General features: G+C 37.4%; 1 protein-coding gene across 1 annotated transcript; it reads right to left on the bottom strand.

Annotated features, from left to right (window-relative positions):
* Positions 1-115815: 115815 nt before the first annotated feature.
* TTLL7 (tubulin tyrosine ligase like 7) lies at positions 115816-268652 on the bottom strand. The gene is made up of 21 exons (XM_082834727.1): positions 268592-268652; positions 209502-209703; positions 209166-209297; positions 204514-204635; positions 203817-203884; positions 201518-201676; positions 197003-197219; positions 192127-192291; positions 187105-187263; positions 176287-176381; positions 161252-161399; positions 161093-161166; positions 159622-159757; positions 155512-155598; positions 150972-151170; positions 147263-147468; positions 146174-146308; positions 144288-144368; positions 128365-128525; positions 121855-122028; positions 115816-115937 (listed from the first exon to the last, which is right to left on the bottom strand). Exons 2-21 carry the CDS (start codon positions 209524-209526, stop codon positions 115817-115819), a joined length of 2664 nt encoding a protein of 887 aa, XP_082690853.1. The 5' UTR covers positions 209527-209703; positions 268592-268652; the 3' UTR covers position 115816.
* Between the last annotated feature and the right edge of the window lie 19706 nt (positions 268653-288358).

Raw genomic sequence — 288358 nt, 5'->3', positions numbered from 1 at the left:
ATTAAGCACTGCTGTGTGGGAGGCAGCTTCCTGCTCTGAAGTCAGCCTGAGCTAATTACCATAGTAAAGTTGGAACATCATATGCTGCACCGATAGATGGATGGAGACATTGCGCATCTATTAAATGATCCATTTTGTTATGCTTCCTGGGAAATGTGCCATTGATGCCAATTAAGGAATATATATTCCAAGTGAGTATTTCCAAGTGACAAAACTTCTATCCGGTAAATTGAATTTATTATTTACTGATCATGAAGTACTTAAAGTCACAAAGTCTAGATGGAGAGCAACCTATGAGGAGAATTATATGCTCTGACTCGGTTTACAAACCCTCATTACCCAATTGCCGCGTTAGCATAAATTTCTTCACGATAAGATTTCTAGCCAAGGTACTAGGTTATTTCTGTCGTGAAAACTCTAACTGGAATAATAATATGATATTGCAGATAAAATGTTGGCATTCAGAAATTTCAAAGACCCAAACAAGTTAAATGAAAATTTGATTTTTTATGTGTTTAAAGGAAAGGTAAATGAAATAAGCTTCAGAGAATAACCTTTCTTAAATATCTTTAAATCTCTGCCTATAGCATTGAAAAATGAAATGACCCTCAAATAGCAAAGATGGATAGTAAGTTATTAACATATTTCAACTGAATGCACTGCAGCAAGATTAAATTATGTTAAAATTCTTAGCAATCCTGTTCCTTAAAAGTTAATACTTTAGGGGCTTCCCTGGTGGCGCAGTGGTTGAGAATCTGCCTGCCAATGCAGGGGACACGGGTTCGAGCCCTGGTCTGGGAAGATCCCACATGCCGCAGAGCAACTAGGCCCATGAGCCACAACTGCTGAGCCTGCGTGTCTGGAGCCTGTGCTCCGCAACAAGAGAGGCCGCGATAGTGGGAGGCCCACGCACCGCGATGAAGAGTGGCCCCCACTTGCCGCAACTAGAGAAAGCCCTCACACAGAAACACAGACCCAACACAGCCATAAATAAATAAATAAATAAATTTTTTTTAAAAAATTAATACTTTATTAATATTCCGTCTCCAGTGGCCAAATATTATTTATGCTTTTAAAGTGGTAACTGGTTAAGAATATAGTAAGGAAGCATTTGGTCTGTAATTTAAATCTGCCCCCTATTTATCAAAGTTCACATTCAGTTGCAGCAAACAATAAAAGTTGATTTTCATGTAAATGTTTGTGAAAGAAGAAAAGAACATGTTGCTCTCTGAAAGAAGAGGGTATCTCCAAGTCAGGATCATTTTTTGAGTAAAGAAGAATAGTCACCTCTACGTCTGCAGTGAAGGTTATGTTTGATCTTCTTTACTTTCTGTGGGATTTATTTGCCACCTTTTCCACTAGCTTATTGATACCACAAAGGATGGAGCACTAAAGCAATATCCCTTTAAAATCAGAGGCAAGAACTTTGGGGATCAAAAGTAATATTTCTCTCGTTGACAAAAACGGAGTAGATTTTCAAATACAAAAATCCACCCACATAAAGATTAAACAATCATTAGTTTCCCAAGGAGGTAATCTCAAGAATCAATAGGTTGTCTTCATATCAGATTCTATCCATGTCCTCTGGCAGATCACTTGATGGGGGGTCCCAGAGAGTCAGGCAGTCACCTGAGCTAGGCTGGCATTGCTAAACTCCAGGCTGTTCTGATAGACAGTTTCAGACCTTTGGTTCTATGTATTTCAATAGAAATCCTAAAATGAATGCAATTTTAAATGATCCTGTGTGGGGGTGAAGGAAAAATGAAGTTTTGATAAGGGCTTGTTTTTGTGTCCTGCGATTCAACAAGGAAGTTCACTAACTGACTTACCGTCCTCCTCACATTGCTAGCAACACCATTTCCTTAACTAAAAATGGATAGAAAAACAGAGAAAAGGTAATAATAATGTAAAGGAGGGAAGAGCAAACATTTCCTTTGATTATGTGTATGTATCTATATGTCTAGATAGAGACATAAACACACATGCACAGAGACACGCACACACACGGTAAAACTTTTCTGTTTTAAACCAACAAAGAAAACCATCTGAATAAGTTTAAGATGAAGATGTTTGTTTTATTTCATTAGCAGGAGTTAACATTTCCTGTGAACTATGAAATTTTATTCTAAAATGAAGATCCACGGAGTTGAAAATTTAGATTTCACTTTTAAATTTTTTTTTTAAATTTAGAGAGAAATATTTAGTCAATGTATAATATGTTCTAAAACAAAATGAGGCACACAGGTTTCCAAACAGGGTGAGACTGCTTTGCAGTGGATGGGCCTGATTAGAAAACAGAAGGAAGCATGGGTCTCCTCGTGGCCGTCAGCCCTTCAGTTGGGGGAAGCCAGCCCAGGCCAGTTGAAGAACACTAATAACCCTGATACTGGGGCTTATCTAAGGATGCAAATAAACAAACGGATTTAGAATGCACCAGAGAGTGGGAATTTGGTTTAGCGAAGAGAGAGCGCTGGTCTGAGAGTAAGAAGATATAGCTTTCTATTTCTGACACTGCCACTGAACTACTTTGTAAATCGGGACAGTAGAACTCCATTCTTTCTTTTTTCTCCATCTGTAAATGGAAGCGATAGTATGCCCAGCTTACCCTTAGAAGTGCAGAATTAGGAAATAGTCAGAGACAGACAGTGTGGAGATTCAGAGCATGATTAGCTCTGGGAGAATTTTCGGTTCTTCATTGTGGCTTCTAACATCGTTTTCAGCTGCCAAAATCCAGGTGTTATTTAGAGAATTCAACCTCAAGCAGGGCATTTATTTTCTGCCCTTTAAATGTCCATGGTTTCGAGGTTTTTCTCACCATATTAACTGCAACAGTGAAATTAGATTGTTCAGCTTCAGCTTATAGTCCATTTCATTCTTTAATTTCTGTGTTCAGAGGTGATGAGTTTGGTTTGCATTCACAGTGTTCCAGAAAAATAGCAGATAAAATGGGTTTTCATTTGAAACATTTAAACTTCATGAAAAAAACAAAAAGCTGGCTTACCTATTGCACTGGAGTATTGTGAATATAAATAGAATAATGCATGTGAGAGCAGTCTAAGCTTTCCTAAGAGGAGTGTCCCCAAGTGTCATCTCCACCCCGCCCCCCAACACACATTTTTCTACAGCTCAAGCCGACTGAAAGCTACCTTCCAAAGTCTATTTTGATATATTTTGATTATGTATTGGAAGGTACATTTTTAAGACAGTTCTCCTAACACGCTAAAAAATGAAATAGATTGATTCTATCTCAAACCCCTAAACCAAATAAACAAGACATCAATGCACGTAACCTTTCATTCACACTTCATCCACCACCTCACTCTTTACTCTCTTGCACTTCACCCGTGGTAATCTTCCTTCTCTCAACAAATGTCATATCCAGTAACTCAATCATACATCTTAATCAAAAGCAGTAAGTGCAGCACCCGACATGAAAGAGCACCTACATAAACATAGTCTTTTGTGCCTTCAAGTCTCTCTCATACTGACACTGTTAACACAAGACAGCACTTCTCATCACTAGAAACACACCCCTGAATTCATTAAGTGTTCGACACTTTCTCTAACATCGCGGAGCGACAGCCAGCAGCGGTGTCATCAGATTTCAAAGCAGACTGGCACTAAAGAAGTTTAGAGTTCAGAATTCAGAAGAGATGAGAGTGTTTCTTTTATTACCAAGATAGTTCCCCCAAGTCACTAGAATAATTACCTGACCCTTAAATATTATTTTTACGTGTAATTTGTCCAATCGCTCCTGGCAACTAAAGTGATAAAAGGGAATGCTCTTCTGTCTTCAAATTTCAAACCAAGGCAAAGAAACAAGATTTTTTGATGGGATGTGCTAACGGATTTCCATCAGATAGAGTTTCCTGCAGTTTCATCAATGTCATCACCTTGGAAAGTATGACCATTTTCACTGTGTGCCTGGATAGGGGTAAAAAACATAGGCATTCTCTTTCCTCTCATATTTTTGCAACTTGATTTGCTTCCTAATAGTAGTAATATTATCCTGATTGGATTTTAACACTCAAGAGGATACAGATAGAAGAAAGGAGACTAACATCTCTTGAGCCCCTCATACAAAGTCAAGGCCTTGCTAGATGCCCTCACGTGTCTTATGTCAATTCTCACAACAGCTCTGTTAGGCTAGTGTTGTTTCTCCCAATTTTTACAATGAGGACAATGTGACTCAGCATTAAGCAAGTAGGTCACAAGCTAGAAAGTGGGAGTGCCAGGCCAGTTTACATATGGTGGGCTCTCAGTAAATACTTTTTAGTAAACTTATGAATCCGCATCTAAATATGCCCTATCGCATGCCAAGCAGAGAGTCTCTAAGTATAAGGTTTAAAAATTAAGACTTTAACCCTAAACCTCTCAGGATTTGGCTTTTTTTTTTTTTTTTTGCGGTACACGGGCCTCTCACCATTGTGGCCTCTACTGTTGTGGAGCACAGGCTCCGGATGCGCAGGCTCAGTGGCCATGGCTCACGGGCCCAGCCGCTCCACGGCATGTGAGATCTTCCTGGACCGGGGCAGGAACCCGTGTGCCCTGCATTATCAGGCGGACTCTCAACCACTGTCCCACCAGGGAAGCCCAGGATTTTGCTTTTTAGTTTCAGAGTACAGTGTCCTACCGAGTTACCTTCTGTAATCTACAAATTAGATATTATTTATCCACATTATACATATGAGGAAATTGAGGTTTAGAGAAACAATGTTCATATAGCTAGTAAATATTAGGTTGCCTCTTAGATTATCTCATATTTGAAAATTTATAGGGAAAAATAGGGTACCACCAACGAATAAATTTACCATTGGAGAGAAAAATGATGTTTATAATAAATCTTTATTTTTTTTTTCCAATCTGTGTCTCCTATGGTAATGAGTACTGACTTGAACACACTGAATGTAAGTTCAGAAGATTGAGTTCCAGTCCTGGCTAAGCCACTTATTACAGAGACTCAGTTTTCTCATATAAAAAATGGGAAGTAAAGTATCCATTTCCATTTTGGCTTATCACTGAACCCCTGGCATCAGTACCTAGAACAAATTTTGTTGAATAAATAAATGAAATGATTATGTCACATATAAATAGCGCTTGTTCTAAGCAGATATTAAGAATGATAATCCTAATTCTCTAGGCTTTGGGTTTTTTTTTTGGGGGTTTTTTTTTTTTTCTCCATTGAAAATACAAGTTCCTAAATATTTATTCATAGAAAGAAGCTCCCTTTTTAGTTGCTCAATACTGTACATTTATAATTTATCTGTTAGTAGTTCATTTGGGTTGATTTTTACACTAAGTCTTAAGCCAATATTTGTCTTCTTACTATAGTCAGTGCAAAGATCTGGGTTAAGGATCAGCAAACTTTTTCTGTATAGGGCCAGATAATAAATATTTTAGTCTTGTGGGCAATGTGGTCTCTGTTAAAAGTACTCAACTCAGCCATTGTAGCGCCAAATCAGCTAGATGATATATAAGTGAATGAGCTTAGCTGGATACCAATAAAACTTTATTTATTAAAAAAAAAATAGAAGGTAAGCCAGATTGGCCCATGGGCTGTATACTTTGCCAATCCCTCATCTAGAGTCTAAGTGACCACCAGAGAGTGGCATATTGTCATTATCATGTTACCTCAAGTGCTTTGTATATGGTTAGTACTCAGTACTATTTTACTGAGCTGAAAGAACTTTTTGAGTTGTGCTAGGCATAATATTAGGCATCCTACAGAACATAAAGGAAGAGAAGATAGTGGTCTTAATTGCTTATGTTCAATGACCCACCCACATGAGATAAGAGTTTATCAAGAAACACACCCAGGAGAGCTAATTGGGCCACTGGAGTCCCTTGATGGTACTAACACCAAGCAAGAGGTGTCATAACAGGATGTTCCTTTTGGGTTTGGGGGCACATTCATTAATTTATAAGATATTCAAGTTTCTGCAATAACGAACTATGAGCTATATCACACCAATGACAAAATGAAAAGAAGCACACACAAGCGATCCTTGTCAAGTTGAACACATCAGGATAAGCTTTTAGCAGGAGTCGATTTCAGAGCTGGTTTTTGAGAGCAGGCTACATAGAGGGGAAGAGAGAAGAAAAGGCATTCCAGGTAGGAGGGAAAACAAATGCAAAGCCATAGAACAAAGCAAAGTAAAAGACAAGTTGATTAGCTTACATGAAACGGTTGATTAATAACAAGAAGCAATATCAAAGATTTGCGTAAGACCTTGCTCACTCAAAGTTATTTCTTTTTGGTACACATTATTTAACTTGAGTACTGGATCTATAGTCTGACAAAAAGTTCTAAAAAACTAACCCTGTGGAAACTACAAAACCTTTGACCATCCAAAGTTCCATTAAGTAAAATTCTACGTAAGCAGGGGTATATCCCAAGTATAAGACCCAAGCACAACCAGAATTTCCTAGCCCTGCCAGCGATGCTGAATTACTCTCCTTCTACACACTGACTGGTCACATGGTTGCCCCTGTACTGTCTTGACCTGACAATATTTGCAACAGGCAACATCTATCAAAATGCAGCTACCTTCGGTGGGCAGGTAAAGTTCAGTAGCCAAATCACTTTTCTTATTTTCACTTTTATAGAAAGAGGAGTTAGTGTTAAGGCATGTGGCAAAAAAAGCTAACCCACATTTTATCTAAAAAGTGCTCCCTAATTGGAAAAGCCTCCTGTTTGCCCTGGGTCTAGAGTTTTGGCCTTTCCCCATGGAAAGCTCTTCTCACTGCTGGAAATACTCAAATGTCTCTCAGGTCAAGGCAATACATACAGCTCGGAGATGGGAACTCTCCTTGTCATTCATCCTGTAAAAATCAGCGTTAGGGTAAAAGGTGGGAAGAGGCCTTGGTTCACAGATTCATTTAGGAATTTATTAGTTAAAAGAAAACTATGGTTCCTGGAGATTGCCTTGTGGAATACACATTTCATCTTCCTAGCAACCCAAGTGGGCCAGATTTCTAGTTTTGTGGCGTCTCCAATATTGCATGATTCAAACAATAAAACGAAGAAAGCCTTCAACAGTAGAAATTAACATTTAAAAAACAGAGCAAAGAAACAGAAACAAATGGACAGTAGTAAGCCATATAATTTTATATGACAACAAATTATCTCCAAGATTCTCTGTGGTCCCTTAGTCTACCACACACTGCAGCTTTAAAAACCAAAGTAACTCATTACCTGGGATGCTTGAATGAGGAGATGGAAAACACTTCTGAGATTAACATGAAGTACAATTAGAAATTGCTTCGTTTCTTTTAAAACACAAGCCTTTTACTGGCCTTTTACTGGAAGACTGTGATGGAATTTCTCTTTGATGGGAAACAGAGAAGCAAGTGCTTCAACTGGGCAAAGGTGCCAGGAGGAAGCCTCGAGTCTCTCATCTTTCGCAGAATATCTGCAGCGTGCATTCCTGAAAACAGAGTGACATCTAAAGGGATTTTGAAATAGCCAGGGCTGCTCTATGGCAGCCAAACTGACAAAGTCAAGGGCATGTCATATTTTGGAAAACTGATGAGTTTTCAGGTTTCCTGTGCTTGATTGTCCCAAGTAACCGTGAAAAGAGGATCAAATTCCGATTTTAATGACATGCCTCAGGGTGCCCTCAGGACAACTGCCATTTTTATCTTAGATTCTGCAGGTCCTCAGTGAACAAAAGGGGGGAAAATCAGCTTTGAATAGATTCCTTACGCTCTTGTCAAAAGTAATCCAACTCTGAATATCTATGTCCCCAAATATCATCATGCGGGCAGTTTTTATTAACCTGAAGAATTAATAGAGCAGAATATTTAAAATGGGCTTTCAGTTATTGATTCTCCAATTAGATCTTGTGTTCCCTAGGTGCTGTGTATAATGGTTTTGCTCAGTCTCCTGTTCTCACTAGTTCGCTCTGGCACTTCCTCTCTCTCAATCTCTCTCAGTCTTTCTCTCCCCCTGTCTCTGTGCTTCTCATAAGCATGCATGCTTTGAATACACATGTGGTGCATAATGACCAGATCTGGGAGGCGAGGCTGCATTTGTGGATTCTCATTATGCTTTTGAAAAATATCCTCGATCCCCAAATTTCGCCTTTCCTGAGCTTATAATCCCCGCTCTTCTTCCTTCTGCACAAAGTAATTTTTATTTTGGAGTCGACCATCATAATACGCAGCAGCTTAGCCAGAAAGCAGGGCCCCTGTGCTTGTTAACAGCACCCTGATGTTAACAATGAACTAATTACTTTTACTACTGATGTGCTCTGGGGCATGATTTTCTTTCTGTGTGCTTTCCTACTGCACTATTGTCATTACTCAATCAGAGGACTGAGAAAAGCAAAAAATAAAAATAAAAAAAGTGAACACATTTTCCTCCACAGGACTGAAGCCAGAGTCTATCATCCTAGGTCTTGTTTTTCTCTGTCTTCTTTAATTGTGCATTCCTTGGGAAGTGGGCATGCCTTCTGATGCATTTTTACTTATTTATGAAAAATAGAATAAAATTATGCAGGCTCCCGGGATACTCTATCACAGTTATAACCATGATGCCCTGGTGAACTGCTTAAGCACGGATCAGCTGCAGACCGAGAACTTAACTCTTTCTTCTTTACCGAAGCTGTGTCAAAGTGGTAAAACGGTGTGGGGTATATTCCCTTTTCACTAAAAGTGCCCCTGGAAAGGAGAAGTATGTGCATTTCTCCATTTGCACAATAGTATTTCTGGTTTTACTGGAGTTGGGGGGCATGAAAGGGAGGGGAGCCATGAGAAAGGACCACATTAGCCCAGAGAAAGCGATGATCAGAGAACATTTACAGAGGGAGATCATTTGCAGCAAAAGTGTTATTTTGCCTGAAGATAGAATTTGCTCACACAACTGATTTTCTGTGATTGTTTTTATATAAAACATCCACCCTAGACCCATTTGCACATTTAACCAAACAACAATATTTCACTTTCATGTCAAAAGAAGTTGGCATAGAAAATGCAACAAAACATGGATCCTGAGGCATTGAAACGATACATAATGACAGGACTTTTCAGTTAGTCTTAATAAAGAAGATTAAAGCAACATGTAACATAAGATGTGTGTTAATAAAACAAGTGGTAAAAAATAATCGGTTGACGATCCTAATAATAGATGCATATCTTTACATTTCAATTAGTCTTTTGCCGGTGCTTTTTCTTCAACACTTACAAATATATTGCAACCGTAGAAAAATGATGATTATCAAGCCAGAGTGTTCTTGAAAATATGACTATTTGGGTTGCTGTTTTAAAATAAATAATCTTTCTCATACGGTAACTTTCCATTCAGAGCTATCGCAATTAGAGCAGGAATCAATCATTTTATGTTCAGACGCTGCTCGGTTTTCCAGAGCTGTTAGGGCCCACAACCTTCCTCAGAGGGCTGGAATTCTGATCAGAAATCAGAAATGTAAAGGCTGGAGATGCAAACTGGTATGTATAGAATGGATAAACAACAAGGTCCTACTGTATAGAACAGGGAACTACATTCAGTATGCTGTAATAAACCATAATGGAAAAGCATATGAAAAAGAATGTATGTATATATATGTATAACTGAGTCACTTTGCTGTACAGCAGATAACACAATATTGTAATTCAACCACTTCAATAAAAAATAAATCAAAAAAAAAAAGAAATGTAAAGGCTGGGTTGAGAAATCTTAGAACAGGAGCCAATGATAGAATAGTCTTTATTGGTCCACAGACCAGTGTTTAGGACCAGAAGGAATTCAGCTTCCTATTAATAATGCAGTTTGAACTTTGTTGCTAAAATATTTCTTCAAGTGTGAGTCAGAGATTTTCATTTTGATTCTTTTGTTCTTCCAATAGTTATTTTCACACTAAGATGTCCAACGTTTAGCTGCTTTCCTATAGAAGAGACACTATGCTCACAGGATAGGACTTTGTTCCTGCTTCTTTACCGAGATGAACAATAGCAACGTGAAAAGAAACATTATTACTCTGTATTCTCCTCACCACTCAACGTGTAAGTCTGGTTTAGGTCTCATTCTGATGTAAAACTGTAATTTTATGTTGGAATACCAGAATGTTAGGAAGTGGTTTCTTTTATAAAGGAAACATCTTGAAGGTAGGATTTATAAAAGAGTACAACAGAAAGCCATGAAAACTGTATCAGTATAAAAATATCTCAAAAAGGATTATACTAAGCTATAATACTTAAGCATCATTCAAGGCTTTAGATAGAATCATAAAACTAAAATGTGGGCCAGTGCATAGATCTGATGAAAGAACAAAACCCCTAAAATATCTCAAAATTTAAAATCAGAGCATTACCAAAAGTATGCTGACTTTTGTATTTTTTTAAATGTTAAAATCCTATGAAAACAGATAATTTAAGGATTCATACATAGTATATTTCAATGAGAGGAAAAATAGCACAAGAACAAGAACATTTGGGCGTGAGGCAGCTGAATCTTTCCAAACTGTGATTTTATTATTTAGCCTCTGTGGATTCTTTTCTTCTATCGTCTAGATGATCAACTTGTTTTAGACATACCTTTTTCATCTTGGTAAATTAAATAAGGCTTGAGCAATACAAAAATTCGAATAATGTTGTTTAAAAAAGGTTACCTCAGGAGTTTCTTTACAAGTTTATGTCTGAATTATTCAGCCTCATTCTGGACTTTCTATTATGAAACAGATGCTTTTGCTAGTATTAAAACAATAACCCAAAATATTCCCACATATCATGTATAATAATTTTTTAAATTGTATATGATTCAGGCAAAATTGGTATAGAAGGCAAAACGAAGAAAAGAGCTAAGGGTTTAATTCCACAAGCCTTCCACTGCTGAAAGCAGGGTCTCAAGCACTCTTTTCTCCTTGACAGGATAAGGGCTGTTAATGACTCAGGGAGAGTATGTAAGACGGGTGTTTTGAACACACTGAGATCAGCTGAAGTCCTCACAAAGTGAATGACGCAGACATTGATCAATTCCATACCAGCTGTTCCCACATATTCATCCACATTGTGAATAGAAAATATAAGATATAATGACAATGTTGGCTGAGCTAAGCTGAACTTATTTCTATCCTGAGTTACCAACACCTTCCAATCCTTGCTACACAACCCCCAACCCCCCAAAAGAGTGTATCTTTTCCTAGTTCTAATTTTAACTTGAAAAATCACATCTGAAGAAACCTAATATCCTTTTTAAGAGTAAGAGCAATCAAAAAGATACATAATATATTCAGTTTCTAGCAGAATGAATCATTGAGGCAACTTCCAAGATATGAAAATGTATCTGTTAAAGCTCAGACTTGGTTTTGTCAGAAGTGCAGTATTAAAAATAGCAAGCTGATTATATAACTGTGGGAGGGGAAAGTAAGGCATTAGCAAACAATGAAAGAAGAAAAAAAAATCTGAACACCATCTTTATGAAAGTGTAAAGAAATCAGGTGCACCAGAACAAGAGTATAAGTTTCCAACCAATGACTAATCCACAAAAGAAGATAGATACATTTTCTTTGGAATTAATGAAGGACAAGTTACTGATAAACAGCTGGAATTACCTAGCACCTTCTCTCAAAACATCACCCTAGGCTACTTTATTTCTTATCATGACTGTGGATTTAGAAGAGCTGGTATCCTTAGGACCATTTTGCAGAATGACAAAGCTGAGGCCTTATTTAATTTCCTAATGTTCTTAACAAGTCAGCCCTCTTTTTTCTTTAATACCCAAAACTCCCACCTAAAATATAATACACAGTAGGTGTTTTCTAAGTCGCTTCTGGAAGTTGAAACGATTTAATAACTAACTGTGTAGGCAAGGATATGTTTTAAAAAATAGTTCTCAAAGCCCATTCCGAACGTCTCTGTCAATTATCTTAGTTACGGATACTACTAGCAATCAAAAGACTATCCCAGATTGGCCAAGGTATTTGTTTATTCAACAAATATTAGTTGACCACCATTGTGTGACAGGTATACAGATATAAAGATGAATATAACAGTTTCTACCCTCCAGAAAAATCACAGACCAGTAGACTAAAGACAATGTCCCTATAATTATAAAATGATATGATAAGTGTAATAATAGAGAGAGCCCCAGGATGTCACAGTAGTCCCAAAGAGGTGTACCAAATGCAGAAAAATGATGTAGGAGAGATTCAGAGGCAGCTTCCTGGAAAAGTTTATCCAGGTAAAAAGGGAAGGGGAAGAGCATAGGAAGGGATTCCTGGCAGAGGGGTATATTGGGGGTCCCTAAGACTACCTTCAGGTTTTACGATTCTCTAGGAGGACTCATAATAGGTTTAACATATATTCACAGCTATGAGTTATTAAAGTGAAAAGACATGAAGTGAAATTGGCAAAGAGAAAGGAATGCATGGGGAGAAGTCCAGGGGAAACCACAAATAAGCTTCCAAGAGTTCTCTCCCAACATACTTAATTCTCCCAGCAATGAGTGTGGCTACACATAGGAATTGCTGCCAGTCAGCGAAGCCTGTTAGAGACTCAGAGCCCATGGGTTTTACTGGGGGATAACCATTTAGGCGTCCTTTGCCTAGTATGCCCAAATATTCCAGAATCCCAGAAGGAAAACAAGTGTTCTGCATAAACCGTGTTATTTGCATAAACAGTTTAGTCACTCTTATCAGTTCTAGAAATGATTGGAATCCTCCCCAAATCAAGTTTCCAGACACCAGCCAAGGGACAACTTTGTAAGCAGGCCTTTCAAAAGACAGCCATTAGGCCTACTATGTGAACTAATGTTTACACAAGGCGTTGGCATGAATAACTTCAGATAAGGAAAAAGAAATTAGCTAGAGGTTTTTAACAATGAAAGGAGGATCAATTAAATATTAGACTAGGACAAGAAATGTCCTGAGTATGGACATATATAGAGACAATAGTTCCAAGTTGCTGAAGAGCAGGAGTCAGGCAAGAGCTGGCTGAGGCTAGATCACAGAATGCTTTACATTTTAAGAAATTTAGGCTTTATCCACGGGTGGTGGTGAAGCAGGAGACAGACAAGACCAAGAGCTGTCTGGAAAATCTAATATTTTTAGTTGATGAGAATCTTGAAAGCGAGACTGCTCCTCCCTTCCGTGATCTACCAAGACAATAGAATGTGCAGTAAAGAGCAAAGACTCAAGCCCCAGACGCTTGCATTCTAATCCCAGATCTGCCACCTACTAGTTCTGTGACCTTGGACAGTTAAACTCCCCGGGACTCAATTTTCTCATCTCTGAAAATAGATAATAGCAACTTCAAGGGCATTTATGTGAGAACTAAGTAGGCTACCTCTATTTCATTAAATCAGCGGCACTGTCAACAGAAGATACATCAGGAAAAAAAATTCTGCCAATTAAAGTATGACTCAATGCTATCTCATCACTTACAATTTTTATTTTAGCTATGATTTAGACACAGTTTTACTCCAGTATTACTATGATGCACATGTAAAAAGGAAAATACAATGAAATAAATTGCTTTTTCTTTGCAAGAAAACATTAAATTATGAGCAGTCCTCCTATAATATTCGATTCACTAATGTTACATTTCCTGTCTTTCCTTGCTTTTCTGAACATACCCTATTTTTTGGCTTCAGTGCTGAATCATAATGTAATCATTTTATACTATTTTAACACTGAAACTCAGTATAGGTACCAAACGTGCATAAGACTCAACTGAAATGCTGGTAATACGAACAGCTATAGCCAAGTCTGTGCATACACAGGCAATGATGACTATGCCATGACTTCTTCCTGGCTGATAGCAATTATAAGATGCCGTAGCTTATACAACATATTCCATTTTCAGAGGTGTTAAAATTTGGGGGGGGGAATGTGCATCTTAAAATAAATTAAATGCACTAGTAGACGAGGTGGATTATTTTGAACCAAGTGAAGCTTTAGCTTCAGGGCCTTTCAATTGAATAATACCTTCTGAAGTCCTGTGAGGGCCCCTAGTGAAGTATTCACACAGTCACATAGTTCTGAAAATTTGGCTTATATTAAAAAATAAAAATAGCTTAAAATCAATGATTTAAGCTTCTACTTTAAAAAACTAGACAAAGAAAAGCAAAAAAGAAAATAGTAAAAGTAAATAGAAAAAACAGTACAATAAATAAGAGAGGAAATCAGTGAACTAGAAAATGGAATAATCAGAGAAAAATCAACAAAGTCAAAGATTGTTTCCTTGAAAAGATTTATAAAACTGACAAAGCCCTAATAAGACTGATGAAGAAAAAAGAGAGAGAAGATGCAAATCATTAATATCAAGAACAAAAAATAGAATTTCAACAAATATTTTAAAAGATAATAAGGATACTATGAATAACTCTATGCCAATAAATTTGACAACTTAGATGAAATGGAAAAATTCCTTGAAAAACACAGCTTAACCAAAACTAATATGGGAATAAACACTAAATCTAAAATAGCCCTATATGTAGTAGACAGACACTAAAAATTATCTAACAATTATCCCCACCTCCTAGTATTCATCTTATCTAATTCCCTCCCTTTGGGAGTGGGTGGCATTTGTGACTTGCTTCTAATAATAATATAAGGCAAAGCTGATGGGATGTCACTTCCACGATTATGTTACAGGATTGTAACTCCTGTCGTGCCGGCAGATTCTCTCTATAGACACTCTCCTTTGCTGGCTTTTATGAAGCTGCCAGGTAGAGAGGCTCACATGACAACGAACTCAGGAGAACTTCCAGCCAACAGCCAGCAAGGAAATGCAGCCTATAGTCCCTGAAAACAGCTAAATCCAATCAGTAATCAAATAAGCTTGGAAGCAGATCTTTCCCCAGCTGAGCCACAGATGAGTCCTCAGTCCTGACCAACACCTCAACTTCCCCCATCGTGAGATATTCCAAAGCAGAGAACTCAACTAAGCCATGTCTGAATTCCTAATTTAGAGAAAATGTGAGGTAATAAATATGTAATGTTTTAAGCTGCTAAGTTTATGGTAATTAGTTATACAGCAATAGATAGTAAAACCTGTTTTTTATTGAATGTGCACTAATGTTCTTACAAACAAAACTTCAGTGGCAAATTCTATCAAACAACCAAGAAAAAAATAATCCTAATCTTACAAAAACTTATTTCAGCATATAGAGAAGGAAGAAATACTTTCCAACTGATTTTATGTGGCCAGCAAAACCTTGAAATCAAGATCTGACAAAGATTTTACAAGAGAAGAAAATTTTAGAGCAATATTGTTCCTGAAGATGGATATAAAATTCCTTAACAAAACATTAGCAAATCAAATCCAGAAATATATAAAAAAGAAAATACATCATGACTGAGTGGGTTTATCCCAGGAAAGGAAGGTAGGGTCAACATTTGAAAATCAATCAATGTAAATCACCCCATTAACAGAATAAATGGAAGGGAAAAAAAGATTGTCTCAATAGAAACAAAAAAATTGACAATACTATCTATGATAAAAGAAATCTCAGCAAGTTAAGAATAAAAGGGAATTTCCTCATCCTGCTAAAAGCGTCTAATAACAACCTACAGCTAGCGTCATATTTAACAGTTACAGATTAAGACTGGAGGCAAGGCAAATATGACTGCCCTCATCACTTCTTTTCAACATAACATTGGATGTTCTAACTAGTGCAATAAAGGAAGATAAATGCATAAAAGAGATAAAGATTGAAAAAAAAGTAAAACCGGAATTATTCCCAAGTAATATAATCATACCTAATGAGTAATATGTAATCATACATACCAGCTACAATAAAACACAGCTGAGAAGTTAATACAGACATAAATAGATTGAGAGATACGTCATATTCATGGACTGGAGGCCTCGATAGTGTTTCTGTGCCCATTCTTCCCAAATTTATCTTGATCTTCAATGCAAACCCTTTCAAAGTTCCATCAGAATTTTTTGAAGCAATTGACAAGTTAATTCTAAACCTTATATGGAATACAATAGATCTAGCATAGTATAATATATCTTGAAAAGAAGAATAAGTTGGAGAGCTTAAATTACCTGATTTCCAGACATTATAAACCAAATAATCAAGATAGTGTGGTACTAACATAGGATATCAAATTAAAGGAAAAATGAGTCAAGAAATAGACCCTCAGCATATAAGGTCAATTGATTCTTTACCACAATACCAAGTTACTGGGGAAAAGACATCATTTTAACAAATGTTGCTGGAACAACTAGATAGCTGTATGAAAGAATAATAACAAACATGAATCCCTATTTCTCTCCATACACAAAAATTAATTCTAAACAGATGATAGACCTAAACAAAAAACTCAGAACCATGAAACTTCTATGAGAAAACAGAGACACCAGAGAATGTCTTTGCAGCCTTGAGTTAGGCAAGGATTTCTTGGACAGACACAAAAAGCAATAACATTAAAAGAAAAAATTGGTAAGTTAGACTTCATCAAAATGAAAATGCTCTGCTTATCAAAAGACACCATTAAGAAAATGAAGAGGCAAACCACAAACTGGGAAAAAATATTTGGAACACACATTTGAAAAAGACATGTAGATATATAAAGAATACATAAAGAACTCCTACGAATCAAGAATAAAAAGAAAACTAAATTTTAAAAGGGTTAAAGGCTGGGATACTTTACAAAAAAAAAGATAAACAAATGGTCAATAAACACCCATCAGTGCTCCATATCAGGAAAATGCTAATTAAATCCACAATATGATTCTACTTCATGCCCACTATAATGGATAAAATTTAAAAGATTGGACTTCCCTGGTGGTGCAGTGGTTGAGAGCCCGCCTGGCGTTGCAGGGGACGCGGGTTCTTGCCCCGGTCCGGGAAGATCCCACGTGCCATGGAGCACCTGGGACCGTGAGCCATGGCCTCTGAGCCTGCGCGTCCGGAGCCTGTGCTCCGCAACAGGAGAAGCCACAACAGTGAGAGGCCCGCGTACAGCAAAAAAAAAAAAAAAAAAAAAAAAAAAATTATAAGATTGAAAATGCTAAATGTTGGTGAGGATGAGGAGCAACTGAAACTCTCATACTGGTGGGAATGCGAACTGGCACAATCACTTTGAAGAATTCTTGGCAGTTTCTCGTAATGTTAAATACACATTCATCCCATAACCTGGAATTCCATCCTGGGTATTTACCAGGAAGAAATGAAAATTATCCACAAAAACACTTGTTCTAGACTGTCAATAGGCCAAAACTTGGAAACAACTGAAATGTCTATCAACAAAACAATAGATAAACAAATTGTATTATATTCATAAAATGGAGCACTACTCAGTAATAAAATAATGAAGCACAAATTCAAGCGACAACATAAATGAATTTCAAAAACATTAAGATGACAAAAAGAATCCTGATGGAAAAATACACTGCATGTTTCCATTCACACGAATTCTAGGAATTGGCAAACCAATCTATGGAGATAGGAGTAGGAAGTGGCTGAATTCAGGTATAGGATAGGGATTGACTAAGATGCATGAGAAAACTTTCAGAGTGATGAAAATGTTTTTTGTGTTTATTTTTTTTGGGGGGGTGTAGCACTTACAGGGTTGGAAAGAATTGTCAAAATTCGTCAGACGAATAACTAAAATGTATGCATTTCATTGTATGTTAATTATATGTCAATTAAAATTTTAAATTCCAATTCAACAAGCATAAATTGAAAACCTACTATTTAAAGGTACTATGTACTGTGAAAATGCCACATTTTTGAAATTGAGAGAAAGATAGATAACACACACTTAACCAGGGAGCACTATTTCTGCCAGCATTGGTTAGTTACAGAAGTTTTAACAAACCTGAGTATTCACAACTAATGCACAATTAGGAAATATTTTTGGTCTTAAAACTCAAAAGGAAAAACAACAACTAGCTTTATCTCTACAAAACAAGCGTGAATATCTGCCAACAAATTAGTTTTCTTGAAATGAAAAATCCAGTGCATTCAAGCAGGTGGAAAACATCAGGAGTAAGTAAAAGGCCAACAGGAGAGGGAGGATATGGTTGATCACACAAAGGCCCTTTGATTAGGACACCCTGTGACATCTCCTAGCTTTAAAGTGACTGGCTTTATAATTGTTGTCACTTCTTGCTCCCAGAAAGATTTCCCAACCGAAAGACCTTGGCTTTACCCACTTAGCACTTACTCTGCAAGTAAAAGAGTGAGAGAAGGGCTTCCCTGGTGGCGCAGTGGTTGAGAGTCCGCCTGCCGATGCAGGGGATACGGGTTCGTGCTCCTGTCTGGGAAGATCCCACATGCCGCGGAGCGGCTGGGCCTGTGAGCCATGGTCGCTGAGCCTGCGCGTCCAGAGCCTGTGCTCCACAACGGGAGAAGCCACAACAGTGAGAGGCCCGCGCACAGCAAAAAAAAAAAGTGTAGGAGAAGCTATTCAACATGCTTTCGACACTGCACTAGGTAATCTCATTTGATTTTCACAGATTTAGTTATTGAGATGGGGAGAGGTCGCTTTATGGAAGGATTTGTGCTTAAGTTATCCTGATCTTTTTTTTTTTTAACACCCTTATTGGAGTATAATTGCTTTACAATGGTGTGTTAGTTACTGCTTTATAACAAAGTGAATCAGCTATACATATACATATATCCCCATATCTCCTCCCTCTTGTGTCTCCCTCCCACCCTCCCTATCCCACCCCTCTAGGTGGTCACAAAGCACTGAGCTGATCTCCCTGTACTATGCGGCTGCTTCCCACTAGCTATCTATTTTACGTTTGGTAGTGGATGTATGTCCATGTCACTCTCTCACTTTGTCCCAGCTTACCCTTCCCCCTCCCTGTGTCCTCAAGTCCATTCTCTACTTATGCGTCTTTATTCCTGTCCTGCCCCTAGGTTCATTAGAACCATTTTTTTTAGATTCCATATATATGTGTTAGCATATGGTATTTGTTTTTCTCATTCTGACTTACTTCACTCTGTATGAGAGTCTTTAGGTCCATCCACCTCACTACAAATAACTCAATTTCATTCCTTCTTATGGCTGAGTAATATTCCATTGTATATATGTGCCACATCTTCTTTATCCATTCACCTGTTGATGGACACTTAGGTTGCTTCCATGTCCTGGCTATTGTAAATACAGCTGCAATGAACATTTTGGTACATAACTCTTTTTGAATTATGGTGCTCTCGGGGTATATGCCCAGTAGTGGGATTGCTGGATCATATGGTAATTCTATTTTTAGTTTTTTAAGGAACCTCCATACTGTTTGCCACAGTGGCTGTATCAATTTACATTCCCACCAACAGTGCAAGGGGGTTCCCTTTCCTCCACACCCTCTCCAGCATTTATTGTTTGTAGATTTTTTGATGATGGCCATTCTGACTGATGTTAGGTGATACCTCATTGTTTTTATAAGCATTTCTGAGATTTTTTTTTTTTTTTTTGCTCCTGCTTGCTAACTTAAATATTTTGTTTTAAAATGGAATCAGGTATTTGAATATTTTCTGAGATCAAGCCTAGATTGATCATTGTCAAACTACCTTTGCATTTTGTTTACACATCTTTGCGACCATTTATTCACCCTTCTAGAGTCTTTCTGTGGTTGAGGAAATACCATGCACTATTTTACAACCCACCTGGGAAGCCATGGGGTTGTATCACTTGGTACACAATACACAGATGCTCAATAAACATTTGTTGAATGAAAGAATGAACAAATGTTATGGCCATAAACAGCCAATATTTCATAAAACCTTGTCCCCAATCCAGAACTGAACTATTTTAGTGTTGTAATTTGGTTTTGGGGCCAGCCTCCAAAGTCTTGAGTCTTGGGTCCTAACATTATAAGATTATGAGATAATAGGAAAATTTCATAATTTTTCTAAGTCTAAATTTTATCCTTTGTAAAATGGGGATAAAAAATTCACACCTATGACAATTACAATAAAGACAATGGGCACGAAGCATTTTGTAGCTGGCCTGCAAAAATATCTCAACAAGTACTTGTTGCTATTATTTTTAAGGTGTTTTCCATTACCACTTTTAAAAATATTATTATTCACATAGTATAATAGCTAAGAGCACAAACTCTAGAGCTAGCCCTCTGGTCTTTAGTTTTCATATCTATACAGTTACCAGTAATTATGATAGTACCTACAACTTAGGGTTGTAATGAAGATAAAGTAAGTTAACAGCTGATATGCCTAGAATAGTAAAAACATCAGTAAGGTTAGTTGTTCACATTGTTGGTGGTAGCATTAAGTGATATAGCCAACTGTGTTTTCAGTGTGTTTTCAGTGTTATATGGGTATGACTTCCAGCTCTGCCCATTATTTACTATGTGTTCTTGAGGAAGGTAATTAACACTTTTGTGCCTCAATTTCCTCATCTACAAAGAGAAAATAATAATAGTGCCCATCACATGAAACTATAGTCAGGATCAAATGAGAGAATACATGTAAAGGACTTAGATTAGGGCCCTGCAGAGAGTAAGCAAGTCATGAATGTTAGCTATTATTGTCTTTGTGCGGTAGTCATCATCATCGTCATCATCATCATCTCTGCCAAAAGAATTCGCATTTATGGTCTGAAAATATAAACAAATAAAAGCCTTGTCTAGAATGAATACATAGGCAAGATTATCGTATAGCACTCCTTTATTAGTTCATAAACCTAATAGTTCACTGTTTCAAGGCCTTAATTCTCTGAATTGTTCTTTCATTTTCCTATCCATCCATATAGTTCAAAACCTCTCACCTTCAAAGGCAACCCTTTCTCATTAGCTTTGGAGGCCATTTTCTCACTAATTCAGTTATTCCTTTAAAACTAAAAGTATAATAACTACAAATCCTGCTCCATGAAGATCAAGATATATGAGTTCTATTCCTGAAATTGCTGCTAAATTGAATGTCTTTGGCTAATTCATCAGTTCTCTGAATTGTGCACATTCTTCCTCAAAAAGTATGCCCACGAACTAACTTGCAAACTTTTATACATCCAATGCTGCATATAAAACATAAAACAGGGACTTCCCTGGTGGGCCAGTGGTTAAGGCTCCAAGTTTCCACTGCTGGGGGCACAGGTTCAATTCTTGGTCAGGGGACTAAGATTCCAGATTCTGCATGGTGCAGCCAAAAAATAAACAAATAAATAAATAAATAAAAATTTAAAAATGAAATACTATTCTTAAAAACATAATACATAAAACAACGTTGGGCACCACACAAATACTCTACATTGGTTGTAATTACCATCATTAAAATTCCAAGGATCTGTATCAGAGATATAGTGTAGTTGACCCTCAGCATTACTGTCCAAAGCTGGCCACTGTAAATCCATGCCCCCTTAACTCTCTGTCCAATGGGCAAGCATTATTCAATAGTTGCAAGAAAAAAGTATAATTAAAAGACCCCAGGGCTTCCCTGGTGGCGCAGTGGTTGAGAGTTCGCCTGCCGATGCAGGGGACACGGATTCGTCCCCCGGTCCAGGAAGATTCCACATGCCGTGGAGCGGCTAGGCCCGTGAGCCATGGCCGCTGAGTCTGCGCATCCAGAGTCTGTGCTCCGCAACAGGAGAGGCCATAACAGTGAGAGGCCCGCGTACCGCAAAAAAAAAAAGACCCCAAAGCTGAGCTGGAAGAGATATTAGAGATCATCTGGGTCAAACCCTCATTTTTCTAAGAACAGAAAATGAGAGTAAAAGATATTAAATAACTTGGCCAAGGCCATAAATTTATTTGGGGTAAATTTAGCTGTCAAATAATAGTATTAGTAATAAGGGAATACCTTACATCCAGAAAGCCCTTTACAGTTTAGAGAGCACTTTTAGAAATATTTTCTTATTTGACCCTCATGGCAGAAATAAATGGAGGGTAAGTATTATTATCTACATTTTACAAGTAAGGAAACAGGTTTAGAGATCTGAAATGATTAAACCAAATTAACCCAGCTTGTCTGTAGCAGAGCAGATATCAAAAACCATTTCCCTCTGGATTCCCATTCCCTGCTTTTTCTACTCTCTTAGATTATAAATCATCTAATAGGAGAAAAGTTATGTGCTATGGTCTGAATGTGTCCCCTCAAAATACATATGTTGAAATCCTAATCCCCAAAGGTGATGGTATTAGGAAGTGGAGCCTTTAGGAAATGCTTAGGTCATGAGGGTGGAGACCTCATGAATGGGATTAGTGCCCTTATAAAAGGAGGCTCCAGAGACCTTCCTTGCCCCTTTCACTTGTGAGGACACAGTGAGAAGGCACTGACTGTGAACCAGGTGGAGGACCCTCACCAGAGCACAGCCATGCTGATGCCTTGATCTTAGACTTCCCAGTACTGGGAGAAATAAAATTGCTGTCATTTGTAAACTAGCTGGTCTCTAGCATTTTGTTATAACAGCTTGTATGGTCTGAGACATTATGTTTCAAGTGTGTGGCTTTACTCTTGGTTTTGTGGTAGGAAGAATGAAGAGTATTTCTTATGTATTTTCTTAGTATTGTAGAGACAGAAGGATCTTTGAGCCTTTATCTAGTCCATCCTCCTTTATCAAAGCAGGATTTCACATACATCACATCTGGCTGACCAGGAATCTATTTGAGGATAAAGTATTTTTCAAAATCTTCCAGGTGGTTTCAGCCATCCACAATATATTTTTTACAATTTAATTTAGCCAAATTGGCAAGTCTTTTATGGTTTACCTAGTGCTTCATGGAATTAATAAGAAACTAAGGTTTTTTTTGCATTCTAATTCAGAATAATTTGGCTATACTAAAACTAATAAGTATGATTAAGTATCAACATATATTTTATTTCAAAGTAGCAAAAATAATTGGTGGTTTAAATACCTGTAAAGTGCTCTTGACTTAATCCCATGAGTGAAACCCATCTCATAGGTTACAGTGATTAGTTCAAAGATGATCATGTAACTCAGTTTGGGCCAATGAGACAAGAGGAGATGGTTTCCAGTCCTTATCCACCAGAGGGGGAAGGGTGACGCTCAGAGTGACCGGCTGCCTGGTCCTGCATCTGAGATGAATAGTCAGTCTCAGAGGCTAATGGCAAGTATAGAGACCAAATTCTAGGCCATTTTACCAGCTTTACCCTGTCCTAAGCCCCTTGCTCCTTTCCTGGGATATCAGTAATCCAAGAAACCATTGTCATCTAGATGGGAAGGCAAGAAACTGGTGCTTTCCATTACCTACTGCTCATATGTCCCTTTGTTTCTAGACTTCTGTTAGTCAGAGTCTCCTGACCCAGGTTCTGGAAAACCCAGGCTTTCCTTTGCTCTCAGCTATCTAATGCCAGCACTGTCTACTTCTCCTGTTGAGAACTGAATATCCCCTGCTCTAATGTCAAGCCCCAGAAGCCTCTTGGGTAGGTTTTTTTGGTGAAAAAAATCCCTGAGGAATTGGGCCCATATGTCAACATAATTATACCAATAGTATGGAATTTGTGTTGCATGACCTTGTGTCTCTCCAAAACCAAGAACAAGGTACTGCATAAGTACATGGACACCAACTCAGAGTAGGAGGCCATCAAGCTTTCCATTCACCCTACTGGGATCCTAGATCTTTTCTAAAAAATCTGGAGTTCTACTTCTTCCAGGAAAATCACAGTTATCAATGTGAACATTACCAGCTCCCAATGACCCAGTAGCTTCAAAGGGATAGAGTCTTTACAAAATAAGACACCCAGGACACTTACCACCTCATCTATATCTGGTGATGAGTAAAGGGTGACCATTCAAGTTTACAACCATCCGGTTCTCACCGAACATCTCAAATGCTCACTCAAACCAAGAAGACATGGCCTATCTGATGCTATGTGAACATGCCATGTCTAGCTGATATCCCATGAGCCAGAGTCTTTATCAACTACCTGATGCTACCACCTTTAGGTCAACCCCAAGACATGTGTATTTGAAAACACTGAGGTGGAGTTCTGGAATATAATCTGTTCACCAAAAATTCTGGGGAGGGACTTCCGCCTAAATTGTCTTTAGCTCTGGAGTAAGTGACTTCGGGGCAACCCAAACCACCCAGTCACTCCAGAGTTCATGGGTCTCTGTCCTCTAGCCCCTTACTCTCCACTGTTTTGTACATTTTTCTCCAATAATTTTATGTTAGTTGGTTGGGTCCAAAGGCTATTCCTGAATCCTAGCAGAGGTAGATCTTACTTTTCTCTACTCTGAATGTCATGTACTATCCAGTATGCTTCAGTGGGCCTGGGGAAGCTCAGTACTGGGAACCTCTATTTCCAATTGAGTTGGTATTCTCCTGGGTTTCTGATCCCTGAAAATATCATATTGCCTCTAAGCTCATCCCATTACAGGCTAGTAGACTGTAGCAGGTGAGATTGTCCTGGAACCCTGGGTGGGTGTTGGAGGGGAATTATCAATTTCTGAGCACTTTTCCTTTTTAATTTCACAAGTACCAAGTACCCTCAAAATAACGGATAAGTGCCATGTTTCGGAAATCAGAATATGAGGGAGACTTTACCCCCACAAACCTGCCACTTCCATCCTTGTTTAATGAAGAGATCTTTCTGATTTCATGGACTATTTTGCTACAGAACATAAAACTGCAGCTCCTAGAAGGTCTTCAAGCTCATAAGGGAACTGTTTAAAATTTTCCAAGTTTTTATTCCCCATGTACAGCTCACCATCCTCAAACTAGCAATTTTTATAAATTGAATCCTAGAAGAATAACTCCATTGCTCAACTCCTGCAGACAGCAAACCTGGCCACATCCTTGGCTAATATAACACACTGTACTTCTCAAAACACAATACTCCCGTCAACAACAACTGTAGCCTACAGCCCTATGATCTCTTCCCTTTCCTCCTACATCACATACAGTAGGAAATAACACGTCCCCAGAATGACCTTTAGGAAATTCTTGGATAAACTGAGGAATGAGATCATCATTTAACAGAAGTTCCTGGATTGGACGTTTCATGAGAGATGGTCTGGCTTTCTTCTAAACCCACACATACCACTAAGCCCCAGAAAGAAGGAGGGGAGAGATATATGTGGTTTTTCATCAGTGCTTTTGATCTTCTATGTACAGTTTCTTTTTTTTCTTATGTTCTGCCAAGGAAGGAAGTACTAGTGTCTTAGTCCATTCAGGCTGCTCTAACAAAATACTATATACTAGTGGCTTATAAACAATAGAAATTTATCTCTCACAGTCCTGGAGCCTAGATGTCTGAAACCAGGATGCCAGCCTGGTCAAGTTCTGATGAGATCCCTCCTCTGGGTTGCAGACCGTCAGCTTCTCATTGTGTCCTCACACAGCAGGGAGCAGAGAGGGGAAGCAAGCTCTCTCGTGTTTAAGGGCAATAACCCCGTTCATGAGGGCTCCACCCTCATGACTTCATCTAATCTTAATACTTCCCAAAGGCCCCACCCCTTAATGCCATCATATTGGGGGATAGGGTTTGAACATATAAATTCTGGGAGGACATAAACATTCAGTCCATAAGAGTGAGATTCAGAGAGATGTCATGACCAGCTTTAATACTTGGTCTTTTGGAAAGAGAGCTACACCTAGGAGTTTGACTCCTACATTCACATCATTTCTTATCAGGTCTTATTCTGAGTAAATCAAGGATACCCCCAGCTAATTTATACCTGTGCAATAGCTCAGCATCCTTAACAACTACACTATTTTTCCTACTATTTGCCCTAACTATGTCCTCTCTTATTTCTGTAGTATATGGAAGATAATCACAATTGTTATTCAATGTGTTTCCTAACATTGCCAATGTAGTCCCGACAGACTTAAAAACAAACGTATGGTTACCAAAGGGGAGAGAGAGGGGTATGGGATTAATGGATACACATAGAGTAGATAAGCAACAAAGATTTACTGTATAGCATGGGGAATTATACCCAATATATTTTAATAATCTATAATGGAATATAATCTGTTAGAAAAAACAACAAATCACTATGGTGTACACCTGAAACTAACACAGTATTGTAAATCAACTATACCTCAATTTAAAAAGAAAGAAAATGTAGCTCCAATCTCATTTTAAGTAGATTCACTAGTGTTATGTATTCATAACCCATGGTGTTCAGTTTAAAAGGTAGCTTTCTTTCTATAAGGAATATTTTCTTGTTTGGAGGCTTCAATCAGGCTACCTCTTACCAGTTCTTAAGATCCATGGCTATTTTCCAGTAGAAAGTAGGTGGATACTCACAGGAGCAGAATGGATACCAGACGTGCATACATTTACAATTTAAGACCTTGGCAATGAGAGCATATAAATAATTGTATTAGTATATGAACAACAACTTTGAGTGAATCATAAATTCTATCACTTAAGCCCAGAGAAGCCTAGCTCTAAGAAAAAAATAAAATCGGAGACTCTTCTTTCCCTTCTTCCTGTAATTTTCTTGCAAATAGCATACTCACTGGTATTTTTGGAGGGCTCAGTTATTAGGATGAAATCTTAGGAGGAGAAGTAGGCTATAATATTAAAATGTTAATGGATAGTTGCCATAATATTTCCAGCAAGAAATAATCTCTTTCTCATGTTCAAAAATAAAACTAGAATGTCTTGTTATTTCAGTTAACCAAACTCGGAGAGTTACTGGACAGTTATGTATGGCATTTTGTGGGCCAAGAAAGAGGCAACATACTGTTTCTGCTCTTAGAAGAACTTCAATTCTGATCAGGAAATAGTAAAGGTATATAAATGCTAGAATATGGTAAATTTCTAAAAAGAGAAGATCACATCAATCTGAGACAAACAGAAAAGGCTTTAGGCTTTATGGAGATGGAAACTTCAAATCAGGACTTAAGAAATTAGGTAGGATTTCCAAAAGGAGCAATCTGGGAAAGGTTTAAATAAATCAGTGAGGGAATAAGTAAATTCATCCATTAATTAAGTTGTTTATGTATGAATGACTGAACTAAGAAATTCCTGAATGAGAGAATAATAAATTGCTGCTGAATATGTGAAGCTCTTCAGCTGTTTCATTCAGAAAGATGTTGCCCCCAACTAGAACACTTGATGTTACCCTCTGGCAAGATACAGCTGGAACTCTGAAGCTGAGTACCAGTGGTTTAAATTAAGAAACAGCTTGTGATATTAAAATTAGGATATTTTTGAATAAAGCAACAAGATATATCACATACTTCACAGAGATATAGAGCTTTTCACATGGTTCAGCAAATACAGGAATAAGATTCGATTTATTTATTAATTTGATATTCATTCATTAGTTACCAAGTGTCTACCCCAAATTGCACTAATTACTATGAAAAAATAAAAGAAGGTAAGGAAAGAGTCCTTGCCTGCCAGGTTGCCTAATATCTAAGAGGTGAAATAAGATGTGTAGAAATAAAATAGGAGAAAAGTTCTGGACAAAATATGAGAAACTGAGAAATGCAAATGCTACCTACAGTTTTTCTCTCCCCCAGGGAGCTCAAAACACATCATAATTACCTGGCAGAGAGTACCATTCTCGTAAGCGTTTTACAGTGTGATTGGCAGGGATGCAGGGAGTCTAAGTGATCTGCATAAAAAACATGTGAGTTGAGGGGCAGAACCAGAAATTAGTTTTCTGTATGATACATTGCAAGGGATATTGGTAGGTCCAGATTCAGAAGGCCTCAAGGTTATTTTTCACTCTACCGTTTAGGCACCAGGTGATTCTAGGAAAGTTATTTAACATCTATAAAATAAAGTTTCTTCATCTGGGGATGACATCCTGAGATATCTAGCTTACCTACCTGTGTAAATTGAATGGCTGGAGGGAGGGGGGTGGATTTTAAAGAGCTTTGTAATGGACAAAGCATTTTATAAGTATATGTTAGAATATCATTATTTTTTTGGCGGGGGGCGGGATCTAGACACTATTTAGGTGAAAGGTGAAGGGTGTATTCTGTAAAGAGCCTGAAGATACAGACATATCTCTCATTTCAGTTGATAATGGTTCCAGTAGGCATAGTGCCAAATTCTGAGTGGCAGAAGAAGTGAGAAGAAGAGCTAGAAAATAGATTTAGAAACCTCAGATGCCCAGGCACAGACGCTAGAGAACAGTAGAGGTAGATGTAGGAGCATATGGGTTACAGAGGATCGAGGCCACCCCACTACATCTCTCTCAGCTACAAAACACAGAGAAGTCTTTCTGTTCCCCAAGATGGCTTCATAAATTAACTGAAAAAGAGAGAAAGCCAGCTGGCCCAAAGGGGACTCCCTGGTTGTCACAAAGATGTGCCACAAGAGAAAGCAGCAAAGACCATAAAATCAGGGAGAGGATGGAAACATGGGGATCTGACTGCTTAGTGGACAACTGTATGGAGCAAAGGCCATGCCTGAAGACCCTCTGCAGCATAGACAAACACCACAAATGGTAATGAAATTCCAGATGACACCATAAAACTGTGTAAGTCCCTAGGAATTTTGATGCCAGGGTAAGATGAAAAGTAAAGAGAGGCAAATCATGACTGACGGAGTTTAAATGTGAAGTGACTGACGAAAACATGAAGTGACTGGGGTCTTCTAGAATTGACTAGAAACATTTTCCACCATCAGACCGTATAGAAAACCTGACACAGAAACTATATTCTGGAGACAAAACTACAGTTATATCTTGGGGCTACCTGATATCGTAGACTGAAATATCATCTCTGCTACAGGATGGTATTCTGTAACTAGTGGAGAGGTATGGAACATTTCAAGCAGAATGTGACATAATCACATCTATGTACTGTAGGGAAAGGTGTATGGAAGGCGTTGATAGAGAGGAAATGGATAGCGGAAGGATACTAGGCGGTAGCCCGTAGGAGTCTATTTCAGTGATCCTCAAATTTAACGTGAAGACAGATCACCTGGGCGACATGTTAAAATGCACATTCTGATTTCTCCTGGGGGTGGAGTCAGTGAATTCTGAATTTCTAACAAACTCCCAGGTGAGGATGATGCTCCAGTACGTGGCACGTATTTTGAGTAGCAAAGGTCTAGGTGACAGGTGACCTAAAACTGAACTCGGCAGTGACAGTGGAAAAGCAGGAGATGAGACATGGGCCAAGAAGCAGCCTGGAAGTAAAACTGGCAAGACTCGGTGACTGATTAGGGTAAGAGGAAACATTCATGATGACTCTGAGAGTGGAGATTGCCAGGCTTGGACAATACAGTGGATTATGGCGCCGTTAATTGAGTCCTCGATAAATAAAGTTTTATGCAGAAACACTGCAAGACCCTTTACACATACGTGTTTCTACCAAATTATTGAGAAATACGCCAACTGAGTGAGGCTGCTTTTTTAGATCTTTGCCCACTGAGAGTTCTCTGTAGAGCACTGGCTGCCTGTGTACCCGCCACGCCGTATTACTGCTCTGCCCAACGGACCTCCACAGCACGGGATGCTTAGTGAGTTTTGGCTGCTTTGTTTTCATTGCATGTTGTTAATGGTCTGTCCTTGAACAAACAAAATATGCCATTAGGGAGATTAACACACATGGAACGCCTAAGAACCTAAAAGTACTTTAAAGAAATGTGAGTATTATTAAGTGAGTTCTTGCCTAAGTAAGGGGGAAACCATGGCAAACAGGTGTTTTAAGATTCCCCCAAGTAGTAGTCCAGAGAGGGTTCTGGAACCCAGCAGCCATCTGCAGTCATTGTGTGAGTTTGGCTCTAGGTCTGAGAGGTGATAAAGAGATCAAAGGAGGCCTCTGCTTCCGCTGATGCCCAAGAGTCATTATCACAGGTGAAGCAGCAAGTCGAGTGGTCCACGCGGTTGCCAGAAACCGGCCATGGAGATGAACTATTGGAAATGGCTGTGGAATTTCATGCCTCATTTCCGATTCTTATTGAAGTGAGAACCAGATTAGACTCAAACCCTTGTCTGTGCTCTGTGTGTGCTTTTGGAGATGAGGGAGGGGTGAAGAGAGCAGAGAGGGGGCACCCGATACTGTGCTTCTGTGAACCGGTTTCCTTAAGCCATGGAGGTAGTGCTGAGAGCAGTGTACGGCTTCCCCAGGAAACCATTCTAAGTGGGCCACGTGCCCAATGGTTTCTATTCCAGTTAAGTAATAAATGAAATATGCTAATTAGCACCCTATTAGCTCACAGCAGGGAGTAATCCATTGCATTTTGATTGGAAAGAATTCTGTCATCCAAAAGGCTGGTCTGTAACACAATGCAAACTGGCCCAATTTCCTCCCTCTCTTCCTCGTGGCAGTAGTCCAAATGTCTGAGAAGCAGACCTCACAACTGTGTGCAATTCCGAGGGTGTCACTCCTCTCCATGAAAGCAACTCTCGGCCTCCATGGGACCTGGCACCGTGCCACTCTGAACATGGATTTATACAATCCAGAAATGTGGTACAGAGCCCAAAAACACCGAGCAGGTTTGAAAGGATCTTTAGGGGGCAGCTCTTATTTCTTTCATTATGAGACTCTCCCCACTTTTTTTCCCCTCTGGTCCTCCCAGATGCCAATCCAGGATGCATTTCTTTAACTCAGGAATGCAAGCATGTTCACTGAGTGGCTGGGCTGAAGGAGGCCTCCTTATGAAAATGGTAGAGCTTTGGGGTTTTGTTGGGGAAAGGCAAGCTCATTTAGGTTCACATATTTATATTTTTATTGTTTCAGCTGCAAAGAAACACCATCTAGCTCCTGTTTTCCTATTACTGTTTAAATGCCTAGATTTACATCTTGCTTATCCCTAGTGCTTTGCAGAAGGAAGGACTCCGATCCTGGGGGGCAGTGTGGACAGTGGGGGAAAAAGCTCAATACAAAAACAGCATTCTCTCCAATTTTTCTCTTTTAAAACATCCACTTTCCAAGAGCACTGGGTGTTTAAAGGGATTAGACATTATGACACATCTGTCAGGTTACCTCAGAATTTATCAGGAATCCCCATCAGAGTAGGACTTATGCAATGAAGCTTAGTTATACCATGAATTGGCTTGGAACACATTTTCTGTTCCTTATACCCAAAGTTACAGGGATCACTTGTGTACTGGCTGGCAGCTGTTTAATAAAAGAGGTGGGGGGGCAAGATTTTTAATCATCTGAATGTTACAGAGGTAAGTTTCCAGTGGGTTTACTTTCTCAAGTTTGAGTCTCCCTTTCTATGATGATCTACTAAGGCCAAATAGATATTGAATGCCTATGACAAGGCCATGTAAAACCATGTTTCTCTGCATGCTGTTTTGTTTCTTCCCTAATAAAAACTGATTATACTTTCTTAAAGTTAAAATATATTAATGGAATGTATTGGCTATAAGATTATAAGCAAGTTACTCTTTTTTTCCATACTAGTTGTTCTTTTACCTGTAAAGAAAATCAATTTATCTTGATTCGATACAAATTCAAAACAAATGCTGAATACGAGCTGTTATATCAGCAGCATTTAGAATTCCTCCTTAAATGATATCTTCAAGAAAGCAAGTCCAAGAAAAACTTCATAGTAAAATATGTATCTCACTCCATACCATTACCAAACAAACCACATTGATTGCAGTACCTGAAGACATTGTAAGGCACCATATGACACTGATGTCTGTTTAGAATGTTTTTTTTTATTCTGTATTGGAAAATAAAGCACATTACCTAAATGATTCAAATGGCAAGAAAAAATCATCACTAAAAACCATCTGTGAATTAGCATATGGGCTTCTGGAACCCAACATCTTGGTTCTATATGTGAGTCAGAAAAAAAAAAAAAGAGGAAAAGAAAGGAAGATAATGGGACCCTGTCTTTAAATATAAAACAAGGAATGATTTTTTCCAGTCAAGGGGACTTCAAAGAGGGAAGGTATTTCTGAGAATGAAGCAGTCAGCTGGACCTCACAGCGCCTCGCCCCAGGACTGATCCCAAGAGCTGTCAGAAAACTTTGCAGCCGAGACCCAGGCTCTGCTAATGGAAAAATGTGTTCCTGAACCAGTGCCCTGTATATCTAGGCATGTTGTCTACGCAATATACACTTTGTCATTTTGGCAAATCTATCTATCTTGAACTAAAAAGCAGTTCAGTGAAGAATTAAGAAAGAAAGGTCCACGGGTTGCCAAAAAAGCAAGAAGCCTAATGGTGGTAGCAGCCACTGATATTACTAGTCAAGTGTTAGCATTAAAAGACCCTCATCTGCCTGTCCCCAACCCAGCTAGCAAAGTGGAACTTTGCTTGGTAAGAGGCTTAATGTCTATCTTACATTTCTCAGATACCATGTATCTGCCTTGAATATATAAGCTGATATAACACGACCAGGTCTTGTGGATCGAGGAATGATGCCTAAATGCTTTTACATTTTGGAGGTTGCTGGGGAAATTTTTTCCTTGAAATTCACATGTTCCAAATACCTGTCTTACTTTGAGTCTGGATTCTAAAGGGAAAACTCACAACCTGGCAGTGGAAACAAAAGACAGAAATAAACTTTCTATTGACACTTTAAATCGAACATGGTTGCAAGGCCACTCCAGATGACAGTAATCCCCACAGCAGCCCAGACTGACAGATCACACGCAAACACTGCCTGCTACCTGGTAATTCTACCTGCTAATTACTTGAAAAGATTCAGGTACTCAACAACTGACCTGAATGTTTTTGTGAGTTTGAGGACCAGTTAGGGAGGGGTAGGGGGGACATAAGTCACACGATGAAGTTGACAGTCAGTCAGGCGCTGCTGAAATTCTATCAAAAATGTTCTTACAGCATAATGAAGCTTTTCAGGCAGTCAATCTCCCCAGACATTTGCCTTTGCCAACAGTGACAACAATAAAGACAACTTTATTAGTGGCGTGGCAGTTTTATTTTAGTGCTGACTATAAAAACACCCACTGAGCTGTTTGCAGGCTCTGCCAGGTGGCAAGTGCACAGTGAATTTCAGATCAGAGAAGACTGTGGAGTCCAGCCCTAAAGTGATACTTGGGAGACGCATGTGTGTCTTTCTGGATGGAAGACAGCAGACGTGTGTGTGTGACGTGTGTGTGTGTGTGTGTGTGTGTGTGTGTGTGTGTGTTAGGGAAGCAAGAAAGATGACAAGAAGCAGATGAAGAAACGCTGAGACAAGCGAATGCTACTATTCTTCCTTATTTTTCTCCTGCTTCTTCTCAGTCATCCCAGTGGGACAGCATCTCCCGTGATAATGACAAATGTTCGTGCTGGTGCTGGCTCTGGCTGTGAAAGAACTGACCCCGGAGGAGTTCCTGTTGATGGAGGAATAGCACTAGTGAGAGGCAGAGCAGAGGGATACGATGGTGAAACGCTTGTCAAAGGCCATACAGGTCACCACTCAAGGTAAGAGGAAGTGTTTCTTTCATGCAGTTGACATTTGCTGAGTGTCCATCATGTGCTAGATGCTGGAGATGCATGGTCCCTATCTGGAAGCTGCTATGGAATTCACTCACTAGAAGGAGAAAAAGGCACAGTTCCCTGCCTCCAGGATGCTCAGGATCTAGGAATAACTACTATCTTTATATTGTGACTTTGTACTTGGACTAAAGCTATTTAATTGTATCCTCACTACCCTCCTTATAAGGTGAGAATTATTAGCCCATAAATTTGTAATTGAGGAAAATGAGCCTTGACCCTACTCAAGGTCACACAGCTAGTAAGCTCAGATGCCTTGCTTCCCAGGGGTTTTGGACCACGGTCCCTGCTATCTGGATTTTGGTGCACTTGTGAGTATTGATGCAGCAGAACTCAACTGAAGTTAGTGTCTGAGCTCTTCAAGACCCCACTAGGAGCTGTCTGCACTCAGACTACATGCCAGCCAGTCTCAAGAAGAGACACCAAAAACAAAGACCAGAAAGATCTGAAATCAACAACATAACTTTACAACTCAAGGAACTAGAAAGAGAAGAAAAAACTAACCCCAAAACTAGCACTGGGAAGGAAATAATAAAAATCAGAGCAGAGATAAATGAAATAGAGAATTGAAAAAATAAACCAAGAGGGTATTAATGGCGATTATATAAATTCCTGTTGCTTTGTGACTAAATTACCCCCCAAACTTAGCAGCTTGAAGCAGCAAGTATTTATTATCTCAGAGTTTTTTGCAGGTCAGGAATTTGGGAGTGGCTTCACTGAGTAGTTCTGGCTCAGGGTCTCTCATGAAGTCATGGTCAAGCTGACAGCCAGGGCTGTAGTAACCTGAAAGTTTGACTGAGGCCCAAAGATCTGCTTCCAAGAGGGCTCACTCACATGGCTTGTGGCAGGAGACCTCAGTTTCTTGTTGTCTATTAGCAGGAAGCATCAATTCCTCACCACGTGGGCCTCTCTGAAGGGTTTCCTGAGTGTCCTTACTAAATGGCAGGTGTCTTCCTCCAGAGCAAGTGATCCAAGAGCAGAGAGGAAGCCACGTGTTTTCTATGACCTAGGCTTGGAAATCCCACGTGTTTTTACTGCCACCACATTCTACTTGTTAGAATCAAGTCACTAAATCCAGCCCTCACTTAAGGAGAGGGGAATTAGCTTCCCCCTTTTGAAAGGAGGATTATCAAAGAAATTACAGATGTATTTTATAATCACCACAGTAATCATATTATAATTGCAGGAGTGTGAGTCATTTGTTTCTTTTTTTTTAAGTTTTATTTATTTTTATTTTTTTGGCTGCGTCGGGTCTTAGTTGCAGCACGTGGCATCTTCGTTGAGGCATGCGGGATCTTTTCTTGTGGCGCACAGGCTCTTCATTGCGACACACGGGCTTCTCTCTAGTTGTGGTGCCTGGGCTCCAGAGCGCGTGGGCTATGTAGTTTGCAGCACTCAGGCTCTCTTGTTGAGGCGTGCAAGCTCAGTAGTTGTGGTGCGCGGGCTTAGTTGCCCTGTGGCACATGGGATCTTAGTTCCGTGACCTGGGATCGAACCCACGTCCCCTACATTGTAAGGTGGCTTCTTTACCACTGGACCACCAGGGAGGTACCCCATTTGTTTCTTTCTTTTAATTTTTTTTTATTGGGGTATAGTTTTACAATGTTGTGTTAGTTTCTACTGTACAGCCAGTGAAGTGGAGTTCCCTGTGCTATACAGCAGGTTCTTATTCGTTATCTATTTTATACATATTAGTGTATATATGTCTATCCCAGTCTCCCAGTTCATCCCACCACCTCTTTCCCCCCCTTGGTGTCCATACATTTGTTCTCTACATCTGTGTCTCTATTTCTGCCTTTCAACCCAGTTCATCTGAACCATTTTTCTAGATTCCACAGGTATGCGTTAATATACAATATTTGTTTTTCTCTTTCTGGCTTACTTCACTCTGTATGACAGTCTCTAGGTCCATCCATTTGTAGAAACGTGGGTGGACACATTTGTTCCTTTATTAACCAATTTTATTTGTATATTGTATGTATTTTATTTTTATAATAAAAACTTTAAAAGAGAAAGTTGTATTTAAGTAGTTGTAAACATTATTTCTATATATCAATGCACTCAGCAAACTTTTTTAAAAAGATACCTCCAAAGGTCAAATTCAACTCTCTCAACTACTCCTCTGGTCTTTACCACACCATCTGACAATAGCCACTAGACAGACAATTCATTGTCAGATGTCTACCATACAACTGAGAAGAAGGAATATTTGGGAGAGCTGGCCTAAAGCTCAAGCCTCACCTCTGCATTCTCACGTCTACCCATCAGTCCAGGCAGACCTCCACATCAGCTTAGCTGCTTTTACAATTGTCTTAAGTTGAACAAAAACCCTGAGCCCTTAGCTTTTCTTAGTTCTTACAAGAAATAGCCATATGAAATCTGTAAATCTGTTTTCAAGGACACTGTATTATGTCTCTCAGTGCTTTCTATAATAGATCATTGGGGAAATATCTTTTAGAATGCACTGCCATGAAAAAATTTCTCCCTTGAAGAATGAGCGTACGTAGTTATAAAGCTTGGCATGTTACCTTTCTCTGTCCTGGCTGCAAGGAGACTCACAGTAATGTTCTGTCTTTTGCAATTAACGTTGGACCTCTTCTTTTACATGATCCTGATTTTACAATATTGTAAACTTATTTTACATCAGCCCTTTATTTAAAGCCATGAAAAATATTTTTTTATTAGAAAGAAGCAGGCAGGAACAATAGCTGCTCTTTTAGTGCTTATCATATGTTAAACACTGGCAAGAACTATATATATGTAGTGAGGTCTTCAGTGAAAGAGGAATTTTTCTTTTCTTTCTTTTTAAGCAATAGAAGTGCAATTTGGAAGTGGTTGACAGTTTTCAGTTTCTCCAGATAGAGACCTCTGGGACATTCTTTTATGGGGTAGGAGGTTGGAATTATGATCAGAAAAAACTTGCTATTACTAGTACAACATAAGTTCTATCCATAGATTTTTAGGAAAAGAAAAACTGTGACATCACCATAAACCTTAATGATGATGCTGTAGACTAATATATTGTTTGTTTATTACTACAGTACAAACTAGATCGATCTCTAACTATGCTATATCTTTGCAGATGCAGAGAAATGTGTTTCCAAAATATGGATTTAAACTGGATTTTAGAACTCACACATGGTATTACTTAAGTTGGAAAAAACTTTTTGAGTGATGTAAATACTTTCAACCTTTGTGATTGTCTTGTCAGGACAATGGAATTCAGGCTATACCTCTGGGTAGGGTTAGGAGCGTCCCCTGAAGGAAGTGAAAGTTTCCACTATCAGGTAGGAAGGAGCGTGGCCTTTGAAAGACAGAGGGAAGAAGGGATTAGTGGATCTTTCACCATTAGGAGAGACTTTTGCCATTAGTGGGTCTTTTGTCATTAGGAGGGACTTCCATTAGGAGAATGGAAGCACAGACCAACAGTCTTATAAATGGTATCTTCAAGAAACTATGGCCAGAGTATGTCATAGCCTGTCTGTGCTCACACCCGTTAGAGTGCAAATTTGCGGGAATACATGCACTCTGCACGAAATGGCCTACGTGTATATTATCTCATTTAATATTCATAACAACCCTATTATTTTGAAGATTGTGAAACCAGAAACCCTGAAAGGGTAGGACAAAAGCTGCCCAAGGTCTCACAGCTAAGAAATTATCGCACTGCCAGTGTTTGGACCCAGGCAATCTGACTCTAAAATCAACGTGCTTAACTGCCTTCAGCTCTCTGCAGGATTCTTTTCTTATTCTTCTCTGTATTCAGTTAAACTTTATTAAATTAGTCTTTTGGCGCTTTTGCACTGGGGGGTAGGGCATGGACTAATGATAAAGGAGTGACTCGGCCCATGTTTAGAGCAAAGTAGAACTGGGAGCAAGGAAGGCCTTGTGAGAAATTGCCCACTGCCTACTTCCAACATTCATTCCCCCCCTCCTCAATAATAGAACCCCACATAGCAGTGAGCCCCACTAAAACATTTCTCAGTTTCCATTGCAAACAAGCACGTTCATATGATCAATTTCTGGTCAACAAGATTTATGCCAAAGTATCCTTACACTGCCCATCTTCATCTCTTCCTCCATCCTGGATGGAGGATAAGATAACGTGAGCTCTGTAGTTATCATGGACTACTAGATGACCTTGACAGTGGAAGCCATTTACTTAGGATAGCGGAGAAGAAAAATAGGAACCAAGCAACCTAATGACACTGTGAAGTGGTCAGATCCACCCTGGAAGGCCTACTTTCTTTTACATGAACAGGAAATAAACTTTTATTTTGTTGAAGCCAGTATTGCTTTGGGATTTTCCGTTACATGCAGCCAGGGACTACCCAGGGTTGCACATGCCTCTGTTGTTTTTTTATTGCACAAAAGCATCTGGACGGGTAAGAGAGATGGGGGCTGGAATCAGACTGTACTCCCCTCAACAAACCATGAATCTGATATGGGACTGAGTCTACCTGGATAAAGAGGACCCTATTTTCTAATGCATCCAAAGGCCTAGTCTGTCTGCTCCTGAAGCCCTGACCCTATCTGGAAAGGACATCTTTCGCTGATTCACACAAAGGCACTATATGGCCTTCATTCTAACTGATTCAAGCCCAGGGAAGTGAATTATACAATGGCATGAGGTTACAGGCGATGTCTGGAGCAGAGATCTTTCATAAGAAGAATAATCATCAGGGGTGTTTTGTAGAACTAGTAAATATTTTCTTTGGTATTCCCAGAAATAACTTAGGGAAAGGGGATCCAATGGAAAATTGGACTTTCTATAATCAGTAGGGTGAGGGCTTAGGGTAATTTATGAAAGGGAATATGACTTTACTTTTTAATCACGGACGTTTGTGCATTCATTATCTCATTTAATTCTCAAAACGACTTTATAATTATAATTGTCCCAGATTTGCAGAAGAGAAAACAGACTGAGAGAGAGTAAAAAAATTGTTCAAGGTCACAGCTAATAAAAGGCAAAGCCAGGATTCTGACCTAGATCTGTCTGACTCCTAAACCTGTGCCCTTAAGCATTATTGCATATTTCGGCCTCCTTATCACATGTCCGAATTAGTGAAGTCCTAAATTTGGTTGAGATTGTGGAAACTTAAAAATGCTTCGTAATGGGCCCAGCTGATGTGTTAGAATTCCTTCATTTAGAATCGAGAGGTTGCCTCACTTCTTCAGTTTTTTTCTGTTTCTGAGAAGTCGAGTGTCCCCCACATGTGTGAAGCAGCCAGGATTCCCACTCAGCATGACACAGCCCTCCCAGCTTCAAGAAGTCAGACCCAGAGCTCTCTGTGGGAAAGGGCAAGTCCTCTTTAATGAAATTTCTCCTCTGGAGGTGCAGCTCCCTTCCCTCTGGTGCTCAACTCGGGTTCATCTTGGGATCACCCTACCCTAAGTTATTTTAAGGCAGTATTAATGTTTTATGACTCATTTCCTAGTTTCCTGCTGGGGAAAAAAAAAAAAATCACAGCCCAGGCAGTCAGTCTCAGACACTGCTGATGTGTAATTTGAAAACGTATATTTTACTATGAGTGGGAGGATATGCAAGAAAGAGAAAAGTATTTCTGTTGAAGTAGGCTGTTTCTGTCCTCCCTTTATCCTGGTGCCCCTGGCATGCCCCCAACCTCACACACACATACACCCGGGCTCCTGCAGAACTCTGCACTGACATTTCCTCTAGAACTATACAATTCACCTTAGAGAGACAGGGTTTTGTTATTGAGTTGACTCAAGATCATTTCAGGAATGTGTCCTTGGATTATCTTACTTTTTTTGTTTGTTTGTTTGTTTGGTTGTTTTTTTTTTTTTTGCCGTACGCGGGCCTCTCACTGTTGTGGCCCTCTCCTGTTGCTCAGCGGCCATGGCTCACGGGCCCAGCCACTCCGCGGCATGTGGGATCTTCCCGGACCGGGGCACGAACCCGTGTCCCCTGCATCGGCAGGCGGACTCTCAACCACTGCGCCACCAGGGAAGGCCGGATTATCTTACTTTTATCTGGTCTCTCTGGATCTTCCTCAGCCTCAGATATGCATGTATCAGATGTGTGTGTGTGTGTGTGTGTGTGTGTGTGTGTGTGTGTGTAGCCATTTGAAATAATATAATATTCTTCCTCCAAATAAAAGCTGATGCTAAATAAAAGAAATACAAATGAAATTGCCCTAGTACCTACGTGAGGTCAGTAATGCCTGCTTTTGCACGTGGTTGAAGAGGAGGCCATGAACTCTTAACATCTCCATCTGAGGAACACAAAGGGCCTTAGTCTGAACTCAGCCCCGGTGGAGCTCTCTCACATTTGACCCCACGACAGGCAAACCCGTCATGCCTTCGTCATTCCTGGAACTACTCCTCCCACACCATTCCAGAGGGAGCAAAGAGGTTTTCTGTAAAGCAATTGATGAAAATTGTGCTTTAAAAAAAAAAAAAATGAAAGAAAATGGCTTAAAACAAATCCTGAAGACTCACTCTCCCCACCAAAGGACTGAGACCTGAAAGTTGCACAGTCATGTAGCTGGCCATAGTGAAAGCTATGAGGACAATTACATTTTAAATTCAAAAGGTATTTTATAGAGCAGAGATCTGCCACCATTTTAAATTTGGATATTGTCAGGTTTGTATGAATTTCTGGTATAATTGTGATTATGCATCCTAAAGAAAAGTAATTCTTTATCTCACGTTAGAAAAGAACTGCCTTTCTTAAACCCCATATACTTAGCCCCAACCCTTTTCTAATGTTAACAATTGTTGAGTGATGGCTTTATGCTAATCACATGATGTATTATTTAATTTACATACATCAAATAGTACATACCCATGATGTAGATACTATTATTCTCCCCATTTAAAAGATGAGGAAACTGAGGCACAGAGACTTTAGGTAACTTATCCAAGGCCATATATGTTTGAACCAGATCTGTCTTGTTCTAGTGCTCAAGTTTCAGAATCCCAATCTTATGATCCCTGATGCTTTGTCTGGATTTGTTTGGCAGGAGATGGGGAAAGTGTCAGGGAAAGGACTAAAATTATAGGAGGAGCTCTTGTGACAGAACATTTTGTGTATATCAGTAGATGAGAGTGTAATTTTAATGATGTGCTTAGTATAGTAGCTTTAAAACTGCACGTTTTCTTTGTAATCACCTTCTAATAAACTATTGCACATTTTTACATAGACCAAAGTGATAACATTATAAGCTCACGAATGATCACAAACAACCTGTAGACTTCCACTGAGCAAGGCATCATAATTTTCAATAAATTGAAGCTATTACATCGCTGTTGTTCTTGTCCTTATTATGGAGACATAGCATCTAGATGTTTTAGAGCAAAAGTGGTTGCACAGCCCTTTTGTTACAAATCCTAATACCCTCAGGGCCATTTAAACTAACCCAAACTATCTCTTCATTCAATCATAAAACATCTACCAAGTGCATTCTCCAGGCCAGGCACTATTCTAGGCCCTGGAGATACTGCAGTGAAGGTGATACCACAGTGAAGAAAACAATGTCCCTGCATTCTAGAGATCTCATGTTCTAGAGGGAGAGACTCGCTTTAAACTAATAACAAATGTGCATTTGCGTGTTCAGAAAAATAAAGCTGATTAAGGAACAGAGAGTGGTAGTAAGCAGTGCTAATTTAGACAAGGGTAGGCAGACTTCCCTGAAGAGGTGACATTTGAGCAGAGGCTGGAACGATGTGGCTCTGTGGAGGGATGAGCATCCAGGCATAGGAACAATAGGTGTGAAAGTCCTGAGGTGGGACCTTGACTTCCGAGTGGTGGGGAAACGGCAAAGAGGCCCATGGGGTTGGAACACAGTAAGTAAGAAAGAGAATGAGATGAGGTCGCAGAGTAGGCAAGGCCAGGTCCCTTGGGCTCACCTGGGTCATGGGATGAAAGGCCCTGATCTTACTCTAGGTAAGATGGGAAGCCACTGGATAGCCCCGAGCAGGAGAGTGTCCTTTATTATCTGACATGTTCTAAAGAATCACTCTGGCTGCTGTTTTGAAAATAGGCCATAACACCTAGTGGTACTAATGTTAAGTGACAGCCTCTCAGTGGTTTGGAGGTGACCATGGTATTGGATGTCAACTGCTATGATGGCTGGTGTCTCCATGCTCACTTCGAACAGAAACAGGCAAGGCAATTCGAATCTGACCCAAGGGGAAAGTTTTAAGGTGAAGCTATATAAATTGAGCAAGAGTATGAATTTAAATCATGAATGTGAACTTTAAAATTATGCATGTTTCTACTGAAGCCATGAGGGTTCAAAATAATAGACTTCTGTTCTGGCAGAAGACTACCCAGGGCACCTCCAAGAATCACAAACTCTCACCTTCCCTGTGAGATCAACAAAGAGATGCTGACCAAGTTACAACATCACAGGAATAGTCCAACTATAGGGTGAGCCAATGATTATTTATTCGCCTCAGTTGGAGAAAAGGGAGAACAGAGAAGGGCAGTCATGAAACAAGAAAGCTAAGGTGGGCCCCTAGGAAGTGATCTAAGAGGAAATTAACACTGCAGGCCTACAAGGTACCAGGCCCTGGACAAATGTGATCTTGTTTAACTGGAACAACAATACTGTGAAGAAAATGTGGCTCAAGTATGTTCAATAACCAGCCCAAGGTCATGCATGCAGTTGACAAGTGACAGAGCAGACATTTAAGCTCAGGCTTTTTTCTTTTTCTCCAAAGCTATGTTTTTTTTTTTGTTTTTTTTTTTAATGCAACATCTAGTTGTACTGATGGTGTTGGCGCAGTGACAGTGAGAAGACTGCCCTAAATAAATGTGAAAATAAATCTTGGGCTACTCATTACCCAAGCTTTATAAGCAAGCCATCATCCTTGTGGCAGGATTGAGCTGCACTGGAGAAATATCAATGCACACATAGGGAAAAATCAGTCTATATTATGCTAACTCCACCTGCCAGATTGCAGGGGTCAGGTGTGGAAGAGGCAGTATCCCCCAAAACTGTCTTAACTTGGAGCTGAAAAGACAAAAAGAGAAACAGAATTCCAGCAAACAGAAAAAGATCTCTTAGGCTGAGCTCTCTATTTCATTCAGGAAATATTTATCATTAGTTTTAATCAATTTTTGTTTAATATCTATCTGGTTTGGAATTCCATAGGGAGTCGAAATTGTGAAATGTTTTAAATATATAGTTAGCTGCCTGAATCCATATCCATGAATATCACTATTACAGGTAAATATATTCTTTTATCTCTTTATTCAGTGAATGTTTATTGAACACCAATTATGTGCCAGGCACTAGGGTAATTTAGTAAAGAAATTCCTAAATCCTGCTGGTGTTCTTTCTCAAGCAAGGCCTCCTGATGCATTGCTGATTCTCAATTACAAACACCTGATGGAAAGATCCTCAGTTAAATTATATATAAAATCTGCTGCCTTTGGAATTTGGAAATTTACTCTATATGAAAAAATATGACATACAGATTATTGCCCTTCATTTTTCAGTAGTCTTGCATCTTGTTCTCATTCTCTTAAGTCTGGTTATTATTAAGTAGAGAGCATTCCCAGCACACTACAGCATATTAATTTCCATTGGCAAAATGTCAACTGCTATGACTGATTTTTTGTGTGTGGTTGGCGTGTACACATGTGGATGTTGCTAAAGTTTCCTTGCATGTTCTAAAACTCTGACGGGCCTGGGTGTGGGGAGATGATATTCTCATCATGGACCAGCGTTGCCCATCTGACTCGTCACCTCTGGCGCCACCATCATGTCCAGAATTCACATTTGGAGGCCCTCCAAGGAAACATTCTCTGTGGCCAGTGTGCAATAGAGCCTCAAGTCATGCTGCTGAAATTATACAGGCCAGAAGAGAGCATGGATTTATCTTAAAGCCATCACTGTACTGTTAGACCAGGGTGTGCTCCCTTCCCGGAACCCTGCATGTCAGAGACACTAATTCTCCTGCCTGAGGAGAATTAAATCCAGCCAAGGTGACCAAACTGCTAAACGAGGCAGCACCACATCAGTCAGAGACTTCCTCGGGGCAGCGAGATACAGAGAACTGAGAACTTCGCAGCGAAGGCCGCCACAGAGCTAGTGGTGGGCTGTCATATATTAGAAGGTGAAGTCACAGAGTTGAATTTTAGAGCTGGAAGGGAGCTACAGCAACCCCTCATTGTACAGATGAGGAAATAGCCATCCAGAGAAAGTAGGTGTTCTCTCTAAAGACATTCTGCTGTTAAATTGCAAAGTCAGGCCTGAGCTCCATGCCCCTAGAAACCCAGCCCCGGCTGTGCATTTAGCACCATCATAGGCAAGTTCCCCTGGTGCTGTATTTTCCAGAGCTGTATTTTTAATGACTACAAAAGAAGCCCCCATGAATGTGTTAGCTGGTAACATGTCCAGACCTCTCCATAGAAGCTTCTCTCTGCCTCCCCCAACTTTTAAAAAAATAATCTCAAACTTGTAGAAAATTGTGCGTACAGTACAAAGAACTATTTTTCCTAAACCATTTGAGAGTAATTTGCTCACATGATATCCTGAATCCCTAAATACTTTAGTTTATATGTCCTATAAACAAAGACAATTCTCCTATATTATTTTTAAAAAACCACAATATATTTCTCCTATGTTTTCAAATACACAATATATTTCTCCTATGTTTTCAAATACAGTCATCAAAATTCGGAAATTAATGCTGATATATTACTACCAACTAATCGTCAGATTCCACTTAAGTTTCCTGTTTCCCAAAAAGTCCTTTATAGCAGAAGAGTCCAGTCAGAATGACACAAAAGATTTAGAATTGTTCAGGAGGGAAACTTCTGTACGATACTATGATGGTGGGTACATGTCGTTATACATTTGTCCAAAGCCATAGAATGTACAACTTCCAGAGTTAACCCTAATGTAAACTGTGGACTTTGGGTGATAAGTGATGTGCCAATGTAGGTTCATCTATTAATTGTGAGAAACATACCTGCTCTGGTACAGGATGTTTATAGTGAAGGAGGTTGTGCATGTGTGGGGTTTATGGAGCTCTCTGTACTTTCCACTCAATTTTTCTGTAAAACAAAAACTGTTCTAAAAACCAAAATCTATTAATTAAGCCAAAGAGATTGTATGAAAGTCATTTAGAAACAGAATACTGAAGGAGCACTTTCCTTTGGAAATCCAGAAAGAAAAAATAGTGACAATTATGAAGCCATAATGCAATGAAAAGAAGTAAGATGATGGGTGATGGAACTTCATTATTATTAAAAGGCAATTTATTTTTTTTTATTTTTTTTTATTTTTTTAACATCTTTATTGGGGTATAATTGCTTTACAATGGTGTGTTAGTTTCTGCTTTATAACAAAGTGAATCAGTTATACATATACATATGTTCCCATCTCTCTTCCCTCTTGCGTCTCCCTCCCTCCCACCCTCCCTATCCCACCCCTCCAGGCTGTCACAAAGCACCGAGCCAATATCCCTGTGCCATGCGGCTGCTTCCCACTAGCTATCTACCTTACTACGTTTGTTAGTGTGTATATGTCCATGACTCTCTCTCGCCCCGTCACAGCTCACCCCTCCCCCTCCCCATAACCTCAAGTCCGTTCTCTAGGAGGTCTGCGTCTTTATTCCTGCCTTACCCCTAGGTTCTTCATGACATTTTTTTTTCTTAAATTCCATATATATGTGTTAGCATACGGTATTTGTCTTTTTCTTTCTGACTTACTTCACTGTGTATGACAGACTCTAGGTCTATCCACCTTATTACAAATAGTTCAATTTCATTTCTTTTTATGGCTGAGTAATATTCCATTGTATATATGTGCCACATCTTCTTTATCCATTCATCCGATGATGGGCACTTAGGTTGTTTCCATCTCCGGGCTATTGTAAATAGAGCTGCAATGAACATTTTGGTACATGACTCTTTTTGAATTTCGGTTTTCTCAGGGTATATGCCCAGTAGTGGGATTGCTGGGTCATATGGTAGTTCTATTTGTAGTTTTTTAAGGAACCTCCATACTGTTCTCCATAGTGGCTGAACCAATTCACATTCCCACCAGCAGTGCAAGAGTGTTCCCTTTTCTCCACACCCTTTCCAGCATTTATTGTTTCTAGATTTTTTGATGATGGCCATTCTGACTGGTGTGAGATGATATCTCATTGTAGTTTTGATTTGCATTTCTCTAATGATTAATGATGTTGAGCATTCTTTCATGTGTTTGTTGGCAGTCTGCATATCTTCTTTGGAGAAATGTCTATTTAGGTCTTCTGCCCATTTTTGGATTGGGTTGTTTGTTTTTTTGTTATTGAGCTGCATGAGCTGCTTGTAAATTTTGGAGATTAATCCTTTGTCGGTTGCTTCATTTGCAAATATTTTCTCCCATTCTGAGGGTTGTCTTTTGGTCTTGTTTATGGTTTCCTTAAAAGGCAATTTAGAAAACAAAGTTAGATTCATAGAATGTTTACTGAAGGCAAGTTGCACGCCAGCCAAGAAGTGTTCAAATAATGAGACATTATCTCATGTAATTTCATTTAATCCTTATCTATTCCTCATGAAAATGTGTCTTTAGCCCATTTTAAGATGAGGAAACTAGGGCTCAAAGTTTAGGGGTGGCTTGGCCAATTAGATTGATTCAAGTAAGCAGGTTGTCTACTGTGGGCCAAAAAGTGTGCTAAACTCTGAAAAGATTCCATGGTAAGTGAGAACAATCTTCTGTAGAGAAAGAACTGACAATTTCAAGAGAAAGCTATCTAATCCACTAACCATATAGCATTCAGGGCCAAGGAAATGGGGAAGTGCATGGATCTGTTAACTTCACTTGGAAAGCACAGAAAGGCTCCACAAAGGAGACGGCATTGGATCTGGGACCTGAAAGATGAGTACAACTTCTAATAGGCATAAAATGTGGGAAAGAGTATTTCTGATGGGAATGATGGCAAAGGCAAAGATCAGGAACTCCAGAGTGGCTGAATTATGGCCCCAAAAAGGGATATGGCAGAAGAGGAGGTTGGAGGAGCATTCCAGGGAATTATGGTCCTGCCAAGGAGCATGAACCTGACTCTGAAAACAATAGAGAACGACTGGATCCTTTGAGGAGGAAGGCTACACAATTTAACCTATAGTTTTAGAATATCATTTTGCAGCAATGTGGGATTGTTAATAACAGAGAACCAGGGCTGGGCAAAGGGAGACCACAAGGAGGCAACGGTAATGCCACGACATCCAGATAAGACAAAGGCAAGGCAGTGTTCTTGGAAGGATGAAGTAATCAAGTCAGAATTACTGAGGCTTTATTGAGTTAGAAAAAGGGTAGGATACTGTTCAAATTGTTTCCAAGTTACTTTTCGAAAATGTTTGTCTAAATGTCACCTTCTCGGTGAGGTTACTTCTAACCACCCTATTTAAAACTGTGACTCGGGCTTCCCTGGTGGCGCAGTGGTTGAGAGTCCGCCTGCCGATGCAGGGGACACGGGTTCGTGCCCCGGTTCGGGAAGATCCCACAGGCCGCAGAGCGGCTGGGCCCGTGAGCCATGACCGCTGAGCCTGCACGTCTGGAACCTGTGCTCCACAACGGGAGAGAGGCCACAACAGTGAGAGGCCCACGTACCGCAAAAAAAAAAAAAAAAAGATATATGTTTGTTTGGCTTGTTTATTGATCATCTCAAACACCTAGAGCACTGCCTAGGACATAGTAGATGTACAGCAAATATTGTTGAGTGAGTGAACGAGCGCAAGCATGTACCGGCATGCTCCCAGAGGTACTTCAACATAGGCAAAAGATATGGCATGAACTAGAGACAATTTCAAGTGTACTTAGAGATAAAATATTTTCTATTAAAACATTTATACCTGTACCTAAGGAGAAATAATTAGAAAAGGATATCATGATTAGTAAACCGTATGTAACACCAGTCAAGGAGACCAGATTTTTTTACATGTGCTAAAGCCCTCTTGATACTGAGTATACTTGTAGATTCGGCAAGAGATTGATTTTAAGGAGGGATGCTTTAGGTGTGGGGATTGAGTCATGGCAGAAATCCTTGACAAGATTTGATAAGCAGTGTTTATCTCTTTAACATATCCGGCACCATGACGATTTATTTTTTATCTATGTTGTCTCAGTATTTGAAATAGCATATCAATGCTCGAAGACATTGATATTTCCATTTAACAGATGAGGAAACTGAGATTCAGAAAGGCAACTGGCTTGCCCAGTGACATAGTTCAAACAAGTCCATCTGATTTTAATGCTTCCCACTATAGCAAGAAAATTATAATAAGAAAGAAAAGATTTTATTAAGCATTTATTCTGAACCAGACACAGTGGTATTCACTTTGCAATAACCCTACAAGATGGATCACATTAATTTACCCATTTTACAGTTGGAAAACCTAGCACAGAGAGTTGAAGTCAATTGCTCAAGATCTCATGTCTAGAAAGTTCTAGAACCGGGACTCAAACCCAGGCCTGATGGACTCTAAATCCTGTGCTCATAACCACTACACTATATTGCCAAGTGGCAAATGAGGATATCGCCAGATGGAGCAGGCTGAGGTTTTGCTGATTTAGGGGAAAGAGAACCAGTAAAAGATCAGCTTCCACAAGTGCAAAGGCAAGTGCAAAGAGATAAACATTTAGCAAATTAATGCAGTAGTTTCAAGGGTAGTTTGAGCAGATGCCATGTGGAAGTTATCAGAGAAAACATCAGTTCTTTAAGCCAAATGGTATTTTGAGAGTATGAAGAGAATATGATTATAAGAGTTTTAACCATAAGAACAAATCTATATGCGTAAACACTTAGCTAAGAGAATAGGGCATATTGCTAAGACTATTACATTAAACATGTCTTTTACAAATTAATGAGATATTGGTCATTAAGAAATTACAAGCGCTCAAATGCAGTGATTATGTTGGGATTTGACGTATGATTACCGGGGTTAATATTTATGTAGAAATATGCATCTTCCTCCTCAGTTCTCCCAGTAGAGGATCCCAAGAGGCCAAGACAGAAGCAGAGAATACCTCATCCGTGATAATTTAGTGCCCTCCAACTCAGAGAACAGAGCCAGGAACTGCGAGAAATGGAAGTCTGAAGGGGGCTGGAGTCAGTCACCAAAACAAGGCTGCCACGGCAGAGCTCAACAACGGCCTGCCACAGATGTGGTGTTTTTCATGTGAGCCACCTGGCCCTCCTGCTTTTACCTGCATATTGGAATGCCTGTGATCTAAAGGGCCAGGTGGTAAAGAGAAAGAACTTAAGAGTTTATGAAGAATTCTCACATATATGAATTATCTTGCTAGACTATGAATAATTCGAAGGCCGTTAAGTAAAGCTAACCCATCTTTGTTACCCCTACCTATATGTAGCCCAGTTCTTTCCTGATTTCTTGGGAGATGATGAAAAGAAGCAAAATTCACTAGTCTGACATGAGAACGACCTCAGCTGAGTTTCAGCATCCCACGTCAGGTACCGAGCAGGTGTTAAGGGTACGTTTGCACATAACAATGTGGAAAGAATATGACACATTTACACTGACCATTATGGGAACTAGAAGCACAGGGAGAGAGAGGAAAACTCTAATGAAGAGCAATCTTTGCCCTTCAACAGTGAGGAACTCTCAGTCTCTCCCGACATGGTCCAGCCTGCTTACTCTGAGGAATGGAAAGAACAAATGTTTTCCTCATCCTATAGCATTTATTTCACCAGCAGTCAACATCTCTGCCATTGCCCTTCTGCATGCCAGGCTCAGATGGAAGTCTCTTCCTTTTTTGTACTGTATAAATAAAATCTTAAAGTTAGAAGTGGAAATAAACTGAAAACAATGATGGGACCAAAACAAAAGAGCAGATAAATACTTGCCGGAGTGAAATCCAACAAACCTATTTTGTAGCTTGCATTAGGCTAATCATCTGCAAGTTGATCTCAGGAAAATTATAAATGAAAAATACTATAAACCGTCATGTACATGATACGTAGTTGGGACCCGGTAAATATTTGTTGAATGGATTAATTAATGCTAGCTTTTGCAGTACAGTTCCAGATGTAACGATTCAGCATTCTTGTTAAAATATCTCCAGCTCTGCTCACCTGGCTTCTGTCACAGCACACTCTGCTGATTCTCATTTTTCCTCTGTACCCAGTCTCCTTCACTGACATTCTTTTCCTCTGTCCACTCAAAAAGGTTGTATCCATGAGAGGATCGAGCTTAGTCTCTTGTTCTTACTGTGCACACTGCACAAGAACATGCTAATCACCATTAACCCCAGCCTACATGGTGGTGATTCCCACATCCCATCTCCAGCCTCGACCCTCTCTGAGCTTCAACCCCAGAACGTTTTCCACGTCCATCCTGCTGTCCTCCCCAACGTCCTCATCCATTCCCTCCTGGACTACCGCAATGTCCCTTGTCCTCAACACCAGAATTGCCTTTCTCAAATCTATTCTACCCAGGTTGCTAAACCCAAATTAAAGCATGCTGTCCTTCATTTTATGACTTTTAGTACTCCATCCCCCACCACTACCTATAGGACCAAGCTTCACCTCTTCAGGAGATGTACAAGCATCTCCAGGATCTGTCTCTGCCTACTTTTCTACCGTCGTCTCCTCCACTCGTTGTCTTGCTCTTTACTCACTAGAAATTCAAACTGCTTGTTGTTACCCACACGCTCCATGCTGTTTCATGCCTCCCTGCCTTTGCCCTCATTGTTCCCCTAGTTCCTACTCCCTTTCAAAAATTCAGTTCCAGCTGCCCCCCCTTTAACCTTCCTGTCCTCCTCCTCTACTCCCTGTAGACTGGGTCAGGTGCCCTTTATCCTGTGCAACCCTGCATAATACACATTGCTACCACTGAGTTTCCCACGCTGCATTAAAACAGGCTATGAACAATTCTTCCTCTATCAAAACCTGCACTGAAAGAGGGGAATAAGACAGGTTTGGCTTCTCAGCACATAACATGGTATCTGGTATAGAGGGCAAAATATATATATATATATATATATTATTTATATATCATATATATATTCTTATATATATATATATATCTGAATCACTTTTGTGTACACCTGAAACTAACACAATATTGTAAATCAACTATATTTCAACAAAAATTTAAAAATTAAAATTAACATTAAAAAACTAAATAAATATTTGTGGATAAAACTGAGCTGAGAGTTGCAGACATATAAATTAATTAGCATATCAACCATCTCTGAGTGCACAACTACTCAGAGCACAATCAATTATTCCATTTCCTAAATCCCCCTGAGGAAGATGCTCACCCCACTTAATGCCGTTCAGAGCCACAGTTGCTAAACTGATATTGCCAAAACAGGCCTCAAGTAATGAGAAAGGTTCCATTTCCCTCTACCGTGAAATTTTTGAGATAGACAAAGTGATGCTAGGACCCTAGCCACTTGTCCTGCCACATTTAGGATCCTGGCATCTACTGTTATGAATGTACTGCCTAATTGAGCACTCTTTGACCAATACTGTCACGGGCCAGGAGAACAAGCCAGCCACGGGTAGATTTCTCATTAACCTCACTAGAATAATCCATTTCTCTGTCTTGACACTGTGTGCAGAAATAAATTGCCCATTTTGTTGAGGCAAGCACATTTTCAAACAACTTGAAACTACTCCAAACACCAATAGCCACGTGTGAGGGAAAAAGATGAAATGTAGTTTGTAGAAAATAAATTCTTGATTATGTTAGACTTACAGGGTATACGTGTTGTTGCTCTGTCAGAGTTAGAGGTAAGAGGCCCAGCAGTGTTTTGCTCCTACGTCAAACACAGAGCTGGCAACTTACTGTGCAAAATAAACTGCGGAGAAAAATAGAAAGGTGGCATCTCTGCTTTTTAACTATATTCCTCAAAGGTCATCATGAAGAGAGAAGTCATCATTATAGCAACCACGTGAGTGTTCTCTTGCTTCTTGGAAAGCTTTATAGGCCAGTTGTTTACGGCTAACTTTCGGTGAAAGACTAGTTCAAGTATATCAAAGCTTTATAGGCTGCGTGGGAGCCATTACACGTGGAAGCTGACCCGACTGTTACTTATAAGGAGGCCAGAGACTGGTATTCAAGAAATAATAATGTTACCATTGCAAATAGAGACCAAGATTGTCCTAGGAGATCATTCTGAGTAATCAAAGCCTAGTTTTCTGCCACCTTGATGTGCAGGGACAATATGTGTGGTGACCACATTGAAAGAAAGAAAGAACCTCTAGCCTGAGAATTGGTGAGCAGGCATATGTGTATAGGGTTTGAACAAGTCATTTATGGCTCACTTGGAGGTCAATGAATGGATAAGAAATAAAACTCAAGACAGCAGGATCTATACTTAAATAGTGACTGACTTTTGTTGAAGTGTTGAATCGTAATGGATATACTAATAGCAGTGAGTGCTGTAAGGTACAAGTTTCCTTAACCCCTTCTTCATAACAGTACTCATGGCTGGTCCTTCATTTACTTTCCCACAGTCATCAGCCTTGTCCAAAACATTAGCTCTTCAGACCCGGGCTACAGTCTCACATCTGGGCCTTCAGCCTAAAGACTCTCCCTTCTCCAGTTTTTTCTTTACACCCTTACCATGTTTGTCTCCTTAAATACTCTTTGAGTAGCACAAACTTCCATCCACTTCCATTCTTTTAGGGAACTGTTGCTTCCCTATTCTAACCATGTGTTTTGGGATGACAGAAAGGTTCTCATCACAGATATCCCCTCCTAGACACAGGGGGAAGCACCTGATCTAGAGGGGACTAATCATGGTACCTATTACCCTTGCCATAGTCCGGATTCACGCTCAAACTTTTTACCAAGGAATCAGCAAAAGTTGGAGACTTCTGCACAGGTGGATTTACTGTGACATGAAAGAGGTTTAACTGTCAAGGCCCCTTATCAGAACAGGCTCCTGGGAGTGGTGGATATTCTGGGACGTACAGAGTGTCCACCTGGGGAGGGAGTGAAGCCAGGTTGCAGTCATGAGCATTTCTATGTAGGCCGTTCTGGTAAATTGCTTAAAGAGATCTCAGAGGGTAGAGACCTGATCTTCAAGGCTCCACTAATATGATAAATTATTTTCTCATTGTAAATATTCTTTCACTCACACATGTAGTTTTACATTAATAATTTCCTTTTTTTTTTTCTTAGAGGAGGTCCCTCAAATTCTATAAGCTGCAGGTTATTGTTTCAGGGCAGAGATCTCTAGGTGTCACTCTTAGAAGTTCTCCAGGATATGCCCCATATTCAGTCCAATCCCTCACAGCCTTCCATACCACATGCATCCTGGGTTCCATACTCCTCACCTCCTCATCACTCCTTCAATAGCCTGTGTCCAGCTTAGCAGCCTTTCCCTGCCCTTTCCATCTTGGAATGCCCATCTGAATCAGCCAAAGACCCATCCTTCAGGCCCTGCTAAAACCCCATGCAAATAAATTTGCCAGACTTTTTTTTTTTTTTTTTACTTTTACTGGCTTTCCATTATCCTTGTAAGAATCGAATGAATATTTGTTTAATGAAATTGAATTGGATTAGGATACTCATCACAATATGCCCTGCATTAGTTACCTGTATGTCAATCTTTCCATCTTTTTTTTTCCACATCTTTATTGGAGTATAAATGCTTTAAAATGTTGTGTTAGTTTCTGCTACATAACAAAGTGGATCAGTTATACGTATACATATATCCCCATATCCCCTCCCTCTTGTGTCTCCCTCCCACCCTCCCTATCCCATCCCTCTAGGTTGTCACAAAGCACAGAGCTGATCTCCCTGTGCTATGCAGCAGCTTCCCACCAGCCACCCATTTTACATTTGGTAGTGTACATACATCAATGCTACTCTCTCACTTCATCCCAACTTCCCCTTCCCGGCTGTGCCTTCAAGTCCCTTCTCTATGTCTGCATCTTTATTCCTGCCCTGCCACTATGTTCATCAATACCGCTTTCATAAATTCCATATATATGCATTAGCATATGGTATTTGTTTTTGTCTTTCTGACTTACTTCACTCTGTATGACAGACTCTAGGTCCATCCACCTCATTAGAAATAACTCAATTTCGTTCCTTTTTATGGTTGAGTAATATTCCATTGTATATATGTGCCACATCTTCTTTATTCAATGATCTGTTGATGGACATTTAGGTTGCTTCCATATCCTGGCTATCGTAAATAAAGCTGCAATGAACATTGTGGTACAAGTATCACTTTGTTTTTTTTTTGAATTTTATTTTATTTATTTTTTGTACAGCAGGTTCTTATTAGCTATCTACTTTATACATATTAGTGTTTATATGTCAACCCCAATCTCCCAATTCATCCCACCACCACCATCACCCTTGCCATTTTCCCACCTTGGTGTCCATACGTTGGTTCTCTACATCTGTGTCTCTAACTCTGCCATGCAAACAGGTTCATCTATACCATTTTTCTAGGTTTGTGGTACATGTATCTTTTTGAATTATGGTTTTCTCATGGTACCCAGTAGTGGGATTGCTGGGTCGTATGGTAGTTCTATTTTTAGTTTTTTAAGGAACCTCCATACTGTTCTCCATAGTAGCTATATCAGTTTACATTCCTACCAACAGTGCAAGATGGTTCCCTTTTCTCCACACTCTCTCCAGCATTTATTGTTTGTAGATTTTTTGATGATGACCATTCTGACTGGAGTGAGGTGATACCTCATTGTGGTTTTGATTTCATTTCTCTAATGATTAGTGATGTTGAGCACCTTTTCATGCATTTGTTGGCCATCTAGACGTCTTCTTTGGAGAAATGTCTATTTAGGTCTTCCACTCATTTTGGATTGGGTTGTTTGTTTTTGTGGTATTGAGCTGCATGAGCTGCTTCTATATTTTGGAGATTGCTTTGTTTGCAAATAGTTTCTCCCATTCTGAGTGTTGACTTTTTGTCTTGTTTCTGGTTTCCTTTGCTGTGCAAAAGGTTTTAAGTTTCATTAGGTCTCATTTGTTTAGTTTTGTTTTTATTTCCCTTACTCTAGGAGGTGGGTCAAAAAGGACCTTGCTGTGATTTATGTCATAGAGTGTTCTGCCTACGTTTTCCTCAAAAAGTTTTATAGTGTCTGGCCTTACATTTAGGTCTTTAATCAATTTTGAGTTTATTGTTGTGTATGGTATTAGGGTGTGTTCTAATTTCATTCTTTTACATGGAGCTGTCCATTTTTCCCAGCACCACTTGTCAAAGAGGCAGTCTTTCCTCCATTGTATATTCTTGCTTCCTTTGTCAAAGATAAGGTGAGTATATGTGCGTGGGTTTATCTCTGGGCTTTCTATCTTGTTCCATTCATCTATATTTCTATTTTTGTGCCAGTACCATACTGTATTGATTATTGTACCTTTATATTATAGTCTGAAGTCAGGGAGCATGATTCCTCCAGCTCCGTTTTTCTTTCTCAGGATTGCTTTTGCTGTTCGGGGTCCTTTGCGTTTCCATACAAATTGTAAAATTTCTTGTTCTAGTTCTGTGAAAAATTCCATTGGTAGTTTGATGGGGATTGCATTGAACCTGTAGATTGCTTTGGGTAGTATAGTCATTTTCACAATATTGATTCTTCCAATCCAGAAGCATGGTACAGCTCTCCACCTGTTTATGTTATCTTTGATTTCTTTCATCAGTGTTTTATAATTTTCTGAGTACAGGTCTTTTGCCTCCTTACATAGGTTTATTTCTAGGTATTTTATTCTTTTTGTTGCGATGGTAAATGGGATTGTTTCCTTAATTTCTCTTTCTGATCTTACATTGTTAGTGTATAGGAATGCCGGAGATATCTGTGCATTAATTTTGTATCCTGCAACCTTACCAAATTCATTGATTTGTTCTAATTGTCTTCTCATGGCATCTTTAGGATTTTCTACGTATAATATGTCATTGGCAAACAGTGACATTTTTACTTCTTCTTTTCCAATTTGTATTCCTTTTATTTCTTTTTCTTCTCTGATTGCTGTGGCTAGGACCTCCAATACTATGTTAAATAGTAGTGGCAAGACAGGACATCCTTGTCTTGTTCCTGATCTTAGAGGAAATGCTTTCAGTTTTTCACCATTGAGAATGATGTTGGCTGTGGGTTTGTCATATATAACTTTTATTATCTTGAAATATGTTCCCTCCATGCCCACTTTCTGGAGAATTTTATTATAAATCGATGTTGAATTTTGTCAAAAGCATTCTCTGCATCTATTGAGATGATCATATGGTTTTTATTCTTTAATTTGTTAATATGGTGTATCACATTGATTGTTTTGCTTATATTGAAGAATCCTTGCATCCCTGGGATAAATCTCACTTGATCATGGTGTATGATCTTTTTAATGTGTTGTTGGATTCTGTTTCCTAGTATTTTGTTGAGTATTTTTGTGTCTATGTTCATCAGTGATATTGGCCTGTAGTTTTATTTTTTTGTGACATCTTTTTCTGGTTTTGGTATCAGGGTGATGGTGGCCTCATAGAACAAGTGTGGGAGTGTTCCTCCCTCTGCTATTTTTTGGAAGAGTTTGAGAAGGATAGGTGTTAACTCTTATCTAAATGTTTGATAGAATTTGCCTGTGAAGCCATCTGGTCCTGGACTTTTGTTTGTTGGAAGATTGTTAATTACAGTTTCAATTTCATTACGTGTGATTGGTCTGTTTATATTTTCTAATTCTTCCTGGTTCAATCATGGAAGGTTTTACTTTTCTGAGAATTTGTCCAGTTCTTCCAGGTTGTCCATTGTATTAGCATATAGTTGCTTGTAGTAGTCTCTTATGATCTTTTGTATTTCTGCAGTGTCAGTTGTAATCTCTCCTTTTTCATTTCTAATTTTATTAATTTGAGTCCTCTCCTGTTTTTTCTTGATGAGTCTGGCTAAAGGTTTATCAATTTTATCTTCCCAGAGAACAAACTCTTAGTTTTACTGATCTTTGCTACTGTTTTCTTTGTTTCTATTTCATTTATTTCTGCTCTGATCTTTATGATTTCTTTCCTTCTACTAATTTTGTGTTTTCTTTGTTCTTCTTTTTTCTAGTTGCTTTAGGTGTAAGGTTAGATTGTTTATTTGAGATTTTTCTTCTTTCTTGTAGTGAGCTTGAATTGTGATGAACTTCCCTCTTAGAACTGCTTTTGCTGCGTCCCATGGGTTTTGGATCATTGTGTTTTCATTGACATTTGCTTCTAGGTATTTTTTTTTAATTTCCTCTTTGATTTCTTCAATGATCTCTTGGTTATTTAGCAGTGCACTGTTTAGTCTCCATGTATTTGTGTTTTTTACTGTTTTGGGTTTTTTTTCAGTAATTGATTCCTAATCTCATAGCATTGTGGTCAGAAAAGATGCTTGATGTGACTTCAATTTTCTTAAATTTTCCAAGGTTTGATTTGTGACCCAAAAAGTGATCTACTCTGGAGAATATTCCATCTGCACTTGAGAAGAAAGTGTATTCTTCTGCTTTCAGGTGGAATGTTCTAAAAATATCAATTAAGTCTATCTGGTGTATTGTGTCATTTAAAGCTTGTGTTTCCTTATTTATTTTCTGTCTGGATGATATGTCTATTTGTGTAAGTGGGGTGTTAAAGTCCCCCACTATTATTGTGTTACTGTCGATTTCTCCTTTTATGGCTCTTAGCAGTTACCTTACATACTGAGGTGCTTCTATGTTGGGTGCATAAATATTTCTAATTGTTATGTTTTCTTCTTAGATTGATCCCTTGATCATTATGTAGTGTCCTTCTTTATCTCTTATAACAATCTTTATTTTAAAGTCCATTTTATCTGATATGAGTATTGCTACTCCAGCTTTCTTGTGATTTCTCTTTGCATGTAATATCTTTTTCAATCCCCTCACTTTCAGTCTGTATGTGTCCCCAGGTCTGAAGTGGGTTTCTTGGAGACAGCATATATAAGGGTCTTGTTTTTCAGCCAGTTTGTGTCTTTTGGTTGGAGCATTTAATCCATTTACATTCAAGGTGATTATTGATATGTATGTTCCTGTTACCATTTTCTTAATTGTTTTGGGTTTGTTTTTGTGGGTCTTTTTCTTCTCTTGTGTTTCCCACTTAGAGAAGTTCCTTTAGCATTTGTTGTAAAGCTGTTTTCGTTGTGCTGAATTCTCATAGCTTTTGCTTGTCTGTAAAGGTTTTAATTTCTCCATAGCATCTGAATGAGATACTTGCTGAGTAGAGTAATCTTGGTTGTAGGTGCTTCCCTTTCATCACTTTAAATTTGTCCTGCCACTCCCTTATTGCTTGCAGAGTTTCTTCTGAAAGATCAGCTGTTAACCTTTTGGGGATTCCTTTGTATGTTATCTGTTGCTTTTCCCTTGCTGCTTTTAATATTTTTCTTTGTATTTAATTTTTGCTAGTTTGATTAATATGTCTTGGCATGTTTCTCTTTGGGTTTATCCTGTATGGTACTCTCTGTGCTTCCTGGACTTGATCAATTATTTCCTTTCCAATATTAGGGAAATTTTTGACTGTAACTCTTCAATTATTTTCTCAGAACTTTTTTTTTCTCTTCTTCTTCTGGGACCCCTATAATTCGAATGTTGGTGCATTTAATGTTGTCCCAGAAGTCTCTGAGACTGTCCTCAATTCTTTTCATTCCTTATCTTTATTCTGCCCCATGGTAGTTATTTCCACCATTTCATCTTCCAGCTCACTTATCTGTTCCTCTGCCTGTTATTCTGCTATTGAATCCTTCTAGAGTGTTTTTAATTTCAGTTATTGTGTTGTTCATCACTGTTTATTTGCTCTTTAGTCCTTGTAGATCCTTGTTAAATGTTTCTTGTATTTTTTCCATTCTATTTCTGAAATTTTTGGATCATCTTTACTATCATTAGTCTGAATTCTTTTTCAGGTAAGTTGCCTATTTCATCTTCATTTATTTAGTTTTTACTTTGCTCCTTCGTTTGTAACAATTTTTTTTTGTTTCATTTTTTTTTAATGGGTGGGGCTGTATTCCTGTCTTACTGGTTGTTTGGCCTGAGTCTTCCAGCACTGGAGTTTGCAGTTAGGTAGAACCAGTTCTTGGTGCTGAGATTAGGACCTCCAGGAGGTCTCACTCCAATGAATATTCCCTGGGGTCTGAGGTTCTCTATTAGTCCAGCAGTTTGGACTTGGAGCTCCCACCTCAGGAGCTTGGGCCTGGCCTCCAGCCTGGGAACCAAGATCTTGCAAGCCATATGGTGCAGCAAAAAAAAAGAAAGAAAAAAAGAAAGAAAGAAAGAAAAAGAAAGCAGTACAATAACAAAAAAATAATAATAACAAAATTAGAAAGATAAAAAATATATTAAGAAAAATTAAAATATGACTGAAACAACTGCAACAAGGTAAAATAAAACCATAACAGAAAAAAGAAAAAAAAAGGGAGTGTGTATGTGCCACATCTTCTTTATCCATTCATCCGATGATAGACACTTAGGTTGTTTCCATCTCCGGGCTATTGTAAATAGAGCTGCAATGAACATTTTGGTACATGACTCTTTTTGAATTATGGTTTTCTCAGGGTATATGCCCAGTAGTGGGAATGATGGGTCATATGGTAGTTCTATTTGTAGTTTTTTAAGGAACCTCCATACTGTTTGCCACAGTGGCTGTATCAATTTACATTCCCACCAACAGTGTAAGAGGGTTCCCTTTTCTCCACATCCTCTCCAGCATTTATTTTTTTTTTCTTTTTTTTTTTGCGGTACTCGGGCCTCTCACTGTTGTGGCCTCTCCCGCTGCGGAGCACAGGCTCCGGACGCGCTGACTCAGCGGCCATGGCTCACGGGCCCAGCCGCTCCGCGGCATGTGGGATCTTCCCGGACCGGGGCACGAACCCGTGTCCCCTGCATTGGCAGGCGGACTCTCAACCACTGTGCCATCAGGGAAGCCCTCCAGCATTTATTGTTTCTAGATTTTTTGATGATGATTATTCTGACTGGTATGAGATGATATCTCATTGTAGTTTTGATTTGCATTTCTCTAGTGATTAGTGATGTTGAGCATTCTTTCATGTGTTTGTTGGCAGTCTGTATATTTTCTTTGGAGAAATGTCTATTTAGGTCTTCTGCCCATTTTTGGATTGGGTTGTTTGTTTTTTTGTTATTAAGCAGCATGAGCTGCTTATAAATTTTGGAGATTAATTCTTTGTCAGTTGCTTCATTTGCAAATATTTTCTCCCATTCTAAGGGTTGTCTTTTGGTCTTGTTTAATGTTTCCTTTGCTGTGCAAAAGCTTTGAAGTTTCATTAGGTCCCATTTGTTTATTTTTGTTTTTATTTCCATTTCTCTAGGAGGTGGGTCAAAAAGGATCTTGCTGTGATTTATGTCATAGAGTGTCCTGCCTATATTTTCCTCTAAGAGTTTGATAGTTTCTGGCCTTACATTTAGGTCTTTAATCCTGCCACATCTTCTTTATCCATTCATCCAATGATGAATGGATAAAGAAGATGTGGCACATATATACAATGGGATATTAATCAGCCATAAAAAGAAACGAAATTGAGCTATTTGTAATGAGGGGGATAGACCTAGAGTCTGTCATACAGAGTGAAGTAAGTCAGAAAGAGAGAGACAAATACCATATGCTAACACATATATATGGAATTTAAGAAAAATAAAATGTCATGAAGAACCTAGGGGTAAGACAGGAATAAAGACACAGACCTACTAGAGAATGGACTTGAGGATATGGGGAGGGGGAAGGGTAAGCTGTGACAAAGCGAGAGAGAGTCATGGACATATACACACTACCAAACGTAAGGTAGATAGCTGGTGGGAAGCAGCCGCATAGCACAGGGAGATCAGCTGGGTGCTTTGTGACCGCCTGGGGGGGTGGGATAGGGAGAGTTGGAGGGAGGGAGACGGAAGAGGGAAGAGATATGGGAACATATGTATATACATATAACTGATTCATTTTGTTGTAAAGCAGAAGCTAAAACACCATTGTAAAACAATTATACTCCAATAAGGATGTTAAAAAAAAAAAAAAAGGGAGTGTGGGAACAATCCAAAAGGAAAGAGCAATAACAAAGTATAAAGAATAAAATAAAATTAGAAAAATAAAAGATTCATTAGAAAAAAAATAAAAATATAAATGAATCAATAACAATGAATCAATAAGGTAAAACAGAACCCAAATCTAAAAGAGGAAAAATGAAAAAAAAAAAAAAGCCTTGGCTATGGGGACAGAGTGTAGGTGGGGACAGAAATTAGGCAGGGGCAGGATCTAGGCTGTTGGAGGGGGTGACGTTTGAGCATGGGGCAGGGCCTAGGCTCAGGACCCACAGCAGCAGCTGGAAAAGGCCTTAGGGGTGGGGCCTAGGCAGGACGACATTCAAAAGCATGGGACGGAGTCTCTGCTTAGGACCTGCGTGGAAGGGGAGAGGCAGCACATGGAAAGGAGGACCTCTGTAGTGTGGAGTTCTGGAGTTTGGAGGTAGGGCCCTAGATGAGTCTGTGCAGGTGGGGTTTAGGCCCAGCCTATTGGAGGGGGTCTCAGAGAGGTCTCAGAGTGTAGGGGCGGGGCTTGGGCTTTGCACAGCAGGAGGGAGGCTCTGAAGGCAGAGGATTAGGCCCAGGAGCTCAACAGGCTCCGCAGTGCGTAAGTAGACAAAGTGCTGGTGGCATTCCCTTCCGTTCCTCTGTGCACGCCCCCTCCCTGTCTCCCCCAGTGTCTCCCCCATCCCTGCTGGACCCCTAACTGTGGGTGGGTTCCACTGGGTGTAGGAAATCCTCCCCTCCCCCCAGGCGCCCCTCAGGGGTGCGTAGGTCCAGCCTTTACTTTCTCTCCCCCTTCCCTCCCTCCCACTCCCTCAGGACCTGCACTGCTGGATGGGGACAGAGCATCAGGCCCAGGATCTCAGCTGGCTCCCAGGCACCCAAGTGGGCAGGGAAACCTGGCCACACTCCCTTTTGATCCTCTGCCCTCCCAGTGATCCCCCAATTTCCCCTTTCAGGCGTGGGATCCCTTCACCTCCCCCAGGTGCCCCTCAGGGGTACCGGTCCCATCCCACCTCCACTTCTCCTCCCCCTTCACTCCCCCCAAGCCCAAGTCCTGCCCGGTTGCTGGGGATTCCTCCTGTCCCCTAGGTGTCCGTGGTCCCCCACTGGTGCCTGGTAGTGCCCTAGTTGCGTGGAGCCGTGAATTCCACGTCCCCGTAGTCCGCCGTCTTGACTCCACCCCTCCTCCATCTTCTTTATGAACCTCCCGAGGTCAGGACTCTATTTGCTTCAGGTGTGTATCTCTACAGCTCCTATAACTGCCTTGCACATAGTTAGAGCTCAACAAATAACTGAATTGAATTAAACACATTCTCATTAAGTGCTTGTTGATTGACTGAAGGGTAAGGATTTTTACCTTGGCAGGTATTTCCTGAGCTCAGAGACCTGGTATACTGACATAGAGGCAACTGTTTCCATTTCTCAGATTTTCTCCCCTTGGCACAAGGAAGCACACAGTGCAGAAACAGGCAAGGAACCTTTTACTACCTGGAGCAGGAACCACAGTCCTGTTCAAACGATTTCCCTTCCTCTTAGATCCCAGCCAACAATTATAGCTCATTATGCTCCCTGCGAGACCCTGCCACGACTAGCTAGCTCTTGGTTGGTAACATCCCTCTGGCAATCAATACCTTACTTACTTACAACTTTCATTAAGCAAACCTTGCTGGAGGGTATACGAAGAAAGGCATAGCCAAGGAATCTAAGTGGTAGCTGGTAAAGCAGAGCCATTTTTCCAACCTCTCTGTTTAGAGAATAAAAACCACCTAAAGTAAATAAATAGTAGGACCAACCATGATTCATTGCAGTGAAGCTATTTCTACTCAAGATATGTGAGGAGAAAATAATAAATATTATAAATTGCTCATGGGGCTGGATTGCTCAGTTCAGATTCAAGGCATATCGTTTGGGGTTATCTGGGGTGATTTATTAACCATCTTTCTAGTTTTTGTTAAGAGAAAAAAATATTCTTCAGGCAAGTTTTAGGCCCAGATCTATATGGCAGGGCTTTTCCTGAATTAGATGGACCTCTCGAAAAGGATGCTGTTCCACGAGAATAGTTACTTTCTGAGGCTGGAATGTGAGAAGGTTTGTTCCTTTTTCCAGCGCAACTTGCTAACACGAGGGCACCCAGCCTCAGGTATCCCACTTATGATGCAGAGAGTAGCTCAGACAGGCAGGGGAATTGCCAGGATCCACAGGCTGAAAGAAAAAAGGGATTCCATTTGGAGCTCGACCTCTGCCTGGCTCAGGAAGATTGAGTTTGCTATCGGTGTCTGAACAAGCTCCCAAAGGTTAGCGAGCTCTCCCTTTCAAGACTCCCCTTTGTCACGGGGTAAAATGTTTATTAGTGAGGAATTTCAATTTCAGACCTTAAAATTGTCTTGCTTGGCCTCACGCTCTGTCCATGCCATGTATTTATAATACATGTCCTATCACTGTTTGAACATTTTTTTTTCACCCTATGATCCTTTCCATGTTTGTTTTTAAAGAGATTTTCTTTTAAAACAAAGACTTATTACTTCATCTGGGCCATTTTATCCAGCATCCCAAAGGATTCTTAACAGGCTTGTGGTAGTTCTTAATGGAGTTTAGTGGAGAATCACAGCTGCAAGTGTGCCATGTCCACATGCTGGTTGGTCTGCCCAGGTCTGAATGCATCACAACTGCCATTCCACTGAGATGCAGCGTACGGGGATCACTGTGTTAGTTTGTGAGGATTGCCATAAAAAAGTATCATAGACTGTGTGGTTTAAAACACTAGAAATTTATTGTCTCACATTTCTGGAGGGTAGAAGTCTAAAATCAAAGTGTCCACAGGGTTCTTTCCTCCTGGGATGGTGAGAAGGAATTTGTTTAGTGCCTCTCCCCTAGCTTCTGGTGGTTGGCTGGCAACCTATGGCACTCCTTGGCTCTTAGATCTATACCTTCATTTTCACATGATATACTTCTGGTGTGAGTGCCTCTCTGTCCAGACTTTTTTCCTTTTTATAAGGACACGAGTCCTCTTGGATCAGAGCTCATGCTAATGACCCCTTTTTAACTAATTATATCTGTAACAACCCTATTTCCAAATAAGGTCACATTCAGAGGTACTTGGGGTTAGTACTTCAATATATGAATTTGGGAGGAAGACACAATTCAACCCTTAACAATCCCTAAGGAGACACCAAAAGACCCTTAGAAAAAGCCTGTTTCTTGGGTCCAGACTTTATGTCATTTATCATATGACAATCCTGAGTTAGCAGAGGAGAGAAGGATGTGCTTTGGTCACAAACTAATGCATGGCTTAATACAACAAAGGTTTATTTCTCACTCATGTCAAAGTTTGTAGTGGATCTGGTAGCTATTTTTTGAGGGCAGGGTGGCGGGTACAACTTGCCTCTAACAGTGACTCAGGGATCCAGACTGTTTTCATCTTGCATCTATCACCATCTCAAAGTTCTTCCTTTCCAGCCTTGAAGATGAGTGAGAAAGAGCATGAAAAACTCACCCTTGCTCTTAACTGCCTTGGGCTGGAAGTGACACAAATCACTTCTACTCCCAATTAATAGACCACAGTTAGTAACGTGACCTCAACTCAGCTGCAAAGACAGCTGGGAAATATAGAGAAGCACATGGATATTTAATGAGCATAAACTACCTTTGCCACATCTTTCTTCACCTAGAACATGATAGGTTTGATAAACTGATTCTGGGATAGTTTAAAAGCCTGGACTTTAGAGTGAGATTGGGTTTGACTACCAGCTCCACCACTACATAGCTAAGTATACTTGACCAATTCACTTCATCTCTCTGTCCCTCAATCTTCTCCCTATCAAATGAAGATAATAATACTGCCTCTCTTGTAAGCTTGTTCTGAGCTTGTAAGTTTTTATTATGAGTGTTTCTAGAGCAAGATACCACAAGAATTGAGCCATTTCATTTGCAAAAGATAATTTACAGATGTTAAAACCAAAAAAGGGTGGAGGGTGTGTCATGTACGAAATAGTCTGAAAATTTTATTCATCTCTGTCCTGAGTAATTATATCTTAGTGCTTAGCAAAAATTTTATTAAATAGAGGAATTTGCCTTGTTGGTGACCCCATAGAGAAAGAAAAGTCATAATTGATGTCATCATTGTCAATCATCTCTTTATAAGAGGGAGTCAGAAAACTTTTCTCCTGTATAGCTTGGAGCATATTGTTTTCATGGAACATTGTTCACCCCTTATGTAGCAAACCTCCATCTTGGTGCCAGATTTTCACCAGTAAAGTTATGAGAAAGAATGTTGGTAATAATCTGATTCTTAATATCATCCTTAGTGGAGAAAAAAAAACCAGGACTTTGTTGAAAAAAATCTTTTCATTTTTAAATTGAGGTAAAATTAACACAACATAGAATTAATCATTTTACTGTGTACAATTCAGTGGCATTTGACACATTCAGAACGTTGTGCAACCATCACCTCTACCTCCTGCCAAAATATTTTCACAGCCCAAAGAAACCTCATAACCATTAAGCAGTCATTTCCCATCCCCCACTCCCTCTGAGCTCTTGAAAACCAACCACATGTTTTCTGTCCCTATGGATTTACCTATTCTGGACACTTCATATAAATAGAATTATATCATATGTGACCTCTTGCGTCTGGTTTCAGTCATTTGGCATATATTCAAGGTTCATCCCTTTTGTAGCACAGATCAGTACTTCATTTATTTTTACGAGTGAATAATATTCCATTGTATGGATTTACCACATTTTGTTTATCCATTCATCAGTAGGTGGATATTTGGATTGTTTCCATCTTTTGGCTATTGATAATAGTGCTGCTATGAACATTCATGTACAAGTTTTTGTTTGAATATCAGTTTTCAATTATTTTAGATATATATCTAGGAGTAGGATTGCTAGGTCATACAGTAATTCTAAATTTTATTTTGGGGGGAATTTCCAAACTGTTTTCCACAGTGACTATATCATTTTACATTCCCACTAGCAATATATAAGTGTTCCAATTTCTCCACATCTTTGTCAGCACTTGTTATTTTCTGTATTTTTTTAGCCATTCTAGTGGGTGTGCTTCTCTAATGATTTGCATTTCCCTAATTCTAATTATGTGGAATGTCTATTCATGTGCTTGTTGGACACTTGTATATCATCTTTAGAGAAATGTCTGTTCAAGTCCTTTGCCCATTTTTAAGTGGATTTTTTCCTTTTTCTTGTGGAATTATAAGAGTTCTTTACATATTCTGGGTTCTAGGCCCTTATCAGATGTATGATATGCAAGTATTTTCTTCCATTCTATAAGGTTGTATCTTTACTTCCTTGATAGTGTCCTCTGATGCACAAAAGTTTTTAATTTTGATGAAGTATAATTTATCTACTTTTTCTTATTGCTTTTGCTATATCTGAAAAAGCCTCTTAGAAAATATCTTTCTTAAAGTCTGACTTACAAACTCATTGAAAAGAAAAACTAATTTGTCAATCTGACATAAAGAGTAAGGAGTATTCTATGATCTTCTACACTCATCTATTAGCAAGAATTTACTAAAACTAATTTCCAATTTGTAATATATTTCCCCAAAAATGTATCTGTTATTAGTATGTCTTTATGGCTATTTGTAGAATCAGATGTGTAAATGAGAAATATGCAGAATCCAATAAGATGTCATTAAAATATCCATAACTATTGTGGCCCAAAGAGGCAGAAAGGATCCAAAATTTAATCAGAAAATTTAGAAAATAAAGGGTAGTTAGTTATATCCTGGTTGAAGGTACAATATTATAGGCTGGCAACTAAACTAATCAGCTGAAGCAATTAGATAAAGCGTACCTTGAACCCAGAAGATAGGGATTGTAAAACAAACCTCATCTGAAGAAAGTAGCTTGAAGTCCTTGTTTTCATAGCAACTACTAAAAAGGGGTCCAGGTGTCCATATCTGAGATAAAAAGAATAACCCTGAACATGCAAAGCCTTGGATTCCACATCTGAGATGAAAAAACTATTCCTTTAGTGAGTGCCTTTCCAAATCCAGGATGGTTTAGAATTAATTATAAAGATGATGAAGTATTAATACTTTCGTGTTAAGTTCAAGAATAGGTTTTTCATCATTGGGACAACCTGTGTATATTTAGTATTTAAAGTGTTCGTAATAATTTAGAATTGGCATATTAGAGAGTCTGACAGATTAGCCTTGTGATTCCAATTTAAAATATGTAATTGACTTGTGATTTCAAGTTGAGGTATAAGATTTTTGACTAAGTTTGTAAACAGAATTAGAACGTTTAAGAGAATTAGATTTACTATATTTATAAGTTTAATAATTTATTAGACTGAAATGACTTATTTGAATTCTCAAGGCAGTTTTGCTCATTAGAGACATAAACTTGTCTGGACAAGTATCTAAAGTGCTTAAAAAGAAAACTGAATGCATTACATTTATAGCTGCAGTTTAAAATGCCCAAGTTTGTAAACGAGCTTGACTATTTAAAGAGAAACTAGTTTGTTAAGTTGATCAAACACTTAGTCAATTCCCCCTCAAAGTTATGCTCCATAGTTGTTTAAAAATTTAAATTTGTAACAAGAACTATTTATAAATTGAACTTCAAAGATTTAGAAAAAAAGTAGGGAGTTTTAATTCTGAGAATTCAACATTAATTTAAATTATAGGTAACCTTAATCATACAATATATTGGATTTTAAAATTTCAAAATTTTATAAGTGATGAAGGTAGTTTCTAATACACATAGTAACTAGTAATAGGACTATGGGTATTATAACTTTTAACTTATCTATTTTTGTTTTGATTACGTTATTTAAGGAGAGACAGAACTTTCTGGATAGCAAACCATAGATATGATAAGCTGAATATGGTTCTAGTCCAAAGTTACATTTGGTATGAATCATAGGAGATAAGTGCTTTGTGGTCACACACACAATACATCACACAGGAAAAAAAGAGGGAAATGCCTTAGACAGGCAATATATTTGAAGCACCCCTATCCTCAAGTCATCTTCTAATAGACTGGAGTTATGTGAGGTGCCCATAGTTCATCATGACCATTCAAGTTGTTCAATCAAGGAGCAGTCCTTCTGGGATAAGAGAAATGAAATTCATAAGCAAATGTCAACATGAGATAGACTCAGTAGGGGCAATTCTGCATATATTAGGTAAAGGCTTAGCATTTTTTTTTAATAAGTGGAAAAGTCAGTTTCCTTACAAACAATTAAAAAAGAAAAAACAGCTTTATAATTAGGTATTATTCTCTGAGTTCTGTTAATGGAGAAATATAATTGCTGCAACTAATATGTGTCACTGAAACACTAGCGACAAGACTAAAATTCCCAGGAAAGACACGGTCTTGACATTAAGGATGGCTGAGCTCAACATCCTTTTAAACTGCCTGCATATAACTTTGTGGTTTTAAAATGGAAAAAATTGGAGGTTTTTAACAATCTCAAGGAGTGACTATCTGATACAGTTCTCTAGTGGGAAATGAAGTGCCATCAGATGGCTAAAAGGCATTACTTTGGAATCAGATAGCTTGGGTTCAAATCTTAGCTCAGGGGCTTCCCTGGTGGCGCAGTGGTTGAGAGTCCGCCTGCCGATGCAGGGGACACGGGTTCATGCCCCGGTCCGGGAAGATCCTACATGCCGTGAAGTGGCTGGGCCCATGAGCCATGGCCTCTGAGCCTGCGCGTCCGGAGCCTGTTTTCCGCAACGGGAGAGGCCACAACAGTGAGAGGCCCACGTACCGCAAACAAAAAAAAAAACTTAGCTCAGTCACTTATTAAAGGAATGACCTTGGACAAGTCACTTATCCTCTGGAAGTTTAGTGATTTAATAGAGCTGTAAGTAGAAAAGGCAATAGCTATCTCCTAGGGTTGTGAAATACTGTAAAGACTTAGTACCATGATCACCACGTAAGAACCACTCAATAAGTTATACTGCTGCTTTCACTGCATTGTTAGATATAAGAAATTTCTGTTAAAAGGACACGAGTTCACCATTAACATGGCTGCATTTTTTTTTTTTCTGTCTTCAGCCTCTGGCCAAGAAATATGCGTTACTGTTTTACATTAAGTTCATGTTTTTCATATGCTTGAAGCAAGTTGTCTCTTTAAGAATCAAGAATGATACACTGTCATCTGTTAAACATTTGAAGAAAGGACATGAAAGCTGAAGGCTTTTATTAAAATGTCTCTAGATATGAAATAACATTCTTCTCATTGAATGGTCATAAACTGAGAAAGATGAGAAAAGCCAGTTTGCACAGCTGTGAACGTGTAGTTATTTTAAACCAAAATTTGACTTCTAAAACCTTCACCCATACATGAAGAAACTACAAAATTATTAAAATTTGTGAGAGTTTGGGGGTGTTAGATATGATTTTACTGTTATCCTAATTGGTCTTTCAGTATTTCACTGTTACTTAAATTAATTCTCACACATGGGGATTGACCAGTACAAAGCATTAAGTAAATGACCATGGTCATACCTTGTATTTTTTGGTAAATTTGGGAGGCTGGGTATACAGTATGGATGAATGTCATCTAAGATCTCTGAGCCCACCCTGGGAAAATACAGCTTCTAGAAAACTGCCACATGGCTCACATTTACCTACGTCTCCACGAAGACAGTCCTCTTGTAAGCAAACTGCTCTGTTCAATAACTGTTTATTACAAAGAGACTTGAAACTTTATTTAGCGGAAAATACCATTTTTTCAAAACAATGTGTTCCCTATGGGTTCAATAAATAGCAAGTTTTACTAAATGTATAAGGAGCTGGAATTTCATTTTTTAATTAATTAAGGAGTATTTTAGATAGAGAAATTAGGATTTCATTTTTTAATAAAGCAAGGAAGGAATAAGATGATCATAAATTTTAAAATGTTATACAAATATGGACCATCTGTACCTTATCTTCACTAGAAGAAAAAAAATTAAGAAAGGAAACCTTCAAGTGCACATCAACCTTTAGATGGTGAAGAAAATTGAAGAAGGTTTTGGAACCTCTATGCCTGAAGGTCTTCCAGAGGACAATCCATACTTACCTGGGGTGACTAAGTCCTCCTAAGCCAGATGCCATCACAAAGCCCCAATTAATCAAAATATTCCGTTTTTGACAGATACACTCGTGCATATTCTACGACAGGAAAGTCAGATTTATAGTTGGGAAGTGCATCTTTGATTGCTAAGCACTGAAATATCTGCCCAAATTAGCCTGACCCTGGATGTGGACTTTGATCTCAAAATGGTTGAATCCTGAAAATACTGTCATTGTCTTTAAAAGCGCCAAGAACTGGAGACAACTTTTTAAGTAGCATCATTAGTGTAGAAGCATCTTTCACAGATTTCATGGCATAACCTTCCATGAACCTGAGAGAGAAGACTTCATCACACCCAGACTCTGGGAGGGTCTTTACACTCCCATTTACCTGATTAAAAACAATTTGTAAAACTAACTAAGGCACAGTTAGGGCTCAAAAGTTGGAGTACTTAAGAGGATTTATTTAAATCTCCCAAAAAACAGCTTGAAAACAAATCCTGTCAAATGTTCAATTTCCCTATTCTTCTCAAAATTTTTGCTTGGCTCTTTCCCTTTTATTAAGCTCTGTAACTACTCATTATATTGCAAAATAATGTATATATGGTTGTTAGCAATCACTTGTACCTAGAAACATTTCTCAAAGTTGTTTGAAAGCAAAGCCTTGAGATTTGCCAACATGGTAAAGCTTGATTATGAGCATATGATTCATCAGAGAAAATAAACTGAGAGAATATTTTTGTAATGCTATGAACACACGCCCTTTTCTTCAGATCATTTTCCCCATTAGCATCACCTGCATGAATTTTCTTCTCTCTGAGGGGGTACCAAAACAAAGTTTTAAACTAAATATATACAGCAAAACTCAGTGAGCTTTACTTGCCCCAGGGGCTGGCAAGGAAGGCCAACCAGATCTCATCTGCAAGAAGATTCAAGGTTTCAAAATGCCTTAGTAATACTGAGACTGACACGTGACTGCTAGGGCTAAGATCCTAAACTCTCCAGCAATAAGCCTTCCCAGGGGCCCCAAGCAGTGCACCTGGATAGACACAGTAAAGAAATGAAGGTAATGATGCTGGTGGTCAGATGGGGAAACAAGCCATCCTAAGAAGAGAAGTTGGAGGTTCAACACTGGACCCAGGGACGAGGTTGGGGGACGGGAAGTCACAGAGGATAAATGACTTTAAGCATCTCTCAGTTTGGTGGCACTCATATTACCTTCAAAGGAAAATGATTATAGATGCGGAGTCACTTGGTAGATCAAGCCACCAGACATGAGAAAGGAGCAAAGCAAGAGAGAGAAGAGAGCATTTCCCCACTTCCATGTGCAAGACTGAAGGACAACTAAGCCATCTGAAAACAGCAGAAGAAGATGGGATTAACACATACACACTACTGTATATAAAAGAGATAATCAACAAGGACCTACTGTGTAGCACAGGGAACTCTACTCAATATTCTATAATAACCTAGATGGGAAAAGAATCTGAAAAATAATGGATATATGTGTATGTATAACTGAATTACTGTGCTGTACACCTGAAACTAACATGACATTGTAAATAAACTATACTACAATTTTTTAAAGGATTTTAAAAAAAGAAAGAAAATAGCAGAAGATACTACAGATACCTGAGAGCATTGTGGCCATTGTTGAGAGTGTCAGAACAGAAATAACAAGGAGAAATACATGGAGATCAGCAGGATCAAAGGACTTGATAACACAGATACTTCTTTCATTGATAGGAAGGATTTGGGGGAACTAGGGTGCCAGTGATTTCACTGGGGGTGTTAAGCTGGAGATTATTGTTTTTCCCCATTATTGTGATCCTATTGTGGCTGCAGATAAGAATCTCATGGAAAGCAAATGTAAGTGGTGTATTGAACAATCTGGACACTGCAAGGCTCAGTCCCTGCTACATACTTTCTTGTAGGGCAGATGCTCTCTGCCATGATTTCTTCAAACTTTCTCTTTTTATTGGCCCCTTGTACAATTCACTACAGCCCCCTTGCTACTGGTATCACTTCTTTCAGCTCTTGGTCGGCATCCTGGCCAGACGGTTCAAGCCCAGCTAGCTCCCATGGAGTCCAAGAGGTCAAAAAGAATCTCATAGAACCCTCCTAGGCCAGACAGTGGTGTAGCTGTAAGCAATATTTCCATTCTCATCTCTTGCCAATTCCTTTTTTCTTTATTCACATCAGCAAGTCCTCTTCATACAGAGATCCACCTGGAGAGAAGAAGCCAGACTCTCTCCCTTTTTTCCAGTCCCCCTTTCAAACTTAAGTGGCTCTCCCCTCACTTGTTCTGGTGGCTGCAGTGTATAGGTGCTCCAAGAATGCATTGTCCTCTAAGCTGACAACTTCTCTGGTTATTCTTCTTGACTTCCTTATATAAATGGAGGGGCTAGTTTGGCCACCTCTTAAGTATGTCTTGCAAGGATTTTTGGAGACAGTTTTTAGAAGGGGAGGCCTACTGTTCTCATTTCAGGGGATTGCCTGCATATCTGAGGCATAGAGAGAGTTCAATTCAAAGTCTTGTCCAGTAAACACCTTAGTAAAGAGATGTTAAATGGGTCAGCAAGAACACTGTTACTCAAAGGAACAATCTCCACATCTTTCTTAAAGCAATGTCACTGCCATTCTATTGGTACAAAATATTATAGAAATATTATTTTTTATTCCCAATCTATAGGCAATGACAATGAAACTTAAGCATCTTATCCAAGATCATCCAACTAATAGATAGGGTGAAGATAAGATTCTAACTCAGTTCTCTCTTGAACTGAGCTTCATGATTTGACATGTTATTTGACATACTCTCACTGCTATCATATTTTGTTTCCTCTTTATAGTGAATCTCTTATATGGTTAAATCAGTATCCATGCATTAACATACCTGAATATTTTATGTTGCTAAAGGCTAAAATTCATTGTTTTAGTATTTCAAGTAGATGTTATTTGGACATTAACCTAAACATATAGCTAAATCCTCTATACCTAAGAGACTAAGCATTTGTAAATTGATGTTTCATATTCCAACTCTTTAATTGATTTGGTAAAATTGAGAATCTATTCTCTAATTATATGAGGAGAACCCAGAGTCAGTATGTTAGTTCTTATGTAAAAATTCAAGGCTGTCTCATATTGTACATCCTCTAATAAACAGCAGGCCAATTATAGGTCAATCAGGTAATGGAAAAAAGTCGTTAACAAAACTAGATCTAGAATATCTGGCTTTCCAGACAAACACCCTGCAAGAGAAAAACAAAATCAATCTGACCCAGCTTGACCCTCAAGAAATTGCAAATCTATTTAGTCATTGTACCATGTCCAGTACAACACATCTCCTAAATACTGGGGAATTTTAACATTTTGTCTAGGAATATTCCTGAAAAATGACACATCAATTTGATAAACTTTTTATAAGGTAGCCAACTTCTAATATTTTTTTCAGATTTTTAAAGACTAGTTTTTTAGAGAGGTTTTTAGGTTCACAGTAAAAATCAGAGGAATGTAGAGAGATCTCCCATATACCCTCTGCTCCTACACACACATAGCCTCCCCCGTTATCAGCATCACTTATCAGAGTAGTACATTTGTTACAATTGATGGACCTACATTAACTCATCATAATCACCAAAACTTCATAGTTTACATTAGGGTTCACTGTTGGTGGTGTACATCCTATGGGTTTGGATAGATGTGTAGTAATGTGTATCCATTATTATAATATCACATGGAGTAGTTTCACTGCCCTAAAAATCCTCTGTGCTCCACCTATTCATCTTTCCCCCAATTCCAATCCCTGAAAATCACTGATCTCTACTCTCTCCATAATTTTGCCTTTTCCAAAATATCATATAGTTGGAATCATAGAGTATGTAGCCTTTCAGGTTAGTTTCTTTCACTTACTATTATGCATTTAAGGTTCCTCCATGTCTTTTGATGGCTTGGTAGATCATTTCTATTTTTTTTTAAATAAAGTGTTCAGGTATCCTAGGATACTTTTATTTATTTGCTTGTTTATTTATTTATTTATAGATCTTTATTGGAGTATAATTGCTTCACAATACTGTGTTAGTTTCTGTTGTACAACAAAGTGAATCAGCCATATGCACACATATATCCCCATATCCCCTCCCTCTTGAGCCTCCCTCCCATCCTCCCTACCCACCCCTCTAGGTGGTCTCAAAGCACTGAGCCGATTTCCCTGTGCTATGCGGCTGCTTCCCACTAGCTAACTATTTTACATTCGGTAGTGTGTGTATATCGATGCTACTCTCACTTCGACCTAGCTTCCCCCTCCCACCCCGTGTCCTCAAGTCCATCCTCTATGTATACATCTTTATTCCTGCTCTGCAACTAGTTCATCAGTACCATTTTTTTTTTTTTAGATTCCATGTATATGTGTTAGCATACAGTATTTGTTTTTCTCTTTCTGACTTACTTCACTCTGTATGACAGACTCTAGGTCCATCCACCTCAGTATAAAAAACTAAATTTTGTTTCTTTTTATAGCTGAGTAATATTCAGTTGTATATATGTGCCACATCTTCTTTATCCATTCATCTGTCAATAGACATTTAGGTTGCTATGGTTTTCTTAGGGTATATGTCCAGTAGTGGGATTGCTGGGTCATATGGTAGTTCTATCCTTAGTTTTTTAAGGAATCTCCATACTGTTTTCCATAGTGGTTGTATCAATTTACATTCCCACCAACAATTCAGGAGGGTTCCCTTTTTACCACACCCTTTCCAGTACTTATTGTTTCTAGATTTTTTGATAGTGGCCATTCTGACTGTGTGAGGTGATATCTCATTGTAGGTTTGATTTGCATTTCTCTAATAATTAGTGATGTTGAGCAGCTTTTCATGTTCCTCTTGGCCATCTGTATGTCTTCCTTGGTGAAATGTCTATTTAGGTCTTCTGCCCATTTTTTAACTGGACTGTTTGTCTTTTTGATATTGAGCTGCATGAGCTGCTTGTATATTTTGGAGATTAATCCTTTGTCTGTTGTTTCATTTGCAAATATTTTCTCCTATTCTGAGGGTTGTCGTTTTGTCTTGTTTATGGTTTCCTTTGCTGTGCAAAAGTTTTTAAGTTTAATTAAGTCCCATTTGTTTATTTTTGTTTTTATTTCCGTTACTCTAGGAGGTGAGTCAAAAAAGATCTTGCTGTGGTTTATGTCAAAGTGTGTTTTTCCTATGTTTTCCTCTAAGACTTTTATAGGCTGGTCTTAGGATACAATGCCCAAAGATAAACCCACGCACATATGGGCACCTAACTTATGACAAAAGAGACAAGAACATACAATGGAAAAAAGACAGCCTCTTCAATAAGTGGTGCTGGGAAGACTGGACAGGTACATGTAAAAGAATGAAGTTAGAACACTACCTAACACCATACACAAAAATAAACTCCAAATGGATTAAAGATCATTTCTTTTTAGTGCTGAGTAAAATTTCATTATCTGGATATACCACAGTTTATTCATAAACCTACTGAAGGGCATATTGGCTACTTCCAAGTTTTGGCAGTTATGAATAAAGCTGCTATAATCATCTGTGTACAGGTTTTTGTGTGAACATAAGTTTTCACATTTTGGGGGTAAATATTAAGGACAGCAATTGCTAGATCATATGGTAAGAGTATGTTTAGTTTCATAATTAACCACCAAACTGTTCTAAAGTAGCTGTACCATTCTGCATTCCCACTAAGAATGAATGAGTTCTTATTGCCCCACATCCTCATCAGCATTTGATGATGTCAGTGTTCCAGATTTTGGCCATCCTAATAGGTGTGTAGCGGTATCTCATGGTTGTTTTAACTTGTATTTCCCTGATGACACAGGATGTGGAGCATTTTTTATATGCTTATTTGTGATTTGAATATCTTCTTTGGTGAGGTGTCTCAGGTGTCTCTGACTGACAAAATCATTTTTTTAACAGAAATTGTTGGCAAGTTAAGTCCCCTTTTCATTTCCCTGATTCTATATCATTGTCATTTATTTAATTTTTATTTGAACACACATACATAATCTTACAGTTAACTCATAAAATCTTGTCTTCTTAGATTCTGCTTACCCCTTCAGCTTGTCAGTATCTTCAGTCATACTAGTAATTTTGCCTTCCAAATCAAAGTGGCTGCAGAATTTCTACACAGGAGTGTCTCTAAGGGTGCGGGAGTATGAATCTACATGGAGGTGAGTTCTTAAAGGAGTATTCACTGAACATGTTAGTCAAGACTAAGAAAACTTCTAATGGAGGCCAATGTGGAGAACAGGTTTTCCAATTCAACACTTGTTGTATTCATTTAACAAATATTTGATATTCTTCAGCCTCATCTTATCAGCAAATTTGAATATCACCCTTTCATATTTTCAAGCAAACTATTAACAGAACATTATACAGAACAGGTTTGAAGACAGAAATGTTACAAACTTGCTATCGGATTAATATATTATTATTAATATATTGAATTCATCAGAAATATTTTGCCATAGTTGCTTAATTTGTTATGACACCACCTAATTTTACTTCCAAGCAGTCTTTTTGTCCCCTCAATTTAAGCTTATCATGACACAGAGGAAAATGTCAATATAAAATAATACATCTCCAAGATCTTCTAGTAAAATAGCTCTGGCAAAGAAAGAATTAGATTAACATGTCTTATTTTTAGTAAATCCAGCCATCCATTCAATAGCTTGCCTATAATTTTGCCTGTAGTTGACATTAATTTCTAGAATTAACCTTTGGGTTTAATAAAGGTAAATGGAAAGCCCCATGACAGCAGGGTACCATAACTGCCTTGTGTCCTGAGAGCCCTGCACAATGCCTAGCATCCAGTAGGCACTCAATAAATGTTGGTTAGTTGGTTAGTTGATGGTTGGTTGGTTGGTTGGTTGAATGAATGGATCTGTAGTTCAGTGAATTCATTCTTGTCCCATTTTTTTAAAATCCAAATGGCATGTGTTTCTAGTCTTCTGATCCTCACACAATTTCTCAAGAAGTTCTCTGCTCCAGATGTGCCAGAAGTAATATGAAATTACAGACAGAATCAGCCTTAAATTGATACTGAGGTGATAATGGCAAAGTACTATCCTTCCCAACCAGTGAATATGTCTGTAGTTCTCACACCCTATGATTCTGTAATAAATTTTGTGCCCTGAGTATCTAAAAGAGCTTTGACCTCTAGCCCTTTGTTCTAACATTGAGCACATATGTTGGACTATTTGTTAGTATATGCCTGACTACCCATGTACAGGTTTTAACTGCAGCTGGGGCCTGGCACTAATTCCTAAGGTTGGGGTACTGAACTCTTCTCTTTATTGCCAGCCAGAGACTGGATCTTGCTTCTGATACTCCTGTTATTGACTTTATACAGCAATATGACCTGCCAATTACACACTATTGCCATGCCCTGTCTACCATCTCGAAGGGCCTCTTAACATCACTAGAGTCCTGGCTAGAATTATAATTTGTTATCTTCTCTTATATTTAGGGACCTTGGATGTCTGTCTGGCTTCACCGTGGATAGGAGTAACTCTTCTGTAAGTTCTTAGGTATTCTGGTTTGTTTCCTCAACTCCCATTCAGCCAGTCTCTGGGTTCCTAACATGTTCCATGACCAAAGAAACAATGACATTTAGAGTATAACCAGCTGTGTTAAGGACTCAATATCATTTAGATATCTAGGTTTTCTTGTCTCCTTGGATCTATTTTCCCTGTATAATTTCAGTTCTATCATATTTAGTTTGAATATTGAGAAGTTCTGAAGGTTTTCTTTTCCTTCAATATTATACGATCAGTCTTTAACAATTACATTAAACCTCAGTATTTTGTGTTTTAATCTGGTCGACACTGTTATTATAGGTCTGGTCCACTGTCTTTTAATCACCATAATTAAATGTCCTCCTTTAAATCTTTTGTACATATCCTTTTAATTCATTTATTCCAAAAATATTTCTGGGAGCCTTCTATTTGCCAAATCTTTTGTAAGTGCTGATGATACTTCATAAACAAAACAAAGGGCAAACAAAGATCTGGTTTTTGGAACCTATATTCTGATATGAGGAGAAATAAATTCAGCAAACGAGTGTAAATATAATGTCAGGTCGTGAAAATGCTATAATGAAAAATAAGGCAGTGCAAGAGAGTTAATGAATAGGGTGATGAAGGAAGTCCTCTCAAGGTCACATTTGAGCAGAGTGGAAGGGAAGGACCAAGCTGTAAGATACCTGTGTGGAGCACTTAATAGGCAGATGGAATAATTAGGGCAAAGCCTTGAGGAGGAACTGTGTTTGTCTTTGTTCACCACAATGGATGAAAGTGAGCTGGCAGGTAAAATAAAATGTGACACTATAAAACAGAAAAGGAATACAGGAAAAAATAAAATGAAAAGTAGACAGATGGGACAAATTGAAAACAAATAGCAAGATGGAAGATGTAAATCAACCACATCAATAATTACATTAAATACGTATGGTCTAACCCAATTAAAAATCAGAGATTGTCAGTCTGGTTAAAAAAGCAAGACTCAACTATATGCTATGTATAAAAAACAGATGTCTACAAGAATCTTTAAATAAAGATTCAGAAAGATCAAAAGCAATCAAATAGCAAAAGATATGTCATATAATCACTAACCATAAGACACCTGGTATGGCTTTACTAGTGTCAGACAAAAGAGACTTCAAGACAAGAAGTATTACCAGGTATAAAGAGGGACATTTTATAACATTACAAATGTAAACTCACCTGAAAGACATAACAATCATTTTTTTGTGGTAGAATATATATAACATAAGATTTACAGTTTAACTACTTTCAGGTGCACAGTTCAGTGGCATTAAGTACATTCACATTGTTGACCAACCATGGCCACCATTCATCTAGAGAACTTTCTCATCTTCCCAAACTAAACCTCTATACCCGTTAAACAATAACTTCCCATTTCCTGCTTACCCTAACCCCCTGGATACCACCATTCTATTTTCTATCTCTATGAAGTTGACTACTTTAGGTACCTCATATAAGTGGAATCATACGATATTTGTCCTTTTGTTTCTGGCTTATTTCATTTAGCACATCTTCAGGGTCCATTTATGTTGTGAAATGTGTCAGGATTTCTTTCCTTTTTAAGGCTAAATATTATTTCATTGCATGTATATACCACATTTTTATTATCCATTCATCTGTCAATGGATGTCTGGATTGTTTCCACTTTTTGGCTATTGTGAATAATGTTGCTATGAACATGGTTGTATTGATACAAATATCTGTTCAATTCTCTTCTTTCTATTCTTTTGGGTATATACCCAGAAGTGAAATTGCTGGATCATATAGAAATTCTATGTTTAATTTTTTGAGGACCAGCCATACTGTTTTCCACAGTAGCTGCACCATTTTACATTTCCACCAGCAATACACAAGAGTTCCAGTTTCTCCACATCCTCATCAATACTTGTTATTTTCTGGGTTTTTTAAATATATAATGACTATCCTAAAAGATATAAAGTAGTATCTTATTGTGGCTTTCAATTACATTTCTGTAAAGATTAGCGATATTGAGTAGCTTTTAATGTGCTTATTGGCCATCTGTATATCTTCTTTTGAGAAATCTCTACTTAGTTCCTTTGTCCATTTTTAATTTGGGTTGTTTGTTTTTTGTTGTTAAGTTGTGGGAGTCCTTTATATACTCTATATTAATCCCTTATTAGATACATGATTTGCAAATATTTTCTCTTATTCCATTGGTTTTCACTCTGTTCATCATGTCCTTCAATGCACATATAATAATCTTAATGAACTTCAAAATACAGGAATCAAAAACTGACTGAATTAAAAGGATAAACAGACAAATCCACAATCACAGTTGATTCCTTTAACATTCCTCTATCAGAAACTGATGGAACAACTAGACAAAAATATCTATCAAGATAAAGATTTGAATAACAAAGTTGACTTAATTGACATTTATTTTAAAAATAACTGACTGCAGGCCAAAATTTTATAGAATATGTTATCTGAGCACAACAGAAGTAAACCAGAAATCAACAATGGAAAGAGATCTATGAAATGCCAAAATATTTTTAACTTAAGTAACACATTTCTAAATAACCCATGGGCCAAGAATAAATCACTGTTTTAATTCAATTAAAACAATTTTAATTGAATAATTGAATAGCAATAAAAATACAACATATTAAAATTTGTGTGATTCAACTAAAGCAGTGCTTAGAGGGAAATTTATAGGTTTAAACACATATATTAGGAAGGAAAGATGGTATAAAAATAGTGATATAAATTTCTACATTAAGAATCTGAAAAAAGAAGAACAAATAAAAACCAAGGTAAGTAGAGGGAAGGAAATAAAAATATTGGAGCAGAAAAAAAAAGGAAATAGAAAAAAAAATCAGGGAAAGTTAACAAAATCAAAAGATGGCTGTTTGAAAAGAATAAAAATAACTGATAAACTTCTAGTGAACTGAGCAAGAGATTAAGACATAAAATATAACTTAGTGAGAGGGGATATCACTCCAGATCCTACAGACATTGAAACAATAGTAAGGGCCATTCCACCACTGGCTTAGATATAGAAAGTTGCAAGAGACCATCACTCTCATCCTAGCAACCAAGACAAGGCAGATCAGATAAACTACAAAATAATAGGATTATAAAACCAATCAAAATACAGAGCACAAAAAGAACTGCAAATAACCCAAACATCAGAAATAGAGGAGCCATATTATGTTGGAAAAGTAAAACCTCCAGATGTTCTCATCCCAGGCAGAAACGTGAAGAATCTACCACTGGTGGGATTAGGATACAAAGTATTGGGTTGTAGGCCAAAAAGTGCCTTCGGTTCTTAAGTAAAAATAAAAGACACATTTTTCATCTTTACAAAGAACTTTATTGAACTACATATTCACCCTTTTGTTCCACTGCCTTCTGCCATTTTTCAGGCAACTTCATAATTCCATCTTCCCAAAACTTTTTATCTTTCTGAGCAAAGAACTGTTCCACGTGCCTTTGACAGTCTTCCAGGGAATTGAAATTTTTTCCATTAAGAGAATTTTGTAAAGACCAAAATAAATGGAAATCCGAAGGTGCAATGTCTGGTGAATATGGCGGATGAATCAGAGCTTCCCAGCCAAGCTGTAATAGTTTTTGTCTAGTCATCAAAGAAACATGTGGCCTTGCAGTATCCTGATGGAAGATTATGCGTTCTCTGTTAACTAATTCCAGATGCTTTTCATTGAGTGCTGCTTTCATTTGGTCTAATTGGGAGCAGTACTTATTGGAATTAATCATTTGGTTTTCCAGAAAGAGCTCATAATAGAGGACTCCCTTCTAATCCCACCATATACACAACATCATCTTCTCTGTATGCAGTCCGGCCTTTGGGGTGGTTGGTGGTGGCTCATTTCGCTTGCCCCACAATCTCTTCCATCTCACATTATTGTACAGTATCCACTTCTCATTGTCCATCACAATTTGTTTTAAAAATGGAATGTTTTCATTACCTTTAAGTAGAGAATTGCATATGGAAATATGGTCAAGAAGGTCTTTTTGCTTAACTCATGTGGAACCCAAACGTCCAAGCCATTCACATAACCAAGCTGGTGCAAATTATTTTCAACACTTGATTTGGATATTTTGAGTATGTCAGCTATCTCCCATGTGCTATAATGTTGACTTTTCTCAATTAATGTCTCAATTTGATCGGTATCAACTTCAACTGGTCTACCTGACTATGAAGCATCTTCCAGTGAGAAATCTCCAGCACAAAACTTCACAAACCACTTTTGACACATTTGATCAGTCACAGCACCTTCTCCATACACTACACAAATCTGTTTTTGCATTTCGGTTGCATTTTTACCTTTCTTGAAATAATAAAGCATAATATGCCAGAAATGTTGCTGTTTTTCTTCCACCTTCAATATTAAAATGGCTACACAAAAATTCACCAATTTTGATAAGTCTTTTTTTTAAATGTGCGCTGATAAGACAGCTGTTACATACAGTCTAACCAATTTGTTCTGAATGAAGTTAAAGATGACTAAGTGCTGCTAGAGCCATCTTACGGAAAAAAAACCGATTGAACCTTTTGGCCAACCCAATAATAAATAAAGCAATTATATTTCTGTATCCTATCAGCAAAAACTTAGAAAATAAAAATTTTCCATTTAAAAAGCACCCAAAATACATACTTATGAATATATCTAACAAAAAAAATCAAGACATATATATTGAAAATTCAAATCATTCTGTGAAACACTAAAGAATTCCTAAATAAATGGACAGAGATAAACCATATTCAGAGATTAGAAGACTCAATAATGTTAAGATGTTAATTTTACCCAAATTGGCGTAGAGTCAATGTAATCCCAATCAAAACCCTAGAAGAATTTTGTAAAAATTGACATATATATCATAAAATTATATTATGCTATAAAGGACTTAAAAAAGCCAAACAACCTTTTTTTTACAAAAAGCAAAATAAAGTTGTATTGATGCCACTATTTGATTTCAAGACTATAATATAAAGTCCATAAATATGGACTTTAATATACCATAATTATGTGGTATACATGTAGTGCTAGTGTAACGATAGACAAAAATCTCTGTGTAAAAATACGTTAGGGTGTATATATGGTCAAGATAGTTTTGACCAAAGTACCAAGATTATTCAATGAGGAAAGGAAAATCTTTTCAACAAGTAGCACTGAAATAAAAGGATATCCTTATGGAAAAACAAACAAACTTCACCCCCTATCTCACTCAATATACAAGAACTAATTTGAGATGAATTACAGACCTAAATGTAAAAGCTAAATCTATAAAACTTGGAGAAGAAAATATAAAAGAACATTTTCATCACCCTGTGGTATGCAAAGATTTCTTAAATAGGACACCAAAAAAGCATTAACCTTAAAAGAAAATATTGAGTAGACATCATCAATATTAAAGACTTGTTCTTAACAAAATATACCATTTATGCATATAAAAAAGCGGGCAATGGACTGCAAGGAACTCCTATAATGCATACACCTAACAAAGGATTTGTATACAGAGTATAAAAGGAACTACTACAATCAGTAATAAAAAGAAAAACAACCCAATTTTTTCAAATGGGCAAAAGATTGAACAATTTACAAAAAAGATGCACAAATGGTCAATAAGCTCACAAAAAGTGCTCATTGGAGAAATGCAAATTTAAACCAGAATGTGGTACTATTTCACAAACACCTTTTTAAATGGCTAAAATTAAAATACTGACAAAATCATATGTTGGTGAGAATATGTAGCAACTGGAGCTCTCATATACTTCTGGCAAGAGTATAAAAATGCTACAACCACTTTCAAAACCAGCAGTTTCTTATATAGTCAAACATACATTTACCCTCATTACCTAGCAGTTCCTCTCCTAGATATTTACCCAAGAGAAATAGAGACATATGCCAAGACAAAGACAAATATAATACTTGTACAAGAATGTTTGTAGAGACCTTATTCATAATAGCCAAAAAAAAATGGAAGCAATGCAAAATCTCAACAAGAGAATACAGTAAAAACAAAAAAACCATCCGTGGCATATTCATAACATCAGTTACTATTCAGCAAGAGCAAAAAGAATGGATTGATACAAGCAGCAACTGGATGAATCTCAAATGGATTGTGTTGAGCAAAGAAACACAAACACATACTTTATTATTCTATTATTCCATGAAATCCAGAACAGGCAGAACAAATCTAGGTACGAAAAATCAGAATGGTGATTGCCTATGGGGTTGAAGAATATTTATATATATATATATATATATAGAGAGAGAGAGAGAGAGAGAGAGATATTTCTCAATGAGAGAAAGACTGAGAGTTAGAAAGAGAGAGAGAGAGAAATAGAGAATGAGAGAGAATAGGAAAAGAGAAAGTTGAGATAGCAAGTAGGGATAACTCTTTGGGGAATTTCTGCTACAAAGAGATTCAGAAAAACAGAGCAGGAAGAGAATGTGGGGTCAAGGTAACGTTGTTTGTATAAAGTCGGGTGATATTTCAGCCTTTTTGCACAATGATTCAGAAAAGAAAGAGTACGTGAAGATACAGGGAAAGAAGACCCAAATATAGAAGTGACGTTCTTAAGAAGGTAAGATGGGATGGATCCAGAATATAAATGGAGGGACTCTTCAGAAAGGTTTTTGAACAACCATCGTGGTCTCTTTAAACACACCAAATTAAAAGAGATAGTGCATTTAAAATGTTTAATGCAGTGCTGGCCTATACTCAGTTGCCAAACAAGAAACACACACACACACACACACACACACACACACACACACACACACTACTATTGCTCCTCCTTTTCTTTTCTTTGTTTATACAGATTACATACCATGGGTGATTTCACAATTAACACTTCTCACAGCATGCAAAGAAAGCAAGTTTGTCACTAAGGAAGGATGATGAATTTGGGTTAAGGGATTTTCACAGAAGGCTTTAGAAACTGATAACTTTTAATGGCTATTCTCAAAAGACAAGCACAACATAAAGAGGAAATGTAAACTTCTTGGTCCAATGCAGGTTCAAGAGCTGAATTAAGGTTACAGTAGAATAACTGGTAATCATCCTTTCCTCATTTTGAAAAGATTGAAAGCTCCAGCTCTTCCATAAATGTTACAAATATCCTAAACTGCCAGTGATTTCCATAAGCCTCACTGGTTTAGAATTAATACCACTAAAGCTCCATTCTCACCACTTACAGGACTGTCACACACACACACAAACACACACACACACACAGCCTGTGTTCAACATCGACAAATACCCACAGCTTGAGACTAATAGTCAGGAATTAGGAAGGCAGGAACCTTTGATAAAAGCCACATATAAAGGCCAAAGTGGATTTTAATATTGGGGACAACAAGAATTTACTAATTTTTTCTACTGTAGGGCACTGTCCTTCAATCTCTATTTCTGCTCCTAATTGTTCCTGCAGGTAGTAGGTTAACATGCATCGTACTTAGAGAAGGAAGCAATTGAATATGGCATAGATACCGAAAGAAAGGGCTCAATAAAAGAGCAGCATGCACTTTAATCTGGCCTTTTACAACATCCACTATCAAAGAGCTTTGGGGGTTTAAGGGGATTAGATACCATAACCCATCTGTCAGGTCATTATGTAAAGAAACGCTCCTGCTGTTTTCAAGGGAAGATACCCTACTGTATATTATTATCATTAAGCGTTTACAGAGTACCGTAGGCTCACAAAGTACTTTCAAGGCATTTTTATCTGTTTTTCCTCAAAAAACACTGTCAACTCTGAGAATTATTTACAAATGAAGAAACTGAGGTTCAGGAAGATGATGGCAAACATCTCAGTCACCCAGGGAGTAGCAGGAGGTATGAGGTGAATTCAGAGCCTTAAGAAAATGGAATACTTCCTGTCTCCCTTTACCTAAAAATATTCCAAAGGGTTTATTTTCTTGTTTGTTAGTTTCCTTTTTTCAGCCAAGACCATTTCTCCTGTGTTTTCCTGCAATCTTATGCATTATTTTATAGCAAATACTTATGGGTTATTTTCTGTAGACATAGGATGCATCTTAACAACAGCTGTACATCAATGATTGACATTGTTCCATATGGGAGGAGAAGCAAGATGCATTCAAGCATAAGCATGTGTAAAGATGGCCCGAAATATCATAGCTATCATTTACAAAACTGGAGATCCCAAATCTAAGGCATAATGAGGCAAAAGTGAAATACTACATGTCCATTCATCCATATTGCTCATAATTTACTAGAAATAATTTAGCATTCCAGTAAACCCTAAGCAAGCCACTTAGGATACAGGGGAAAAAAATAAAGATGCCCGCTGGAAAATAGCAAAGCTATCTAATATGGGCTCCCTGGAGAGATGTAACATGTCACAATAACATGGGTGCAGTTACCTGATTATGTTTGCTTTCCTGAGATTTTCCTCTGTTTTTGATTTTTTTCTTTTTTGTCTGAGACATTCTTTATTTCTCCTTTATTTCTTTTTCTTTTTTACATCTTTATTGGAGTATAATTGCTTTACAATATTGTTACTTTCTGCTATATAATAAAGTGAATCATCTATGTGTATACATATATCCCTATATCCCCTCCCTCTTGCACCTCCTTCCCACCCTCTCTATCCAACCCCTCTAGGCAGTCACAAAGCACCAAGCTGATCCCTCTGTGCTATGCAGCTACTTCCGACTAGCTACCTATTTTACATTTGGTAGTGTATATATGTCCATGCCACTCTCTCGCTTCATTCCAGCTTCCCCTTCCCCCACCCCCATGTCCTCAAGTCCACTCTCTACATCTGCATCTTTATTCCTGTCATGCCCCTAGGCTCACCAGAACGATTTTTTTTTTTAGATTCCATATATGTGTTAGCATACGGTATTTGTTTTTCTCTTTCTGACTTACTTCACTCTGTATGACAGATTCTAGGTCCATCCACCTCACTACAAATAATTTAATTTCGTTTCTTTTTATGGTTGAGTAATATTCCATTGTATATATGTTCCACATCTTCCTTATCCATTCATCTGTTGATGGACACTTAGGTTGCTTCCATGTCCTGACTATTGTAAATGGTGTTGCAATGAACATTGTGGTACTTGTCTCCTTTTGAATTATGGTCTTCTGGGTATATGGCCAGTAGTGGGATTGCTAGGTCATATGGTAGTTCTATTTTTTGTTTTTTAAGGAACCTCATACCATTCTCCAGAGGGGCTATATCAATTTACATTCCTACCAACAGTGCAAGAGTGTTCCCTTTTCTCCACACCCTCTCCAGCATTTATTGTTTGTGGGTGTTTTGATGATGGCCATTGTGACCAGTGTGAGGTGACACCTAATTGTGGTTTTGATTTACATTTCTCTAATGATTAGTGATGTTGAGCAACCTTTCATGTGCTTGTTGGCAATCTGTATATCTTCTTTGGAGAAATGTCTATTTAGGTCTTCTGTCCATTTTTGGATTGGGTTTGTTTCTTTGATATTGAGCTGCATGAGCTGCTTGTATATTTTGGAGATTAATCCGTTGTCAGTTTTTTCATTTGCAAATGTTTTCTCCCATTCTGAGGGTTGTCTTTTTGTCTTGCTTATAGTGTCCTTTGCTGTGCAAAAGCTTTTGTTTCATTAGGTCCCATTTGTTTATTTTTGTTTTTATTTCCATTATTCTAGGAGGTGGGTCGAAAAGGATCTTGCTGTGACTTAGGTCAAAGAATTTTCTTCCTATGTTTTCCTCTAAGAGTTTTATAGTAAACAGTCTTACATTTAGGTGTTTAATCAATTTTGAGTTTATTTTTGTGTATGGTGTTAGGAAGCATTCTAATTTCATTCTTTCACATGTAGCTGTGCAGTTTTCCCAGGACCACTTATTGAACAGGCTCTCTTTTCTCCATTGTATATTCTTGTCTCCTTTATCAAAGATAAGGTGACCATAGGTGTGTGGGTTTACCCCTGGGCTTTCTATCCTGTTGATCTATATTTCTGTATCTATGTCAGTACCATACTGTCTTGATTATTGTAGCTTTGTAGTATAGTCTGAAGTCAGGGAGACTGACTCCTCCAGCTCTGTTTTTCTTCCTCAAGATTGCTTTGGCTATTCAGGGTCTTTTGTGTTTCCATACAAATTGTGAAATTCTTTGTTCTACCTTTGTGAAAAATGCCATTGGTAGTTGGATAAGGATTGCATTGAATCTGTATATTGCTTTGGGTAGTAGAGTCATTTTCACAATGTTGATTCTTCCAATCCAAGAACATGGTATATCTCTCCATCTGTTTATATTATCTTTAATTTTTTCATCAGTTTCTTACAGTTTTCTGCACACAGGACTTTTGTCTCCTTACATAGGTTTATTCCTAGGTATTTTACGCTTTGTGTTGCAATAGTAAATGGGAATGTTTCTTTAAATTCTCTTTCAGATTTTTTATCACTACTGTACAGGAATGCAACAAGTTTCTGTGCATTAATTTTGTATCCTGATACTTTACCAAATTTGTTGATTAGCTCTAGCAGTTCTCTGGTAGCTTCTTTAGGATTCTCTATGTATAGTATCATGTCATCTGCAAACAGTGAGAGTTTTACTTCTTCTTTTCCAATTTGGATTCCTTTTATTTATTTTTCTTCTCTGATTGACATGGCTAAAACTTCCAAAACTATGTTGAACAAGGTGAGAGTGGCCCTTTTGACTTGTTCCTGATCTTAGAAGAAATGGTTTCAGTTTTTCACCATTGAAAATGACGTTGGCTGTGGGTTTGTCATATATAGCCTGTATTATGTTGAGGTAGGTTCCCTCTATGCCCACTTTCTGGATAGTTTTTTGCATATATGGGTGTTGAATTTTGTCAAAAGCTTTTTCCTCATCTATTGAGATTATTATGTGGTTTTTGTCCTTCAATTTGTTAATATGGTGTATTGCATTGATTGATTTGTGTATATTGAAGAATCCTTAAATTCCTGGGACAAACTTCACTTGATCATGGTGCATGATCCTTTTAACATGCTGTTGGATTCTGTTTGCTAGTATTTTGTTGAGGAGTTTTGCATCTATGTTCATCAGTGATATTGGTCTGTAGTTTTCTTTATTTGTGACATCTTTGCCTGGTTTTGTTATCAGCGTGATGGTGGCCTTGTAGAATGAGTTCGGGAGTGTTCCTCTCTCTGCTATATTTTGGAAAAGTTTGAGAAATATAAGTATTAGCTCTTCTCTAAATTTTTGACAGAATTAGCCTGTTAAGCCATCTGGTCCTGGGCTTTTTGTTCGTTGGAAGATTTTTAATCACAGTTTCAATTTCAGTGCTTGTGACTGGTCTGTTTGTATTTTCTATTTCTTCGTGGTTCAGTCTCAGAAGGTTGTGCTTTTCTAAGAATTTGTCCATTTCTTCCAGGTTGTCCATCTTATTGGCATAGTGTTGCTTGTAGTAATCTCTCATGATTCTTTGTATTTCTGCAGTGTCAGATGCTACTTCTCCTTTTTCATTTCTGTTTCTGTTGATTTGCATCTTCTCCCTTTTTCTCTTGATGAGTCTGGCTAATGGTTTATCAATTTTGTTTATCTTCTCCAAGAACCAGCTTTTAGTTTTATTAATCTTTGCTCTCATTTCCTTCATTTCTTTTTCATTTATTTCTGATCTGATCTTTATGATTTCTTTCCTTCTCCTAACTTTGGAGGGTTTTTTTTGTTCTTCTTTCTCTAATTGCTTTAGGTATAAGATTAGGTTGTTTATTTGAGATTTTTCTTGTTTCTTCATGAAGGATTGTATTGCTATAAACTTCCCTCTTAGAACTGCTTTTGCTGTGTCATAAAGGTTTTGGGTCATCGTGTTTTCATCATCATTTGTTTCTAGGTATTTTTTATTTCCTCTTTGATTTCTTCAGTGATCTCTTGGTTATTTAGTAGCGTATTGTTTAGCCTCCATGTATTTATTTTTTTTTACATTTTTTTTCCCTGTAATTTATATCTAGTCTCATAGTGTTGTGGTCAGAAAAGGTGCTTGATATAATTTCAATATTCTTAAATTTACCAAGGCTTGGTTTGTGACCCAAGATATGATCAATCCTGGAGAATGTTTCATGTGCACTTAAGAAAGCACATTCTGTTGTTTTTGGATGGAATGTCCTAGAAGTATCAATTAAGTCCATTTGGTCTAATTTGTCATATAAAGCTTGTGTTTACTTATTTATTTTCATTTTGGATGATCTGTCCATTGGTGAAAGTGGGGTGTTGAAGTCCACTACGGTTATTGTGTTACTGTCGATTTCCCCTTTTATGGCTGTTAGCATTTGCCTTATGTATTGAGGTGCTCCTATGTTGGGTGCATATATATTTACAATTGTTATATCTTCTTCTTGGATCGATCCCTTGATCACTATGTAGTGTCCTTCTTTGTCTCTTGTAATAGTCTTTATTTTAAAATCTATTTTGTCTGATATGAGTATTGCTACCCCAGCTTTCGATTTCCATTTACAGGGAATATCTTTATTCATCCCCTCACTTTCAGTCTGTATGTGTCCCTAGGTCTGACGTGGGTCTCTTGTAGACAGCATATATACAGGTCTTGTTTTTGCATCCATTCAGCCAGTCTGTGTCTTTTGGTTGGAGCATTTAATCCATTTACATGTAACGTAATTATCAATATGTATATTCATATTACCATTTTCTTAATTGTTTTGGGTTTGTTTTTGTAGGTCTCTTGTGTTTCTTGCCTGGAGAGTCTCCTTTAGCATTTGTTGTAAAGCTGGTTTGGTTGTGCTGAATTCTTTTAACTTTTGCTTGTCTGTAAAGGTTTTAATTTCTCCATCGAATCTGAATGAGATCCTTGCTGGGTATAGTAATGTTGGTTGTAGGTCTTTCCCTTTCATCACTTTAAATATGTCCTGCCACTCCATTCTTGCTTGCAGAGTTTCTGCTGAAAGATCAGTTGTTAACCTTATGGGAATTCCCTTATATGTTATTTGTTGTTTTTCCCTTGCTGCTTTTAATATTTTTTCTTTGTATTTAGTTTTTGGTAGTTTGATTAATATTTGTCTGGGCATGTTTCTCCTTGGATTTATCCTGTATGGGACTCTCTGCACTTCCTGGACTTGATTGACTACTTCCTTTCCCATGTTAGGGAAGTTTTCGACTATAATCTCTCCAAATATTTTCTCAGTCCCTTTCTTTTTCTCTTCTTCTTCTGGGACCCCTATAGTTCGAATATTGGTGTGTTTAATGTTGTCCAGAGGTCCCTGAGACTGTCCTCAATTCTTTTCATTCTTTTTTCTTTATTCTGCTCCCTGGCAGTTATTTCTACTATTCTATCTTCCAGATCACTTACCCTTTCTTCTGCCTCAGTTATTCTGCTATTGACTCCTTCTAAAGTGTTTTTAATTTCATTTATTGTGTTGTTCATCACTGTTTGTTTGCTCTTTAGTTCTCCTAGGTGCTTGTTAAACGTTTCTTGTATTTTCCCCATTCTATTTCCGAGATTTTGGATCATCTTTACTCTCATTACTCTGAATTCTTTTTCAAGTAGACTGCCTATTTCCTCTTCATTTGTTTGGTCTGGTGGGTTTTTACCTTGCTCCTTCATCTGCTGCATATTTCTCTGTCTTCTTATTTTTTTTAACATACTGTGTTTGGTGTCTCCTTTTTGCAGGCTGCAGGTTCATAGTTCCTGTTATTTTTGGTGTCTGCCCCCAGTGGGTGAGGTTGGTTCAGTGGTTGTTGTGTAGGCTTCCTGGTTGAGGGGACTGGTTCCTGTGTTCTGGTGCGTGGGGCTGGATCTTGTCCTTCTGGTGGGCAGGGCTGCTTCTGGTGGTGTGTTTCGGAGTGTCTGTGAACTTAGTAAGACTTTAGGCAGCCTCTCTGCTAATTGGTGGGGTTGTGTTCCTGTCTTGCTAGTTGTTTGGCATGGGGCATCAAGCACTGGTGCTTGCTGGCTGTTGGGTGGAGCTGGGTTTTAGGGTCAAGATGGAGATCTCTGTGAGAGCTCTCAACAATTAATATTATGTGGGGCCAGAAGATCTCTGGTGGTCCAATGTCCTGGACTCAGCTCTCCCACCTCCTCAGCTCAGGCCCAACACCCAGCCGGAGCACCAAGACCCTGCCAGCTGCATGGCTCAGAAGTTAAGGAAGAAAAAAAAAAGAACAGATATAATCCCAAAACAAATGGTAAAAGCAAAACTAAACAGACAAAATCACACAAAGAGACATACACACAAACCCTCATAAAAAGAAAACAAACAAACAAAACAAACAAAAATGAACAGGCAGAACCATAGGACAAATGGTAGAAGTAAACCTAAACATACAAAATCACACAAAGAAACACACACACATGCACAGAAAGATCAAAAGGAAAAAATAAAGGGAGAGAGCAACCAAACCAATAAACAAATCCACCAATGATAACAAGCACTACAAACTAAACTAAGATAAACATAAAACCAAAAACCAATCAGATGCAGAAAGCAAACTCCAAGTCTACATTTGCTCCCAATGTCCACTGCCTCAATTTTGGGAATTTTTATTGTCTATTCAAGTTCTCCACAGATGCAGGGTTTATTAAGTTGATTGTGGAGATTTAATCTGCTGCTTTTGGGGCTGCACGGAGAAATTTCTCTTTCTCTTCTTTGATCGCACAGCTCCTGGGGTTCAGCTTTGGTTTTGGCCCCCCCTCTGCATGTAGGCCACCCTCAGGCATCTGTTCCCTGCCCAGACAGGAGGGGGTTAAAGCAGTGGCTGATTAGGGCTCTCTTGCTCACTCAGGCCAGGGAGAGGGAGGGGTATGGGAGCCATAATTGGAATGCGGGACGAGCCTGTGGCTGCAGAGGCCAGTGTGACATTGCAACAGCCTGAGGCACACTGTGTGTTCTCCTGGGGAAGTTGTCCCTGGATCACAGGACCCTGGCAGTGGCAGGCTGCACAGGTTCCCATGGGGAGTGTGGGTAGTGACCTGTGCTTGCACACAGGATTCTTGGAGGCAGCAGCATCAGTGTTAGTGGTCCATACCTGCCTGTGGGGTTTGAGATGATAGCTTCAGCTTGCACCCATCTCTGGAGCTCACTTAAGCCAGCTGTGGGCACACAGAGCAGAAAGCCCCTCTCCACGTGCACCCCAAAACAACGGTCTCTTGCGTCTTAGGCAGATCCAGACTTTTTCTCGGACTCCCTCCTGGCTAGCTGTGGCACACTAGCACCCTTCTGGCTGTCTTCACGCAGCCAACCCCAGTCCTCTCCCTGGGATCTGACCTCCAAAGCCCGATCCTCAGCTCCCAGCCCCGGCGGGTGAGCAGACAAGCCTCTCGGGCTGGTGAGTGCTGGTCGGCACTGATCCTCTGTGCGGGAATCTCTCCGCTTTGCCCTCTGCACCCCTGTTGCTGTGTTCTCCTCTTTGGCTCTGAAGCTTCCCTCCTCCGCCACCCGCAGTCTCCGCCCACGAAGGGGCTTCCTAGTGTGTGGAAACTTTGCCTCCTTCACAGCTCCCTCCCAGAGGTACAGGTCCCATCCCTATTCTTTTGTCTCTGTTTTTTCTTTTTTCTTTTGCCCTACCCAGGTACGTGAGGATTTCTTGCCTTTTGGGAAGTCTGAGGTCTTCTGCCAACATTCAGTAGGTGTTTGGTAGGAGTTGTTCCACATGTAGATGTATTTTTGATGTATTTGTCGGGAGGAGGGTGATCTCCATGTCTTACTCCTCCACCATCTTGAAGGTCTCTCCTCCTCTGCTTTTTAAAACAGAATTATGGGAGTCATTTTTGTGAGTTTTACTATTGAAGGATTGCAGTTTTCCTTTGAAAAAGAATTAATCCCTATTTAAAATAAAGGAATGAGTAGCATTTATATATTTAGATCTTAATGTCGGAAAATGGAATCCTCAAGTGTGCAAAATTTTATGAAGATTACGATCAAACTGAAAGACTTAATTAAAACTATGTTTTGTATCTTTTAAAGTTGTTGTGTCTCCCCCACATTGAAAAGAGGAAAATATACTATTCTTTTAATCACGAGTTGGTAAACATGATTACCAATATTCACTTACTTATTATCTACTGAGTACCTATCTTATGCCAGACACGATCCCTTTCCTAAGGAGTTCACAGCCTGATAGAAGAGATAAGATATATTCATATATAACCTTATTGCATGGTAAAAGGTGATGGTCCATCCACGAATTATAGGTAAATTATTCTGGAGCTTGAGGCAGGATTATCATCTCAGTCTCATTCACTTGGATGAGTCTGGGTTTGGACATGTGAAGAAGGAAGAGGGATGTGAGAAAGCTTTACATAACAGATTTTAATTGAGGTGGTCCTCCAAGGATGTCTAGGAATTGGCCATGCAGGGAAGTAGGATACTGGACATTTCAAAAAGAAGGTAGTGGCACATGTAAAGGCACAGGGGCAGAGAAGGGACTTATGGGGAGCACTAACATTAGCTGGTAGACATTCAGATTTACTAGGTGGTTAGACTGGATTGTAACTACTAGTAAAAGGAAGTAGGAGAGAAGTCAAAAGCAGACCAATCAGTGCCACTATTTGCAAATTTGGTTAATCATCAGTTTTAAGAAATTCCGACTGAGGTGGCCTGGGGTACAGCCTTTGAATCTATAGCTATAATGATCCACAAGTGATCCGATACTCAACCAAGTTGGGAGCAACCAGCTACTTTCAATTTCCTCTCATTCAATATGTCTCTTCCTTTCACACCCACCCCCACTGCCCACCTCAGGTCCTCACTATTTCTCACCTGGATGACTGTAATAGCCTCCTGCCTCACTTTCTCATTACTGCTAGAATCATATTCCTAAATTGTATGTATATTCCTCACCACGCTACTTCAACACTGCTGATGGCTCCATATTGCCTATTAAACAAAGGACATGGTATGTACTTGGTTAGCCAAAAGCAGACCCATAATCTACCTTTTATCTGCTTCCAACACAAATGTGCACACACACACACACATACACCCTCCCAACATTTCCTAAAGCCCATTCAGCCTCTGTTGCAATGTCCTGTGCTCCCCTTCTCTCCCAGCAGAAATACTAATGACATTTATCATTTTGTTCCAGGGAATCTATTCTAAAGGAAGAGTCTAAAATATTAAACTGTCTCTCTTTAGCCCTATCTCTGTCACTTCCCACAGCACTCTCTAGCTCCAGCTGTAAGGAACTACTGGCAATTCTCATTGTCTTTTGTTAACAGTCTCCCTCTACTTAATGGCTTCCGGCTGGCTGATTCCCCCCCTTGCTTTTCACTTCTCTGTATTTCATCCTTAAAGAACAGTTCCAATGCCCCTCCCCTGACGAGTCTTCTCCATTCCGCTAAGCAGTTAGCTCTTCCCCAGACTCCATAGCAGCTTGACTGTGTCTCCACTGTCACACTCATCCCATTGCATTGCAGTGATTTACTGATGAGTCCATTGCTCTCTAAACCACAAGGGCCCAGAGAACTAGTAGCATTTCTTATCTAGCTGGGTAGGCTTTATCATAGGCCTTTCTACATTTGTGAATAAATCAATAAATGGTTCAACTCAGAAGTAATAAAGTCTTAAACTAGGGGTGTTTTGGAGGCTGTTGCATAGGTTTGTTGCCTGTTAAACGTGAATGATAAAGCTATGAAGGGTGTCAAATACAAGGTCAAGCCTAGGTGATGGTGAGGATGATCTTGCAAAAGAAATCAGAAAACACAGGTTAGGATGAGTAAGAAAGTAAAAGATAAATGTTAACAATTTCAGGCTGGGGCTTGAAGAAGACAAGGAGAAAGAGAGTTCAGGGTTCCAGGCATAGACACAATAGACATGCATGTCAGCCCATGCGTACCTCTCTGTGAGCTGGGGAATCTAAGCCCCTCCATGTTCTGCTTGGGAACCTCCATCTTCTGGCTTTCATGCTTGGGATTCAGTGTGGGTTGCTATTAGTCATTGTATGACTACATGAGAATCAATAGATGTGTAACCAGTCTATTGAAAGGACTGAACATACTGAGTACAAACAGGAAGCAGCTGTATCTTCCTCCTACCACTGCCTTTCAACATGTCAGATTCCCTTCTCCCATACCTGAATGACATTTTAGGCAGCTTCATTACTTTCTAGTCATTTTCAATAACAACAACAACAAAAATTAGTCCCATTTCAGTAATTATGGCACACTTCCAGATAGTAAAAGGTTCTCTTAAATTTGAAACTTGAGGCCTTTCTCACCTTCTGAGATGGCCCACACTCTGTCTGTGGAGTGTGTTTCTCTCTAAATAAATCCACTTCTTACCTATCACTTTGTCTCTCACTGAATTCTTTCTGCGATGAGACATCAAGAACCTGAGCTTCATTAAGTCCTGAAACCAGATACTGAAACCCCCACCATGTGGGAGAGGTTAACTGTGTACTACCCACAGGCACATAGACCCCAGACCGGTAGGAACCGGAAGGCTGATGATGCTGACTCCTGCTTGCCTCCCCACCAGCCAATCAGAAGAATGTCCACCAGCTGATCATGCCCTCCTCTTTGTACGATTACTATGAAACTCCTGACTACCCCCTCCAGGTTGGGACACACAGTTTTGAGGGCATGAGCCCACTATGGCCCCCATTGCCTGGCAAAGCAATAAAGCTATGCTTTTCTACTTCACCCCAAGAAAAAAGAAAAAAAAAATTGAAACTTTAATCTCACATCTCATTCAAAGCTTCTCTTCTCCCCCAAGCACGGTTCAGGCCCAACCTGAGTCCAGGATCCTGTAGCAGAAAAGCTGGGCATTGTCTGTTCCTCTCTCTCTCTCTCTCCTCCACCAGCTACTCTGGCTTTTCTAGAGTCAGGACAGGGAGAAGGAGTGTCCAGAGAAAGGGACAAAATATTGTTACTTAGGCAATGATGCTTATAGTTCTATACTGGCTGCTCCTGATACTTCACATGCCATCTGTGTATTCACATGTTAGCTTTTCTGTGGGGGCCATTTGCGGGTATATCATAGCCCCCTATTTAGTAGATGTGGGCATGCCCCACCTAACTTCTTATCACACACACACACACACACACACACCAGGGTCTCATCAAAGCAGTTGGAGCCCAGTTACATTGAGAACTTGTTCTATGGAAAATACATATTTGTGTGACACCAGCTGATGGGAGCAGAGACCTGCCTTAATGCTGCCACTTCTCCCTGCACAGGTGCCTCCATAAGCCCCACAAAATCTTGATGAACCCATCACTCAATAATGAATAGCCTTCTTTGTCTCTGGGAGATCGGCCTTGTTATAACAGGAATGAAAAGAGAGAGAGAAGAGAAACGGTCAGTGCTCAGTTTTTAGTTTTTTATTTTTTAACATCTTTATTGGAGTATAATTGCTTTACAGTGGTGTGTTACTTTCTGCCTTATAACAAAGTGAATCTGCTATACGTATACATATATCCCCATATCTCTTCCCTCTTGTGTCTCCCTCCCACCCTCCTTATCCCACCCCTCTAGGTGGTCACAAAGCACCCAGCTGATCTCCCTGCGCTATGCGGCTGCTTCCCACTATCTATCTAGAGTCTGTCATACAGAGTGAAGTAAGTCAGAAAGAGGAAAACAAATACTGTATGCTAACGCATATATATGGAATCTTTAAAAAAAAAAAAGGGTTATGAAGAACCTAGGGGCAGGATAGGAATAAAGACACAGACGTAGAGAATGGACTTGAGGACATGGGGAGGGGGAAGGGTAAGCTGGGACAAAGTGAGAGAGTGCTCAGTTTTTAAATTTTAAAGTAGATTTGCGAAACTGATAGCAGAGAGCAAAGTGTGAACACTGAAGTTTTTCCTTGCAAGAACCAGGTTATTTTGCAAGAAAGATTTTTTTTTTTAATTCGAAAGCATGGTTTGGGGAATTGGGTAAGAAATAAAAAGGCAAAGCACTGAAAGAACTTGGGACATAAACTTTATGCCATAAACACTAATTGGAAAGACCAAAAGAGAGCCAGGTTACTGCACTCCAGAGGAGATAAAGATTCACGGGGCTGGAAGAGGAAAGACAATAATGAAAGAGGATGTGACTAGGGGAAGAGGTCCCTGAGGCCCAAGACGGGTGCCTGAGCCTGAAGGAAAAACAAAATGCACCCCGAAACTGCCCAGCCTTTGCCAGAGCAAAAGGTACATGTTACGAGCATCAGAGAGGCATAGAAAACCCTCTCATTGTCCCGTGTCCATTCTAAGAGCATCCAATGGACCAGTACACGTCATTGATGCTAAGAAATTCCATCGGCTTTTCTTTTCATTACCATTCAGGAATTTACTATTCACTGCAGTCTACTTATCACCTGGTGATCATGCCTATCTGTTTCAGCCCTATTTGAATCATTCTTTATGGACAATCTACTTCCTCCTACTGACCCTCTGGAAGCTCAGGACACTTGAAAGTCTCCAACAGAGTGCGCTGGAGTCTTAGTGTGGTGGTATCACAGTAGAAGGAGAGGCCACCAGCCCCCAGCTTCTGTACATGGGTTATGTTGAGTGATTACTCCCACCCAATGCCCCTAGCAGCCCCCATGCCAAAACACCACGGTTATCATTGTTTCAAACATACCAAGGTTTACCTAGGAGAAAAGCATAACAACAACAATAAAACCTGACAATCTGAAAAAAGCAGAATACAGCAAAGTAAGTTTCCATCTTACTACAAGTTATCACACCAGCTATTCTAACTACTTTCTCAACTAGAGTATGTGGGGAAAATGGGCTTTCCTGGATAGCAGGGCTTCAAACCACTTTCTCCCATAGTCTCATATATTAAGAGCAATATAACAAGAATATTTTATTCTTTTCTAAAAACTCTAAGTTATGTCAAATAAGTTTCTTATTAAAAGAAAACAGAGAGGAAGGAACATATGCAGAGGTGGTATGGCTATGAGGAATTCTAAAGTCAAATCAACACAGGCATTTAAAGACACTCTATACTGAATTCACTAATACTCAGTTTTCAAAATTAAATACCTAAAATTTATTGGGTCGTAAAAAATGTTCGTGGTGCATTCCACACTTCTCTAGATATTCACAAGCAAATATTTATTTCAACTTCTTAGAAATTTTTTCGATGTCTTTTGAAATGTATTTGTATTGACCATTTCAGAACATATCAGTGTTGACCTCAGCAATTATAAGTCATGACTCCTTCTTCCATTGCTTTCCATATCAGTAGGCTAAAGCATAATGGAAAACCTTCAATATTCAGCGAATCTCTTACAGTCCTTGGATGAGTGACTACAGTTTATATATTCTGTTCATGCCTGTAGTTGCAAAGTACCTTTGTAGGCTACAGGATGAGCTATTACTCAACAAGAAATTGTTTTCTGTTTTTTCAACATTTTAACAAACATTTACTAAGAACCTACTTTGGTGTACTAGGAGCTGAAGACACAAAGATAAATGAGAAACAAGCTTTGCCTTTAGGGAGTTCATAATCTCTTTTATTTAGTGTATTTATATGGTGCTCTTTTCTTCTATTCAATTTATCTAGATAAATGGGGTGTGCCTGTTAAACTTTGTTTTCATACTTGTGTTGCTGTGTTTGAGGGGAAATCTGATTCTCCTTCCCTCTCTTGGTAGCTGTCCACATGAATGTCAGAAGTCTATTTCTTTTTCTGGTCCTCTCCCTCCTTCCACCTCAAACTTCCTTATATTTCTTCTCCCTTCCTTAGGGAGTTAAGTGACAGTATACTTTATTTTATATTTGTTAGATTTGTTAGATTTTTGTGTTCCCTGATCTCAAATCTTAATTTTTACACTTAAAATGTCTCTTTACTGCGTAAGTAGCCTATATTTCTCCCTATATATGTCAGTAGAACTCAACAGAAAAACAAGTTCTTTACCTTCTGAGCTGACAACTTTGAGGTTCTTTTCATATTTAGATGCTTCAATTATATCCCAAAACAGTTCCTCATGAAATATAATGATAATAATAAAAACCCGTAAATAATAGAAGGTGATTACATTAATTTCTCATTTCTACTCATTGTCTGATAGCAAGTGTCTCACTCTATGATTTTCATTAGACTTGACCTCGTTTCTTTTATGTTCTTAGTATGTGGGCCAAAATAAAGCTATTTAATTTGAGAGCAATAAGAAATGCCCTTAAAAGAAATCAGAAAATGAACAGATTATGAGCAAGAAAAAAAAATTCCATCACACCTAGAAAATAACATATGAACAAACCTGGCTCAATCATCATTTTACTTTATTTCATGCCCTTATATAATCAACTCCCCCGTGCAAAGCAAGATCAAGTTTACATGTATATTAAGTAAACAATATTTTGTGAAACTCCAACATTCTAAAGTCAGATTATTCACCTTATTTATTCTTATTTGGGGACTCTTTTACTATTAAGACTTACCCTTAATCTTAGCTCAAAGTACTGAGTGAATATATTATCAACTGTTTTCTCCTGAAAACTTTGCCTCCGCCAGTCCGCTTTATGAACTCCTGGCCATGGCTGTAGACTGCTGCAGCTCCCTGTCTCTCTACCACTGCACAGCTCCCTGTCTCTCTAACACTGCACAACAAACATGTCTGAGTTCTCTCTGTAGGGACCTTGGATCCTTTGTTCTGACAGCTGCCTTCTCTCTATGTTGTGTGATGGGAGAAGTTTTAAATCTCTTTGGTCACATGTCTGCATTTGGCGTTTAAACTGAAAACGGATTGCACCACTGCACTGCTGCCTAAAGCATCTGTGTAGCTCCAGTGTTCCCTGCCCTCTCCTTACCCCCACAGCAGTCCTTACTGGCTTCATGCTCCACTCACACCGTGAGACTAAAGTAATTCAACTCGGTCAAAATGTTTGGGATATGTACTCTATGCTGCACAATCTGATCGGTGTTTAGAGATAAAAAATGAAAAGACACGTTAGGGGCAGGTGGAGATTTCAACCGATTTCACGTAAAGGGAATAGCATTTTAGAAAAGGAAAAGCAAGGAGGTAACCAGCAGAACCTCTTCCAAGAATTGCATGAAACAAATGTTACAGATAAACAAAGAGCCTCAGAGAAGCTTAAGATAAAAGAGGCTTAAAAGCTCTTGTAAAAGTCTTAAGATGACAGAACTAGTATCAGATTTAGAATTAATACTCAGGTCTGACTCCAGAGCCCATGCTCTCCACATTATTGACCCAAACAGAATGCAATTCACTGTCCATATTACACATATGTCACATATGTAGCAACATGAGATACCTTCTTAATTCCTAATTCCTTGTCGGTATTGTGCTTCCCATAATATGGTCAACCTAATTTAAACTGGCTTCCTTCCCTACCGCTCTATTGAAACAGCTCTTGTGAAGGTCACAAACTGTCCCATGTTGACCAATTCACCTCCTTTCTCATCTCACTCAATGTCCATGCAGCTTTCATCTGCTTGAAACAATTTCTCCTCTTGGCTCCTATGACCCTTCCTACCCCTGGTTTTCCTTCGACCTCAGTTGTGGCTCTTTTTCTGTCTCCCTTGCTAGCTTCTCCTTCAACACCTCTAATGCAGGAGTGTACAGGCATGGCTGGGAGTCTTTCTACTCCCTATCTACCTTCTCTTCCAGAGGGAGCTCCTTCCAACACCATGATTTTAAAAATCTCCAACCCTGAATGCCAAAATGACAGAGAAGTGGCTTAAAGAGTAGACTCTGGAGCCAGACTTCCTGGATGGTAATCCTAGCTCCACTGACTAAACTAAACTGGATGATCTTGGGTTAGTTGCTTAACCTCTCTGTGCCTCAGTACTCTCATTTGAAAATGGATATGAGAATAGTAGCTATTTTTATATACAACTATCTTCCTAATAATTCCACTTGGATATCAAATTTAACACATCAAAAGTGAATTCTATATTCCCCAGCCCCTCACAAACCTTTCCTCCTCATGTCAATAAATGTCAATAAACCATACACTCAGGTGTTCACGTCAAAAACTCTAAAAACATCCTTGATTCTTTCCCTTTACTGACCCCCAATACCAGCAAGTCTTATCCTCTACCTCCCCAATATTTTAATTTCTCCTTTCTTCATCTTCATCGTCTCTTTCACCCTCTTCAAATCTACTAACATTAGTAGCCTCCCAAATGACGTTATATTCACCCCTTCCACCCTACAATCTGTCTTATGCATAGGAGTAAGAAAGGTCTTTCTTCAAAGGTATAGCAGCGCCTCACTCTTCTGCTTAAGAGTGTGCAGTGGCTTTCCACAGAACTTAAAAAATCCAGCCTCCACACTATGACCTAGCAAGCCCGTGTGAGTAGCTCCTTCGTCTCCATCCTCATCTGTGCCACCCTCCCTGACCTACCACAGGCCACCCCTCCCTCTTGTCACAGCCTTTCTCTGTTCCCTAAACTTGCCATCTTGTACTTTTCAAGGACTTTGAGCTTTGGTGGGATGTCCTTCCACTGGCAGAGATATTTTACCTCTGGATCTCTACTACTCATCAGACTGCCTGGAACATAGTGTGTGTTCTATAAATATCAATAGCTTTTTGATTGATTGATGGCCCTCTAAAGTCTACAAGTCAAAATTTTATTCATTTAATTTGTATTTTAAATGCTTTAGGGGAATTTTCTATATAAAGAAACCAGAAGTAAAATATTATTAAATGTGCAAAATAATTCCTAAGTTACAACTTTAAAATTGGGATCTTGCAGTTATAAGTGTGTGTTATACGAGTTATACGAGTGTGTGTGTGTGTGTGTGTGTGTGTGCGCGCACATATACATGATCTGAAGATTTTTTTGCAAAGTAGGTGGTTCACTGAATACATAAAATTTGTTATATTCTGAGGTAACCATGTCTAGTATAGAGTTAGGCCCAGGATGTTAAATATAATTACTGTTTTTTCAAAACTAAGTACAATATGAAAGGACAAGAGCAGGACCAGACCTCAAGGGTACAGGGCAACGCCTCCTTGTGGCATTAACATTCCTAGCACACGCCTGTCAACATTCCCAGCAGCAAGCTACAGAAACCAGGCAAATATTTACACAGAAGTTTTTAAAGCCACAAGCTTCTTCCTATAAAGAATTCTAAAAGTAAATCTTTTAAAAATAAATGCTTTAGATGTATTTTTTCTGAATTTTCCTGAATTAAAGTAACATGAAAGTAACTTTCCTAAAAGCATAGATCTGATGAATTTATTTGCAGCCATGACCTTTTTTTTTCTTTTTCTGCCCTCACCTGGTAAATGCACTCCCAGAGGTTGACAAGTATCTAAAGATCCATAAAACTTGAATTTAAAAGTATAATAAATCATTTGTCACTGACATTTTTAAGATTTGGCCTTATCGAGTTTTAACTGATATGTTTTGCAGGTAGTCCTGCTGTTATATGGAAGCAATATAAGTTTAATATTTAGTTACTGCAACCTAAAGACACTGTCTTACTAAAGTATGAAAACCTTAAGAGGAAATTTTGTCCCTAAAGTAATTAAGGCAAGACTTTGAGACACAAAATCCAGCAAAATGTCCAATTAAAGTTAATCACAATTAATTCTTTGAAAGCTCAAAATTTATTGGTGACATCTTCACACTTCCACTTTATGGTCAAGTGTCAGTTGTTTGTATTCAGAGTTGCCATTCCATTTAATAGAACTAAAATCTCCCTAAAGAAAAGTTCCAGACATACCAGTTCTCTTAAAGTTGGATATTATACACCTTAATTATTTTCAAACAATATAAAAATTAAAAATCCACCACTCACACATTTAAAACTCCTGCAGTTTCACTTAACTTCATTATATCAGATGGAGAAAATATATCTTGTTGAAAAACATTTCTGACAGGACAGTGTCAATATTCAGAAACTTAAACATGGACGATAAATGAAATCGTAATGAAGAAACATATTGTGCATAGAAAAATATCTGAAGGCAAAAATATGATCTTTATAGAGATCGTCAACTGCCATAACCCTAACTAATCACTGCACCTCATCCATCATGTTCAGAGGCAGGTAAAGTAATAGATTCCTAAGTAAAGCTCGGACACGATTCTACCACTTACAGTGTAAAATGGCCACTTAATGTATTTTTGTAAAGCGTGCTTATGTTGCTCTCTCTTGGTGAAAAAGTAGTACTGTTCAAATTGATTGCCACCGATTTTTTAAAACTTTGTTTAAAGGTTTTCTTGTTAAGAGAAACAGTCTGTTTCAAAACAGCATTTTCAGTGCCATTTGCACAAATTGAAGTGCTAATTGCTAACCTTAGAACAGCTAGAACTGCTTCAAATAATTCCGAGTTTCTAAATTGACATGAATTAAAAGCCAGTTGGAGCACACACTTAAACGTTTTCATTTATGGCCTGCCAGGAAATTTCATTTTGTAATAAACAAAGTACCAAAGAAAATGAACAGGAGGGTACTAACTACTTAAAAAATTCAGCTTTGAGAAACTGATTTACTGAAAAGTGAAAGTCTTTGCAGTTTCCTAAGTGCTCTATCCATTTACATATTTGCAGAAACAAATTATGAACCATTTGAAAAGAAAACTTACTGTATAAACGTAAGTAGTAGCAAAAGTCCAAATGAGTAATAAAAAAAAAACTTGTGTGATTACCAATTTTAAAATCAGAGCCAGTGGTTTGCTGGAGCCAACTCTTACCAACTTGCAAAAGCTGACTCTGAAAATAATGTCCCAACTCCACGTTCACTGACATAATTTTGATATTAGAAATCTGTCATGTGGGAGTATTAACACTACAGAAATTGGCAAACACTGTAAATCAGCGTTTTGTTTTTCTGTATGTGTGTGTATTTACCAGTACACCACCAGAAATGTCAAAAAACATGCCAAAAAGGTCTTTCCCACTGGTTAATGACAATTGATCTATAATTAACAAATTAACAAAATTTTTCCTAATTACGATGAATATAAACACTGAATAAAGAACCAGGGGAAGCCATTACCTACTAAACATTGTATAAATGAAAATACAACTAAACTGAGTATAGACTCTTGGAATAAACAGGCATCTTTTCCTTTCTCTTTAATTCACTTATAATTCAAGCAACATATAGCATTTTATTGTCAGAATAGAAACTTCACAATTACCATTTCCTCTCCTCCAAATCAAGAGTCTTTTCAGAGAGTCACTCCAGTCATACTTTAACCAGTTCTCTGCATTAGTCAAATAGACCTGACTAACCTTTGGGAAATTTAGCTTACCAAAATACCACACTCAACCAACAAAGTGAAAGAACATTTTGTATGCTTTTGTATTTTAAATACGAGACTGAATAAAGTGGATGTTCTATCACGTGAACGAAGATATGAAAGATGTAAGCAAAAGTTTCTTTGACAAAGACTTGAAAATGGTATTCCGTAAGCCAAGCCCCTCTTGTGCTCACTGGGTCACCTTTGGAAGGCAAGACTCAGGGACTTCAGAGTTTTCCTTTCCCTTGGAAGACTTACCCATAAGTTTAGAGAAATAACCTCAGGAAACAAGTGTTATGTTGTTTAAAACCTTAGAGCAGGACCTTCTATCTACAAGGTACGAAAACTTAACTTCTGAAGTATCATAGTCTTCTGCAGCTCACAGATGTCAAAGGCAATGCAAGGAACTCACAGCGCACGATCTGGTAGCTTGCATCTGCATTAAGTACAGCTCACTGTGCAGGGAGGATTATCGAATAGAGGTTTGATTATTATTATTTCAGTTCTGCCTCTTCCCACAGGATCTGCTTGAAGATGTTATACCACAAGGTGACTATTTTATTGAAAGTAATATAATATTAATTAATTAATGATTACATATAAATAATGGAAAGAGACTGACTGAGCAATAGTTCAGTTAAGTAGCTTAACAATGTCACTAAGAGTGACAGCAGAGCTGAGCAACGGATAAGCAGTACCAGATACTGAGGGCAGAAACAGTGTCTTTTAAATTAATCTTTCCATGTATTTCCTCCTAATGAAAACCAATAACAGAAGCACATTTTAGATGAAAAGATGTTAGAGAATATATAATCATTAAAGCAGCAAGAGTTGTCTCTCTATCATTTAAACCTCAGAATAGAATATCTAGTGATATAAGGTTGTTGCTAATATTATTGACAAACAGGAAGATCATCATATCAGTAACGTAGAAAGAAAGAATTATCACACTGCAAAGATCAATGGGAATGCAATTTGCACTGTTACAAGTCATTAAGTTGAAGATATGTGAGAATCAAGTTTTAAATACAACATATAATCAGAATCTATTGTGAAACCATATAATAAAAATAACTTTAAAAACTGCATCAAATCAATAAGGTATTTCCTTACTAAAATAAAAGCCTGACCTCTGGTACAGCTATTTTGAAGGTTATCTAGCATAAGGAATGAAATGCATCTCTCTCATTGATGACTTCAGAAATGCACAAAAAATCTTCATAACCACCCTATCAACACTGTCATTATTCTCCCCATTTTACAGATAAGGAAAATGAGAAACAGGGTATTAAGGTCAGACTCTTAGGAGGTGGTAGGACTGGGATTCAAATCCTGACAGTTTCACTTCTGAGTCCTGCCTCCGAGCAGCTGCATTACACACCTCTCATCATTTGAACTAAAGCTGAAACTGTAGAAAATCCAGGAGTCCTTTCTGAAGAGAAAGTTTAACTTTTTTGGTTTTTTTTTTAACCTCTTCCTATTATGTGCTCCTATTTTTAATCTAAATATTAAGCCTCAATTCCGCTTTCTGTTAAGCAAATTACTCATGGTACCTGGATGCCTATAAGGGCAATTCCATCTGGCAACCAGAGCTAAGCCCTCACATTATAGAGGTCCTCCATGTCACCAAGAATAGAACATTTTACAGAGTTCCTTACATATCTCTCTGTTAGTTATCCTTAGTATATTTTATTATAACGATCTATTTAGCTGACTTTTTCATCTGCTGGAATTGCAGCTCATGGAAAGTGAGCATGTTGTCTTATTAATCATTTGTTTCTCTGGTATCTAGCACAGCTCCTGACATACAGCTGATACTTGATACATGTTTGTCAAAACGAAATTACATGCCTCAGCCAACAAAAGCAGGCTTGAAAGGAACAACTTCAGCCTGAATATTAAACACAAGTTTTTTACACTAAATTTTTCACAATAATTTTTTAAAAAGTAGACAATCCCTTGATCTCTCTCCTTCATTCCTCATATAAAATTGGTCCAAAGGTCTGAAGGATTCTTCCTCAGAAATGTCTCTTGAATCTGGATCCACCCACCTAAGTTGAGGCCCTGGTCCTAACTCCAGTCCTAACTAGTTTCCTGCCGCCCAGCCCAGTCTTCCTCCTTCTCCCACCAGGCCAGCGTAGCCAACTCCATAAGTCGCAGACCCCATCTCCTTACTACTTGATTTTTTTTAATGCCCATCGATTCCAGTGTGTAAAGGGTATAATCCAAACTCTTAACTGTAGCATCTAAGGATTTTGCAGTTTGGGCTCAACCTACATCTCTTCATCCACTCCATACCCCAACCCACGCTGAGCCACACGGAGCTTCTCGGCTCTGTGAGTGAGTCGGGCCCTCTCATCTCTGATATTCCCTGTATCTGGAACCCTCTTCTTTTCTTTTGAAATCCTGCTCATATATCAAGACCTAACACCACTGCTGTCTTGTGACACTGTTCCCAGTTCTCCCACGCAGGATGCTCGTGGTTTCTGCTGTTCTCGCACAAAACCCTCATATCTCCATTGTGCCACCTGCCTGCGTTACCGCTACCTAGCAGTGCCTATGTATCTCCCCACCCAGAATGTGAGGTCTGTATACCCGAGCTCCGTTCAGCAGTGCTTGACAGGTAGGAGGCCTAGTGCTGTTTGTGGTGCTGACAGCATACATCAAGCCCTGGTGAGCAAAACCAAGAGCAGCCCATAAAAATTTTCACTTATTATGATTTTTCTTTACATCTTCTTGTTTCAGAAAAGGCATGTGCACGGTAATTCTGTGATGTTTATACTTAGCATTTCCTAAGAACAAATACGTAAGTCTGTTCCTTACAGAACACTCTATTTTCCCTTCTATTCAGTGTATTCAGAGATCTTGATGGTTAGAGGAACTTTTGGGGAATTGAACAGACACATTGTTCCCTTGACCAAAACTGACCTGCTTCAAGAGGAGGAATGGAAATATGTGATGGGAGGACCTGGAGCATGGCCCAGAGTGTTGTGACGGTTCAGGGAGCTCTCAATCCTAAAATATCACCACAGAATTGTGTTTCTCTGGGATGGTGGAGAAAGGCATCACGTGGAAGTAAAATGACAGCAACGAACATTTATTGGGAGGTATGAACCAGGCTCAGAACCCTGCATAGAATAGTCCAGTTAGTTCCCTTACAACACTATAGGGAATGCCCTATTCTACCATGAAGAAACTGAGGCTCAGAGTCATTGAAACCCAGGTCATCTGGCATCTGAGGCCAGTCTTTCAACCAGCATCTTACTTTACTGAGAATAACAAAATCTACAGATTTTGGGTTTGTTTTGTCTAAAATCCCTGGCTGTGTAAATAACTTTTTTTTTTTTTTTGCGGTACGCGGGCCTCTGACTGTTGTGGCCTCTCCCGTTGCGGAGCACAGGCTCCGGACACGCAGGCTCAGCGGCCACGGCTCACGGACCCAGCCGCTCCGCTGCATGTGGGATCCTCCCGGACCGGGGCACGAACCCGTGTCCCCTGCATCGGCAGGCGCACTCTCAACCACTGCGCCACCAGGGAAGCCCTGTGTAAATAACTTTTAACTTACTTGTGATCTTGAGACTGAATTTAGTGGGTATATGTACGGTGTTTTTATAGAATGGGTGAAGATGATCACCACCTGGTAACAAGTTTCCTTCGTCTCATTCTTACAGACCCTGACATCCTGATGATACCCGACAGACTCAGAATCACAAAGAAGAGTCTTCTGATCGTCGGTGAGATTTTTTTTATATACAATGGGGAAATGACACTACTTTACTACAGAGACTAGTGCTTCCTATTTTCCTCACAACACAATTCTCATATAGACAAAGTTGGTTTTTATTTTTAAGAAACAAAGACCCTGTCCCACTCAGGTAGATCATAGCAGAACCAGGATTGGAACACACATCATCTGCTTCCTATTCCATTGGATGTTCTATTACATAAGAAAAGTAAAAAAGACAGTAGATGAGAAATAATAAGCTAAGGAAGGTAATAAAGCAGACTCCAACCTTTATAAAGAACTTCCTTTTATTTTCCCAAAGCCTTGGGATTACTTAGCAAGGTGTTATGGTGCCATGGAGTTCTCTAGAAATCTGTAATCCCCTATTTAATAATTAAGTACCTAGGTCAGGTGTGCAAACTGGTGTGGAAATTTCTAGCATGTATAAGAAGCAAGATCGATATTAGAACATTTCAGCTCTAGAAGTCAGCTTCTCCTGGTTTATTAGGATGTACATTCTCAGGAGATTCTAAACCACACAACTTAAGAGAAGTGAAACCATTTACCTGTTGCTCAGAAAAAAATGGATACTATGTGGACCAAAATGCTGAAAAAAGTATTAATCCAAAAGTGTAGACAGTAATGCAGAAGTGGAATCTGCCTTTGCACTTTGTATACATTTATAAGAACTCAATGTTTTAGTTAAAACAACCAAAATAGGCAATGATCATTTAGTATTTTTAGAGTGAGAATAATGTGGTAATGCTTCACATGGTAATAAGTGGAACCAGAGGAGATGAAATGCAGAAAATTAGAAATGATCAGGAAAAAAATTCAAAAACACAAATATAAGTAATCTGTGGCTGAGAAACCTGAGGCTAAAATACAAAATGAAGCTAACTTCTGAGGAATGTACTTATTCTTTATTTGCAGTAAATGTTTCATGACAACAAGACTGTTGCTTCAGTTTGGAAGTCAAAAACATAATGGGATTAGCTAAAGTTGCTTTTTGAAAAAATAATCCCTTCATTTTCTTCCACAAATGTGAGATTTCCTTTCTACATCACATTATGATGTAGAACATTTACTGAACAAATACCAACTTGAGTTTAAATGATATTAGGTTTTGATGATCTACCTATTTTTAGACTAAGGACTATGTGCTTTTCTGAATTCACATTTTCATCATTTTAATGAAAATGAGGTAATATGTTGAAATTATATTTTCTTAGATTGTATTAAGGTTTATATACTTTGTATTTTTCACACACACTGTCATATATTTTCCACAAAATCAGATATATTATAACCATGGCAATATATTAACGTTTTTACTGCTAACAGCATACTGTATTGCCATTTAAAAAAATAAATTTTATTATGTTTCTTGACCTTTAAAAAGTTATCTTATTCTATCACTAGCAACAGCAGCATCTGTAATAGAACAGAGCTCGGCTAAATTTACATAGTTTTGTTATTATCCTTGAAGGTTTTTGTTACAACAGTGCCAATTTATATGGTTTATGTCCGCTTGCACCTGTTCTTAGGACAAAATTTGGAATTTGCTTACCTTCACTGTACATTTCTACTTCTATATAAAATATTGAAGCCTGCCTTGCTATAAAGTTATAAAAATGGTCATTTCTGTACAAAAGTCTAGACACTACTTTCCAAGCCAAAATTTTAGTATTTTTGATAACTATATAAAATAGTTCAGTTTAGGTCATTATAGTGCCATTCAGTGTATAACTCCCTAAATATACTGAATAGCAGTATTTTTCCTATATTTTTAAAGAGGGAGACTAATTTGGCAATATTTCATAAGGACAAATAGAAATGAAAGATGAAACTTCTGAAGGCTCCCAAAGTGTCTAACGTACTGCTTAAGGAACACTTAACCACAGAAAATAAATTGGTTCAGTAGATTTTGTCTCTCACAAATACAACAAATTTTTAATGAATTCCAGCTCTGAAGGAAACTTATCAGCCACAAACAGGCCTTTTTGTTTATATAAGAAGAGTCTTTCAGATGGCCAGCAAGGGCATCTAGATATATTGTCTGTTATACAAAGCTCTTATCATCTGCTGATGGGTGACATTAGACTCTCATTAAAGACAAACTTTAATCATGTTAGACCCAATACATCATTAATAGTTTTTCATAAGGGCTTAAACCACATTCTGACCACATCTTAAGCATTTTATATTACTTTGCATATCATGATTATGTTTCAAGTATCTAATATAACTCATGTTTACCATTAAGACTACTTATCTGCAGTCATCCTTCTTGGGTCAAGACATTCCTGCTGAAACACTTGTTAAAATATTCCTCTGGAAATGACCAAATTCTCAAGCAACAAGTGCAAGTAAATTCTTGCACTAGATTTGTCAGTGTTCATAATTATATCACCGTTTATATTAAATAAATAAATTAATAAATACCTTGATTCCTTTATTAGTGAATGACTTGGTGTAGTTAAGTGTTTTCCAAACCTTAGTCAATAGAAGACTAGTCCTGGGAGATGCATTTTAAATAAGATACCATAGTGAAATTAGTTTAGGAACTAGTGTATGTCCCAGTCCCTCACTGGGGACTCTCAAAGCATCTTAGAATACTAAAGACTCTTGATAGGTCCTGAAAGTAGAAGGAAACACATTCCAATTTATACATCTAATGTTTTCCACATTTACTTGACTGTGGTGATGGACATTTTCGTCACTATATTCTATATGTACATGAATAATCACTAAGAGACTACTCTGCAAATTAAAGATCTATTATCTTACTTTCTACAAAAGAGTGAAATGTTAATCTTATTTTAAGGCACTACAAGAAGTTTTCTAACACTTGAGATTATTTCAGAATGATTTATTTATAGTTTTAAAAGATTTTCAATCATTTACTATATGTATATTTATCTTACAAATTATTTGATATAATAGGGAGATACTAAACTACCCACATTGGTCTCATCTTTATCTGTCACTGAAAAAAATTCAAAGTTTAAAGCTTTTATAGAATATTTTTACTTTATAAAATAACAAATCTTTAAAAATACATTTAAAAAGTCAATATCTATATCACTTGTTGCTGAGGTATACATGCATTAAAGTTCCTATCATGATAGATTTTTATCCAAAGAGCTTCCTTTCTTTAAAGGAAAAATATTCAATTTCTTTATATACAATCGTCTTATAGACAATGGTAATAGTGGCAATAAGACTAGGATATGCTACTTATTGAGGTTTAGTATATTTTAATAGTGATAAAATTATAAATTCCTGAAAAAAATGTCATAGCTGAGATGCTGACATATTTCTATTCAGATTAGTAATACTATTGTTATAATGATGCTAGAAAGATATAAAAATGTCATTTCTAAATTTTAGACCAGTCTACCTTCCAGCTAACTGAGAGAGGAATTGACACCAATTCTGTTTACTCAACCTGACTTTAATAGCAGGTAAAGTTATCCCCACAGTTCTACTGCTGACTCTACAGCAGAAGAAAATTACTGTGAAAATATATTTCATTACCCTGAAAGCTTAATTGAGAGCCAGTCTCTTCTACTACTAAAAACAGTGTGTGTGTGTGGGGGGGGGGGGGGGGAACAGAAATAACCATCTGATGACATATGTAGCTTTCTTATATTAAATATTTTTTATTATAGTAACATATCTGAGTAATTGAAATAACTTCACCATACAGATATCACATGCTGAAGCATGACAATGCAATACTAATTGCACATTGTGTTGACATTTCAAGCATATTTTCTGTAACAACATTTGCATTCATATACAGGTAGTAAAACACATGGGGATAATTTGCGTCATGATTCATGGTAGCAAATGTATTGCTTTCAAGCTAACCCTCAAACCCAGAATCTTCAGCAAATCTATTAATATTCAATGTAGTAGCATGTACATTAGTTATTGTATGAACCAACCAGCTCAGGACCAAGAACTGTCATTGTTAGCCTTTGAAAGAGAAATATCAGCATTATCTGATTATTTTTGTAAGGTAAATCTTACTAATTTAGAAAATATTAGTGTACTGAATGATGACTTTACCAATAGTTTTCAAATTAGCAGGTGGGGATAAAATAAAAACTTTACGTAGCTCTTTTTAGGTAATACAGCCCAGTTAATGCAGAATGTTTCACCTGAATAGTTTTCCTTCAATACCCATAACAAGGCAAAAAAGCACCAAAAAAGGGCAAGAATCTCAAAATGTGCAATTAGTTTTAATTTAACAATTTTTGGTCGCAAGACTGTTATTTGTGGCCATTATCTTGGTTCATATGGATCCAGACAATTAATGCTTTTTAGACATTGAAAGTTCAACCTTGTTCTTAAAAATCTCATCAGAAAAACTGAACTTGATCCAATAACACATCTTATAAGTTTTATTGTTGCTGAAGCAAAAATACACCACCATAAACCAATGTTTAAAAGGCAGGATTTCTCTTTTCTTGAATTTGTCCATGCAAAGGTCAAAACTTCAAATGGAACTTAAGTTTAAAAAAGAAGAAGAAAGAAAAAACAGTGTAAGGAGTAAAATTTTGATTATCAAAATACTTTCAAAATTTTCATTTATTGGTAAGTAGCATTAGTGCGAAATATTTAGATAACTAATTCAGTTCTTGAAAGCTTTATTAAATTTCTCAATTTAAAGAGAAAAGAAATTTTCAAAAACCATCAGGTCACAGGAACACAACTAATTGTACTTACACTTTTTATTGTTTAACCCTTAGAACCAAGTAAACTAAGACTCAAAATGTAAAACAGCATTACAGAATAGAAAAGGAAAGTATTTATTGTCACTCTTCTCAAGGTATTTGGTATTATATTTTCAAGAATATACGTTTAAGAATGAAGCAATGCTTTATATAGAGTTTATGCAACTATCAATTTTTTGGTACTTTTGAAAATAAGTAATGTGGAAGTTTAGATTTAAAGAGAAGTTTTAAATGGAATGACTTTGTCATGCTAAAGAAGAAAGCATTTGGATTAATTTATATTAAAATGTGAAATTTAGAGTTAGGTAACAAAATTCTATAATCATATACTTTCCAAATTAAAAAAAGAATTAGAATGAAATCTTTTTCTTGATGTCTAGAAGCCACTATCATCTAGCTGTGTGTAAATATTAGATGAGAAGAAGATCGGGGTTTTTTGCTTGAGTTTGGTTCATTTTAGTTCTGGGGGGAGGAATTAGTAGAAAAATTTTGTGTATTTAGACCTAATTCAGATATATGAAAAAATTTGTATAGATCTTTGCATCTGATAGAGGTTACCATTGGCATTTCCATATTTGATCCTGTTATAATTTCATTTTTACACATGCAACATGAAATAAAATTTGTTGCTAATAATCATAATATGAATCACAAATAGTTCCTTCAACAGAATACATAAAGCAAATGGTAATTATTACAATGCTGGATTATTACAGTGAAAACTAATCTTCAATCTCATACAATGTTCATAGATGATAATTTAACATTAAAAGGTTACTTCTTATACAATTCTGCAATCATTCCAAACATATACAGTTCTGGAAAGCATTAGTCACAGAATGAGCAGGGATATATTTTTTAATAACAGAATGAAAATATGCTTTCATCATAAGTAAACCAAATTCCCTATCAAAATCTCTTGGTAAGATTGAATAGCTTCTGAGTTTTTCAGATAAAGTTATTTTCTCTCCTAGAAGAGAGAGAGTCAGACCCATACTATCACTTATACTGCTACGTTTTAACTCTATGAATAAAAAATTTATAATTAAAAACTAAGGAATAGTTTATATCACTAAAATATTTCTATGGCCTCTAAAGACTTCCACGGTTTATTACTGTATCTTCTTTTCTTAGTTTCTCATTAGGGAATAAGCATTAACACAACCGTAGTCCACAGCATACCAGGTAGTATACATAAATAATGAGCACATGGCTTTTATTCACAACTTCATCATATCAGACTAGATCAGTATAAAGAGGCAAATGTGGGCAATAAAATTCTAGCACTCAAACAATGCCAGACTTAGGTAACTAGAGGAATGAAAATGAAATTTGCTCATCAGTAACTAACTGGGTAGTTACATACATTTAAATTTACTTTTTTTTGTATTTATTTTTCCCCAGGGGGAGACATGTTAGACATTCTTTTCTCATTTTAAATAAAAATTTCACTTTTATACAACTAAGAAAAGAACTTCCAAAGTACCCACTCTAGCAAATTAAGTCACCGTTGTGATTTAAGCTAATGCAAGTGAGTGGCCAACAAACTGGGTTGATATCATATATCAGACACTTGAAATTGTGTCTCATTCATGAACAAAATCATGAATTTCAATGAAAAATGACTAAAACTGCTCCATGAAAAGGCCTACTTGATGATCATTCTTATAATAATTTTGTTAATCTCCCAATTTTTGCATTATTTATTCCAAAAAATTCTAAACATATTTAAGAATTCACAAAATGGCGTCATAAACACTCAGAGCTACACTGCAATTTCCTTCATCCTGACATCCTTATCCTCTTTTCCCACAAAGACAATAACAAACTCTTCTTTGGGATGCAATTAGCAAGGAAAAGTATCCACTGGAATACGGATGATAGGTAGTCATAAAGAATCAAGTAGCCAGCAATAATTTAGGGAAGAACCTATTTTATCCTAATACAGCCTCAGAACATGGCTTTAAAAGCACAATATATCAACTTACAACTTTGGGTTGCCAGTTATCCAGCTTGTGAATTAAAGCAGGCCAGTTTGCCCCTCTCAATTCTCCTTCTGCTTTGGGACCATTTCTCCATTTACTGGAAATAGCTTTCAGGATAGTAAAAGGAGGTAAAACACTCATGAATGTTGCAAATAATTACCATCTGTGAGAGAATAAAACTACTGGGAGAAGTTTAAATAAAATTCTAAAAGGTGAATATTGCAATCTCTAAGGATATCCATGGTACTATTTATATTTGTATAGAAAACTGAAAGCTCACTCATTGTTTTTGAAACTGTAAGCAAAACAAAAAGGAAGTAAACTGCTATGAAACTTACACATAATAACTTTGGACAAGAAGAAAACTTCAAACTCTATTTTGACTTTTTTTTAAATTCTCAAGGGCACATCGATAACTAATAATATTTAGTAATCAGAATCTCCTATTTGCAATAATTTAGCTTATTTTCTATGGTGCAATATGAAACTCTGTATTAGTCTTTGCAATGTAATTTGGTCTCAGCATTGAGAGACTTATAAAATAAGTGTGACACTTCTGTAACACTGAAATAAGTTTAAAATACCAGCTCTTTGAACAGAAGAAATTGTATTTGACCATATATACTCATCAGAGATATACTTTCTCAAAAAAAGTGAGTGGTAACAGCGGTAAGAGATACCAAAATCATACGGAACGATTTTGTCATTACCACCATTTTCTGTTCCCTTTATGTGACTCCCAATAAACAGTAAAAATACAAGCTAGTAAGTTTTGTTTATTTTTAACCCACTGGATTGTCTTCCATTTTAGATCATAGTATGACCTTACTAGATCCTTACTGAAAATTTACATTATCACTTTCACAAGTAGCTAAATTTCCACACTGAGGGATAAAAATCTTGGAGAATCTGGTTGGGATTTTTATAGTACTTTACAGTGTGCTATAGTAATGACAAACCTGTTTCATACTTAATCCTATCATCAAGCAACACCAGGCTTCTAATTTTTGTTTTCATTTTAAATAGCCACTATATATGAGAATTAATAAGGTAATTTACTATTAATGCTTCTTCAAGTCAAAAGACATATTACCTAGAAAATAATTTAACACTGTAATGGGATCTTCAAGATCAATTCTGTTTTATATACTCTGCAGCAAAAATAACATTTCTAGTAGGAAGGTATTAATTATAAACCTAGCAAATTCTAGACATTCACATATTTGTGTAAACAATTTTAACATGGTTTATTACATTTCCAGAAAGGTTAAATCTTATATCCAGTTTCCTGCTAATTCTTCCTTCATATATTATAATAAATATATATGTTATTTGAGTGCATGTGTGTATATAGTTTCACACACATATATGTCATATATACATAAAACAGCACTTAATGGTCACTGTCTTTGCAATGTTAAGTTGGGAAAAATATGAATTGCTATTGTGCATAACCCATGGCGATCTTCCCTCTGTTTCACAAGTGGCCATACCGGGATGTAAACAAAACATTGGAGCGAGCCATTCCAAGTGAACTGTATTTCAAGTTGTAGGTTGGTGTTCTCATGAAGAATTGTGTACTTCCTGGTAGTAAATACCTAAAAATGATAGTTAAAAAATTAGACTTTACAAACTAATATTAACATCTCTCACTAAAATATTATGTGGTTAATAATTTGTACATCTTACATGAGAAATGATACTATAACAATGCAACCCACATAAAAAGATTTCCTCTCCTGAGTTGAGGAGGAGAGGCAGGGAGAAGGTCATAAAGCCTCACCCAAAGAGTTGAATATAGATGTAACATGTGATCTTAGTGTCCCGAGACATCCCATAAATAGCCATGAACTCACATGCTAGGAGACTGTTTATATGACTCATGTTAATTCGGAATTCATCATTCACCTCTGTAAATAATGTGTGTAACCAGTCAAATATTTCTTAAAAACATGTGACATGAGAATTTGGCTAACCAATTAAAATAATGTTTCAAGGATGTTGAAACCATTGATTATTATTTAATAAATATATCATTGATGTGTTATGACTATAGGTAATCTAAAAGAAAAAGTTAAAGATTAACATTCACAACTAGATTGTAAATTTTATATTCTTGGACTACTGGGTGCTTGTGATTACAGAAAACCAAAAACAATCATAATTACAGGTTGCATGCAACCGTTTCAGCCAAATATATTTCAGAATACATAAATTTTCCAGATTTTAGGACACTATAGTATATATATTATATATAATGTAACATCATCAGGGTCTTGGGGCAGCATCCTGTAAACAAATCATTAATATTTCTGTAGTGAAACAGAGAAATATTCACAATAAATTGGATATAGACTATAAACAACTTCGTGTCAATTCAGATGTGCCAATAAATGGGTTACTTTTATTTTACTTTTATTCGTTTGAGTTTTCAGAGCTTTGGGATTCAGTAATTACAAGTAGGAGTGTGTGCCTGTATAATCTGTTTTCTCTGGAAAACCTCTGATTAGCATTAGGCCAGTCCAATCTATATGTCGAGAGAGAAATGATCAAGGAAATCCACATGAGCAAATGCAAATAAGCATCACTGTTAAAAGCGTTAAATCCTGGTAATGATGAGAAGGACATGCTAGAAAGTCAGGACAAATATATCTATAAAAAATTCCAAGAGCAGAAGTAGCAACAGAAGGAGATTTATAATTAGTCTTGAAAAAAGAAACGAAGGTAGAGCATCAAATCACTTATTTTCTTCACTTGACTTTAGCATCTACCAGCCACAGTATCATACTTCCAAAGACATGTGAAGAAATTGAAGGCCAAGGATTAGCTACCTATTCTATATGAAATAATGTTGGTAACTACTAACCTCTGTGTCAATGGGAAATTACATTTATAGTTGTGTTATATGAATTTTGTAGAAGAATATGAATTCACTATGATCAAACTGCATATAGTATTCAGATTAAGATGGCAGAATTCTCCATAATATTCATAAATATCATTTGATCATGAATTATCTGATAATATCCCCTTAATCTATTACTTAATATCACAAACTATAAATAATTGCTCAAATCATTAAGTTAATAGAGCAGTTAAATAATATACAACAATATAAATTAAATCAAAATTGCACAATGGGTGATGAGTAATGAAACAATTGATTTCTCACATCACAGATTATATAAATTATTTTCTTAATACCACTTGGGTAATTTATATGGATTAATTATTATGTCAAGAGCTAGTGGAGTCATGATGATTGATCTGATATCTTCTGCCAGGAAAAGGCTACCCTTCCTATCTAGGGCAAAGGTGCAAAAGAAACTAAAGTGTCTGATCAAAAACCACTATTCCATATTAGTTGAGAGTTATTCTGTCTTCTACCGAAAATACATTCTGATTTCATTGATAATTATTATAGTAAACAGTAACTTTTGCTGACTTTCTTTTGAAGAATTTCCAAGCAGTAGTTACTACTGACATTACGATAACATTCACATAGCCTTCTGAGCTAAAGATCTCCATTTTCACAGATGAAAAAATAAAAGTAAAAAGTCCAGGGTTAGAGCTAACTTACACTATTTTCTTTAACACTATTTTGTATTTTAAAAGTGTTTTTGTGTGCCAGGGCCATTATAATTGATTTAAAAATATTAGTTATTTCTAATGATTCTCTATGATACGTATTATTATCAGCTCCATTTTAAAGATGAAAACACCAGAGTGCACAGGAGTTAAATGCCTTGCCCACAGGCACGTAGCTAGTAAGTGGCAGAGCCAGGATTCAAATCCATTTGGTCTCACTCCAGAACCAGTGCTCCCAGCAACTATACTATACTGTCATTTCTGTGTGAATCCCAATTTTAAAACTAAAGGATATAATGATTATACTCATTTTTTTCAGAAATATAAAGTATAAAAAACCTAAAAAGTAGAAAAATATTATATATCTGCAAACCTAAACTTTTTAATAGAAGCAGAAAAGGCTAAAATAAAACTTTTTTAAAGACTTAGAAAGGAAAAGAAATTCAGTGTGAACTAGAAAAAGCATATAAAATCACATTGGAAGAAACATTTTGCTTCCCTAAAGCAAGTGCTGTGGGATATTTTAAAGCATTACAGGGAAACACAATGGATTATTTGCCTTAATATCTCCATTAGTATCTCTTGGGAGATCCCACACTAGCTGAACATCAAAGATTATTTTTGAAATGTTCTTTGCAATGAAGTTAAATAATACAATTTGATTTTTTTAGCAGGAAGAATCTCTAGAAAGTGGTTCTATAGACTGTATCTAAAGAGTTTGTGCTAAAGCACCAAAAAATGTGAAGTTTCCAGCTTTATTTTTATTGTAGCTTACTCTCGAAGTACAAAACTAGCTAACTTGTAGCTAACTCATCCCAAGGAGAAACACCTTAGACTTACACATTTTTGTTACATTTATTCCTAAGAATTATTCTTTGATGCTATTGAAAAATGATATTGTATCTAAAATGTCATATATTCTAGCTGTTTGTTATTAATATAGAAAAAATACAATTGATTTTATCCCAACTTTGATTTCATCAAAATTGTTAAATTTACTTAATAATTTATCTGTAGATTTACTTAGATTCTGTGAACACAATCATATCCATCAGTAATGAGTTTTAGTTCTTTCTCTCAAATCCAATGCCTTTTACTTCTTTGGCATGCTTCCTTGAATGAGCTAGGTCCAACACAATGGTAAATAGAAGCGGTAATAACAGTCAATCTTGTCTTGTTTCTCACCTCAGAAGGAAAGCCTTCAACATTTCACCATTAAGTATATGATTGTAGGGTTTTTGTACTTATCTTTTATTAGATTAAGGAATTTCCCTTTGATTTCTAACTTGCTAAGCATTTTTTAAGCATGAATGTAATATACTGAATTCTAACAAGTGACTTACCCTTTTTTTTTTTTTTTTTTTTTTTGCGGTATGCGGTCCTCTCACTGTTGTGGCCTCTCCCGTTGCGGAGCACAGGCTCCGGACACGCAGGCTCAGCAGCCATGGCTCACGGGCCCAGCCGCTCCACGGCATGTGGGATCTTCCCGGACCGGGGCACGAACCCGTGTCCCCTGCATCGGCAGGCGGACTCTCAACCACTGCGCCACCAGGGAAGCCCATCCATATATTTTTAAATGATTTTTTATTCTATTAAAATTACATTGATCACTTTTTAATGTTATTGTACAATTAAGCTGATGCAATAAACAAAAGTTAGTCATGATACATTATCCTATTTAAGGTTTCTGGGTTTGTTTTGCTAATATTTTATGTAAGATTTTTCCATCTATGTACAGGAGTGAGATTAGACTGTCAATGTCCTGGTCAGGTATCAAAGGTATGGTAGCCTCATAAAACAAGTTAGAGAACATTCCTTCCTTTTCTCTCTTCTCTGGGTGGGTTTAATTAGATAGAATTAGATAGTACTTCTCTCTTCTCTGGGTGGGTAGAATTAGTAATTTTCTCTTCTCTGGGTGGGTAGAACTAGATAGTAAAGACCTATGAATCTGGACTTATCTTTGTGGGAGGGTTTTAAATTACTGATTCAATTTTTTCAATAATTAAGAGTATATCTTCTTCTCACTTTTGGTAGTATGTGTTTTTCAAGGAATTTGTTAACAATCTAAATTACCGAATTTATCAGCATGAAATTATTCATATTTCTTATAAAATTTTCAATATTTGTAATATCTGCAGTAACATCTCTATTTCTATTCTTGACGTTAACTATTTTTGTCTTTTACATTTTGATCAGTCTCACCAGTTGTTTATCAATTTTATTAGCCTTTTAAAAAACCCACTTTTGCCATTTTGATCTTCTTTATTCCATTTGCATCATTATATTAATTTCTGCTCTCATTTTTATTATTTCCTTCTTCTGTATTCTTTGGGTTTAGTTTAATATCATTCTGTCATCATTCAGGACGGTTGCTTAGATCATTTAATTTTTGCCTTACTCCTCCCTAATATGTTCATTTAAGCCTATAAGTATTCCTATAATAATGATTTATGTACATACTGTGTTTTTATTTGTAATATTTTTGTTATCATTCAGTTAAAAATATTTTCTTACATTCATTATGATTTCTTCTTTGATTCATGGGTTATTTAAAGTATACTTTTTATCTTTCCAAAGTATGGATTTTCTGGATATTTTGTTATTTTTAATAGCATGTGATGAGAAACAATACTCTGTGTGATTTCAATTTTTCGAACTATGTTTTATTATTCCACTATATAGTTGATTTTTATAAAAGATTCAGATATGCTTGGTGTATTGTATTCTGAGGTCACTGAATTCACTATTATATGACAGTTAAATTTGTTAATCATATTGTTAAAATGTTCTTTGTCTCTAATTTTTTGAGAAGTATATATTAAAATCTCCCTCGATGGTTGTAGATTTGTCTATTTTTCCCTGTAATTCTGTCAGCTTTTGCTTTGCAAAACATCTGGGACATTGTCACTTGAAGGAATCTATGGTGTTTATGAAGGCCCCAATCTTTGACAGGCCCTGAACTCCTACTTTTTTCCCTTAGGCCCATGAGTCTGTCAAAAGCATTGTTCAGTACTAACAAGTACTCACTAACAAGTACCTGGTTTTAACTCTCTGATGTCTTCAAGCAAATGTTTTGGTATTTTGTCCAGCTTTTCTTGTTGTCATCAGAGGGAGGATTTGTCCAAATACCCAGTGCTTGCTCTATTACCAAAGGCAGAAGCCCTAACTCAGTGGTTTTTAAAAAATGTTTTTAGCCACATAAACGAGCTTATATATATGGAAGCTCAGTACATGAAAGATAGAAATACAGAGATGCTGAGACTGAAAATTGTCTCTGAGAGTACTACAACTTATACATACTAAAAGTCACATATTCGTCTTTAATTCTAAATGGAACTACGACTGTCTTGAGAAGTGCTAAAATGTACTTCCTGTTTATTCGTGTATCTTTGCAGCTTAAAAACAATATTTTCATACTTTTGGAAAACTACCTATTTTAACTGGACAATATTTATAAAAATCCAGTTTTTAAATGGAACTTAAAATCCACCTCCCATAGATCTTTTTGGTGATGAAGGGAATAGTAGAGGCATACTGAACAATAAAAATTAAACTAAAGGCATCTTCTCAACTATATTAGGATAAAGGACAAATGTTGAAATATCCCTACTGGGGGAAAAATTAAATTTATTACCCTTTTGTATGCTCTTACTTGGCTTTTGAAAGCAAAAGTATCTAAGTTAAATAATACCATCTCCATGTAGGTTATTTCTGTCACCTCCGGGTTTGCAATTGCTGTCCTTGTTCAGTCCTTTAAAGGTAAAGATTGTTCAAATTAAAAGAATCTTATAGATAATAGCATGTATGAATTTTTAGTCTTTAGCTTTTTCTCTAACCATATAGACAAAAAGAGACTTTCAATTTCAAACTGCATTATGGCATTACTTTATATAAAACTCACAGGGTCTAGGAAATGTAAACCAGTACCTGGAATTACCCCAATTGGTACCAATGCCTGAGAGTGATCCTCTTGAGTCAGTTGCATATTTGTAAACCACTAGCAGGCACTGTTTACAAAGCTCGACCAGGCGCTGGCAACATTGGAGCTGCAAAGGAGTCACCACCTCCCGGCTTTTACTGAAAATACTCTCCCAAGAGGATCTGTTGGCATGGAAACAGACATGACCTCATGTGGCTGTTAAAAATGGCAACCAACTATATCACTTACCTAGCAACAAACCCATTAAAAAAACGTAGAAATGGCCTCATACATTTGAAGTGACTACAGATGGTTGAGAGGTATAAAGTAAATATACAAATTTGGAAATTAATCTTTACATGAAAAAAAACACAACATAGAATTCATATCTTTAAAGACTTCACTGCTGCTAGCTCTAAGTAACAGGATGGTTTCCCAACACCTCCTAAAAATTGAGTTACTCTACATTAAAGTAACTGTAAAATACTGAGCTAATTTCTCACAAGTTAGGTATTCTAAGAATTTACATTTTCTAGGAAGCTACATTTATTTTTATATTAATAATGATCCCACAAATTAAAAAGTTGCTGCAACTTAATTTGTGATCTCTTAATTGTTATCTCTCAGATTCTCTCTGAGAATTTTGGTTAATCCTTTGCTTATGACCACTCCTTTCAAAACACTTTCATATGTAATTATGTCCATGATATTCCTAGAGCACAGGTTCTATACTGTAGATGTAATGTAATCTCCACAAGTCCTGCCCTACTGCAGTTCCAAAGGTAGTGTCTTCCCTCCTTCAGTGCACTCAGCTTAGTGCACAGCAGGCAGTAGTACATACTGTCTTGGTAAATTTAAATGTGTGCATGCATGCATGCGTGCGTGTGTGTGTGTACACATATATATGTATTCACAATTCCTAAGCTGATTGTCATGGCCCAAATCAGGAAACATCTTATCACCCTACCACCATCGAGAAAGGGAGAGAGAGACAGAGAGAGAGAGAGAGAGAGAGAGACTGACTTATTTCCTTAGTGTAACTGAAACTCCTTTCAAGCCTCAAGGGGAAGGTTTGCTTTAAGACTTGGTAATGGTTCAAGTCTCATTTTACATAAACCAATTCGCTTAACCCGCAGAGAGAGAAAAGACTAGAAAGAAAAAAATATTAAGGAAAATATTTTTCTGAAGAAATGTACTTCCCAGTGGGAAATTCAGAGATTCCATTTTCAATCTCCTGTGGATATTTGATATCTTTGGAATTTTTAAAAAATGCTTTAGAAACTCAGAAAGGTATTTTTTAGTAGAAAGGCTACTGTTTATTTTTTCAGGAGAAAAGACAGCATGTCATCAGTGAATGACAGATTTTCTTAAAGGGAATAAGATTCAAATAAGTAGATTGAAAGGAATAAATTTTCCTCCATTTTCTAAGATGTTCAGGGCTAAATATAATACTGTTTTTATTATTTAAAAAGAATTAAAAGTTACTTTCATTCAAGAAATAGTAATATGTTAGTTAAATTAACTCTAAAAATTTAAATTATTACTAAATATAAGAAAAACTAGATATGATATGCATATTTGTGTGTATATAGATATATCTCCAATTTACTTGATGTAATCAAGAAAAACAGGAGAACACCAATTAATAAGGGAATATGTTTATAACTGATAAGTCTTGATCTAGCAAGGCTTACATGCCTGGGTCCAGAGAAATCAAAATTTCATACAAACGTAAATACACAAAGAAAACATTCTGACTGTCTGACTCTCAGCTGAGCACTTTTACTTTCTCTCCCCTGGGATTCTGCGTATTTCTGTAAAAGCCTACCTCCATCACCACCCTCCCCCCTGAATTTGAATATATTTATAGTTTGATACTTTGGAGACATCTGATTAGATTCACTATCAGGTTCCTCACATCACGGTAATTTTTCTTTTGCTGACTTGGAGTACAGACGTAAGAAAAGAACACATAAAATGGAGGAAAGGCAAAGGACCTTCTTCAAATAGCACCTTAATTTGATGTAACACTCTGAGTAATATGTGAGTTATAATATAAGCAGCTTTGGCTTCTCATTCTCTCATTGTTCCTTAAATATTTAAAATAAACATACGAATCAAGGTTCTCTACCTAATTTTGGTGTGTATGTTCACCACCACTGACCAAAGACCACATTCTACTCTATTAATCCATATTTAAGTGTCAGCACTCCAGAATCACTCATAAAGAAAAAAGAAAATGACCAGGACTTGCTTTGTTTGGTACTAGGCTAATGGCACCCCCTCTGCACAAAAGAAACCTATTCTTCAACCTGAATGTTTTTGAACCGTGTCCCCTCCCTCCTACCCACTACCTGGCACAGCTGAGTAATATGAAATGCCTCTAGAACACGACAGTGTTCTCAATTTTCAATACTAACACACAAAATTTTAAGAAGGTGAAAGGATGGAGAAATAATTTAAAATACCAGTGCCTTTATCAAAGAACCCAGAGTCTTATCTGCCTGCTTTCTAAATCTAAATTCCAAGGAAATGGGAGGGCCAAAATCTATGAATTCAAAAAGAAAAATTAAATGGTTAAAAAGTTCTCTCCAGAACTCCCTAATCCTCAGAGAAATATGAAAAGAAATGACTTCAAATGACATTTTTAATAATATAACAATAAGATACAGAATACTGAATAACCTCCCGGTAACAAAGGGGAATGATTAATGAAATCCAGAGACTTGAAAAGCCTCATATTATCCAGTAATCCAATAATCTTTACCAGCTTTTTCATCAAAATATTTAATAAAGCAGCTATCTAAAAAGTGAAACATTCATTTCTTTCTCCTCTGGTAGAAGCCCAAATGAATGACTGAGTAGCCCAAAGAAGAAAGGAAAGTAAAAAAAAAAAAAAAAAAAAAAATCTGGACTACACCAACCGGACAATCAGCAACAGAAAGATTAATGAGCTGAAAAGTATGAACAACGCAACATCCAGTTGAAAGTGATATGAGAACAGAAAGATTCACATCATTTTAAGTAGTCTATATGATACGCATACATTTTCAGGTAGGCATATAATTCAGCCTAGAAGCAGACTGCTGCCTTAGAATATTCCTTACAATTTCTTCCTTCCCTGAGATTGTAAAAGAAAATCTTTTCTACGACAGACTTCCATAGGAAAATGTCTTTGGCTAAAGGGTCTAAACTAGATTCTTTTCTTTGGGGTTTACATATCAGGAGTTTGAGTGGAAAGAGGGCTTTTCCAAATAATACATTCCTTCTCCCATAGTCCCCCTGCCTCCTCCTCTTTGCTTTACCTGGCAAATTCCTCTTCTTCCTCATCCTGCAAGTCTAAGCTGAAATATTGCTTCCCTTGGCCACCCTTCCTGAGCTCTGTGGCCTGAGTTTGAGTCCCATAGCACCTAGGCTTCCCCTAGCTCAGTAAAACATGGTGGATAATTTTATGCATGAAAATTCCAAGAGCTGTTCCCCTGGAGAGGACACATTCAGAACGTGGAGCATCATTCTGAATAGCACTCCCAGGAGGCTGCATGTGATAGAAAACGGTCACTGAGCATGGGCTTCAGCAGCCTGGAAGAGCAAGAGAGGGGGATGAGGGTGTTTTCTCTTTGATGCATCAGCCAAACCCCTGGGCCAATTCTAGGAAAACCTATGACAAACATCTACAATATTCTTTCAAGTTTCTGGACGTGGACAGGGAATGGTTTATTCATTTTGTTTTATTATTGAGATGTTGACAGGCAGAGGCAGGAACCAAGGTGGCCCAGAGTTATTTGGAATATTTTTTCTAAGAGTTTTACACCTAACTGTGAAAGACAGCTACACCTTTTATTAAAATCATTCCTTTAGAAATGAGCTAAGAGTAGATTTTTACCTAGACCGCTAGGCTGTTAGATCAAAGGTTAAAGGAGTATACATTGACTAGATACAATTCAAAGAATAAGCAGAACTAGTCTGGGTCCAAAGTGACAATCAAACACACACAACACTACGTGACTTCACTAAGTTGAAGAAGCCTAGGAATGCCATTTGTAAAGGTACAAAAAAAAAAAAAATCGGATGTAAAACTCATCTCTACAAGCCTCCAAGTTTTTAAAGAAATGGATGGAGAGTGGAGCTCAAATAGGACTCAAAGCTACTCCTGCTCCAGCCGCTCCAGTGCAGTGGGCTGGGGATTGGGCTAATGCTATGGGCTTGCAGTATAGCAAGCTTGGCAACCATGGGCAATGCTGCTTTGAGAGGACTGAATAAAGCATAGAGTTAAGAGCTTGGGCTCTTGACTCAGACAACCTGGGTTTAAATCCAGGCTCACTATGAGAACTTGGGCAAGTTATATACTTTATGCTTCCATTTCCTTATCTATACAATGAAAATAATAATAATAGTTTACTCAAAATATTGTAGTGGTAATTATAAAAATGTTTACTATGAAAAACAGTATCAGGCACTTAGTAATCTTTCCATAAATGTTATTTACATTCTTTATGATTACTAGTAGTAATAGATACCACCAGAGACATCTGGGGGCGGGGGGAGTAGTGTGCTAGGTACAAGAGAAAAGGATTCTGAATGGAGTCAGAGTAAATTACCAAAATAGTGTCATCAGCACCAATTTCAGTAGCAGACTATCTCAGTGCCTTCCATTTGTGAAGAGTAGCTGAAATCCATGTTCAACATTCCAACCAATGGATCAACAAACAGAAAAAAATTCTAATTATGACTTTAGATTAATTGAACTTCTACAGACAGCCATCAACTAAGGGCCATGGAGTACAGTTCAAATGTTTCACTTAAGTCTCTGTAGAAATAATTTATGGCCAAGATTATTCTCAGATTTCATCACAACCCAGAGCACCTTGTGAATTCTCCCTGTTGGTGAATGGTAGCTGAGGAAAATTATGGTGGTGAGAATAAGTCTGCAAATGGTATAAATGATTCAGTACTAGATGACTAGAATATTTAAATGGAAGACATTCAGAGATCATGTCAGACTAGAATAGTCTGTTAAGGTTTTACCAAAAAAAGGGCATGGTCTGGGTCTTTACATAGGATTTAAATAATGCAGAGGGGATTGGAGAAATGGGGTTGTAGAAGGCAGCCCAATCAGCTACTCACTGACACTAACAGTTCGGAGGCAGAAAAGGACGAATTTTTAAGATATTTGAAAAATAATGAATTTGTTTTTGGGGAGCAAAGTTTAAGTAGGAGAGTAATGAGAGAGAAGACTGGAGAAATAAGAAAGAATCAGCATATTAGAGAGTCTTATATCTCTAGATAAAAAGTCTAGACTTTAATGATAAATGAGGGAAATCATTACAGATTTTAGGAAATGACTCTGACAGTAGGATGGATAAGGGAAACAAAAAACTGGAGGCAAAAATGCCTGGGAATCTATTAATTTCATTTAGCCTTTCTACCAAAAAGGCTCCTCTTCTCTGAAATCCTACAATAACGTATCTGTCATCTCCTTCATGATCATGACTTTTGCATGTATCTTATTTTGTCTATTAGAGACAGCAGAGTTTTACTGGTTAAGAGCATGAAATCTGGGACCAGGCTGCTTAAGTTCAAATCCCAGTTGCACTAGGTCCTTAGCACCTATCTGTGCCTTGGTTTCCTTATCTATAAAATGGAAATTATCATAAAACCTGCTTCAAAGTGATGTTGTGTGGATTAAATTACTTAATACATGTACAGTGCTTAGAACAATGCCTGGCACATAGTATAAGTGGTATAGTGTTAGCTATTATCATTTTTAAGTTTCTTCAGGGCAGGATCTATGTCAGATTCAGCTTTGTATCTCCAAAAGTATTTAAATTATCAAGTAAATACTCGATAATTGTGAAGAACAGTGAAAAACAACCTACAATTAAATAATTGATAATTGTTAAGAATAATGAAAAACAATCTAGAATAGCCACAGTGGGGATGTGACAGAAAAACTAACAAGATTTAGCACATGACTGAATAAAGAAAATGAAGGAGAACAAGGATGCGGATGCCCCTGAGATATCAAACCCATGTGATTGGGAGAATAACAATGGGGTTTTGGGAAGTCCAGAAGGGAAGCCATTTCTGAATAAAAGGGAGGTATGGAACGTTTGGTTTTAGATATCTTGAAGACAAAATGACAGTGAGTCACAACAGCTTTGACAGGACTGAAAGTCTACAGAGGAGCAGGAGTGTAGCCATGATTTTGGAAGTCTGCTACATAAAGGCAACAGCAGAAGAGCTGTAAGGATACAGATGTCTAACTGAGATTTTTTATTAATTAAGACTACTTTCTCTCCACTGAATTCAAATTTGTTGGGTGGTGTTGTGTTCATACCCAACATCTCATCTACATCAGCTTAAATGCTATAAATTATAGTTGAGTACTGAAACTTACATGCAGTTACAAATCCACATTTTAAGAGATTAAAGAAATTCAGCCATTTTATTGGGCTAACTTTATAACTAAATAGTAAATTATTAAAAATGACAATAATAAAAGGTAACTTAACACTTACCCTGAATCACAGAAACAGTTCCACAGTCCTTGGCCATGACTCCAGAGTAAGCGATTAAAAACTCGGTTGAAAATCCGATATAAATTTACTTCCTCAACATCAGGTACCTTCCAGATGCGTGGAAGAACTGTACGGACACTTGTTTTTACTATGTCCAAAACCTAGTGGAAAACCCAAAATATTTCAAAATCTAGGTGTATACGTGTGTGCCTAAAATTCAAAGATGAATATATATAATTCAAAAATGAATACACACACACACACATACTCACTCGCTCACTCACTCACTAAATGACAGCACAGAATGAAAAGTCCAGAAATAGATCCAGTATTTATGAAACTCTGGTATATGACATAGGTGGCAAGTCTGACTCATTGGAGTAAGAAGAGATTAAATTTAAAAATTAAAGTTAAGTGAAATTTAAATTAAATCAATAAATGGAGAATTTTTAAATAGTAATCTTCATGGAAAAAATAAAGTTGAATCATTCCCTCAATTCACAAAAATCGACTCTAGAGTGATTAAGGTTTTAAGTTTGAAAAATAAGCCATTAAATATCTTAGTGAAAAGTATTAGTGAATATCTTTTAGACCCTGGTTTAGAAAAAGGTTACTTAAGTAGCAAAAAAGTATAGAACGTAAAAGATTAATAGGTTTCCCTTATATTAAAATTAAGAACTTCTGGCCATCAAAAGATAGCTTAAAAGAAATAAAGATCAAGTTACAAACTGGGAAAATACATTCAAAACATATACATCTAACAAAAGATTAGTATCAGGAATATATAATGAATGCCTAACCAATTGTTAAATACACACCAACAAATTAACAGAAAAAAATGGACAAAAATACATGAACAGGAATTTCACAAAAGAGGAAATAAATATGTCTGATAAACATAAAGAATAAAAATTAAGACTTATATAAGACATCATTTTCTATCCATTTAATTGACAAAAATTAAAAGTCTGACAACACCAAGTGCTGGAGAAATATGGATCTACAGCATCTCTTAGACTTGTTGGCAGGAGTACAAATTGGAAAATAGCTGGGCATTATCTCCTAAAGTTGAAAATGCATATACCCCAAGACCCAGCAAGTTTATTCCTAAGAGAAACTCTCTCACAGGTTAAAAACAAAAGCCATGTACAAAAATGTTCAAACAGCTGTTCACAATTACAGACAACTTGAAAAATTCTAACTCTCCATCAATGGGAGAGTGAATAAAAGTCGTATACTCATTCCCTTGGACTTTTATACAACAGTCAAAATGAATGAAATTAAAGGGCACACAACAATCCGGAGCATCTTAATTATCAATGGTTAAGTTTTTAAAAAATACATACCAGTCATTACATACAGTATGAAACTCTTTTAATAGAAGTAAAGACAATTAAATTTTAAAAATACTTACGAGGAATACACATAGATATAATAAGAACATATAAAGAAAGAAAGCAAGGGACTGGGGAATACTGAATTTAAGAAAATGGCTACCTGAGACATAAAGGGCCAGGGGGATGGAAGGTAGTCATTTGATAAGAAAATAGATTATTGCCAAGATACTTGATTTGGGTGTTGGGTTCACAAATGGTACAATAACTTAAAAACACTAACTAAATAAAAGCAGACCACATATGGACCAATAATGAGGAAGTATCATGAAACAGGCCTAGGATTAATCTAATTCTGGGAAACTAAAATCCTAGAGGTTCTGAAAAATTTAAAAATCCCAAAAAACTACTTTGACTAATTCAATGTATTTAATACTTCTGCAATTCAGGTATTTGCAAGGAAACACTTTTTTTAAAAAGTAAATATGAACAAATACATTTATCCTAATTTCAGTTCACCAAAGTAGATTTTTCACTTCTTATTTTATCTAATTAAAGGGACTCCTTGTAAAGATGACAGTGAGAGATGAAAAGAGAAAGATTTTCAAACATACAGACTGAATGAAGATACGATTTTTCTCCATAGGTACAAACGTATAGAAAATTGGGAGCATATAAAAGAAGAATTTAATTTGTTCCTCTTTAAAACAGCCATATTTAAAGAAGTGATATTAGTTTTCTCTGAAAAAGGCAACTTTAGAATAAATATCTGTTTAAAAACTCATTCTACGAGGCCACCATCACCTTGATACCAAAACCAGAAAAGGATGTCACAAAGAAAGAAAACTACAGGCCAGTATCACTGATGAACATAGATGCAAAAATCCTCAACAAAATACTAGCAAACAGAATCCAACAGCACATTCAAAGGATCATACACCATGATCAAGTGGGGTTTATTCCAGGAATGCAAGGATTCTTCAATATACGCAAATCAATCAATGTGATCTACCATATTAACAAATTGAAGGAGAAAAACCATATGATCATCTCAATAGATGCAGAGAAAGCTTTCGACAAAATTCAACACCCATTTATGATAAAAACCCTGCAGAAAGTAGACATAGAGGGAACTTTCCTCAACATAATAAAGGCCATATATGACAAACCCATAGCCAACATCATCCTCAATGGTGAAAAACTGAAAGCATTTCCACTAAGATCAGGAAAAGACAAGGTTGCTCACTCTCACCACTCTTATTCAACATAGTTTTGGAAGTTTTAGCCACAGCAATCAGAGAAGAAAAGGAAATAAAAGGAATACAAACTGGAAAAGAAGAAGTAAAGCTGTCACTGTTTGCAGATGACATGATACTATACATAGAGAATCCTAAAGATGCTACCAGAAAACTACTAGAGCTAATCAATGAATCTGGTAAAGTAGCAGGATACAAAATTAATGCACAGAAATCTCTGGCATTCCTATACACTAGTGATGAAAAATCTGAAAGTGAAATCAAGAAAACACTCCCATTTACCATTGCAACAAAAAAGAATAAAATATCTAGGAATAAACCTACCTAAGGAGACAAAAGACCTGTATGCAGAAAATTATAAGACACTGATGAAAGATATCAAAGATGATACAAATAGATGGAGAGATATACCATGTTCTTGGATTGGAAGAATCAACATTGTGAAAATGACTCTACTACCCAACGCAATGTACAGATTCAATGTAATCCCTATCAAACTACCACTGGTACTTTTCACAGAACTAGAACAAAAAATTTCACAATTTGTATAGAAACACAAAAGACCCTGAATAGCCAAAGCAATCTTGAGAACGAAAAACGGAGCTGGAGGAATCAGGCTCCCTGAGTTCAGACTATACTACAAAGCTACAGTAATCAAGACAGTATGGTACTGGCACAAAAACAGAAAGATAGATCAATGGAACAGGATAGAAAGGCCAGAGATAAACCCATGCACATATGGTCACCTTATCTTTGATAAAGGAGGCAGGAATGTATAGTGGAGAAAGGACAGCCTCTTCAATAAGTGGTGCTGGGAAAATTGGACAGGTACATGTAAAAGTATGAGATTAGATCACTCCCTAACACCACACACAAAAATAATCTCAAAATGGATTAAAGACCTAAATGTAAGGCCAGAAACTATCAAACTCTTAGAGGAAAACATAGGCAGAACACTCTATGACATAAATCACAGCAAGATCCTTTTTGACCCACCTCCTAGAGAAATGGAAATAAAAGCAAAAATAAACAAATGGGACCTAATGAAACTTCAAAGCTTTTGCACAGCAAAGGAAACCATAAACAAGACCAAAAGACAACCCTCAGAATGGGAGAAAAATATTTGCAAATGAAGCAACTGACAAAGGATTAATCTTCAAGATTTATAAGCAGCTCATGCAGCTCAATAACAAAAACAAACAACCCAATCCAACAATGGGCAGAAGACCTAAATCGACATTTCTCCAAAGAAGATATACAGACTGCCAACAAACACATTCTTTCATGTGTTTCAACATCATTAATCATTAGAAAAATGCAAATCAAAACTACTTTCATGTGTTTCAACATCATTAATCATTAGAGAAATGCAAATCAAAACTACAATGAGATATCATCTCACACCAGTCAGAATGGCCATCATCAAAAAATCTACAAACAGTTAATGCTGGAGAGGGTGTGGAGAAAAGGGAACACTCTTGCACTGCTGGTGGGAATGTGAATTGGTACAGCCACTATGGAAAACAGTAAGGAGGTTCCTTAAAAAACTAAAAATAGAACTACCATATGACCCAGCAATCCCACTAATGGGCATATATCCTGAGAAAACCATAATTCAAAAATAGTCTTGTACCAAAATGTTCATTGCAGCTCTATTTACAATAGTCCAGAGATGGAAACAACCTAAGTGTCCATCATCGGATGAATGGATAAAGAAGATGTGGCAGATATATACAATGGAATATTACTCAGCCATAAAAAGAAACGAAATTGAGCTATTTGTAATGAAGTGGATAGACCTGGAGTCTGTCATACAGAGTGAAGTAAGTCAGAAAGAGAAAGACAAATACCGTATGCTAACACATACATATGGAATTTAAGAAAAAAAAAAAAGTCATGAAGAATCTAGGGGTAAGACAGGAATAAATACACAGACCTACTAGAGAATTGACTTGAGGATATGGGGAGGGGGAAGGGTAAGCTGTGACAAAGTGAGAGAGTGGCATGGACATATATACACTACCAAAGGTAAAATAGCTAGCTAGTGGGAAGTAGCCGCATAGCACAGGGAGATCAGCTGGGTGCTTTGTGACCGCCTGGAGGGGTGGGATAGGGAGGGTGGGAGGGAGGGAGACGCAAGAGGGAAGAGATATGGGAATATATGTATATGTATAACTGATTCACTTTGTTATAAAGCAGAAACTAACACACCATTGTAAAGCAATTATACTCCAATAAAGATGAAAAATAAATAAATAAAGCAAAAAAAATCAATTTAGGGAAAAAATTTCAAAATAACATTTTATTTATAGAAGAATATCAACTACAGCTTCTCACAGTGAATTGTGTAAGCAGCATGATTCCTTCCTTTCCTGCTCCAGCTTCTTTCACTGTGAAGTGGGAACAGTATGTAAACCCTACAGGCGTCAGGGGTGTGTGGGCTGAAGGGGAGGAGAATGAGGAGAGATAATGCAATCTGTAATAAAGTAGCTTGTGAAAAAAAATTGTCCTGGAAAAGCTTGTTATTAGATAATGAAATCTTAATTATGAAAAGGGATTTAAAAATTTTTGATATGAGTTGTTCACAATAATACTGATATAATTTGGACATCAGACATTAATTCATACCTTTTATCTTTTTACGATTTTCAGTTAAGCTAATAGTTTAATCTTTTGTATTTTGAATGTAGAAAACAGGACTCATAATTGATGTGATACAAGAATCAACACTAGCAGTAAACAGCAAATTTTAATCAATTCTCTTCTCAACTTCCCTTCCTCCTTTCTATGTATTAGTGAGTAATAACAGGCCAAAAGTCATAACGCAGGAAGAATTTAAAAAGCAGCAAAGATAACCCATAAATTGGTTTCAAGAATAAATAAGAGTTCTACATAATAAATGTAATTAAAATGTTAACAATACTGGAAATTTTAACATTACCTTCGTTTCATATTCTATTATTAAATAATTATTCAGCTTTAAAGTGACACAGCATTTGAGATGACGAGTTATTCATTATTCCTTCTGAATATGTGCGCAGTGAAATCCATAGGATGCGACAGAACCAAAGAGGAGGGCAGCTCACATGAACTGGCTGCCTGCTCCGCGCCAAGCACTGCTCTCCGTACATCACTTAGAGGAGGCTCTCTTGGCCGCTACTCTGTATATGCTTTGTTCTTAATTTCGAGGGAATTTTAAAGCATGATGGTCTAATATACTAGCCTACACATGGCTAAAAGCAGCAACTTCGGAAAACGGCCCAGGAGTTAGGGATAGGGAATGCAGCTGTGCCACTCCTCATGTTTCCTCCAACATGGAGATGGATAAATCTTCAGGCCTCTTGCAACCCAGCAAACAACTCTGCCTGAGGAGTGATCTCCCAGATTGTGAGACCAGCATGGTCTGGGCAACCCAGAAACTTGCTCGTTCTTTGCCAGAGCACCTTCTGGGAAGATACATTCTCCTTTGCTTCCCTTCATCTTTCAATTTCAAGCTCTGGTCCTGGAGAAAGGAGTGGGTTAGAGAGACCTGTAATTTGGAGGATATGAGGGCATATAAACCAAGGAAGCAAGAGCCCAAACCCTTCATCTCTCCTCTGAGTCTTCACATAGCCTCTCTCCTCTGCCTGGAACAGTCTTGCCCCATCTGTTCACCTGGTGAACTTCTATGTTTTACCTCAAACATCACTTCTCCAGGGAGACCTTTACCTGCCACTAAACTATTGTATGATCCCTGAATGCCCAACTCTTCCCCTATTAATAATTATATCTCATTTTATTTTAATTTCCTGTTTAGTTAATGGAGACTGTTAGGTACATAAAAAGAGGAATTATACCAGTATACCTACCATGTCCCCAAGGCTCAAAAGAGGCCTAGCACTTAGTAGGTGTTTGTCTTAGTGAAAATGCTTCTTGCAAGAAAGTGAAACCTATGCAAACAAGGTAAAAATCAGAGCTAACACTTATTGAAGGCTTACAATGGACCAAACACTGTTCTAATCACTTTTACATATAGCAATTCATTTAATCCTCAAAATAAAAACATTGAGATAGATAACACTGGTCCACAATCCCTTTCCAAAAATCTTGAGGCTAGATTTCATAATCATACACATTACTATTTCCACAGGAAAACATGTGACTATTCAAACCAAGAGACAGACAAAAATAACAAATAACTTCCTGTAGGGTCATTGTCTCCAAAGGAGTTCCGGCGGGTTAGGTTTTGCTGCCTAATGGTTATGAAAAATGTTTGGTTCTGAAAACATTTTGGATCTCATTTTATGGATGAGAAAACCCAGGCATAGAGCAGATAAGTAACTTACCAGGATTGCACAGTTAGGTAATGGATAGCTATGTAGCCAGACCCATGATCTTAACCACTACCTGACAATGCCTCATAATTAATTTGATCTGTCCTGGTGCCAACAGCAAAATCCTAGAAGAGACTGTCTCTTCTTAGATTCAGATTCACCTCTAGTCAAGTAATACTTGGGAAAATGGGTGGAGTCACTGTGTACAAACAAGGTTGCCCAGGCACCCCCTCCAATAAGGCCATGCAGTCCATCAGGAACCAGTTTGCTTAAAAGGCCACACAGATGGGGAGACAATGCCTGTACCTCTAGCAAAACACTGGCTGAGTAATTTTAGGAAGGCAGAAAACAGGCAAGAAATCAGACTGAGATGAGGAAAATTAGTGTCAGTTCTATCTGCAATGCTATTTGGATTTCTGGGTGTTTTGCAGTTAGAAGTAAATGGATGGGAGATGAATAACTTGTGAAACACAAAAACAAATAGTCAGCAAGGTGCCCTTTGTGTTTACCTGTGGACTCATGTGAGGCTAACTTATAGAATATGTTAGGTAATGGATCCATTTCCTGACACTGTGACTTTTAAAAGCATCCCGATCCAACAACAAGCTCTCCAAGGGAAAAAATAAATGGGATATTCAGTCAATGAAAGCATTAATAAAATGAAAAGATTTATCTTTTCCATATGAAATATAGCACATTTGAAGGCATAAAGCCCACAGACAAATTCATATTTTGCAAGAACATACAGATGCTGAATGACAAACTGCTCCATATGACTGAACAGTTGGTCCTAAATTAAAATAATGGCATGAGGTGAGGGAGGTTTAGAAATAACATTAAAAACGCTACATGCTGTACTAATGATGCATGCAGCAGCCATGACATAGAGTAAAGGCATCTCTGCTGATGGAAAATGAACAGCCCTGTACAGCATCTATGTCAGCCCAAATGAAAAAGAGATGGAAAACAATAACGTCAAAATTCATGCAGAAGCAGCTACAGTAGGTATTTAAAAAATTGCTATTTAGAGAAGAAATACTTGATAAACAAGGGTTTCTTAGAACCCCAAAATAAATGCAAATATTGTACAACCTTATTATCACTACTTATTTCTCTTCCTTCTCCGATCTTAGTTTATGCCTAGATATCAGAGAATACGCTTTTCAGAAAATTTGGCATTCTTCACAGCCCACCATTGCTGTGATATTTTCATACTTCAAGTATATTCCTTACAAACCATATAAAGCAACTGCATTCTTAGCAGAAAGCTGAATTATGCTAGTGCGGAGTTACCACAACATGACATTAAGTAAGATCAGCTGATTCCATTTTCACCTGGTGAGGATTCCTTTCAGTAGTTTAGTCCTACATCACTGACCTTTAAATTTTACTCCCATTAAGAAAAATTTGAAATAAGACATGTGGAAGAGTTTGTGTGTGTGGCATTCTAATCTTAAGAGTTTTGCAATATTCAAATGAGAAACTAGCAAAAGCTTCCAATACTGGAGCAGAAAAAGTGAGATACATATGGCAACAATGGTTTCTAAATGGAATTAAGAGATTTAAATGAGAGTCTTGTGCATTCCACATCTAGAATTCTCCTTGGGACATGGTCGTCTCTCAATCACTATTGTTGAGTGCATGTTTTAATGAGCAAATAAATAAATGAATGAATAAACAACTCTCAAAATCCCCAATAGTGCCTAGTATAGCTCTTGAACAAAATTGGCAACCAATAAATGTTTGTCAAATTAAATTGTATCACACACAACCTTTGTGGTGGTCATGGAGACATGCCATTTGAATCAACCAGCTTCTAAGAGTGCAGTTAGCTGACAGCATCCCCATTCAGGATCCGTTACAACAGTCAAGCCAAGCTTATACTCTCCCCAGGCTGCTCCCGACCAAGGATTGAGCACGGTTGGGATACCAGAGGGGCAATATTTCTGCCCAGTGTGATCCTTCTAACAGGCAATCTGTGTTCCGGGCTCCCCATCAGCCTGACAGGCCTTTCTCATAACTTCACTAAAGTCTGAAGATCTTCCTCCCCAATCCTCCTGTCTTCCATTCACTGGTGTTAGACCAATATTGCAGGTGGAAGGCTCTTCTACCTGCTCAAACTTTCTCTCCCCTTTATCCTTCTTGGGTGTCTTCTCTCATAAATGTCTTTCACTTCTAATTCTGTCTTATGTCTGCTTCCCAGGGAACTGAACTGACATAGCCATCCAATGATTATTGACTATCATCATAGTCCAAAGGATAGATCTGATTAATCCACATCCAGATATTAAATTAGTTAAGTTCTTGGCCTTCTAAATGGGTAACTTTTAATAATACCTAATGCTACATTCTAAAGCTGACCCACATTTCTAGGTTTCTTTTTTGTCTTGGATGCAGTTTCTAGCTTTATAAAGCAATAGCACAGGTTTCAAACAGGTAAGTCAAATGAAGAGTCAACATGTTACAACCCAACAGACAAATTTTTATACTTCATTTATACATATTCTACATAAAATAATTCTACACATGAAGAGTTCTTAGTAATAAAATACATCAGAGAAACAGCCTGGCATGAAGATCCTTAGAAGGAAAAAAAGTCACCTGCATTTTATACCTTCTAAGCCTAGAGCACCTTTGCCATACGATGGCCTACTTCCTCACAAGAACTCTCCAATACTTAATGCTACGAACCTCAGAGAAGTTGTGAGAAGTTACCTGCCCCCGCAAAAAGGGCAGGGGCAGTACTGAACCCAAGTCCATATGACTACAAGTCCAGTTCCTCTTTCCACTACCTATTATTGCCCCTTTAGTTTAATATCAACATATAAAAGCTTTAAAAAAATTTTTCAATACACTTTGCAGCTAATTATTATATTGGCTCTCTTGTTGTCAAGAAAAAAAATATTCCAGTCAGTCAGTCATTCTCTGATCCCACTTTACCTCTGATTTCATCTGAAATAAACAAGGTAGGGAATAATGTATAATATATACATTATTATAAATATATAAGGAAGTCTCATCCATCGCTATATATCCAGGAAATTAGAGTCTGTTTTGGGGGAAAAAAAGCCTTTTAAAGAACAAAATGGTTGATGAAAGAACAGGAAACAGAGTAATCGTAACAACTGGAAGAAAAGTTGCTACAGATAAGTTGCATACTGTGTAAATACTGGGCTTCCTCTTCTTATCATAACCTACACCTAGCATCCCTCAACCACCTTTCCGGACCCTCCATGAACCTGGGCAACTTTGCAAGATAAACTTATTCTTGTTAAGATCAGCCCTTACTCTTCTCTAAGAGTCAAAATTCAAGCTATGAAATAATGCCATTTGCAGCAACATGGATTGCCATACTGAGTGAAGTAAGTCAGACAGAGAAAGACAAATATTGGGTTGGCCAAAAAGTTCATTCGGGTTTTTCCATACAGTGTAATGGAAAAAAACACAAACGGACTTTTTGGCCAACCCAATATCATATGATATCGCTTATATATGGAATCAAAAAAAAATAAGGTACAAATGAACTTATCTAAAAACAGAAATAGAGGCACAGATGCAGAAAACAAACTTATGGTTACCAGGGTGTGAGGGAAGAGGAGGGATAAACTGGGAGATAGAGATTGACATATACACACTACTATATATAAAATAGATAACTAATCAGGACGTACTATATAGCCCAGGGAACTCTACTCAATACTCTGTAATGACCTATATGGGAAAAGAATCTAATAGAGTGTATATATGTATAACTGATTCACTTTGCTGTACAGCAGAAACTAACACAACGTTGTAAATCAACTGTACTCCAATAATTTTTTTTTTAAATTCAAGCTATGAATTCTTCTGCCCCAAATAGAACTGTCTATTAAATTACCTTGTAGAAGAATGACTGTAACTGCTTGGGTAGCTTTGTGTTGGAGATGGGACATCTTATCACTGATAACAAGCACAAAGGAAATATAGTAGCTTTGATTAATGCCAAAATGGAAGATGCAACAAAGGAGTTCAAAGAAAAAGGTGTTTAAGTTGTAATAAAAAACATGCCCTCTCTCATCAGTGCTCTCACTCCCTTAACATAACAGGGTATGATGAATACAGGGATGCAGATGCACATCTGAGAACTGGAGGGAAGGATTACACAAAGATAACTTACTCCAAATATTCTTAGAGTAAATCAGTATAGCAGAAGTCACTATACTGACACAAGTACTTGCTAGTAAATTTATAAGCAAGTATTTACTTTTACTCGAAATTTATAAACACAATTGAGCATAACAACCCTAAAACATGAAATAGATTGTTTCTTCTAATTGATAAACATTATTACTATTCATGCACATCATTTGATCACCTCATACAATGTTTTATCAGACCTTCTCATATAACATGTTAAAAAAACATAACAGCATTATCTTAATTTGTTGATGTTCAGATAAATACATAGCACTAGTAAAGAACAAGGGTAAAGAAAGAAGAAGCTAACTTGCTATTGACAGAATCCACAAAAGAGTCTAGATTTGAATCAACTGAACAAATGTTTATAGAAAGAACTACAGCTGACTACAAAGTAAGACACACCTCCCCCCCTCACCCCTGGCTTTTAGAAAGGTGGAAAAATTAATACAGAAACCTCTCAAGTCAGATCATAAGTACAACTGAGTATGAAGTACTGTGAGGATTTATAATAGGGAAAGATAATATCTGGTTATGGGGGAATACAGACAGGCCTCACAGAAATGCCTGTGTCTCCCTGTCATTCTTTCATTTCTAAAAAGATTATGTTCACTTGAAAAAAAACAGAAATATACAAAAACAAAAGGAAACATGACACCAAATATTACTACTTTCCTTCCTCTGGCTCAGTAAGTCTATCCTCCAGAAATAAAATATCTTAATTTTTGAAATTTTTTAACACTAGATATATATTTTTAAAACAGTGAAACTCAGAGTGGTGATTTAAAGTAGGACAACACATATTACTGTATAACTTGTTTGTTTAATTTACTATCTTGGTATAAGATGGCATATGAAAAGGAAAAAGGCACTCTCTCTTTGAGATGCCCAAGGCAATGGTGACCTTAATGGACATCCTTGCAAACCCTCTGATAGAATTTCTCAGCAGGAAAATAACTGAGAAGGTTCTCATGTAAGAACTTAGAAGGCTACACGTGGTCTGTCTAGATCCACGCTCTTAAATGCAGTAGTCACTAGACACATTTGGCTATTTACATTTAAGTTAATTAAAAGTTCAGTTCCTTAGTCACAATAGCCACATTTCAAGATCTCACTCAATGGCCACATGTAGCTAGTGACCACCGTATTGGACATCACAGATACAGAACATATCCATCATTGCAGAAAGTTCTATGGGACAACACTCACAGTAAATAAACCTGATATTTTTATTTCACCTGGCTAGAGAATGGATTGGTCACAAAGACTGCATGGGTAACTAATGAAGAATAAAGATGAAAGCCACCCAAATCTGGAAGGCTCCCTCAGTGCCAACGTGAACCACACTTAGTTGGCACTCATCACTCTGAACCAGAATGCTTCCCATATGTGAAAAGAGATGCCTGACGGCTGATGGACTCATGGCCTCCCAGAAACCATGCACTTGGTGGCTGCTTATCGCTTATATTCTTCACTCATGATTAGTAAAATCTGGCTAATTTTACCAATGTACATATGTTGCATATGTCACAAGTCATAATCTTGTGCTGTATCTCAAGTTAAGATCTATGATTCCAGAATAGCACTCAATTTAACACAACTGAATAGTATGGATGTACTATAATTTATTTAACCATAAATCTACTGATAGATATTTAGGCTGCTTCAAGTGTTTTGCTTGTACAAATACCACTGCAGTGAATGCTCATGTGCATAAATCTTTTACACATACATTTTATACAGGTTATTATTCTGTAGGACAGAATGCTGGAAGTGGTTTTGCTGAGTCATAAGGTTGTGAACATTTGTAACTTTAATAGATACAGCAAACTACCTTTCTAAAGAGCTGTACCAATGTGTTCTCTCTCTAATAGTATAATAAAGCCCCTTTTATCCAGACTATTTCCATCATTGCATATTATGTCTTATTAATTTTTGCCGATATGTTTTTTACTTGCTTTTCCTTCAGCATTAGTGAGGACAAGATCTAGTTCCATGTTAACTGGCTCTTTGAAGATCCATAAATTGTCTTTTCATGGCTTTTTTATATGCTTTTCCATTTTATTTATTAACTTTACAAGATAGTATGTCTTCTGCTGATTGATCGGTAGGAAGTATTGGTTTACTTGTGCTACTTTGTGTTTTATGTGCTGCAAACATCTGTCCTCTTCAACATCCACCCCTTTCCCCTGCCACCCAATTCTCCTCACCACTTCTGCCTTTTAACCTGGTTTAAGACACCTTTTGCCATCCATTAAGTTTTTATGTCATCAAATATGTCGTTCTTCTCATTTATGATTTCTGGGTTCTAAAACCTAAGTCTTCCTTATGAAGTTGTTTCTTCATTCTAAGATTATAAACATAGCTTTCTGTATTTTCTTTTAAACTTTTAATATTTTTTTACATATAAAACTATCATCTATCTGGAATTTATTTCTGCATATGGTGAGAGGTAATGCTCCAACTTAATTTTCTTACAAATAGGTAGTCAATTGTTTCAGTATCATTTAGGGGAAAAAATTATCTTTACTCCACTGATTTGAAATGTCACATTTATCAAGTATTAATATCTTATAAGTATTTTAATCTGTTTCTGGGTTATCTATTTTGCTTTAATTACCAATTTAGCTAAACTCTTCTATCTTCTAGGTTACAAAAAGTACAAGGACTTGAAAAGATTCAGGGTTCCAATTCCACGAAGAAGTCCTTATTTTAATGAATAAGGCCACAGTTAGTGACTTGACAAACAGGAGTTCTGGGCTTACAGTATGTTTTCAATCTACTTCTGTTACCAGCTTTGTTACACCCTCCTCAACAGCAGCACAGTGTTTGGCACATGACAGGACACTAAGTTGTCCTTTGTTGAATGAGTTAATGCTTAATAATGAGTTCAGTTTACTCAGAGGAAAGTACATAACTTCAAAGTCATTATTTGATCGCTGTCAACTTTCAGCTTACTAGCAATAAATCCTAGAAAGGGGAAGTAATAATTTGCACTATTTAGGAATACAACAGTTTCACTAAAGCTACTAAAATAGTACATCTCCCCCCAGATAATGTTGCAATGCATCTATGGGCCCCTCGGGCTGCTGGCCACTCGCCTCTCCTACTCTCTGAGATGTTGTACTGTCTCTGAAAATCTCCAAAGCCCCTCCCCATTGGAGGAGAACCTTCACATCTTCCCACCACAATGCCACAGACTCTACCTTCCCTCCTATTAGAATAAGTGCTCCTGGTAGGACAAACCTTCCCAGCTTACTTACTTCGAGGATTTTCTATCACCTCTCTTTTCTGTACCATTCCTCTCTTCTAGATCATTCTCATCAGCAACTAACAAGTGTAAATAGCTTCATCTTAAAAAAAAATAAAAAACACCTTGTCCTCAACCCACATACCTCTCCAGCTAATACCACATTTAACTTTCCCCTCTATAGCAAAATTCCTTGAAAAAGTGCTTGGACTAGCTGTGCTTTTTCCCATTTCTTGAACCTACTCCATTCAAGTTTTACTCCCCACCATTCCCCTGAATTTGTTATGATCAGGTAACCATTAACCTCCAAGTTGTCAAAAACAACAGTCAGGTCTTGGTGTTCATCTTATAACTCCTATCAGCAACATCTGACTCAGTTGATCACTCCAACCCTGAAATAATTTCTTTACTTGGTCTCAAGGACCCCAAGTTCCCATGGTTTTTCATACTTTACTGGCTGCTCCTTCTTAGTCCCCTTAGATTAATCCCTCCACCCCATCTCTCTGATTTCTATACATAGAAGTGGCCCAGGGCTCAGTCCTCAAAACTCTTCTCTTTTCTAACCACACTTACTCTCTAGGTAACCTCATCTAGTCCCAAGGCTTAAATATCCTAGTGACCCTTAAATTTTGTATCTCCCTATGCAACCTTAGCTCTGAACTAAAAAACTCATATATACACCTACACACTCAATATCTTCAGTTGGATGTCTAACCAATATATCAACCTTAGCAGGTCCAAAACCAAAATCAAAGTAAAACAAAACAACAGGAACAACAAAGCCCTGCTCTTTCTCCAGCATCCCCCCAATTCAGTTACCACCCTAGCTAAGCAACCATTAGCTGTTGCCTCAGTTACTCGAAAAACCTACCTGGTCTCTACTTCTGTTCTGCCACATTCCCTCTCCCCTAGTTCTATTCTTCACAAGTAGCTCTCATGAACCTTCTATATTATAAACCAGACTATGTAACTCCTCTGCTCAAAATTTTCCAGTGGTTTTTCATTACTTGGAATAAAACCCAAAGACTGTCCATGGCCTGTAAAGTTGTGATCTGACCCCTGATTATCTATCCAACTGTCACCTCCACATCACTCACTCTTAACCAGCACAAACCAACTATCCTGTACATAAGGAAATAAATGGTGTCTCCTGTCTCATGGATACATCAAGCTGACTTCTACCCCAGGGCCTCTGTATCTGCTCTTCCCTCTGTCTGATGCATTGTACCTACAGATGTCTGCATAGTAATTTTCTCATTTCATTTAGGTCACCTTCTCTCAATTTTTTAATCCTGATTTATTTTTCTTCATAGTACTTAATACTACCTTACATTCCAGTATATATTGGTTTATTGTCAAACACCTTAACTGGAATATAAGCTCTATGAGACCATGGAATCTTTTTTTAATCTACTTGTTTATCCTCAGAAGCTAGAACAGTGCCTGAAACATAGTAGATACACAATAAATATTTGTTGAGGAAATGAGTAAGCAGATGAGCATTTATATAGTTTAATTATGAATGTGGCTTAATGATCCTAGCTTAACACATAATCCAAAAGAGCAAACCTGTTTTGGGGTATTCATTACTCACTTTTCGTTGTTTTACAGAGTCCAATTTTATGAGCCAATATGAAGCCACTTTTGTTTTATGATACTTCCAGTTATCAATCATCTGTTTTGGAGGAGAAACATTAAGAAATTTAATCTAATTAATTTGTGAAATGAAAGCACTATAATACTATTTGCAATAAAGAATGTCTACTTTCATAAAAAGACATGCGAAAAGACTTTTAATGTAAGATAAAGAAGCCATCTGAATTTAAAGCTTTTCTCTTTTTGCTGTAAAAAAAGCACACAATCTCTAATGGTTGAAAGTCAAATGTCTTCAGGAATATAAGGTTTGGGAAGAAGCCCAAAACATAGATTTTTCATTTTAATTCCAAGAACTGTATTTACAACATCATTCACAGTAACAAAATATTGAATAACACATTAGAAGATAGCCTATATTTAATTAGGATTCCATTATGCCCCTGTTTTGTTTTTTGTGCAAATCTGCAAAATTTCTGAATATATATTCTAGTTATATATATTATAATAAATAGATTAAAATAGTTGCTGCATAAGTAAACATATAGTAAATAATCTAATGTCTTGTATAATTATTAATATCTTTTATCAATTATATAAGCCTATATCCACATTCTTTATAGAACAATCACAGTAGCCACAAATATTAGTTGTACTCTCAGATTATCTAATTTTTCATCTAGCTGATTCAGAAAGGTATTACATAACTTATATCTCTAAGATACAGAAATAAAATGTCTAGTACAAAGTCGTCCTACTTTATTGAATAAAATAACATATGTAAATAAAAATATACCTAGCATAATGCTTTATAACTAATGTTCATTTTTCTTCCTTTTCCCCTGATGTAACAAATAGCACCTCATTTGCAAACAAGATACCATTTCACTTTTTAAAAAATATATAACAAATGCAACGCATAATATTTGGGGATTTTGGTTATAACTATGTTATGACTACAAAATACAAATTGCCATTATTGATTTGTTAACTAAGAAAGTCTTTTTTATTATTGTTTTTTGTTTGTTTTGTTTCTAGACAGCGCTTTTAGACAGGCCTAAAGTAAAGCTAAAAAGTGAAAAAAGCCAAATGTATGGCTGTAGTTTTTATCCTACAACTGGCCACTAGATGGTGCCTTCTCCTCTGGATTAAAAAAAAAAAAACAAAAAAAAACAAAAAACAGGGAAACCAGAAAACAACGTTCTATTCTGAGGAATTATCTAAGAAGGACAATTTGAGAAGAATTCTTGAATGAAGAAATAGAACTCTGAGTGAAGAAATGCTCTTTCACCAAAAATATTCGAATACCTTGGACCTTCTTTCTAAATTAGGAGTAAGTCATTGACTTTAATGTGAATTTTAGGACTCTGACATTTTAGAACGTTCCACTGGGTGGTGCAAATGCTTGTGTAACAAGAAAACACACACAACATAAGCCATTTCAAAATCTGACTAACACCATGCAAGGTGTCACATTCAAATATTCTGGACACTTTATGCCCATGGCCCCACTTTTTTCCTTATTATCTCATTCCATAATAGATCTTTCTAAATCGTTACAGAAGCAGGCTTAACTTGATGTGTCTTTAATCATTATGAACAATAATTATTTAACACTAATTATTTTCACTTGATGAAGCATCATTAAAATAGGACTATACACTAAAAGATATTTTGCATTGCTGATTATAAATGTGATTTCATTGCTCGTGAATCATAACGATTAAAATAACCCCTGCATCTTCTAAAGCTTGTGGAGGTTGAAAAGAACATCAATTAAGTTTACTATGTCATTGAGGATAATGCCATCAAGCAATAAATTTTAATATTTTAAGAAGAATAAAAAGGCATGAGCTCCTTGGTATTTTATATACATCAAATACTCACATCTTCTATCAGAAGTAATGATTCTGCATCTGATTTTCCTGGAAACCGAATCTTCATGTCCTTGAGAACAAATAAGGTCTGACTTGTTAGATCGTCTTCTTGTTCTTTTGGTCTCAGTTGCCGCAAAGACTCACTCTTAAATTTGAAAGAATACAGATATTTGGAGGGGGTCTTATTTCATTGTGCCACTATAATCTGAAAGATATTTCTAGGTAAAAATGATGCACTTTTAATTGACAAAATAACAATAAAAAAGGAAGAAAATAATGTTTTTACATTTATTCTTAGCATTAAAATCTTAGCATTAAAAGGGTATGATTTCCCAAGAGTATCTTTCACACTTCCACACAGTTGTATTTTATGTAGCTCAAAATACTAAAACAAAAATACAAGTGTTTAAAAAAGACTTCCTGGTCAGTTTCATTTTCTACATATACCTTAGGCAATTCTTGATTAGAAAAAAAAGCATTCATTGTTACCCAGTGAAATTCATTCATTTATATTCTTCAGACTCTTCCCTTTGGAAGCAACTTCCACATTAAATAAACAAATTAAATAAGTCCCTGGTCTATGTGAAGGTACATGGAGATATCTATTTGAGTATTTATAAAACTAATACTATATGTTAACAACACACAGGAAACATTATAAACAATGCCGTACTTCAGTGCTCTAAGGCTAATTTACCAATAGTTTATTTTTTAAAACTATTAATCAATAGTCCTATTAAGGAAAATTTTCCATACAACAAATTTCCCCAAATTTACAGATATACTGTACAGTACACTGGAAAATCACATATTTACTCAGATGATTTTCAACAAAATTATCCTACTCCATCAGCAAATGGAAAATAAAATACTATTCTCAGTGTTCATCCTCAAGTTCTGTGATACAGTGAAGTCTGCCTTTTAAGAGTCCATACTCAGTTATAGGTGAAGAAAGATGAATAAATGCAAATTCCAGGAGGCCATGAGTTGAATTATAGAAAGGATCTGAAGTTCAATCTGTCCTCCTTCCAGCTAATCTCTTTGCCACTTAAATCCTAAATACAGCGCTAATCTCAGGGGAGCAAAACAGAAGACTTACCATCGGAGAGTCGGTAGAGCTGGAATCATTTCTTTGAGGCGGATGCCCCATGTAGGAGGAAGCACGGTTTAAAGAATGTGACCGAGACCCTGAAGCTGACCGGGATGATGATATCACTTGTTGAGCAGAAAAGGGGCGGTTGTCTGCACTGGATGGTGATTGAGAAGAGATGGACCGAGGGCAACTGACTGAACGCCTTATGGAGCCTATGGATGATGGAGAGGAGGGATCACACAGTAGCAGAGTTAGTAGAAGTTTTCCACTGTATTGGATCTATACAAAGTAATAATTAGCAGGGTGGCAGTAAATGTCAAAGCATAGGCATCATCATGAGAATATGAGTTTGGAGTTAATTCTTCAATTTAAGCAGTGAACTTGGTGCAGAACCCCTGTCATGTGTAAAGAATGGCTATCATGAGAATAATACTTATACAGTACTTTAATGTTCTATTCTCAAAACATGACATAAAAGGAACAAAAGAAAGGAACGCTAACATGTATGGAGCTCCTTCTATAAACCAGGCATCATGCTAGGTGCTTCACTTTTATTTTTGTTCTCACAGAAACCCTCTGAAGTACAAATCTCCATCACCTGGAGACTCAGAGAAAGAAATTTCTCAAGGTCACATGACAAGAAAGTTACCAAGTTCAGATTTAAATCCTGACTTAATGGCAGCAGCCTCCCTCTTTCTATGACGTCATGATGCCACCTACTATCTTCGGGCTAGACTGGTCACTCATCAGAATCTGTGTAGAGGTTAGAAATAGAATATTTTACAACAGGATTCATAGGGGGAAATGGATAGGAGTCTATATAATGGCCAGGATAAGTGGATGTTATAAAATTTAGGGCCCATGAGAATAAAATAATGATAATAAAACAGAAGAAAAACAAAGATTATCCTAATGAAGTTTAAATATGTAACTGGTTATTATAAGAGTAGTACTAGACAGATAAGTCTTCTTATTCACAGGACAGAAGAATTTTAAAAATTAGATTTACATTCCTATAGTAAAAGATTTAAGTGAAGAAAAATGTCTGGATCAAAAGGGTTGTTATCAGAACAACTAGGGAAAACCACAGAACATCTTCCTCAGGGCATATTGAGAACATTTAAAAAAGAGAACCAACTATTCCAGGTAAATTTTAATTCCTGACACAGAGAAATAGAATATCACTCAATATTATCAACATTTATATCTTTTTTAATACATATATTCTATATACCCTCTGTTGTATATTCTCTCTCGGCTTGGGAAATATATCAATCACTCTTCATTAATTAAATAATTTAATAAAACTCACATGAAGGCAGGATGAATACCCAAATATTTCTCTTCATTAGCTGTTGAAAAAAATTTAAACCTTTATAAAGGCAATGGACATGAACCTTATGTTTAGGGAAGTATTTCTAAAGAATATTTTGAACTGATGATAAGTCTAATAGTCCTCTTTTGGTTCTGGAGAGGACCAAAAATGTATACTCATTCAAGCTATAAAAGATGTTAAAAAAAAAAACAAAACCTTCCATTTGTTCCAACCTCCTTCTGAACCTGAAAGTCACACTATTTTTTTAAAGAACGGTGCTTCTAAAAAGGGCTGTGTGGGGTACATAACACTCGTCAATCTTCTACTAAGAAATACCCATAAGCATGTACTAATACCTACACCTTGGCCCTGCTCTCTTCAAGGGCTTACAGTGATGGGTTTGGACATATATAATCTGATCATAGCTGCAGAAAGAAATATCCTTTCTCTTGAGTCACCAGAGATTTCCATTTTTTCTTCTGCATACACTAGAATTCAGACAGAATAACTAAATAGCTAGACATGCCAATGATACTTAGGTAGATTGACAATAAACGGTTGAAACTTGCATACACAAATTATCTGAGAAAAAAATACTTCATATAGTTTTGTGTAGGACTACCATATATCAAATCTAAATATATCCTTTGGTACTGTAACAATTTTAAATTGCCTAAATTAACTATCTACAACAGAAAGCATTGTACATAATCTGGATTTTTGTCCTCGGTTATCAACATCCCTTTGTAGAGAAAACTCAAGGAGTGTTTGTGGCTAAAATATTCCTTAGTGTAAGATTAAAGAGGGAATATAAAACAAATTGAAACCCTTGCTGCAATTCTTAATGACTATAAAAACAAATAACCAATAAGGAAAAAGATATTAATTGAAATAGACTAGCTATAAAGTGTGAATTTATGCTTAAAAACATTTCTAGTACACTCTTTGTCTGATCTCAATTTATTAACCTATTGGTCTGAGAAGAAAGAAGAATCTCAGAGCTATAGGAGCCCTAGCAATTTTTTCTCACCACTACCCTTATCCTCTGTCAGTTCCTGCTGTTAAGGATACACATATTAGCCAATAGAAAAGGGGCTCCAAAACTGACAAGATCTGGGCAGAACAATGTCAGCTTCCAAAAGAGAAACAGAGTCATATTTACACAGAGATGCACTGAAAGTACTTAAGGAGCTTTTAAGAAAAAGGGAAATAATAGATAAAATAGCTTACAAACTCTGGAACAGGTGCTCAATAAACATATATTAAAGGAGTAAATAAACAAATGAAATGGAACATAATACGTTATTTCCCCTCCAAACACATAAGCCCTCAAAGACAGGAACTTTAGCACGTATCTTTATGGAATAATTTGGAAGTAAAAGAAAGACCATTGAAAACCTTCAACTATTAGGTCTGCATTCCTTATGCATTTTCTCATAAGTCTGGAAGGCCAGGTTTAAAACATACATATTATCAGGTAACTATTAAACCATTTCTGGAGATAGAGCAACAAAGGCTCAGAAATGTGTTTATTGCGTGATTGGACCGGTCCCTTTGTGGAGCCCTAGGATGAGGGAGGACAAGGCAAACAGCGAGATGAGAAACAGAGGTTAAGAAAACTCCTGCTTTGGAGGCAGCATCAGGAAGGGGTATCCAACTGAGCCTGGGCAACAGCAGTACCACACTGGATATCTGGGGATGAAAGACGAATAACAGACACAATAGTGAACATTTGGGATCGAAGAAGGAATGAAAGACAGGAGAATGGAAGAGAGAGAAAATGGGAAAAGGAATAAAAGAGGAAAGAGGAAAAAGGCAGCAGGAAAGGAAGGAGACAGAGAAGCTGGTTGGTTCCTTTCCTGAATACTTCCTTCCTATACACCAAAGCCCTGACTGAAGTGCTTACCCGTGACGAAAATGGGAGGGAACAAAACTTCTAACTATTTCACAATTGTGTGGCTCACAGATACAGTCAAGTCAAATGCCTAGGGAGATACACACATTTTTAAAAACAGGCGAGAATATGAAACAAAATGAGTGCCAGAGTGGGGAATGTAATGAGAGAATATTTGGGCTTAAAAGAGAATGCAGTCATCAGATCAACCATGAGGCACATTTTACACAATTCATGCAGAAATCTAGGACTTAACAAAAACTTTGAAATATAGAAGAATGGACTGTAGAGATCCTTAAGTCAACTCTTTTGTTTTCTATTTGCAGACCCCAAAAAGGGTTGTGGGATCCAGACCTAATCAAGGTCTGGTTGGAGAAGGAAGTGGGATAGAATCCAGGTCTCCTCACACACAAGGGTTCGTTTGGCCGAAGGTCTTTTTATTGAGTTCAGTAATTTCAGTTCCATAATTTGTCACATAACAACTAAATTAGAAGAAATTAACTTACTGGATGGTTGGATTAATCTGTAGTGGTTGGACTGTTTAAGATTATATGTAACTTGCTTTTCTCTTTTCTTATTTTGGTACTCTTCTTTTTCATTTTCTTCTGATTCTGAAGAGCTGCTGCTACTACCATAGCTGCTGTCACTGCTGTAGTACTTCTGTCTTTTTGTTATCTCGGTACTCTCGGGCATGGAAGACAGAGGCTAAAATGGAAGGAAATGTGATATTTTGTTAGAATTCAGAAAGGCTCATTCACATGATTACTTACTATTTTTAATTTCTCACTTACGATTACTGCTTTTCACTTAAGTCTGAAAAATCCCCCCGAAGTACTACTGCTTAATGCTATCCACTAATTGTTCTGTTTCTATGAAATATTCTTTCTTAAGTAATACAGTTCAGTCATGATGAGGAAAATGCCGTTTATGCACGATTCAAATAAAGGACCAAAATATCCACAAAGAATAACAAAATAAAGAAAAAACATTTGAGCTAAAAACATAAAAATCAAACATAGCTTTTCTTCATTCCATGCAGAATGATTACTCATTACTCATCAAGACTCAGAGGTATACCTCTGTTGTATCCCTAATGTTCAAAATCACTCAACAAATGTGTATTTGTGTGTGTGTGTATGTGCACTTGTGTGTGTGTGAAAGAGAGAGAGAGAGAGAGAGAGGAGAGAAGAAGGGGAAGGAGGGGCAAGAGAGGCAAAAGTAAAATAAAATAAGGAAGCAGAAGCCAGATAAACCACTATAAGTAAAATAATCCACTATCAATAAAGTAGGTCATATCTTAAAACAGAGCCTATGAGCCTATGATATACTCAGATAATATGCAACAAGAAGCAAGGCATTCCTCACATGTCTAATTTCTCTTTGGACATTTTTAGAAATAAAAATTTTTAGTTAATTATCCACTTTCCAAATTGGCCATGCATAAACTCACAGCTTTGCTTGGAGGATTTCTACCTCTGTTACATAGGATCTGGACATAATGGAGTAACATTACTTTTCATTGCCCACACTACATTTTTAAAAAGGGATATAATGTAAAAATCAGTATGGCATAAATTTTTTAGAGGATAAGTGCCATGTAGAAGGGTAAATCTGTAAAGATTTTAAATGCCAGGCTATCATGTTCCAATAATATCTCCATCAGAATCACTTGTCTCTGAATCTCCCAATCAATGTGTTTCCAATGATGCCAGCTGAAGGAATAAAAGATAAGTGGGACATCTTCACTTCAGAAAGAATGTGCACAACCAAGAGCACAACAGTTTTGTAACTTAGTCATTTTAAGAGACAATTACACATGCCACATGCCTCTTATTTCCTGGGGAAGGTTCCTGCAGTTGTATACTAGTTTCTTGTTCTCTGTTAAATGAAACAAAAATGCTTTGATGTTAGCATATACCATAATGAAATCCTGGGTTACCCTGAGATTTCACTGAAATAAGGTATATCCTCTCATGTAACAGTGTAGGATGAAAGATAAAGAAAGAAATAACATTTCACGAAGTGCCTGGAATACATAGTAAGCCAAAGCATGATGTTCTTAAAGTTACTGTCTTAGCAGAGGATGAAAAATAACCAAAGCGGGGAAGTAGTTTAATACACTAAGGTACCAACTTGTGTTTAAAAATATGTTCTCTTTTGATAGTCTTAATATTTACTGAGCACTAACAATGTTCAAAGAGATATGCATAAAAACATTTACCAGTAACACAATCATCAAACATTTTGATAGTCTTAGGGAATATGAATTCTAGAGGAAGGATGTTTCTTCAGAAGTCTAGCGTACCCAGAAGAAACAGTGGCACAATCAGGCTTGCTAGTAGTGCCTTCCTTCAAGTAGGCAAACAGCTTTAAAGTTTCTTAAGGAGCTTGACTACATAATGAGTTACTCGATCCTATAAAGAATCACAAAGGGAAACGGATAGTTGAACCTTTGTGTCATATATGCATTTGGGATTTGTTAACCAATACACTGTTAAAGCAATAAGTAATAAGTCACAGCAACATAAACTCCAAACAGTGCCGTAACTACAAATTGGAATTTGTAAACCGGCGTTGAGTTCTGACACAAACCATACCATTTATTTTTATGTCCAATTGTATTATGAACTGGCTCATATATTAAAATATATATAAATGGCATAAAGAATAATAAATACTAAGTACCTAGCACTTGGCTGAAGAACAATGCTAATACTTTACGTGATATTATTTACATAGCTAATTAATACTTCTTAGATTCTCAAATAAGTGAAAAGTTATTTCTCCCAAGTTCAATTTAACCTTGATAACCTTCAATTATTCTACCAGTAAAGACACTGGAAATCAGTGTTTTTTTTTTGTTTGTTTTGTTTTTGCGGTACGCGGGCCTCTTACTGTTGTGGCCTCTCCCGTTGCAGAGCACAGGCTCCGGACGCGCAGGCTCAGCGGCCATGGCTCATGGGCCTAGCCGCTCCGCGGCATGTGGGATCTTCCCAGACCGGGGCACGAACCCGTGTCCCCTGCATTGGCAGGCGGATTCTCAACCACTGCGCCACCAGGGAAGCCCTGGAAATCAGTGTTTGACATGTGATAACAACCCTCTAAAAAGGAAAGGCTGCTTTGAAGTTTGGCTCACTCCAGACCCTCAGTATACCTAAGGTTACAAGTTATAAAAATAATTTTACTTTTTTTTACTTTTTACCTTTTTACTGATTATGCAGTTTTCAACACTTCAAAACATTTCTGGTGTTAATAACTATAGGAACTAACCAATTCATTTCATTTAAACGAATACATTGTTAGTTCCTACTATTTGCCTGGAATAAGAGGGGTTGAAATATACACAGTGTGAATTCTGCCCTCTAGGAGGTTATATTTTTATTTGGATGATAAGCCTTATTTGATGAAGCAAAGGAAAATATAAGACAGTAGAAGACTGACTTAGAGCCTTTGCATTTGCCAATCTTCCATGAATATTGTGCCCCCAGGTTGCCTCATATCTGGTTTGCCAAATTGCTAAATAATTAATATACAAAGTTTAGAGACTTTCCGATGTTTTCCAAAATGAAGCAATAACTCACGAAGGTATTGACTTTTACAGATACCCTAAAAAATATTTGTTCCAAAGGAATTATCAACATCTTCTACAGTTCTTTGATATAGAATACATAATTCAGAAGAACAGTGCCTGACATTCAAGGTCTCTGGTCTTCATCAGATATGTATCTTTTACCAGGTTCATCTTGCACCAATTTACTCTCCAAGAATCTTCCACCTGAGTCATACCAAATTCCTTGTCATTTCTCCAACATCCTAAGCAGCATCATACCTCCATGTCTTTGCCTTTAATGTTCAATTCAAATGGCACTGCCTTTATGAAGCCATCCATAATCTACCAATCCCTTTCTTCTCTATGTTGCTGTAGCACTTCCCACTCCCTTAATTACAGTACTTGCCACAATATACCCTGGTTTTTGGTTCACCTATCTGCCCTTCCACTAGTCAGTGAGGTCCTTGTGGACACATTCAACAAATTTAACTAATGGTTTTGAGAACCTACTAAGTGCCAGATGCTATGCTAGGTGCTAGAGATGTAAAGATGGAATACACCTCCTATCCTCAAGGAACTTACAAGCTCATACTAAGGCAAGCATGCAAACAATTATTTGTCACATCTGCTCTATAAAAGTGTCACTTGTGGTACAGCAATAGAAGGAGGGAACAGAAGATCTAAGTCCAGCTAGGAGAAAGAGGGAAGATTTCACAAAAGCAGCTGGATTAGGAGGGGGGTCTCTAATCAATCAAGCAATTAATCAATTATTCTTTTAATAGGCAAGCATTCCAGGCGTATAGAAAAAGCATGACAGAGCATGATGTATGTAAGGATATAGTAATAGTTCAGTATTGCTGAAATGTAAAGTGAAAAACAGCAGAATGAAAAAACTTTCCAAGACTTTACAAATTCAACTCTTTCCTACTCTACTAGCAAGGACTTTGACATATAACAAAAGAACATGTGGATGTCATCACCACAGAGCAGATGAAGGTAAAGCAAACACCTGCCTATTTTTGCCAGCATGACAGCTTTCTATGTCTTCCTAGAAACTGTAACTATTTTTCCTTACAAAATTTCAATATTGCCGTGCCAGCAAAAGATGGGGCTCCCCATTAGGATCTCTGGAGTCATGATTTGCCTGATCTATAATGCTACACGTCTCTGATAATTATATGTTTGGAGATAGGAAAACATAATACTGAGTATAGAATGAGGGTACCAGTTCTAGGTCCTGCTTGGCCCTGACTCACAGGGCTTTCACTAGATGAGGGAAAGAGTCAGAAAATGAGGAAAACTATCAAAACAAAACAAAGCTTCTCCTGAGTATAAGAAAGCATGATCTTCCTAATTCTATCTTCACTGGAAACACAGTCCACAGAGTTCCTTGAAAGTAGCATCAGTCATTCTTACAGTGAGAAATACAAAGGGAAAATAACTGTCCTTAGTAGAGTCTATCTACTCTGATATTAAGGAAGATAAAGATACTGCACCTTTGGTCCTCGAGACTTGGCAGTTTTGCCCATCAACTTTTCGTCATCAATTTCACATTGTTCCAGAAGATCCAAAATATCTTCCTCCTTAAAAAATATTTAATTAAAATTGTTATGACTAATGGACTCCAGAATTAATTAAAAGATTATTAATCTTGTGTACAACAAGGATTCCGAAAAGTATTTAACAAAGATTGCTCAGATCAAATGAGAAATAAAGGGTCATGGCAAACCCTCTTAAAGAAACTTTCACTAAAACCTGGCAATAAAAATAATACTTAGCTGAAATCTATTATGTATTGATTATCATAAACAAATATATCCTTATGTTCTAGTATACTATTAAAATCTTAGAATACAATACTTCAATAAATTAGCCTATTGGACACTTTAAAATTTCTAAAAGTTCACTCTAATTTTTCCAGACCGCAATTTCATCAATCATTGCTATATCAATTAGTGCAAAATAATATTACGACTGCAGACAGAACACTGATGATTGGCCTAATAGTTTCATTTAGAACAATCTAATGTTAGTATTTAGGTAATAGGCACAATTTAATGAAACTTTAAAATTTTTACCTATTGCACACGAGTATCTTTAGAACTTTATGAAAGGTTTTCACCCTATAGGCCTAACACCTTTTCTCATGCTCTTCTAGAGTCACTTTGAAGTCAAAGGGTAAAGTTATAAAAACATACACCCAAGTGGATGTTGAGCAAACCAGAGCAATAGGAGTACAACAGCTTTACTAAACGAGGTAGAGTTAACTGCTTTCATTGAGTTATTTATTCAACCTATACAAATATCACAACTTCATTTATATATTTATGATTTATATCTGTGCTTCTTTTTTTTAAAAAAGGGTTTTAGAGAAACTAGAAATCTCACTGTGCAATGGAAATCTGTAAAATAGGTTACTCTTCATCGCAATCTAAGATTTAGCTATTAAAATATCAAAAGACTCTTAATATAAAGTTTGATTAAACAATAACCCTACAAAGGATTCCAAAGACAGCAGCACAAGACAGTTAAAAAGTAAGGAGTTCTGCTTCTGTTCAGGAGAAGGAAGGTCATATAGACAGCATTTTCATCATAAGAGCTAAAAAAAGATGATAAACTAAATAATCATATATTTTAAGACATTAGAAAGCTGTGGATAAAAGTAGTGTAAAAGGAATTATACCAGAGAGGGAAAAGTTCTCCCTAGGTGAGCAGAGATAAGTGGCCACTTTCTACTTTACGTTCATTTGCCAGGTCTGGACACAGATGAGCAGAGATTAGGTCTATAATAGAGAGATTCTGTGGGGGTAAAGAGAATCCAGTGGAGTTTTCAAAGGTCACGTGGGCTACTGACACATCTAGAAGAGCCCCACAGAGCTGGTTCTCTTCGCCTGCTGGGTCTTTCCAATAGCAATTTTAGTTGAGTATGTAGTAGAATAGGAGGATAGAGGCATGGATGGAAAACCAGAACTAGAGAGAAGCTCACGCACTGCAACAAAGAGCCCGCGCTGCAACGAAAGATCCCGCATACCTCAATGAAGACCCACGAGCTGCAACTAAGACCCACCGCAGCCAAAAAAATTAATTAATTAATTAAATATAAATAAATTAAATAAATAAATAAATAAATAAAACTCTATAACCATCGCCTGTAGTGTACACATTATTTTCAAGTAGACTTGGACATTCACTAATATAAGTACCATATTGAGTTAAAGCAAGTCTCAATTTATTTTACAAGACTGAAATCAGAATATGTTTTCTAACACCAATGGAACTAAGCTAGAAACTTTACCAAAACTAAAACTAGAACATTTTAAATGTATGGAAATTAAGCAACAAACTTCTAAGTAACCAAAATAAAAATAAAAAAATAATTTAAAAGGCAGTTAGTAAAAATACAATATATAAAAATGCTAGATATAAGGGTAATATACAAAAATAATCAGGTGTTCACATCCTGGCAACAAGTTAAAAATTAAAAAAAATTACAAACAATATTATCAGCAACAGCAGCAAAAACATCAAATACTTAAAAATAAATTTAATGAAAGATGTGCAAAAACTATAAACTGAAAACTACGAATATAGCAGAGTTATTAAAGATCCAAGTAGATGGAGAGATATGTCATATTAATGGATCGGAAGACTCAGTATTGTTAATTCCCCAGAAATTGTTTTGTAGATTCCTCAGTCCAAATTAAAATCCCAGCAGCCTTTTTTCGTAATTAAAAAATTAATCAAAATCTAGAATCAAACTGATTCTAAAATGTGTATGAAAGCATAAAAGGACCTAGAAAAGCCAAAAGAGTTTTAAATAGAATAAATTTAAGGACTCACACTACCTAGTTTTGACACTCATTATAAAACAACAGTAGTAAAGACTGTGTAAGTGTTATATAAGAAGAGGCTCCCAGATCAATGGAAGGGGGCAGGCAAAGTGGTGACATTTAACTAGATTTTGAAGAATCAAATTGAGACTTGAAGCCTATTTATTATGTGCCAAGGTACTTAAAACAGACTATTTTAATTAACCTCAATTTTAGTTTCATAACCTGTCAAGTATACTTTTAATACTACTATTTTAGTGATCTGATTGATCAAATAGTTTAATGTAAGTTTACAAAATTAACATGTGGGGGAGCTGGAATTTGAATGTAGGTCTATCTGGCTCCAGAATCCTTAGGATTTCTAGGAGCAGAGTGATGGGAAGATGGAACAGAGGCTGCATCCAGAGGAGAGAGAAATGACATTATAAAACAGGTAGAGGAAAATGAAAAGGTCTCTCACTGTCTGGGTCAGGAAAAACAAAAAGACCACAGAACATAATTCTAATGGTGAAAATACTTGCATATGTCAAAAGAGGGATATTTAAAGGAAAAGAGCATTGGGGTATACAATATTCCTTCTGCTTCTGTCCCTTAGGCCTAGTCAGCTTGAAAATGGCTTTATATCCTCCTGTTGCAGAATTTTAGTGAAAAGACCATAGCAAAATCTATCTATAATAAACTTTATCATGATTTTTGAATCACTCAATATAACAGGGTATCCAAGATACTGGAGGTATCACTCTAGGGAGATTTCCAGTAATGTAAAATATAAACAATTTTAATAGGTCTGTGTGACGGAATGAAGAACACAAGGAAGAGTAAGTACGTGAGTAAATATGAATACTTAGAAAACTATTAAAGACCACTGACTGTTTAGACAACAAATAAAAACTTGTTTGTCCAATGGAACATTAGCAAGCATGATGCTAGCAGAGGCTTGATTAGTCGCTGCACTCTGGGCTTGTCCTCTTGAAATGCTCCATTTTGGAACCCTGAGCTATCGTATTAAGAGATCCAGTTACCCTCCTTACATGGTCATGTAGAGAGAAAGAGACACCCAGCCTGCTCCCCAGATGTTCCAGCTATCTCATCTGATGCACCAGACACAGAAGTGAAGCCTTCTTGGATTTCCTTCCCCAGTTGAGTTGATAAATGCAAATATATGATTCACTCCAAGCTAGCTCAGCAGAAGAACCACTCAACTAAGCCCAGCCAAGACTGTGGAATAATGAGCAAATAAATGCAATGGCTTATTATACTGCAAAAGATAACTAACAGACCTTTTAGTAAGGCAAATAGATTACTCTGTGTGTGTGTTTCAATTACTTCTCATATGCCAGGTCTATGCAGTATCAGGAAAAAATTATTGTATAACGTTAGTTACAATCTAACTATGTAGCAATATAGTTACATAGTTAACTATATTGTTAACTATGTAACTCATATCTCATTCTCAAACAATGAGAACATCACAAACCACTAGGTTATTTCAATCTATTTTTTTATTCAGTTATGTATAAATAACTGTAAAAAAAATTTATTAAAATAGATTACAACATAATATCAACATTTTCTACTGCTTAACTTGTCTTGTTAAAAAACATCTTATTTATGAAATCATTTGGTTGGTTATGAAACATTACCAACTGTTAAAATGGAAGGAAAGTGCATCTTAAAAGTAAAATGTTTTTATATGTGGAATTAAGATGGGTTGTTTATAAAGACATATTGTGTGGCTTCATTCTTTTTTTTCTTTATAAACATTCATTCCTTTACCTTCATCTTTTTCAAAGGATTATTCATCTCTCGCTGGAATGAAGCTGCTCTTCCTGAAAGGAAGGTCTGAAAGGCAACAGCCAACAAATTTTCATACTTTTCAAGTAGTGTTTTATCTTCAGGAGGATAAATTCGCCTACAATAAAATCAGATAAACCAGCTTGTTTAAAAAAAGCTATCATAGCACAAGAGTTAAGGTCAACTACATAGGTAATTCTTGACCATCTACTCTGTCAGTCACTTTACTAGGTGCTAGAAATAAAGGTGAATATAGTTACAAGAAATCCATAAATTTTCATTTGTTACCAATACAAATTGAAGTTTATCTAGAGAATTATCATTAAACAATGCAGTTCCAGAAGGCACAATATAAAGGTTTGGTCAAGGGGAGGTGGTTGAAGAAGAATCACAATTGGGCATATTGAGAAATATAGAACTTTACTGGAGAGAATTTAGGTGATGAGGGATAATTTGAGAAGTTTTAGACTCAGTGTGATTATTGATGTATACAAGAATGTAGGGATTAATCCTAATGATCTTTTGAGGGGTGGTGGAATTTGTCTCTCTGGTGGAGAGAATTAGGTAGACGTAGGGTGAGAGGAATGTGTTCTCATCATCACTGTTGATAGTGTTAAGGCCGGAAAGAACATCTTACCAGGAGTGCGGGAAGCTCTATGATGTCAAATCCTCCTAATTCTGCTGAGTCAGTATCAAAGCTTGGGAGGAGGGGCTGTCTTTCCAAGAACACAAAGAGCTTAGGGGATCCCCTTTTCTCCTGTCAAAGGTGATACTGTGGAGGAGGTCCAGTTCTGTACAGTCCAAACCCCTTTCTATTGTCTCATACCTGCCTCCTCCAAACATTTTCATTATTTGCCTGGTTCCTGATATATTTGAACTTAAAACAACGTACAGGGGCTTCCCTGGTGGGGCAGTGGTTTAGCGTCCACCTGCCGACACAGGGGACGTGGGTTCGTGCCCCGGTCCGGGAAGATCCCACATGCCGCGGAGCACCTGGGCCCGTGAGCCATGGCCGCTGAGCCTGCATGTCTGGAGCCTGTGCTCCGCAACGGGAGAGGCCACAATAGTGAGAGGCCTGTGTACCGCAAAAAAAAAAAAAAATAGTAATAAATAAATAAAAGTAAAACAAAGTACAGCAACCACTCTGAACTGACAGAAAGAATACTAAGAGACCTGAAACCTGACTTTTTCAAAATAGTGTATTATAATTAAATAAGGTCATATGATTACATCAGCCTGAAAAGACTTCACACAAACCACCCCAGGAGCTCTCTCCAAGTCTGAACCATCTACTTGCTAACTATCTTTTCTTTCTGGAAATAAATTAAACAAAAAGCACTTTCTCAGAATGAAATAAACAGCGCTTAAGATAAGCTTAAAAGTTAAAAAATGCAGGCACTTCTGTTTTGACACTTCACTTCTTCAATCTATTAAAAAACAAAAGCACAGTTACCTGTAATTCCCCATGTGTCGATTTTCATGTTCTTCTTTCGAGATCTGCTTCCGTACCTGAGCAAGTCTCTCCTTCTAGAAATGAAGAAATTTTACAAATAAAACCTGACAAATGAATTATGCAATTCAAATTGCAGGTACATTGTTAAATTTTTCATACCAACTCTTCTTTCCGCCTCTCCAACTGATGTCTCTGCTGTTCTGAGTCTGAGGAACCCGGTAAAAGCCTTTTGATTGAATTTTGACCATAAAGCCTCCTTTGAGCCTCAGCTTTTTGTTTAGCCAAGTTTCTCCTTTTATCACTGGTCCTAAAATATAGAACACAAGACCATATTCAAGAATTCAAATAAGCTCTAACCTTATCCCTGTGAGAATCAGCAGAAGAGGGGACCCAGTGGAGATAAGAATCAGTTTTTATTAAATTTATATATTCACATATGTTATATTCACCTAGTCATTCATCAAATATGGATCTCCATACAGTAAATAGACGTTCTGAAGGTAACAAGATAAAATGGAGACAGTATAGCAACTTACTAGCAATACAACCTTAGGTCAATTAACTGCGGGGTCTGTTTTCCCATACATTAAATGCTAACAATATCATTTCCCTCCTAGAGTTCTTATAAAGATTAACTTGGGGTAACATTAATAGGTTCTTAATAAATGTTGTTTCCTTACTCTTCCTTCAACCAATGCCCTTTATATTTAAGCATTCTTACTTATACTGACCACCCTTCAGCATATTTTCAATTCAGATTGAAATCTCAGCCTAACAATCATTACTGAATTGAAAGCATCTGCATAGTCCTTCTCATTTTTGCCCAGTGATGCAAATTTAATCATAGCTGTCTGATTTTTATTGGAAAATTCCTGTTGTAAGAGTGCTTTCCTCTGAACTTGTTTTCTCTCTCTTCCCTCCCATGTAGCTGGTACGATCAGATAAGCCTGAGGTCTCTTCTCTCTCCCTCTGACTTACACTATTATATACCAATCTTAAAGATCTAGCAGGAACAGGGTGAAAAAAGAAAAAGGCAAAAAAGAAAAGGCAAAGCCAATTTTTCCCTCAGCCATAGGAAAAAATAGAGTTCTTATTCTTGAGCTTATATTTCCATGCCTTGCAATGTCATTAGTCTGGTAGGGCCCAGATGAAGGTGTAAAGCAAAGGAAAGGGTACAAGGAGGCCATCTGGCCAGCTTCTAGTGTGGAGAGGTAAAAGACACACCTAAGTTTACAGGAGGTCCCATTCTATTCAATAAGGGATTGCACTGAAAAAACTGGGCCAAGGCCCTAGATAATAGAGAGTGTTCTTTTGCCTCAAGTATGCACCACCTCACAACTTGAACTTGCAAGGGTGTTAGGAAACTGATCTATTATCTTTCATAACAACATTACGGTTTGAGTGGCAGGAGTTCAACAAGTGAACAGGATAGAAGGAATAATTTGAGAAAAGGAATAAACACATCAGGAAAATTGTAAGTCATTTAGTATGTCTGGAGCTATCAGTGAATGCAGGAAACTCAGCTAATTAAAGCCTTCTAGCTTAAAACTAGGTTACTGACTCTCAAATTGAACTTTAGGCAATGGGGGAGAGGAGAGAGTGAGTTTTAAAAGGAGAAGGGAATAATTATATTTGCAGGTTTTAAACGTTATGCCTTGGCAGCAGAAGCAAGAAGAACCACAATCCTGCAGGCTGTGGAACGAAAACCACATTCACAGAAAGATAGACAAAAAGAAAAGGCAGAGGACTATGTACCAGATGAAGGAACAAGATAAAACCCCAGAAAAATAACCATATGAAGTGGAGATAGGCAATCTTCCAGGAAAAGAATTCAGAATAATGATAGTGAAGATGATCCAGGACCTTGGAAAAAGAATGGAGGCAAAGATCGAGAAGAGGAAAGAAATGTTCAACAAAGACCTAGAAGAAGTAAAGAACAAACACCTAGAAGAATTAAAGAACAAACAAACAGAGATGAACAATACAATAAATGAAATGAAAAATACACTACAAGGAATCAATAGCAGAATAACTGAGGCAGAAGAATAGATAAGTGACCTGGAAGACAGAATGGTGGAATTCACTGCCACAGAACAGAATAAAGAAAAACGAATGAAAAGAAATGAAGACAGCCTAAGAGACCTCTGGGACAACATTAAACACACCAACATTCGCTTTATAGTGGTCCCAGAAAGAGAAGAGAGAGAGAGAAAGGACCTGAGAAAATATTTGAAGAGATTATAGTCGAAAACTTCCCTAACAGGTGAAAAGAAATAGCCACCCAAGTCCAAGAAGTACAGAGAGTCCCAGACAGGATAAACCCAAGGAGAAACACACCGAGACACATAGTAATCAAATTGACAAAAATTAAAGACAAAGTTTTAAAAGCAACAAGGGAAAAATTACAAATAACATACAAGGGAACTCCCATAAGGATAAAAACTGATTTCTCTACAAGCCAGAAGGGAGTGGCACGATATACTTAAAGTGATGAAAGGGAAGAACCTACAACCAAGATTACTCTACCCAGCAAGGATTTCATTCAGATTTGATGGAGAAATCAAAAGCTTTACAGACAAGCAAAAGCTAAAAGAATTCAGCACCACTAAACCAGCTCTACAACAAATGCTAAAGGAACTTCTCTAGGCAGAAAACACAAGAGAAGGAAAGTACTTACAATAACAAACCCGGAACAATTAAGAAAATGGTCAGAGGAACGTACAAATTGATAACTACCTTAAAAGTTAAAGGATTAAATGCTCCAACCAAAACACACAAGCTCACTGAATGGATACAAAAACAAGACCCATATATATGCTGTCTACAAGAGACCCACTTCAGACCTAGGGACACATACAGACTGAAAATGAGGGGATAGAAAAAGATACTCCATGCAAATGGAAATCAAAAGAAAGCTGGAGCAGCAATACTCATATCAGATAAAATAGATTTTAAAACAAAGAATGTTACAAGAGACAAGGAAGGATACTACATAAGGATCAAGGGATCAGTCCAAGAAGAAAATATAATAATTATAAATATATATGCACCCAACGTAGGAGCACCTCGATACATAAGGCAACTGCTAATAGCTATAAAAGAGGAAATCGACAGTAAAACAGTAATAGTGGGGGACTTGAACACCTCACCTTATCATACAGACAGAAAATTAATAAGGAAACACAAGTTTTAAATGAAACAATAGACCAGATAGATTTGATATTTATAGGACATTCCATCCAAAAACAGCAGACTACACTTTTGTCCCAAGTGCACACAGAATATTGTCCAAGATAGATCATATATTGGGTCACAAATCAAGCCTCAGTAAATTTAAGAAAAATTGAAATCATACCAAGCGTCTTTTCTGACCACAATGCTATGAGATTAGAAATAAATTACAGGGGAAAAAAAACGTAAAAAACACAAACACATGGAGGCTACACAATATGTTACTTAATAACCAAGAGATCACTGAAGAAATCAAAGAGGAAATCAAAAAATACTTAGAAACAAATGACAATGGAGACACGACAACCCAAACCTATGGGATGCAGGAAAAGCAGTCCTAAGAGGGAAGTTTATAGCAATACAATTTTACCTCAGGAAACAAGAAAAATCTCAAATAAACTATCTAATCTTACACCTAAAGGAATGAGAGAAAGAAGAACAAATAAAACCCAAAGTTAGTAGAAGGAAAGAAATCATAAAGATCAGAGAAGAAAACACTGAAATAGAAACAAAGAAAACAATAGCAAAGATCAATAAAACTAAAAGCTGGTTCTTTGAGAAGATAAACAAATTGATAAACCTTTAGCCAGACTTATCAAGAAAAAGAGGGAGAGGACTCAAATCAATAGGATTAGAAATGAAAAAAGAGAAGTTACAACAGACACCATGGAAAAACAAAGCATCATAAGAGACTACTACAAGCAACTCTTCGCCAATAAAATGGACAACCTGGAAGAAATGGACAAATTCTTAGAAAAGCACAACCTTTGAAAATGAACCAGGAAGAAAGCGAAAATATGAACAGACCAATCACAAGCACTGAAATTGAAACTGTGATTAAAAATCTTCCAACAAACAAAAGTCCAGGACCAGATGGCTTCACAGGTGAATTCTATCAAACATTTAGAGAAGAGCTGACACCCATCCCTCTCAAATTCTTCCAAAAAACTGCAGAGGATGGAACACTCCCAAACTCATTCTATGAGGCCACCATCACCCTGATACCAAAACCAGACAAAGATACTACAAAAAAAGAAAATTACAGAGCAATATCACTGATGAAAATAGATGCAAAAATCCTCAACAAAATACTAGCAATCAGAATCCAACAGCACATTAAAAGGACCATACACCATAAGCAAGTGGGATTTATCCCAGGGATGCAAGGATTCTTCAATATATGCAAATCAGTCAATGTGATACACCACATTAAAAAACGGAAGAATAAAAACCCTATGATAATCTCAACAGATGCAGAAAAAGCTTTTGACAAAAATTCATCACCCATTTATGGTAAAAACTCTCCAGAAAGTGGGTATAGAGGGAAACTACCTCAACATTATAAAGGCCATATTCTTGGATTGGAAGAATCATTATTGTGAAACTGACTATGCTACACAAAGCAATCTACAGATTCAATACAATCCCTATCAAATTACCCATGGCACTTTTTACAGGACTAGAACAAAAATGTCTTACAATTCGTATGGAGATGCAACAGACCCTGAAAAGCCAAAGCAACCTTGAGGGAAAAAAACAGAGCTGGAGGAATCAGACTCCCTGACTTCAGACTATACTACAAAACTACAGTAATCAAGACAATATGGTACTGACACAAAAACAGAAATATAGATCAACGGAACAGGATAGAAAGCCCAGAGATAAACCCACGCACCTATGGTCAACTAATCTATGACAAAGGAGCCAAAGATATACAATGGAGAAAAGACAGTCTCTTTAATAAATCATGCTGAGAAAACAGGACAGCTACATGTAAAAGAATGATATCAGAACACTCCCTGACACCATCCACAAAAATAAACTCAAAATGGATTAAAGACCTAACTGTAAGACCGGACACTACAAAACTCTTAGAGGAAAACATAGGCAGAACACTATGACATAAATCACAGGAAGATCTTTTTTGACCCACCTCCTAAAGAAATGGAAATAAACCCAAAAATAAACAAATGGGACCTAATGAAACTTAAAAGCTTTTGCACAGCAAAGGAAACCATAAACAAGACAAAAAGACAACCTTCAGAATGGGAGAAAATATTTGCAAATGAATCAGCGGACAAAGGATTAATCTCCAAAATATATAAAGAGCTCATGCAGCTCATTATTAAAAAAACAAACAACCCAATCCAAAAATGGGCAGAAGACCTAAACAGACATTTCTGCAGAGGACACATACAGATGGCCAAGAGCCACATGAAAAGCTGCTCAACATCACTAATTATTAGAGAAATGTAATTGCAAAACTACAATGAGGTATCACCTCACACCAGTTAGAATGGGCATCGTCAGAAAATCTATAAACAACAAATGCTGGATAGGGTGTGGAGAAAAGGGAACCCTCTTGCACTGTTGGTGGGAATGTAAATTGAGACAGCCACTATGAATAACAGCATGGAGGTTCCTTAAACAGCTAAAAAAAGAATTACCATATGACCCAGCAACCCCACTACTGGGCATATAACCAGAGGAACCCATAATTCAAAAAGAGTCATATATCACAATGTTCATTGCAGCGCTATTTACAATAGCCAGGTCATGGAAGCAACTTAAATGCCCATTGACAGACGAATGGATAAAGAAGATGTGGTACATTTATACAATGGAATATTACTCAGCCATAAAAAGGAATGAAATTGGGTCATTTGTAGAGATGTGGATGGACCTAGAGACTAAGTCAGAAAGAGAAAAACAAATATCATATATTAACACATATATGTGGAATGTAGAAAAATGGTACAGATGAACCAGTTTGCAAGGCAGAAATAAAGACACAGATGTAGAGAGAGAACAAACGTATGGACACCAAGCGGGGAAAGTGGGTGTGGATGGTGGTGGGATGAATTGGGCGATTGGGATTGACATATATACACTAATATGTGTAAAACTGATAACTAATAAGAACCTGCTGTATAAAAATAAGTAAATAAAAATCAAAAAAAAAAAAGTATCCCTTGGCAATATGTACAGTGGCTTAGAAGTGGATGAGAAAAGAAGCAGGCTGTTAAGATAGTCTATGGTCTGAATGTTTGTGCCCCCCCCCCAAAACCCATATGTTGAAATATTAACTCCCAAAGGTGATGATATTAGTACATGGGGCCTCTGGGAGGTGATTAGGCCATGAGGGTGGAACCTCCTTGAAAGGGATTAGTGTCCTTATAAAAGAGACTCCAGAGGGCTCCCTAGACCCTTCTGCCATGTGATGATACAATAAGAAGTATGTGACCCAGAAGCAGGCCTCACTCAACCATGCTGGCACCCTAATCTTGGACCACCAGCCTACAGAACCATGAGAAATAAATCTCTGTTTTTTATAACCTATTAAGTCTATGGTATTTTGTTATAGCAGCCCAAACAAATTTAAACAAATGGAATGCTATTTCATTAGCAAATATAAAATATGACAGCCTGGACCAGGGAAGCAGCAGTCAGATTAGAAAATAAGGAAAGAGGGCTTCCCTGGTGGCGCAGTGGTTGACAGTCCGCCTGCCGATGCAGGGGACATGGGTTCGTGCCCCAGTCCGGGAAGATCCCACATGCCGCGGAGCGGCTGGGCCCGTGAGCCATGGCCGATGAGCCTGTGCATCTGGAGCCTGTGCTCCACAACGGGAGAGGCCACAACAGTGAGAGGCCCGCGTACAGCAAAAAAAAAAAACAGAAAATAAGGAAAGATTCAAAGGGTTATTTTAGAGGAAGAATGAATGACTTTGGTGATTAATTATTATTGTTAGTTAGATGTGAGGAGTAACAAAAAGGGCGGAACTTGAGATGGCAACAAGATTGATTTTAGTGACTGGATGATTGAGAATATCATTTTTCCAATGGTAAATACTAAATCTGTATGAGTTTCCTTTGTTTAGGGAAAGAGGAAATGTGGTTTAGGTAGCTCTTAACTTTTAATTTTTTTGATATTCCATTTTACGTAGAACAATCATTTCTATTTACCATACAATTTAAAGGAAGGAGAGGAGAGAAAAGAAGAACAAAGACCCAACAGTTGGTAAGAAAAAAAGAAATGTAAGAGAAGAAGGAAAAATGAAATGACAGAAAAGAGGAAGGGAGAATAAAAAAAAAATGATTGAGAATATTATGAGAATGCTGTGGAAGAAATGAACATAGAGCTATATGCACCTTCACAGCAAACACGGCACTCACAGACAAGGACACTGACACACACACAGCTCAAGAACATACCTATAAAGAAGAGTAACAGAAATAAGCTCACAAAGTCCTTTGGACACACTGAGAAACAAAGAAAAGCCAGTCACACCCAGACATTTTCTCTAGACGACTGCTCCCATATTCTGGCCTTGAGAAATACTGCCATTCTAAAAACTGTGTTTGGATTCCTATAAATATAGGTATAAATCAGCACTAATGACTCTTAGTCCACAATAAAAATTTAACCAGAGACCAAAGGATCTCCATTCACTTAGCATTGTAATCAGCATTTTTCCATTCAGCTGTATCCACACACTGTCCTAAGGAGTTTTGTTTATAGTTTCTGGAGCTCTTTCCACTACTCATTACTCTGTGATTCCATACAAGGGATTTCTCTTTCTAATCAGCTGGGTTCGCACACTCAAGCTCCTGTAATATGGAATCCCTGGAAGTTCTATGAACATCCTGTGCTTGCCTCACTTCCTTATCTTACCACAAGGAGTTACCTTGGAATGAAATGTCCTTCCCCTACCCTTGTCTTCCAACCTAATTTTTTTTTAGTACTCACTATACGCTAGTCCTAGATATGGCCCTGGAAATACAAAGATGAATAGACAGAGACATTGCCCTCAAGTGTCAGCAATGGCATGTGAATAAATACATAGAGTACAATGGATGCTATTTTAAAAAGTGATAGTAGGTAGGGTGATGGCACAAGGGAGGAAGTAAACCACTTTGCCTCAGCAAAAGCTTCAAATAGGAAGTCAGGCCTGTGCTAGGTATTTAAGGATGAGTTGACAAAAATGTGGTATATGCATGCAATGGAATATTATTTGGCCTTAAAAGGGAAGGAAATTATGACACATGCTACAACATGGATGAACCCTGAAGACATTATGCTAAGTGAAATAAGACAGTCACAAAAGAGCAAATACTGTATGATTATACTTATATGAGGTACCTAGGCAAATTCATAAAGACAGAAAGTGTAATGGTGGCTGCCAGGGGCTTGTGGCAGGTGGAAATGGGGAGTTGTTTAATGGGTACAGAATTTCAGTTTTGCACAATGAAGAAAGGTTCAGAGAAGGATGGTGGTAATGGTTGCATAATAATGTGAATGTACCTATCGCCACTGAGTTGCAGACTTAAAAATGGTTACAATAGTAAAGTTTAAGTATATTTTACCACGATTTTTAAAAATGAATCAACATTCACCAGAGGAACAAAGCTAAGAGAAAATTTAAATAAGAATACACGCAAAACCATGAACATGTGAAACAGCATCGCACGAGAGTTCTTAGAAAAATTAATTCTAAGTCAGGGAAAAGAGAAGAACAAAAAGTGATCAGACTGGCGAGATATACAAGGGCCAGATCAAAAAAAGTCTTGTGTCTAAAGATCAGAAACACTTTGTAGGCAATGTTTAAACTTTATCTGATTGTGTGAAACAATCTGAGCAGAATATTAGAGTTTATAAATATCTCTTTAAATGTTGGCATCACTCAGGCTCTGCCCTTACCCCACTTTACTTCTCAATATATACACTCCAACTGTATGTTCTCATCCACTGGATTCAACAGCAATCTATACACAGATTTCAATCACATAGATGTCTCTATCCCCTGGAGCCCTGTATATCAAATCTCCCACTTAACAATTCTGCCTGGGTGTCTGAAAGCACTTCAAAATCAACATGTTTAAGACTGAATTATCTCTCATTTCTACCTTCTCCCATCACTTCTAAGCCTGTTTCTCGCCTTAAAGCTCTATCTAAATAAATGGTATACTGTCAAATAAGTCATCCAAGCCAGAAACCGACTTTGAACTCCCAGCACCTACCCCTATAGTAGTGGGCACTCAATAAACACTTGTTAAGTGATTTGCAGAGCAACAGAGTGGACACTGCAAAACGGGGTGAAGGTTAGTGCTGAAGGAAGGAAGGAATCCAATAAAATAGCCAAGGAGAGAAATGAGAAGTCCCTAAACTTGAAAAGGAGTCTAAGAAATTAAGCGGAAGTCATACATTTGACAGAACTACTTAAACAATATATATGCCAAAAAAATGTATAGGCATGTTGCTTAAATAATCTAAAATACTTGATACACTTATATAAGCTAAATAAAATTTTCCCATTCTACATTTCTTTCCTTTCTCCTCATTTCCTTTAGAATAATTGAAATACCAGTAGAGTTTAGGCAAATCATAATTTGATCATACAAGAGAAGGGGCCATATGAAAATTTCTGAACAAGTTTACATGTCAATCTTTTTTTAATAATGCCTTCCACATAAATCTACTTCTCAATCAGGCATCTGCTAAATGCTTGAAATCATTTCAAATAAATAAATTGCTTGGAAGTATCCCACAACTCTTTTAGAGTTCCTGAAATGACAATTAGAACCAAGTGAGATCATAAAATTCCTGAGCTTAAATGACCTCAGAGGTCCTTTAATCTAATACCTTAAATGCTATTTGTTTTTTGTTTTTTTTTTTCGCACACACACACTGTATTTTATTTTTACAAGAGATAAATAAACTGACACCAAGCATTGTAAATGGATGACCACAACGAAAGCAACAATGATTGCAATTGCCAAACATGAAACACACTCATACTCTGTCACAATATTGACATTCAGTCCAGTAATCCTCCACTGTAACAGCTCCTTTACTTTGCAGTGAAAATTCATTTGTATATTTTTTGCCTCTGAGTTCTTGAGGGATTTTTTTTTTATTCAAACAGAAAGTCACAAAAATTATAATCATCCTCATCAGTTCACTCAGTCCTATGTAATTATTTTTTTTTATCTTGATCTTTTGTTAGCACTTTTATGAATTCATCAGTTTTCCATTAGAGTTCTGAAAATGCTTATTCATTCAGTTCAGCAGTATAGTCAGTTACCAGAAACCTGTACTTGTCAGAGTCTTTTCCATGAATTCCTTGAAAATGAAACCCTTTTATAAGAACATTTTTGCAAAAGCATCAGAATACACCCAGACTGTCTGTAAATGACAAAAGACTTAAAAATGACCACGGTTAAAGATTTGATGAAAGTTCATAATAATGCAATTGACAAGGAAATTTAGTTATTTCTGAGATATACATTTTAAAGTAATAACTAGAATTATGACTTATAACATTATACTAGAATGTATAAGATTTTTAGAAATTTCATGTAATGTATGAAACATTTATATTAACATATTTCCATACAAATAACCCAAAGAAAGTTTAGTATTAGTTGTTTCTTTTTGTTTGTTTGGTTTGTTTTTTATACTGCAGGTTATTATTAGGCATCAATTTTATACACATCAGTGTACACATATCAATCCCAATTGCCCAATTCAGCACACCACCATCCCCACCCCACCGCGGTTTTCCCCCCTTGGTGTCCATACATTTGTTCTCTACATCTGTGTCTCAACTTCTGCCCTACAAACCGGTTCATCTGTACCATTTTTCTAGGTTCCACATACATGCATTAATATACGATATTTGTTTTTCTCTTTCTGACTTACTTCACTCTGTATGACAGTCTTTAGATGCATCCACGTCTCAAGAAAAGACTAAATTTCATTCCTTTTATGGCTGAGTAATATTCCATTGTATATATGTACCACATCTTCTTTATCCAATCGTCTGTCGATGGGCATTTAGGTTGCTTCCATGACGTGGCTATTGTAAATAGTGCTGCAATAAACACTGGGGTGCATGTGTCTTTTTGAATTATGGTTTTCTCTGGGTATATGCTCAGTAGTGGGAATGCTGGATCATATGGTAATTCTATTTTTAGCTTTTTAAGGAACCTCCATACTGTTCTCCATAGTGGCCGTATCAATTTACATTCCCACCAACAGTGCAAGAGGGTTCCCTTTTCTCCACACCCTCTCCAGCATTTGTTGTTCGTAGATTTTCTGATGATGCCCATTCTAACTGGTGTGAGGTGATACCTCATCGTAGTTTTGATTTGCATTTCTCTAATAATTAGTGATGTTGACCAGCTTTTCATGTGCTTCTTGGCCATCTGTATGTCTTCTTGGCAGAAATGTCCATTTAGGTCTTCTGTCCATTTTTGGATTGGGTTGTTTGTTTCTTTAATATTAAGCTGCATGAGCTGTTTATATGTTTTGGAGATTAATCCTTTGTCTGTTGCTTCATTTGCAAATATTTTCTCCCATTCTGAGGGTTGTCTTTTCATCTTGTTTATGGTTTCCTTTGCTGTGCAAAAGCTTTTAAGTTTCATTAGGTCCCATTTGTTTATTTTTGTTTTTATTTCCATTACTCTAGGAGGTGGATCAAAAGAGATCTTGCTGTGATTTATGTCAAAGAGTGTTCTTCCAAAGTTTTCCTCTAAGGGTTTTATAGTGTCCGGTCTTACATTTAGGTCTCTAATCCATTTTGAGTTTATTTTTGTGTATGGTGTTAGGGAGTGTTCTAATTACAGTCTTTTACATGTAGCTGCCCAGTTTTCCCAGCACCACTTATTGAAGAGTCTGTCTTTTCTCCATTGTATATCTTTGCCTCCTTTGACATAGATTAGTTGACCACAGGTGTGTGGGTTTACCTCTGGGCTTTCTATCTTGTTCCATTGATCTATGTTTCTGCTTTTGTGCCAGTACCATATTGTCTTGATTACTATAGCTTTGTAGTATAGTCTGAAGTCAGGGAGTCTGATTCCGCCTGCTCTTTTTTTTCCTTCAATACTGCTTTGGCTATTTGGGGTCTTTTGTTTTTCCATACAAATTTTAAGATGCTTTGTTCTAGTTCCGTAAAAAATGCCATTCGTAATTTGATAGGGATTGCATTGAATCTGTAGATTGCTTTGGGTAGTAGAGTCATTTTCACAATATTGATTCTTCCAATCCAAGAACATGGTATATCTCTCCATCTGTTGGCATCATCTTTAATTTCTTTCATCAGTGTCTTATAGTGTTCTGCATACAGGTCTTTTGTCTCCCTAGGTAGGTTTATTCCTAGGTATTTTATTCTTTTTGTTGCAGTGGTAAATGGGAGTCTTTCCATAATTTCTCTTTCAGATTTTTATCATTAGTGTATAGGAATACAAGAGATTTCTGTGCATTAGTTTTGTATCCTGCAACTTTACCAAATTCATTGATTAGCTCTAGTAGCTTTCTGGTGGCATCTTTAGGATTCTCTATGTATAGTATCATGTCATCTGCAAACAGTAACAGTTTTACGTCTTCTTTTCCAATTTGGATTCCTTTTATTTCTTTTTCTTCTCTGATTGCCGTGGCTAGGACTTCCAAAACTATGTTGAATAATAGTGGTAACAGTGGACATCCTTGTCTTGTTCCTGATCTTAGAGGAAATGCTTTCAGTGTTTCACCACTGAGAACGATGTTTTCTGTGGGTTTGTCGTATATGGCCTTTATTATGTTGAGGTAGGTTCCCTCTATGCCCACTTTCTGGAGAGTTTTTATCATAAATGGGTGTTGAATTTTGTCAAAAGCTTTTTCTGCATCTATTGAGATGATCATATGGTTTTTATTCTTCAGTTTGTTAATATGGTGTATCACATTGATTGATTTGCATATATTGAAGAATCCTCGCGTCCCTGGGATAAATCTCACTTGATCATGGTGCATGATCCTTTTAATGTGTTGTTGGATTCTGTTTGCTAGTATTTTTTTTTTTTTTTTGCGGTACGCGGGCCTCTCACTGTTGTGGCCTCTCCCGTTGCGGAGCACAGGCTCCGGACGCGCAGGCTCAGCAGCCACGGCTCACGGGCCCAGCCGCTCCGCGGCATGTGGGATCCTCCCAGACCGGGGCACGAACCCGCATCCCCTGCATCGGCAGGCGGACTCAACCACCCGCCACCAGGGAAGCCCCTGTTTGCTAGTATTTTGTTAAGGATTTTTGCATCTAAATTCATCAGTGATATTGGTCTGTAATTTTCTTTTTTTGTAGTATCTTTGGTTTTGGTACCAGGGTGATGGTGGCCTCAGAGAATGAGTTTGGGAGTGTTCCTTCCTCCCCAGTTTTTTGGAAGAGTTTGAGAAGGATGGGTTTTAGCTCTTCTCTAAATGTTTGGTAGAATTCACCTGTGAAGCCATCTGGTCCTGGACTTTTGTTTGTTGGAAGATTTTTAATCACAGTTTCAATTTCATTACTTGTGATTGGTCTGTTCATATTTTCTGTTTCTTCCTGGTTCAGCCTTGGAAGGTTATACCTTTCTAAGAATTTGTCCATTTCTTCCACGTTGTCCATTTTATTGGCAAAGAGTTGCTCGTAGTAGTCTCTTAGGATGCTTTTATTTCTGCAGTGTCTGTTGTAACTTCTTTTCATTTCTAATTTTATTGATTTGAGTCCTCTCCTTCTTTTTCTTCATGAGTCTGGCTAATGGTTTATCAGTTTTGTTTATCTTCTCAAAGAACCAGATTTTAGTTTTATTGATCTTTGCTATTGTTTTCTTTGTTCCTATTTCATTTATTTCTGCTCTGGTCTTTATGATTTCTTTCCCTCTGCTAATTTTGGGTTTTGTTTGTTCTTCTTTCTCTAGTTCCTTTAGGTGTAAGGTTAGATTGTTTACTTGGGATTTTTCTTATTTCTTAAGGTAGGCTTGTATAGCTATAAATTTCACTCTTAGAACTGCTTTTGCTGCATCCCATAGGTTTTGGATCATCGTGTTTTCATTGTCATTTGTCTCTAGGTATTTTTTTGATTTCCTTTTTGATTTCTTATGTGATCTCTTGGTTATTTAGTAACGTATTGTTTAGCCTCCATGTGTTTGTGTTTTTTACTGTTTTTCCCCTGTAATTCATTTCTAATATCATATGTTGTGGTCAGAAAAGATGCTTGATATGATTTCAATTTTCTTAAATTTACTGAGGCTTGATTTGTGACCCAAGATGTGATCCTAAATGCTATTTGAACACTTATAATAGCAGACAACTCACTACCTCATTAAGCAGTTCAGTTAAACTTCTAACAATTTTTTTCATAATGAGCCAAAGCTTACCACATAATAAGATTTCAAACATTTGACATTCATGATTATGTATGCTTCAACCAAACTAATAATATTCTATTGATGCAGCAATCCCAGTTCTGGGTATATATTTAAAGAAGTTGAAATCAGGATTTGACTGATCCTGTTGAACCAGGATTCAACAGATACCCTGCGGGTATATGATCTAAAGATACCCACATTCCCATGTTCACTGCAGCATTATGCACAACATCTAAGACATGGAAACAACCTAAATGTTCTGCAATGGATGGATTAAAAATGTGGTATATATAAGATGGAATATTATTCAGCCTTAAAAACGAAGGAAATCCTGTTAATGCTGTTCAATGGGAAGGTTAACTCTCACTTAACTGCTTCTCTTTTCTTCTCTGTTTACCCAGGCAGCATGATACAGTGGAAAGACCTTTGGACAGAAAGGTTGGAAATGCATTTTTGAGGTTTTTTAACTCACCGAGTGACCTTTGTGCTTTAGTTTTTTCTTGTGAGGTGAGGAAAACAGTCCAGAAGGTTGCCTAAGGTATTCTCCAATTCCACCCCATAGTCTGTATTATACCAACAATGCAATTTAAGCATATTTACTGTAGGTTCAAATAATATGGGGAGAAGGAGAAGCTGAGTTCAGGAGAAGAGGAAAAGATATTTAAAAAGAAGAAAACTAAATGGGTTTGAAGAATGGAATCAAGAAATTCACAATACAAAATACTAAAATTACAAGACAATTCCACTTACAAATGATTGTTCTATGCCAAATATGGTGACAAAAATTCCAGAAGATGGAGGAAACACTTTACCTGATATTTAGTAGCTTCAGTGCATTTAGCAGCACTCCCCTTTTTACATCATAGTCTATTTTCTGATCAGTTCCAAAGCTTGGAGCTCGATTGATCTGAAATTTACAAAGAAAACAATAAGTAAACAAATGTTGGTAGGTCAATCAATATGCAGTACAAATTTGTTAATTTAATGTGGGATCCCCAACCAGTAGAAGGACTCTACAATAAATCTCAAAGCACTATATGGTAGATGGCCCAGTCACCATTGCCACTCCTCCCTTCCCCAACACCTTAAGTCAAAGAGTTGCAAGGAATTGACTGTCATCACTGCCCCTTCCCCCTGCTGCCTTAGCTTCAGATGTTCAGTCAGCATATCTGCCTTCTCCCTCCTCTCCACTCTCTCCAATCTATTACTCCATGAACTCTAGGTCTTAACTTTAGGAAGTTAAAGTGACTCATCCAGACAAAAAGGTTGGAGGACCAGTAATAACAATAACAATAATAAAAATGGAACAAAAAATAATAGGGATATTACCAATATAGTAATAATTATATTCATGTATGTATTTCCCATATTGAAATTATCAGTGCCCTCTTTTCACTGCTTTCAGATCTTCTGGATGAATATGTCTATTGTTGCCTGAAAAATAAATTGTATTTCTTTCTTCCTGGGTCAGACAATAATTCATCTATTTTCATTTCATTTCATTGAAATTACTCAGAGGATATCATTAAAGGTAGCTGCAAACTAACCTCTATGAGCTTTTCTAACTGTCTAAGGAGTCATGGGAATAACTGAGCCATTTGTGGTTGTTCTTTCCCACATCATTTCTAAGATTTCACTAAGAAGAAAAATAAGAAGTAACTACATATACCCTGAAATCTAGTATACAATATATTACCACTTCAAGAGCTGGAGTGTTTGTTTTTGTCTTTGTTGTTTTGGATTTTATTGTTGTTGTTGTTGTTGTTATGAAAATGTAATTGGGATAGCAGATGTTTAAGAAAATTACTTACTCAATTAATTCAGTTGGTGAGAACACTGCTGAGTTCAAAACTACAGCTTTGCTTCATGACCACCAACTAACTCCACAGGCTATCTCAAAAAACATGCATGCTACTCCTCATAGAGGAGGGTCATCTTATACAAAACCATCAGCACAAAAGACAAGATAACTGACAACACGCATTTTACAACTGGCAGCTGAAGGAAATGCCACATTACACTTAAGAAATCATCCAGGAATACAAATGCCTCTAATTATAAATGTGGCACAAGATCACTGCAGAAAAATTAGAAACAGAAGCCAAACAAACAACAGAAAGATCACCTGCAATTCCACTACCTTGTGTCTTGTTAACCATTTGATAAATGGTGCTCCAGATATTTGCTATGTATACATTTTATAATATTCATTTGCCTTCCAATATATCTCTATACTAAATATACTACTTTATAATCCAAGGTTTTCTCTTAATAATGTATTGTGAAAATCTTTGATGTCATCATTTTGATAGTTACCTGGTATTCCTTGTATAGAATTATGGCAAACTGTATTTTTTTCAATAGAGAAATGCCTTACTATATTATGCCTTTGCTGATTTCTGATATAGAAGGTGATGAACATATTCTTGTCTGTGTGATGTGGTCTCAACGGGAATAGAATAGCTTGGTAATTGCAAGAACATCCATTTATTCCAGGTAAATTTGAAAAAGGAAGTTTATTAATCTACTACTTTAAAGCTCCAAGTATTTCCTCTTACAAGTACAGAGAAAGGGTAAAGTAATATTTTTATATGAAAAAAGTTTCAACCATTCAATACTGATTCAAATCTCTGGAATTTGAAAAACAAAGATAGTTCTGCTACTACATGTAACAGGATTATTAAAAAAAAAATTTTTGAACTGATGATTAAGTGGTTTACTGAAATGTTATCTATCTTTATAGAATTCCTCAGTGCTTCATTCTAAAACTGCAGTCTGGAATTCTGCCAAGCATATCCCTCCTCCAGGATGGTAGACAGTCTTGGTACAACATAATCTCAGACCCTCTCTCTTTTCTATTTCAGATTCTTCACTCTACTCTCATGCAAGAGAAATTGGTCTATCAAGAAATGTACCTACACATCAAATAAACTAATACATGGAGAGGTAGAAAAACTTAATTCAATTAACATTTTGGATTTTTTCTTTAAGTTTTATGAGAAAGGTAAAGAAAAAAATAAAAGAAAAACCACAAATGGCTGACAGAAGAAACGCTGAAAATTAGGGTTCCAGCCCAAGTTCTATTCTATAATGTGGACGGCTTCTTTTGGTTCTCATTTCCTAACCCAACTGTAAAACAAACAAAACCCACAAGTGTTAGAGTCTTAAAGCTCAGCAGCTTGTAAATGCGTGCAAAAACGAAAATTATTAGAAAAGCAAATTAAATTAATAAATACTATTTATTAACCAACCAAATCACAGTTTTATTATCAAGATAAGCACAATCATTTCATGCACACATAAAAGTTTCCATAATAGATTCTGTGCTCCTAAATTAGTGCTGTTTCCTCCGACCAGTAACTTCTCCCAGCCCCAGCCCCTACCCCACTTTCTACCACCTTAAATACTCCTCAGGTGTTCCCTCTTCTGCAAAGACATTTTTTTAACTCTCAAATTTACACATGTACACAGAGAGATTAATCACTCTGCTTGTGCTGGCTCCTTATTCCCTACTTATACTTGTAAATACTAGCATAAACACATATCTGAGTCCCCACTAGACCAGGACAACCTTATTTTTCTTCTATCTCCACCATCTGGCCCAATGATTTGTTGAAATTAATTCAAGGATACTTAAAATATTAGCATTATATTTATACTCCACTCAATTTCCATGTTTTTCCCTAAAAATGTTTTCTATGATTGAAAATTTCTGCAATTTGCCACTACGAATCATTGCCTGCAATTATTCCAGTCAACTAAAAGTTAACCTGTTCAGAGGCACTCTCCACCTAATTCCACTTGATGGCGCCAAAAGGTTTTTAACCAATGTATATTAGAAGTACTATGATTGCAGCCGGGAGAAAATACAAAGGAAGATCTAAATAAGATTCTTTAAACTGTTTTGATATAATAAATGTTCATTACCCACAGCTGTTGGTTATTGCGGAGTTTTTAAATGGTTATGATTGATCTGAAAATGATGAAAGAATGAATAGAAAATGAAAAGAAGTTATTGTGGAGTTTTTTAATGGTTCTTATTGATCTGGAAATGATGGAGAAAATAAAGTATAAAGAAACATGAATGTAAACAATAGTATTTCTGAGCCTTTAAAAAATACAGAACCATTTAGTCAATTCGGATCTACCAAGCTAATGGTAAGCTCCAGTTAGGCAAGTGCTTTTAAAAACAGGTAAATAAAATATATATAAAATCATTATTCCTTGCTATCCTTTCAGTTCTACTTCATGCATACTGCCTTCACTTCTTTCCCACTCCATCAAGGCTAAAAGACAAGCAACAGGGGCAGGAAAAAAAAAATACAGGTAAAAACAGGAAAGGAAAGTAAGAAGAGGAAAACAGCAAAATAAAAGGAAGAAAATGTTAGGCCTTAGGTGAAGGGCCATAGTCCAGAGTCAAGTGCTTTCATATCCAAGGAACGGAGGAAGCAAAATGATAATCAAAATTCTTCACATTTATCATATTTCTAGGACCCAGGTAGGAGCAAAATTTGAATACCTGACAGAACTGTATTTGATTGGAAATATAATACACATTATTTGCTCATAGTAGATTCAACACACACACAAATGCAACCAGTAGCCCTCAAACTGGAAAAGTGTTCTTTCCTAAAAATATATTTTGAGTGTCTTGATCTCACCTATCACTCATTCAATTTGCTTTTGCAAACCTTGATATTACAGATATAACTTCTAACTTCTAAATCATTAACAAAAAAAGAGATAACCAGCTTAAAATGACAGGTAGTTGTTGATGATATCTTCTATAGTAATATTTTCCTTAAAATGTAACTAATCTAGTAAACACTGTTTAGGTAGGTGTTATTTTCCTGACAAAGTTTCCTAAACACAGTATTCTGTGGCCATGTGATCTATGAACATGGAGCTCGATGATCAGAGCCACATACTCTATGATCAGGGAGCTTAGGGGAATTGCTGGATGTGGTACTGTGTGACTTCCAAGGTTTCTTCTGTATACAATATAAATACAAACATGACTGAAAAGGTACAGAAATCTTAGACATTATTTTTATTTTGCCTTTATATTATTCTATATTTTCCAAATGATCTTTTACAATGGAAGAAAAATAATGATGACTCTGACCAAACCAGGGTCTGGGAGCAAGCCCAAAGGCACAGTTCACAGGCTAGACATGAGGGGAGCCCCAGGCACGTAATATGGCCTTAAAGGAGAATTCATGTCACCTGGGGTGTGAAGTATTAACTACTGATTAATGAACTAATTGGAGCCTCTCTCCTCCTAGAGAGTTTGAAGGGGAGATACACTGAAGGCAGGGAGCTACAGTCCTGCAGCCTAGGCACCCACGGAGAGGAAAGACAACAACCAGAAGTCATGAAGTGGTAGAGCTGTGAGGCTGAGAAAATAGTGGAGAGAGTAGACAACAAATCAGTAAAAGCAGATCCATGTGTATATGCAAAATGCCTAACCTAGAAATTCACCCAGTGCTAATTTGGGAAAAGTAGGATTAAATACACTGACCCACTATCGGAACTGTTCTATTCCCCGAATGCTCATTCTCTTCCTCCCACATACTCTATTCAGTCTTCTGTCTGCTCAGTTAATGAAACAACTGTGCCAAGTACACATGTAAGAAACATTTGTTTTAGTACACAAGAATAGGGATCACAGGGGCCCTGAACCAATATGGCAGAGTAGAAGGATGTGCTCTCACTCCCTCTTGCGAGAACACCAGAATCACAACTAGCTGCTGGACAATCATCAACAGGAAGACACTGCAACTCACCAAAAAAGATACCCCACATCCAAAGACAAAGGAGAAGCCACAATGAGATGGCAGGAGGAGCGCAATCACAAAAAAATCAAATCCCATAACTGCTGGTGGGTGACTCACAGACTGGCGAACACTTATGCCACAGAAGTCCACCCACTGGAGTGAAGGTTCTGACCCCATGTCAGGCTGCCCAACCTGCGGATCCACCAATGGGAGGAGGAATTCCTAGAGAATCAGACTTTGAAGGCTAGCAGGATTTGATTGCAGGACTTCGACAGGACTGGGGGAAACAGAGACTCCACTCTTGGAGGGCACACACAAAGTAGTGCGCATATCGGGACCCAGGAGAAGGAGCAGTGACCCCAGGGGAGACTGAACCAGACCTACCTGCTAGTGTTGGAGGGTCTCCTGCAGAGGTGGGTGGTGGCTGTGGCTCACCATGGGAACAAGGACACTGGCAGCAGAAGGTTGGGAAGTACTCCTTGGCATGAGCCCTCCCAGAGTCTGCCATTAGCCCCACCAAAGAGCCCAGGTAGGCTGCAGTGTTGGGTTGCCTCAGGCCAAACAACAAACAGGGAGGGAACCCAGCCACGCCCATCAGCAGTCAGGCAGATTAAAGTTTTGCTGAGCTCTGCCCACCAGAGCAACAGTCAGCTCTACCCACCACCAGTCCCTCCCATCAGGAAACTTGCACAAGCCTCATCAACCAGAGGGCAGACAGCAGAAGCAAGAAGAACTACAATCCTGCAGCCTGTGGAACAAAAACCACATTCACAGAAAGACAGAAAAGATGAAAAGGCAGAGGGCTATGTCCCAGATGAAGGAACAAGATAAAACCCCAGAAAAAGAACTAAATAAAGTGGAGATAGACAACATTCCAGAAAAAGAACTCAGAATAATGATAGTGAAGATGATCCAGGACCTCGGAAAAAGAATGGAGGCAAAGATCGAGAAGAGGCAAGAAATGTTCAACAAAGATCTAGAAGAATTAAAGAACAAACAAACAAAGATGAAAATACAATAACTTTAGTGAAAAATACACTAGAAGGAATCAATAGCAGAATAACTGAGGCAGAAGAATGGATAAGTGACCTGGAAGACAGAATGGAGGGATTCACTGCTGCGGAACAGAATAAAGAACTAAGAATGAAAAGAAATGAAGACAGCCTAAGAGACCAATGGGACAACATTAAACACAACAACATTTGCATTGTAGGGGTCCCAGAAGGAGAAGAGAGACAGAAAGGACCAGAGAAAATATTTGAAGAGATTATAGTCGAAAACTTCCCTAACAAGGGAAAGGAAATAGCCACCCAAGTCCACGAAGCACAGAGAATCCCATAGAGGATAAACCCAAGGAGAAACATGCAGAGACACATAAAATCAAATTAGCCAAAGTTAAAAACAAAGAAAAATTATTGAAAGCAGCAAGGGAGGAACAACAAACAACATACAAAGGAACTCCCATAAGGTTAACAGCTGATTTCTAAGCAGGAACTCTACAAGCCAGAAGGGATTAGCATGGTATACTTAAAGTGATGGAAGGTAAAAACCTACAACCAAGATTAGTCTACCCAGCAAGGATCTCATTAGGATTCGATGGAGATATCAAAAGCTTTACAGACAAGCAAAATCTAAGAGAATTCAAAACCACCAAACCAGCTCTACAACAAATGCTAAAGAAACTTCTCTAACTGGGAAACACAAGAGAAGAAAAGGACCTACAAAAACAAACCCAAAACAATTAAGAAAATGTTCACAGGAACATACATATCGATAATTACCTTAAACATGAATGGATTAAATGCTCCAACCAAAAGACACAGGCTCACTGAATGGTTACAAAAACAAGACCCATATATATGCTGTCTACAAGAGACCCACTTCAGACCTAGGGATACATACAGACTGAAAGTGATGGGATGGAAAAAGATACTCCATGCAAATAGAAATCAAAAGAAAGCTGGAGTAGCAACAATCATATCAGATAAAATAGACTTTAAAATAAAGAATATTACAAGAGACAAGGAAGGACATTACATAATGATCAAGGGATCAATCCAAGAAGAAGATATAAGAATTATAAATATATATGCACCCAACATAGGAGCACCTCGATACATAAGGCAGCTGCTAACAGCTATAAAAGAAGAAATCGACCGTAACACAGTAATAGTGGGGAACTTGAACACTTCACTTACACCAATGGACAGATCATCCAAAATGAAAGTAAATAAGAAAACACAAGCTATAAATGACACAATAGACCAGATAGATTTAATTGATATTTATAGGACATTCCATCTAACAACAGGAGATTACACTTTCTTCTCAAGTGCGCATGGAACATTTTCCAGGATAGATCACATCTTGGGTCACAAATCAAGCCTCGGTAAATTTAAGAAAATTGAAATCATATCAAGCATCTTTTCTGACCACAATGCTATAAGATTAAAAATAAATTACAGGGAAAAAACCGTAAAAAACACAAACACATGGAGGCTAAACAATACGTTACTAAATAACCAATAGATCACGTAAGAAATCAAATAGGAAATCAAAAAATACGTAGAGACAAAAGACAATGAAACACGATGATCCAAAACCTAGAACTGCAAAAGCAGTTCTAGTGGGAAGTTTATAACAAGCCTACCTCAAGAAACAAGAAAAATTTCAAATAAACAATCTAACCTTACACCTAAAGAAACCAGAGAAAGAAGAACAAACAAAACCCAAAGTTAGCAGAAGGAAAGAACTCATCAAGATGAGAGCAGAAATAAATGAAATAGAAACAAAGAAAACAAAGCAAAGATCAGTAAAATTAAAAGCTGGTTCTTTGAGAAGATAAACAAAATTGATAAACCATTAGCCACACTCATCAAGAAAAGAAGGGAGAGGACTCAAATCAATAAAACCAGAAATGAAAAAGGAGAAGTTATAACAGACACCACAGAAATACAAAGCATCCTAAGAGACTACTACAAGCAACTCTTTGCCAATAAAATGGACAACCTGGAAGAAATGGACAAATTCTTAGAAAGGTATAATCTTCCAAGACTGAACGAGGAAGAAACAGAATATATGAACAGACCAATCACAAGTAATGAAATTGAAACTGTGATTAAAAGTCTTCCAACAAACAAAAGTCCAGGACCAGAAGGCTTCACAGGTGAATTCTATCAAACATTTAGAGAAGAGCAAACACCCATCCTTCTCAAACTCTTCCAAAAAATTTTAGTGTAAGGAACAGTCCCAAACTCATTCTATTAGGCCACCATCACACTGATACCAAAACCAGACAAAGATACTACAAAAAAAGAAAATTACAGACCAATATCACTGATGAATATAGATACAAAAATCCTCAACAAAATACTAGCAATCAGAATCCAACAAAACATTAAAAGGATCATACAACATGATCAAGTGGGATTTATCCCAGGGATGTGAGGATTCTTCAATATAAGCAAATCAATCAATGTGATACACCATATTAACAAATTGAATAATAAATAACAAATTGAATAATAAAAACAATATGATCATCTCAATAGATGCAGAAAAAGCTTTTGACAAAATTCAACACCAATTTATGATAAAAACTCTCCAGAAAGTGGGCATAGAGGGAACCTACCTCAACATAATAAAGGCCATATACGACAAACCCACAGAAAACATCGTTCTCAATGGTGAAACACTGAAAGCATTTCCTCTAAGATCAGGAACAAGACAAGGATGTCCACTCTCACCACTATTATTCAACATAGTTTTGGAAGTCCTAGCCATGGCAATCAAAGAAGAAAAAGAAATAAAAGGAATCCAAATTGGAAAAGAAGAAGTAAAACTGTCACTGTTTGCAGATGACATGATACTATACATAGAGAATCCTAAAGATGCCACCAGAAAACTACTAGAGCTAATCAATGAATTTGGTAAAGTTGCAGGATACAAAACTAATGCACAGAAATGTCTTGCATTCCTATACACTAATGATAAAAAATCTGAAAGAGAAATTATAGTAACACTCCCATTTACCAAAACAACAAAAACAATAAAATACCTAGGAATAAACCTACCTAGGGAGACAAAAGACCTGTATGCAGAAAACTATAAGACACTGATGAAAGAAATTAAAGATGATACCAACAGATGGAGAGATGTACCATGTTCTTGGATTGGAAGAATCAAAATTGTGAAAATGACTATACTACCCAAAGCAATGTACAGATTCAATGCAATCCCTATCAAATTACGAATGGCATTTTTTACAGAACTAGAAGAAAAAATGTTAAAATTTGTATGGAGACACAAAAGACCCCAAATAGCCAAAGCATTCTTGAGGGAAAAAAAACAGAGCTGGAGGAACCAGACTCACTGACTTCAGACTATACTACAAAGCTATAGTAATCAAGACAATATGGTACTGGCACAAAAACAGAAACACAGATCAATGGAACAAGACAAGAAAGCACAGAGATAAACCCACACACCTATGGTCAACTAATCTATGAAAAAGGAGGCAAGGATATATAATGGAGAAAATACAGTCTCTTGAATAAATGGTGCTGGGAAAACTGGACAGCTACATGCAAAAGAATGAAATTAGAACACTCCCTAACACCATACATAATAATAAACTCAAAATGGATTAAAGACCTAAATGTAAGACTGGACACTATAAAACTCTTAGAGGAAAACATAGGCAGAACACTCTATGACATCAATCACACCAAGATCCTTTTTGACCCACCTCCCAAAGAAATGGAAGTGAACCCAAAAATAAACAAATGGGACCTAATGAAACTTAAAAGCTTTTGCACAGCAAAGGAAACCATAAACAAGACAAAAACACAGCCTTCAGAATGGGAGAAAATATTTGCAAATGAATCAATGGACAAAGGATTAATCTCCAAAATATATAAAGAGCTCATGCAGCTCAATATTAAAAAAACAAACAACCCAATCCAAAAATGGCAGAAGACCTAAATAGACATTTCTGCAAAGAAGACATACAGATGGCCAAGAGGCACATGAAAAGCTGCTCAACATCACTAATTATTAGAGAAATGTAATTGCAAAACTACAATGAGGTATCACCTCACACCAGTTAGAATGGGCATCATCAGAAAATCTACGAACAACAAATGCTGGAGAGGGTGTGGAGAAAAGGGAACCCTCTTGCACTGTTGGTGGGAATGTAAATTGATACGGCCACTATGGAGAACAGTATGGAGGTTCCTTAAAAAACTAAAAATAGAATTACCATATGATCCAGCATTCCCACTATTGGGCATACACCCAGAGAAAACCATAATTCAAAAAGACACATGCACCCAATGTTCATTGCAGCACTATTTACAATAGCCAGGTCATGGAAGCAACCTAAATGCCCACCAACAGACGAATGGATAAAGAAGATGTGGTGCATATATACAATGGAATATTACTCAGCCATAAAAAGGAACGAAATTGGGTCATTTGTTGAGACGTGGATGGATCTAGAAACTGTCATACAGAGTAAAGTAAGTCAGAAAGAGAAAAACAAATATCGTACATTAACGCATATATGTGGAAACTAGAAAAATGGTACAGATTAACTGGTTTGCAGGGCAGAAATTGAGACACAGATATAGAAAACAAACGTATGGAAACCAAGGGGGGAAAGCCACAGGGGGGTGGGCGTGGTGGTGTGCTGAATTGGGCGATTGGGATTGACATGTATACACTGATGTGTATAAAATGGATGACTAATAAGAATCTGCTGTTTAAAAAAAATAAAATAAAATTCAAAAGAAAAAAGAAGAAAAAAAAAAAGAATAGAGATCAGTTCTCTTTCTTCTTAAAGAAATGCCTTACCTCCAAAAGCCATGGCTTTAGTTTTCTATCCAACAAAATATCAAATCCCAGGACTTCGAAGCAGACACTTTCACTTCCTGGAGGTTGACCAGGTCTGCACATTCGATATGCATGCAGGACATGAGGTTCTGCTACAATCAGAGTCTTTACCACCAATTCCTGTAAAGATTGTCATTTAAAAAAAAAGATGAAAAGCCTTATTTCTTTGTATCTCATTTACATACTTGGAAATCAGGCCTGGACTTACCAACTAGCATCCTGGCCAGGTTCACAAAGCTCTGTGGCATCTAACCCCTGCCACTGCTCTGACCTCATCTCACCCAACTCTCCCCCTGCCCACTGTACTCCAGCCATGCTCCTCTTCTCTAGGCCTCTCACACTAGCTGATCCCTCTTCCTGGAACACTCTTCCCCCAATATTCCCATGTCTGGCCCCTTGATACTCAGAGAGTCCGTCCCTGACCCCTGAGTCAAAAGTAGGCACCCATACATCATTCATTACTGTGTCACTACACAGCATAGGACAAGCTGATCTTTTTCTTTTTTTTGTTAAAACAGAGTCCTTGTCTGTATTATTTACAACCCCATTCCCAGTGCTTAACAATAGTGCCTGGCATTTAGTAAATGCTCAAGATCACCTGTGAACAAATAAAAATTTATGAACGCGGCTTGTATTTGTTAAATAAGTAAGGTAGGATCACATGCTTGCCTTCTCAGAAACCATACAGAAGGCAAGGGGATGGGAGGGAAGACAAGGAGAGTAAACTTCCAAGGAGAGAAAACTATTTCACAAACAACATTATAGAACCTCCACTTAGACAAAGCCTGAAAGGTCAAGAGGACAGAATCTAGGAGAGCTGGGTTTCTCTGTGCAGTGATGATTCTGTTGTTCATAAGGTTTATCTGAAATCAGAGTACTGCCAATTAACAAACTAGCTGTCAACATTTTCTGTGAGAACACATAATACTACTAGGGTGAGTTACTAATGCTAATGAAAGAAAAAGTTGGTTTACCGAAGTTTGAGAACAAGCTATGGATTGTGGAAAAGCTGTCTTGCTGGTTTTTGCTTAGAATATACTGTCTTTTTAACTCCCATTCTACAGGTACAGGCAATATAGCATGGCAGTTAAGAAAATGGCTCCAAAGTTGACTTTCTGGCTTTATCCCAGGCTTTGCTACTTGTTAAATGTGCATCCTCAGTCATGTTGCTTAAACTTTGTCTCATTTTTCTAAAATGTAAACTGGCAATAGCAATAATACCTGCTGCAAAAGACTGATGGAAGGACAAAATGAGACTCCATATATAACTCTTAGCATAGTGCCTAGAACAGAGTAAACCATCAAGAGGGGTTAGCAACTTAACTACTATAGTTATATTTATTCTATTATTCTCCTGGAATTCCACCTCATATATCTGGTCAGACACAAACATTCAGCTGCCTGGTGGGAGCAGTATTTATTGTGAGAGAAAGAAATGGAAGATGAAGTTAACCTCGCTGTTACCAAGTATCCCAACCCAGAACGTATTTGGGGATATCAGAGATGCCACAAGAGGCTGTTCTTAGAAAATTCTATTCAAAATAACAAATGTGTGGTAGCACCACAGTATATGAGGATAAAAAAGAAAAGTCCACATTATATAAATCTTGAGATATTACTGAAATCACCTGAGTAGGAAAAAGAAGTTAAAACCTTGACTAGTAAGTGTCTATGTGAAACAAGATAGGTGGGGAGATGGGGGGGCAGAGTGAGGGGGAATGAATATTTAGACTCTGGATTACAAATCTGTGTTTTTACTACATAAAAACAGCACAATTTTAGGAATCCAGAGGCAAGATTGCAGGTATATGTGAAATCAGTAATGATACAACCAAATACAAATTCCACTAATCAAATCAAATTCCACTAATGCTTCTGAGAATTTCCAACATTGCTTTGAAAGATGATTTTGTAGATTTGTACCCAAAGTATATAAAAAGCATTCATTAAGGATGATCTTATGAGTGATTAAAGCCATTTTCAACCTCCATGGCCTGCTTTTCTATTGATTTCTTATTTATTCTTGACCAGCACAAAAGCACATATATCTGTTCTTCATAGAAGGTATTGCTGAATGTTAGTTTTCATATGCAGACAGCTACTTTTTAGAGAAATTACCATCAATAAAGTAGTCACCGAAAAAAAGTTCTAAGTTAAATTCATGAAATTAGTAAACTATTAAGATAAAAATTTATTGCACAGTTGCCTTCTTCATCTCCTCTTATTCTCTTTTTATACTATCCTATTGATTCACCTTCAACAGACATCTGTAAGTACATGCAATTCTTAACAAGAAAAAGTACTACTTATCTATTAAGGTCCATGACAAATTTCAATTCTTAAAAGAATTACATAAGTGCAGATAGTTTGACAAGATAATTGTAAGAAGGTACTTGGAAAAGTTAATGTTATTTATTAATTGGTTACTTATAGATTTATTAATATACATTTTAACAAATGTAGGCAAGAATGATGCAAAATTTACCCATTTATAGAAATGATCATGCAGTGTATCAGAGCTTAATAGGCCGGCAATTGCTATGTTCAAGTAATATCTGAAAATTATATTTTAAGCTCTGAGGAGTTAATTTCCATACTCTTATTAGTATTAGTCTTAGTTGTATACCTTGTCCTAATTCAATTATGTGGGGAAAGTACCACTTAAAACCAATGTCTGTAAAGCTAATGATATCCATTTTTCTCTCTGACTGATTCTCTCCATACATTCCTCACCAAGGTAACACAACAGATTGCACCTTTTCACAAAGACTTCCCTGAACAATCAAACTCATAAGAAGTGAAGAATCTGGTAAAGAAAAAGAATACCAGAGGGCATCTAAAACTTTCTTGGTCTCTCTGAGCTAGTCACCAAATGACCCATTCATTAAATCATCCAGGTATCACCAAGTAGATCTTCCATCATTGAGCTACTGTATCAAAATTGCAAATTTTACCACTTTGATGTTTCTGACCCACATGATAGTAAACTATCATTATTAGAATATTTTTTGGAATTTCCAAAAAACTGGCCTTGATAAAGTAAATAGATAAATAAACGGCATTGTTGGAATCAAATTTCTTGTTTGGATGTATCAATATTTAGTCTCTCAGGAAGACATAAAAGAAAGTTAACAAGTTGGTGAGAATCTGACCAAATCCAAATGACAAACTTTAAAATTTGATGGGACCCCTAAATTTTTAAAAATTTTGAATTTGTTGCCAACATTTATAAATCAGGAGACTTAGGGCATCTATTGACCAATTAGAGAATGAGGCACACTGGGCCCAAAATACCACATGGCACCAATAGGCTGGTGCTGAGTGATATCTATCCCCTTTAGACTGCTTACGCTCCTCAAATGACCACCGTTCTCAGCTTGCCCTATTTTCTTCTATCCAGACTACTTAACTCCTTTTTACTTGTCTGACACCTAAGTATCTTCCGGTTTACATTCTGTGAGACAGAAAATAAGATTTTTAAAAAGATTCAAACTAACAAAACACTAAGAAAAGGAATAAATATAATGATGCTGATTTTTTCTCTGATTTTCTCAAGAGAACCAAGTTCAACCAACAATGAACTTTCACATCCATTTTCCACGATATTTTTATTTAAATATATATTACTTGTCCCAGAAGTCAAATTGTATAGCCCTAATCATGTTAAGTATTTTCAACATACTCTTAACTATGAATACCATTTTAATATTTCTGCTAGGATTAATAAAAGGGTCTGTTTCACCAAGGTTATCTTCTCATACATGTTTCCTTTTCTCTCTTTACCCTTACCATTTGGAATTTCATCTACTGCCATGGCTTTAATTATCCATTACACCTCATACATACACTTTTAACTGCCTGCTCGACTTTTCTACCTGAGAGAGCATTTCAAGTTTAACATATCGAAAGTAGAATTCATCATAGCCTCATGGCCTTTTAGAAAACTGAGTTCAGGTGTCAATGCCTCCAGGAAGTCCTGCTATGCCCATCCACTCAAAGCTACTACATGTGGTCTTCCTCTACAACCCCACAGAAGCCAATGTATGCCTCTGTTTTTGTACTTGCTACATTGCATTTCATTAACAATTTATGTGCAAGTGTTTCCTACCAAACTCTTGAGTTTTTTGAGGCTTGGAGCTGTATCTTATAAATCCTCAAATTATCAGCCAGGGACAGGCTTATATTATGGGTTCAATAAATGTTTACTGAATAAATGAATAAATGAACTAGCAAATAAGTGAATAGAACTCTTTTCTCTCATCTGCAAAACTAAGCTCTACATCTTCTCAAAATAAACTCCTTCCTATTCTATTTCAAATAAGGCCACACCCATTCTCCTTATAATTATTCCTCAAAACTGCAGAAGAATATCTGAATACTTCTTCCCCCCTCCCCATTCTAAACACTCAGTTAATCTCAAGGTCTACTTCATTGTCACCTCTTTTATTGTGGTTCAATTCAGGCCATTCTTTTCCCTGAAACTACTCCCAAATGCCCTCCTCTACCTACTTCTGGTCTTCACTCTAACCCATCCTATACCCATTGTCAGATTTATCTTTCAAATGCATGCATGGTCTTTGGCCTTATTAATCTCCTCCCTTAAAAACTGAATGAATCCTTACTGCCTACCAAGTGAAGCCTTGATTTCCAGACATAAAACTTGGCTCCACATATCTTTCCAGCCATTAAGTCTTCATGTATCTCCCACAAATACGATATGCACCAACCTGGGCCACTTTGAACAATTTTCATACCTCCATGCCTTTACTCATGCTTTTGCCTCCGCTTAGCATTCCCTCTTTCCGATCCTAGCAGTAAAAGTACTACTTATCTATTAAGGTCCATGACAAATTTCACTTTCTTCATAAAAGCACACTTTATCTGCCCAATCTAATGTAATCCGTTTTTTATTTAAAATGGTTGATGATCCTTTCAATTAATATGAGGAAAGACAGTTAAAATTGTGAAATGGTATAATCTTACTGAAATATCACTCCAAAACTTAGCAACATCATGTTGATTTGCTTGTAGAAATTCTGTAAACCATCTGATGGAACGTTTGCTGCCTTTGTTTTCAGTTTCATCCCTTTCAAAATGCTCATTGTGCTTGTTCACAGAGTAGTTTGTCAGATGCATGTATAACTGGGTCTGTAACAAGTCAGAACCAAAGTTGTTATCACCTATGAGACTCTAGAACCATGACGTTTCACAGAAAAGAAAGCATCCAAAGAGGAAAGCCAATTTTAAAGTTTAAAATATACATATTCATAATTTAATGATTATAAAGGTAATTTTCAAAATGCAATGGCACATTTTTCTAAAAAAGGTTGTGAAAGTAGTCACCTTCAAAGTTACTTTGTATATTATTGAAAAGATATCTACCATAGAAAGTATGAAAATAATAAAGATATATAGAGTAATTAAATGAAAATGTGAAACTACATATTGCTAAGCAAGAAAAATGCTGTAACTTTGAAGTTTGTTTTTCTTAGTTGGTTTGTTTTTAATGTTTTTCTAAAATTTTCATCCTAACTTGTTTTGGGAAAGGAATTTTCTGAGAGAGTATTCTATATCTTCTCAAACAAAGATTTAAAAGTAAAAGCTCAAGTAAGTAGCAGAAACCTAGAGGCAGGATACCAACCTCAACCTCTGCCCTCCCATCCTGACTGGAAGATCACTGTAACTTGTTAACAAGACAGAGTGCACTCAGAGTCAGGAGACAGAAGCACCACACGATGCTGTACAAATGTCTAAATGATTAACAGCAAATTTATAGCGCTCCATACTCGAGTTCTTAGGTCTTAGTCTCTCTATATTCTTTTGTTGTTGTTGTTGTTGTTTTGTTTTTTGTTTTTGTGATATGCGGGCCTCTCACTGTTGTGGCCTTTCCTGTTGCGGAGCACAGGCTCCGGACGCGCAAGCTCAGCGGCCATGGCTCACGGGCCCAGCCGCTCCGCGGCATGTGGGATCTTCCCGGACCGGGGCACGAACCCTTGTCCCCTGCATCGGCAGGCGGACTCTCAACCACTGCGCCACCAGGGAAGCCCTGTCTCTCTATATTCTTATGTTTGTTGACAGTGTTATCCTCAAATAAACTTGAAAAAGAATACAAAATTTAAAATTTCTCATAATTGTCAATTAATATACATTAATAGCTCCTTATCAATCTATCATAAACATCCATAAGGTCTGTAAATCCCACCCTCATGATCCTATTCCCAGAAACCACTTTAGATAGCAATGTTGCATCACAATGAATACATACTTTGAGCACATCATTACTATTCTGATTTGTTAATAACCAATGATATTTATATCATATTTTATTTTCACTGCAGTTACTTAAGTCTACAGTATTGAAATCTTTGAAGCAAATATGCAGAACTGATCATATGAGCTACATGTTGTTTATTAATCCATATGCCCACCAGTAATTAAGAATTTTTTTTGTTCATTGAACAATATTTAAGGAGCACCCACCACTGGCAGGAATGTGTGCTGTGCACTGTGGACACAAAGATTAATAAGGCAGACATAGTCCCTACCTTCATGAAAATTATCACTTTAAGTGATATTTAAAAGAAAGAGCATAACCTCATACTTGTCTAATTTTAAGTGCTTGATTTAAAGAAAAAAGGAAATTAATCAAACTATAACATTTCTTAGTTTCCAAAATAGAAATTATTTTTGTTTGGAAAATAATTTTTTGAGGAGCTCTCCATTTGGCAGGAATTTCTTAAAATAAATACTAACAGCAGTAATAAAAACTCTAGCTATCCTAGTGGAAAAGTGAATAAGAAATGGAACTTTGCATTTTTCTTAAAACATTATTTTTATATGTAGCATTGGAAATTCCACAATTTCACATCTACCATGACAAAAACCCCCTTCTAAACAGTTCACTGTCAGTTGGACATTTGCCATAAGGAGAAGTAATGGCAGCTCTGAATCAAATAGCAACCTGCAATGCATAAAAAGTATATAACTATTCTCTATCCTATTTTATAGTGTATAGGCTCAAAATAATGAATTGGAATATACAGAACCTTTCAAGGATTGACTGACTGCTACACGGGGTGGCAAAAAAATTTATGTTTATTATATTTCAATTTCTGAAATTCTCTCATGATTTCCTTACATGTAGCTTATCAATATACAGCTCATGACAAAATGCACGCTATTTTAAAAATTGGAAATACGAAGAAGGAAAAAAATATGAAGCAGTCTGCTGTCCAAAAACAACCAATGGGAGCATTTTGGTTTATTTTTTCCACCTTTTTTCTTAAACTTATCTTTTACATAAGAGAGATCTCACTTTAGATAAAGTTTTGCACTTCACTTTTTAAATTTTTAATATCTTCATGTAGGAACTCAACCGTGAAATTTTAGAGATATATGAGGAACACCGATGTTTATACAGGAGAACATCATTTTTCATATATGTGAAAACCAAAGCCAGGAGATTATGTGACTCAAGAGCACTTGGCAAAGCGAAACCTAGAGGCCACATTTCCTGACTCCCAATCTTTCAATATGATTTCCTAACCCAGTGTACTTAAGCAAATCACATACATCCAACTTAAGAAATTAGAATAAATCACTTTATCACCTAAATGAGCTTTCAAGTCTTACCCTTTCCTATCTCTTCCTTTACTCTTTCCTCTCAAAACATGACTATCTGCCTTACATATATATAATCCAGTCTTACCCACTCCAACTATTTTAATTATAATCTATAAACTGATAAGCCCCAAATTACGCCTGTAGCTCAGTTCTCTCATCTGCGCTTTAGACCTATACTGTATATCCAAATGCCAATAGTATAGATCCATTTGGAAGTCAGTCACACAGGCATCTCAAATCAAACACATCAGCTTTCTGCAAAACTTTAAAAGCTCCTATACTCCCTATCACAGTGAATGTCACCATCCACCCAACTGCTGTGCCAAAACTCTTTTGAGTTTTATCCTTAATTTCTCTCTCTCTTTCCCTTATTCTACAAATCAACCTGTTGGTATATCAGTGTTACCCATGGTATCGTAAATATATCTGAAATCTGTGTTCTTATTCGTAGTCCTGCCCTACTATCACTTCAAATTAAGTCAACTTGTCTCTCACATGTGGTTAGACTAGAATACAGCTTCTTGTCTCCCTTACTCTAGTCTCCCCTATCCATCTACAGCCCCATCTCACATTCCCCACACCATAGACCAGGTGACCTTTTTAAGACAACAATCTCATTCCTTCTTTCCCTTGTTTAAAATCTTTCAATGCTTCCCTTCTTCTTAGGTTAAGTTCCAAAATCCTAGCCATGATCTACCAAGATCTGGCCTCTGGGACTCTCCATCCTGATGTCTTAGTCTGTACTTTAGCCATATTGAACATGTGTGCTCTCTCCAGATGTATCACTCTCCCTCCTACCTCTGGGCCATTCTTCTACCTGGAGTCTTAACCCATCCCACCCCACCTTTAACTTAGCTAACCCCTCACTCTTCAGATTTCACTTTACAAACTCCCTCTCTAACTGTATCTCCAACTGAGTTAGATGTTCCTGCTATGCACTGCCACAGCATTCTCAGTTTCTTAAACCATTACACTTACCACTAGGTATTATAATTGCTTATTTTATTTTCTGCCTCCCCACTAGATTGTTGCTTTTGTGAGATCAAGTACTGTATCTGTCTTGGTCACCGTTTTTCCAAAACCAGCACAATGTCTAGAATGCAGTAGAGTTCAAATATTTCTTGGAGCTTGGATGTATCCACACCTTATGAGCTTTGAAGAGATGATTCTTTCTTTTATCTTCCTTCCCTGTAAAAACTTTGACAGTTCCCTTATTCTTCCTTTGCCAGGTTTACAACATTTTTTAGTTAATTGAACGTAGCAACATTTATGATTAGTCATTTAATTTTGGAAAATGACCACTCAATGTAGTAATTTATGTGCATAATATTATAGAAGAACAATAACCAGGCCTTTGACAAAAATGGGAAACAATCCTTAATTAGGTATTTTTTTTACTGTAATTAGTAGATCCAAAAATAGAGGTAGAGGTTAACTAAACTTTGAAGTATGGATAATAAACTACGGTTTGTCTCTCATAAACTATATATTACATTTATGACTTTCATGATAAATTATGATAATAAATTTCAGTTTGACCTTCATAAACTACAGTTATGACTTTCATCAATATGTTATGGTTACACAAAGATAATCTTAATGGAAAAATACTTACAAAAATCTCCACTTAACAGAATTAAAAACGTACTATGAAACTGCCAATTTATGTCTCTACTTCACAATTGATCAACATAAATTTAAAATCTTCTCTTTTGTTCCAACAAAAAATAACTCTACTTTCTGATAACTTTTGCTTTCTCTGTTTCATATACTTTCTCCCACATTCTACATGTTTAAACCATACCTTTCATACAAAGACTGCTCAAATACTACCTCTCCCATGAGAAGCTGAACAAAACCTATTCCTACACTCAATTCTATAACACTTTATCTGTATTTCTCAATGGCATATTATTTTAATTTGTATTTCTGTATCAATCATTTCTATCCAGTACCACTACACACACATATATACTTCGAAATCCATCCTCATGCTCACAGCACCCAGATGGGGTATACTTTCCTAATTAGCCTACCTGGAGAAGCAGGCACTTTTTTTTCTAATTTCCACAAAGCTGTCTTAAATTAGAGGCAGTCTTATTTATGTATATAATTATTCTAGACTATAAAAGCCTGAGAGGAGGAACTTTGTTCATTTAACATTTATAAACAATAGGTGTTTTAAAAAATAGATGTTGAATAAATTAATAAAATCATAGTGTCTGGTATCACTTACCAAATTGGTTTCATTAGGTGGAATGTACTTCTCTGTCCCCATTCGCACAAGTCCATCGTGGTAGAGAAATATTTTTAGTGGATCACACGATGTTACCAGAATATAAATTCGTAAATCAAACTTGTAACCTTCCATTAGGAAAGGCTTTTCAATGTATTCTTGAACAATCAAATGATCCTGAGATGGAAGTTTGTCACCATTTCTTATCAAAGAAATCCTAAATTTAAAGAAAAGGTTAAAAGAATAATTTGTTATGGAGTCAGGATTTTAACAAAGTTATAGGTAATACTCAAGAGGAAAGTGGTCCCATCACACACACACAAAAAAAATACAGCATAAAAATACTGTCAGAAGCAACTTTTTTAGAACCATGGATACTAACCAAGAAACATGTAATAAAAAACAAACAAACAACAACAACAAAAAAAAAACAGCTGAATCTGTGTAAAAGAGATTCCTAGCATTTTAATTTACTCTGGTACCACCCCCAGCCCCCAGCTCAGCAGTGGCCTTGAGCAGTAACCTGTGTTCCCAGTACAGGTACTGGTTCTAGAGGCAGTAGAACAGACCTATTCTTGTGGTTGTTTTGTTTGTTTGTTTGTTTGTCTATTTGTTTAATTCAGTTCTGTGGTTCCCTGGACAATCTCAAAGGTTTTCTTTTATCTTGTCTAACTGCGAACTCTCCCAGTGCTGAGGCAGCTACTTGTGGGGGGGCGGGGGGTGGTCGGCAGAGACAATATTGAAAACATTTAAAGACAAATGTAGTAGTCCCTGCAACAAATAGCAGTTGGGAAAACCATCAGACTAACTGCAAAGATTGGGGGGAAAGATAGGAATGACAATCTTTGGGGAATAAGGACTTTGAAAAGCTCTCATATATTTCTGGGATTCTAGAAGACCACATGAATGCCCAGGGCTAAGTGCATGCTCAGGAAAGACCTGAGATGGCCCTAAGCTCTTACCTCCAGCTAACCATCAAGTAGGAAGTGAAGGCTAAGGCAGAGTTATAAACTACCTAGCTAAGTGTTGAGGGCATGTTCTAACACACACACACACACACCATCTGCAAGGATTGGGGGATATATATGTATATCTATACCTATATCCATATACACACACACACATATATATATGTATGTGTGTATATGGATATAGGTATAGATACAGATATTTGGTTCCCAGTGTTTAAGGAAATTTCTGTTCAATTACTAACGGATTGGACAATTACACTGACTACTGATCTAACAGAATAGGAACTTCAGAGGTCACACACAATTAAAAAATACAAACTTTACAAAATTATTTCAGAAAGGTCACTAAACAAATACATCAACTAGAACAAATGGTAACAAAAAACCCTGTAGAGGAGGGAGAATCTAATTGTCAGAGTTGCTATATTACAATACACAAAATGTCCAATTTTCAACAAAATATCATGAGTCATTCAAAAAAAAAAAGTATGACCCATACACAAAAAAAATTCTCAATTAATAGAAACTATACCTGAGGAAACCCAGACATTTGGCTTACTAGACAATAAATTATTTAAATCAACTATTTTAAATTTGTTCAAAGAGCTAAAGGAAATCATGTACAAAGAACTGAAGGAAACCATGGGAATAATATCTCACCAATGCAGAATATCAGTAGAGATAGAAATTACTTTTAAAGGTGGCGGGGTAGGTGGGGGTAACCAAACAAAAATTCTGAAGTTGAAAAGTACAATAACTGAAACAAAAATACATTAGAGGGGCTAAACAGAAGACGTGGGAAGGCAGGGAAAGACTCAGTAAACCTGAAGATAAATCAATTGAGATTAGTCTGAGGAACAGAAAGGAAAAAGAATGAAGAAAAATGAACAGAGCTTAAGAGTCCTGCAAGACAACATCAATAATATCAACACACTAATAATGGGTGTCTCAAAAGAAGAAAAGAGAGAGGGGCAAAAAGACTCTTTGAAGAATTAATGGCTGAGAATCTCCCAATCTGATGAAAAATATTAACCTACAAATCAAGAAGCCTAATAAACTTCAAGTAAGATAAACTCAAAGAGAGCCACACTAAGACATGTTCTAATCAAACTGTCAAAAGCCTAGAGAAAGAGAAAAAAGTAGCAAGACAGGCCACTCATCCCACCCAAGGGATCCTCATTAAGATAAAGAGCTAATTTCTCATCAGAAACAATGGAGGGCAGAACACAGTAAGATGACATATTCAAAGTGCTGATAGAAAAAGAAAAAAAAAAAAAACTGTTAACCAAGAAATCTATACCTGACAAAGTATTCAAAATTGAAAGAGAAATTAAGACATTACCAGATAAACAAAAACTGAGAGATTTTGTTGCTACTATACCTGGCCTATAAGAAATGCTAAAGACAATCCTTCAGGCTGAAGCAAAGGGACACTAGGCAGTAATTCAAATCTACACAAAGAAATAAAAAGCACCTGTAAAGATTACTACATAGGTAAAAATAAAAGTCACTACTAGTGTAGTTTAGGTTTGTAACTGCTTATTTTTCCTGTATTATTTAAAACACAACTGCATAAAACAATTATTATAAATCTATTTTGATGAGTACACAATATATACAGGTGTAATTTGTGACAAAAACGTCATAAAGGGGGCAGAGGCAAATAGAAGCAAGTTTTGTTGTTGTTGTTGTTGTTTTTACTGTTAAAAGTAATGATATTAATCCAAACTAGGTTGTTATAAATGGAGATGCTAATTGTAACCCCAAAGCAACCATTTAAAAAATAACTCAAAAAATATATAGTAAAATAAATGACAATGAAATTAAAATGGTACACTAGAAAATACCCATGTAATACACAAGAGGGCAGAAATGGAGAAATTGAGGTATGAAAACTATATAAGACATAAAGAAAACAAATAGCAAAATGCCAAAAGTAAATCTTTCCTTATCAATAATTACATAATAAATAAGAATGGATTAACTCTCCAGTTGAAAGACAAGATTTGGCAGAATGTATAAAAAATATGGCCCAACTACATGCTGTCAACAAGAGCCACACTTTATATTCAAAGACTTAAATAGGCTGAAAGTGAACAAATGGAAAAGATATTCCATGCAAACAGTAACCAAGAGAGAACTGAAGTGGCTATACTAGTATCAGACAAAATAGACTTTAAGACAAAAAGTACTGCAACAGACGAAGAAGAACAGTAATATAATAATTTTTAAAAGTCAATGCATCAAGAAGATATAATAATTATAAACATATGCACCTCACAACAGAGCTCCAAAATATATGAAGCAAAAACTGATAGAATTGAAGGCACAGATAGACAGTTCAACAATAGCAGCTGAAGTGTTCAATGCCCCCCACTCTCAATAATGAACAGGACAATTAAACAGAAAACCAGCAAGGAAATAGATATATTCTACAGATGAGAGAGGTGTACTTTACCTATGTACTTCTGCATTGCATGAGATAAACCATGGCAGCACAGTATGTATAGTATACTTTTTCAGCTATTTTATTACTGTAGTCAATTCATATTATTAACTATTATACTAACATTAAATATATATAAAAATGAATTTTTAACATAATTTTTAACATTAAAATTGAGAAAATGTGAACTTCAATTATCTTCCCCAAAATGTTTACCTTGATACTAACATATAGTGAACCAAATTTACATTAAACAATTAATATACAATTTCCACTAACACTACATGTCGTTTGTCTTTTAAGTCACTAAACCACAGTTTAAAATAATGTCTGATTAAATTATTAAATTATGATTAAAAGTTAAAAGGAAATGTGTTGAACAGTAATTTACCTGGCAGCTATATTTCCAAATATCTTTTTTCCCCACAGCACTCTAAATCAAAGATAAAAATTACTTGTGTTTTTATTAAAAGTAGCTTCAGCCACATTTTCTTTGAAAAAGTAAACAGCAGAAAACTAACATAAGAAAGCAAAAGTAAACAGGAATATTAAGTTGTATAATCTATCCCCAGCTAACAGGTCTAGTTCTCAGCACTTTAACTTAAAATGTGTTCTACTCATCTTCAATCCAATTACCATGGCTACATAAAGAAAAAAATCATTTGTAAAGCAAAGAAAATAGATATTTTGTGCTTAAGATTTTTTTTTTAAGATGAAAACAGTAACACCCTTTCCATTTCATTCACCAACTCAATTTAGCTCTATTGTATCAACTGATTTTCCTCTCCAAGCTTACTCTAAAATTATGATGAATGCAAATTTTATGTTTAAGAAAAAAATTAGAAAATATTTACTTTCTCTATTTTGTAGTCTCCTATCAAAGTCTCACAACCTGTTGATTAAATTTTTAGATTGAATTATTGAAGTCTCCAGGACAGGGTAAAAGGGCTCATTAAATATTTAGTTCCAAAAAAGCAAAAGTTAGAAAGCTATTTTATTTTTTTTTCATATTAGTACTCAACCATGAGCAAATGGTCACACTTATTCTTTCCCCCAATTTTTTAAAATTTTTATGTATTCCATATGAAAAATACCTACCCATGACCCATTGCACCATTAGCTGGTTTTACTATAAAAGTCTTCTGCTTTCTTTTTTTCTTTAATTCTTTCATATAATTCTGAAATTGTGTATATTCAGCAGGGAAGATCCATGTTCGAGGAACAAAGGTATAATCCAGAGGCCGGGACTTGATCATTCTGTAAGTTAGAGATAATATGAAAAGTAATTTCTATTCAAACTTATCTAAACTTTCTTTCTCTGTGCTACTGACATTTACTACAAGGATTTAAATTCCCTCCATTTCTTCATTTATTGATCAATTCATTAATTTTTTAAAATGCCTATTAATCACCTACTATATGTTAGGCACTATTCTAGATACTAGGGATACATTAGTGGAAAAAATAGACAAGAATTTCTGCCCCATGTATTAATTTACATATTAGTAGATCAAACATTTGAGTATATACTACGTGTTGGGCACTGAGGATTAACATGGTCTCTGTTCTAAGGAATTTATATATAGGCTATTAATTAAATACAGTGTGATAGGTGCAATAAAGCTACATAAGGCAAGGTAACATGTGGAAGGCGGCATTAACTCTGCCTCTGGGATGCGGGTGGTTAGTACGGTTCACAGCCAGGTGCCATTCATATTGCTTCTTAAAAGATGATTTGGAGTTTGCTGGGTCATCCATAGGGAAAAATTTTAGATTGCCTTTTACCCCGGTGTTTTCTGGAGTTTTACTACTTTTGTGAGAAAACCATTGAAGCCTCTGAGTCAGGTTTTGTTTACATCAACTACATCTACCTATACATGTAGTTTTATGGCTACAATGTATGGCCTGACATTTTTGTATTTGCTATAAATCAGGCTGCCTATTTGGTACATAACTTAGGGATACTGATACAATACTAGGTATAAAATGTTTGCTTTTGATTAATCCAAATGCTAAGTATTTGGTACATACTGATTCCCAATAACAATTTTAAAATCCTTAGAAATATTTTAAAATATTACCTATGTAAGAAAATCTGATTGTTTCAAAAAGTCTTCTTTATAAATGTATGCAAGTCTTTTATAGATGAGTAGTTACTGTTTCCAAACGAGATCAGTTAAAACTAAAATGGGACCATAGTATATAATATGCACAGAAGCAGGGCCTATACTGTAAGACTAGGGTGTGGAATATATAAGCTACCTGGCTTCCACAAAAACTGGAAGGTCATACAGTTACATATTTCAAGTGCTCTTTCAAGAGAACCCGATAAAAAAAGTTACGTTTCCTCTATGAGAAGGAAAATAATCACCAACTACATCTGTCAAATCCAAAATAAGCCAACCAGGTAAATAATCTCAGTACCAAATAGGCTAACACTGATTGCTTTGAAACACACACACACATACACACACACACACACACACACACACATCTAAAGGAAGCACAATAACAGTGCTAATGTACTTGTTTTTATTTCCAACACCTTTGCATGTATTTATTATATTTTAACAATAATGTGAAATTAGATCAAGTTAAAGCTTTAATAGAACAATACATTTTAAAACTAACCATGAGCTGTTTATGAATGATACCATTCTTTGTTATATTTAGAAAAAAATCCAAGCATACAATTTATCAACTTTCTTAAAATAAAAAAAAATCTAATCAACAGAAATATAAACTGCACAAAAATTCCGCAGTATATTCAGTATAACACTTTACCTGTTAACAGTTTTTCCCATGAAAGCAGATTATTACTCTAAATAATGGTCTCTGAGATAAATATGTGTGCATGTATCCCCAGGTAGGAACATATACATGTGTGTATGCATATATGTGTGCACACAGGCACCTATTACAGTGCCTGGCTCATATTAGATGCTCAATAACCAGTATTCTGAACACATACATACCCACAGGCGGGATATAATGCAACAAATTAGTTCCTGCAAGGTTTAACTGAAAATAATTAAGTATATATTGAATGCCATGTACAGAAAACTTTTTACATTTAAAAGAAAAACTTATGCTGCTAGAGAGACAGCAAGTTGCAGTGAAAAGAACCTTGAAATTCTGGAGACCAGGTTTCTACTCCAGCTCTGCTGTTAGCTATTTGACTTTGTGCAAGATATTCATGTCTCTGACCCTCAATTACCTCCTCTGCAAAGTCAAAGAATAGAACCAGGAAAATTTTAAAACACTCCTAGCTCTAAAATTCTATCTCTTCCAACAAAATATCATTTCAAATCAATATAAATTTGTGAAAGATAGCACTATGACATTCAAAATGTAATTTTTGAACAGGTCTTCTCTACTACAAGAAAATGAAGATTACTTGGTCATATTTCTTGCTAGGAAATCCTTCCTACAGATCTCCCCCATTCCTGGAAAATGGTTGATCCTCTGGAAAATAAAAAGGTCAACATTAATATTTTCATTAACTTAATGAATATATTCATTTATACTATAATAAAGTTACATTCATTCTTTGAGTTTAATCTTTTTTAGTAGAAAACAAAAAACCTGATGAAAATGGACTAATTTGTTGCCTACAGTCAATTTTGTATAACCCTCTACACTAACAGGAAGAACTATTCAAAATCTCAATTGTCTAAAATTCCATGTATTTGGCTTTTTTATTTTTTAATATGTTTGTATTACATTCCAGAAATAAAATAATGAAGCCAAATTACACATAGCTGACATTACAAGGGATATCTGTGTTCAGATCTCTTTATGCAATCTACTCCACATTGTTCATCTTTAAGCATAATGCAAAGCACCAGCGTAGGAAGAGTTTTCCTCTATCAATTCTTCCTTAAAGATGGAAAGAGGTTAAAAGTTAAATTTGAGAGGATGCAGTCTTCAGGCAAAGAGTCAGTATAACTGGACAGCAACAAAACAGGCTATTCAGGTAAATTAGAACTGAAATTTAATATGTCAACTTATTAAGAGCCTTATCTAAAGAAAATTATAATGGAATTCATATAACTTTCCTACTGACCAAAAATTGGTCATGATTAATTTCCCACCTGGTAATTTCGCAGCTCTGCAATCTTCTCCTGCTGAACAGCTGAATCACACCATATAAGGTTACTTGTTTCATCCTCATCTGGCGTTTTCATAAATCCCATTTCATCTATTACTAAACGAACTGCAAGTAAACAGTTAAGTTAAACCAAAATTAAAATACTTCTGAAATACATTCATTATGAAAATATTTTTTGATATATATCAATTTTAGCTCACAGTATTTCACTTGTAAAATTTCCATTAGTTATAGCATAACCTTATCTTTAGCTACAACAATTTAATGCCAAATTATACTCAATAGCAACAGAGAACTGTTTTTAAGTGGCACCCAAAATCCTTAGTTTCAATTTTCTGAGATTTAACAGGTACAAACACTATTAAAGAGTTTAGTGATTATTCATAGCATAGTGAAAATACACACACAGCTGACAACACCTCTACTCAGGAAAATGTACTTATGGCTTTTTCATGACCTTGGGTAAGGTACAAAAAGGAAAAGATAAAAATAGCCCCGATCATTAGACCTATCCTATATTTTCCACCTCCCTAGTTCAAATTATTTTTAGCAGTTAAAACCAAGTCAGCTATATTGACACAGGATACAAAATAATGAAGCAGAATTACAGAGAGATTTGGAAACTCTGGCCCTCCTATCTGCTCCCAACCCTCTAATCCTATGGAAAAAATTTATGCTCAGAGAAAATCTTGTTTTTTAGATTTCACAATCAACACATTGATATCACAATGACACAATTAACATATTGACATTTTTCTTCCAATGAAGTTCAAATTTAGAATAAAGATCAGCAAATACTTAGGATAAATTTAGGTTCCAACAGAATTTGGAGTCTTAATAGAATGGCGTAACAAATTAGCAGCACTTCGATGTTTATTTTTAAACATTTTCTTTTTACTGCCCTATATATGGGGAGATATGGTAAAAAGGGATTAATTGTCTGAATGTACTTGGCTCAAGTATGCAACTGATGACCAGACACCTGCTGGTCAAGTCCTAGGGACTCTTGATTTCTTTTTGGCTGAGGAGAAAGAATGGGCCTTTTATGCACTAATGCCTAGAACACAGGCATAATAAAAGAAGAGGACAGTGACTGGAGACGGATGAGGTCAGGGAAGGGATTGTTGAGGTGAAGTTGCTTTTATCCATGAGAAGCTTGATAAAACGTGGGATTGTTCTGAAGACCTACGTGACAACATACAGTACAAGAATTTGGGGAAAGGGCTGTTCCTCTCTCTGCTGCAGACCACCATGCAGCGCTGGCGTCCTGAGGGCCCAAGAGCTTCTGTGTCATCTAGAGCTCGTGGGGAGGGCAAGGACCGTAGTGACACAGCCTAGGAGAGTTCTTTCACTGGTTCACAAGTAGAAAACAATGACAAGGCCAGAACCGCAGCTCAGGGGCAGACCCATTTCTGAGTGCATGGAAGTCATTGGCCTGGGCCTCTCAAATAACTGGGAAACCCCTGAGGAGAGAGATGGAACTGGTGGCAGTTATGGACGGAGGGAGTATAATGAGCTACTAAAATGTGGGTATTAATGTACACATGAGCTGGTGAGGCTGGGAACATTCAGGGTACATAATGGTGGAAAAGATCCATTCTTTTTTTAGATTCTCAAAGTCAAATTTGTAAGGTCGGTCATATATAAATCTCTCTTATTATGAAATTCAAAGCTTGGAGAGCTGACAAAGTTGAACTTCAAAGAAAAATACAATGTAGGGTATTAAACTGTCACTTTTTTTTTCACCTAAGCTATTTAATCATATTTTTGTTTGAATTGAAGGTTTAGAAATCAATTGGCATCTTTTTAAGTATACCATCCTCCACTGCATAGAAAAGAACTTCCTTTAACATGTCAGTTTCAAATAGAAGGCTGTTGGCAGCCAAAGCCTAAATCCGTGCTTTTAAATGTTGGTCTTTTAGGAGCTCTCTGTACAAAAAGAAGTGAAGTAATTGCCTCAATATTGAATTTCTACCAAACCAAACTCCCCACTGATAAAATAGAGATAACCACACCAACCATTTTTCTCACATTTCCCCTTGCATAATTAAGTACCCCCTTCTCCAATCTGTCTTGTCCCCATTTAATGAAAATTACCAAAAATACATTCCTCACAAATTTGTCCTACTTTTTTTTTACCTTGACCCATAGAGCTTTCAGAGGCTGTTCAGGAGTTTTAAAAATAGGAATCCATGCAACAACTCTCTGAATTTTAGATACAGAGGACACCTTCATGTTCCTCAATTTAAATTTCAATTCATATTTTATTTAGGCAGTATGATAGAGTAAAAAGAACACTAAATTTGGAAGCAAATTAATTCAGATTCAAGTTCTACTTTTGCCATCTGTACGATCTTGAGTAAGTTGCTAACTCTCAGTGAGCTTCAGTTTCTTCAACTGTGCTAAGGGGCATTTTAAAAAGTAATAATTAAAATTTCATAATGTATTAATTATAGGACTAGTGTGAGAATGTAGTTCCCCATTCCACAACGTGTCTCCAAGAGGAATTATGGGAGAAATTTCTCTCAAGACTCGGAATTAGAAAAAAATTGCATTTCTCTTGAATAACCAGTATGGTTTTATCTTCTGGGCACTGTGTATTCTATATAGCTGATTATGTTTCGATTATTTGCTTTGCTTACTAGGAAGCTCAGAGTCAAACCCATGCACATCTCTATACAGGATTTCATGGAATGCAGTTTGTATTCTGATCAGCCACAAGATTCATCCTATTTTACTGTTTTTATTTTTCCTTATTTATTTTCTTATGGCTGTTAGCCACTTCAAATTCACTATTAGAGTGAGGAAAGTCAGGGAAAAGGACAACAAGGGAGTAATGCAGCCTATTTGACAGGGTTACTGGAAGATTATATGAGGTAATTCATGTGAAAATATTTGGTCCAGGGTTATAAAAGAATTAATATTAAGACTAGTAGTGATCAAAGTATTCTACATGAGGAAACAGGCAACACCAGGAACAAAACACAAGTGTCCTGACTATGGATTAATTATCTTTCTATTATATAATTCAACCTGTCAAAGGAGCAGTAATTAAATTACAAGAAGTAATCTGTTGCATATCACAAGGTTAAATAAGGGAAAGCAAGGTAACACTTTCTCCTGGACACACAGCCAATTGTCTCTTTCCCTCCCCTATACTTAGCTTTGTATTCTCCCAGCAGTCCCTTGTCCAAGTCTCCAAGCCTGATCTAGCCAGGGCTTTTGCTAAGCACAACTGAGCAGGCTCAGCAAAGAGGTCTGGAATCAGTGTGAAGAAGGCTAATGCAACTTCAGCCCTTAGAAGTGAGAGGGAACTACAGTCAAAAACACTCTCCTTTAGATCAAGTTGCTTATAAACCCCACCAAGACCTTAAAAGCAAACAGGAGGATAAGCTGACACCGCCCATTAGTCACCTTGACAACAGTTACTCTTGTTTTTTCACTCTAGAAAATACGCTACACATAATTCACATCTCACCCTTCCACACTAACTCGCCCAAAGTTTTTTCCTCTGAGGAACACTTGTTGAAATAGAGTATTAGGGGACCTCGATTCCTATGAAATATTCCATTGACCCCTGATGAACTTTGGTGAATTACTGTAAGTGGAAACACGACCCTCAAAGGTTAATAAGAGTAAGAATAACTAACATTCTTGAGATTCACATGGTTTCCTCAACTCTTTTAATGCAAAATTATGTTTTAAAAAGAGGAAGATTTTTTGAGTATTTGTAGTAGTAATGAGTTTCTCAGTGCCGGGCAAAAGTATCTTAATTTAAGGTAATTAATTCTTACCTATTCTCTCCACTGCAGATACTGCTTACATATAAAAACTAAAATTCTATTAATAAAAGGCAACAGTATCATCAAAATAATTTTTAAAGCATAGAGAGAAATATGTTCTTACTCTATTGTCAGGTTCTCATTGTTTAATATAAATCTCAAATTCTGCACTTTTCATTTTACATTTTTAATCTGTTTTAAAAATGATTTACAGGGCTTCCCTGGTGGCGCAGTGGTTGAGAGTCTGCCTGCCAATGCAGGGGACACGGGTTCGTGCCCCAGTCCGGGAGGATCCCACATGCCACGGAGCGGTTGGGCCCGTGAGCCATGGCTGCTGAGCCTGTGCATCCGGAGCCTGTGCTCCGCAACAGGAGAGGCCACAACAATGAGAGGCCCGTGTACAGCAAAAAAAAAAAAAAAAAAAAAAAAAGATTTACAAAATAATGAATGTTAAAGATTAAACATAATTTTAGCCCCAAGTGAAAAATGCATTACAACAATACAATTTTCCTAAGCACTTCTGTATTTAAAGATTAAAGCTAGAACCATTGGTTTTACTGCTCATATTACTTTACACTTGATTTAAAAACTAAGTATTAATCAAAATCATATATATTTAATCCAATCCCATCAATCACTAAAGCCTTTTAGTTTACAGTGATGTTCTATTTGATTACTGACATGTTAAATATCTCATAAAAAAAGAAAATTTTATAGAAGCCATTCAAAAATCCATTACATAGAAGATAATTATCTCTGAGAAGATAATTATCTCTGAATTTCTATGTTGTTTTCAACATCAAATTAGTTTTTCCAACAATTATGAAAATCTCATGATTCTGAGGAGACCTACCAATTTCAAACTTTGTCCCAGCAACATTTGCTGTAATGGTTCCCTTCTTTTTCTTCTTTCTGACTTTCCTTTTCATCGTGCTTTGATAAGGCAATTCTGTATTCAGATCCAGGGGAGAGGGTCCCTGAATAACTTTAAAAGAAATGTAAACCAACCAAACATCACTGAAATAACAAAAAACTCCATACCAGAGAACATAAATGCCCCCCACAAGGTAAAATTATAAATGCTGATTCTTCGAGTCCCCAATTAATTTTTAATTCTTAAAAAAATTAGCAGTGTTGATCTATAATGCAGCCACATAATAGGTACACATGATTAAATCAAGCTGCTTACCTCTTTCTTGAGGCAAAGATGGCATTCTTGCCTGTGCCGATTAACAACAGCAGTGTGTGCTGCTGTACAAGCTCTTAGGAAACCTGGAAGGCCCGCATTAGTCTAAGTAGGATACGGCTCCAAATCACTGAAAGTTCCTATCATATTATCTTGGTGGAATCCTCAGATTTCAGGACATTGACATTATGAGATAAGAAGGGACCTGCAGTGATTTTAAAACAAAGGCATTAGAAAACAACTTTTATGACATTTTTTTGATATATGCCAATATTCTTCTTTTTAAAAGTCAAGGAGAGATGAAAGTTAATGTAGTTAATCAACAAATATTAATTTATTAAACCTTATGTAAAAATGCCAAGCAATAGTCCCCCGTTTTTAAAAGTGCACAATCTAAAGGAGGAGGTTTTAAGTCATGTATCATATTTGCATACAATAAATAACATGCTTTACACAAACAAGAACAACAATAACAATATTCACTACCATTTGTTGAACATTTACTATCTCAGGTCACTTATACCACTTAAACTTTCAACAAAACTATAAGGTAGAAGCTTTTATCCCCATCTAACAGATAAGTAAATTGAGCTCAGAAAGGACAAATCTTCACAAAGAAAGTAAGTGACAAAGTAGAGATTAAAATAACATCTCTCTGATGTTAAAACCAGTGCCCTTAACCAGGACCCCATACAACCTTCAAACCCAATGCCTGTAACTTAGTTGCAGCCCCGCTTTTAATATGAAACAGTGAAATAAGTGCCAGTGCCAGGGTAGAGATCACATGCTGACAGAATGGAGGAAAAAGAAATTCCTTTTAAGTTGTGTGAGGGGGAGGGGTGACTTCATCAAACAGACCACATTTGAATTACGCCTTTAAAAATGAGAACAATTTTGAAAGGCAGAAAATAGGAGTCCTTACCATGATGATCTTATTTGGGCACACGGAGGAACACAATAAACATTTTGTAATGAATGAACTAATTAGTTTGGCTATGCCTCAACATGGCCTATTACACTTCACTTATATTTTCATTGTGTATGTATGAACCTAGGGGTTGTGCCCTGACTATACTATACTGCCCAGTCTATACTATCAACTTTCTAACTTCTCCCTTCATACTTCAAGAATCTTCAAGTTCTTGTAAAATGTCTCTAAACATAATGAAAGTTATAAAACCTATCACAATAAACACAGGTATGGTATCAACACCTTTATCAGGATATTATCAGGTTTATGAGAAGTTCACAAGTATTTAAAAATTCAGCTACATAAAATGTGACTCATATACACCACTCCCAACAGACATTATTAATAATAAGATTCATAATAGATTCAATAAGAAAATATAGAGCTTGATTTGTTCTCAAGTATCATTTCACTAGAATAATTCTCTAGAATAATTCAATATCAAAACCAGGGCACTATTATTTATTACAGACCAACTGTGGGCAGGCACTATGTTAAGAATCTAAACTATTTTACCTCATTAACAAATTTGGAACTTAGGTATCATTTCCCCCAGTTTTCCAGACTTGGAAACTAAGGTTAAATAAGTTATGTAAATCAAGGTAATACAGTTTATAAATAAAAAATCTGGGCTTTGAACCCAATTTTGTCTGATTATCTGTTCTATTCACTGAGCCCCACTAGTTTCAGACAGCGTGCTAATATGCTACATAGATGTACAAGAAGTTTGTGACCCTACTGCAGTCCATACTGCAAGATATGGGTGTATCTGGGAATTCACGATACTTCAAACCCAACAGTGAAATCACAGTAAACATCCCTAACCTGACGACAGTTCCCAATTCCAAGCTGGAAATAGACTAGATCATTTTTCAGAATAAAAGAAAGGAGTAGTCTATGGTTCAGTTTGGTTTCCTTCTGGAAGGTCTGATACCTCAGGGAGGTAACTATTTGAGTTTACAAGTCCTTGTGCAACACCTTGTTACTGGAATAAACAAAGATCCTCTTACGGTAATGGAGTACTTATTACATTGAAAGTAGGTGACAAAGTAAACAAGAGCTTGAGAACAATGTTTGCCTAACTATACTAACAATAAATTAATAATTGTTATAGGCTGTAAAAACAGATTTATTAATTTCTGACTTACATAATGAGCCTAATAACTTTGATTTGTATAGAGATCAAAACAAGAACTGTTATCCCTTCCCCCACCCACACAGAATTTAAAGGCCTTAAAATTATTCTCTCCATAGATTATGCTTAATTCCATTTATGGTTTGGTGATTAACAATAAAAGTGCTCTAACAAACTCCAGGACCTCATTCTGCCATCCAGTTCTAACCATTTCACTTTATTCTAAACAAGAGATTTGAGATGACAGATTGATCACACCACTCAGATGAACCATGGTTACCTACTTTCCAAAAGCAGAAAGCATGTTTTGGTTACCTCCCAAATAAGCCAAGTTTCGCTGCAAAGTAAAATCACCTGAGGCACTTTTGAAAATCCTGGTACCCAGGCCACATCCCAGACCCAGGTGGGGTTTAAGCATCAGCATTTTTAAAGCTCTCCAAATGATCCTAGTGTACAGCCAAGGTTGACAACCTCTGCTGTAAGCACATAACTGCACTAAAGCAAATAATAGTTAATTACAACATACACATATCAAATTATAAGAAAAAAGTAAAACAAAGATGAAAACTCTTATAACTGAATGAAAAGGGTCAAATAGGTAGAAGTCATCTATAAAAATCCTCATATCTAGTTCAAGTAAACAAATTAGAAGAAAAAAGAATTAGATCAGCAGAAATTGATGTCTAAGACAATTTTATTTTGCAAGTAAAGAAGCCATCTCCAAAAGGAATCAATTTACTAAAATGTCAAGCAAATAGTATCCTTAAATGTAGAACTTCAAGTGCTACCACGCAAAACAACAGCTGCATAAGACTGAAACAACAAAAATTCTAATATATTCGTGATGGAGTACCCTTTCTTCCCAGTTCTTCCTGCTGAATTTCTACCCATCACTTAAAATCCAAATAAATTTCCACTTTTTCCTTAAAGCTTCCTCTGATCATGTCTGAAGAAATTCATTTCTCCCTCTTCTGGCCTATCCTAGAGACCATTATTTGTACCCCTATCATATCACCAATCACAAACCAAGAAACTAAGCTCTGTGAAAACAGTGGTTTTCTTCTATCTTGTTTACTCGTCCACTCCCAGAGCCTAGAATAGTACCTAACTCAGGGCTCAATAAGTGCTTGTTCATGAATTTTAAAAAATCAATCCACTAACGACACCTGGGAGTAAGAAGAGGTGGTTATGGAGCTCTGAGAAGCAAAACACATGTATATAGTACTTTCACATTTTTAAGTGAAAACAGCAAAGTACATAAAAGTTTACATTTGTGTAAAATGATAGGTGAATACATGGATATATGCACAGAGCAGTGGTGGTCTTTTGTAGCTGGGGGCAGAGCTAAGGGAGGCTAACTTTCATGTATACCCTTCAGTGACCCAAGCATGTATCACCTATTCAAAAAGTTAAATATATGTGATAAAAGTTTGTGTCAACATTATCATGTGGACAACAAAACCCATCAAATTGTGTATTTCATTTAGATGAAAATAATTTAATCTAGATGAAAGTATAATATGGTAGAAAGAGAACTGAACAAGAAGTCCATTAGAACTCTTACCCTTTACTCTGCCATCTACCAAATAGATGACTTAATTTCTTAATATGCAAAAGGAAGGAATTGATTCTTTCCAGCCCTAAAGTCTAAAATGTCAACCAATGAGGATAGCATTGTTATTTCGGATGACAACAAGATGAAGGCAAAACTACTTTTGTGTAAAAAAACTAGGAAACTCAGACCTTCTCCAACAATTCCCCCAAACCCATGCCCTGGTGAATGGTATATGGGCTCTTCGTACGTACTGAAATTTTAGCTTACCAAAGATTACTAAAATAATCTAACAAAAGGTCATGGGAACCAAAATTAGAGCTAAATTGAAAATATGTGTAATAACATTAAATAGAAATGTAATAAAAGCTGGTTTTCTGGTAATGAGAGAAAGGAGAAGGGACCCAAATAAACCAGTACCTACTGTATACTAAGCACTTTCACATAACTTTATGTGTATTTAGTCCATACAAAGCATTTTTTATTCTAATTTTACATATGGTAAAATTTAGATTCCGTGGATAAGTAACTTGCCCAAAGCCACACCTTAATAGGTGACAATGAAGTGATTTCTCTCTAAAGCCCATATTCTTTCCCACTTTTTGTGCTACCTTCAAAACTCAGTCTTTAAACATGACATATTAACAATTTCACAAAGAAGGTTAATTCTGCTTGACTGGAACTATTTTAAAAGCTAGGGAATGAAAGCAAGAGAATCAAAGTGTAGTTTAAAATGTGGTTGAGATCACAAAGTTGCATCAGCTTTAGTTTTCCTTCTTGGAACACCTAGGCAGCTAGCAGGATCCAGATCATCTTCCCGGGTTTCTCCTTCATGAATGTACTGCAATTCAACAAGTACTGTTATATATCAGGTACTGTTCTCAGTAAACAAAATAGATAAAAATTTTCTTTCTCTGTGGTGCTTGCATTCTAGTTGTGGAGAGACAAACAATAACAGTAAACTGCAGAAATTTTCTTAGGTCACTCTTCCAAGGCAATAGATATAAAAGCAAAAATAAACAAATGGGACCTAATGAAACTTACAAGCTTTTGCACAGCAAAGGAAGCCATAAACAAAATGAAAAGACAACCTACAGACTGGGAGAAAATATTTGCAAATGATGTGACTGACAAGGGCCTAACTTCAAAAATATACAAACAGCTCCTACAATTTAATAACAAAAAACCCAGTTGAAAAATGGGCAGAAGACCTAAATAGACATTTCTCCAAAGAAGACACATGGATGGCCAATAGGCACACAAAAAAGATGCTCATCGTTGCTAATTATTAAAGAAATGCAAATCAAAACAACAAGGTACCACATCACACCAGTCAAAATGGCCATCATTAAAAAGTCTACAAATAATAAATGCTGGAGAGGGTGTGAAGGGAACCCCCCTATGCTGTTGGTGGGAATGTACATTTGTGCAGCCACTATGGAAAACAGTACAGAGGTTCCTCAAAAAAGTAAAAATAGAATTGCCATATGATCCAGTAATCCACTCCTGGGCATATACCCAGACAAACTATAATTAGAAAAGATACATGCACCCCTATGTTCATAGCAGCACTATTTACAATAGCCAAGACATGGAAGCAACCTAAATGTCCATCAACAGATGAATGGCTAAAGAAGATGTGGTATATATTCAATGTAATATTACTCAGCCATTAAAATGAATGAAATAATGCCATTTGCAGCAACATGAATGGACCTAGAGATTATCATACTAAGCAACGTAAGTCAGAAAGAGAAAGACAAATACCATATGATATCACATACGTGGAATCTAAAATACGACACAAATGAACATGTGTACAAAAACAAGAACAGACTCACAGACATAGAGAACAGATTTGTGGTTGCCAGGGTGATGGGAGGGGGCAAAGAATTGGGAGTTTGGGATTAGCAGATGCAAATTATTATATATAGGATGGATAAACAACAATGTCCTACTTCATAGCATAGGGAACTATATTCAATATCCTGTGATAAACCATAATGGAAAAGAATATGAAAAAGAATATGTATGTATAACTGAGTCATTTTGTTTTACAGTAGAAATTAAAACAACACTGTAAATCAACTATATATGTCAATAAAATTATTGACATAAATTTTAAAAATAAGTAAATAAACTAAAGAATATGCTAAGTTTTATGAGAAAAAAAAAACAGAGCTACTAGTTAGGATGTCAGTAGTGGGGGGGGGAAAGGGTGAAAGTTTGCAATTTTAAGTACAGTATCCAGACAGGCCTCACTGGGGATGATATACTAAGGAGGACAATGATTTGTAATCACAAGTGGAGTTGATAAAAATATTATGCAGGGGCTTCCCTGGGCGTAGTGGTTAAGAATCTGCCTGCCAATGCAGGGGACATGGGTTCGAGCCCTGGTCCAGGAAGATCCCACATGCACCACAACTGCTGAGCCTGCGCTCTAGAGCCCGCAAGCCACAACTACTGAATTCTGAGCGCCTAGAGCCCATGCTCTGCAACAAGAGAAGCCACCACAATGAGAAGCCCGCACACCACAACGAAGAGTAGCCCCTGCTCGACACAACTAGAGAGAGCCCGCGAGCAGCAACAAAGACACAACTCAGCCATAAATAAATAAATAAATATTTTTTAAAAATATTATGCATATGTGAGCATACGGGCATGTAAGCATGTGTGGATGTGAACATGTACAATAGGGAGGAAATGGGGAAACCTACTACCTTCTGGGTACTGAACAATCTTTCAGCCCTTCAACATGATTCTTCCTAAATCCTAGTTTTCCTACATCATTTTCTACATTGATTTTCATATTTCTATTTTCACACTGGCAAGGAGTAGAACAGATATGTTTCACAATGTATGTAGATTTGTATACTTTTGATAGTGTATCACTTTTCTGAAGGAGGGAGGCACTAGAAAGATCCCAACCACTCCCTCCACCTTGTGTCCCGTATACCGACACTAGATTGTGACACACTCCTGAGGACTCTCTTTGGTTCTTGGGCTCCTAGCAAGAACTGTGTAGTTTTTGGCATCTAGCTCACCCTCACCCCACTTCCATACTTTCGGTTTTCAAAACCCATCAAAAAATCTATATTAGTCAGTACAAGCTATATAATGCTGCAATAATAAACAACCCCCAAATCTTAGCAGCTTGAAACAACTAAGGTCTATTTCTTGATCATGTTACATCTCAACCATGGCAGGGGTGCTCCACATATCACAGTCACACAGAAACCCAAGCTGTCAGAACAGCCATCATCCTAACAATAACCAGTCACTGTGCCAGAGGGAAAGAAAGTTTTGGAGGATCTTTTCCCAGCAGCTAATGACACACACAATTTCTGCTCACAATTCAATGGCCTCAAGCAGTCACATGACCCTGGCCAACAAGAGTTAGGAAGTGCAATCATATCAAATGACTAGCCGGAAAAAAAGCCAGTAAATAACACTAAGAACCACCACAGACTCAGACCTTGATTACTGCTTACATGAACCTAGTTTCTAGTTCTCCGTGACTCCACTTTATAGTGTTCTCCCTTGCCTGGAAGAAAAATTGCTGAGATCTGTATTGGGTCCACTCTACCTCTCAGCTTTACGCAGTAGATAGTTAAATTTCTCTATCCTGAGCTGCTATGGAATGAAATAAAGATGGTGAAGAAGAGGAAGAAGACAAGGAGGAAGAGGAGGATGGGGTTGACACAGTCATTTATGTAAAACATACTATGTGCCAGGCACTCTTTTAGGTTTCTACATATAAAACTCTGATCTTCCCAACCCTAAATGGTATCCTGTTATTATTATCCCCACAGACGGTTGTTTAAAGAAAAGAGGTATAATGAACAATGATATTAAAACACAAATAAAATTTTTAAGTGATAACAATTTTGCAAATTTGCCCCAAGATAATTCTCTCTGGATGTCAAACTGTTATCAACTGATGAAAGATGTTTCGACTACTACTTCAAGAAAAATGAAAAATAATAAATATAACAAAAATTATATCCATTTAACTTGGTGGGGAAAACACTCGCCTTACACATAATGTATTATTTGCAGAGAGGTTATTGCAAGTAGCAGTCAGGAATCTATTATTTCATGAAAATCATCAAAATAAGGCAGTTGGTTTTTTAGGTAAAATAGTAATATTTCCAAACATCAGGTCATAAATACAATTTTGTCCATTGTTGTGTTTTAAAACATCATTAAATGTCAGCAGTTGGTCCTCAAACCAAATTTTATGTTATTTTTATTTTCCAAGAAATGATGCATTTTCTTACATGAAAATAAGATAATGAAAGTAAATGAATCATGTGCTACTTTTTAAACGTTAAAATTTGAAGTGTTTCTTATTTGTTTTACATATGATTAGGATCATATTTAATGTGAGCCTTAGACCACCAACTTCAATTTTAATGTGCATACTAATCACCTGGGTATGTTGTTAAAGTTCAGATTCTGATTCATTAGGTCTGGGGTGAGGCCTGAGAGTCTGCATTTCTAACAAGTTCCCAGCTCTGTTGGTCTATAGACCACACTTAGAGTAGCAAGGCTCTAGACAACCACAATGCTTAATACTATGCTGATAGAATTTTTTTAACTTAAAGCCTTTCTTTATAATATGTAAAAATTATGAAATTATAAACTGATTTTTTAATTTTTTTAAATTTATTTATTCTATTTATTTATTTTTGGCTGCATTGGGTCTTTGTTGCTGCGCGTGGGCTTTCTCTAGTTGCAGCAAGAGGCGGCTACTCTTGGTTGCGGTGCGTATGCTTCTTATTGCAGTGGCTTCTCTTGTTGCAGAGCACGGGGTCTAGGCACCTGGGCTCAGTAGTTGTGGCTCACAGGCTCTAGAGCGCAGGCTCAGTAGTTGTGGTGCATGGGCTTAATTGCTCCACAGCATGTGGGATCTGCCCGGACCAGCGATCGAACCCATGTCCCCTGCATTGGCAGGTGGATTCTTAACCACTGTGCCACCGGGGAAGGCCTAAAATTATTTTTAAATTCATGTAGTTATGTGAATTTATGTATTAATATTAAATGGGTCCATGAGTCAAAAAAATTAAAATAAAATTTAAAAGGTTGGGAAATGTTGACCTAGAACAGTGATTTTCAAAAGTACGGTCCTAGGAACAGCAGTATCACCTGCAAACGTATGAGAAATGCATATTCTCAGACCCAACCTGAGATCTTCTGAATCAGAAATCTGGGGGTGAGGCCCACCAGTTGACAAGCTCTCCAGGTGATTCTGATGTAGGCTAAAGTTTGATAACCACTGTACTAGAGGGCCAAGCACCAGTGACATGCAAACCCCAAGAAAGTAAGGGACACCACTACTGGAGCCTATTCTCTCCTCACGGGTCTTTTGAAGCAAAGCCATATGACTTAGAAATCACCTGGCCAAGCAACAAGTAGTGGAGAAAGCACGTGCCACGCAGGGCTTTGAGCAGCTGCAAAGGAAGGCATTTGCTACAAAGGATCTCATTTACTACTGCAGACAGCCCTGCTAAGTGAGGTGAGGTTTTGCTAATTTAGAAAGACAATTTATACCCCTTGCTTGAGCCCAAGGCAGTTGCCAGTGCTGACCAACAAAGACATTCATTTTAAAGATAAGCAATCTACCAAAAATAATTATTTGAAGATTAACAGCAACCACAAAGATCAATTATATACCCTCTACTCCCAAGTATTGGTCCAGGAGCGTGGGAGCTTGATCTGAAAAGGTCATGGATAGCAGTAAAATGGTGGGGGAGGGGATAAAATGATCAACAGGACAGTGCACACATTGTGGTACACTCATACAGTGAAAGTACTATACACAAGTGAAACTAAATGAACTAGAACTACATGATGAATCTCACAAGCAATGCATATCAAAAAAGTTGAGGAATATACACGGCAGTACATTATTTACATGAAGTTTAAAATTATTAAAACAATAATATATGATAAACATTGAGATATACATATAGATCTCTTAGAAATTAATGCATATGAAATAAAAGTGTAAAGAACTACATGGGGATGATAAATACCCCATGATACCTCTTGAGAGGAAGGGAGAGCATGTAATAGCCAGTCCTGTTTTACAGAAAGTGAGCAGCTATGCTCCTATACATGCCAAAGATGTAACCCTTAATGTAAAGAATGAATATACCCTTATCATTCTAGCCTTTTGAAAGAATAGGTAGAAATGAAATAGCCAAAATACTTTTGTTTGAACCACTATATGTCTCCTTGGAAGTATTCTGTTTTAAGTCACACTGTTGAAAATGTAGGTCCAATTCTGACTCACTAGCAATATGGTGGAGTCACTGAAGGATTTAAAGAGGAGTAACATAATCCAAATTTCTTTTTTATAGATTACACCAGCAGTTATTGTGGGGGCTGGATGGGAGAGGGGCAGGAGTGAACAGAGAGTCTCAAGAGTTGCACAAGTCCAAGAGAGAGATGGTAAGAGTTCGATCATGGATACAAGCAACAGACACAGGGAGAAAGAACACGTTAACTACGGAAGAACAGCAGAACTTGGTGATCAAGAAGGAAAAAGTAATCTTGGATGACTTATAGATCTCTGCCTTAGGAGAACTGGGTAGAAGACAGCACCATTCAACAAGAGAAAGGAGAAAGAAAAGGCATTTTGAGGGATAAGATGATTTCAGTTTTATATTTGCAGAAAAGGATAGATGGAAAAAAAAGACAATAAGACAATGGAATTAGTGATGACTGAAGATAAGGAAAACCTCCACTTTTAAAAATAAAATGCTTTTGGTTAAACACAGAAAGGTCCTTTCCAAAGCATAAATGCTCTTATCTCTCTGCTCTCTGCCAAGAAATGGCAACAGATTTTCAAAATGCCCAGCTGCCTGACTGGTGAACAAATGACATCACCCAAACAACTGTCACAGTGATACTGCTTTGCCACCACTCATTGTGTGTACAAATTAAAAGGGTTTTTAGAGAAGCTACTTACTCCCTGAACACAGAAACTTTTGTCTCCCTATCCCAGACTGGGTATATTCTCAAAAGCTAGATCCGTAGTGTTTTCCAGACCTTAAAAAAAACCATTTGATCAACCACTTTTAAAGACCCAATAGGAAGCCAAGTGTGACATTACATAAGAATAAACAGAAGAATTATTTATTCATTCTAGCAACAATTAATATTTACCTTGAGCAACAGTAGCTCCCATGAATGTACTGCTTATTTATATTTCAAATTGCCTTAGACTGTTTAGCATTTGTTCAATGTTTATAATTAAATTACAGCACCCATACAAAATTCCACTAAGCTCTGTGGAATTCCTTGTCTTTGGAATTTAGTGTAGTATGACATGAAAAAATAGGGATTGATAAATAAGTAATGATAACAAAGCATAGCTTGAAGGCATTTTTTTCCTTATTAATAGCTGTATTTCCCGTACTTAGGATAATGAAAAATACGCAACCCATGCTTGACTCCACAAAGACCTCTCTCTTGTTCTAAGCTATAGAATTGGAGTTAAAGGTTCCTTGGACCCAACTTTCCATGATTTTCAGGAACCTAGATCACAAGTTGAAAGAGAGGGACTGAGGGAAGCGGAAAATTTCTAAAGTATCTAGTTCTCTGTACTCTGCCAGAAAATGCACAATAGATATCAAAATGCGCAGCTGGTGAACAAATGACATCACCCGAAAGGTCATCTGATGCCAGCATTTATAGTGTTCAATGTCCAAAACTTAACTCTTTAACTTCTGCTGAAAACCTGGCACTCCTCTTATGTTCCTTATCTTAGGCAAAGGCATCACTACAGCCAAGCATTCAAGAGACAGATAAGTCAGAATCATCTTTAACTCTTTTTTTGACTTCCTTGTTTGATACTCATTCAATGAACACCCTGTTACTAATTTTAGGGTATATATTAGTTCCATTATTCATCTTACCATCTACCTCTAAAATGTGTTTTAAGTCGTAAATGTATAAAATGCATTGGGTTGTTAAACCTCAGATGGCATCCATATCAGTTAATGAGTTAACACATGTAGAAAGACCACTAGCTATCTACCTAATAGCCTTTCACTAGTTCTTCCTTACTAACAAAACACCTATTGAGTTATTATTAGAGGTGGCATTGTACTGATCTAAATAAGCACATTTCCCAGACATCCTTACAGGTATACATGGCCATGTGACCAAGTTCTGGCCAGTGAGGTGCAAGTAGAAGTTGTTGAGCAGGACTTTCCAGTAAAAGAGAGGTAGACAATTGATGGACACTCATTTATTTGCTTTCTTCCTTCCATCCTGGAATGCAAATGTGATTGCAGGAGCTGCAGCAATTCAAAGGGGAGTTGGTTTTGTCATGGAAATGCTAATTCAGTCTTGGACTGCCTACCTGGGGTGGGGGGGCCTCCATCTTGTTAAGCCATGGTTATTTTAAGTTTCTGTCATCATCAGCTAGATGTGCCTTCTAATGGACATGCTACTCCAATAGAAATTATGAGTTTTGTTTCTGAAAAAGATAAACCAAATGCAAAGTCACTGGCACAAGTGACTTTAGGCATTTATCGTTTTTGCCACAGCTTACATTTACCCATTTTCTGTGAACAGTGATCTGAATCTCCTGTGAAGAACTACTCCACCTGCTTTCATTCCATGTGCCTTCATGGGGTTGATGCCAATCCCAGCCCCAAGGCTAGACAAATGACTCAGATCTAAAGTGATTGTGGAAGTCCATTCCCTTGACCATGGAACTGGTTCAGAGAGGAACATTGGATCCAACTAAGACCAGCAAGAATCAAGTCTAGAACTCGTCTTCAGACTCTTAAAGAATATAGGTTCTCTTCTGAGCTGGATTTGAACCTGAGAGGATCTGCATTGCTGGTCGTGATCTTGCCTCTACACAGAGTCTGAGGATAAAGTCAACGTGAAGGAGGCAGAGACAAAGACAGATAACATATTCCTTAACTTTTCAGTAACATAACCTAAAAAATTCATTTTTTGCTTAAAACAGATTCCTAACCAATGGAACTTAACCAACATAGGTTCCATTTTTAATTTTGATTTTAAATAAAGAAAGTTACTTCAAAATGTCCTTGCATAAAATTCCACAACTCAAGTGAAATAAGAACAGGCTTCCTTGCACGTTTTCTCCATGAGACAATTGGCTCCAAGGCAGCAGCTTTAGAAAAAAGTATTTTAATTTACATATTCTTCAATCTCAAACACACAGTCTGGAACATAGAAACTAAACTGCTGAGCTTCCATATCAGAGGGATACAGTTCTGTAGGAGGTTTTTGAACTTAAAATAAGAAAGCAGACTCACAGATATAGAGAACAAACTAGTGGTTACCAGTGGGGAGGGAGGGGTGGGACAATATAGGGGTGAGGAAGTGGGAGGTATAAACTACTGGGTGTGAGATAGGCTACAAGGATGTATTGTACAACACGGGGAAGATAACCAGTATTTTGTGATAACTGTAAATGGAGTGTAACATTTAAAACTATATAAAAACTTTTTAAATTTCCATTGTATTAATTTCTATCAATAGAATCAGGTAAATTTGTCACAGTTTTCAAATCCCTCTAAATTAAATTAAATCCCAGTAAAATTAATCCATGGTCTTAGAGTCAGTCTAAGTGTAGAAAATCCATATGGAAAAAGGAAAATGCACAGGCCTAGTTCATATAATGCTCTGCATGCCCCCATCAGCTAAATTAAGCTGAGTATGTCACCATAGGATCCTAAGGAGGGAAGGAATAATAAGACTACTTTGTTTCTAGATCGTTAAACTAGGTGTAAAGAGAATTTACAAGATCAGCTCTTGGAAAGAAGTAAAATACTAATAGCTTTTATCTAACAGGCCCAGTATTAAGAAAACTAATTAAACTTAACTATATTTTAATAAGTTTAGCTCATTTTAAAATAAGAATCTTTCCCCAAAGTCATTCCATACCTTTAAAAACAGTGTATCTATCTGGCACCACAATCTTTGCTGTGAAACCAGTCCTTTTATAGAAATGCATAGAAAAAGAACTATTTTTGTCCTTCATTCTAAAAACAATAATGGAATGCATAATAGAATTAGTGCCCGAAGTTAACCAGTGCTCAATAATATAATATCCACAGATACTAAACGCTCAAGCAATACAAATTTCTCTTTTAATAGTTCTTTCTTCTCTTGACCTCTACCTTCCCTACTCACACAGAGTAAATAAATACTATTAGGATGTATCACCGATCTGTTTGAAGTTTAGTTACCCTCCATTATTTCATTACATTCCTAATTAAGGCAATACACATTTTTAATGCTCATCATTTTATTAGGTGCTCTACTGAGAAAAAAATACGCATCTTGCCTTCGACATACACATTTATCTTTGAGAGAAGTAGCTAAGCATATCCAAAATTACCCAAAAGATAAGAATTCATCTAAAACAGACTGACATACTGATTATATCAATAGAAATATACTTAAGAATGAAAGTAGACCCTAAGTATCTATAAAATTATACACGCAACCATATATCCACAACATGTATCTCAGTGTTATAAATTAACTACTATATAAAATCAACAAAGCTGATTTTCAGTTGTGCCTCATGGGATTTACATTTACTATTTTCTACTCTTACCTAGTATTCAAAGTTATCCATATACAGGAGATCAAGATGGCAATGTAAGACAATGTGGAGCTCACCTCCCCCACAAACACATCAAAAAAACAACTACAAGTGGAATAACTCTCATGGGAAACTAACTGGAAACCTGCAGCAGGACTCCTATATAACCAAGGCTGCAGAAAAGATTTACACGGAATTGGGTAGGGTGGGAAGAAAAGCATGAGGTCGGGACCTCTGCCCCTAGGAGGGGATTAGGAGGAAAAGGGACATCACACAGGCAGACATTCCTCCTGGGGAATGAGTGGGTGTCCCAGTCCTGGGGTCCAACGCATAAGAGACAAGCCACCTTGACTACTTGGAGAACTGCTGGGACAGATAGAAAGACTGGGGAAGCCTAGTCTCCACTGGTGAGAGAGCACCGGTGCTGGTTTGCCCCCAGGCCAGGCGGAAAGAGGCCTGCCCTAGCAGCTACCGCCTCTCCACTACCTAATCTGAGCCAGGTGAACACCCCAGCCCCCCTCACTCCACGCCACAGCTTGATGCTGGGTCTATAGCAGCCAGGACCTGGGAAAAGACTCGATCTAGGGATGCACAGGTGACCCAGGGGCCTAGGGTGTGGTCCAGGTGGGGCAGCAACAGCAGCACTGTTAGCGCTTACACAAAGAGCACCCCAGAAGCAGCCCAAACTCCTGGCACCATGGCCACCAGAATTCCTGAGACCACCTTGCCCTACCCAGTTCTAGCTGAGCAAATGCTCCTACCCCACCCACTCCATGCTATAGACTAGCACTAGACCTGGGGCAGCCACAACAGGGGAAAAGACACGACTGGGGGCTGCATCTGAACAGAGCCACAGATGCCTACACAAGCAGCCGATCAAATCTCTGTAAGTACACAAACTCAAACTGCTTCAGCACCTCCCTCTATTGGGGCAAAGGCCCCAGTGCAGAGAGAAGGAAAAACACACACTTAAACGGAACAGAGTCAGCTCAAACCTGACACTCAGGGATTCCACTCCAGCAACTTGGAAGCAGATAGGCCCTTAAGCAGGCAGTGATAGCCACTGAGCAAAGAGAAAGTAGTGCCTCACACCCTGCACAGGCTCTAGCTGCTCTATCACCAGCCACACCACCTATTAAGGAGATAGTGGTCAGCACACCCTGAGGAAAGTCAGCTGGGGTCCACATCAAATCCAGCCCTCCCACCAAACGCACTGGGCAAACACAGTCTACATAAGGATACATAAGAATACCCCTTCAAGACCACAACAGGTAACTATTTCACCTAAATTCACAGAGACAGATAAAGTTAAGTAAAATAAAAAGGAACTACTCTCAATTGAAAAAGCAAGAGAAAACCCCTGAAAAAACTAAATAATGAAACAGAAATAGTCAATCTACCACACAAATAATTCAAAACCTTTGCAATAAATACACTAACTGAATTAGAGGAGAGAATTGATCTAAACACAAATCATTTTAACAAGGAAGTAGAAAATATAAAAAGCCAATCAAAAATAGATAATTCGATATCTGAGATAAAAAGCACACTAGAAGCAATGAATAGCAGACTAAATGACACAGAAGAATGCATAAGTGATCTGGAAGAGAGAATAATGGAAGTCACTCATTCAGATCAGCAGACAGAAAGACAAATAAAAAAAAAATGAAAGCAACATATGAGATCTATGGGATAACATTAAACATGCCAGCATTCATATTATAGGGGTTCCAGAAGGAGACGAGAGAGCAAGATAAGTAATGAGAATGTATTTGAAGAAATTATGGCTGAAAAAATAAACTAAAAAATTCCTTTTTTGCTTAAACCAGATTCTTAACCAATACAAATAATTATAAGCTTACGTTCCATTTTTTTTATTTTGTTCTTAAACAAAGAAAATTACTTCCCAATGTCCTTACATAAAATGCCACAACTCAGGTGAAATAAGAACAGGCTTCCTTACATGTTTCTTCCATGAGAAAATTAGCTCTGAGGCAGCAGCTTTAAAATTGTCTTTTAATTTACATATTCTTCAATCTCAAATACACAGCCTAGAACAAGGAGCTAAACTGCTGACTACCAAGACTGAAACAGGAAGAAATAGAAAATACGAACAGACAAATTACCAGTAATGAATTTGAATCAGTAATTTAGAAACTCGCAACAAGCAAAATTCCAGGACCACATAGATTCACTGGGTTATTCTACCAAACATATAAAGAACTAATACCTATCCTTCTCAAACGATTCCAAAAGATTGAAGAGGAAGGAACACCCCCCAATATAATAAAAACCCTTTATGACAAACTCACAGCCAATAGAATACTCAACGGTGAAAAGCTAAAAGCGAGAGGGCAGACAGCAGCAGCAAGAAGAATTACAATCCTGCAGCCTGTGGAACAAAAACCACATTCACAGAAAGATAGACAAGATGAAAAGGCAGAGGACTATGTACCAGATGAAGGAACAAGATAAAACCCCAGAAAAACAACTAAATGAAGTGGAGATAGGCAACCTTCCAGAAAAAGAATTCAGAATAGTGACAGTGAAGATGATCCAGGACCTCAGAAAAAGAATGGAAGCAAAGATTGAGAAGATGCAAGAAATGTTTAACAAAGGCCTAGAAGAATTAACAAACAAACAAACAGAGATGAACAATACAATAACTGAAATAAAAAATACAGTAGAAAGAATCAATAGCAGAATCACTGAGGCAGAAGAACGGATAAGTGACCTGGAAGACAGAATGGTGGAATTCACTGCTGTGGAACAGAATAAAGAAAAAAGAATGAAAAGAAACGAAGACAGCCTAGGAGACCTCTGGGACAACGTTAAATGCAACAACATTTGCATTGTGGGGGTCCCAGAAGGAGAAGAAAGAGAGAAAGGACCTGAGAAAATATTTGAAGAGATTATAGTCAAAAACTTCCTTAACATGGGAAAGGAAATGGCCACACAAGTCCAGGAAGCACAGAGAATCCCATACAGGATAAACCCAAGGAGAAACACGCCGAGACACATAGTAATCAAATTGGCCAAAATGAAAGACAAAGAAAAATTATTAAAAGCAGCAAGGGAAAAATGACAAGTAACATACAAGGGAACTCCCATAGGGTTAACAGCTGATTTCTCAGCAGACACTCTACAAGCCAGAAGGGAGTGGCATGATATACTCAAAGTGATGAAAGGGAGGAGCCTACAAACAAGATTTCTCTACCCAGCAAGGATCTCATTTGGATTCGATGGAGAAATCAAAAGCTTTACAGACATAGCAAAAGCTAAGAGAATTCAGCACCACCAAACCAGCTCTACAACAAATGCTAAAGGAACTTCTCTAAGTAGGAAACACAAGAGAAGAAAAGGACCTACAAAAACAAACTGAAAACAATTAAGAAAACGGTCATAGAACATACATATCGATAATTACCTTAAACGTGAATAGATTAAATGCTCCAACCAAAAGACACAGGCTTGCTGAATGTATACAAAACCAAGACCCATATATATGCTGTCTACAAGAGACCCACTTCATACTTAGGGACATATTCAGACTGAAAGTGAGGGGATGGAAATAGATATTCCATGCAAATGGAAATCAAAAGAAAGCTGGAGGGCTTCCCTGGTGGCGCAGTGGTTGAGAGTCCGCCTGCCAATGCAGGGGACACAGGTTCGTGCCCCGGTCTGGGAAGATCCCACATGCCGCAGAGCGGCTGGGCCCATGAGCCATGGCCGCGGAGCCTGCGTGTCCGGAGCCTGTGCTCTGCAACAGGACAGGCCACAACAGTGAGAGGCCCACGTACCAAAAAAAAAAAAAAGAAAGAAAGCTGGAGTAGCAATACTCATATCAGATAAAATAGACTTTAAAAACAAGAATGTTACAAGAGACAAGGAAGGACACTACCTAATGATCAGGGGATCAATCCAAGAAGAAGATATAACAATTATAAACATATATGCACCCAACATAGGAGCAACTCAATACATAAGGCAACTGCTAACAGCTATAAAAGAGGAAATAGACAGTAACACAATAATAGTGGGGGACTTAAACACCTCAATTACAACCAATGGACAGATCATCCAAAATGAAAATAAATAAGGAAACACAAGCTTTAAATGACACAATAGACCAGATAGATTTAATTGATATTTATAGGACATTCCATCCAAAAACAGTAGATTACACTTTCTTCTCAAGTGCACACGGAACATTCTCCAAGATAGATCACATCTTGGTTCACAAATCAAGCCTCAGTAAATTTAAGAAAACTGAAATCATACCAAGCATCTTTTCTGACCACAACGCTATGAGATTAGAAATCAATTATAGGGGGAAAAAGGGAAAAAACCAAACACATGAAGGCTAAACAATATGTTACTAAATAACCAAGATATCACTGAAGAAATCAAAAAGGAAATCAAAAAATACCTAGAGACGAATGACAATGAAAACACGATGATCCAAAATCTATGGGATGCAGCAAAAGCAGTGCTAAGAGGGAAGTTTATAGCTATACAAACCTACCTCAAGAAACAAGAAAAACCTCAAATAAACAATCAAACCTTACAACTGAAGGAACTAGAGAAGAAGAACAGACAAAACCAAAACTTAGCAGAAGGAAAGAAATCATAAAGATCAGAGCAGAAATAAATGAAACACAAACAAAGAAAACAATACTAAAGATCAATAAAACTAAAAGCTGGTTCTTTGAGAAGATAAACAAACTTGATAAACCATTAGCCAGACTCATCAAGAAAAAGAGGGAGGGCTTCCCTGGTGGCGCAGTGGTTGACAGTCTGCCTGCCAATGCAGGGGACATGGGTTCGTGCCCTGGTCCGGGAAGATCCCACATGCCGCAGAGCAGCTAGGCCCGTGAGCCATGGCTGCTGAGCCTGCGCGTCCGGAGCCTGTGCTCCGCAACGGGAGAGGCCACGACAGTGAGAGGCCCGTGTACTGCAAAAAAAAAAAAAAACAAGAAAAAGAGGGAGAGGACTCAAATCAATAAAGTTATAAATAAAAAAGAAGTTACAACAGACACCGCAGAAATACAAAGCATCCTAAGAGACTACTACAAGCAACACTACGCCAATAAAATGGACAACCTGGAAGAAATGTACAAATTCTTAGAAAGGTATAACCTTCCAAGACTGAACGAGGAAGAAATAGAAAATATGAACAGACCAATCACAAGTAATGAAATTCAAACTGTGATTAAAAATCTTCCAACAAACAGAAGTCCAGGACCAGATGGCTTCACAGGTGAATTCTATCAAACATTTAGAGAAGAGATAACACCCATCCTTCTCAAAGTCTTCCCAAAAATTGCAGAGGAAGAAACACTCCCAAACTCATTCTATGAGGCCACCATCACCCTGATATCAAAACCAGACAAAGATACTACAAAAAAACGAAAATTACAGACCAATATCACTAATGAAAATAGATTCAAAAATTCTCAACAAAATACTAGCAAACAGACTCCAACAACACATTAAAAAGATCATACACCATGATCAAGTGGGATTTATCCAAGGGATGCAAGGATTCTTCAATATAAGCAAATCAATCAATGTGATACACCATATTAACAAACTGAAGAATAAAAACCATATGCTCATTTTCAACAGATGCAGAAAAAGCTTTTGACAAAATTCAACACCCATTTATAAGAAAAACTCTCCAGAAAGGGGGCATAGAGGGAACCTCCCTCAACATAATAAAGGACATATACGACAAACCCACAGTAAACATCATTCTCAATGGTGAAACACTGAAAGCATTTCCTCTAAGATCAGGAACAAGACAAGGATGTCCACTCTCGCCACTATTATTCAACATAGTTTTACAAGTCCTAGCCACAGGAATCAGAGAAGAAAAAGAAATAAAAGGAACACAAATTGGAAAAGAAGAAATAAAACTGTCACTGTTTGCAGATGACATTATACTATACATAGAGAATCCTAAAGATGCCACCAGAAAACTACTAGAGCTGATCAATGAATTTGGTAAAGTTGCAGTATACAAAATTAATGCACAGAAATCTCTTGCATTCCTATACACTAATGATGAAAAATCTGAAAGAGAAATTAAGTAAACACTCCCATTTACCATTGCAACAAAAAGAATAAGATACCTAGGAATAAACCTACCTAGGGAGACAAAAGACCTGTATGCAGAAAACTATAAGACACTGATGAAAGAAATTAAAGACGATACCAACAGATGCAGGGATATACCATGTTCTTGGATTGGAAGAATCAATATTGTGAAGATGACTATACTACCCAAAGCAATCTACAGATTCAATGCAACCCCTATCAAATTACCAATGGCATTTTTTACAAAACTAGAACAAAAATTCTTAAATTTTGTATGGAGACACAGAAGACCCCCAATTGCCAAAACAGTCATGAGGGAAAAAAATGGAGCAGGAGGAACCAGACTCCCTGACTTCAGACTATACTATAAAGCTACAGTAATCAAGACAATATGGTACTGGCACAAAAAGAGAAACACAGATCAATGGAACAAGATAGAAAGCCCTGAGGTATACCCACACACCTATGGTCAACTAATCTATGACAAAGGAGGCAAGGATATACAATGGAGAAAAGACAGTCTCTTCAATAAGTGGTGCTGGGAAAACTGGAAAGCTACATGTAAAAGAAGGAAATTAGGGCTTCCCTGGTGGCGCAGTGGTTGAGAGTCCGCCTGCCGATGCAGGGGACATGGGTTCGTGTCCTGGTCTGGGAAGATCCCACATGCCGCGGAACGGCTGGGCCCGTGAGCCATGGCCACTGAGCTTGTGCATTCGGAGCCTGTGCTCTGCAACGGGAGAGGCCACAACAGGGAGAGGACCGCGTACCACAAAAAAAAAAATAATAAAAAGAATGAAATTAGAAAGCTTCGTAACACAATGCACAAAAATACCCTCAAAATGGATTACAGACCTAAATGTAAGACCGGACAGTATAAAACTCTTAGAGGAAAACATAAGAAGAACACTCTTTGACATAAATCACAGCAAGATCTTTTTTGATCCACCTCCTACAGTAATGGAAATAAAAACAAAAATAAACAGATGGGACCTAATGAAACTTAAAAGTTTTTTCACAGCAAAGGTAACCATAAACAAGACAAAAAGACAACCCTCAGAATGGGAGACAATATTTGCAAACGAATCAATGGGCAAAGGATTAATCTGCAAAATATATAAACAGCTCATGCAGCTCAATATTAAAGAAACAAACAACCCAATCCAAAATGGGCAGAAGACCTAAATAGACATTTCTTCAAAGAAAACATACAGATGGCCAAGAAGCACATGAAAAGCTGCTCAGCATCACTAATTATTAGAGAAATGCAAATCAAAACTACAATGAGGCATCATCTCAGACCAGTTAGAATGGGCATCATTAGAAAATCTACAAACAGCAAATGCTGCAGAGGGTGTGGAGAAAAGGGAACCCTCTTGCACTGTTGGTGGGAATGTAAATTGATACAGCCACTATGGAAAACAGTATGGAGGTTCCTGAAAAAAGTAAAAATAGAATTACCAGACGATCCAACAATCCCACGACTGGGCACATACCCAGAGAAAAGCATAATTCAAAAAGACACATGCACCCCAGTGTCCACTGCAGCACTATTTACAATAGCCGGGTCATGGAAGCAACCTAAATGCCCATCGACAGACGAATGGATAAAGAAGATGTAGTACATATATACAATGGAATATTACTCAGCCATAAAAAGGAACGAAATTGGGTCATCTGTTGAGCCATGAATGGGTCTAGAGACTGTCATACAGAGTGAAGTAAGTCAGAAAGAGGAAAACAAATATCATATATTAATGTATATATGTGGAACCCAGAAAAGTGGTACAGATGATCCGGTTTGCAGGGCAGAAATTGAGACACAGATGTAGAGAACAAACGTATAGATACCAAGGGGGGAAAGCGGCAGGGGGTGGGGGTGGTGGAGTGATGAATTGGGCGATTGGGATTGACTTGTATACACTGATGTGTATAAAATTGATGACTAATAAGAACCTACTGTATAAAAAAATAAATTAAATTAAATTAAATTTTAAAATTTAAATTAAAAAAATGTGACACAGACAGTAAGTAAGCAAATGCTGTTGGAAAAATGGCGCCAATAGTCTAGCTCCATGCAGGTTGTCACAAACCTTCAATTTAAAAAAAAAAAAAAAAAAATACAGTATCTGTGAAGTGCAATAAAGTGAAACAATAAAAAAAAAAGGAATAAGAAAAGCTAAAAGCCTTCACTATATTCAAGAACAAGACAGGAATGCCCACTCTCACCACTTCTAGTCATATAGTATTAGAAGTCCTAGCAACAGCAATCAGACAAGAGAAAGAAGTAAAAGATATCCAAATTCGAAGGGAAGAGGTAAAATTATCACTATTTGCAGATGACATGACACTCTATAGAGAACCTCAAAGTCTCTACCCAAAAAAGTATTAGAACTAATAAATGAATTCAGCTAGGTTGCAGGATACAAGATTAATATACAGAAATCTGTTGCATTTCTCTACACTAATAATGAAATATGAGAAAGTTTTTTGAAAAAAAAAAACTAGGAATAAACTTAACCAAGGAGGTGAAAGACCTATACTCTAAAAACTATAAAACATTGATGGAGGAATTTAAAGATGATACAAAGAAACAGAAAGATATCCCATGCTCTTGGATTGGAAGAATTAATATTGTTAAAATGGCTGTACTACCAAAAGAAATCTAGAGATTTAACATGACACCTATCAAAATACCCATAACATTTTTCAAAGAACTAGAACAAATAATCCTAAAATTCATAGAGCACCACAAAAGACCCTGAATTGCCAAAGCAGTCTTGAGAAAAAAGAACAAAGCTGGAGGTATAAACCTCCTAGACTTCAGACAATACTACACAGCTACAGTAATCAAAACAGCATGGTACTGGCACAAAAACAGACACAAAGATCAATGAAGCAGAATAGAGAACCCAGAAATAAACCTATGAAATTGATCTACAACAAAGGAGGCAAGAGTATACAATGAAGAAAAGACAGTCTCTTCAACAAGTGGTGCTGAGAAAACTGGACAGCCACATGTAAAGCAATGAGATTAGAACATTCTCTCACACTATATACAGAAATAAACTCAACATGGTTTAAAGACTTAAATGTAAGAGCGGTTTGAAACCATAAAACTCCTAGAAGAGAATGTAGGTGGAACACTCTTTGACATAAATTGTAGCAATATTTCCTTGGATCAGTATCGTAAGGCAAAATAAATAAAAGCATAAATAAACAAATGGGATCTAATTAAACTTAAAAAGCTTTTGCATAGCAAAGGAGACTATCAACAAAATAAAAAGACAACCTATGGAATGAGAGAAAATATTTGCAAATGATGTGACTGACAAGGGGTTAATATCCAAATTATACAAACAGCTCTTATAACTCAATATCAAAAAACAAACAACCCAATCAAAAAATAAGCAGAAGACCTAAATAGACACTTTTCCAAAGAAGACATGCAGATGGTTAACAGGCACATGAAAAGTTGCTGAATATCACTAATTGTTAGAGAAATGCAAATCAAAACAATGAGATATCACCTCACACCTGTCAGAATGGCTATCATCAAAAAGTCTACAAATAATAAATGCTGGAGAGGGTGTGGAGAAAAAGGAACCCTCATACACTGTTGGTGGGAATGTAAGTTGGTACAAACACTATGGAGAACAGTATGCAGGTTCCTCAAAACACTAAAACTAAAGCTACCATATGATCCACCCAACCCACTCCTGGGCATATATCCAGAAAAGATGAAAACTCTTAATTCAAAAAGACACATGCACCCCAATGCTCATAGCAGCACTATCTACAATAGCCAAGACATGGAAGCAACCCAAGTGCCCATCAACAGATGATTGGATTAGAAGATGTGGTATATATACATATATATATATATATGTAATATATGCATAATATGGAGTATAATAAAATGGAATATTACTCAGCCATAAAAAAGAATGAAATACGGCCATTTGCAGCAATGTGGATGCACTAAATATTATGCTTAGTGAAATGAGTCAGACAAAGAAAGACAAATACTCTATGATATCACATGTGAAATCTAAAAAATAACACGAATGTATATGCAAAGCAGAAACAGATTCACAGATATAGAAAACTAATTTGTTACCAAAGGAGAGAGTGACAAATTAGGGGTATGGGATTGAGAGACACAAACTGCTATATATAAAATAGATAAACAACAAGGATATACTGTATAGCACAGGGAATTATACCTATTACCTTGTAATAACCTATAATGGAGTATAATCTGCAAAAATACTGAATCACTATGCTGTACACCTGAAACTAACATAATATTATAAATTAACTATACTTCAATAAGAAGGAGAAATTTTAAAAAGCTATCCATATATTATACAAGTCTGACTATAAAAATATGCTTTCTTTAAAACAATTTTAAACAAGGTACTGAAAAACTGTCATCTATCTCTGTCTTGGGCTGACTTTGGTGATCATGCCACATTGCTAGAACTTATACTAACAGAATTTTTTTAAAGCTTCATTTATATCTTCCCAATCAATCTATTAAAGAAAAAAGATTTGTTTTCTTTAAGAACATGAAAAAGATGAATCTTAAAACAGCAATATACATTTGGTGTGCAATTTTAAATATTGTCTCTACCTATATTATTTTCTGCTATTATTTAGTTATTTAAATATTCACTTTAATGTCTTCTTTAACTAGAATATAAGCTTCTGTACAGTATATATATTCTGCATTCTCCACAGCACTCCGCATGTTCAAAATGTGGGTGGGCCTCATTCAATTAGTTGAAGGCCTTAAGAGAAAACACACTGAAACCCCAAAGAAAGAGGGAACTCAGCCTCAGACTGTCTTGGACTTGAGTTGCAACATCAGCTCTTCCCTGGGTCTCCAGATTGCCAACCCTGCAGATTTTGGATTTCCCAGTGGCCACAGTCACATAAACCAATTCATATTCATTCTCTCCTCCTCCCTCTCCCACTCCCTCTCCCCCTCGTCCTTTCCACTCTATATATACTATTGGTTCTCTTTCTTGAGAGAACCCTGAGTAATACATTCATTATTCCACAGGGTCAGCTACATTTCATGAGACTAAAACCATGATTTAACATACTCTTTAAGGCAAAAAGTTTCTGGAGAAAAAGATATACCAACCTAAATATAACCAAGGCCTAAACTAAGGATGTTAGATTATTATAAAAAGGATGGATGAGGACAGTTGTATAAAGAACAATCTACAGGATTTATCTTAATAGAAGAGAGAAAAAGAGTAGATTATATGGACTATTTCATAATTACCATCATATTTCTTTGATTCTAAACCATACTGTTTTGGTTTTTTTGTTTGTTTGTTTTTTGTTTTTTGGGTTTTTTTGTGGTAAGCGGGTCTCTCACTGTTGTGGCCTCTCCCGTTGCGGAGCACAGGCTCCAGACGCACAGGCCCAGCGGCCATGGCTCACGGGCCCAGCCGCTCCGCGGAATGTGGGATCCTCCCGGACCGGAGCACGAACCCGTGTCCCCTGCTTCGGCAGGCGGACTCTCAACCACTGCACCACCAGGGAAGCCCCTGTTTTGTTTCTTAACATTCAAAAACATATAAAATTGTGATGCATCTTACAGTCACTGACAGCTGGGTGGCAGTCCTGACATAGTGATCACTGCCTGTGCATTTACATCAAAATTCGCAGAACCAGTGTCAGAGACTGAGAGAAAAACGCAGATATGATAATGGAACACTCTTTTAAGAAATGTCGCATCACCAACTCTTGATGACAGAGAGGATGATGTTGTACAGAAAAACATGGACAATGAGGACTCTAAAGAATAAGAGATTCAAAAGTGTCTGCCTTTGAATGTGAAGAAGTTTAAGGAATGCCTTGATCAATTTATTTGACTTATATTTTTCCTTTTCTTGTTTGCATGAAAGTGATGTGACTTTTTAAAATTATCTTTAAGAGCATTTAAAATAAATGCTCTTCCAGTGTGTATAAAATAAAATTGTAGTACTAAGAAAGTGTCGCTTCATAGTTGAAATTGCAGAGGGTTTTTTTTTCCCCAAACTGATAAAACAACAGTGTGTCTTACAATGAATGTGATCTTAACTGCAATGAAAAATAGCAGCATACTGGCTATCAGAATATAGAGTGTATAGAACTAATGACAACTCCAACCATCTTCTGAACCTTCACTCTATGCCAACAGTTCTCAAACTTGAATATGCATCAAAATCTCCTGGAGGGCTTGAATAAGATTGCTAGGCCCCTTCCCCAAGCTTTTCGCTCAAGGCAGCACAACTCATGTCAGACCTACTACAGCAAGGCTGCGAAACCTCAAATACTCTTGACCTGGGCAGGATTAGCTCAGGGCAAAGGGTTGAGCCTGCAGAGAAAGGGTATCAGTACCTGCAGCTGCACAGAGGGAGGGGAAACAGTGACTGACACATGTGTGATCCATTTCCAAATCCAATTCTGACACCAACAATCTGTGTGGTAACTGCACAACGTACTAACATTTCCAATTATTAACCTGAAAAAAAGGGAAGAACTAAGACCCCTTCTAGCTCTCAAATTCTAAAATCTTTGTCCCAAGCAAAGAAAAACAAATTATAATCTAGGTCACTCATGATCTGGATAGGCTTTCTACTCAGGCCTCACTCAAAATATAAATTTTAACATTCCAGTTAAAACTGGACTCCAAATGAAGAACTTCTAAAGTAGTGAAGTGAAAAGTTCAGCAATTCTTCTCCTCAAAACAATGTTTATCACTGCACAAAACTGTCACAAACAACCATTCCAGGCCTCTGGAATATAAGAAATTGAAAGGCTTTCACTCAAGAAAAAGTACTGAACTTGGAGGAAGAACAGTGGGAGTGGCATTTTAGCCTGGAGCCGTCCTCATACCCCAGTACCCTCTAGCTCCATCAGTACCAGGGCTGGGCAGGGCATGAAATGCAGCAGCTTTGCTGCTAAATAGACCTGACTTGATTTGAAGCAAAGTGTGGAAAAGCACCATGCCCATAGGCATTATGAAAAAGAATAGCAAACTTGGTGGCCAATAATCAGGGAAGGCCAACATCACAGTTGCCTGTGGCTGTGATCCTCTCTATACCATTACTGGACCAGAAAAATACTGGAGTCATAAGTACCCACCCTCCATCACACCTAATCCCAAAATGAAGAGTGGCCTGCCATTTTCTCTGCCTTCTTTACTCATCACCTCCACTCCTTACCCACCCCTAAAAAGAATAAGAACTTAAGCATGGAATCCAAAGACACACAGATTATATCTAAATTCATGTTTTCAATGAAGACATTACTCCCCTCTGGCTAGTGAGAAGTCAATTATATCTGCTTCTTGACTCTCAGTTGGGTTCTAGTTAGATGAGATATATTACAATTGAGTTCCAAGGAGAAGAGGTTTTATTACAAACACTAATAAAAGTCACCTAAGATATTGGCCTGGAAAAGTATCTTTTCTTTTGCCCTCTTGTAACACTAAGGTTAAGGAATTGAGATAACTTTCTCAACTTATGAGTCCCTAATGTTTATCCCCACAACAGAGTTTCCATCTTACGCTGTCAAAGAAAAATGGAAATGCTAACTTTATAATCTCAATCTATATAACTGTCAAATGGAATTTTCCTTCACCCAAGGAGGTGGTAAGTTGTGGTGAAGATATTAATAATAAATGTAGAAGTTCTTTATAGGAAGTCTCTCTGTCTACCCTTTATTTAAATATGTATTTTATTTATTATTATTATTATTTTATACAGCAGGTTCTTATTAGTCATCAATTTTATACACATCAGTGTATACATGTCAATCCCAATCTCCCAATTCATCACACCACCACCTCCACCCGCCACTGCTTTCCCTGCTTGGTGTCCATACATTTGTTCTCCACATCAATTTCTGCCCTGCAAACCGGTTCCTCTGTGCCATTTTTCTAGGTTCCACATATATGCGTTAATATATGATATTTGTTCTTATCTTTCTGACTTAATTCACTCTGTATGACAGTCTCTAAATTCATCCACATCTCTACAAATGACCCAATTTCGTTCCTTTTTATGGCTGAGTAATATTCCACTGTATATATGTACCACATCTTCTTTATCCACTCATCTGTCTATGGGCATTTAGGTTGCTTTCATAACCTGGCTATTGTAAATAGTGCTGCAATGAACATTGGAGTGCATGTGTCTTTTTGAATTATGGTTTTCTCTGGGTATATGCCCACCAGTAGTGGGATTGCTGGGTCACATGGTAATTCTATTTTTAGTTTTCTCAGGAACCTCCATAGTGGCTGTATCAATTTACATTCCCACCAATGGGGCAAGAGGGTTCCCTCTTCTCCACACGCTCTTGAGCATTTGTTGTTTGTAGATTTTCTGTGATGCCCATTCTAACTGGTCTGAGGTGATACCTCATTGTAGTTTTGATTTGCATTTCTCTAATAATTAGTGATGTTGAACAGATTTTCACGTGCTTTATTGCCATCGGTATGTCTTCTTTGGAGAAATGTCTATTTAGGTCTTCTGCCCATTTTTGGATTGGGTTGTTTTTTCTTTAATATTGAGCTGCATGAGCTGTGTATATATTTTGCAGATTAATCCTTTGGCCATTGATTCATTTGCAAATACTGTCTCTCATTCTGAGGGTTGTCTTTTCGTCTTGTTTGTAGTTTCCTTTGATTTGCAAAAGCTTTGAAGTTTCATTAGGTCCCATCTGTTTATTTTTGTTTTAATTTTCATTACTCTAGGAGGTGGATCAAAAAAGATATTGCTGTGATTTATGTCAAAGAGTGTTCTTCCTGGGCTTCCCTGGTGGCGCAGTGGTTGAGAGTCCACCTGTCGATGCAGCGGACACGGGTTCATGCCCCGGTCCAGAAAGACCCCATATACCGTGGAGCGGCAAGGCCCGTGAGACATGGCCACTGAGCCTGCACGTCCGGAGCCTGTGCTCTGCAACGGGAGAGGCCACAACAGTGAGAGGCCTGCATACCACAAAAAAAAAAAAAAAAAAAGAGTGTTCTTCCTATGTTTTCTTCTAAGAGTTTTATAGTGTCTGGTCTTACATTAAGGTCTCTAATCCATTTTGAGGGTATTTTCGTGCATTGTGTCAGGAAGCTTTCTAATTTCATTCTTTTACATGTAGCTGTCTAGTTTTCCCAGCACCACTTATTGAAGAGACTGTATTTTCTCCATTGTATATCCTTGCCTCCTTTGTCATAGATTAGTTGACCATAGGTGTGTGGGTTTACCTCTGGGCTTTCTATCTTGTTCCATTGATCTGTGTTTCTCTTCTTGTGCCAGTACCATATTGTCTTGATTACTGTAGCTTTATAGTATAGTCTGAAGTCAGGGAGTCTGATTCCTCCTGCTCCATTTTTTTCCCTCAAGACTGCTTTGGCTATTGGGGGTCTTCTGTGTCTCCATACAAAATTTAAGATTTTTTGTTCTAGTTCTGTAAAACATGCCATTGGTAATTTGATAGGGATTGCATTCAATCTGTACATTGATTCTTCCAATCCAAGAACATGGTATATCTCTCCATCTCTTGGTATCATCTTTAATTTCTTTCATCAGTGTCCTACAGTTTTCTGCATACAGGTCTTTTGTTCCCTAGGGAGGTTTATTCCTAGGTATTTTATTCTTTCTGCTGCAAGAGTAAATGGGAGTGTTTCCTTAATTTCTCTTTCAGATTTTTCATCATTAGTGTATAGGAATGCAAGAGATTTCTGTACATTAACTTTGTATCCTGCTACTCCACCAAATTCATTGATTAGCTCTAGTAGTTTTCTGGTAGCATCTTTAGGATCCTCTAGGTATAGTACCAGGTCATCTGCAAACAGTGGCAGTTTTACTTCTTTTCTGATTTGGATTTCTTTTATTTCTTTTTCTTCTCTGATTGCCGTGGCTAAAACTTCCAAAACTATGTTGAATAATAGTAGTAAGAGTGTGCAGCCTTTTCCTTTTCCTATGTTAGAGAAATGGTTTCAGTTTTTCACCATTGAGAACGATGTTGGCTGTGGGTTTGCCATATATGGCCTTTATTATGTTGAGGTAGGTTCCCTCTATGCCCACTTTCTGGAGAGTTTTTATCATAAATGAGTTTTGAATTTTGTCAAATGCTTTTTCTGCATCTATTGAGATGAGCATACGGTTTTTATCCTTCAATTCGTTAATATGGTGTATCACATTGATTGATTTGTATATACTGAAGAATCCTTGCATTCCTGGGATAAACCCCACTTGATCATGGTATATGATTCTTTTAATGTGCTGTTGGATTCTGCTTGCTAGTATTTTGTTGAGGATTTTTGAATCTATGTTCATCAGTGATATTGGCCTGTAGTTTTCTTTCTTTGTGACATCTTTGTCTGGTTTTGGTATCAGGGTGATGGTGGCCTTGTAGAATGTGCTTGGGAGTGTTCCTCCCTCTGCTATATTTTGGAAGAGTTTGAGAAGGATAGGTGTTAGCTCTTCTCTAAATTTTTGATAGAATTTACCTGTGAAGCCATCTGGTCCTGGGCTTTTGTTTGTTGGAAGATTTTTTAATCACAGTTTCATTTCAGTGCTTGTGATTGGTCGGTTCACACTGAGATCTTATATTCACCACTTACCTGCTTTACATGCCACATTCCATTTGTTTTTGTTTGCTTGTTTGTTTTTAACATCTTTATTGGAGTATAATTGCTTTACAATGGTGTGTTAGTTTCTGCTTTATAACAAAGTGAATCAGTTATACATATACATATATCCCCACATCCCCTCCCTCTTGCGTCTCCCTCCCACCCTCCCTATCTCACCTCTCTAGGTGGTCACAAAGCTGAGCTGATCTCCCTGTGCTATGTGGCTGCTTCCCACTAGCTATCTATTTTACATTTGGTAGTGTGTATATGTCAGTGCTACTCTCTCACTTCGTCCCAGATTACACTTCCCCCACCCCATGGCTTCAACTCCATTCTCTACATCTGCATCTTTATTCCTGTCTTGCCCCTAGGTTCATCAGAACCTTTTTTTTTTTTTTTGGTTCCATATATATGTGTTAGCATACGGTATTTGTTTTTCTTTTTCTGATTTACTTCACTCTGTATGACAGGCTCTAGGTCCATCCGCCTCACTACAAATAACTCAGTTTTGTTTCTTTTTATGGCTGAGTAATATTCCATTGTATATATGTGCCACATCCTCTTTATCCATTCATCTGTCAATGGACACTTAGGTTGCTTCCATGTCCCGGCTATTGTAAATAGAGCCACAATGAACATTGTGGTACATGACTCTTTTGGAATTATGGTTTTCTCAGGGTATATGGCCAGTAGTGGGATTGCTGGGTCATATGGTAGTTCTATTTTTAGTTTTCTGAAATTTCAAAATACTTTAAAGCAAAGATACAAAAATCATCAATTATGAATTATATGCCAGGATGAACTTTAGTATACAGTATTAATAAAAACCACTTAAAATAAATCTATATAAATTGGCTACTTCTAAAAAAAGACTGATTCCTAAGTAGTACACAAGGATTATGATTGTGAATTACAACATTGTGTTTATTTTGGTACTTGAAATGTTTTCTAAACTACCTCAGAGGTTAACATTTCTAGAGTAAATCAAAATGTAAACTAAGTGATCCCAGATTCCAGGAATTCAAGCCAAGACTTAGATCATCAAGTAAAAGTATCTAGCAAGTTAGATACAGTACAAGTTATACTTGTTTGAGGTTTTATTCACATTGCAACTCAGAGAAAATTAAGAACACATAGTAATACTGAACTCACTTAAAAATGTTTCCCTTTAGGGCTTCCCTGGTGGCGCAGTGGTTGAGAGTCCGCCTGCCGATGCAGGGGACACGGGTTCGTGCCCCGGTCCGGGAAGATCCCACATGCCGCGGAGCGGCTGGGCCCGTGAGACATGGCCGCTGAGCCTGCGCGTCCAGAGCCTGTGCTCCGCAACGGGAGAGGCCACAACAGTGAGAGGCTCACGTACCGCAAAAAAATAAAAATAAATAAGATGTAGTTATTCACTTGTCTACCTTTCAGCTGGGAATATTATGAAAGAGATCTCCCTTAGTTTGAGATCCCCATAAACAAACCCTAATAATAGGATTCAGATACAAGTAGCTTATTTCAGGAAGTACAGGAAATCCTGTTCGGGGAACTGGGAAGTGAGACAGGTAAGGGAAGGAAGCCAATCAAGCCAGTCAAAGCCAGCTACACTATAGGTGGCTGAAGCTTAATCCCTGAGGAAATTCTGAGAACCAGTGTAAAACACCACGCTTCAGAGTTAACCTAGCCATGGATCAACCACTGGTTGACGGCTGCTGTAGGGGGCAGATGAGTATTATTTCCCTAGCACTTTTAGCCCTCCTGAGGGGTGAGAGTGGGTGTGGGGAGATGAGGTCTGGAAAGGCAAGGGTCCTGTGGTTCCATGGCTTCCAGAAAGGTTGCCAAAAGCCCTAAGGGAAAGTAATGCAGATGTTGGCAAGCAGGTGGAAGTAGGGAGAGCATAATGAAGTGGTAAAGTACCAAAGATATGGTCAGGACACTGAGGGCTTTTAATCAACAGCTATCCCTAAATTACATTATTTGTGTCCAAGACTTAATTATCACTTACCTGATGATGGATCCATTCTACACTATCGTTTAAATTCAACGAACAGACCATCTATCGTGGCCCAGCTATCATATAAAAACAAGTTAAAATATCAGCACCAGTTCTTAGCAAGGTCTAGGATACAGTTTCTATATGGAGGACTTAGGAATAACAATCTGGTTTAGATGGGTGTGCTAGGAGATTTGATATTGCACATCAAGTACACTACAGTTGCTTATATTGTTTACTTGCTGTATTTGCATAGTAGGTATTCTATATTAATTAGATTGGGTTTTGTGTGTGTGTGTGTGTGTATGTGTGATTTTGATGAAGTTGATGTAGAGGTTCTACATATGTGGTTCACATCCACAGGATACACCTCAGTGGCCCACTGCTGGAACCTTTCATTCTGTCAACTCCACTGCATGCACTGGAGTTTGCTACACTCCTGGTTCTGTACCCCATCCTTGAATGTTTCTTCTGGACCCTACAGTTTTACTGCCTATTCAGATTTATCTTCCAGTTCTTGGCATGTAGTCCTTGGTTCTCTTTGCTGTTAAGGTTTTAATGCCTCTGTTATCTCTAATAATAAACTTCCCACTCCAGTCCCCCTGCCCTGTAAAAACCAATCCTAAAAATATAAGGTAAGAGGAAGAAAAGGAAGAGATGGGAAGAAAGGATTTACACCATTTAAACCTCTAGTTCCTAACTCTCCTTTAAACTCCAGATTCTATAACCAAAGCTTTTCCCTCTGACATTTCCAACTTAGTAGCATTTTCTATCTTAAAACTTCAACAATCCCAGTAAGTAACACATCCCATATGTCTACCAAGAGACTTGTATGAGAATATTCATAGCAGCTTTAGTAATAATAGGATGAAACCAGAAACAACACAAATAACAACTAAGAGCAAAATGAAGAAATAAATTGTGACATATCAATACAATGGAAAACTACATATTAAAAAAGAATGAACTACATCTAGTCACAACAACATGGATTACTATCACAGTATAATGATGAGTGAAAGAAGCTGGATATGAAATAGTATGTCCATATATTCTGTATGATTTCATTTATATGAGGTTCAAGAACAGGAAAAACTAAATCTATACAATAATCAAAACAGCATGGTACTGGCACAAAAACAGACACGTAGATCAATGAAACAGAATAGACAGCCCAGAAATAAACTCATGCACTTATGATCAATTATTCCACAACAAAGGAGGCAAGAATATACAATGGAAAAAGAAAATCTCTCCAATAAGTGGTGATGGAAAACTGGACAGCTACATATAAAAGAATGAAATTATAACATATTTTCATACAATGTACAAAAATAAACTCAAAATGGATTAAAGACCTAAATATAAGACCTGAAACCATAAAACCCCTAGAAGAGAACATAGGCAGAACACTCTTTGACTTAAATAGTAGCAATATTGTTTTTTATCTGTCTCCTAAGGCAAAAGAAATAGAAGCAAAAATAAACAAATGGGACCTAAAAACTTAAAAGCTTTTGCACAGCAAAAGAAACCACCGACAAAAAGAAAAGACAACATACTGAATGGGAGAAAATATTTGCAAATGATATGACTGATAAGAGGTTAATATCCAAAGTATATAAAATGTTCAAACAAATCAGTATCAAAAAAACATAAACAACCTGATTAACACATGGGCAGAAGACATGAATAGACATTTTTCCAAAGAAGATATACAGATGGCCAACAGGCACATTAAAAATGCTCAACATGGGGGCTTCCCTGGTGGCGCAGTGGTTGAGGGTCTGCCTGCCGATGCAGGGGACACAGGTTCATGCCCCAGTCCGGGAAGATCCCACATGCCGCGGAGCGACTGGGCCCGTGAGCCATGGCCGCTGAGCCTGCGCGTCCTGAGCCTGTGCTCCACAACCGGAGAGGCCACAGCAGTGAGAGGCCCGTGTACCCCAAAAAAAAAAAAAAAAAAAAAAGCTCAACATCACTAATCATCAAAGAAACTGCAAAGAAACTGCAAATCAGAACCACAATGAGATATCACCTCATGCCTGTCAAAATGGCTATTATCAAAAAGTCTATAAATAACAAATGGTGAGGATGTAGAGAAAAGTGAACCTTAGTACACTGTTGGTGGGAATGTAAATTGGTGCAGCCACTATAGAAAGCAGTATGGAGGTTCCTCAAAAAACTAAAAATAGAAATACCATATGCTCTAGCTATTCTACTCCTGGGTATATATCCAAAGAAAATGAAAACACTAATTCAAAAAGATACATGCACCCCAATGTTCATAGCAGCATTATGTACAGTAGCTAAGATATGGAAGCAACCTAAGTGTCCATCAACAGATGAATGGATAAAGAAGATGTACACACACATACACACACACCCACACAGACAGGGGTATTACTCAGCCATAAAAAAGGATGAAATAATGCCACTTGCAAAAATGTGGATGTACCTAGAGGGTGTTATGCTTAGTGTAATAAGTCAGACAGGGAAAGACAAATACTCTATGTTATCACTTACATGTGGAATCTAAAACAATAAAACAAATGTGTATAACAAAACAGAAACAAACTCACAGATATAGAGAACAAACTATTGGTTACCAGTGAGGAGGGGAAACAGGGGAGGCGCAAGATAGAGATATGGTATTAAGAGATACAAACTACTATGTATAAAATAAATAAGCAACAAGGATATATTTTATAGTACAGAGAAATAAAGCCATTAGTTTGTAATAGCTGTGAATGGAGTAGAATCTATAAAAATATTGAATTACTATGTTGTACAACTGAAACTAATATAATATTGTAAATCAACTATGATTCAATTTTTTAAAAAAACATAAACCTAAAATGATAGAATTCAGAATAAAGGCCACCTCTGGGTAGAATCAGAGGTCATTCACTGTGATTAGTCATGAGGGAAACCTGGGATGCTGGAAATGTTCTATATCTCTACCTGGGTGATGCTTACACAAGTTTAAACATACTTAAAAATCCATCAAGCCATATCCTTAATATATGTTTCGTTTACTCTATATATGTTACATATATTTGTGTGTGTGTATGTGTGTGTGCATGTGTGTGAGACCTCAATTTTTAAAAAGGTAGTGATACAGAACCATCAGAGATAGGAGGAGAATAAGGAGACTTCAGGGTCACAGAAGTCAAAAGGAGAACAGGGTTTCCAAAAAGGTAAGGTATGATCAACCACATGAGTACTACAGAAAGAAAAATCAAAAAGAAAAACGACCAAGAAGTAGTCACCTTATTTAGAAAAGTGGAAGTTATGACTGTTTGGGGGACAGCAACAGGAAAAGTCAGATTACTGAGGGTTTACTAGATAAAAGAAGGAAGAGATGACCTTCAAAAGGGAATGGGAAAAGAAAGATGGCATGTAGTTTAGGGGAAAGAAGGTCTAAAGGAAAGTTGGGTCTTTTTGGAGGTGTGTATTAAGAGAGGGATATGAGAGAAAAAACTTGAATATGTTGAGCCAGTGAGTTAAAAATAATTAAAAATAAAAAAGGAATGAAATGCCTAATGGGCTAGACACAAGGATCTAACTACAGCCCACAGGCCAAATCCAGGCTACTGCCTATTTTATAAATAAATATTTAGTGTAACACAGTGACACCCCATTTGCATATCATTGTCTAAGGCTGTTTTTGCCCTAAAACAGTAGGACTGAATAGTTGCAATAGAAACCATCTGACCTCATACAGAAAAGTTTACTGACCCCAGAATGAGGGTACTCTAAGAGCTAAAAGGAGAATTAACAGACATAGAGAGGTTAACTCTCTACAAGAGTAGAAAATGTGAGATTTTGTCAACAAATAGTGGTCGAGAGAGGGAGGGATATAAAAAAATTAGTCCTATTCTATGCCAGGGAATGAGCAGTGCACTGAGTGTCCATATATAAATTAGAAATGGTTTCAGGCCCCCAGAAAATAAGTCAACTATAAAAATGTTAACAACTACTACTGATACTTCTACTACTACAGCAATGACTACTATTAATATCATACTGCTTACTGAACATTTCCATCTGGATATTTTCAATGTCACCACAAACTCAAAACCAAACTCATAATCTTGGAATCTTCCTCTCCCTACCCACTAGCAATTCCATGCTCAAGTCCTGCTTTGTTTATCCCCGATTATTTTTGGAACCCATCTACTTGTTTCTGCCCCCTTCACCTCCACATCTAGTCCTAGCCACCATCACTCTTTCACTTGAACCACTACACTAGCTTCCTAATAGAACTACTCATACTTATATTCTTAGTCCAATCCATTTCCTACAATGCAGATTCCAAAATACAAATCTGATCACAATCTTGTCATGTTATTCTCGCACTTCCCTTCCCCCCGCCTCGTCATCCTAGCTGGCTTAAACCCCTTTGACAGCTTTTCAGTGCTCATCTGATAAAATCCAAAAGCCCACTCATGGCCCAAAAAGACCTTTCCAAAAAAGACCTGTGATACTAGTCAATTCAGCTAAGCTAATAATATTTCCTAGATATCCCTTCCTTACATAGTTTCAGGTTAGAGTTAGCCACAAGAAGAAATCTGCATGTAATTTTGAAGGCAGAAGTAAAGAAGTAGCCTTTATGCTCCAAAGGTCAGTACAGGGGCGCCATGCACTGTTGTGCATGTTGACACTAATCTGCTGGCTCCCCCTGTTGGTACAGAGCAGCATCTGAGCCTGCAGCTGCTCCAGATCCTGCCAGATCTTCTTCAGCTTCTCCAAATCCTGGCACATCAAGCCTTTCTGGACCAGGCACACGTGCAGTTCCATGGCAAAGAACAGCACCTCTTCCTGGAGGTCACCCACATTGTCAAGACTAAAGAAGGCAAGAGTCAGATATAGGTTCCAGTTTGTTCTTATGGGTTCCAATCTGTTCTAGTAGATTCTAGTTCATATTAGTTCTTTCCGATTTTCAGCCCTGCTGACCCAGCACCAGATGCAAAATTATAAGCCCTCTGTAGACTGCTTTTCATCTTTATAACAAATATTTTATTCCATATCACTCTTAGTGGTTCTGCTTCGCTGATGGAACCCTGAACAGATGCAAGTGCCGATTAGCCTGCCTGTCTTTCCAGCCTCTGAGCCACCTTCCCTTTCACTCTCTGTGCGGTAACCCCCCACTGCATGTTCCCACTACACAGGCTTTATACATGATACTCTTTCTGACTGAAATCCACCTCCATCGGTCCCTGGCCTTTGCCTAGTTAGAGCCCACCTTCCCTGACATTACTCTCAGAGCATTGGGTACTTTTCCTTCATAGCACTTATAGTAATAATTATACATTTATTTTTAATCAATTCCATCTCTGTCACTGGCCTATAAACTTGCAAAGAAATGCGACTATGTTTGGTTCTGCTCACAGGTGTTTTCCAAGCACCTAGAAAAGCACCTGGGACATGACAGGCGCTCAATAATGAGTGAATAAATGAATGAATATTTGCTTTGTACCAAGCACTATGTAAAATGCTTTATGTAGATTATCTCATGTAATACTTACAAAAACGCTATGAGTCTGGAACTATTATCATTCCCATTTTACAGATGAATAGATGAAGTTACATTGCTATAAGTGGTAAGACTGGTACCTTACCACTTATGCACAAAGAACAGCTTTACTCCAGCATTCACACTATCAATCCCTTTGCCCTTCACAACACTATAAGGCCAATTTAATAAGATTTTTCTTTTTCATTTGACAAATGAATAAGCTGAGAGTTAATAAGTTAGTTGACTTGCCTAAGGCCATGCTAGGTACCAGCTAAGGCTAGAACCCAGTTTGTTGCTTTTTTAAAAAAAAACCTTAAAAGCAACACCAAGTTTGTTGCTTTTTTTAAAAAAAAACCTTAATCCCGCTACCTCTCTGCAGCCAGGCACAAAATTCATCCCTATACTGTATCCACATTCAGATTCACCAAATCTCTCCTGTGACTAACCTCCACAGTAAACCCTCTATGAGCACACTCTTCTTTTCAGAAATTAATAAAGTTAATGGGAAGACATAGCACAGCACTTTATAAACAACACAGTTGTATGCCAATGTCATACAATGCCATGGCTTAGTTTCCATTAGCATCATTTTAACACATCTTAAGACCTTTAATCAAAGGGAATATAGAACGGGGGGAAATGTATATCATAGCATATTTATATGGAAAAGTTCTTCAAAAGGATGAAGTTAACTTTTCATAAGGAAAAGGAAGTAAGGAACAAGGAAGAAATAAGAGTAAGGGAGGGCTTCCCTGGTGGCACAGTGGTTAAGAATCTGCCTGTCAATGCAGGGGACACAGGTTTGAGCCCTGGTCCAGGAAGATCCCACATGCCGCAGAGCAACTAAGCCCGTGCACCATAACTACTGAGCCTGCACTCTAGAGCCTGCAAGCCACAACTACTGTGCCCATGTGCTGCAACTACTGAAGCCCACGCGCCTACAGCCCGTGCTCCGCAACAAGAGAAGACACCGCAATGAGAAGCCCGCGTACCGCAACAAAGAGCAGCCCCTGCTCGCCACAACTAGAGAAAGCCTGAGCAGCAACGAAGACCCAACACAGCCAAAAATAAAAAAATAGAATAAAAGAGTAAGGGAGGAAAGCCAAGGGAAGAGGGTGGAAAGGATGGGTTGAGAGTTAAATTTTTCTTCCTAACAAAAGTAAGCCATTTTTTCAGTCACATAGGAGTGTATGATTTCATTTGCCTCTACAAAATATGCTTAGTCATTAATTCTAAGTAAATCACACGGCCTCTGACAACGGCTGTCCTGTGTGACAAATTCTAGATTTCAACTGTCAATCACAAGAGACTCTAATAGTTCCACAGTGTCAAAGGTAATAATTTGAGAATGAGGACAGCAGAGTGAGAGCACATGGCAGATAATCATACCGACAACACATGTCAATCTTTATAAGACTCAACTCAATGGTTTAGATACTTCTCACAAATTCTAAAGTCCAATCCAAGTGGATTATTCCTAGCTTGGGTTTTATCATATTGGAATGCTCTGGAAACAAATAATCCTTCATTCAAATCCAACATTCAGAAAATGTTCTTCCTTTCTCTACTAATACCTCACCTCAAAACTGTTCTACTGCTATCAAATGAATTTAATTTTGTGCCTACAAAGGCTAACAAAGTAAAGGATTAAGCCCTTCTTTAGGCTTAAAATTCTTTAATTTTCTTGATAACCTCAATAGCAAAGCTTTTTAAACTAAATCATCTGTAAAACCTTAAAAAGCTAATTTTCCTTCCTGAAATCTGACACTTCAATTTTAAATACCTAATTTCAGCTTTGAATACATGATGCCTGTTGGTATATCAAGCATTTCATTTTCAGGTGCACTGACAAGCAGAAATACCAACTTTTATTCTCAGTCACAAAGCATAAAGTTCTTCAACTTCTTTTGCAAATATCTGACTCTACCATGATACACTTTTGCATTACACATTTTTGTAAGTCACTGTCAATAAACAATAACTAACATATAGTAAATGCTTACTAAGTACCAGATACTATTCTAAGAACTTTACATCTATTAACTCATTTAAATTTAAGAGCATATGTACCCTACAAATGCTTTAATACTTGAATAGGTTGAAAGAAAATGCACAAAGAAAAAGGTAAGACAAGAATGCACTTTATCTAAACAAAGTTGATGTAGCAACTTACAAATCCATTTCCTGGACACAAAAAAATGTTTGTTTTGTTATTTGAACATTATTAAGTATAAGGAACACACACATCCATGAAAAATGAATGCTTTCTCAGTCACCATTATGGAAGCTGTTATTGAAAACTAAGAAGCAAACTAAAGATTATGACAAGAACTAGTAAATTGTTATTTAAATGCAAAGGCAACTAATAAATTATATATTTGAAATAAATCATTCAGATATTCTTTTTGAAGCAATTATATTACAGAAAAATCATACTGAAAAATAATTATAATAAATAAATAAGCTTCCTAAGACCAAAATCAAAACAAACAACAACAGGAAAAAGCATACCAGAAGACTACTAAGTATATCAACTTAATACAATGGAAAATATAGACGTTGTTAATAAGCACACAAAAAATATTCCAGTCATCATAATATTAAGCGTAACAGATTCTGACGTCAAGTGGCAAAAGCATTTGTAGGTTAATACTCACTTTTTTGTACTTTCTAGAAAATATACACCAGACACAATCCACTATATAATATCAATACATTTCTAATAAAATTAGAATACTCACGTTTGAGATATTTATCTGAATCAAACTGATCTGCTATACCTGCCCTGTAAGTCACTCTGTAAGGTTTAAACTTGAATCTAAAATATTTTTTTAAGGTATTCAATCTATATTCTTGAGGCTGTTCAGTGAAAGACAATTCTATAATTCATTGAAATAACTGCATGGGTAACTCAGCTCCTGATGATAAAAGTAGCCATTTTCCTCTCTAGTAAGCAGTGTTCTCCCTTTTTTTCTCAGTCATATGCTATTCTATTGTTTGACAGAACAAAAACAAAACATGGTGTTTTCTACATGATATGAAAAGTGTTTATTTAGCACAGTGCCTAAAACATAGTAAGCACCACAAAAGGGTAAGCTATACATTATTGTTGATGTTGTTAATCAAGGAAACCAGACATGTATCAAACGCCTACCATATTCCACACATTGCACTATAGGCTTCACAATCAGGCATTTCAACATACACTGCACCAGAGGAGGTTTAAAAAAATACTTATGCCTATACAATACTTAGGAATAAGCTTAACTAAGGACGTGAAACTTGTACTCTAAAAACTACAGAACAGTGACAAAAGAAATCCTAAAAGGGCCAAGTAAATGGAAAGACACCCCACGTTCATGAATTAGAAGACAATACTGTTAAAATAGCCACATTTCCCAAAATGACTTACAGATTCAATGCAATCCCTACCAAAATCCCAATGACATTTCTTACAGAAATAGAGAAAACAATCTTAAAATTCATATGGAACTACAAAGGACATCAAAAAGCCAAAACTATTTTGAGCAAGAACAAAGCTGAAGGTAACATACTTCCTAATTTCAAAATATATTACAAACTTATAGTAATTATAATAGCATGATACTGGCATAAGGCTAGACACATAGACCAGTGGAACAAAAGAGAGTCCAGAAATAAACCCACGTAAATATGGTCAACTTATCTTCGACAAGGATTCCAAGCATAAACAATAGGGAAAGGATAGTCCCTTCAACAAATGGTGTTGGGAAAACTGTACATCCACATGCAACAGGATGAAATTGGACCCTATCTTAACACTATATGCAAAAAATCAAAATGGATTAAACACTTAAGTGTAAGACCTGAAACTGTAGACTCCTAGAAGAAAACAAGGGAAATGCTTCATGACAGTGGTCTTGGGAATGATTTCTTGGATATGACACCAAAAGTACAGGCAACAAAAGCAAAGGTAGACAAGTGGGACTACATCAAACTAAAGTTTCTGCACAGCAAATGAAACTGTCAAAAGAGTGAAAGGGGGCTTCCCTGGTGGCGCAATGGTTGGGAGTCCGCCTGCCGATGCAGGGGACACGGGTTCGTGCCCCGGTCCGGGAGGATCCCGCATGCCGCGGAGCGGCTGGGCCCGTGAGCCATGGCCGCTGGGCCTGCGCGTCCAGAGCCTGTGCTCCGCAACGGGAGAGGCCACAGCAGTGAGAGGCCCGCGTACTGCAAAAAAAAAAAAAAAAAAAAAAAAAAGAGTGAAAGGACAATCTACAGAATGGGAGAAAATATTTGCAAACCATATATCTGATAAGGGGCTAATAGTCATAATATATGAGAAACTCCTTCAACTCAATAGCAAAACAATAAACCAATTAAAAAATGGGCAAAGGAGTTGAATAGACATTTCTCCATAGAAGACCTGCAAATGGTCAACAGGTATATGAAAAGATTCTCAATATCACTAATTATCAGAGAAATGCAAATCAAAACCACAATGAGATATCACCTCACACAATTAGACTGGCTATTATTCAAAAAAAAAAAAGATAACAAGTGTTGGTGAGGATGAGGTGAAACTGGAACCCTCTCACATTGTTGGTGGGAATGTAAAATGGTGCAGGCACTGTGAAAAACAGTATGAAGTTTCCTCAAAAAATTAAAAATAGAACTACCATATGATCCAGCAATCCCACTTCTGAGTATTTATCCAAAATAATTGAAATCATGATTATGAAGAGACATCTGCACTCCCAGGTTCATTCCAAGACATGGAAACAACCTAAATGTCCATCAGTAGATGAATGGATAAATAAAATGTGGTGTATGCACACAATGGAATATTATTATGCTTTAAAAAAGAAAGAAATCCTGCCATATGTGACAATATGGGTGAACCTTGAGGATATTATGTTAAGTGGAAAAAACCAGTCACAGAATGACAGATACTGCATAATAACATTTTTATGAGGTGTCTATAATAGTCAAACAAGGAGAAACAGAAAGAAGAATGGCAGTTGCCAGGAGTTGAAGGGAGGGGAATATGAAGAGCTGCTATTCAAAAAATATAAAGTTTCAAAAAAGAAAAAAAAAATACTGATGACTGGGTCCCAGCCCCAAACATTCCAATTTAATTGGTCTGAGATACAGGCTGGGCATTGAAATTTGTTAAAGCTCCCCATATGATTTAGACATACAGAAAAGTTTGAGAACCACTATTTAAATAGATGTGTTGTTTCATTTGATCCTCATAGATTGCTTTATTAGTTCCATTTTACAGATGGGAAAACTGAGATTCAGACAGATTCACTAACTTGTCAAAGACTTGGACAGGTCTCCTCAACTCTCAAAACCTTTGAACTATACCATGTTGCCTTCTGAACTGCAAATATGCTAAAGCCATCCGTCTGTTTCTCACAATCTTGAAACCCTGATGAGAAAAAGCCAAATAGTTCCTTTGTAAACCTGCATATTGGGTATGAAAGGGTCCTCCCTATGAATTCTGAACTCTAGTACAGGGTTTTGCTTATTTGTTTTTTAAATACAGACCATGACCTATAGAGGGTCATGAAATCAATTTAGTGAGATTCAATCAGCATTTTTAAATGAAAGAATAGAATAGATGAAAATATAAGAGAGACAGACTGCATTGCATGTAGGAGGAAAAGTGAGTACTGAGTCTTGACATTTTTCTTTCTGGTGGGGGGCAGGGGGGAACGCATGGGTGTGTTTGGGTGTATGTATACTATGGCAAGAAATAAATTGTTATTTCTTCTTACCATGAGTTGCAGCCAAATATGTTTGAAAAATATTCTAGCTAGAGATAAAAGCATGAGATAAAAAGACGATCCTGAAAATGGCATTCATTTTCTAATTTGCATGCACTTAACCTGTGTTTTTCTCTAATCCTGGAATGTTCTCTTTCACCACCCAACATTCAAGCACAGCTTAGATGCCCTTTCTTTTCCTTCTATCTCTTAGGCAGAATGGTCTGTCCTTCCCATGAACACTGTTACATAATCTACCACATTGTATCATATTTTTAAAGTATTTGATTTAAAGTTCTTTACTGGAAAAGGCAGTGTCTCTCATTCTGAGCAATATGAACAAAACACAGAGCCTGATACATAGTAGAGCTTAATGTGTTTATCTGGGTTTTTTTTAATTAGGTTACAGCAACTCTGCATTATTTTACTCATGAAATTTTGGTGATACAAAATAAAAGTTAAGAATGAATCACATCTTCCATCTTTCTAAATAATCACAAATATAGTTACTTTAATATCTGGCTTATCGACACCTAGTCTACATGATACCCTTTCTCTGCCAAGGATTACATCAAAGAAGCAGGAAGACAAACTTTGAAGGTATCTCTATTGCATTAGCCTACATTGTTTATACCAGACTACTCTCTTATCTATTTTAATATTAAATAGACTTTTCCAATTTCTGTTTTCATACTTGGTTTTAATTAAACAGATTTACTGAACACATACCAAACAAAATACACTAAATAGGTTATGTTTTGTTTCCATTTTACAAATGGTAATGGGGAAAAAAAAACATTTTTACTAAAAGGCAAATCAAAATGAAACAAATAATGATTTATTCTCTTTTAATCTTAAATTCTTAACTCCACCAAACTCTTTTTATCATCTATGTTCATCTAAATAAAGGTATTTTATCATGTCTTTCACATTTCTTAACTTCATTGAAATACTGGCACTATTTGATTATTCAAAAAAAGTCTTTTAAAAATATACATTATATATATAAATATATATACAAATATGAGGTTTCAATATCTTATATCCCTGACCAGTCAAAAGTCCAATATTATCACAGTGATCTGAATAATTAAGACATTTAACAGATATCATTCACCATATCTAGTAAGCAGTTAATAGAAACTACAGAAATTTAAATAAAACAGAACTCAAATTTATTTAGCATTAGAAGAAAGTAATTTAAAATTATAATAGGATATAAATGAGAATTAAAATTGGAAGAATGCCAGAAAGCATACTCCCTAAAAATCTATTTTAGGAATCCGTGTGAAAAATTCTGCCAGTCTTTCTGCAAAGTTAACCTTCAAAATTTCTAGTTACAAACTTTTGCAATCTTAAAATGTGAAGAAGAAAATCACATACCATTCTTTGGTTTCAAATTTTTGGCCCAAATCAAATGGCTTTATGACCTTCTACTTTATGCAGCTTCACGGAACATTATGGGCCCAACTATTAGAATGAACAGCCAGCCATGGCTGGAGCGGACTGGCAGACAGCATCGCTGATTCATCTCAGGAAGAAGCAGGCTGCAGCACCCACAGTTCTGATGATGTCCAAAGAGGGTAAAGTAATGGTCATAAGCCAAGTATTTCCTCTTGGAGCACAGACAGAAGGACTGGAAGTAGACAAAACTCTGAGCTCGCTACATTTGAATTTCAATTTAAATGTGGTTCCTTTGGGCCAGAAAAGGGCAGTGGGGAGGTAAAAGTAATAATTTGCAGAGCTATACTGTGATCCCAAGATTGGACAATTTAAGTATGTTTTTTAGAATACAGTAACATTTTCCTGTTTCACGTAATTTCATTAACAAGTTATATGACTATTTCACCTATACTATGCTAAGTATTTAGCTTGTACTTTATAACCTGGAGGTAACCTATAACAAAAAAAATGAATTTCCTATTTTCCTCATTTTAGTCCATTAGAATTTATATAACAACTATCTCACCTACCAAATATATACCTAAACATTTTAGAGTTAAAATAATAACCCTTCATCTATTATATTATACAATCTGAGACAACTGCTTAAGAAGACCATTAGGATAAAAATGATGCAGACACCAGTCATAGAGATTAAGTTACAAATGTGCCCTGGGGACTATATGCACCAGAGAAGCTTTTCTTTCTCAGCTTCCCAGTCCATTTATCTGGCTCCTCACAGACCAGAATCCACTAATTAGAGGAGATAGACTAAGGGACCCTAAACCAGAACCACATCCAAAACTCAAATGAGACAGATAAATTATAGTCATAGAAAGAAAGGAAAGGAAAGGAGAGGAGAGGAAAGGAGAGGAGGGGGAGGGGAAGGAAGGGAAGGGGAGGGGAGGGGAGGGGAGGGGGAGGGGAAAGGGTACCCCTCTTATTTACCCTCTAGAATGACATCCTGCAGATTTTCCATAATATAGAGAAGAATTGCTCTTTGCCAAAAATTAAACATTCATCTAGTTTTCCTATGAGAAACTGCAAATCTCAACCATGAAAGCAAGACTAATAAATAGGTAGCATAAATCTAATAATTAAATATTTTTATATTTTTATAACTGATTTTTGTAACACATTGTATGACTCATTTTTTAAGGATCAGTTTAAATCAAAATTAAATCAAACTATACAGAAGACTTTCCAATAAAGCAAGAGGTGTTTTGGTATTTGGAAAAGGAAAACTGAATGAGAATTATAGTTTATTATATTATTATAACATATAATACTATATATTAATAATCATTTATAATTAATAATAGATTATGTTATTTTTATATGTTACAAATAAATAAGCATTTATTTAAACCCCAAAACTCTAATCTGGCAGTGAGGAAAATGGAAATTTCTAATATGATGGAAATTTGGCTACGTTATAATCAAATTAGTTGCTTAGAATTTGAAAACAATCATTGAGGCTAGGATATATAATTGAGTCTAATTCATTCTTTAGCACATGTTAAAAGTACCTAACTGACTCCAAACCTAAGATCATGACCTTCCCACTGATTTAGTCTGGACAAGAAGGATGGGCCCTCCTTTCTCTTGTGGGCCCTGGGAAGCAGAGAGGAGCCCGTGCTCTAGCTTCAGCCGCCTGCAGACATCACAGTGAATCTGAGTTAGTCCACCGTGGGCAGCCCCAGAAGGCTTTAAATGATGTGGAAAATGTGTACAGATTGTAGGACTTACTTAAGGCAAATTCACAAGGGATTACTAATGAAAGAAAATTAGACTCAAACGCTCAAAAGATTTTTAAAAATCAAATACCCATTACATTGATCTGAGCAAATTATTTTGCTATAATTTGCTATAATAATTGCTATACTGAATTCACTTTAAAAGAAACTGTAGCATAAATTTCACTTTGGATTTTACATAGCAACAACTTTGTTCCTCTTAGGCAATTGGTTTGTTTTTCTCTTTGATTAGCTTTTCAATTAATCATTAAACTTTCTGTGTATGTCCCTCTTTGCCTGGAAGTTAGAAAACTTGAATTAAATGTGTGCCCAGCTCTCAGTGCTTTGCGACCACCTAGAGGGGTGGGATAAGGAGGGTGGGAGGGAGATGCAAGAGGGAGGGGATATGGGGATATACGTATGCATATAGTTGATTCACGTTGTTATACAGCAGAAACTTACACAACACTGTAAAGCAATTATACTCCAATAAAGATGTTAAAAAAAAAAGCGTGTCCAGCTCTAATAAACATGCAGGATTTCGTAACATGGATTTTGTGAGCTAATGTCTCCCCTAGCACACTTCATCTTATTTTTTCCCCTCACTGATATTCTAAGTTTTTTTTTTTTTTTTTTTTTTTTTTTTGCGGTACTTGGGCCTCTCACTGTTGTGGCCCCTCCCGCTGCGGAGCACAGGCTCCGGACGCGCAGGCTCAGCGGCCATGGCTCACGGGCCCAGCCGCTTCGTGGTATGTGGGATTCTCCCGGACCGCGGCACGCACCCGTGTCCCCCGCATCGGCAGGCGGACTCTCAACCACTGCGCCACCAGGGAAGCCCCCTAAGATTTTTTTATCATCTCATCTTGCATGTTCATTCTATTACAAACTAGGTATCTTCAAATGGTATTACCAAAATCTTATAAAAACTCTACAAGGTGTACATTTTACTATATACAAATTATACTTCAATGAAGTACTGGGGAAAAATACAAAAGAAAAGTCATTTACAATAATCGAAATCAAAAGACAGTAATGTAAATATTTCTTGTACTATCTTTTAGTCAATTCTTGGTAAAACATTCTAAATTACTTAATCCTTGCATAAGTTATAACTGAATTAATATTTCTTTTATAATTTGTAACTTAAAATATGGTTATATGTCTATATAAGACATTTGTTAAAGTTAGGGTGGAGATAATTTTGAGGCATTTCATTTTGTAAAGATTACATTATGGACTTCTATTGGTCTATTTATCGTATTTTTTCCTAAGAGATTAGCATACATATCAATGAATTGATGTGGAGGAAAAAGCATCTTTTTGTGAAATAAAAATACTAACGGAGAAAGAGGAAAATGTGTACGTGTAACAACTTGTTTAAACCAATGCCAAGTGTGAGATGCATATGCCCATGCCTCTGGCTTCACTTTTCTCCTTGCCTTGGTCATCTTAGTAGTGCTTCTCAAACTTTTGGTGCTGGAACTCTTTATGCTCTTTCAGTTTTGTTGAGCTTTGTTTTTGTGGGTCATATCTATCAATATTCACCTTATTAGAAAGTAAAACTGATAAATGTTTAAAATAATTATTCATTCATTTAAAAATAATAATAAAACCATTACATGTTAACAAAAACATACTGTATTAAAAAATAACTATAGTTTTTTTAAAAAGGAATGAGTAACACTGTTTTATAGTTTTTCAAATTCCTCTAATATCTTTCTTCAAGAAAATAGATTCTCATACCTGTTTCTGCATTCATTTTGATAAGTTCTTCTGGTTGAAATATATGGAAAAAATTGGCCTCACAGAGATATGTAGTTGGAAAAAAGGAGTATTTTAATACCCTTCTCAGGTTATTATAGATATTTGAATTTGATACAACACCCAAACTCAACAAGCGGTAGTTTCTTAGTACCACATGAGGCCAGTAATATTCTAACAACCAAAACCAAATAAAGGAAGCACAACAAAAAGGAAACTACAACCAATATCTCTCCTGAAATTAATAGCAAAAAATATTTAACAATGTTGCCAAATTGAATACTACAATAAGCATGTATATGTATGTGTGTTTGTATGTGTGTATGTATGTGTGTGTCATGTATACATGACCAAATGGGATTTATTCCATGTATGCAAGGCTGATTCAATATTAAAAAAATTAATCAATACAATAATCCACCATATCAATAGGCTAAGGGAAAAATCATATGTCCATATTAATTGTTGCAGAAAAAGCATTTGATGTAATTTGATATCCACTCAGGATAAAAAGTCTCAGTACACTAGGAACAGAGGGGGGAACCACCTCAACCTAATAAAGAACATCTACAAAAAAACATACAGCTAACATCATACTTAATTGTAAAAGACAGAATAATTTTTCTCTAATATTGGGAAGAAGGCAAGGACGTCCACTCTCACCATTCAAATTATTTAGCACAATACTAGAAGTTCTAGCCATTGCAACAAGGCAAGAAAAATAAATTAAAGGCATACAGATTGAAAAGAAATTGTTTCAGTCTGCAAATGACATGATTGTCTACATTAAAAAAAATCAAAGGATCTACAGTCCTAGATCCAAAATGTGAGTTCAATGAGGTTTCAGGGTACAAGACCAACACAAAAACCAATTGCATTTCTATATATTGACAGCAAAGAAATGGAAACAAAAAAATTTTAATGCAGTATCATTTACAGTTGCCCCAAAGAATATGAAATACTTAAGTATAAATCTAACAAAACATGTGCAAGGTATGTGTAATTAAAATTATGATATTTTGATAAAAGAAATCAAGGGAGACATAAATACCTGGAGACACATATCATGTTCACAGATTGGAAGAATCAATATAGTAAAGATGTTAATTCTGGACTTCCCTGGTGGTGCAGTGGTTAAGAATCTGCCTGCCAATGCAGGGGACACGGGTTCAAGCCCTGGTCTGGGAAGACCCCACATACCATGGAGCAACTAAGCCCACGGGCCACAACTACCATGCCCACGTGCCACAACTACTGAAGCCTGCGTGCCTAGAGCCCATGCTCCACAACAAGCCACTGCAATGAGAAGCCCTAGCACTGCAACAAAGAGTAGCCCCTGCTTGCCGCAACTAGAGAAAGCCAAGGCACAGCAACAAAGACCCAATGCAGCCAAAAATTAATTAATTTTTTAAAAATGTTAATTCTCCCTAAATTAATGTACAGGATTAACATAATTCCTATTAACATATTAGTTAAGTTATAGCAACAAAATTCTACATTAAACAGATTAAAAAATGGATCTTCGAAAAAGAAAAAGTTAATCAAAATTAAGTTTAATTTGTTAAATAATTACACCAGGCATCATAATTGCAAAGTCTCAAAAAATCTCATGGACTTCAAAGAATAAAGAGGAAAATAATAAACAGCAACGTGAAACAATTCTATCAATACATTTTTAAACTGCTAAAAATAATCAGTGCTACACAGGCAATAAAAGCAAAACTACACAAATGGGACTACATTAAACAAAATTTTTGTGTATGTCAAAGAACACAATCAATAGAGTGAAAAGGCAACCTATGGAGTGGGAGAAAATCATTTATCTGATATAAAGAATTCCAACAACTCAACAACAAAAAATCAAATAACCAGATTTAAAAATGGGGAAAGGGGCTTCCTTGCTGGCGCAGTGGTTGAGAGTCCGCCTGCCGATGCAGGGGACATGGGTTCGTACCCCGGTCCGGGAAGATCCCACATGCCGCGGAGTGTCTGGGCCCGTGAGCCATGGCCGCTGAGCCTGCGTGTCAGGAGCCTGTGCTCCGCAACGGGAGAGGCCACAACAGTGAGAGGCCCGCGTACCGCAAAAACAAACAAAAACAAAAAAACAGTTGTTTGACTGGTTTAGAGTAAAAATGGGGAAAGGACTTGCATAGACATTTCTCCAAAGATGATATAACAATCCCATTTCTAGCTATATATCAAAAAGAACTGAAATCAGGGTATTGGAGAGATATTTGCACACCTATGTTCATAACGGCACTATTCTCAATAGCAAAGATGTGGAAGCAACCCAAATATACATCAACAGATGAATGGATAAACAAAATGTGGTGTATATACAATGGAATATTACTTGGCTTTAAAAAGGAAGGAAATACTGTCATATGCTACAACATGGATAAAACCTCAGGGCATTTTATTAAGTGAAATAAACCAGTCACAAAAAGACAAATACTGTATGATTCCATTTATATTAAGGTATCTAAACTACTAAAACTCATAGAAACAGAAAGCAAATGGTGGTTACCAGAGACCTGGGGGAAGGGGAGTTGTTGTTTAATGGATATAAAATTTCAGATTTGCAAGATGAGAAAGATCTAGGGATCTATTTCACAACAATGTGAATATATTTAACACTACTGAACCATACACTTAAAAATGGTTAACATGGTAAATTTTATGTTATGTGCTTTTATCACGATAAAAAATACAAAACATTAACTGAAAGAAAAAATTGTTGCATTTGTGGAATGCCTACAAAATATCAGAAATCACCCAAATAATTACATAAATCACAGTATTTTTACACTACTCTGGACTCTTTTCTTCCAGAAAACATGAATATCACTTGCATATTACCATAATATGTATAGTTATACCAACGGGAGAAAAACTCTTGGATTACCATTAGGTAATTTTACTTGGAGATCTAAATATCTATATTCATAGGTATTGCTGAGTGTATTTGTTTAATTTTGTTCTCAGTAGAAGCTATACTTTAGGACCTTCACTTCATCCTATATTTATTATTCTGGTTCCTTATGAATTCAAAAACAAAATTCACAGATATGCTTTCAAGCACATTATGGAAGTAAATAGGCCATATTATAACTAATGAAAAATACATTTAACTTTTAATTCCTTAGTCAAGGATGAAAATAGCTCTCAACACATACCCAAGATACATGTTTGTTTGTTTTTGGTTTTGTTTTTTGCGGTACGCGGGCCTCTCACTGTTGTGGTCTCTCCCGTTGCGGAGCACAGGCTCCAGACGCGCAGGTTCAGCAGCCACGGCTCACGGGCCCAGCCGCTCCGCGGTATGTGGGATCTTCCCGGACCGGGGCACGAACCCGTGTCCCCTGTATCGGCAGGCGGACTCTCAACCACTGCGCCACCAGGGAAGCCCCAAGATACATTTTTAAAAGAGAAAATGCCTCCTATTCCAAAATGACAACCTCCTAACATATGTAGCAGCAAACTTTTCTTTCTGCCAGAAATGCCCATTTGGCACTGATTTCTGACAAGTGAAAAAGTTTTCCACATATGTATAGTCCACTTGATTTTAAGAAGCACTGATCCCTCCCTTTAAAACTTTCCTGAATATTAAAATGTATGCTTTCCTTTAATTTTTGCAGCAAATTCCAGAAATAACTTGTTTAAATTTTCCAAAAATAATGGATTGAAGTATGTGTGTGTTGACTAAGGGTGAAACTGACATGGACTAAAGTAGACATCAGAGATTAGGAAAAAGTATTCAATGGATTTGACGACTTTTTTTTTTTCTCAAATACTGTAAAAGTAGTAAAACCATTAAAACTATCTAATAAATGAATGAAGGTCATCCCCTTGTTTACATATAACAGTAAATAGTAGCGCCTATTGTCAAAATTAGTATAAAAGGGGCAGCTGTAGACCAATTTCTAATCCTATGATGATTCGGCATGCATTTTGCCTGTTTTTTTTTTTTTTTCCCTCTGCCTAGCTCGATTTTTCACATCAGTAAAACGGAGGAAGTAATATCTGTCAATCTTCAGGATTCTAGATTGAGAGATGTAAGTAATTAAATACAACATTATCATCTTGGATGTGATCAAACCCACAGCTAAATGAAAATGTCTCCATCTGGTTTCATGTGAACTAAACTGATTGTAGAAAGTGTTCAATTTCTATCTTTCCTCTCCATAGAGTAGCTAGCACATATTTGTTTGGGTAACTGCAGACAGACCGATTCTAAATATAAACTGAGACGTGTGCTAAAATTACTGTCCTGATTTTTCAGCAATCACTATGAATGTCACACATGATTACAGATTTTATTTATTAAATACCTGGAAAAAATATATTTTAAATAATAGCAATGACAAAATTACACATGAAAATCTTCCCATCAAATGCAATGATGCAAATTAAATCCACAGTTCCTAACTTTTCCTACCAATACACCACACATACAACCATTCATATCACAAAGCCAGTCAAACACAGTACTAGAATCACATCAATTAGATTTTACACAAATTTTAAGTGGGCTCTCTTCGCTTACAAAAGAAAGACAGTACTACCTTAAATGAGAAGTATACCTAAACAGCCCTAAAATTCTAATCCAGCAAAGAGCATAGAAATAATCTTGAAGCTGCTGCCTGGATTACTGCTGATCCATCTCCAAATCTACAAATGCTCACTTTACTTTAAAAAGTCAACTTCACTGCAAATAAGCTCACAGAGGAGGGAGGAGAATTTTTATGAAAACAAGCTACTGCCACCTTGCTGAATTAGATGTGTCACCAGTTCAGACTTTGCAAAGTAGTGGGTAAAAGAGATAGAAATGTTCAAAATAATCTTTTATCAAACATAATGTTCCATTTCACATAGCTACGCAGAACAAAAATAACACAGAAGTTCGGAAGCTCAGGTGCCATAACATAATTTAGAAAAACCAAACAATGTGGACAGTTCAGCATGCCCATTGGACCAAAAATATCATCAATTGCAAAAGAAAGGAGTAATCAGCCCCAGGGGAGACGCAGTGACCACTTGACCACCTAATTCTAAACCTTCAAAGAAGTCAAAGAAACACAGTCCAACTAGTTGCTTACAAGTAAGAAGTGAAAGAAAAAAGAGAAAATTGGATTTATCACTCAACTCCCAGAGCCTAAACAACCCAACACCTTGGCTTTGTCAACTATCATGTGTACCGTGGGTGGGAATGTGTCAGGTAAATGTCAAATGGGAACTAACGAAATAAGGGTAGTGGAGAATAAATAATAATAATAAATAATTTAAGTTTTTAGCTTTAACTTAACCCTAGGGAAAACTGTTGACTAAGCCCAGTTGAACTTTGACAAATAATGCCTGGGAGGAATGGAAATAGACTTACCACCTTCTAATAGCTTAAGCAAACTGTTTTAAATAGTAGGTCCCAACTAAGCACACGACAAATTCTGCCCAGAATATTACTCAGCCTACCTCAGTGCCCAATTTCCACCAGAAATCATCTGTCAGGTCCTAAAAAGACGGAGGCTATTTTTGGTTTGTAAAGTGATGCTTCAGTTTTCATTGTTTCCTTTCACATCTCCCCAAACTGATGATATATTCCAAGTGCCTGCCTCTCTGCTAACTACTTGTGCCCTCGAGGCACTTCCGTATCCCTAACTCCCCTTCCACTGGTTCTCAGAGACACTTCATGGCCTCCCTGCCTCAGTGGCTCCCTGGCCTCAAATTCCAAGGAGAACGGGGGTGGGATCCAGAGGAAACCCAGGTGAGAGCCTGGGGAAGCAAGGCAGAGGCCTGGCCAATGTACCTGTCCAAGGAGGTAGCGTCATGTAATCCTACAACTGGTGGGACACTGAAGCACACTGTCTCTCCTCAATGAGGGGAATTTCCTCTGGTCGAGAAATACTGGGAACGAGAGGAGGGGACACCCGAATGCCGGCAGGGCATGTTGGAAACCTTAGGCGACTCCCCAGCGGCTGCTGTTCTCAAAGGCCATCTCTGGCAATGTGCACGTGGGAGAGGGCGAGAGTCTTCAATGTCCACCAGACACTCTTGCACCATGTAACCTGGGCTACTGCTGAGAACTGAAGGAGGTCTGGAATTCCTGTGCTTACCTATGTGGATTCTCCAAATTAGAACGCGATAGTGAGTTCATAAGCCTTGCACTGCCGGGATACTGCAGCTGAGACCTGGGAACCTGATACAGAAGGGTGGAAGAAGTTTGAAAGAGACAGATATTGTGTGGAGGATAGGGGTGGATTCCTGAGGGAAGGGCACGGTAAAGGAGAGAGTTGACGTCCACAAATACAACACCAGGACCAGAAAGTAGTCTATCACACAAGCCCCTTCTCTGGCTACAAACTCTTGCTCACTCTCGCCAAACCTGTCCTCCATTATTTACATCTTCTCTCTTCAGTGGCCCCAACTGCCTGCCTTTCTCCCAGTATCCATGATTTAACTAATCTTTCTAATCAAAAGACAAGTTTGCCTGAAATAGTATAATCTGAGGAGTCACAGACAGGAGTGTTATTAATTATTAACATGCAAATATCCTGTACTTAATATGCTAATGCTCCAAAGAATACAGAATCCAGTAGAGTTTTAAAACTTGCATAAAATTTAGTCAAAGTAAGCATCACAAAAAAAATCTGTAACTATGTGTAGTAATGGATGTTAACTAGACTTACGGTGGTGATCATTTTGCAACATATACAAATATTAAATTACGTTATATACCCAAAACTAATAAAATGTTATATACCAATTATAGCTCAATTTTTTTAAAAAAAGTCAAACAAGAATTCATACCTTTTAACCCAGAACTTTTATTTCTGAGACTCTATCCTAAGGAACTAATTTCTAAAATTTAGAAAAGAGCTTATGAACAAAGATGTTCATCACAGTGTTATTTATTATACAATGACTATGTATTTGTATAACAGATTCACTTTGCTGTATACCTGAAACTAACACAACATTGTAAATCAATTATACTGCAATAAATTTTTTTAAAAAAATACAGTGCCAATGAGGAGTGATTAGGAATTTATGGCACATCTACCTCACGGAAACTTATGTAGGCATTTTAAATGTTCACTGTCAAATTGTAATTAAGTGAAAATTACTGTTATAAAATTCAAAGTAAAAATGTATAAAAAGTAATATACACAGCATGATTAAAACTATGTGCGGAAAAAAGAGTGGAAGGAAACACATCAGTATGTTAATAGTGGTTGTCTTCAGTTAGTAAGATTACGGTGATTTTTTTAATATATTCTTAGTTTCCAAATTGTTTGTAATACTATAATGAAAGGGGGAAAGCTTTTAAAAAGGCAAACCTCCTTGGAAGAGGAAAAATCTTACTTGCATAGAAAACTTTCTGGGTTAGTACTTTTAATATCAGTACCCAGGAAATATAACATTTTCTCAAACGGCACTTGGAACAAGGAATATGGAGCAAGACAAGCCAAAGAGAAACTTGGCTTGCTCAGTGACCTACACTAGCTCCCTATGATTACCCAATAAGGAGCAGATTTCACTGCCTGATACGCAAGGTTCCTCCTAATTTGTCACCATGCATCCAAACAGTACATGACCACTTCTCTGCTGAACTTCTTCATCTGGCTTTCTCTTTCCTACTAAAAGCCTTCCCATCTCTCAGAGAGTGATTTAGTACACTTCCATCCATGAAGACTTTCCTGATCCTCTTATGGCCCTAGCCATTACTATTTCTCCTTCTTCTTAAGGTGTTCATGTGGCACTTAAGTCTGCACTACATTTTTCCTCTACCTATTTGGTTAATTGCTCATATGTAGGTAAATATTTTCCCAGCTAGACTTTTAGTTTCCCCAGCTAGACTTTTAGAATTTAGATGGTCTGCAGATAGTAGTCATTTGACAAACACACACACACACACAAAGGGAAGAGAGAGAGAGAATACAGTTCCAAAGCCAAGTTGGTATTATATTCATACTCAGTGATGTTATCTAAATAAAGTGTATTGCATCTGTTTTAAAATGCTCCTACTGACCCTCCAACGCTAGAACATGCACTTTCCTTTTTTTTTAAATAGCAGTGGGATTGTATTTTTGCTTATTCATTTATACCAATTCTGCTGTCTCCTTTGGGGTTAAACAGATTGGACCACAAGAGGCCTCCCTGAGGTCAGGGTATGGTCTATAGCCATATAAAGAACAAAAAGAAATGACCTCCTAGAAATCAAACTTAAGACTCATCTCAAGACCCTACTTCTCTTAACAGCCTTGTCTGAACAACAAATGTAAATTTGTGCCTCCATTTTATCCCTTTAGTCTATCAATATCCTCATCAACTCAAAAAAGAATTCTCCAATGCAAATGGTTAAATACTTTAGAAATGGTGGACTAAGATGACTATGATCCTACCTGCCCTCATATACTAGTCCAGTACTTTGAGATAATGAGCATTTGTACTATAGCAACCTGCTTCCTGAAACATCAACAAGAGTTGCATATCTTAAGAGAAAATACATAAATCGTAAATGAAAGCAAATCAAATAGCCAAACAAGGAACAAAGAAAAACCTAGCATCCATTATTTTTATAGAAAGAGCATACAAGGTCAATATAACTGTTGACTCTGAAGGGCAGGGTAAAAACAAATCAATACAGTCTTCCACTATACAGAGCTACACTTTGCTACAACACATGTTTTGTGTAAGAGTCAATGCTTGTCCAGATTCCACCACTAGCTAGCTGTGTAATCTTGAACCTTCTCTGTATTTCAGTTCCTTCGTCTGTAAAATGGAGCTATCACCTGCTATGCCAAAGCACAAAGCATTCACCATCTATCACTGCCAAAAAAGTGTTGAACAGCTCCTGTTATGACCTAGCTCTCCTATGCAGTGTGGTCCAGATACTACATTTTGGCATATGCTTTCTAAGAAAATAGTATATTTTTTCATATAATTCAAAGAATGCTCCTACTTTCACACTAAAAGAATGATAATTCCATACACAGGAAGTTTACAGGTTGTTGCTGTTGTTTGAGATTACTTCTATGATAATTAATACTATGTTTAATATGTAATAAATCATATACCTGTACATATAACTTGGACACACTTGGATACACAACTCTTTAATACAGTGGAAGGTTCGTGGGCTTTGGGATCAGGGCATCTCATATCCAAATACCTATGCTGTGACCTTGAGCACTTAATTTAACTTCCCCGCTCTTCACTTTGTACATTTGGTTCTGAGTTGTTGTCATGATTTAATGAAATTATTTATATATATATATATATATATATATGTACGTATACATAAAGTGCCTGGGCTCTGAAAGTATTATTTCCTACCTCCCTTAAATCTTTTCCTACTATGTCAAGACCAATCAAACCCACTCTGAATACAAGACAGCTTGGATACAGCATCTTTCTCACACGTTAGCGGGGGATGCAACGCGATGTCAAGTTGCACGAATGATGGCACGAATTGGGCATCCAACCGAGGAAGAAGTAGAAAAAATGACAGGTGTAGAAAAGGGCCCTAGACTTCACTCGCCTGTGCGAAAAAGACACACTGAATACTGCACCGCACACTCACGGAGGTCTGTACCGTGATGTGGGAAAAGGACGGAATCACAGAACAAGCCAGCAGGGAGCCTCCTAGCTCCCCCCACCCGACCTCGCCCGCCGGGGTCGTTCATCTGGAACCCAGAAGCTGAGGAGAGAGCAGCAACTGACCTCGCCCCCCCCTCCCCCATTCTGCCCAAATCTCTCAGGGCGCGAATGGTGCTGAATCATTAGCACCAACAGCAGCAGCTCCCCGTGCCGCTGCTCCCGCGGGGGCCAGTGTCCCCGGAGCAGTAACCGTCCGGGCGGGGGCCGACACCTCGGGGGCGTGGGGACAGGGAAAGGGGGTCAGGGAGGATCGGGGCAGCAGGTACTCACCGGGGTAAGGAAAACCCAGCCCGGGTCCTCGCCTCCGGGCTGCGGACGGTCCCTCCACGGCTCCCGCGCGCCTCGGCTTCCCACCGCAGCTGCCCCGGGCCCGGCAGCCCGCGCTGAACGTCGGCTGCTCCCCTCCGCCCGCCCTCCCACCCACCCACCGCCCGCGGCAGCCACAGCTCTGGGCGCTGGCGCTCGACCCAGAGCAGCTGGAACAGGGGTCGTTGCCAAAGGGGTGGTGGCTACCGACGGGCCAGACCATTCGCGGGCGGCAACCGGGGGTGCGCGACGTGCGCGGCGGAGCGGGAGCGAGGGCGCCGGGGCCGGCGACGGTTGGGAGGAACCAAGGACGAGGGGGCTCCTCAGCACCCCGCCCCTCTCCGGGATGGCTACGGGCGGGAAGGGCCAACCGAGGAGCGTCCGCTTTTCCCTACTGACGACTGAGAAGGTGCTTTAGCTTTTCCGGCCCCCCTCCCGGTTTGCTTTGGTCCCGCTCTGGGTTCTTTTAGAAGCCGGCAAACAGAAGACCTAGCAACGCGGGCGCCTGGGCGGTGTCCCCTCCTAAGGAGATGTGAAAGGGCGCTGGGCCGGAGCCCTGCCTTCGTGCCCCTGCTGCTCCAGCGCGGGACCCCGGGGCGCCAGTCCTGCTGCAGAGCTCACCACTGATGTATTACCACCAAACAGAGCGGGCCGTCTGGAGCCCTTGAAGGGACTCTTCAGATCTTTTATCCAAGCATCTCTGTGGAACAAAAAATAAAAGGGTATTTATCCAAAGCCAGCTTAAAAGTTAGAAAATAAAATCAAGTGGTGCCCCCATCCTGTAGGTGCTTTGTAGTTACGGAGAAGTGAGCGACAGTCTGATATCTGTTTTCCTTTCCTCCGCAAAGGTTGCACCACAGCAGATGGAAAATGTAGATTTAGGAAACCGCTTTAACATATAGATCTATACAAGATGATGAAAGAAATGCACAACTATTTGAGGGTCATTGTGCACCATTTTACAGATCAGTGTCTTGGGAATGGGGAGGGAATCGTGTCTTCATATGAAGTGAACTTTATGTAACTGGAAAGAGACGCCCCACACGTGACATCCCTTAGACTTTAGTGAAAGCACTTTTGTGGTCCCTGCCCCTGACACAACCAGGCTGAAACAAGTTCCTGTCAGACCATGGTGGAGATGGAGACAAGTGTATTGTTCTCCTTATAGAAAGAAAAAAAAAGAACAGAGTTGGCAACTACCTATAAAATATAATTTAAGGGAGACCAAAAAAGGCCCACCAGATTCTTCTCAATATGAAATTCCACAGTTAATAGCCGTTTTCTCTGGATTAAGGCTTTGTTCTCTTTTGAGTAAATTAACAAGACTTTTTAACATAAATTGAGTACCAGCTATGGACCAAACACGGGGCATGAGGGATTTTAGTTTCCCAACCAGGGATCAACCTGTGGCCCCTGCAGTGGAAGCATGAGGTCTTAACCACTGGACTGCCAGGGAAGTCCCCATATAGCTGCTACTTTTAAAAAAGAGAAACTGGCCTCAGAGTTTGTTGTGCTGGGTTCACATATCATAGAATGAGTGGCAGACCAGGCATTGCAACCTGGAGTTTTTGACTAACGCTTTTCCACTAGAATGCCTCTGGGAAACACAGGCTAAGCCTTATCACACCCATGATTGGCACTTGAACATGAGTTTGCTTATCCTTCCCTTGTGAAAACTAGGTTTCATAGTGGAGAAAGGAACACTTCAGTATCTAAGTTGGACGTCACCCTGAGATTAGGAATAAGGATCAGAAAGAAGAAGCTGGACTTCATCCAGAACTAGACTGAAAACATCTATTTCAAAAACGCATGATTAAAGTCATGTGAAGGTGAGGAGGAATTCTTCACTATTTTTTTGTTAATCACTATATGGCATTTTACACAACACTTAAACAATTGTTACTCTATTACACTTTACGCTATTATTCTTCCAATCCCAGGTAGGAGAAAGAGTTTTTTAATGAGCCTAATGTCATTATATACCTCCTTATATACCTTACTAGAATTTAAAGAAGTTAACAGGGCATTAACAACTTTCATATGACCTTAAAGAAGCTTTCTGAAAATTAAGAAATTAAATTGTTAACCTTATGTTGTGCCATTGTTATGATGTTAACTTTTGTTATAGATGTTCGTACATCAGTACCAGTGCAACAGAAATGCCCTGAGCTCTACGTTGCTGAGAAGCCGGGGCACTAGATCCTCAGTGAAGCCAGGCAGCTGTGACTCAGGGCCAGGATGGCCTCTGCCTCGGAAATGTGTGATTCTTCTCTCCACGCACAGATATTTCACTTTCAAAGGAGACAACAAAGGAACAGAACTGAGGTAGACAAGATGCCTTTTGAATTAGAATTCTCTGTCTGGTTGACAGAGATATAAGCAAGGAGCATAAGGTCTTTGGTGGGCCACCTGAGACCAAACTGGGATTTAGAACCTTATCATCTATAAATCTGATGGACTTGGCGACAGCTCCAGCCATCTGTTCGTATACATTGATGATCTTGGAGCATGTGTTTCTGAATAAAGAAGGATGGAGAAATTTTGTGCCAGAGGCCTTGGGAAACTGTCGAAAGGAATGGAGGGACTGATGTTGTGCCTGCATTCCCTGCTCTCCCACAGAGTCTTTGAAGGGTTTTAAGCCCTTTGGGGAAATAACTTAGGGCCAGAGACTGAGGAATCATTTTTGCAAATGACTGTGGGATTTCAGATTTAAGAAGTATTACTTTGGGCTCTGGTGACAAAGTATAGCACAGAACTGGAGAGAGGGTCATTCTCTCAACCCAATCTGCCACAGACCTCTGTGTACCTTGTCACCAGTAAAGAAGGGCTCTACCCAGAGAAGGCATATTCTCATAAAGGACACTAGTGCCCAATCCAGGGTCAAGATAACTTGATGAGGAGCACAGACCAGTAGAACAGGAGTGGAATTCTTCCTGAGCATCTGAGAGAAACAACTGAAGATTTCCAGTCCTAAGTGGTGGAGCCCGGGTAGAGGGAGGTGATTGATAAAACTTATTTAGGCAGTGATATTAAGGTGAATTCATTTGTATTCACAAACCAGAATCACCTGGGGATGTTCAAATGATATTACACTTAAAATTATATTAATAAAAAGAGAGCTAGAGAGAAAGAAAATACTTAATGCCTTTGATAAAAGTACAGTGTGAGCCACACCATGTTGAAACTTGATTCAAGAATATTAAGTACCTACTATGTGTTGGCCCCATACTAAGGTGTATGGTGACATTAACCTTCCAAGCTACTCTTGCCGAGGAGAGTATTTACTAGCGTAATTGAGGCAGGAGATAAATGGGTTCCAGTTGTAGAATTTACAACTAGCCTCCTATTTATACTTCAGATAGAAATAACAACAGGAATAGGATGAATAGCTGGACTTTGTCTCCTGTGAACACTTTAAGATAACAGTAATGGCAGAGGCAGAGAGGGGCTAAGCCCTGCTTGGATAAAAGATAAGGAAGTCACATCTTTCTCATTGTTGGGGTCAGGGAGACGCCCCAAATTACACATGCACAGAAAGTTTCCTGAGGAGAGGGGGCACCAGACCACAATAAGTTTTGCTAACTTCCCAGAGACCCTCAAGTTGAAATCCATCTTGGCTAAAGGATGCACGTGCACATAGGGAGGACCCTGAGACAAATCAGGTACAGGGTCAAAGCAAGACAATTGGCCAGAGGAAAACAAAGACCCGGAAGACTGCCCCCTTATAAATGATCTAAACTTCCCAAAGGTACAACTCTTACTGAGCCCACCCATGTGTCTATCCGCACGTATTCCTCTCTTAATAAGCACTTTACCTGCTTGGCTATTTTCCATCTCTTTGTTGACATTCTTTCCCAAAAGGGCCGAGACCCAAAGCAGTGCCGCCATCCAGGTTCAATCCCTGGTCGGGGAACCGAGATGCCACTTCAAGTCCCCACAGCCGCGGCCACCCTACAGGTCCCCTGAGATCATTATTTCTGTTTATTTGCTTTTAGCTAACACTTTTTAAATCATTATTATTTTTAAAGTAAGTACTATTATCCTATGAAGCACTATTTTCATCCTCATTTTTTAGATGAAGATACTTAAAGTTTAATTTGTCAAAGGTAACACAGCTGGAAAAAAGCAAAGCCAGGTTTCAAACTCAAACCAATACATGACGTTACTGTCTACATACTTTTACTGCCTCCTGCTACACAGAAAGCAAGTTTCACATCGTATGTTTGTCTACCATGGGAAATCTATTTTCTTTTTTTGTAATCGATTTTCAACTCTCATACTTAAAAGGAAATGAATCATTTCTCACAAAGAGGATTTAAATGAGAGTCCTCCCAGTGGAAACACTGTACCCTTTTCTATGGACTGTTTCAGTGGAACATTGGGTAACCATTAGGTTTCCATGCTCGGAATAGAAACCCTGAAACAAGAAGTGACCATTGCAGTATAGACTTAGCTAGTGATTTCTACACTTTTGCTACAGATTCTGATTGCAGGAACTCCTGGGTGAGACCCTAGAATCTCTACTTTTATGAAGCACCATAGGTGATTCTAATGCACAACCAAGTTTGACCAGTCCATACAAACAAGAACAGCTTGGGGCTCACAAAAACATCCAGTCTCCTAGACTCGCCCCTTAACCCTACCAATTATTGAGAAGGAAATGGGAGACTAGTATTTAAAACCTACTATATATAATTTCACATTTCTTGTACTGAAGTGTATTTATTAAATTGTTTAGAGTCTTTTTCAGTATTGTTTTGATCATTCTGAAAATTCTTCAAAAAGCCTTAAGTTAAAGATTATACTCACTCACAATTACTATTATATGTAGATATCTGGAACTTAAGACTCTTTTCAATTATTATATGGTATTTTTCGTGCAAGAAAAAAGAGTCCAATTAGCACAGTGTAAATTTATGCATTAATTTTTGGAGAATTGACATATCTGTAACAATAAGTCATTCCATCCAGGATGATAATGGACTTTTCCATTTGCTTATATTTTGTCATGCATTTCCCAAGAATATTTTCATAGTTTTGTTCATATATGTTCCGCACCTACTAAACTTACACCAAATTATTTTCTAGCATTTGTCCTCTGAGTAAAATATTCTTCCCATTTCTTTTCTTAGGTGCTTTTGCGTGAACAGAGCTAGACTGGTTACTTCTGTAATTTATTTTGTATTCAACACACCAGATTCTCTTATAACTTGCTTTTTCATGAGAGTCTTTTGGGTTTTCTAAAAAAACAGTCATCATCATCAGGAACTTTATCTCCTTTTCCATTATTTATACTAGTTATTTTACTTACATTTGCTAGAATCACCAATACAAGTGATTACAGTGATGTCTGTCTGATTCCTGATTTTAAGTGAAAGATATATTTTTTGCCATTTAAGATAATGTTTATTTGTGGGCTTCTCTTTATTATAAGTAATTTCCTTCTATTCCTATTTTGCTTCAAGTTTCCCTTGGCATTGGTTGCTTGACCTTTGTCTGATGCCTTTTCACCACCTATTGATAATGGTTGGGATTTTTCCCTTTAATTTTTAATGTAATCAATATGTAGGTAGACTTCCTGGAATTGAACTGCCCTTTCATTTCTCTAATAAAAGACTGTTTTGTCATAGTGTATCACTCACTTGATTCACTCCTCTATTATGTTCTCTAATATATTATTTAAACATTTGGCATTTATAGTCATAGATGAAATGGCCTGCACTTTTGTTGTTGTTGTTGCATTCCTTCTTTGGCATCAGTATTGGAGGTGCTCTGGTCTCATAAAACTAACTGGAGAACTTTCAATCCTTTTCTAAGACCCACAATAGTTTAAATAATATTGGAATTATCTATTCTTTAATGGTTAGATTAAAAATTCACCTGTGAATCCATCTGCCTGCTGCCTTTTTTGATAGGAGATCATTTATCACTTTTCCAATCTTTTCTGTAATAATTGGTCTATTCAAGTTTTCACCTCTATCTCATTTGTGATCATGTATATTTTCCTAGGAAAGTATTCATTTCTTCTAGGTTCTTGTTCTTTTAATACTGCTTTAGAGTCACTGTATTTACTTGGAATTCTTTTAAGTTCTTTCTACTTTCACATTATTAATCTTGTCTAATTTTTATTGCATTCTCTTTTCTTATCAGGCTCACATTGTATTTATTTTATTGGTCTTTTTAAAGAATCAATCTTTGAATTTATTATTCTTTTCTGCTATTTCATCTATTTTAATAATTTCAGCTTTTATCAATATTAATTCTCTCTTCAAAGTTACTTTTGTTTTGCTTTTATTGATGTTCTTATCTGGATTCATTAAGATAAGTACTTAATTCTTTTATTTTTACATTTCTGCTTCCATACCTAAGGGCAACACATTTTCCTCTAAGTTCACCTTTGCTGTTCCCCATTATTTTAGTACAAATTGTTTGTTTTTCCATTGCTTCTATGGTATGAACATTTATGTCCCCTCCCAAATTCATATGTTAAAATCTTAATCCCCAAAGATAATGGTATTAGGAGGTGGAGCCTTTGGGAGGTGCTAAAGTTATGAGGGTGAATTCCTCATGAATGAGATTAGTGCCTTTATAAAAAGAGTCCTAGAAAAATCCTTAGTCCCTTCCACCACGTGAGGACACAGTGAGAAAGTGCCTGCTATGAACCAGGAATAAAACCCTCACCAGAAGTGATATTAGACTTCCAGCTTCCAGAACTGTGAGAAATAAATTTTTGTTGTTTATAAGCTACTCAATCTGTGATATTTTGTTATAACAGCCCAGAGAGACTAAAACAATTCTTTAATTTTCTCTTTCATACCAGGCTTATCTCATTGTGTGTTTCTTAATTTCCAATTAACTTTATTGGACTGTAATGAGAGAACATAACGTGTAAGCGCTCTACTTTGAATTTGTTAAGGTTTTCTTTTTGCCTAGCACATGATTGATTTTTGGAAATATTCTGTGGAAACATGTTTTTATATATCGTATTCAAGAAATAAAATGTTCTATATTAATATGTTAAATCAAATTTATAAATTGCATTATTCGTTTCCTCTATATCCTCTCTATAGCTTTTGCGGGGGAAGTCTATTAAATTATTCGAATTCTTGGAAATATACTGAAAAATTCAGTACAATTGTATTTTTATCATGTTCTTTCATTTATTTTTTTTTTCATAGAAATAAAATGTCCCCTTGTAATCCTAAAAGTTTTGTTTGTATATTTAGTTTCTTATTTTATTTGCTAAAAACAGTGCATTTAATCAATTTATAATGTCTGTCCTTATCCTATTGGGTGCTTTTATCCTCCTATTCCACTTTGTCTGCCATTAATATTTCCTCTCTTGATGTCTTTCTATGCATTTCCAATGTTTTGTTTGGTTTTGGTTTTTATGGTTCTTTTATTTTCAAATCCCTTTTATTACTGTATTTTAAGTATGTATTTTGCAAAGAGCAAAATTCTGCTCTTTTTTAAAAAACTGTAACAGACTTTTGTAATAATAGAATTTGAGTCTATCACATTTTATGTAATGCTTGATATGTATCACATTGCTCTTTCCATATTATTTTTTACTTACTTGTCACACCACATTATGATAAGTGGGATAAGGGGAAACCTTTACCTTTTTTATGCTTGCTTGTCTGATCAAGTTTTATTCATTCCTCTTTCCCCTTGTTTATTTGCAAGTTATACCATCTTTTAATTTGTTTTTCATAAATGGTTATCTCCCCTTCTCTTGTTCTCATAATCAGATAGTATTACTGGGCTATTATATGAGAGCCAGATATTAATTACTTTCCTTACCAAGATTCTATTTTCCTCCTTTTCCATTTCAATAAGGTTTAGAATACTTTCACTTTCTTCCTCTTTCAACATTCTTTCTCTTTCAACATTCTTTCTCTCCTACGCTCCAGTTCTATTTCTGTCTTTATCTTTTTCCATTTTGAAATTTCTATTCTGGCCTGTGTCTTATTTGGTTAAAGCCTTTTCTTGTAGATTTGCCTCTGATGAGGTGCATAAGTAGTAAACTCTTTCTTGTATATCTTCAAATACCTTTCTTTCATACTTGTCCAGGTATTGAATTCTTTGGTTGTGGTCCTATTCTGAGAGAAATCTACAGATACTAGTACATTCTTGTTTCTAGCTCCATTGTTGCAAATAAGAAGTCTGATGGGTTTTTTTAGATAATTTGTTCATAAGTGCTTGGAAACATGTGAGAATTTCCCCTGTATCCTTGGCATTCAGGGATTTTAGCAGACTTAGGTCTTAAAATAGGGAAATTTTTATACTGATTATTTTTACTTATTGCCTTATCTCTAATTGTTCTTTCTTCTCCCTTTGAAATTCCATAGGTGTTAGGTCCCTTGGACCTGACTTCCATTTCCTTTTGAGGTTCACTTCGCTTTGCCTTATGCTTTGAGATATTTCTTAGCACTTGATGTTTCAGACCACTGATTCAGTTTCAATAGAGACTGTCCTCTCCCACAGTTCTTTTCCTGAATTTTTTTTATTTTGGAAGCCACATTTTCAATTATAGGAAGAATTTTTTTATTCTAGTCTTGAATCTTAATTCAAAATGTCACCATCTCCTTCAACAGCACTCTATCAGTGGTGTGTCTGTTCTAATGACTGCTTTTCTCTCAGTTATTGTGTGGGCTATTTTTCTATGTCAACTCATTGGAGCTCAGATGCTAAATGAAAAGAATCTCACAGACCTTGAAAGATGAAGCTATCTCTAACTACAGGAGCCTGCCAGACCCTGCTGCTGGTCTTGAAGGAAACCCCCTCCCTGCTCTCAGACATCCCACAGCCTGAGGAACAGGGAGATCCAGTGTTCCCGCACAGCTTTGGTTTGGCCGTGTGAAGGTAAGAAGATCTGGGCCAACATTGTCTTCTGTCTGGAGAGTTACAGATCTCTGACCTCCCAGCATTTTGGAACATCCACTGAGGACGTTACCCTTCCCATAAAGGAAAAAGCATCAGACTAATTTCCCTCTGCTAGAACCTCAACAGAGCCTGAGACCTAACATCTCCCTAGCTTCCCATGGAAGCCAGCAGCCATTAGGCTCTTGAAAGGCAGATAGCTTAGAGCTGAGGGCGAAGGAAAGAGGAGCTGAGTTCATGTCAACAAACCACCAGAATCTCCCTTAAGACTGTTTTATGGGGGTTTTTTTAACATCTTTTTTGGAGTATAATTGCTTTACGATGGTGTGTTAGTTGCTGCTGTATAACAAAGTGAATCAGCTATACATATACATATATCCCCATATCTCCTCCCTCTTGCATCTCCCTCCCACCCTCCCTATCGCACCCCTGTAGGTGGTCACAAAGCACCAAGAGGATCCCCCTGTGCTATGCAGCTGCTTCCCACTAGCTATCTGTTTTACATTTGGCAGTGTATATGTGTCAATGCTACTCTCCCACTTCATCCCAGCTTACCCTTCCCCCTCCCCATATCCTCAAGTCCATTCTCCACATCTGTGTCTTTATTCCTGTTCTGCCCATAGGTTCATCAGAACCATTTTTTTTTGTAGATTCCATATATATTTGTTAGCATGCGGTATTTGTTTTTCTCTTTCTGACTTACTTCACTCTGTATGATAGACTCTAGGTCCATCAACCTCACTACAAATAACTCAATTTCTTTTCTCTTTATGGCTGAGTAATATTCCATTGTTTATATGTGCCACATCTTCTTTATCCACTCATTTGTCAATGGACACTTAGGTTGCTTTCATGTCCTGGCTATTGTAAATAGTGCTGTAATGAACATTGTGGTACAAGTCTCTTTTTGAATTATGGTTTTCTCAGGGCATATGCCCAGTAGTGGGATTGCTGGGTCATATGGTAGTTCTATTTGTAGTTTTTTAAGGAACCTCCATACTGTTCTCCATAGTGGTTGTATCAATTTACATTCCCACCAACAGTGCAAGAGGGTTCCCTTTATTCCACACCCTTTCCAGCATTTATTGTTTGTAGATTTTTTTTTTTTTTTTTTGCGGTATGTGGATCTCTCACTGTTGTGGCCTCTTCCATTGCGGAGCACAGGCTCCAGACACGCAGGCTCAGCGGCCATGGCTCACAGGCCCAGCCGCTCCGCGGCATGTGGGATCTTCCTGGACCGGGGTATGAACCCGTGTCCCCTGCATTGGCAGGTGGACTCTCAACCACTGCACCACCAGGGAAGCCCTGTTTGTAGATTTTTGATGATGGCCATTCTGACCAGTGTGAGGTGATATCTCACTGTGGTTTTGATTTGCATATCTCTAATGATTAGTGATGTTGAGCATCCTTTCATGTGTTTGCTAGCAATCTGTATATCTTCTTTGGAGAAATGTCTATTTAGGTCTTCTGCCCATTTTGGACTGGGTTGTTTGTTTTTTTGATATTGAGCGGCATGAGCTGCTTGTATATTCTGGAGATTAATCCTTTGTCAGTTTCTTCATTTGCAAATATTTTCTCCCATTCTGAGGGTTGTCTTTTCATCTTGTTTATGGTTTCCTTTGCTGTGCAAAAGCTTTTAAGTTTCATTAGGTCCTATTTGTTTATTTTTGCTTTTATTTCCATTACTCTAGGAGGTGGGTCAAAAAAGATCTTGCTGTGATTTAGGTCAAAGAGTGTTCTTCCTATGTTTTCCTCTAAGAGTTTTATAGTGTCAGGCCTTACATTTAGGTCTCTAATCCATTTTGAGTTTATTTTTGTGTATGGTGTTAGGAAGTGTTCTAATTTCATTCTTTTACATGTAGCTGTCCAGTTTTCCCAGCACCACTTATTGAAGAGACTGTCTATTCTCCATTGTATGTCCTTGCCTCCTTTGTCATAGATTAGTTGACCATAGGTGTGTGGGTTTATCTCTGGGCTTTCTATCCTGTTCCATTGATCTGTATTTCTGTTTTTTGTCCCAGTACCATACAGTCTTGATTACTGTAGCTTTGTAGTTACTCCAAAGTTTGATAGTCTGATTCCTCCAGCTCCATTTCTTTCCCTCAAGACTGCTTTGGCTATTCGGGGTCTTTTGTGTGTCCATACAAATTTTAAGATTTTTTGTTCTAGTTCTATAAAAAAATGCCATTGGTAATTTGATAGGGATTGCATTGAATCTGTAGATTGCTTGCAGTAGTATAGTCATTTTCACAATATTGATTCTTCCGATCCACGAACATGGTATATCGCTCCAACTGTTGGTATATTCTTTAATTTCTTTCATCAGTGTCTTATAGTTTTCTGCATACAGGTCTTTTGTCTCCATAGGGAGGTTTATTCCTAGGTATTTTATTCTTTTTGTTGCAATGGTAAATGAGAGTGTTTCCATAATTTCTCTTTCAGATTTTTCATCATTAGTGTATAGGAATGCAAGAGATTTCTGTACATTAACTTTGTATCCTTATACTCTACCAAATTCATTGATTAGCTCTAGTAGTTTTCCAGTAGCATCTTTAGGATTCTCTATGAAAAGTATCGGGTCATCTGCAAACAGTGACAGTTTTACTTCTTTTCTGATTTGGATTCCTTTTATTTCTTTTTCTTCTCTGATTGCCATGGCTAAAACTTCCAAAACTATGTTGAATAGTAGTGGTGAGAGTGGGCAACCTTGTCTTGTTCCTGATCTTAGAGGAAATGGTTTCAGTTTTTCACCATTGAGAATGATGTTGGCTGTGGGTTTGTCATATATGGCCTTTATTAGGTTGAGGTAGGTTCCCTCTATGCCCACTTTCTGGAGAATTTTTATCATAAATTGGTGTTGAATTTTGTCAAAAGCTTTTTCTGCATCTATTGAGATGAGCATATGGTTTCTCTGATTCAGTTTGTTAATATGATGTATCACATTGATTGATTTGCGTATATTGAAGAATTCTTGAATTCCTAGGATAAATCTCACTTGATCGTGGTGTATGATCCTTTTAGTGTGCTGTTGGATTCTGTTTGCTAGTATTTTGCTGAGGATATTTGCATCTATGTTCGTCAGTGATATTGGCATGTAGTTTTCTTTTTTTGTGACATTTTTGTCTGGTTTGAGTATCAGGGTGATGGTGGCCTCGTAGAATGAGTTTGGGAGTGTTCCTCCCACTGCTATCTTTTGGAAGAGTTTGAGAAGGATAGGTGTTAGCTCTTCCCTAAATTTTTGATAGAACTCACCTGTGAAGCCAACTGGTCCTGGGCTTTTGTTTGTCGGAAAATTTTTAATCACAGTTTCATTTCAGTGCTTGTGATTGGTCGGTTCATATTTTCTATTTCTTCCTGGTTCAGTCTTGGAAGGTTGTGCTTTTCTAAGAATTTGTCCATTTCTTCCAGGTTGTCCATTTTATTGGCATAGAGTTGCTTGTAGTAACCTCTCATGGTCCTTTGTATGTCTGCAGTGTCAGTTGTTACTTCTTTTTCATTTCTAATTCTGCTGATTTGAGCCTTCCCCCTTTTTTTCTTGATGAGTCTGGCTAATGGTTTATCAATTTTGTTTATCTTCTCAAAGAAGCAGCTTTTAGTTTTAGTGATCTTTGCTATTGTTTCCTTCATTTATTTTTCATTTATTTCTGATCAGATCTTTATGATTTCTTTCCTTATGCTAACTTTGGGCTTTCTTTTGTTCTTCTTTCTCTAATTGCTTTAGATGTAAGGTTAGATATTTTATTTGAGATGTTTCTTGCTTCTTGAGGTAGGATTGTATTGCTATAAACCTCCCTCTTAGAACTGCCTTTGCTGCATCCCATAGGTTTTGGGTCGTCGTGTTTTTATTGTCATTCGTTTCTAGGTATTTTTTGATTTCCTCTTGATTTCTTTAGTGATCTCTTGGTTATTTAGTAGTGTATTGTTTAGCCTCCATGTGTTTCTACTTTTTACAGTTGTTTTCCTGTAATTGATATCTAGTCTCATAGTGTTGTGGTCGGAAAGATACTTGATGTGATTTCAATTTTCTTAAATTTACCAAGGCTTGATTTGTGACCCAAGATTTGATCTATCCTGGAGAATGTTCCATGTGCACTTGAGAAGAAAGTGTCTTTTGTTGTTTTTGAATAGAATGTCTTATAAATATCAATTAAGTCCATCTTGTCTAATGTGTCATTTAAAGCTTGTGTTTCCTTATTTATTTTCATTTTGGATGATCTGTCCATTGGTGAAAGTGGGGTGATGAAGTCCCCTACTCTGATTATGTTACTGTTGATTTCCCCTTTTATGGCTGTTAGCATTTGCCTTATGTGTTCAGATACTCCTATGTTGGGTGCAGAAATCTAACTGTGCTTTTCTGTAACTCACATTAACTTTTACTTAAGTTTCTCGCGCCATCAGGTAATAAAGATTTAATCTCAGTCAATTCAAGACCCTGTCTTTTTTTCTCTGGAACAGAATCCTGATTCTGGAGTTCTTATGTGGTGCTGAGATGTTTGGACAGGAGAAGTGGGCATCTGGTCTGAGTCATGTATCCATTTTGCAAACTCAACCTGTGTAGAGCCAAACTGTGTTAGTTGTTATTACATGTTCTAACACCTATTTCATGTTATAGATAGGACACATAAATGACAATGAAACTAGGGTTCTTGGCTGAGCTCAGACAGTCCATGCTTTGAAGTTCAGTTAGGGCTTGTCTACAAGACTAATGTCTGCCAAGAACATATTTCAATGAGAGACTGAGGAATCTTCTGGGAAAAAAAAGTCAGGTTCGCAAGCTTGTTTCAATAATTATGCCTCTGTGCTCAGTGGCAGAATTTGAGTGCAGCTAGGTATCTTTTGCTCACATTGAGTTCTAGCCCAGTTCTCAGGTTCAAGTCCTAGGAAAACGAGGGCTCAAGAAAAACTGTTTTACTGAAAACTCAATAAGACACTGAAGACATAAAACAGGAATAATTGGGACCTCCATGAAAAAAATGGGTGGGAGTTTTTGTTTAATTTTGGTGTTGTTACTGCTTGTTTGTTATCCTAATATCAGCTGTGGCCATTTTGAGGACAGTCACTTATCACACACAGGCATCAGCAATACCAGCAAACTGGGGAGAAGCTGCATCACAGGCAGCAACAGACCGTGATTTCCTGGAAACTCAAGCAGAGGGAAAGGAAATGGCAAGTGCTCTAAGATAACTGGGCATCTTAAGTTCTCAGGCAACTCTTCACCAGTCCCATTTTTCTCCCTGAAATAACAGGAACACTCTGAGTAAAACTCAAGGTACCTCACACAAAGATGCGGGGAAATCCTAGGAAACATGGGGAAAGAAAACAGGAATACTAATTGTTGTAGTTATTGTGTCTCTCTTTTTTACCGACAGCTGCTGAAGTTGGAGGAAACACAATTTTATAACCAACGCTTGACAGAGAAGGAAACTGAGTCACATGAGCACTTGCCAGAGTCACATAAGAAATTAAAAATGGGTCTAACTAAGGCCTAGTTTGTCTAGTTTTTAACCCTGATGTCAGTCCCCTTTCATTTAAGGAAGGAATGATTCAAAGTAAATCACAACAAAGCAGACAAAATATAAAAACCCTCAAATATTTGTCCCACTGATTAATGGCTCTACGATTTTATAATTGGATTTGAGAGACTACAAGCTTGTCAGCCCTTCAAGCAGTGAGTGATCTTCAGTCTTGTGCATGTTTCCCACACAACAGTGATATGTTTTGAAGAAGGAACTTGGCCCTTCCTATCCAATGCAACCCCACTTCTTTACTCTGTCGAGGATGTAGCTTAAGGTTTTCTGTTTGCTGCTCCCAGTGACAGACACCTTTCTTCTTATAATTGTAATTTGCACATCTGGTTATTTAAAAGTGAGACTGTAATATTTCTGGTTGATAATTATAGTAAATCCATGTGTTAATAACAGGATTTCAGTGTATCAAGTTCATTTCCAGAATAAATTATAAATAATTCAACATAAATCATCCAGAGAACATAAAAGCTTGGTAGATTATTATGGTAAGAGAGCTAATAATAATAGTACTGCTTCCCTGGTGGCGCAGTGGTTGAGAGTCCGCCTGCCGATGCAGGGACATGGGTTCTGGGAAGATCCTACGTGCCGCAGAGCAGCTAGGCCCCTGAGCCATGGCCACTGAGCTGCGCGTCCGGAGCCTGTGCTCCACAACAGGAGAGGCCACAACAGTGAGAGGCCCGCGTACCGCAAAAAAAAATAATAATAATAGTAAAAATAGTACTTTTTTATTGAGTTTTCAGTAAGTAAAATACACTATACTAAATACTTCATTTAATCTTCATTTAAACTCATGAAAAGACCATGTTAGTCCCATCTTATAGATAAAGAAACTGAAAATGTAAAGGAATTAAATAACTTCTGGAGTGTTACAAAGTTAGAAATTGCCAAAGTGCGACTTAAATCCAGGTTTGTCTAAATCTAGCTCGTTCTGATTCCTGAGCTCCTGTCCCATTCTACTGCCTCATTGAGGAAGAGAAGCTAATATATTTTATCCCGTTTGTGGACCCAAGTATCTCAGACTTAGCACATTTTATCATCAGACCAATTCCTTAGGAAAAGCCATTCCATTTGCCAGGCAAATAAGAAAAAATTAAACTTGCAAACCATTTGGCCCATTCTCAGATTCCAAGAGAATAATTTCCTTAGAAGTACAAGGAATGAAAATCTCACTCACTATAAATAATTCTATCAGATGTACTTCTGTACTGCCTCTGACCTTGCCCTTTTGCCTTAAGTTACTAGTTCTCATAATATTTTCAGGATATAGAGAATAATTATTGAAATTCATCTAATTATACAAAGATTTTTTTAAGTATTTTTGATACTAGACAGAGCATTTCTCTTCTAAAGTCTATTCTGTCTCTTAAAGTATCATGCAACAATCTGAATGATGATTTCACATTTTCAGTGAGTAAAAATACATTCCCTATTACTATTGTTTACTCTTCCCCTGTAACTCACTTCCAAAACAAAAGATTCAAATTTTACATACTCATTATTATCTAAATATTCAAGAATAAAACTGAGAACATGGAAGCAAGCAAAAACATTCATATATATCACAAAATTAATAATTTAATTAATTAAATGTTCCCTATTTTGGGCTCATTTGCACATAATTCTAACAAGAACATTGCCTTGTATATAATAAATATTTGGTAAATATTTGTTGAACAAACAAATGAATGAAATCTTTATAACAGATCGAAATCAGTAAATCAGGAACCCCTATAGACATAGTAGGAAATTGTTTTTCTTCCCTATCCAGAGTCCACTCACCCTATTCCAGTGATATAACACCTATTTTGGTACATTCCTATCTTCCATTTGTATAACCACTGTTTCTTCTTAAAACTAAGAGGAAAGCATGAGGGCCAAACTGACCAATTAGAAATTTTCCCAAGGTCAAATCTTGAGAACCTAGGACTGCTGGAATTTGTTCCTTCCTGTAAAGGTACCCTGCCAAGAGAGCTAAGTGGTCCTTGTTGACTGGACCCTTAGAATCACCCTGGTTCTTGTCTAATTTGAGCTTTGTTCTTTACCTTACCTGTAGATTTTGTTAATTACCTGGTATCAATGTAATAAGATGTCTTTTCTGCTTTAATTAGCTAGAATTAATTTCTATTACTTAAAACTGAAGAACACAAAATTTCAGCTCCCACCTAGGATGTACAAACCTGTAAAGATTATCACATTAAACCTAAACATGAGGGGGGGTGTGAAAGGTAGTTAACCCACAAAAGCAAAAACTTTCCTTGAGCATTTCAGAGAGCTGAGATCACAAGGCAACTGCATAACCTGAATTCTAATAAGGGACAAAATCCTTCGAGGACAGATGGAACACGTGAGCCTTTCAACCTGTGGCAGAGTAGGGGAAAAACTGGTGGCAGCCATACAAATAAATGGGTTGGGAAAAAATAGCTAAAATTTTAAAAATATATATTAAAGACACATGTGGGCTGATGCATCAGTTTGGGATAGCTGAACCTCCTAGAAACAAGGGGAGATTGTACTCACTGCAAGCTTTTGCCCACAGGCTTCCACAGGGTACTCACAAAGAGACTGGGGACTGGGCAGGAGATTTGAGAGAACCACCTCACTAATGCAGGTATGAAGAAGTAATGGACGGCTATTTGGGGATGGGCACAAGGCCTTACTTGCTCCCTTGTTTTCTTCTCCCCTACGAAGCAAAGGCCTTAATCTCTGCAAGGAAGGGCAGCAAACCCTCTTGCTTACAGGGTAGAGGCAAAGACGCCTTGCATCTAAGGAGGAAGTAGAAGCAAAAAGCCACCTGCTCTGGAAGAGAGGCAAGAAACCATCCTGGATCTTGAATCTTATCAGAGTGCTGCCACCAGCGAGGGAGAGGCAAGAAACTCCTGCACAAGACCAATCCCAGATACAAGACAGAGTCTGGCTGCCATCGACAGGATGTGTAGACACAGTGAGAAAGCTCCAGTCGGCTCAGGTTCCCAGTGCCGCCCCCGCACCCCTCCCCATCTCCCACATCAGGCAAAGTTGAGGTGATCCCAGCCCCAAACAGAGGCTGGCCCGCTCATGGCCCCAGTGCCCCACCCCCGGAGCCCACGGCTCACCGCGCCCCTTCCCACCTCCTCCCCGAAGCCGGAAGCCCTGCTTGCCCTCTGCGTCCCCTTGTAACATCCAAGGAGTATGAAGCGTCCCTGATCAAGCTCACATAGAGGGAGGCTTTGTTTTGTGATCTTTGACAGCTGGGCAGGAGCAGAAGTGGCCAAGAATGCATGGAAATGTATTCACTTAGATCCCAAGAATCTGCAGATCTTGACGGTAGTTTGCCAAAGCCAAACCGAGAGGGCCAAGAACAAGCTAATGGCTATATCAAATCCCACCAATGCCCACCCCGCCCTAGGAGTACACTTTATCGCAAGGGCCTCTATGACCTGATGGGGACCACTCTGATCCCCACATCCCCAGAGGCCTGGGCCTCCTACCCTCTGTACCCCACAGAGCTGACCCCAGCCATCTCACCTGCTGCTCTCACCTGTCCAGCTGCCACTGCTGCCGCCGCCCTGCCTGTTCTGCTACGTTGGCCCCCTTCCTCAGACACCACCCAGAAAGGATGGAAATATCGCCAGTTCTGTTAGATCTTCAGTCTTGTCACCACGGCTTGAAGCCCCTGCCCCACTGGGGAGGAAGATTCCCTGAGCGCCCCCTGCCCCCAAGTGGCCTGTGCAGAGCTGCCGCTTCCCTCCAAAGACTGTGAATTTTAAGCCTGACTCAGTGGACTGCTTCCTGTTTCCTTTTTCTCCTCTTCCTCAGCCCTGCCCAGCCCTAAATCCCCTCTCCAAGGCCTCATGGCAGGATTCAGGGGCCTTCTTGCTGGGCCACCCAGATCCAGCTGAGAGGGCTCTCTGGGACTGAGCAAGACCCGACCTCCACCCCAAACTTGCTTCTGTAGCTCCAACTCAGAGAAACAAGGCCTTCCATTTTCCATGTTTTCTGACATGAATTAAGACACAAACTTGTGTATATGTGAGTGTACAGTTTGTTCTCACATTGTGTCGCCATAGCAACAGGTCCTGGCCACGAATAGTTCATCATTCCTGGTCCCTCCCTGTACCTCTCCCCTGTACCCATCCTGCTTCACTGAGGGCCAAGCGCTGCAGCCTGTTTTTCCCCAGACACCAGCACTCCCCACTACCACACACACTCCCAGCCTGAACAGGAAGGACCACCCAACACAGAGAGAGTGTTTTCTTTGTCATTTCAAATCAGGGTCCTCCACGTCCTTTTCCTCAGACAGGCCAACACACTTTAAGGAAATTATTTCTCTGCCCATTTTTTTTTTTCTTTTTTTTTGCAGTACGCGGGCCTCTCACTGTTGTGGCCTCTCTCGTTGCGGAGCTCAGGCTCCGGACGCGCAGGCTCAGCGGCCATGGCTCACGGACACAGCCGCTCCGCGGCATATGGGATCTTCCCAGACCGGGGCACGAACCCGTGCCCCCTGCATCGGCAGGCGGACTCTCAACCACTGCGCCACCAGGGTAGCCCTCTCTGCCTATTTTGCTTACCTCTTCCCAGGGCACCCCACCCGTGCCATGGCTCCTCATTCTTTCCACAATTCAAAACCCACCAAAAAGCGAAAGTATTTTTGTACCCTGTATAATGAAATATTTGTGAATCATAAAGAGTTTTTCAAGTGTGTGCAATTATTGAGGAGACCTTTTTGCCTGTCAGATAAGTTTTTCAGATAAAGTTTTGGTGGTTTTTTTTGTTGTTTTGGTTTGGTTTGGTTTGGTTTTGGTTTTTCTTTTTCTTTTTTTTTTTTTTTTATTTGCCACACCATGTGGCTTGAGGGATCTTAGTTCTCCAACCTGGGCCCTCAGCAGTGAAAGCAGAGTCCCAACCACTGGACCACCAGGGAATTCCCCCACATAAGTTTAACATTGTGTTTGAGGTGTGAAGAAGAAAAGGGTTTCTGTTCTCCAGCAGTGAGCCTTAGTGTCAACCTTTATTTTAAGAAAAATAATGGGGCTTCCCTGGTGGCGCAGTGGTTGAGAGTCCGCCTGCCGATGCAGGGGACACGGGTTCGTGCCCCGGTCTGGGAAGTTCCCACATGCCGCGGAGAGGCTAGGCCCGTGAGCCGTGGCCGCTGAGCCTGTGCATCCAGAGCCTGTGCTCCACAACGGAAGAGGCCACAACAGTGAGAGGCCCGTGTACCGCAAAAAAAAAAAAAAGAAAAGAAAAAGAAGGAAAAAGTACACAATTTTTTGTTTCATGAGCACATCAGTGCTTTGCCTTTGGCCGCAGCTGTGGCTTTCTTGCTATTTTCAGACTTGGGAAA

This window comes from Leucopleurus acutus (genome assembly GCF_964270905.1).
Source record: "Leucopleurus acutus genome assembly, chromosome: 2".
Classification (NCBI taxonomy): Eukaryota; Metazoa; Chordata; class Mammalia; order Artiodactyla; family Delphinidae; genus Leucopleurus; species Leucopleurus acutus.
This window is presented reverse-complemented; position numbering and strand designations above follow the sequence as displayed.

Bases quoted from the DNA above. Each gene is read 5' to 3' on its own strand.
- TTLL7 (XM_082834727.1), bottom strand. From the start codon at position 209,526: ATGCCATCTTTGCCTCAAGAAAGAG. The intron at 187,264-192,126 runs GTAAGATTATAC...CAATCTTTACAG, and splicing joins AGTTTTGGAGTGATATTTCA to GAATTGGTGGTAAAGACTCT. The intron at 159,758-161,092 runs GTAACTGTGCTT...ATTTTATTGTAG, and splicing joins CGACACATGGGGAATTACAG to GCGAATTTATCCTCCTGAAG.